Source organism: Bufo gargarizans, chromosome 1, assembly GCF_014858855.1.
Source record: "Bufo gargarizans isolate SCDJY-AF-19 chromosome 1, ASM1485885v1, whole genome shotgun sequence".
Taxonomy (NCBI): Eukaryota; Metazoa; Chordata; class Amphibia; order Anura; family Bufonidae; genus Bufo; species Bufo gargarizans.
Window position 1 is genome coordinate 211062857 of NC_058080.1, and position 288358 is coordinate 211351214.

Here is a 288358-nt window from a genome sequence, read left to right on the forward strand (position 1 = left end):
AGTCATAGCAAAAGTAATACTGTATCAACGCACATTAAATTTTTAGTGTTAAAAACATGCTGTATTGCTACATAATGCCATGTAGTTCAAAGACATTTTACTGCATTCTCATACCCGTGTTGGTGAACGTTATGCTGCATCATATTGTGCAGTACAGACCTTTCACTCCAAATATTGCATTCTTATACCCTTGTTAGTGAATGCATTACTGCAACAAAACGTGAAGTTTAAAGACATTTTACTGCTAAAATTGCACTGTTATATCCATGTTACTGAACGCATTATATTACTATAATATAGTTCATACACATTTTACTGCAGAAACTGCATTATTAGTAAATTGTCAATACCAGTGTGCAATGTTTTTGTAGAAGAGGAAACACATTTAATTGTGCCTCTGTCTTTATATTACAGAAAAATACTTGCAATTTTGCTAGTATCATTTAATAATCTGTGTACCATACCTGTGAATTTTTATTTATAGGAAACTTATGGCTTTTCATTATAGGCCTCATAATAAAATGTCTGGAAATACGAAGAGTGGAAAATGAAAGGCCCATGCCTCATCTTCCAAAAGTCAGAATGTGGGTAGTTGCAGCACCAGTAATCCTGCCAATAGTAGTAGGTGCAGTTGGCCGCAGTTGGCCCTGGCTTCTAATAGGTGCCACATTATTATTGAGGACAAAGAGAATGAGATTGTGGACTGGATGGCTCACTAATTTTCTCAGTCACAGCAGGAGGATTTGAATGTCACTTCTGAATCTGATTCTTTGCCTAGAAGCCAAGGGTCACAGCACTCCTCCTGCTCTTATGTAATGCAATCACAGAGAAGCACTTCAGTTGCATCCTCTTTATCTTCACTACCCGCTCCAAGTGGGGCTCCTTCTTTTTCCTAAGAGGCAATAAAAACCCAAGTGCCATGGAAGATACTCAAGTCTCCCTGTTCATGACTTGTGTGAGAACGGTCAGTGTTTAGACTGCTGAAAGGAGGAGGTTCAGGCTGTGTTGGTAATGGTGTTAGTAGTTGCACTTAAAGGCACAGTAGTGACAGTAGGGGCAGTGGTAGCGACAGTGACAGTGAGGGCAAAAACTAAGCAGGGAATAGGGAGTGGGATCAAAGAGCCGACAAAGACATATCACAGTCGGGTAAAAGTAGTGTGGAGGGTGACAATAAATATGATCTGGGAGCCACATTAAGATACTGAGGAGGAGGTAACAGCAGAGGAGGAGATGGTGGCCACGTCGTCAATAAAAAGCAGAGACAACATAAGGCCAGAACCTCCCCAAAAACTGCCAGGGCCATATCTTTTTATTTTATGTTTAGCTCAGGAACTGGTGATGCTGCTAATACTGGGGGTGCAGGCTCAAAACATGCCAGACCTAATCCAAACTCGATTGCCACTAGCTGTATACAGCGTGTGCAAGTATATCCCATTAGGCAGTTTTTCTCCCTAGTGCCAGAAGACAGAAGCATTGCCATGTACAAGAGCTGCAGGCTGAAAATAAGTGTGTCTTCCTTCTCCCAGTCTCCTTTGCAGCAGCCAGGCTGCATCCACTTGCAGTACAGTGTGTGTGTAATCCTCATCATCAGTTAGTGCTTCTCCCGCTCAAACTACTTCTCCTCCTAGTACTTCTCTCCATCAACAACCATCAATAATGGAATGCATGGCCAGGAAACAACGCTACACACACAGGAATCCGCTGGTGTACAAGCTTAATTCACACCTGACACAGTTGCTGGCGGTGCAGCCTCTGAAGCACTACTTAGTGGATTCTGCAGCCTTTAGTGAGCTGATGTTGTGTGCTCAGCTTCGCTTTACCTTGCTAGCATTACTTCTCAAAAAAAGCCAACCCTGGCTTGTACTGTCAAGTGGTGGAGAATATGGGCCACTCCTTGGAATTCTCGCTGTGTGGCAAGGTGCACGCCATGGTGGACACCTGGAGCAGCTGTTATGGGCAGAGACAATACATGTCTTTCATGGCCCACTAGGTAATGGTTTTCGTATCGAAGCAGGACCACAACAACAAGTCCAGCTCCTATTGACACACAAATGTTTGTGTTGGTCTGGTTCCCACACCAGGTGCTTATCTGCCTCCTCCATATCCTCCTCCATGGACATATCCTCGTCCCCAAAAGAAGCAGGGCAGAGGGTCGCTCCCACTCCCTCTCCCTTCTATCATATTTGTAAAGTGGCAGGGGCGTTGCTAGGGTCTCAAAAGATCCGGGGCACAAGCCCCAATAAATATGTCCCCCCCCCCCCCCGCACTTTGCTGTACTTACTATACAGCAGCACTTACCTGTCACATCCAGGGCCTCCAGGTGATGTCTCCTCTCTGTCATCATCTTCTCTGTAGATCTTCTCCACTCGGTCCGGACACTTCTCTCAGCCGCCTCGTCTCTGCAGAGTGTGACACACAGATATCTTAGCTTCCTCACATTCTATCATTATCCCCCAACTGGAGTCTCCACAGTCTTATCTTGCTGCTTGCTGTGCCCCCCCCCCCCCCCCCCCAGGTTTGTAGCTATAGGGGGTGCAGAGCTAGCAGTCGCTACCGGGCCCAGGAGCCTGAAGGGGCCCAAAGACACTTGTGCTGCATAAGAAGACACACAAAGCACTGAGGGAAGGGGAGCCCAAGCTGAACTCTTGCACCGGGGCCCATGAGCCTTTAGTTACGCCCCTGCCCCCCCAATACCCCCAAATACTATCCTGAAGAAACATTACTGCCCCCCATAGTAATAGTGCTCCTCATAGTCCCACCAATAGTAATTCCCTTCTAGAATGCCTTCATTAGTAACACTGCCCCCAACTGTGATAATGCTCCTCAACAATGCCCCCATTATTAGAAGAGTCCCATATTAATAATACCCTCACAGAGTCCCCAGTAGAAATAAGGCCCCCTATTGTTCCCCAGTGTTAATAAAGCTCCCTACAGACCCCTCAGTAGTAATAAGGCCACCATAGTGCAGTTAGTAGAAATAAGGCAGATCTATAGGACCCTCCTATAGAGCCCCCAGTAGTAATAAGACTGCCTATAATGTCCCCTGGATCTGCAGTGCCCCCTGCAGTTATACTCCACTCTCCACCATACAGTCCCATGTAAATAACATCACCTCCTCCCCAGCCGCCTCCAACGCACAATCCAATGTAAACATCACCCCCTAAAGCTACTTTCACACTTGCGTTCGTGCGGATCTGTCCTGTACTTGTACAGGACGGATCCGCACCAATAATACAAACGAATGCATCCGTTCAGGACCGATTCGTTTGTATTAGATTTGAATTTCTAAGTCTCAATACGGATCCGTCCTGACTTACATTGAAAGTCAATGGGGGACGGAACTGTTTACAATTGCACCATTTTGTGTCAATGCAAAGGGATCCGTCCCCATTGACTTACATTGTAAGTCAGGACGGATACATTTGGCCATGCGGACACAAAAACGCTGCGTGCAGCCGTTTTGGAGGCGGACCCTAAAATGCTGCACGCAGCGTTTTTGTGTCCGCAGGGCCATATGTATCCGTCCTGACTTACAATGTAAGTCAATGGGGACGGATCCCTTTGCATTGACACAAAATGGTGCAATTGTAAACGGTTCCGTACCCCATTGACTTTCAATGTAAGTCAGGACAGATCCGTAGTGGGACTTAGAAATTCAAATCTAATACAAACAAATCGGTCCTGAACGGATGCACTCTGAATGGATCCGCATCCATTCAGAATGCATTGGGGTTAAACTGATGCATTTGGGACTGCTTGTGAGAGCCTTGAAACGGATCTCACAAGCGGATCCCCAAATGCAAGTGTGAACGTAGCCTAAACATTAAGTCCCATGTACATAAACATCATTCCCCCCCACCATCCACTTTCAACATACAGTCCCATGTAAATAACATCACTCCCTTCCCCAGCCACCTCAAGCACACAGTTCCATGTCAATAACATCCCTCCCTTCAGCCCTAACATACATCCCAGTTAAATAACTACAACTCCCAGCATCTGCCTCTCCCTTAACTTACCTCTCCTCATGTACAGATATCACCATTAGGCTCCTTCTCCTCTTCATTTCGGTCCAATCCTGCACTAGTCACATGATGGTGACATCATCCAGGTCATCCTATCAGGTCATCCTATCACAGCCTGTTTTTCTGATCACATGACCTGTGATGTCACCACAGGTCCTTCGCCTCTTCCCAGTGTAACATTCAATTGTATTGCCGTTCTGTGTACGGCAATACAGTTGTATCTAGCAGGCAGGCAGGACATTCGGAGCATGGGACAAAACATCCGGGGCCCAGGCCCCGAATGTTTTAACCTAGCGACGCCCCTGTAAAGTGGAACGTTGAAATGTCGTGTTAGAACTGATGGATCTTGGTGAGTATAGCCAGACAGCTGATCAGTTGTTAATGTGCATCAAACAGTAAACATCCTGCTGGCTGTCCTCCTGCCAACTCCAACTGGACAAGGTGGTCAGCAACAATGGCAAGAACATCATGGCTACGCTGCATTTGGGGGAAATAACAAATGCTCCCTGCATGTTCACAAGATCAGTTTAGTCATGCAATGCCTTTTGAAAAAGTACACTGTGGCTTGCAGAGGGTGCTGGCCATGTCCAGGAGACTGTCCATGCATTATGTGGCAAGGAACTCCGTCCTGAACTTGCAGCAGAACAGTCTGCCATTGCAACGCTTGATCCATGACGTTCCAACTTATTGGAATTCCACCCTGCATATGCTATAGCCTCTGTACAAGTAGCATAACGCCATGAATGATTTTGTTATGCACCAGACCACCTCAGTAGGGAGAATGTGTTCTTTTGACGCCAGGCAGTGGCAACTCATCAGAAGACACCTGTCACGTACTCAAGCACTTTAAAGAGTCCACCAGATTTGTTAGTGGGGACAAATGGGGCATGAACAATGTCATCCCACTGTTTTTATCTTAGAGTAGATGCTCATGCTGGTGCTACAAGGAGCTGCTGGAGGAGGAGCAGAAGGAGGTGGAATTGCTTGTGCAGGAGGACAAGACTGATGATGATGATGATAATGAGATGATGACCAATCATCTCAGTGGGAAGCGGAGCCGGAAAGAATTAGGACCAAAGGCACACTGGCGAGCATGGCAAGCTGTATGCTTGCTTGCTTACATATTGACAGGCGTATCCGTACCATCAAGCAATCTGAAGATTACCGAATAGCCATGCTCTTGCACATATCATGTTCCCTGACCCTATAGACTTCTGGGCAGGCAGATTGGAACAGTGACTGTAACTGGCCTGGTATGCTGTCTCCAGGGCCGGTTTTAGACAAAATGTGGCCCTGGGAAAAATCAAAATTGGGGCCCCAAATCTTGTAGTAATGTACTTACAACACAGTTACATTCTGTCGATGTCCTTCCTCACAGATTTACACCCCATAAAGCTTCTCACACAGTTCTTAACCCTCATGGCCCCATAATATGCCACATGTCGACTCCCCTCAAAGCAATGAGTTCTCCTCACTCACGGCATCTGAGAATGTTAACCCTTTCATGACCAAGGGTCATTGATGCCCCAGTGTCCAGGTCAAAATTTACAAATCTGACATGCGTCACTTTATGTGGCAATTGCTTTGGAACACTTTTATTTATCCAAGTCATTCTGAGATTGTTTTCTCCTGACATATTGTACTTCATAATAGTCATAAATTTGAGTCAATATATTTCACCTTTATTTATGAAAAAATCCAAAATTTATCAAAAATTTTGAAAAATTCACAATTTTCAAAATTTCTATTTCTCTGCTTCTAAAACAGAAAGTCGTACCTAATAAAATATTTATTACTTAACATTTCCCATATGTCTACTTTAAAATTTTTAAGAAAATTTCCAAAACCCACTTTTTAAGGACCAGTTCTGGTCTGAAGTCACTTTGTGGGCCTTACATAGTAGAAACCCCCATAAATGACCCCATTGGAGAAACTACACCCCTCAAGTTACTTAAAACTGATTTTGCAAACTTTGTTAACCCTTTAGGTGTTCCACAAGAATTAAAGGAAAATGGAGATGAAATTTCTAAATTTCACTTTTTTGGCAGATTTTCAATTTTATTACATATTTTTTTCTTTAACACATTGAGGGTTAACAGCCAAACAAAACTCAACATTTATTACCCTGATTCTGCAGTTTACAGAAACACCCTACATGTGGTCGTAAACTGATGTAAGGGCGCACGGCAGGGCGCAGAAGGAAAGGAACGCCATATGGTTTTTGGAAGGCAGATTTTGCTAAACTGGTTTTAGATGCCATATCCCATTTAAAGCCCCCCTGATGCACCCTTACAGTAGAAACTCCCAATAAAAGTGACCCTATTTTGGAAACTAGGGGATAAGGTGTCAGTTTTATTGGTACTATTGTGGGGTACATATACATTTTTATTGCTCTATATTAAGTTTTTTGTGAGGCAAGGTAACTGAAAAATAGCGGTTTTGTCACAAATGTTATTATTTTTTTTACAAGATTCATCTGACAGGGTAGATAATGTGCTATATTTATAGAGCAGGTTGTTACGGACGCAATAATATCAAATATGTCTACTTTGTTTGTTTCAGTTTTACATACTAAAGCAATTTTGAAAAAGAAATTATGTTTTTGTGTGTCCATTTTCTGAACACCTTATGTTTTTTATTTTTCTGCCAATCGTCTTGTGCAGGGGCTCGTTTTTTGCAGAAAGAGTTGAGGTTTTTATTGGTACAATTTTTGGGTACATATGATTTTTTGATCATTCATTATTACACTTTATGGGGCAAGGTGACCAAAAAATTGGCTGTTTTGGAACAGTTTTTATTTATAAATTTTTACAGCGTTTATCTGAGGGGTTAGGTCATGTGACATTTTTATAGAGCAGATCGTTTTGGATGTGGCAATACCTAATATGTATACTTTTTCTTATTTATTTAAGTTTTACACAATAATAGCATTTCGGAAACAAAAAAAATGATGTTTTAGTGTCTCCATAGTCTGAGAGCCATAGCTTTTTTATTTTTGGGGCGATTATCTTAAATGGGGTATCGTTTTTTGCGGGATGAGGTGACGGTTTGATTGGTACTATTTTGGGGGTCATAAGCTTTTTTGATCGCTTACTGTTGCACTTTTTGTGACGTAAAGTGACAAAAATAGCTTTTTTTACACAGTTTTTATTTTTATGGTGTTTATCGGACGGGGTCTATCATGTGATATATTTATAGATACGGGCGTTACGGACGCGGTGATACCTAATATGTGTAGTTTTTATTTTTTATTTTTTTTATAGGAAAAGGCAATTTTATTTTATTTTTTGCATTTTTATTTATTTATTTTTACTTTTTATTATTTTCACTTTTTTTATCAAGTCCCTCTTGGATCTTGAAGATCCAGTGGGGCTGATGGCTGTACTATACTTTGCAATGCTCTTGCATTGCAAAGTATAATAACTATCAGATGCCCTGTAGGTGGCAACAGCGGACGCTTTTGCAAAGTGTCCGGTTGCCATGGCAACCATCGGGCACTGCCATAGCGGGCAGCCCCGATGGTGGAGAGAGGAAGCCCCCTCCCTCTATTAACCCCATGGATGCCACTGCCGCGGCATCTATGGGGTTACAGCAGAGTGTCAGCATAGAGCTGACACTCTCTGCTGATGGCGGTGGCTCAGGAATAGAGCCGCTGCCATCACACACAGCAGGGGGAAGGGGGACCGCATGGCATCGGGGGCAGCGCTGGAACAGGGGGGTGTCACGGCCAACATTGAGGGAGGTGAGGCAGCACGAAATGGGGGTAGGAGGAATGTATGGGGCAGGGAGGGGGCGGACCGCATCAGGGCACTGGGAAGTTTGCTTGAATGTGGAGATGAGCTTCAGGGGCAGGCGGACACAAGGGGGGGCTTGGAGGGGCACAGATCAGGAGGGGTTCATGAGGACACTATCTGATTTCAGGCTCTGATCGTCGCAATCCGATTGGTTAGTCTGCAATCGGATCGATTGCCGGCAACGGGCCACTCTGATTGGTCCCTTGCCGGCATTTCTGAACTGTATGCTGTCCGTGCATGCTTTGCAGCGCTTGGATTAAAGAGCTGCCATGACATCTATACACGTGGTAGCTGCACGGGGTATGTGCAGCTATCACGTATATATACGGATTGCGGTCGTGAAGGGGTTAAAAACCAGAAGTGTGAGATTCCTCTTCAGGCATGCTTTCTCCCAGTGGAGATCGGGGAAAGCACCCTGTTCTATAAATAAGCCACAGCCTGTACTAGGCTTCCAGGCTCATTGTTAGTTTATCCCAATTCAGGCCACTAGATGGCAGCACTGAACTGTGATATAGTGATTTCTATACAGACCAATGAAGCAATTTACATCTGATGATTGTTAGTTGTGGTCCACTTGGGGGACTTAAAAAAAAAATACAAGTTTTGAAAATATAAAAAAATAAAATAAAATTGAATTCACTCCCATTCCCCAAAAAACAAAAAAAATTGCATTATGAGGATTGCCGCATGTGAAAACGCCCATACTATTAAGATATTTAAAAAAAGTTAGCCCATATGGTGAATGGCGTAACATATATATTTTTTTTAAAGAGGCAGATCCTGCAAAAAAATGAGCCCCCACACATCTGTGTAAACATAACTATAAAAAAGTTATGAGAGTCAGAATATCGCGATAAAACCAAAAAAAAAAAAATTTTTACAAAGTGAATCCTGATTAGTGTTGGGAATATTTGAATCGCAAATTTTTGTAGCGAATATCGCCCCTTTATGAATTTGCAAATATTTAGAATATAGTGCTATGTATTCATATTCTCAAATATTCTAGATTTTCTTTTTCATTAGTAACCTCCCTTCTTACTTGTGGGCCAATGAGAAGGCTGCAATGTCTTTGTCTGAGCTTAGCAACATCCCCAGCAACCAATAGGAAAGTTGCCTACCCCTTACTATATAAGAACCTCCCCAGCAGCCATTTTCTGTAGTTTTATGGAGTTCTGAGAGAAACAGCAGTGTTATTGCTGTGCTCTGTGCTTTACTGTTTAATTACATTAGACAGTTAGTTAGTTAGTTAGTTAGCTTACATATATATAATACAGATAGTTAGTGGGGATAGTCAGTGTAGGTTAGATGGTGATATAGTGTAGCTGATAGGTTCCAGTGTAGGGTGTTAGGAGTGTGACAATACTTAGCGCACCAATCTGTAAAATGTAGTCAGACCTGCTAAAATGTGAATTTGCACGTATTGCGCAAAAAATATGCGCATCATTAATATATTGGAGCACTCTATCTGCATATAAAGCGATTGTAATGTTCTGCCGTGCCAACCATTTTCTCCAGTCTCAGGAAACTTCTAGCAGCTTGAAAAATGTAGCAACAGTGACCCACACCTGTATTGCGCATGCAATACGCACATATTACATTGGCGATTTTCGCAATCAAGAAAATAATCACAAATTCGTGAATTTGCGAATATATGATGAATATTCACCCAAATATTAGCAAAATATTGCAAATTCGAATATTGCCCCTGCTGCTCATCACTAATCTTGATGAGGCTTAGCTTGCTGCAGTGAGCCTGCCTATAGACGTCCTGAGTGGGGGTGCTGTTATGGTTGCCAGTGCCACCTTTCCCAACAAAAAATACTGGTTACACAAGTTAAAAACGTTGGTTTGGGTTATTATAGGTGTTATTTGATCATATTTTAGGTTTTGCTCCATTAAATACACCCTGTGTATTTAAGTTTTATTTAGCCTCTATTTTTAAAATGTTTCTGTGGGGATTCAAACTCACAACCTTCTACAAGGCAAGAACCTTTACCACTAGGCTAGAGAGCTCAATGCTAAGTCATTGCTGAAAAACCTCATAGAAGTTTCTTGTATTATACAAGAGAAACTTCTATGAGGTTTTTAGCATTGAGCCCTATAGCCTAGAGGTTAAGGCTCCCCAATCTGGAGTATCTCCCATCTGCCATCTGTCCGGGCCCCTTAGAGGATCCTAGCCCTGGGCAAATGCCCAGTTTGCCCCCGCCCCCTAACTCCAACCCTGGCTGTCTCTGTTATGTCTTGTATGCAAAACTTTACTTTCATCAAAATGAATGAGGCTTGGTTGGTGGGAATCTTCACACACCTTCAGCTCAAGCAGAATTGATATGCTATTGCCACCATCCTGCCACTGTCAGCCTACTATTATTTTCTATACTGTATAGAAAAGGTGCTTCAACAAAGTATTTGTTTAAGGGTGTGCAGACTTTTTCTTCCCTCTATCTAAAATATAGTTTGTTTTTCAATTGAGTTGTACAGTTTATAGGTCACATTAAAGGTGTTAAAAGTTCTGAAATGATTTATCTTTGTCTAATTTTTTTTACATCACAGAAACCTGACATTTTAACAGGGGTGTGTAGACTTTTTATATCCACTATATATATATATATGTATATATATTACAATTTTAGGTAGTATTAGTGTAGTTTTTTTGTGTGTACTGCACCTGCTGAGTGACGATAGTAACGTAATTTTTACACATATCACACCTCTGCTCATTTAAAAAAAAAAATTCCAGTCGGCGGCTTTTTTTCCCTAAATTTTCATATTCATTTTCTTATCTTACCTTCCCCTAAATCTTATTGGAAATTTATTACAAGCCCCCTCAAGTGTAAAATCATTAAATACACCTCCCTGACACTTTACACACACCTAAAAATAAAAATGTCCCGGAGAATGTACTCGACTAAAGAGTCATACGCCATGCTTGTCTCCGATGCTGAGACTGCCAGCGAGGGAGAAGAGGACGCCACTTTCCTCTACCCCCTCATCATCATCCGCTGATGAGGGACCCTCAAGGAGACACCCCAGAACAACAGCTGAGGCAGCCCCCCAGACTGACCCCACCCCCTGATGATTATCAGCTCCAATTTCCAGAGTTTGTGAGAAACTCTGGAATCCAAATTGACTGCATGGGCTTCACAGAAATTAATTTTTTTCAAAATCTTTTTCAGTGAAGATTTAGTAAATTTTATCGTGGCCCAAACAAATTTATATGCCCAGCAGTTTATTACCCATAACCCCACATTGCCATACACAAGACCCCTTGGTTGGACCCCAGTTACAGCAGCAGAAATGAAAATCTTCTGGGGGCTTGTGCTGCATATGGGGCTTGTTAAAAATACAGAAATTAGACAGTATTGGAGTAGTCTATGGGGGCTCTGGAGGTCTGACTGGGGGGGGGGTCTGGAGGTCTGACTGGGGAACTGAAGTGGTCTAATGGGGTGGGTCTAGAGGTCTGACTGGGGGTCTGAAGTGGTCTAATGGGGGGTCTGGAGGTCTGACTGGGGGTCTGAAGTGGTCTAATGGGGTGGGTCTAGAGGTCTGACTGGGGGTCTGAAGTGGTCTAATGGGGGGATCTGGAGGTCTGACTGGGGCATCTGGGGGGTCTGGAGAGGTCTGACTGGGGGTATGGAGGTCTAATGGGGTCTGATTGGAGGTCTAGAGGTCTAAACGGGGTCTGATTGGGGGTCCGATTGGGGGTCTGTTGGTTTGATTGAGGGTCTGGAGGTCTAATGGGGGTCAGATATGGGGATCTGGAGGTCTAATGGGTGTCAGATATGGGTCTCTGGAGGTCTAATGGGGGTCTTATCTGAGGTCTGATATTGGGTTGGGGTCTTACATGGAGGTCTAATGGGGGTCCGATCTGAAGTCTAAAACTGGGGTCTTATATGGGGTCTGACATAGAGGTCTAAAGGAGGTTTGGTCTGAGATGGGGGGATCTCATTTAGGGTTTTATATGGGGTCTGATCTGAAAGAAAGGGGGGATTTTCTTTGTACTAGCACACAATATGAAGGGGGGTGTGGTACCAGTATTTTCAGGGGGACTGTTTCTGCAGGAAAGTATTAGGGAGCACAGTGGATACAGTATTGGGGGTTGCAGGAGGGGGTGTTGAGAAGGTGAGGAGGAGGATGGAAAAGTAGGAAAGAAAGATGTCTGTTTGTTAAACTCTGCAGAGACTAGGTGTGGTCTGACAGGAGAAGAAGAGGAAACAGAATATCTACATCAGAGAAGTCACTGGATGTAAGAGGTACAGATGTGGCACTGTATTACCCTGTATGTTCTTTAGCGCTGTATGGAATGTTTTCCAAGTATGTCTTTGAAGGGATTGTCCGCTTTTTTTTTTTTTTTTTGTATGAGCGCTGCCTTCTCTGCTCTGTTTACCTGCTCATCACTGCAAATGCTACAGCGAGCAGGTGAACAGAACCGAGAAAGCAGCTCTCATATGAGCGCTGCCCTCTCTTCAAATAGCTGATCGTCAGGGGTGCCAGAGGACCCCGGCCGATCTGATGTTGATGAACCATACTGAGAATAGGTCATCAGTAGTAAAAAGAGGACAACCCATTTAACAGTATGACTGGAGGGAAGGGGCATTTCAATATTTGCCTTGGGCATCAGAAAAGCTAGGTGCACCAGCTCTGAGTGAAGGGGGGGACCCGAAGTGAACTCTTGCACCAGGGCCCATGAGCCTTTAGCTACGCGTCTGGCTACAAGCACATATGGGGTGTTGCTATAATGGGGAGAAAATGTGTAATACATACTGGGGTGCACTTTCTCCTTTAACCCCTTGTGAAAGTGAAAAATTTGGTTGCAAAGTTATTTTTTTCTAGAAAAAAAATTCAATTTTTAATTTTCACCGCCAAGTGTATCCTAATTCTATGAAATACCCTTGGGGTTAAAGTGCTCATTACATGCCTTGATAGATTCCTTGAGGGGTGTAGTTTCCAGAATTGGCTCACTTTCTGGGGGTTCCCACTGTAGGGGTGCATCAGGGTGTGTTCAATTGCAAGATGATGCCTGTCAATTATTCAGGAGAAATCTGCCCTCCATCAGCCATTTGGTGCTCCTTTTGTTCTGACCCCTGTGGTACGCCCATATAGCAGTATACAAGCACATATGGAGTATTGCCGTAATCAGAAGAAAATGGGCAATAAATTATGGGGTGTATTTTCTCCAGTTCCCGCTTGTAAAAAAGAGAAAAATTTGGGCGTAAATCATTTTTTCTAGAAGAAAATTTAATTTTTCATATTCACAGCCAATTCCATGAACTACTTTTGGGGTCAAAGTGCTCACTACATGTCTTGAAAGATTCCTTAATGGGTGTAGTTTCCAGAATGGGGTCACTTTTTGAGGGTTCCCACTGTAGGTGTGCATCAGGGTGTTTTCGATTGCAAGATGGTGTCTGTCAATTATTCAGGAGAAATCTGCCCTCCATAAGCTATTTGGTGCTCCTTTCCTTCTGACCCCTGTGGTACGCCCATATAGCAGTATATAAGCACATTTGGGGTATTGCCGTAATGAGGAGAAAATGGGCAACAAATTAGGAGGTGTATTTTCTCCCGTTCCCCCTTGTGAAAGTGAAAAATATGGGTGTAAAGTATTTTTTTCTAGAAAAAAATGTAATTTTTCATTTTTACAGTCAATTGTTTCCTAATTATATGAAATACCCTTGGGGTTAAAGTGCTCATTACATGCATTGATAGATTCTTTGAGGGGTGTCGTTTCCAGAATGGGGTCACCTTTTGAGGGTTCCCACTGTAGGTGTGCATCAGAGTGTGACTGATTGCAAGATAGTGCCTGTTAATTATTCAGGAGAAATCTGCCCTCCATCAGCCATTTGGTGCTCCTTTCCTTCTGACGCCTGTGGAACACCCATATAGCAGTATACAAGCACATATGAGGTATTGCCGTAATCAGGAGGAAATAGGCAACAAATTATGGGGTGTATTTTTTCCAGTTCCCTCGTGTGAAAGTGGAAAATTTCAGCCTAAAGTCACTTCTGCACTTTTACAGTCATGTGTATCCTAATTCTATGAAACACATTTGGGGCCAAAGTGCTCACTACATGCCTTGAAAGATTCCTTGAGGGGTGTAGTTTCCAGAATGGGGTCACTTTTTAGGATTTTTTAATGTAGTGGTGCATCAGGTCGTCTTCAATTGCAACATTGCGCATAAAAATTATTCCTGTGAAAACTGCCCTCCAAAATCCATATGTTGCTGATTGCCCTCTGCGCCCTGCTGTGTGTCAATACAATACAATTCCCCAGAGGAAGGCATTCTAGCCGAAACGCGTGTCGGGGTACGTGGCTCTCCTAAGTTGGACACTACTGTTCTATGGGTATGTTACTTTATAGTGTGAGGTCGTTTTTTGCATATGTTATTTTTGGTACACTTGGTCATCTGATATATGTTACAGGAAGATCGATCTCTGTGATTTTTGTGTTCACTTACAGTGGACGCGGCTATTCAAGTGACCGATTTCTATACATGTATATACCTTCATTTATGGTTCCATTTTCAGGGCATTGATGGTTGCGCTCTATGTATTTATGTTGTCACTGTGATTTTGTAGTAAAGAGATCACAGAGACGCACGGTGCATTATCAGTCATGTTAATGCTCCGTGCCTCTGCAGTCTGCATCGGGTCTTGGCACTCTTTCACTGAGCGGATGCCACGCACGGCATCCGCTCGTGTGAAACAGCCCTAATAGATGTGCCATTGCTGACAGTGGCTATTTATTACTACCTAATTATGCCACTGCCACTCTCTGCCTGCCCATTACGTCGCTTACTGTACTGCTGCTCTTGCAGGTACTACTGCCCCTGCTGTCACTAATCCAACCACTACACAGCCGCACATCTCCTGCCTTGTACATAAAGTTCCATACTGTATTGCTACTGCTGCCACTACTACTACCCCTACACCGCTGCGTTGTTTTTTTTTGTTAACTTGAAACTTTTCTTTATTAGGAAAAACATTTTTTTTTACTTTTTATTTTTGTCCCACTCTGGGGGTCTGATTCCCTCTGCAATGGATTACAATACATGTGTATTGTAATGCATTGACTGTCAGTGTATTACTAGCGCAATACACTGACAGCCTGCTTCCGTAGAAGTCAAGCCCTGATGTCTGTGGAAGGGATCAGCTGCGGAGGGAGCCCCCTCCCTCCACAAACCCTGTACATGGTGCGGTAAGCACTGACTGTGACATACAAAGGGTTAAAGCGTCGGGCATCAGTGTATTTACCGATGCCAGTGTACGGTATACAGCAGGGGCTCAGATGTCAGGGACAGCCAGACCTCTGGTGTTGATCGGTCACTTCCCACTGCATCATACATGTACGTCGGACGTTGGAAAGGGGTTTAGCAGGTGGATTTTTACCACCAGCAACCATGCATTTACCCATAGCCATATGTCACTATTCATTACTAATGAGCTTAAAAGGGATTTGTTCATACCCAAATCTCTATTTGAAATGTATAGAGGTCTGGAGAGACTTGGGTATATATTCACACGTGGCAGATCTTATTACATCCAAACTTTGTCTCCATTGGTCAGAAACATACCTTATGTACTAAGAAAAAAATACAGAAAAAACATCTTTAGCGTTTTTATAGTGTTTCAAATGGATGCAGAATTTAGAAATATCTCTTTGCCTTAGGGTACTTTCCCACTAGCGTTATTCTTTTCCGGTATTGAGTTGAGTCCTAGGGGCTCAATACCGGAAAAAAACTGATCAGTTTTATCCTAATCCATTCTGAATGGACAGCAATCCGTTCAGTATGCATCAGGATGTCTTCAGTTCAGTCACTGGACGTTTTTTGGCCGGAGAAAATACCGCAGCATGCTGTTGGTCTGTTGTGGGAGCGGCTCACAGCTTTATCCTACCTCACAGTGCATTGGTGATACCACTATGGAGGCATGTGAGAGTCTGGCTGTGAGGTAATTTCTAGCACTGTTCAGACCCTGTTCACACACCACGGGCAGTTGAGTGGTAGGACCCCATGCGTGCTGAGACACCGTGACGTGGTGCATGAGGGGCTCCGATATGTTCCTGACTGGAAGATATTGGCAAAGTTCTCAGCTTTTAACATCGGTCTGAGGAATTGGCTAGTATTGTCAGTTGCGTATCATTTTGGTGCATTTTTTGCAGTGATTTTTCTCATAGAGACTTATCCAAAGCGAAATGGAGCTGTGATTTCTGCAAAAGGTGGCTCTACAAAGTATTGAGGGGGTGAATAGTTATGCACATTGACTTTTTCAGTTATTTTGTCGTATTTGTTGTTTGCTTCACAATAAATAAATAAAAAAAAACATCTTCAAAGTTGTGGGCATGTTCTGTAAATTACATTATGCAAATCCTCAAACAATGCATGTTAATTCCAGGTTGTGAGGCACGAAAATACGAAGAAAGTCAAGGGGGGTGAATACTTTTGCAAAGCACTGTATGTTCCACCTGATGCACCCTTTAGCCTTCTATAGTCACATACATTAGTCTGTATTCAGCATTCACTTTTGATGCTGTAAGCCTACTGTCTGTCTGCTCTCTGTTGGCACGAGCACCATTTGGCTGCATAGATGTAATATCAACTTTTGGCCAGTCCTGTAAATTGATTGGTGACAGTCTATATCCTTGTCCCCAACTGCTAATCAATACTTACAGTGTAGTGAAAAGGTATTTGTCCCCTTACATATTTCTTTTGTTTTTGCACATTTGTCACATTTAAATGTTTCAGATAATCAAACAGATTTGATTATCAGACAAAGATAACCTAATAAAATGCAGTTTTTAAATGATGATTTCATTTATTAAGGGAAAAAGCTATTTAAACCAACCTGGCCTTATGAGAAAAAAGTAATTTCCCCCTAAACCTAATAACTAGTTGTGTCACCCTTGGAGGCATCAACTGCAATCAAGCGTTTGCGATAACTGGCAATAAGTCCTTCACATGTCTGTGGAGAAATTTTGGAACACTTTTTTTTTTTTGTTTTTATTTTTTTTAACTCAGCCACAGGTTTTCAAGCATGAACGGCCTATTTAAGGTTATGCCACAGTATCCCAATCAGATTTAATTCCAGACTTTGACTAGGCCACTCCAAAACTTTCATAGTTTTTTTCATTTCAGTTATTCAGAGGTGGACTTGTTGGGAAGCTTTGGATCATTGTCCTGCTGCAGAACCCAAGTACGCTTGAGCTAAAGCTCATGAACTGATGACTGGACATTCTCCTTTGGGATTTTCTGGTAGAGAGCAAAATTTATGGTTCCATCTATTATATCAAGTCTTCCAGGTCCTGAAGCAGCAAAACAGCCTCAGACTATCACACTGCCACCACCAAAAGGCTTAGGGAATATCAATATGTTTTTTGGCAAATATGAGACGTGCTTTTGTGTTCTTTTTGGTCAGCAGTGGTTTGTGCCTTAGAACTCTCCCATGGATACCTTTTTTACCCAGTCTCTGTCTTATTGATAACTGCCATAACTGAGAAAAGTGAGGACTGCAGTGCTTTGGATATTGTTTTGGGATCTTTTGTGACCTCCTGGATGAGTCGTTGATGTGCTCTTGGAGTAATTTTGGTAGGCTGGCCACTGCTGGAAAGGTTCACCACTGTTCCATATTTTTATTTTTTTATTTTTTTTGGGGGGGGGGGGGGTTATATTCAAACTAGCAGCGTATACACTACATTGCTAGTTAGGCATTTTTGGCTTGTGGGTAAAATTTCAGGATTAATCTAAAATGCACTGTAACCTTTATAGGTGAACTTAATGTGACCTTCTCTAAACTTTTGAATGCACGTAGCCAACTGTTCAGTGTTTCAGTACTTTTTGCACAACTTGCTGTTCTCTAACAAGGAGCTTAACGGCAAAATTTACAACAGGTGTTTGATCCATGAATAGCCCAATAAATTTCCTGGTTCAATTAGAATTTGTATTTCAACAGTCCTCATCATCATCTGTTCATATTTTGACATCATGAGACTAAGACGACACCTAACAATTGATCAACAGTACTTTGCCATTGCGAGGCTTGTTCTCAAGATGTGGCCACTGAGCTTAGAATGTCACAGAGTGTCATCAGCAGCTTGCAACAGTGATACTGAGAGACTGGAAGAGTCACAGAAAGGAATAGAAGTAGACATCCTTTGGTCACATCCCACACTGATGACCACTTCATTGTGAACAATGCCCTGTGGAACCGGATGATGAATGCCACACAACTCCAGGCACATTTAAGGGAGGTGGGAGACACCCAAGTTTCACATCAGACAATCAATACTAATTTACATCAGTATGGTCTGCGTGATAGACGACCTGCAAGTGTACCTGACCACACCACCAGGCACAGGCGTGATTGTCTTGCATGGGCCAGGGAGCCTTTATGCTGAACGAGGGACCAGTGGGTCTCAGTGCTGCTCACTGATGAAAGTCGATTCATGATTAGCAGAAATGATGGCTACCAACGATGTTGGAGACGTCAAAGAGAGCGCTGTGCATCAGCTACTGTTGTCACCAGATGAGCCTTTGGCGGTGGTGGTGTTACAGTGTGGGCAGGTTTGTCTAGTCAGTACAGAGCTGCCCTACATTTTGTGAATGGTACAGTGACAAGCCCATACCAAGAAGCGAAATGGAGAGTGAGGACTTTCCTTTCTCTTATTTCTTTACTTTCTCTTTTCCTCTTCTATCCTTTTTACTTCCATGTATTGTCAGTTCAACCACAAGTTTATAGTTTATTGGTCATGTTTGGCTTAATTCTGTAATATACCTTAAATTGTCACTGTACTTTCAACAAACTTTGTATAAATTAATAATATTAGTACACTTTGTAATATATCCTTATTAGAGAAAAATGCTTTCCCCTCCTAAAGTAACATTTTCAGAAAAATCTCTTTTGAAAGCTAACTGAAGGAACAGGTTACAGTACATTCTGCCCATATATATATATATATATATATATATATATATATATGGAAAGGGGAAGGTAAAGAGCTGATAGAAAGAGAAAGAGGTTATTTCTCTTATAAGATATACTACAGAGTTTCTTACTAATCAGTAACATTTGTTTTGTTCAACCAAGTGTCAGTAGTGAAGATCAGTTCTCCTCTAATTCTCAGAAACTGTTTTGCAGTGCTTGTTGTTAGATACTCATTCACATCAGCACTTTGTCCTGCTCTAGTTGGTATAACATGGTCAATATTGAAGCTACTGAACAGATGAATATTAAACAGATATAGTGCAATACTGTCTACAATAACAACAATAACAGGGTCTTTTTAACCCCTTCAGTAGTGATGGACGAACATCAAATGTTTGCGAACCACGCGTTTGCTGAGGGCCCCATTGACTTTAATGGCAGGCAAACCTGAAAAACCTTCAGGTCATATTTGCAGCCACCAAATACTTACTAAAAGTGCACAAATAGTCCCACAACATGGACAGTGACATACCAGAGGGGGTTCATTGGCAAAAGTTCCCACAAAACATATGTATTTTAATCAGGGGCCATTTTTATGCGCCTATAAGGGAAAATCTCACAAATGTGACCTGCTGGAGCCTAGAAAAATATAAATTTAGGCCACAGGAGTACTGCCACCTGACAGAAAAGAACATGTGATTATGTGGCTGGAGGTACATTAGGCAGTCACTGGATAAACATTTTACTGTAGGCCACTGGAGTACAGGCCCCAAAAATAAGGCATTCACCTGACAGAAAAGAACAAGTGATTATGTGGCTGGAGGTATATTAGACGGTCAGCGAATAACAATTTTACTGTAGGCCAGTACAGGCCCCAAAAATTAGGCATTCATCTGACAGAAAAGAACTTGTGATTATGTGGCTGGAGGTACATTAGGCGGTCACTGGATAAACATTTTACTGTAGGCCAGTACAGGCTCCAACAATTAGGCATTAACCTGACAGAAAAGAACTTGTGATGATGTGGCTGGAGGTACATTAGGCGGTCACCGGATAAAACATTTACTGTAGGCCACTGGAGTACAGGCCCCAAAAATTATGCATTCACCTGACAGAAAAGACCTTTTATGCCGCTGTATATACATAAGACAAGGACTATTCTTTGTTCTGTGTAATGGCGGATATGTGTGGGCTGACATGAGGAAATTCGATTACATGTGGACGTCATAGGTGTTGAATTCCTCAGAGATCCATGCCTCATTCATTTTTAGAAATGTGAAGTAGTCCACTCTGTTGTGAGCTAGGCGAGTGCGCTTATCGGTCACGATCGCCCCTGCTGCGCTGAACGTCCTTTTGGACAGGACTCTCGACGAGGGGCAAGCCAAGAGTTCCATGGCAAATTTTGCCCGCTCTGGCCACAGGTCAAGCCTGCACACCCAGTAGGCCCGGGTTTCTCGCTTCTCATGGTGTCCACATCGGCCGTTAACCCGATGTAGTCGGACACCTGTGGTCTAGGCGTTCCCTGAGGCTGGATCTGGAGGACGGCTGTAGATGGGTTCGCTGAAAGAATGATCTGATATCCGAAGTGACCAACACATCTTCAAACTACCCTCTTCTTGCAGGCGCAGTAGGATTGGTACCCGCACCTGTTTCACTGTGGGTGGAAATTACTCTGCCATCGCCTGCAACAGCAGAATGCAGCATCTCTCACACCAGGGCCTGGAAATGCTGCATTCTGCCAGCCCTCTGTGATGCTGGTAACATGTCCGCCATTTTGTGTTTGTCTAAGTACGTTGCCACCCAGTACTGGTCCTTGCCCTTTATGCTTTTTATATGGGGGTCCCTCTTCAAATACTGGAGCATGAAGGCCCCAATTTTCAATAAATTGGAAGAGGTGGAGCTCCCTGGCTCCTGCTCATCGCCCAGGAGAATGTTGTCGTTGGTCTCCTTCTCCCTGCCACGGACAACACCAGGGATCCCCAGAAAGTTTAACGCTTCCCTCAAATCCTGCTCTTCTTGCTCCTCCTCCTCCCAGCCACCATCCTCCTCTGACTCCTCTTCAGACTCCTGCTGACTTGTCTCAGATGGAGTAGCCCCCTCTGGGAATTCATTGAGCATTGCGACTGCCTCATCTTCCAGCTCCTGATCTTTGATGGCTTGATCAATGACACGTCACAATGCATGCTCCAGAAAAAAGGCGTAAGGTATGATGCCACTGATGTCAACATGGCTGCGACTGACCAGTTTGGTGGTTTCATCAAATGGCCACAGAAGTCAGCATGCGTCGCGCATGAGCAACCACTGACGCAGTGGAAAAAAAACTAAGCTCCCCAGAACCTGTCCTAATGCATAGTTTGTACAGGTAGTCGTTAACGGCACATTGCTGCTGGAGAAGCCTATTAAGCATATACAAGATGGAGTTCCAGCACGTTGGGCTGTCACAAATCAGATGTCTGGCAGGCAGGTGGTGTCACTGCTGAACGTTAGCAAGGCGAGCCATGGCTGTGTAACATCTTCTAAAATGGCCAGAGATTTTCCTAGCCTGCCGCAAGATGTCCTGGAACCGGGGGGTATTTGGCAACGAATCGCTGCGCAACTAAGCTCAGGACACCACTTTACCAACTGTCAAATTGAGCTGGGTTAGCCACTGATCGGCCTGTGACCGCAGAGCTGAAAGCAGTGCAGGAGCGGTGTGGCTTTTGGCTTCCAGGCACAACAGCCGCAGCACAGCATAGTAACATCTCACCTGGCACGTCGAATAGGTTCTGGGGAGCTTGGGGGGTGCAGTGGAAAAGCAGGAGTCAGCTGAGGAGGAGACGGAGGATTGAGTAGGAGGAGGAGAAGAGGCAGGCCTGCATGCAATCTGTGGCGGTAACACCAAATCCAAACGGGAGCCACAGGTTACATGCTTTATGGCCATCAGAAGGTTCACCCAGTGGGCAGTAAAAGTTATGTACCTTCCCTGCCCGTGTTTGTTAGACCACACGTCTGTGGTCAGATGTATCTTGGGACAGACAGTGTGTGCCAGAGATATATTCACTTGCCGCTGAACGTGGCCATATAGCTCTGGGATGCCCTTCTGGGAGAAATATTTCTTTCCGGGGACCTTCCATTGCGGTGTGCCAATGGCTACAAATTTTCTAAAGGCTTCCGAGTCCACCAGTTTATATGGCAGTAGTTGGCGGGCTAGCAGTTCCGACAAGCCAGCGGTCAGCCATTGGGCAAGACGGTTATCCGGAGTCATCAACTTTTTACGCTTGAACATTTGGGCCATGGAAGCCTGCCTTCTGCCAGATGAACGCGACGACGGCACGGTGGAAAGTGGAGTAGAGGACAAACGGGAGAAGAGAGGAGAAGGAGACAGGTTCTGACAGCATTGCTCCCACTGGGCTCGGTGATGGGAAACCAGGTGCCTTATTAAGGCAGTCGTCTTTAGGTGAGTGTTGGGCTTACCGCGACTTATGCGTTGACAGCACAGGCTGCAGATGGCAAAACTATTGTCAGCAGCTGACACGTTAAAAAAAGCCCACACTGCGGAGCCATGTACCGGCGTCCTGGTAGCTCCAGAAGTGACCACGCATGGTGGATGGCTCGCTCCAGATACATTTGCCGTCTGCTTTTTGCCTCCTGTGCCGTGTGAGCTCTGCCTGCTTCTCCTCCATCTCTACTGCTCCGTCTCTCCCTCTGAAGTCCACTACTCTTCCTCTCTTGTGCACTCCTATGTGACGTCCATTGACACGTCATCATAGTCACCTTCACCACCACTGATATTTGAGATCTCGGAGTAGGCAGTAACAGCGGGGACCTCCTTCCTTGGGCTGATCTGGGTACTGTCGTCAGACCGCTGAGTGGCGGCCGTTGCTACCTCCTCTTACTCATCTGATGTCAAGAATGGCGACGCATCGGTAAGATCTGGTAATGGATGGGAAAATAATTCCTCTGACTTTAGTGGAGGGGCTAAGGGGGTGGTGGTGGTGTCTTTGGGGGTGCACATAGCAGTGAGTGAGGAGGGTGCAGATACAGAAGATGAGGAGGGTGCAGAAGTCCTTTGAAGTAATCGCACACTTCTTCAACTTCACACTTAGGCTCCGGCCTAGTTTACCTGCCCGACCCCAAGCACCCCTGCGGAACGGCCTGCCACTTCCTCTGCCTGTCATTTTCAAAATGACTGTGCCTAAGTCCATATAGAAGAGCAGTATTTTGTGGAAGCAGGTATATCTCAGGCCTCAATCAATATTTGGCGGAAACAGGTTCATCGAACCCCATAATCAATATTTTGTGAAAGCAATTATATCGCATGTCTCAATCAGTAATTTGTGGAAGCAGGCATACCAAACCCCTTAAATCAGTATTTTGTGGAAGCAGGTATCTCGCAGGCCTCAATCAATATTTGGTGGAAACTGGTATATCAATCACCTTAATCAGTATTTTGTGGAAGCAGGTACAGTACAGACCAAAAGTTTGGACACACCTTCTCATTCAAAGAGTTTTCTTTTATTTTCATGACTATGAAAATTGTAGATTCACACTGAAGGCATAAAAACTATGAATTAACACATGTGGAATTATATACATAACAAAAAAGTGGGAAACAACTGAAAATATGTCATATTCTAGGTTCTTCAAAGTAGCCACCTTTTGCTATGATTACTGCTTTGCACACTCTTGGCTTTCTCTTGATGAGCTTCAAGAGGTAGTCACCTGAAATGGTCTTCCAACAGTCTTGAAGGAGTTCCCAGAGATGCTTAGCACTTGTTGGCCTCTTTGCCTTCACTCTGCGGTCCAGCTCACCCCAAACCATCTCGATTGGGTTCAGGTCCGGTGACTGTAGAGGCCAGGTCATCTGGCGCAGCACCCCATCACTCTCCTTCATGGTCAAATAGCCCTTACACAGCGTGGAGGTGTGTTTGGGGTCATTGTCCTGTTGAAAAATAAATGATGGTCCAACTAAATGCAAACCGGATGGAATATCATGCCGCTGCAAGATGCTGTGGTAGCCATGCTGGTTCAGTATGCCTTCAATTTTGAATAAATCCCCAACAGTGTCACCAGCAAAGCACCCCCAAACCATCACACCTCCTCCTCCATACTTCACGGTGGGAACCAGGCATGTAGAGTCCATCCGTTCACCTTTTCTGCGTCGCACAAAGACACGGTGGTTGGAACCAAAGATCTCAAATTTGGACTCATCAGACCAAAGCACAGATTTCCACTGGTCTAATGTCCATTCCTTGTGTTCTTTAGCCCAAACAAGTATCTTCTGCTTGTTGCCTGTCCTTAGCAGTGGTTTCCTAGCAGATATTCTACCATGAAGGCCTGATTCACACAGTCTCCTCTTAACAGTTGTTCTAGAGATGTGTCTGCTGCTAGAACTCTGTGTGGCATTGACCTGGTCTCTAATCTGAGCTGCTGTTAACCTGCGATTTCTGAGGCTGGTGACTCGGATGAACTTATCCTCCGCAGCAGAGGTGACTCTTGGTCTTCCTTTCCTGGGGCGGTCCGCATGTAAGCCAGTTTCTTTGTAGCGCTTGATGGTTTTTGTGACTGCACTTGGGGACACTTTCAAAGTTTTCCCAATTTTTCGGACTGACTGACCTTCATTTCTTAAAGTAATGATGGCCACTCGTTTTTCTTTACTTAGCTTCTTTTTTTCTGCCATAATACAAATTCTAACAGTCTATTCAGTAGGACTATCAGCTGTGTATCCACCTGACTTCTCCACAAGGCAACTGATGGTCCCAACCCCATTTATAAGGCAAGAAATCCCACTTATTAAACCTGACAGGGCACACCTGTGGAGTGAAAACTATTTCAGGTGACTACCTCTTTAAGCTCATCAATAGAATGCCAAGAGTGTGCAAAGCAGTAATCAAAGCAAAAGGTGGCTACTTTGAAGAACCTAGAAGATGACATATTTTCAGTTGTTTCACACTTTTTTGTTATGTATATAATTCCACATGTGTTAATTCATAGTTTTTATGCCGTCAGTGTGAATCTACAATTTTCATAGTCATGAAAATAAAGAAAACTCTTTGAATGAGAAGGTGTGTCCAAACTTTTGGTCTGTACTGTATATCATAGCACTTAATCAATATTTGGTGGAATACAGGTATATCAAACTCCTTAATCAATATTTAGTGGAAACAGGTATATCAATCACCTTAATCAGTGTTTTGTGGAAGCAGGTATATCGTCGCCCTCAATCAATATTTTGTGGAAACAGTTATATCGAACACCTTAACCCCTTAAGGACACAGAATTTTTACACCTTAGGACCAGGCCATTTTTTGCAAATCTGACCAGTGTCACTTTAAGTGCTGATAACTTTAAAACGCTTTGACTTATCCAGGCCGTTCTGAGATTGTTTTTTCGTCACATATTGTACTTCATGACACTGGTGAAATGAAGTCAAAAAAATAATTTTTTTTGCACCAAAAAATACCTAATTTAACAAATTTTTGGAAAAATTAGCAAATTTCAAAGTTTCAGTTTCTCTACTTCTGTAATACATAGTAATACCCCCCAAAATTGTGATGACTTTACATTCCCCATATGTCTACTTTATGTTTGAATTGTTTTGGGAATGATATTTTATTTTTTGGGGATGTTATAAGGCTTAGAAGTTTAGAAGCAAATCTTGAAATTTTTCAGCAATTTACAAAAACTACATTTTTAGGGACCAGTTCAGGTCTGAAGTCACTTTGCGAGGCTTACATAATAGAAACCACCCAAAAATGACCCCATCTAAGAAACTACACCCCTCAAGGTATTCAAAACTGATTTTACATACGTTGTTAACCCTTTAGGTGTTGCACAAGAGTTATTGGCAAATGGGGATGAAATTTGAGAATTTCTTTTTTTTGTCAAATTTTTTATTTTAACCCATTTTTTCCACTAACAAAGCAAGGGTTAACAGCCAAACAAGACTGTATCTTTATTGCCCTGACTCTGCCGTTTACAGAAACACCCAATATGTGGCCGTAAACTACTGTACGGCCACACAGCGGGGCATAAAGTGAAAGGTGCGCCGTTTGGTTTTTGGAGGGCTGATTTTTATGGACTGGTTTATTTACACCATGTCCCATTTGAAGACCCCTGATGCACCCCTAGAGTAGAAACTCCCTAAAAGTGACCCCATCTAAGAAACTACACCCCTCAAGGTATTCAAAACTGATTTTACATACGTCGTTAACCCTTTAGGTGTTGCGCAAGAGTTATTGGCAAATGGGGATGAAATTTGAAAATTTCTTTTTTTTGTCTAATTTTCCATTTTAACCCATTTTTTCCACTAACAAATCAAGGGTTCACAGCCAAACAAGACTGTATCTTTATTGCCCTGACTCTGCCGTTTACAGAAACACCCAATATGTGGCTTAGAAGTTTAGAAGCAAATCTTGAAATTTTTCAGCAATTTACAAAAACTACATTTTTAGGGACCAGTTCAGGTCTGAAGTCACTTTGCGAGGCTTACATAATAGAAACCACCCAAAAATGACCCCATCTAAGAAACTACACCCCTCAAGGTATTCAAAACTGATTTTACATACGTTGTTAACCCTTTAGGTGTTGCACAAGAGTTATTGGCAAATGGGGATGAAATTTGAGAATTTCTTTTTTTTGTCTAATTTTCCATTTTAACCCATTTTTTCCACTAACAAATCAAGGGTTCACAGCCAAACAAGACTGTATCTTTATTGCCCTGACTCTGCCGTTTACAGAAACACCCAATATGTGGCCGTAAACTACTGTACGGCCACACAGCGGGGCGTAGAGAGAAAGGTGCGCCGTTTGGTTTTTGGAGGGCTGATTTTTATGAACTGGTTTATTTACACCATGTCCCATTTGAAGCCCCCTGATGCACCCCTAGAGCAGAAACTCCCTAAAAGTGACCCCATTTTGGAAACTACGGGATAAGGTGGCATTTTTTTGGGGACTATTTTTAGGGTAAATATGATTTTTGGTTGCTCTATATTACATTTTTGTGACGCAAGGTTACCAAAAATTGAAATTCTGAAATTTCATCTCCATTTGCCATTAACTGTTGAGGAACACCTAAAGGGTTAATGAAGTTTGTATAATTAGTTTTGAATACCTTGAGGGGTGTAGTTTCTTAGATGGGGTCAGTTTTGGGGAGTTTTTACTCTAGGGTGCATCAGGGGGGCTTCAAAAGGGACATGGTGTCAATAAAAAAGGCCATCAAAATCGGCCTTCCAGAAACCATGTCGGTCCTTTCCTTTTGCGGCCTCCCTTTTACTGATACAGCAGTTTACGACCACAAATGTGGTGTTTCTGTAAACTGCAGTATCAGGGCAATAAATATTAAGTTTTGTTTGGTTGTTAACCCTTGTTTTGTTACCGGAAAAAACGGATTGAAATGGAAAAGTGCCAAAAATAGCGGTTTTGGCACCGTTTTTTTTTTTTTTTTAACTGTGTTAATCTGGGGGGTTAGGTAATGGGATATTTTTATAGAGGAGATTCTTACGGACGCGGCAATACCTAATAAGTCTACTTTTTTTTACAATTATTTAGGTTTTTGACTATATTATCTTTTTTGATACAAATCTTTTTTTGGGTATTTCTAAAGTCTAAGGGTCATTTTTTTTTTATCCAATTATCTCATGTGGGGACTCATTTTTTGCGGGATGAGCGGACGGTTTTATTGGCACTATTTTGGGGGCTATATGACTTTTTTATCGCTTGCTATTAAACTTTTTGTTATGTGGGGTGACAAAAAAAATCTTTTTTTGCACCTATTTTTTTTCTTTTTTAGACCGTGTTAATCTGGGGGGTTGGGTCATGGGGTATTTTTATAGAGGAGATTCTTACGGACGCGGCAATACCTAATATGTCTACTTTTAATAAATTATTTTAGTTTTTTTTGGGTGTCTCAAGTCTGAGAACCAGTTTTTTTTTATCCGATGTCAGTGCTAAATTGGGATATAAATTTAGTACTCCATGGAAGTGTGATACTCCCTGAAGCAACCGTCAATGCAGAGGCCCGGATGATCGGGGCAAGTGTCGCACTGAGTAGTCGTGTCCTTCCGTATCCCCCTCCTGCGACACACTCTGCACTTTTTTTGGGTTCGTCCCTTCTTTCCAGTATGGGGGACCACACCTGGAAAGTGTTGGCCAGGGACGATCCGGGCACCTACAGTTCCCGAGGTACTCCGGCCTGCTCTTTCCCGGTCCGAAAAGATCAGGGCCTTGAGGACTGCCTCATAGAACTGGAGGAATGTCCCTGTGCTGCCAGCGCTTCGGGATAGTACAAAAGAGTTGTACATGGCAACCTGCACCAAGTAGACCGCAACTTTTTTTGTACCATGCCCGGGTTTTGCGCATGGCGTTATATGGCTTGAGGACTTGATCAGAGAGATCAACTCCTCCCATATACCGATTGTAAGCGACGATACAATCGGGCTTGAGGACCGCTGCCGCGGTACCTCGCACAGGGACAGGGGTGATGCAGTTACCATGAATTGTGGACAGCATAAGGACATCCCTCTTGTCCTTATACCTGACCAGCAACAGGTTTCCAGTGGTAAGGGCACGGGTCTCACCCCTGGGGATAGGTACCTGGAGGGGGTGGGCAGGGAGGCCGCGTTGATTTTTCCGCACGGTCCCACAAGCGGACGTGGATCTGGCGGCAAGGGACTGGAACAAGGGGATACTGGTATAAAAGTTATCCACGTAAAGGTGGTAACCCTTATCCAGCAGTGGGTACATAAGGTCCCACACAAGTTTCCCGGTAACACCCAGAGTGGGGGGACATTCTGGGGGTTGAATCCGGGAATCTCGCCCCTCGTATACACGAAATTTGTAAGTGTACCCTGAGGTACTCTCACAAATTTTGTATAGCTTCACGCCATACCTCGCCCGCTTGGAGGGCACATACTGGCGGAAAATGAGTCTCCCCTTGAACGCAATGAGAGACTCATCAACCGCGACCTCTCTTCCAGGTACATAGGCCTCCATGAATTTGGCCCCAAAGTGATCGATGACCGGCCGTATCTTGTACAGACGGTCATGGGCAGGATCACCTCGGGGGGGGACATGCTGCATTATCGGAATAATGCAGACATTTCCGGATGGCCTCAAACCGGGAGCGTGTCATGGCTGTACTGTAAAGTGGGGCCTGGTATAGGACGTCCCCACTCCAGTACAGCCTGACACTGGGTTTTTTGACCAGGCCCATATGCAGCACGAGGCCCCAAAATGTCCTCATTTCGGCTGCACTGACCGGCGTCCAGCCACCGGGCCTGGCCAAAAAGGAGCCCGGGTGTTGAGCGACGAACTGTTGGGCGTACAGATTCGTCTGCTCCACCATCAGATTTACCAGTGGGTCACTGAAAAAATGACAAAAAAAAGTCATATTCAGTGTAGCCCACTGTGGAAATCTGGATTCCTGATTGGCCTACAAAATCAGGAATCACAGGCTCGTATCGCTCTGGGCTACACCAGACAAGTTCACCGGCAGGGGGCTCCGGTGGATTTAACTGGTGGGCCGGGAAACCAGTACGAGCCCCAGAGCTGCTCGTACTAGTGTGGGCCACAGGGTCCCTAACATGGCGGTCCCCTTGCTCCGCCTGGCGGCGTCTCCGCCGCCTTGGGGGCTCATCATCATCGCTAGATGATGAGGAGGATGCGGATGACAACAGGAATGTGGGGTCATCCTCATCCTCACTGGGACTCTCGGAGTCAGAGGCAATCTGGGCGTATGCCTCCTCGGCCGAGAACGTCCGGCGGGCCATAGGGGAGTGTGTGTCTGCGTGTATATGTGCGTGTGTGTAACTCTTTATTTTGTGTGCGTGTGTGTGACGGGGACAGGTGTTCACGAACTCACCCTAAAACTAACAGAAAAAAAATTAAATAAACTAACTAAAAAAAGGGCAAAAAATGTGGGGAAAAAAATTCAAAACCGCTGATCAACCGTCCGAAGTTGATCAGCGGTGGGGTGTGCGATGCGCTAACAGTGGCCGGACACTAAGTGCCGGCCACAGTCAGCGTACACGAAAAAAATAAAAATGCACCCCAAAAAAGGTGGGGGGGGGGGGCAAGTGGCAGCACCCCTGGGGGGTCTAGGGTCACACAGCTGTGCTGTGGACCCCAGACACCCTAACTAAGGGTGATGCAATCAAAGTTCAGAAACTAACTTTCCCTTTTTTTTTCCTGCCTAAACCAAACTTTCCCTAGCTGTCCCTATGTACCTGATGGGGTCCTGGGGGGCACAAATCGGGTGCAGGCAGCAGTGCAGCAGACACGTGCAGGCAGCTCCTCTCTCCTCCGGCTCCGGAACACAAAAGGAGGAGGAGAGGAGCGCCTGCCTCTTTTGAATCTGCCGCCGGACCGCCCACAGACCAATCAGAAAGCGATCCTGAGTGGTGATGTCACCATCACCACTCAGGATCGCTGGATGGTGATTGGTGGGGTGAAATCACCCCACCATCACCATCCTGTTCCGGGTTATCGGGACTTCAGAGACCCGAATAACCCTGGAAACGCAGAAAACCGCAGGTCTGAATTGACCTGCGGTTTTCTGCGATCGCATACATGGGGGGGTCACCGGACCCCCCGGCGCATTTGCTCCAAGTGCCTGCTCAATGATTTGAGCAGGCACGGGGTTCCGATCACCACCCGCCGTGCGGCGGTGATCGAAAATGCACAGGGCGTACATGTACGCCCTGTGTCCTTAAGTACCAGGGCACAAGGGCGTACCTGTACGCCCTATGTCCTTAAGAGGTTAATCAGTATTTTGTGGAAGCAAGTATTTTGCAGGCCTCAATCAATATTTGGTGGAAGCAGGCATATCAATCCCCTTAATCAGTATTTTGTGGAAGCAAGTATATCGTAGCCCTCAATCAATATTTGGTGGAAACAGGTATATCAAACTCCTTAATCAGTATATTGTGGAAGCAGGTATATCGTAGGACTCAATCAATATTTTGCGGAAACAGGTATATCAAACCCCTTAATCAGTATTTTGTTAAAGCAGGTATATCGTAGGCTTCAATAAATATTTGGTGGAAGCAGGCATATCAATCCCCTTAATCAGAATTTTGTGGAAGCAGGTATATCAAACCCCTTAATCAGTATTTTGTGGAAGCAGGTAGGTATATCGTAGCCCTCAATCAATATTTTGTGGAAGCAGGTATATGAAACCCCTTAATCAGTATTTTGTGGAGGCAGGTATATCGTAGACCTCAATCAATATTTTGCAGAAACAGGTATATCGAACTCCTTAATCAGTATTTTTTGGAAGCAGGTATATCGTAGCCCTCAATCATAATTATGTGGAAGCAGGTATATCGTAGGCCTCAATCAATATTGCAATGCATTGACTGTAAGTGTATTACCGGTGTAATACACTTACAGCTTTCTGCCTGTGAGATCGAGGGGGCTGGATCTCACAAGCTCATATGGATAGCAGCCACGATGCCTAAGGAAAGCATCGGGCTGCTGTCCAAGTCATCAGGTCCTCGTCACAGCAGCGAGGGGACCTGATGGACACCCCGCACCTGGCAGGATACTGCATGTGTCGCAGTCAGCGCTGATCGTGGCAGTGCAAGGGTTAACTAACCGGCATCTGTGTTTTCACCTACAGCAGGAGTCTAGCTATCAGTGACTGCAGGACCCCTGCAGATGATTGGGCAGGCACATCTCTCACTGTGGTTCGCTGGAGTCCCATACTGACTCCAGCAAACCACAGGTTATCTTGTCCAGACTGATAAACGTCAATTACTTTTTTTCTCATCTGTTCTTTCATTTCTTCAGATCGGGACAGAATAGGATGCTTTTTGAGATTGTTTAGCCTACTTCATGTTGTCAGATGGCTTCTATTTAAGTGATTTCTTGATTCTACAAGTCTGGCAGTATTCAGGCCTGGGTGTGGCTAATTAAATTAAACTCAACTTTCCAAAAACCGTGGTTAATCACAGTTAATTCATGGGTGGGCAATTATTTTTTCACATAAGGCCAAGTTGTTTGGGATAGCTTTTTTTTTCCATTAATAAATGAAATCATCTTTTAAAAACTGCTTTTTGTATTTAGTCAGGTTATCTTGGTCTGATATTCAAATTTGTTTGACAATATAAAACATTTAAGTGTGGCAAAAACAAAAAAATCTAAGGGAGCAAATAATTTTTCACAGCAATGTACATATTTTTATGTCTATTTACACTGTATCAACACTGTATTGATGTGCACTATGTAGGACTTGATTGGTCCATGCATATGTACACTCATCAATTATTGTCACGAACCAGCAGGTGTGGACCCACTGTGCCATGTTACCAACCTCCTCTAAGGGCATTGTCTTATTCTTCATAGTACCCCTGATGATGGGGATAGACTTTCCCAAGGAAAACACCAGGTCGCTACCTCTTGAAGTGGGTTGGCACATGAAGCAGCTGACTCAAGCAGACCAGGGGGTACCAGAACAAGGTACTGTACAAGAGGAATGGATGTAGTCAAGAGGCCGAGTCGTAACCAGGAGAGACTGTGCAGGACAAAAAGGATGAGGCAGAGGCAAAGTCGTACAAGCAACCGGTCAGGGCAGGCAGAAACCTGAGAGTAGAGACAGAGCAGGCAAGGATCAGACAGGTAGCGGAATCCAGAAGACAAGCATGGGTCAGGAGTTCAGGACACAGGTATATGCGAATACAGTCTTAGCAGGACACAAGGACCTTTGACATTCAGGCACCTGGGAGGAGGGCTGGTCCACTTATATAAGTGCAGGAAGGCTGTGATTGGTCAGAAGGTCAGCACAGGTGACATGAGCTTAACCGTTAAATCACAGGAAGTGATGCACGCCAGCCCTTAATGTAGTGAATAGGTAGACATTGGCAGCTGACCACCGCCACTACCTGCATGGCAAGGCAGCTGGATGTAGACAATGACAAAGGCGGCCAGGGAGGAGAGTGCTTGCCCAAACATGGAGCCCAGAACCGCAGTGGTGAGTAGCGGGACATCGTCAGCCTGCTACCACCATTACTATCGTGTCTATATGTAGTTGTTATACCATTGAGGAAGATGTGTATATTGTTATATAAGGGTTAATGTTCTTTTAATTAATGAACATGCTATATAACGCTATCAGTCCATTGCACTTTGCTTGAACAAAGGTCTGAGGACAGAGCTGAAAAGATGCATTGACATGGAATATGTTTTTTTTTCTTATTATTAAATCATTATTGAACTTTTTTTTTCCAGTCCCCTTAGGGGACTTGAACATGCAATCACTAATATACCTTGCTACCTAATATTCTTGTTCTAAAGTGTAATCATTCTAAAAGGAAGGCTAATACATCTTCAGAAGGCCCATGGCTGCTATACTTGGCACCCCCACAATTGCGTTCACAAGGTGCCAATCAAAGGTAAGAGAGAGCCATCTACCTCTGTCTAATCATTCTGCGGTCACTATTGAGGGGTTAAACTGCCAGGATACAAGTTATCTCCAATCCAGGCAGTTAAACGGGTAGATAATTTTGCAGCTCATCGCTAACAAACATTCGTATGAACACTTGTTAGCGATGATCTGGCAGTGTAATACTTCCACCGATTACCTCAGGGAGGCTTGTTCATTTGGGTAATTGGAATCTCTCAGCAAGTTAAAAAATTATTGTTTGCCGGCGGCAGATCATGCTGTCTAATCACGAACTGCTGCCGGCAAATAATGATTCATTATGGGGACGAGCGATGGCATAAGTGATCACTCTTCCTTATACTTAGGAGTAGATTGCTGCATGTGTAATAGCAGCGGTCTCCTCCACTGACAAGCAGGTGATTGCCAGGAAGGAACGCTTCCTTCCTGATAATTGTCTGAATTGCCTACTTTTCTAATTAAAGCCTTGGCTCCAGGAGCCTGCTGTATAATAGAGCTGTAGACTATGTTTCTAAAACATTAAACCTGGTAAAAGAAATAATGCCCATTACAATGGTACTAAAATTCTGATGTTACCGGAAGTATTTATTCTCTTGTGTATCCAGATAAATGTAACTGTGGGGGTCAAGGCATCTGGCCACATCAGTGTCAGTAGAAAAAAAAATAGGAATTGGTACATATTTATACACCCCATGTACAGGGCAGAATCAACATTTGTGGGGGTCTCTGGGTAAAATATTAAGTGGTGCCCCTCTCCTTTCTAAAGTGTTTTTCAAGTTTGCATCAACATATTCTAAGGCCCCTTGCAAACGAGCGTCCCTCCCGCAGTGAGTCCGCAACGCAGCTCCTGGTCTGACCTCCCAGCACTGCCGGGGGTCACATAGCTTTATATTGATTTATAATGCTATGTAACCCTTACAGTTCTGGAATGTATTGGATAACACTGGCATAATGCTGGCAGTGTTATCCAATAGATTCCAGAACTGTAAGGGTTACATAGCATCATAAATCAATATAATGCTATGTGATTTCCATCAGTGCTGGGAGGTCAGGCCTGGTGCTGCCATGCGGACTCGCTGTGGGAGGAACGCTCGTTTGCAAAGGGCCTAAAACAGGAGCGTCACACGGTCCATATGCAGGCCCTGAGGAAATTAGCTGCAGCCAGCAAGTCCACTATTCCCCCCTCTGCAGACTTTGTTCCCCTTCTACGAGTCCACGCAGCTTCTATAGTCCCTCCCCATAGTATGTAAAAATGCCACTAGAATCCTATTTGCAAACAGGGATGCTCATGAACAACTGGCCCATTCAACTTAAAGGACTTCTGTCAGCCCACTAAACCGTTTTTTTTTTTTTTGTTAATAATAATCCCTATACTGCGAGCTCTGCATACATAAGCTAAATAATCATTTTGGTTCAGTAGAATTTGATAAAAAGGTATTTTTAAAATATGTAAATTACCTTGCTACCAGCAAGTAGGGCGGATACTTGCTGGTAGCAGCCACATCCTCCGATCCTAATGACGCCCCCTCAGCATTGTGATTGACAGGGCCAGGGAACGAGATCGTTCTCTGCTGGCCCTGATTGAATTCCAAATCTCGCGCCTGCGCCGTACCTGTCTTCAATCGGCGCAGGCGCACTGAGAGGCGGCCGCTCCATCCTCAATGCGCCTGTGCCGGGTGTAGATGTGTCGTCATCGGCGCAGGCGCATTGAGGATGGAGCGGCCGAGCGAGCGGCCGCCTCTCAGTGCGCCTGCGCCGATTGAAGACAGGTACGGCGCAGGCGCGAGATTTGGAATTCAAACAGGGCCAGCAGAGAACGATCTCGTTCCCTGGCCCTGTCAATCACAATGCTGAGGGGGCGTCATTAGGATCGGAGGATGTGGCTGCTACCAGCAAGTAGCCGCCCTACTTGCTAGTAGCAAGGTATTTACATATTTTAAAAATACCTTTTTATCAAATTCTACTGAACCGAAATGATTATTTAGCTTATGTAGGCAGAGATCGCAGTATAGGGATTATTAGTAAACAAAAAAACGGTTTAGTGGGCTGACAGAAGCCCTTTAAATTTGTCCCTTTCCACATGCAAATACAGATGTAGTAAATGCTTTCTTGACACTTTAAGAGGACCTGTCACCACAAAATGCAATGCAATCTGAAAGCACCATGTTATAGAGCAGGAAAGGCTGAGCTGATTGATATATATTTTTTGTGGGAAAAGTAAAACCTACAAATGTGTACATTTATATCTGCTTTTTACACTTCCTGTGAACAGCTTCGGTACAGGAGGGAGGAGTGGTCATCAGTGATTGATAGCATTCTGTACCTACAGAGCTGTCCGTCACTGATAACCCCTCCCTCCTGCTATTCACAGGAAGTGGAAATAGCAAAGATATAAATGTATAAATTACAGGTTTTACTAAATCTTTTCCCACAAAATTATACATCAATCAGCTAAGCTTCTCCTGCTCTATAACAGGGTGCTTTCAGATTGCATTGCATTTTATAGTGACAGATCCTTTTAATGAGGGGAAGTAGGCAAGCCCTGAACTTCAGAATTCTGTCTTCAAAAGTTGCTAAATAGGACTTTTTGAGCTTATTTGCACAAAAATTTAGGAACTCACTCGAGTTTTAAAAAGCAAGAGGAAAAGTTGGTAAATCAGCTCAGACTAACTTTGACTCTAAAAAGTCACAAAAGTTGTCCCACTAGTACTCCAATAAAGGGGTGACATAAAAAACGGAGTGACATCTCAATATAAAAGCGATAGATTTAAAGTTGCAACAAATGTATCAAATGTGCAAATTACGGCAATGAAGACTTCTGCAAAACTGACTTTAAAAAGTTAAATAAACTGTTGCAGGAAACTTTCACTTTTCAGTGGCTTTTGTGACTTGATATCACAAGTCAAGTTAGATTCTGCTCCATCTGTATATTAAAGCTGTCCTAGCACAACATACCCGAAAAATATTTTGGGGGAGATAATTGTCCAGAAAGCAGGTCAGACAGACCTATAAATGTTTGAATCGTCTCTGGTGCGGCACATCTTTTGTGTTCCATCCCCCACATATATTATCATCCCCTCTATGATTGATTGGCTCATAGCCCAAAACACAGTACAGTGTATCTGTTGCTGTTAAGACATTCCAAGATTACGTTCTATCTAGGTAATGCAAACCAAAACTTCCTCCAACGATTATAGCGCAATCAGAATGACACATGCTCTGTTTTCACTATTCCATCTTTGATCTTTCTGAAACCAATGTTTTTGAAGTCATTATATTTACTTAAGAGTGTCAGGAAAGGCAATGGTATGTCTTGTGTCATTACTATAAAGCAAAAATCAATCCTTCATATTATTTCCCTAAATGTGGATCAAACCATGATTTATGATGTGCAAGCAGGACAGGAGAAACAATAAATTGTATTAATATGTCTCATGTCTTCTATACATCTGAATCTTGTCCCTATTTATCATTTTAAATGAAACCATAAAAAAGGAAAATACATAAATAAATAAGACAGGAAAACAGGGCCAATTCACAGGGAGGCAACGACCATTGCATGTGCCAATATCTGACTTGAAACAGAAAATAGCAAAGTTTCAGCCTACCAGACCTTACCCTGTACAGAAAAGGAGCTGCAAGCCTAAAACGGTGCTGCCGACAAATGGATGTCTCCGGGTCAGCTGAAGGCGTGCTTTATAGTGCTTTAAATTGGAAAATAAGTTTAGAACTGAAGGGGTGAATTTTGAAGTAAAATTCGATATCTGTGACAAATGTGACACACAGCCGATATTGTGCTGATTTGAAAATCCGCACATGAATAACGGTGCGGAATCTGTGCAGCAAATCAAGTGTGATTTCAACCTAAAGGGTCTCTCAAAGTTCATCACAAAGCATGTATACATCAGGTCAGGAGCATAAAGGAGAATGTAGTATTTAGGTAATAGTGTTTTAGAATCCGTAATCCCATACACCGTTGTATGAATTCTCCTGTGGTCACATTGAGTGCTGTACAGGCAGGAGCTTCATAGCACATTGCTCTCCTGCTTGTGCCAGTGCTGCTACGCTAAAACCTGGCATAGATGTGCTATGTCAGGTTGTAGCAGAACAGACACAAACAGGAGAGCGATGTCTAATCTGAGCTGCTGCCCTGCACTTGCCGCGCTCTAATAGCCTGCACATCACTCTTTTGCTAAGGCTTGTTTCACATTTGCGTTAAACTCCCCGCTGGAACAGCCTACCTGGGACATCTGGATCCAGCACTGCTGGGCGCTGCCAGAATTCTGTCCAGCCCCATTAACTATAATGGGAACCTGTGGAGATCTGGCCGCAACCTGGAAAACATGCAGAGAATCGGCCGAATGAAAACCGATGCGCACAGCACTTTTCGTCTGTCTGATTCTTGGTTGCAGCTGAATCGCCGCCTGTCCCATTATAGTTAATGAGGCCGGACAGAATTCCGGCAGTGACGGATCCAGCAGGCTGTTTCCAGCAGGATCTGTCAAAAACAGATGTGAAACTAGCCTTAAAGAGGACCTTTCACCGATTATGACACTGTGAACTAAGAATACAGACATGGAGAGCGGCGCCCAGGGATCTCACTGCACTTACTATTATCCCCGGACGCCGCTCCGTTCTCCTAGTATAAGCTCCGGTATCTCCGGCCACTAAGTCATAGTAGATGGAGATTTCAGTCACTAAGTTATGGTAGGCGGAGTCTGCCCTTGTTCTGCTCTAGCGCTGGCCAATCACATTGCAGAGCTCACAGCCTGGGAGAAAATAACCTCCGAGGCTTTGAGTTCTGCGCTGCAATTGGCCAGCGCTACAGAAGAACAAGGGCAGACTCCACCTACCATAACTTTGTGACCGGAGATACCGGAGGGCATAGCAGGAGAACGGAGCGGCGCCCGGGGATAATAGTAAGTGCAGTGAGATCCCCGGGCGCCGCTCTACATGTCTGTATACTTAGTTCACAATGTCATAAATCGGTGAAAGGTCCTCTTTAAGCTAGGAAAAAAAGAAAGTATATTCGAAAAATTATTTTTAGCACATTTAGAACCAGTTTATATAAAGTAAGGCTTCATTCACATTTCCAGGTCTGTTTGACATCTGTGGAAAAATCCATCTCTGTTTCGTCCATGAGGATGTCCGTGACGAATCCGTGTTTCATTCGTGTGTTCTTTTTGCCCTCTATGTGTCATCCATGTTCCACAGAGACTGTTCAGCTGAAAATTAATGTCCAGAGCATCACCTACCAGTGGTCAGTGAAAAATTGACCAAACATGGATGCCATCCTTGTCGTCTCGGTGATTTTACAACGGCCCATAGACTTCAATGTTGTGTTTGGTCTGCATAATACCACAAAGTAGTGCATGTCTTCATGTTTTTGTTTTTTTTACTGGCTCATGGTCAGTAAAAAAATAAAAATAAAATACTGATGTGTGAACACATTAAAATCAATGGGTAAGGCTACTTTCACACTCGCGTTTGGTGCGGATCCGTCTTGTATCTGCACAGACGGATCCGCACCGATAATGCAAACGCTTGTATCCGTTCATAACAGATCCGTTTGCATTATTCATAAAAAAAAAGTCTAAGTCAAAACGGATCCGTCTTGACTTACATTGAAAGTCAATGGGGGACGTATCAGTTTTCAATTGCACCATATTGTGTCAGTGAAAACGGATCAGTCCCCATTGACTTACCTTGTAAGTCCAGACGGATCCGTTTGGCTCTGCATAGTCAGACGGTCACCAAACGCTGCAAGCTGCGTTTTAGTGACCGTCTAAAAAACGCAACTGAGACCAAACGCAGCCAAATTGATGCATTCTGAACAGATCCTTATCTATTCAGAATGCATTGGGACTAAACTGATCCGTTTTGGGCTGCTTGTGAGAGCCCTGAAACAGATCTCACAAGCGGACCCAGAAACACCAGTGTGAAAATAGCCTAAGGCTACTTTCACACTAGCGTCAGGATGGATCCGACAGGCTGTTCACCCTGTCGGATCCGTCCCGTTGCCATTTCGCCATGCCGGTCCATCCCTATTGACTATAACGGGGACGGGGCAGAGCTCCGGCACAGCAGTGCACGGCGAGAGGCCGCCGGACTAAAAAGTCAGACATAGGGTACTTTCACACTAGCGGCAAAAGGCCGGACTAAAAGTACTGTAAGTGTGCAGTAATGGAAAAGGCAGATAGCACACATCAATAAAAAAAACTGAAATGTGAACCAAGCCTTATTATGATCGTTTAGGTTTACTTTAAGACAGTGGACTGGATTTCATATGGTATGGCAGTAGGAGATGATGGTCTTGAAGATGCACATTTGGTCTTACATGTAAACCATTTATCTAGTCTTGAGTACATTTTTATGTATTACATCACTGATCTTCCAGATAGAGATGAGCAAATTTCTCAAATTCCCTACTTTGGATTTCTATTTTAAACAGTTTTTAAATACTCACTAGTAACTCACTAAAGTCTCAAGCGACTTCGGACTCCACGGGGGCAATACATTTTAATGCTGTACGGAAAAAGCATTACTAGCAAAGTATTTGCACCAGTTGACTTTGGATCTATGAGCCGAAGGTTAATTTGCTCAGACCTACCTGTTGAGGACATGGAGAAGGTAGATAAGCATCTGGTGTGGGAACCATACTTGCTTCTCCATGTGTCGATAGTCACGTGTTAGTAAGTAACTTTCATCGAGGCTGAGCACATGCCATCAATTGCAGTGTAATCCATTAAGTAGTACAGCAGCAACTGCCCTGCAAGCAACAGTTCAGTTGGCACACAAGTGGATTACTGCCCGTGTATTGTTGTTTTCTACAGCCTTGCTCATATTGCTGGCCAGTCCAATTTTCCAACAAGAGTATGTGATAAGAGTATTACACTGACCAGTAATCCGGTTTCCTGGAAGTCTCCATGACACCACGTCCTGAGATTGACTTCCTTCTGATTGGACAGGAAAAACACAGAGAGGTTAAAAACCCCACCCCCTCCCTACATCGCCAGTGTATTTTAACGAAGAACCCCAGGATGAAAGGATAATAGATAATAGCAGAAAAAGGGTGGGATGTATTTGGTGTCATGGAGACTTCCAGGAAACCGGATTACCGGTGAGTGTAATACTCTTTTCCCCAGTCGTCTCCATGACACCACGTCCTGGAAAAATATCAAAGATACTATTAGGGGGGACGACGACTGCAGAAAGGACTTTACGTCCAAATCTTAGGTCATCATTGGCAAATATATCTAATCTGTTGTGTTTAGTAAAAGGTATGAATTATTTTCCAGGTTGCTGCTCTGCAAATTTGTTGTAAAGAGGCTGAAGCTTTTTCCACCCAGGAGGCTGCCATGCCTCTTGTGGAATGTGCTTTTAGCGAAGCAGGGGCATCTTTTCCTTGGACTTTATATGCTTCGGAGATAGCCAGTCTTATCCATCTAGAGATGGAACTTTTTGCTGCTTTTCCCCCCCTTATTGGGACCTGAAAACTGGACAAAAAGACTTTTGTCTACTCTCCATTGTCTGGTTGCTTGCAGGTATTTTAGGACTGCTCTCCGAACATCTAATGTGTGGTAGGAGATCTCTTGTTCATTTTTTGGATTGTCACAAAACGAAGGAAGAACAATGTCTTGTGACCTGTGGAAGGTCGAAACCACCTTTGGGAGAAAAGTAGGATCTAATTTGAGAACTAATTTGTCCTGGAACACTGAGAAAAACGGCTCTTGGATGGACAAGGCCTGTAGCTCACAGACTCTTCTGGCAGATGTTATTGCCACCAGGAAAATAGTTTTGACAGTAAGCCATTTGATGTGGATAGTGTCCATAGGTTCAAACGGATCAGAAGTTAGGCCCGCCAATACCGTATTGAGATTCCATGGAGCTACCATGTTTTTAATCGTAGGTCTGATCCTATCCGCTGCCTTAAGGAATCTAGTTATCCAGGGATGTTCTGTTAGCTTGGTATTATATAAGGCTCCTAGAGCCGATACCTGGACCCTAAGGGTATTAGGGGATAGTCCTAAATCTAGGTCTTCCTGAAGGAATTCCAGGATTAGTGGGATATTGACCCTGAAGCGGTCGAAGGAGTTTCCTGACCATTTAGCAAATTTTTCCCATATTTTTAAGTACTTGTCATTCGTGCTTTGTTTCCTGCTCAGGAGTAGTGTTCACTACTTTCCTGGATAACCCTAACTTTAATAAATTGGATTCTTCAGAATCCAGGCTGTTAACTTTAGTATTTTTAGCTCTGGGTGAGTAATAGGTCCCTGACTTAGAAGGTCCGGCCTCAGAGGTAGAAGGAGAGGGGCTTCTATGCTGAGGGCTTTTAAAAGCGAAAACCAACTTCTCTTGGGCCAAAAGGGAGTTATCAGAATTAGCGTACAATTCTCCTTCAGAAATTTCTGCAGCACTCTGGGGATATGTGGAAACAGAGGGAATGCGTAAACTAAATTTGTTGTCCAATTTTGGTTGAAGGTGTCTACTGCCAGAGGATGATCCCTGGGCTTGAGGGAGAAGAACTGACTTAACTGATGATTCTTTCTGGACGCAAACAGGTCCACTGTCGGTCTGCCCCATTTCTTTGTGATTAGATGATAGGTTTCCGGGGATAACATCCATTCTCCGGATCTAACGTGTGGCGACTCAGGTAGTTGGCCTGAATATTTAAAGATCCTTTCAGGTGTACTGCTAAAAGTGACTGTATGTTCTCCTCTGCCCAGGAGAAAATTTTGTTTGCTAGGCCCTGTAGTAGATGATGTCTTGTGCCTCCCTGGTGTTGGATGAAGGCTGTTGCATTGTCCGAATATATTAGGACGTGATGTCCCGCTGACAACCGACTCGTGTTTTAATGCCTCCCAAATTGCCCTCAGTTCTTTGAAATTTGAGGATTGACATTTTACATAACTCTTCCATCTTCCCTGGTCAGAGTTTCTCTGGACTAACGCTCCCCAACCCTGGAGGCTTGCGTCCGTTGTGATTACTAGGGGTAGTTCTTGTGCCCAAAATATCCCATTCTTTAGGTTGGTTTCGTTGAGCCACCAATTCAGTGACTTTTTCACTTTTGGATCTAAGAATATTCGTCTCTCTAGAGTCGATTGTGATCTGTTCCACTTGGCTAAAATGAATTTTTGGAGTGGCCTTAGATGAAACTGTGCCCAGGCCACTGCTAGGATGCACGCTGAAAGACTTCCTAACACTTTCATGGCCTGCCGGATGGAACAGAATTTCTCTTTCTTGAAATTCCTCAATGTTGTTTGAAGTTTCTTTATTTTCTGAGGTGGAAGAAAGGATCTTTGGGAGACTGTGTTTAGAGTTATGCCCAAAAATATCTTCTGTCTGTCCGGGATTAAATCTGATTTTTCCCAATTGATTATCCAACTTAGGCTCTGTAGATGGTCCAAGACTAACCTGAGATGGATTTCTAGGGTTTTTTCTCAGAATGGCTATGGCTTCCGCCATTACCTTTGTAAAAAGTCTTGGAGCTGAAGAGATTCCAAAGGGGAGACACTTGAACTGAAAGTGTTAAATGCGTCCCTTTAATTCTATCGCAAACCTTAGGAACTTTCTTGATGACCTGTGTATTGGGACATGATAGTAGGCATCCCTTAAGTCTATTGTCTCCATCACTGCATCCAAGATTTTTGAAAGGAGCTGAGCCTTCCCACCACTGGTATGGCATCATTGCTTGGTATTGGGGGTGGAGGATTCTGCTCGATTCGGGTTGAAGAGGAAATTTCTTCCCCTGCCTCCCTTCGCATAGCTCCACCTACCGGTCTTTTCTTTATCTTTCTTATTTTCAAGCTGATAGTGTCGGTCACGAAAGGGCTGCCTGTTTTGTTTGTACCTTTTCTCTGGGAAACCCCTTTTTTTTAAAAGTATCATTCTCTAGGATATTATCTAGGTCTTCTCCAAAGACATATTGACCGTGTAAAGGAGAGCGCGATTAATTTATTTTTAGAAGTGATGTCTCCCGACCACGCTTTAAGCCATAACGCCGTCTCGCTGTATTGGATAGAACAGCTGTTCGGGCGGACAGCTTAACCGATTCTGCTGCTGTGTCTGCTAGAAAAGAGGTTGCCATCTTTAACAGGGGCAAGCTCTCCAATATTTGATCACGAGGTGTCTTATTGACTAGATGTATCTCTAATTGTTCTAGCCATAAGTTTAGTGTTCTGGCTACACAAGTTGAGGCAACACCTGGTTTGAGAAGGGCCGCCGTTGTCTCCCAGGTCTTTCTTAAGAGACTCTCCGCTTTCCTATCTAGAGAATCTTTCAGTTGTGCTAAATCCTCAAAAGGTAGAGCCGTATGTTTCGCCACCTTAGCTACTGGTGCGTCTACTTTAGGTATAGTTTCCCAGTCCGTGCAGTCCTCTGGACTAAACGGGTAGCGCCTTTTAATTCCCCTTGGAATAAAGGATCCCTTGTCTGGTTTCTCCCACTCAGAATGTATCAATTTCTGGACACTATCTGGTACTGGGAAAACCGCCTTTTTCCTTTCTCCTAGTCCCCCGAAAATTTCTTGTTGGGTTGATCTAGGCGTCTTTGGCATTTCCATCTGAATGGTAGCCCTAATGGCCCTGATAAGCTCATCGATGTCTTCTGAATTAAACAGAAATCGTTTGTATTCACCATATTCGTCAGAGGACGCAACGTGTTTTTGTACCGACTCAGAGTCCGAAACTGCCAGTCCCTCGGAATCTGAGTCCGAGATAAGTGACCGATTACTGCGGGTGTCCTGAGGAGGAGAAATTTTTGGGGGAATTGGTTCCTTAGCCATTAAGGCCAGCTGAACCTCCTCTTTAACTACTTTCCTAATATCTTCAAGCAAGCTGGACGATTCGGATTTGACGATACTGGATGTACATTCTTTACAAAGGGATTTAGATCCTGTATTAGACAGTCGTTTACAGCAGATACCACATTTCCTATTTTTTTAGTGGTAGTAGCCGAATCCTTTTCTCCCTGAAAAGGTAAGGGAGGAAAAGATGAGCAGACCAAACCAGCAATACGTAACATGTGCCTGAGAGCAGGCTACTCACAGTCCCTGGGTTTGATGCAGACTCGGTTCCAGAGCCTGGCGTGAGGGGGGTACTCCTCTCGACTCCCGACCGCTTCCAGGGGCGCACTCTCGAGAAGAGGAAGCCGCGCTGTGCAGGGCGCCATTCTGCAGGTCCTGTGGGATTTTATAGTGTCCTTTTCCATTTCAGGACCTGTGGCGCATGTTGATGACGTCAGGACGCTTAGCTCCGCCTCCGGAGTCTGACGTCACCCGCCTGCTGGCCGGAAGGGACACATCTCAGTGCCGATCCGCCTTATCTTCTTTTCCCCTCTGCATTAAGCCCCCCTGGGCCGCCGGGGATCTTCGCAGGGGGGCATACCGCAATGCGCCCGAGCCCAGGCCTAACCGGAGGGAGAGCTACCCTGCAGATCCGACCTCTGCCTGAAGGAAAAAAATCCAGATGAGCCTGTTAGAGCTCCATGTATTTCTCCTGCTTCCTATCCTGATGGGACAGGAAAAACACTGGCGATGTAGGGAGGGGGTGGGGTTTTTAACCTCTCTGTGTTTTTCCTGTCCAATCAGAAGGAAGTCAATCTCAGGACGTGGTGTCATGGAGACGACTGGGGAAACTTCTATGTTCTTAAGGCGAGCCATAGTTCCTACATTTGTGCCTGAACAGCCATGTCTTATTCTCTGTCTGTAAATCTTGCACACTGTGATAATTTTGTTGGCCATCAATGTTGTGAAAAAGTCCCACACAGGAGATACCTGCATTAAGTCACCGCCACCGAAGCTTGCCCTAAGTCTGACAGCTTCCGAGCCTACACCAATAGCAGAAGGGGTGTCACTTGCTCCTGAGCTGATTACTGTATTAGCAGATCTGCCTGACAGGTTTTTAGGTTTTGCGGTACATTAGCTTCTGCCACCACCCTCCACCTTGTCCCCTAATCCAGTTCCCAGGTCCTGTACAACACACAATCATCATCCACTCAACTTTTTTCAGACTGTGATAGGCTATTGGCTACTTGTCCCCCTCCTCCCCATGAATCCCACCTCTAAATTTGCTTCAAGTGCCACACTACAACCAGGGCTGCCAGTGCGCCTACTAACACCATCACCATAGTTACTAGGGACACTATGACTACCAGCAAAACATTGCAGCTATGCATTTTACTTATGTCTTACTGTTCTCATACAGGAACACTATCTTGAATATCTTTCTTAGCACTCTGGGTGTTGTCTCTTAGGAGAAAAGAATGCACCCAATTAGGAGGGTTCAGTGAAGACTGAGATGACAGAAAAGAAATGCTTCTATTGAGCCTCAAATAAACAAAGGGGTATTCCGGTTGTTTCAAGTTATTCCCTATCTACGGTATATGGGATAACTATTAGATGACTGGGGTTCCTACCACTGGGACTCCCACTGATCACGAGAACAGGGGCCCCGTACCCCCTGCTGTCCCCTTGAAATGGATGGAGTGGCAGGTCCCACATGCGTGTGGCCTTTCCAGTCATTTCTATGGGAGTTCCGTATATAGCCAAGTAACCCCCCCCCCCCCCCCCCCCACTCCCCTATAAAAATGAATGGAGAAGCCGCACATGTGCAACCAGCCACTCTGCTCATTTCACGGAAGCTGCGCCCGGGGGGGGGGGACTCGCAAGGCCCCTGTTCTCATGATCGGTGGGGATCCCAGTGGTAGAACCCCCACCAATCTAATAGTTATCACCTATCCTTTCTATAGGGGATAACTTGAAACAACTGGAATACCCCTTTAAAGAAGGAGCGGGAAGAACGCTTTGAACACTGCTTTAAAAGAAGTGTCAGACTCACAGGTAACATCAACATCATACTGCTGGGACTGAAATGATGAGTAAGCCATTCAGTCTGCAAGGGCATCTGCTTCTACTTCAATAATAATCTGTCACCTACCTTAGGCGAGTGACAACTGCAGCCTGCTACTACTATTGGCCAGAAAGCTGGTACTGACTTAGCTACTGCTGCTACTTGTGGTAGTCACCCACATTCTCACTGGCAAATAATGTGGCACAGGTGTTTCTTCTTACACTACCACATCCATAGACATTTTATTTTTAACCCAACAGTTATCAAGAAAAACAATCAGAAGTCATGCAGTCAATCCACTAAAAGTGCACGGCATTACTGGACAGGGTCCAGTTTAATCACTATATAACTGTGATGCAGAACAATATATCAGGCACACTGTTATCAACTAAATCTACTTAACTTTGGAATGTTTTTCTTGGGCATAGTCCTATATAATGGTTATAAAACTGTGAAACACAACCATTAGTCCAGCACACTGTGGTGCAGAACAATACATCAGACACACTACCAGCACCAGCAGAATATAATACTATTTTAGAATATTTGATATTGCGAATAATGTAATGAACATTAGGGTGATTGGCATTAATATAGAATTGAACTGTACAGCATTCGCTGCAGCAGTGCTCACACCAATGACTGCCAGCCTGCCTAAGTTACACTGACTCGTATCACTGAATCTATTGTCTTCTGCTCAATAAATCCCACTCACTGGCATTAATAAGATTTGGGATTGTGATGTGTGAATCATGTGATGAAGATTGGGGGAATTCACATTAAGAAGACATTTAATTGTATATCTTTAACTGCTACAGAACTCACAAAAATGTCTGCCTGTCTCTCTGAGCCTGTCAAAGTGGCACAATAACAAATGGACTCCTATCTCATTTAATTATGAATCTAACTATTGCCTTTTACTCACTGTGAAACTCACTAACTGACATTAAACTAGCTGCTTTCTGTTATATCCTGCCTATAACACGTTCACCGGGTCATCACTGCATCACACCTATATTCCCTCATGATTGGCTGAAACTGATTGCAAAGCATTAAGGGAAAGCTCCCCGGGGCACCGCCCTGAGGTCCTCCGATCCTCCATCCTCCGATCTGTAAAATTGCCATTTTGGGACAAATGCCCAAAAGTTTGCGATTCCCCAAAAACCTACGCTTTTGGGAAATTCAACACTGATTCGATTTGCTCATCTCTACTTCCCTACGAACACTGAATCTTATAATGAATAAACTCAATTTTCTAATATTCATGTAAGGCTACTTTCACACTAGCGTTTTTGCTGGATGCGGCAGGGTTCAGCAAAAACGCTTCCGTTGCTGATAATACAACCATCTGCATCCGTTATGAACTGATACGGTTGAATTATATTTAAGGCTACTTTCACACTGGCGTTTTGGTTTCCGTTTGTGAGATCCGTTCAGGGCTCTCACAAGCGGTCCAAAACGGATCAGTTTTGCCCTTAATGCATTCTGAATGGATAAGGATCCGCTCAGAATGCATCAGTTTGGCTCCGTTCCGCTTTGCAGGCGGACACTGAAACGCTGCTTGCAGCTTTTTGGTGTCCGTCTGAAGAATCTGATCCAAACTTTTTCACTGACACAATATGGCACAATAGAAAACGGATCCGTCCCCCATTGACTTTCAATGGTGTTCAAGACGGATCCGTTTTGGCTATGTTAAAGATAATACAAACGGATCCGTTCTGAACGGATGCATGTGGTTGCATTATCTGAACGGATCCATTTGTGCAGATCCACGCCAAACGCGAGTGTGAAAGTAGCCTAACATTGCCAAAACGGATCAGCCATGAACTCCATTGAAAGTTAATATACGACGGATCCGTTTTCTATTGTGGCAGAGAAAACTGATCCATCTCCATTGACTTGCATTGTTTGTCATGGCGGATCCGTCTTGCTCTGCATCCCAGGATGGAAAGCAAACTTGCAGTTTGCTCTCCGGTATGGGTACGCAATTAAACGGAACGAAATGCATTTAAGAGCATTCCGTTCTGTTCATGTTTGTCCACATTGACAATGAATGGGGACAAAACTGAAGCGTTTTTTGCCGGTATTGAGACTATGACGGATCTCAATATCGGAAAACTAAAATGCTAGTGTGAAAGTAGCCTAGTTATTTCAATGGCTTAGATCTGCTCTACCAATCATTTTAGCAACTTTAGCTACTTTTAGCAACTGAATTGTTTGCCAGAAAAAGGTTACACCTACAAAGAAGCACAAGTAGCAACAAGCAAAAAAAAAAAATTAAAGGCTTCTTAAAAACACCAGCATTTGCTTTTCTTAAATGTCATGTATAGATTGCAGGCATAGCAGATAAAGTTCAAAACTCTATGTAGGAAGTAGTCCGTAATCGTCTTATTGTACAACATTCTGTCCTGTGATTGATAATCCATTACTACATACAATCCCACACCAAGTAACACTATGACAGCTGGAACAAGAACCGAATACTGAACCTTACTTGCGTGTAGGTTTTCTCAACCAGCATCGTATGCCAAGGTCCAGCCATTTCTATAAATACACTTTTGCTAAAAAACAAAGTATGCTGAATGGAAAAAGTCTACTATAGTCTCCTTCACTACATTATGATGACTCTACTACTGGACCCTTCGTTTTTTTTCTATACATTCTAAAAATAATTTTTGCCTACCCATCCACCCTTGATACCCTGTATTCTTAAAAACTGCATGTGTATGACTTGCCTTGATATGACTTTTGTGTATTTTTACACAAATGGATACACTTATAGCATCTTTGGAGGCAAGTGAAGCGTACAATATATGTTTGCAGAATGAAATAGTCTAAGCTTTATTTTCTTAAACTTGAAAAGCATATGCCAAAAGGACACACTTTGATATAAAGACAGGCAACAGAGGTAAAATAGTGGTGAACAGAGCCAAAAGACCGCTATCTGGACGGTTCTGTTAACAAGCTCGCTAAAATTTCTATATTTATACTAAAAACTGATTCTTTAAAGAGACTTTTGTAGACATCCTGCTGTCTTTTTGGACTTGAGGTTGAAAAGATGACGGTAGGGTTCCTTGTGTGGTTTTCTAATTTGAGTATGTATGTTATTGCAACCTATTAGCAGGATTGGTTATTAAAGATGTGCTCCTTTGTCCCTCTGCATGAAGATTTGTACAATTCCCCTCCAATACCACCAAAGGAAAATATGTACAAATCTGTCCAGTCCACCAGACAAGACATGCTCTGTGTAGATGCTCAAACTCTGGTACAGCTCAAAGGGCCTTTCCCTCTATGAACTCAGAATTTGCCAATACGGTGTTGCAGCAAAGCGTCTTCTAATACAGACACTCCTTTAAAGAAACCTTATTTGATTTTTCTTTACCTAGATAGCAGAAAATGACAAACGTTCAAATAAATAGACTCGAATGTAGAGTAAATAAGCATTTAATTCAAAAATCAAGAGCATGTACACAATTTTTGCATAATGGTATGGAAACAGGCAATGAAATTGAATTCGTTTAGATAAAATAGAAAGAAATTAATCATAGAAGAAGCTTTAAAGGAAAACTATTTTAAAAGTAGAAATATAAAAAAATATTTTATATAAGCAATTAAAAACATGGATAAAACAAGCTTTAATGGGATGTCACAAGAAGAGCATACTGATAAATGTTCCTGCTCTAAGCTGAAACAAAAGTCTAGTATAATTTCCTAACTGTGCTAATATAAGTTAAAGGGAATTGGTCACCAGGTGTATGCTGCACTATATGAGGGAACATAAACTAGTGACACGTACCCAGAATCAAACGTTAGGTTGCTTACTTTGCTTCATGCTGTAATTTTCATAAAACCACTGTTTAGCACTTCCAGCAGGGCCCTAAAGCAGGAGACCATTCATTGATGTGCATATGCTCGGATGATCCCCCAGCTTCCTTCCCCTCATTGACATCTTTCTCCATATGCAAAGTATAGGAAGGAAGCTATAATCTGATTTATATTAATGACCTATCCTCTGGATAGGTAATCAACACCAGAACAGTGGTGGTCCGACACCTGGCATACCCGCCGATCAGCTGTTAGAAGAGACGGTGCTCCGTAAGCGCCGTGGCCACTTTCTAGGTCATGTGACGTCACCGTACATTGGTCACATGGCTTTGTTGCAGCTCCAGTCAATGGGGTTAAACTGCAATACCAAGCACTGCCGCTATACAATGTAAAATACTGTTCTTGGAAAGCTGCCAGGAGCTGGCTGCGCTCACCAAAGCTTTGATGAGCACAGCGGCTCCCTGAAACTGCTGACTGGCGGGGATGCAAGGACTCTGATCCCTGCCGATGTGATAAGGATGACCTATCCCGAGGATAGGTTATCATTATCAATTCCTACACAACGAGGGTAAAAAGACCCATTGTTGGAATCAGGGTCCCAGTCACTAGTACTAGAACAGGGCAGCAGATACCTGGTAATGGATTCCCTTTAATTAACAGTTGATTTGGTGAAAGATAATAATGAAGCAACCGTTATCACAAAAGAGGCTAACACTGAAGTTCAGAGAACTAGATGCATGCAGCAAAAATCGAGTTTGCCGGGTCAAACTGCAGAGCAGAAGTACAGAAGATATATGTAACAGTTCAAAATATTACAGATGTCTGAATGTAACAGCTGAAGATAATATCCAAATAACATCTGAAAACCAATATATGACTCACTTGTTGTGGGGTGCTTCTTCTTAGATCCTGGCTATACTTGAATGTGGTAGGAAATAAAGATAAATAAAATATGTCTCATTAGAATGGATACTCCCCTATTCCAGGGGTCGGCAACCTATGGCACTCCAGCTGCTGTGAAACTACAACTCGGAGCACATCCACTTGCTTGGATGTTGTTATTGTTGTTTTAACTCTCATAGAAGTAAATGGAACACGCTGGGAGTTGTAGTTTTACAACAGCTGGAGTGCTGGAGGTTGCTGATGCCTGCTCTATGCAAAGAGTCTCCAATCTAACAGGCAAGTTCACGTTGCCTGCATCATAAACACATGCATGGTTGTCGGCACAATAAGCACAATGGGTGGGAAAGTGCTCATCTGGCATATTGGAGAGTTATCAAAATCGCTGCAAATAGACAACTTAGTTACCCATAGCAACCAATCCCAAATTTCATTCTTCAGAGCTCTTTTGAAAAATAAAAGGATCATTCTAATTAGTTGCTATAGGCAACTAAACTAGTTTTCCCGAGTTTCTCTCCCAGTGTGAATGTAAATTAACCATTTACACTCCCATGTGCACCATGAAACAAAAAGACAGATCACACAAAAACAATGGAATCCATGTAAAATGCTTCCACATTCTAGTTATGACAATAACTGTACAAACATTTTTTACTGAAACAGTGTGGAGCCCCAAATTGACCACTATGAACAGACTATGGATGGTCTGTAAGTTTGGACTCTTTACTGCATAGATCTATACTTGGTATAGAAGGGTTAGTGGCTGCACCTATAGGAAAACCATGATGTGGTGCTCTTCCCACGCGACTCACCCCTGTGTCGCAGAAAACAGATAAAAATGCAAGATATAGATGTGGGAGGCACTCGGAATATGGGTTGAATATGTGTGGTTTGTGGTAATATTGAGGGGTGGGTGGTAAAGTTGTGGGTTGTGTTCTTGAAGTGGTATATAATGATCACACCATATTTGTTGCTATTAAAAATGTTAATTTATTAATAAAATTATAAAGATATATAATAAAAGTGAAAAAAATAATCAAAGAATATATATTAAAAAAGGAGAAAATTATCTTCGGTCCACTTAAGCTAGGTCTACATGATGACATTTGTCGCGCGACACAGTTAGGGCACAACTACACTGCAACATTTGTCGTGCAACATTTTGTTGCACCAATGTCACGCGACGATTTTTATAATGACAGTCTATGGTGTCGCACTGCAACATGCTGCGACTGCGACAGTCACAGAAAAATCCATCTCAGTATGTTGCAGTGCGACACCATAGACTGTCATTATAAAAATTGTTGCGTCACAAATGTCGTCGTGTAGACCTAGCCTTAATGTGTTAGGAAAAAGTTTGCATATTCAATGTTCCTTAAAGTCCTCGATTTGACATTTGCGTCCAGAGCGGCGGCTTGGAGTTTGAAAAAAGCGCAGGCATCGATGCAAGTCTTCTGATTGATGAGAATCCTCGAAGTAATGCGTTCCTTGAAAAGATCGGTGCGTGTCTTTAAATCGTATTTCCAACTACTGTGTTTGCGATCTGAAGGGTGGCGATGCAGCAGGGTACCAGACTTGTTTCGTTTTGTTGCGCTTCAGAAGACTTGCATCGATACCCGCGCTTTTTTCAAACTCCAAGCCGCCGCTCCCGCCCACGTGGGAGAACACGCCACGGGCAGGTAGAGCAAGGCCGGCGAATAACACAGCAGCAAAATGGGTAACGTAACACTAATAGGGTGGATCTACATTGAGCACTTGTCTATGTTCCTCCCCCTTTTTTAGCACATTTATATTCGCAACGTATTTTATTCTATCGACATACCTAACCCATATCGATACAAAGTTAAGAATTTAAAGGCTATTCATATGTTGATCCTGCTACATGTGCACTTACATTTTTCTCCCAGTGAATCCGGCACATTCATCTTTCCCGGCTGCAATCACCCTCAGCTGTAACCATCTTTAGCTCCCCCTACTGGACACAAATGTCAAATCGAGGACTTTAAGGAACATTAAATATGCAAACTTTGTCCTAACACATTAAGTGGACTGAAGATAATTTTCTCCTTTTTATATATATTTGATTTTTTTATATATTCTTTGATTTTTTCCTAGTTTTTTTTTTACTTTTATAATTTTATCAATACATTTTCATTTTTAATAGCAACAATTATGGTGTGATCATTATATACCACTTCAAGAACACAACCCACACCTTTAACACCAACCCCTCAATATTTCCACAAACCACACATATTCAACCCGGATACCGAGTGCCTCCCGCATCTATATCTTGCATAGATCTATACTTACCTCCCCCCGTTTTTCCACAGTGACAAACTACTGGATAAAGTTATACATCAACATAATTACCTTCAATTATATTTACTTATCTGGAATTGACTTTATATTAACTGTGAACAATAATTTTCTCTTTACATTACCATTCTGGACCCAGAGCAATATACGTATAAAAAGTCAGTATGATATAGAGATAGAGAGATATATATATATATATATATATATCTTTCACAATCGGGCATAGAACATTTCATTTATCTGTCTAATTACTTTATATCTTTATCATTTTGTAAATCAATATACCCTATAGATGTTGTTTTATATTCTCTTTAGATACCTTGATGAAGGTCGTAACCAGACCGAAACGTTGGGACCACTTTCATGGCCTGTAATGTTGGTATACACTCTGGATGAAACTAAACACAAAATGATATAAAACTGCACATTATGTATTAAAAGTGCCATAGATTTCTCCATTGTAAGTTTGGTCAGACCCTGCTAGGGCATCTCATTTGCTTTAGGGCTCATGCATAGAAATGTATTTCCTTTCCGTGCAAGTTCCTTTTTTTTGTGGACCGGATGCAGAACCATTCATTTCAAAGGGGTCCGAAAAAAAAGAAAAAACAAAGTTACTCCGTGTGCATTCCAGTTCCATATGTCCGTTCCGCAAAGAATAGAATATGTTCTATTATTGTCTGCATTACGAGCAAGGATAGGATTGTTCTATGAGGGGCCAGCTGTTCTGTTCCGCAAAATACGGAATGCACAAGGCGGTCATCCATATTTTTGGCGGATCAGTTTATGCACCGCAAAATAAATACGGTCGTGTGCATGAGCCCTAGAGGCAAAGTTAAGGTGTGCTTCAAATGGCGATTGTATTTGAAAATTCTGAATTTGCTTCTAAGCTTATTTTCATAGTGTAACAGTGCTGTCTTACAGTCCAACAGAGGCCACTGATCTCCACCATGTTTACATGCCCATTAGTAACACATTACAGATTAAATATAAATCTTCATGAAGATTAAGAACTGCTTTAAGAATTTTATAAATCCTGATTTTAAAATGAGCTGTAACAGTGGTGCATAATCTGCCCTCATTATGTATAACTGCAACATAAATACAGCTTTTTACAAGCTAAAGCTCAGAAAGTCTGGAAACTGAAGTGTGCTTGGAATGGTGGAAGTGGTTTTACTTTAACTCTGTCTTTTTTTTGGACATTCTGCAAGAAAACAAGGAACATTCATACTAAAATGTATTAGTCGCCTGCGACCCAGTGCTGGTTAGTGCAACTGAAGGTTTAAGATTGCTCATAATGGTAGTGTTCGGCAGGAGCGTTGCTAACTTAAATTTATGACGTTTCACAGTTGATTAAATTGGAGACCAATTGAAAAGCCAAACATACGGTAAAGTAGTACAAATTCTGGTCTTCAGAGACAAACAAAACCATCACTGCGGCCCACATAAAATGTAATATGAAAGATGCTAGACCGATTTAAGCTTTTTCCAAACATTTGTAGTATTCCTTCAGCACAGTCCAAGCCTTTGGTGCCATGAAACCGTCTGGGGGATTTTGTCCCTCTCGAGCCAGTTTGCGCATTCGAGTTCCGGAAATAAATTCATAGTCTTCAGCGCTGGGGACGTAAGAGGAAAAAAAAAAAATATTAACTATAGACAGTAACAAGCATGAAAACATATAGCTCCAGGATGCTAAGATGCCGGAAAGGATATTGAACCTTTAGTGATCAAACTGTTTTGGGCCTTAGTGGCCAAGCATTTCTTTTTTTTTTTTTTCATTGTCGCATTTTTAAGCGCTACAATTTATTTATTTTTTTGACCATTATCCGCCAATAGAAGCTCGCAGGTCCTCCAGCCTCCACATACAGTTTTACTCCAGGTTTTCATAACAACCCAGCAATTTATTTTCACTGCTTTAGGAGAGCTTTAAAGGAAATCTGTCACCAGGATAAACTGCTATTGAAGTAAAGCCATGGCCTAATAGTACCTTATTTTAAGATGTGCTTTTGTTGCAGCAATAGAGGTTTTTATCCTCTAAAAATGCAGTTTATTTGGTATGCAAATGAGCCAGTAAGGTGCCCAGAGGGGTGTCACTCTTGCAGGACGGAGCCCAGACACACCCCCTGCCACAATGTGTCCACCCTCAAAAGACTTTAACCACCTCAGCCCCCCTAGCTTAAAACACCCTTAATGACCAGACCACTTTTTACAATTTTGCACTACACTACTTTCACAGTTTATTGCTCGGTCATGCAACTTAGCACCCAAATTAATTTTACCTCCTTCTCTTCTCACTAATAGAGCTTTCATTTGGTGGTATTTCATTGCTGCTGACATTTTTACTTTTTTGTTATTAATCGAAATTTACAGAAATGACATTTCTCGCCCAGTTTCCTTGGGGGACACAGAAGACCTTGGGTATAGCTCATCTCCATAGGAGGCGTGACACTAAGTGAAGACTGTTAAGCCCCTCCTCCACAGCTATACCCTCAGCCTGGAGAGAGAGACTGCCAGTTTTTGCTTAGTGTCCAAGGAGGCAAGACACTCCCTGCTCTGCAGGGCTCTTTTCTCCTTGTTTAAATTTTTGATTTTTACTTTTTTCTTTTCTTTTTGTTCCAGATCATCAGGGACAACAGAGACGCACTAGACCTCTCTGTTTCTCCCGGGGTTGAGCTGCGCCAGTGCCGGTATCCGCACTGCTGCCTCCCCCACAGAAGGCAAGGTGGACCAGGGCAGCCCAGCTCCCCTGCATCCCGCCAGCGCAAGGGTCGCCCGCACGCACGCCAAGTCCCTCTCCAGCGTCCTGCCACTACGGTGCCAGTAGCTGAAGGGGCGACCCTGCTGGAACGGACGGAGGGTGAAGACGGCTGGTAAGAGAGAGGCTTCTCCAGCCCTACGTCCCCCTCCCTGGCCTCCTGCGTGCTGGACTCCCATGCTGGTCCCGGCTGGACCTACGCTGACCCCTGGTGCCGTAGGTGAACAGCCATGTTTCTGACTCCTGGGCTGTCGCTCATTTCTAGCTGTTGCCTAATAATTATATAGCCCCACACCACCACTATACTGGTGACCGCAGGGCGACAATACAATGCCCCTCCATAGGGGATTGCACAGGGGTGAGCATGGCATTGCTGTGGAGGAAATAGAGCCAGAGACCTGCTCCTAGCTGCCCCTAACACAGGGGTTATGCCGACTCTCCCCCTTGCCGGTCGCAGTTCAGTACAGGGGGCCGGCGCTAGCTGCCCCTGTCTCTCCTCTACGGGGGCCTGTCCATTGGGGCAGGGGGCGCAGTGCTGGACTCCAGGGTCTCCCTCCTTACCGGTGTGCTAGGGCCAAAGGGCCGCTCCAGACGCTGCCGGACGCAGGACCTCGCGGCCTGCATGTGGAACGCGATGCTCCGACAGGCCCCGGCCGACTGCTGATGCATCGGGTCGGCCGGGTGCCGCAATCTTTGACCCAGGCTTTGGCCTGCTGTTCCGGGCTTCTGCCTCTGCCGGCCCGCGGGGTGGGCACCCGCGGCCGTTGGTACATGGGTCAGCCGGCTCCCTCCAGGTCTCGGCTCGCCGTCGCTGCCTCTTGGCCGGCCGGGCGCCGCAAAACTCTAGGCCCCGGCTTTGGGACCTACTAGGCCGCAACATCCCGGCCTCGGTTGGAGGGGGCGGGAACGTCTCGCGGCGCGAATTCTTCCCGCCCGCACGTCCCCCGCCCCCCAGGGGATCGCAGCGCCGCCCCCCCCTGGTCGGATCTTTGTTAACCTGTTGGGTGCCGGCCGTCTCCAAGGGCCGGCTCCCATCTGGAGGACCCCCTCTATGTTCTGGTGGGCTTCCTAATAAGCCTGTACAAGGCTGTGTCCCTGTATGGGGCCCCTTTTCTTGCCTCAAGAGTGGCTGTGTTTTTAAAAAAAAAAAAAAAAAAAAAACAGAGGACTTCCATGGCGGAGTTACTAAATAACGGAATGGCTGCGCAGGACGCTGCAGCATGATACAGTAGTGCTGGCTGCATGCTGTGCCCCCCTTCCGTAGGCGACATGTCGCGCTCCCCGGCTGTGGTGCTGGCCGGCTGCAAGTCTCCTTTTTAGGCGGACCCTTGCCATCTCCCGGGATACGGCGCTAGCCGAGTGTAGGCGCCCCTCTTCCGCCCGTTCTATGGCAGGGCGTCACCTTCCAGTATGGTGCTGGCCATGGGCATGAACCCCTGCCTCAGTGGAATTCTGCGCTCTCTGGCCGCAGGCTGGCCATGTGCATAGCCCCCTTCTATAGGTGGAATACTACATTCACCGGATCGGTGCTGACCATGGCACGACACCCCCCTTCCTTAGGGGAACGCTGCACTCACTGGATTTAATGCTGGACAGGTGCATGTCCCCCTTCTGGGGCGGAATAATTGCACTCTCACCGGATTCGGTGCTGGCCATGTGCACGACCCCCCTCCTTAGGGGAACGCGGCACTCACTGGATTCCCTGCCGGCCATGTGTGTAACCCCCTTCTTAGGCGGAACGCTGCACTCTCACTGGGTTCGCTGTCGGCCATGTGTATGAAACCCTTCTATAGGAGGAATTCAACATTCTCGCTAGATGCGGTGCTGGCCATGTGCACGTCCCCCTTCCATAAGCGGAACACTGCACTCTTACTGGATTTACTGCCGGCCATGTGCATGACTCCCTTTCATAAGCGGAATGCTGCACTCTTATTGGTTTTTGCTGCCGGCCTTGGGCATGCCTCCTTCTCTCAGGAGGCATACATACACTCTTACTGGCTTCTCTCGCGGTAGGTTGCTGGCCACGTGCCTGACCCTCTTCCATGGTTGGGTGCTTGCACTCTCACCGGATCCGCTGCCGGCTATATGCATGGCCCCCTTCCGTGGGCGGTGTTCCGCACTCTCGCTGGATTGCTGCCGGCGTGGCCATGCCTCCTCTCCTCAGGCGACATTCATGCACTTTCACTGACTGGGTGTCATTGTGCCAGCACGTTGCCGGCCAGGTGCATGACCCCCATCCATGGCGGATGCTCGCGCTCTCCTGGGATGCCATGTGCACCCCTCCCCCTTTTTGGGAGGATCACTGCACTTTCACCAAATACGTTGCGGGCCGTGAGCATGGCTCTAACAGGCGTGCGCTGCTTGCACTCCCTTTAGAAATGGTGCTGGCCTTGTGCATGACCACTTCTCATTCCATGGGCGAAATTTTGTACGCTCACGAGATTCACGGCTGTCCTTGTGTATGCTGTACTGTACGTTCCCCTTTCTTGGGCGGAGTAGTTGCACTCTCACGAAATTCGGTGTTGGGTGGATTATTGCACAATCATTTAATGCTAGGATAATCAGGTGCATGCCCCCCCTTTTCAGGGTCTTTGCACTCTTGCCATCAGAGTTGCCAGGTACCTTTCCCCCCTTTTTTTCCGGGCGGGCTACTTGCGTTCCTTCGCATGCCGGTGCTGGTCTTGTGCATAGCTCCTTTTCAGGTTGCACTTTACACTTCCGTGGATACTGTGGGACGCTGTGGCTGTGCGCTCTGTGCGTTGTTTGGGCCGTGTATGCCTTCTCCTCCCGTGGGTGGGTTGGCCTTCTCGCTGCCTGCAGGGTTGCTAGTACGTATGCCTCCCTTCTTCCTGCGACATACGTTTTTCTCTCTGGGGTGGGGTTGCTTGTCGCAAGCTTTGCACTCTTCTCTGTGGAGATCTTCTGTCCACTTGTGAGCCTAAGGTGTTGTTGTCCAACACGCAACAATGAATGCTCAATGTATTCACAGCTGTATATCTTGTATATACGTAGACGAGCTCTGCTGGCTCGCTACTGCACTGAGCTGAGTGGTACCCATTCTCCGGTGTGGTCCCGTTGTTGTCGGCACCCACCATGTTCGTTGGCCTTTCCACCTGGGGAGTGTTCGGGGTTCCTTGATGCGTACCCATTCGTCATCTCGTGACATTGTTTCCCTACGCAACCAGTCGGGGTCGAGAGTGTTGTCTGCAGTGCCGCTCGACCTCTACGTTGGCTCTGGCGGGACTACCTTGCCTACTACCATTTCCTCCTCTCGGATGCAGTGTGGTGTGGGTCCTTCCTATTGGCGCCCTTTTCGCTCCAGTCTGTTGCTACCAGGTTCACACTGCTCCTCTCGGGTAGATCGCCCAACTCTTCTTGGGTGCTTGATTATCCAGGTCCTGGGGACCTCCACTTTGGTTTCTTCAGGGTATTCGCCTGCTGCGAGGCGGTGTGCAGGTCGTCTCACAGAGTAGAGGGGATTCGACTCTGCCTTTCCTCGCCGGCTCGGTTTTTGGGCTTCTGCTCTGGGTTTGTCGCTCCAATGTGGCTTCTGCCCCGGCCAGGCCTCAGAGGCTGTTCCGTCGTTGCCCCCCCCTCCTCTGGGGTGAGCATGGTTGTTCAATTGGATGGTTCCGGTGTTACTTGCGGTCTCGTACCATCTCCCTCGTTCTCGCTGGTAGTGCTAGCTGTTTGCCGGGCCTACCGCGTTTTGTCCTCCCACTGGGTGCAGATTGCTTTTCCGTCTGGGCGTATGGTCCTGTGGGACTTACTTTCTCGGTGACTTGGGAGGACTGCCCTTCGGTCAAGGTTGTCCTTGGATCTCCCACACGGGGCTGTAGAACTCCTTCTTTGGTGGCTACATCGACTTAGATTTGGCCTGTCTTGTCTGGGCGTCTGTCTGATGCTGGGCAGACCCTTCTGGGTTCTTCCGTCTGTCCTTCTGCTCCCCCACGCCGGTTGGATGCGGGGCTGTGTTGTTCGGGGGCCGACAGGACCGTGGTTTCCGATCCTTCGGCCGTGTTGCTGGTCTGCGCCTGATCGCTTTGGGTTTTCTCCCGCTTGCTGGGTGATTCCTGCGAGCACGCTAGTGTTCGCTCCCGACTGCTTAGTCCAGGTTTGGTTGTCGGACTTAGGGTTCTTACCTGGGGTTTTGTGGGTAGCGGGGCATTCCCCCACTCTGCCTTTCTCGCCCTTGGTTCTGTCTTTCTCTAGTCCAGCCTGACCCTGGGACTGGGACTCTGTTACTTGAAGTGTCAAGTGTCGGCGCTGTCCTTCCCCTTCCAGCGTTTCCTGGGCCTTGTCATGACCTTCTTCCACAGAGTGGCTCTTTGGTTCCTCCTTCTCGTTTCCTGGTTCCACCCTGGGACCTACATACTGAACTCTCGGCGCTCCAATCTTTCCCTTGGAGCCGTTGCGGAAGTTCTCCCTACTCCTTCTGTCCTGTACAGTTGTGTTTCTGTTGTCATCATGTCTGACGGGTGCCTGATTGGCGGCCCTTCGTGTTCTGTGCCTTCTGTCCTTTTCCAGGACGGGGCTGTTCTCCGTCCTGTCCCTTCCTTCCTTCTGACGGTGGTATCTGCCTTCTTGTCAACGAGGCTTTCGTCCTTTTCCTCCCATCGCCGGGAACGGTCGCTTATCGTTTGGAGGTTGTGGGGCCTTGCAGTTGTTTGCTTGGAGATCTCCGACTCTGGTCGGCGTTCGGTCTCTTGTGTTTCCAGGAGGTCAGTGCAAAGGTTGATGGCCTCCAGGGTGGCTTCCTCCGCTTTCTCAGAGTGGCCTTTGCTGTGGTTATCGCACCAATGGCAGGGTTCTGCTTTCGGTGTCACCGTTCATTTCACCAGAGCGGTCGGTGCCTCCTGGGGCGGAGGCGTTAGGTTTCGGCCATTCATTTGTGCAAGGCGGTCACTTTTTCCTTGCGCACCTTACCGAGTTCTACAGGGTGCATACTCGGGCTTCGGCGTATGCTGCCTTGGGCCGCCTGGTCTGCAGGCGGTGGTTTCTTGATTCCTTCGGGTGCTTCGCCTTGGTGCTGTGGTCCCTCCCCTCTTGGACTGCTATTGAACGTCCCAAGGTCTTCTGTGTCCCCCAAGGAAACTGGGCGAGAAAACGAGATTTTTGTATAACTTACCAGTAAAATCTCTTTCTCGCTCTTTCCTTGGGGGACACAGCACCCACCCATTCTTGTTTTTTCCTTACACGGTTTCCGAGTTTGTTTTACCCGTTGGGTAGTTGGCTTCTTGGTTCCACTTTTGGACTTTGCCTTTTTTCACTACTTGGACACGCAACTGGCAGTCTCTCTCTCCAGGCTGAGGGTATAGCTGTGGAGGAGGGGCTTAACAGTCTTCACTTAGTGTCACGCCTCCTATGGAGATGAGCTATACCCAAGGTCTTCTGTGTCCCCCAAGGAAAGAGCGAGAAAGAGATTTTACTGGTAAGTTATACAAAAATCTCGTTTTTTCACTTTCAGTTGTATTTTATTTATTTTTTTAAACGACATCTATATAGAAATTTTTCTCTAAATTTATTGTTCTACATGTCTTTGATAAAAAAAATATGTTTGGGTAAAAAAAAATGGTTTGGGTAAAAGTTATAGCGTTTGCAAACTATGGTCCAAAAATGTGAATTTCCGATTTTTGAAGCAGCTCTGACTTTCTGAGCACCTGTCATGTTTCCTGAGATTCTACAATGCCCAGACAGTCGAAAAACCCCACAAATAACCCCATTTCGGAAAGTAGACACCCTAAGGTATTTGCTGATGGGCATAGTGAGTTCATAGAACTTTTTATTTTTGTCCCAAGCTAGCAGAAAATGATGAATTTTTTTTTCCCTTACAAAGTCTCATATTCCACTAACTTGTGACAAAAAATTTAAACTTCCATGAACTCACTATGCCCATCACAAAATACCTTGGGGTGTCTTCTTTCCAAAATGGGGTCACTTGTGGGGTTATACTGCCCTGGCATTTTAGGGGCCCAAATGCATGCAAAGTAGTTTGAATTCAAAATGTGTAAAAAATGGCCTGTGAAATCCAAAAGGTGCTCTTTGGAATGTGGGCCCCTTTGCCCACCTAGGCTGCAAAAAAGTGTCACACATGTGGTATCGCCGTACTCAGGAGAAGTAGGGCAATGTGTTTTGGGGTGTCTTCTTACATATACCCATGCTGGGTGAGAGAAATATCTCGGCAAAAGACAACTTTGTATAAAAAAAATTGGAAAAGTTGTCTTTTGCCGAGATATTTATCTCACCCAGCATGGGTATATGTAAAATGACACCCCAAAACACATTCCCCAACTTCTCCTGAGTACGGCGATACCACATGTGTGACACTTTTTTTTTGTCACACAGATGGTACAGTCTTAGTAGAAACCTCAAACAGATGTCGTGAGGCAGCCTGCCAGCGAACGATCGCCGCTGGCAGGCTGTAGATACACTCTCTTACCTTCCGATCCTGTGAACGCGCGCGCCTGTGTGCGCGCGTTCACAGGAAGTCTCGCGTCTCACGATATGACGCGTAGAAGCGTGACTGTGCCTGTGCCTCCACTCCCAGGTCCCACAAAGTCACGCCCCTGATCTGGTTAGGCCACGTCCCTACCACTCCTGAGCTGACTGGGATTGAAATAATGAAGTTAAAAAACAACCTTTGTCAGCTGCAGAGGTGGGAGGGAGGGTGACTTTCTCCCTGCAGCTTACACTCAGACAGCACAGTGCTGCTGTCTCGAGTGAGCTGTTCAAAAGGACACGCCCTTGATCTGGTTAGGCCATGCCCGCCCCCTCCCACTCCTCAGCCTACTGAGATTGAAAAAATTAAAGTTAAAAATCATTTTTCTAGGTCCTGCTAAACCACGCCCCGATCTGGTTAGGCCACGGGTGACTTTCTCCCTGCAGCTCACACTTAGACAGTACAGTGCTGCTGTCCTAGAGTGAGCTGTTCAAAAGGCCACGCCCCCGATCCAGTAAAGGCCACTGTTAAGGGGGCGGGCCCATGTGGAGGTCACTGTTAAAGGGGAAGGCTGCTGTAAAGGTCAATGTTAAGGGGTGGGGTGCTGTAGATATCACTGTTATAGTGGATAGTGTTGATATCTTAACGACACATTATATATATATATATATATATATATATATATATATATACACACACACACACACACACACATACCAAAAGTTTGGACACACCTTCTCATTCAAAGAGTTTTCTTTATTTTCATGACTATGAAAATTGTAGATTCACACTGAAGGCATCAAAACTATGAATTAACACATGTGGAATTATATACATAACAAAAAAGTGTGAAACAACTGAAAATATGTCATATTCTAGGTTCTTCAAAGTAGCCACCTTTTGCTTTGATTACTGCTTTGCACACTCTTGGCATTCTATTGATGAGCTTCAAGTGGTAGTCACCTGAAATGGTTTTCACTTCACAGGTGTGCCCTGTCAGGTTTAATAAGTGGTATTTCTTGCTTTATAAATGGGGTTGGGACCATCAATTACGTTGTGGAGAAGTCAGGTGGATACACAGCTGATAGTCCTACTGAATAGACTGTTAGAATGTGTATTATGGCAAGAAAAAAAAGCAAGAAAAAAAGCAGCTAAGTAAAGAAAAACGAGTGGCCATCATTAATGAAGGTCAGTCAGTCCGAAAAATTGGGAAAACTTTGAAAGTGTCCCCAAGTGCAGTCACAAAAACCATCAAGCGCTACCAAGAAACTGGCTCACATGCGGACCGTCCCCAGGAAAGGAAGACCAAGAGTCACTTCTGCTGCGGAGGATAAGTTCATCCGAGTCACCAGCCTCAGAAATCGCAGGTTAACAGCAGCTCAGATTAGAGACCAGGTCAATGCCACACAGAGTTCTAGCAGCAGACACATCTCTAGAACAACTATTAAGAGGAGACTGTGTGAATCAGGCCTTCATGGTAGAATATCTGCTAAGAAACCACTGCTAAGGACAGGCAACAAGCAGAAGAGACTTGTTTGGGCTAAAGAACACAAGGAATGGACATTAGACCAGTGGAAATCTGTGCTTTGGTCTGATGAGTCCAAATTTGAGATCTTTGGTTCTTTGTGTCTTTGTGCGACGCAGAAAAGGTGAACGGATGGACTCTACATGCCTGGTTCCCACCGTGAAGCACAGAGGAGGAGGTGTGATGGTGTGGGGGCGCTTTGCTGGTGACACTGTTGGGGATTTATTCAAAATTGAAGGCATACTGAACCAGCATGGCTACCACAGCATCTTGCAGCGGCATGCTATTCAATCCGGTTTGTGTTTAGTTGGACCATCATTTATTTTTCAACAGGACAATGACCCCAAACACACCTCCAGGCTGTGTAAGGGCTATTTGACCATGAAGGTGTCACCACCAGACATCTGAGAAGCTCTGACAGATGCCTTTCAGAACCTCCTCCTTGAGCTTCCTTTGTTTTGCTTTCAGTTCCTCATCTCGTTGGCCTCTCTCAGCTGTCATGTAGTTGGACTGATTGTAAACCGCCAAAACCGTCTCAAGCATGGATCCGGTTTCACTTTTGACTGAACGCTTCCAGGGTCTTTAATTGGAGGTAGCTGATCTCCGTAAGACTCTTTCTCAGTTTCAAGTGACCGGTTCAGCTTGCGTTCATAGAGTTTGTTCTGAGCCTAAGATCTCGCTCCCGGATACGTTTTCCGGGGGTAGTGAGAATTTTGTGCGTTTTAGAGAGGCTTGCAAACTCCATTTTCGCCTTCTTCCCCATTCCTCTGGTGATGAGGAACGGAGGGTGGGGATCATTATATCGCTGCTCAGGCGTAACGCTAAGTCGTGGGCCTTTTCGCTGCCGGTGGGGGCACGGCCCCTCCATTCAGTGGATGAATTCTTTTTAGCCCTGGGTCAGATATATGATGATCCGGATCGTATTGCTTTGGCTGAGTCTAGACTACGTCTGTTGTGCCAGGGTAAACAATCCGCAGAGATATACTGCTCAGAATTTTGGAGATGGGCAGCTGATACTGGTTGGAATGATGCTGCACTCCGAAGTCAATTTTGCCATGGTCTTTCAGAGGGATTGAAAGATGCATTTGCCTTTCATGAGAGGCCTATCTCCTTGGACTCTGCTATGTCTCAGGCCGTTCGTATTGACAGGCGTCTTAGAGAGAGAGAGGAGAGATCACTCCTTCCTGTCATACTCAATCCCAGGACAGTGCAGCAGTCTCATTCTGTGCGCAGGGGTCTCAGTCGCTGTCAACTCTTTGTGAGCAGGAGCCCATGCAGCAGGGGTTGATTGCCTCTGACAATAGAAGATTCAGCCCGCATGGGAAGGTTTGTTTTTGTTGTGGAGGTATAAATCATTTGGCAAATGTTTGTCCCTCTAGGAGATTCAGGCAGTTTTTTGGGAGTAATAAAGAAACAAAAAGGAAAAAATCCTTTAAAAATGTTCCATCTGTTACTATTGGCAGGGTTGAGGCGGAAATTGAAGGTTTTCCGTTTGCTTGTAGTTCCAGTTTTGTCCTGCCTGCCAGGGTGGCGCTAGAGAGCAAGAACATTTTTGGTGAGATTTTTGTAGATAGTGGAGCAGCTGTCAATCTCATTGATAAATCAATCTGCGATAACTCATGGTTTCCAGGTATGCACTTTGGGAAAGGATATTCCTGTTTTTGCTATTGATTCCGCTCCACTTTCTCAGAAATCATTAAAGGGCATAGTTCACAATATCCGTTTGATTGTGAGTGATGCTCATGTTGAGGATGTGTCATGTTTCGTCCTTAGCGGATTACCTACTCCTCTTGTGTTGGGGCTACCCTGGCTCACTAAACATAACCCCACCATTGATTGGCAAGCGAGGCAAATAAATGGTTGGAGTGACTTTTGCAGAGAGAATTGCCTCACAACATCTGTTTCTGAGGTTTCTACTAAGACTGTACCATCTTTTCTCTCATGAATTTTCGGATGTGTTCTCTGAGAGTGGAGTTCAGGATTTGCCCCTGCACAGGGAGTACGATTGCCCTATTAATCTCATCCCAGGCGCCAAGCTGCCTAAATCTCGTTTATACAATCTCTCCCAACCTAAAAGGGTCGCTATGCGTGCTTATATCTCTGAGAGTCTGAGAAAAGGACACATACGACCCTTGAAGTCACCTGTTGCCGCTGTTTTTTTCTTTGTGAAGAAAAAAGATGGTTCTTTAAGACCTTGTCTGGATTTCAGAGAGCTGAACAGTATCACTATTCGTGACCCTTATCCGCTTCCTCTGATCCCGGACCTGTTTAACCAGATTGTTGGGGCTAAAGTTTTTTCCAAATTAGATCTAAGAGGGGCATACAACCTGGTCAGGGTCAGAAAAGGAGACGAATGGAAGACGGCCTTCAATACCCCTGAGGGCCATTTTGAGAATTTGGTTATGCCTTTTGGTTTGATGAATGCCCCAGCCGTTTTTCAGCATTTTGTGAACAGCATTTTTTATCATTTAATGGGAAAATTTGTATTATATTATATTTGGATGACATTTTGATTTTTTCTCCCGATTTCAAAACTCATAAGGAACACTTACGTCAGGTCTTGCTCATCCTGCGGGAGAATAAATTGTACGCGAAACTGGAAAAATGTGTGTTTGCGGTTCCAGAAATTCAATTTCTGGGGTTTCTTCTCTCCGCTTCTGGTTTTCGCATGGACCCCGAGAAGGTCCGCGCTGTGCTTGAGTGGGAGCTTCCTGAGAATCAGAAGGCGCTGATGCGTTTTTTGGGCTTTGCCAATTATTACAGGAAGTTTATTTTGAATTATTCTTCTGTTGTTAAACCACTCACTTATATGACCAGAAAGGGGGTAGATTTTCCTTCCTGGTCGGTAGAGGCGCGTAAGGCCTTTTCTAATATCAAGGAGAGTTTTGCTTCCGCTCCCATCTTGGTACAACCTGATATTTCTCTACCCTTCATAGTTGAGGTTGATGCTTCTGAGGTGGGTGCGGTCTTGTCTCAGGGTTCCTCTCCTGCCAAATGGCGACCGTGTGCCTTTTTCTCGAAGAAACTCTCCTCCGCAGAGAGAAATTACGATGTGGGAGATAGGGAGTTGTTGGCCATCAAGTTGGCTTTTGAGGAATGGCGCCATTGGCTAGAGGGAGCCAGACACCCTATTACCGTGTTTACTGACCATAAAAATCTGGCCTACTTGGAGTCAGCCAAGCGTCTGAACCAGAGACAGGCCAGATGGTCTTTGTTCTTTTCAAGGTTTAATTTTGTTAAGAATGTGAAGGCAGATGCCCTGTCACGTTGTTTTCCGGGAGGTGGGAATTTTGAAGACCCGGGTCCCATTTTGGCTGAAGGTGTGGTGGTCTCTGCTCTTTATCCTGAATTGGAGGCAGAGGTGCAGGTAGCCCAGTCAGAGGCTCCTGATCTTTGTCCTCCTGGGAGGTTGTTTGTGCCTCTCGCTTTAAGACACAAGATTTTTAAGGAACACCACGATACGGTCCTTGCTGGGCACCCGGGGGCAAGAGCCACAGTGGATCTCATCGCTCGGAGATTCTGGTGGCCGGCGCTTCGTAAGTCGGTTGAGGGTTTTGTAACAGCCTGCAAGACCTGCGCTCGTGCCAAAGTCCCTCATTCACGGCCATCAGGTCCTCTCCTTCCCTTACCCATTCCTTCCCGTCCTTGGACACATCTGTCCATGGACTTCATAACGGACCTGCCTCGTTCCTCGGGGAAGACTGTGATTCTGGTGGTGGTGGACCGTTTTAGCAAAATGGTGCATTTCATCCCTTTTCCTGGCTTGCCCAATGCCAAGACGCTGGCGCAGGCATTTATTGATCACATTGTCAAATTGCATGGTATTCCTTCAGACATAGTCTCTGATAGGGGCACGCAGTTTGTTTCCAGATTCTGGAAGGCTTTCTGTTCTCGCTTGGGGGTTCGGTTGTCATTCTCTTCTGCTTTCCACCCGCAGTCGAATGGCCAGACAGAGCGCGTCAATCAGAATCTGGAGACATATCTGCGCTGTTTTGTGGCGGAGAATCAGGAGGATTGGTGTTCTTTTTTGTCCCTTGCTGAGTTTGCTTTAAATAACCGTCGTCAGGAGTCCTCTGATAAGTCACCATTTTTTGGTGCATATGGGTTTCATCCGCAGTTTGGGACACATTCTCGAGAGAGGGGTCTTCTGGTTTACCTGATGAGGACAGATTCTCCTCGTCTTTGTCATCTATTTGGCAAAAGATTCAGGGTAATCTAAAGAGCATGAGTGAGAGATTTAAGCGTGTGGCAGATAAGAGACGTGTGCCTGGTCCGGACCTGAATGTTGCTGATCTGGTGTGGTTGCCTACCAAGAATATCAAATTGAAGGTTCCCTCCTGGAAGTTGGGTCTTAAGTTTATTGGGCCTTACAAAATCTTGTCTGTCATCAATCCTGTTGCCTACCGTCTTGATCTTCCTCAGACTTGGAAGAGCCATAATGTTTTTCATAAGTCCTTATTAAAACCTTATGTTCAACCCATTGTACCCTCGTCTTTGCCTCCTCCTCCGATTATGGTTGATGGGAATCTTGAATTTCAGGTCTCTAGGATTGTGGATTCTCGTGTTGTCCGCGGTTCTCTCCAGTACCTCGTTCATTGGGAGGGTTATGGTCCTGAGGAGAGGATGTGGGTCCCAGTGACGGACATTAAGGCCACTCATCTCATCAGGGCTTTCCATAGGTCCCATCCTGAGAAGGTGGGCTCTGAGTGTCCGGAGTCCACTCGTAGAGGGAGGGGTACTGTCACCACCAGACATCTGAGAAGCTCTGACAGATGCCTTTCAGAACCTCCTCCTTGAGCTTCGTTTTGCTTTCAGTTCCTCATCTCGTTAGCCTCTCTCAGCTGTCATGTAGTTGGACTGATTGCATCCCTTTAAATTCCTTCCCATAGTGCATTAGTGTGCGGTTTATACAACTTCCTGGAGTGTGTGTGCATGCTGATCCTATTTCCCAGTCTTCTACAAGATAAGTGTTGTGCATTCTTTTGTGTTTTTCTGTTTGCTGGATCCCAGGTGACCCTGACTCCCTCCGTGTCTAGTGTAGGGAGCCGGTGGTCGTGTCCCCTCACTATTATAGGGTGTTCAGGTGTTATACAGTCGAGGTACGAGGATATGCGATCATCTACCATTGGGATTTTCGCATAGTCTGAGCAGTCAGGGAGAGTGCCAGGTCTGATGCAGGGGTCCCCCTTTTTGTTCCTTAGTTTTGGATCCAGTGAGTCATATATTCATTTTGTGTTGTCTTGTTTCCTGTACACCTTCCGTGACAGAAGGAGAGTGATGGGGTGCTGCGCCAGATGATCTGGCCTCCACAGTCACCGGACCTGAACCCAATCGAGGCGGTTTGGGGTGAGCTGGACCGCAGAGTGAAGGCAAAAGGGCCAACAAGTGCTAAGCATCTCTGGGAACTCCTTCAAGACTGTTGGAAGACTATTTCAGGTGACTACCTCTTGAAGCTCATCAAGAGAATGCCAAGAGTGCGCAAAGCAGTAATCAAAGCAAAAGGTGGCTACTTTGAAGAACCTAGAATAAGACATTTTCAGTTGTTTCACACTTTTTTATTATGTATATAATTCCACATGTGTTAATTCATAGTTTTGATGCCTTCAGTGTGAATCTACAATTTTCATAGTCCTGAAAATAAAGAAAACTCTTTGAATGAGAAGGTGTGCCCAAACTTTTGGTCTGTGTATGTGTGTATGTATGTATGTATGTATGTATGTATGTATGTATGTATGTATATATTATTTTTTATTTACACTTTTTTTTTTTTTTTTTTTTACATTTGCACAATAAAACCCATTATTTAAAAAACAAAAATGTTTTGCATTGCTGCACCCCAAGAACCATAACATTTATTTTTGTTTCTACGGAGCTGTGTAAGGCCTTGTTTTTTTTGTTTTTTTAAGATTACTTGTAGGCTTCTATTTCAGTGGTATCATTTTGGGGGACATAAGACTTTTTAATCCCTTTGTCATATTTTATGGCAGCAAATAGGCAAAAAAAAAAACAATTCTGGCTTTTATTTATACTGTGTACTGTACAGGATAAAATATTTGATAACTGCGTAGTGTGGGTTATTACGGATGTGGCCCATTAGTATACTTAAAGCCACTTTAAACCATGCTTGAGGGAGATGCAATATCTGCCATAACCTGATTTAGGTCTATTACTCAGACTGGTTCCTAATAGAGCCAGGTAGCTATGTATTGGGAATGAAATGCTCTGTAGTTGCCCTTCAGGCAATGTACATAAGATACATATGCCATTTATGATTCAGATCTCAGACCATAACTAGCCACCCAAACTCCACAGAATACTGAGTGCACTGGAGGTGCTGAAATGAATCCTCCTACTGCATGTATATGGATCATTCTGACAGACACATATTAGGAAACGGCTATAAACGCACTATTCACGTAGTGGAGCTCCACTGGATAACTATACATTTTACAAGAAAACTATTACTATTAATCATAACAAGTGATTAACTAGGACTGTGTTAACATTAAGACAACCCTATGAAGAGCACAAGGAAATCCCCAATTTCCAAATTGCTTATAATCATGTAACCAAGTAGCTCGGGCAAATACAATACTAAATCTTTGTAATCCTCTGTGGAGTCCGGCGGCTAACAGACAAACACGTTCATGTTAAAAGTAGCTAAAGCACCTGCTTAACGTGGGCGCCGAAAAAATTCCTGAAACAAGACGATATTTTAACTCAAACAACGGGAGTAACATGGAATGCTGTCCAAACCTCAGTAATGGTGGTCTGACCACATGAACTGGAAATAGGCTCTCCCACATGAAAGGTTATTTTGCTAGATGATTGTGTAAAAGCTTTTTAGATTAAAGAAAATGGGAGCCAGATCAGTTATGCTGTTACCTCATTCTTCATAATATATCTGTCACCACACAACATTTCAGGAATGTCTTCTGTAGCTTCAAATATACACGAGAATCATGGAATATTAGGCTTGCAAACTGCATTATGTTGCTATCCATTTACCCAAATGCTCCCAAACATGCTTTTATGGTAAAGCCAACTATGTTAAGGTAAGGGGATAGCAGATGTAGCAATGGGTGTGCCTTCATTCATTCCACAGGCTGGGGTATGGAATGTATTGCCCCTGACACCATCAATACAAAATAACAGGCTTTTATTTTTTGAGGACTAGCCAAATACAGAGGAACAAAAAGGTTTTCTTGATACTTTTCTTCCATGATGAGAGAACGTTTATAAATACAGACCACTAGCGCTATTACAGTATGAGAAAACGATAGTGCTGTAGAACACTAGCCGGTACCACTCCTCAGCGGTAATAAAATCACCCGATAATAAAATACAGTTCCCCGTGCTCACCATCTGATAGAAACCTTGCGACTCTGCCGAACCACCAGCCAACTACTACTGCGTGCCAATATTGACCACAGGTACACCAGACACTACCCTCATCAGACACAGTACTGCTCAAGTACACAGTTCTGTAAGGAACCTACTGTCAGGGTCAATTTCCTAGGGTCATACATCCTCCTGTACTGCCACATATCCCGTTGATGTCAGATTTGATTCGGAGTGGTATTCGGAGAGTACCTTTGTCAGAGGCATGTCTCCCTAAGCTCAGGCTCTGTCTGGAGCACACAGTGACATCACTGGAGCTACAGAAGCTAATGAGCATCAAACAATGCAACACGTTTCAGAAAATACACTCATTTTCCTCCGTCAGAGATATTGGTCCTCTGAATCCATTCAACTACATAGACACCTTCCAGGATTAGTGGGCGTAGTTATGAAATATGATGGATGACCTGGAACTTAATACAAAGCACTTACAAGTCAATACAAAGCACTTACGAATGTATTGTGATGATCTCCATATTGCCTCCTTTGCTGGTTTGATTCATTTTTCATCACATTATACACTGCTCGCTTTCAGTGGTTACTGCCACCCTGCAATCTAGCAGTGTTGGCCATGCTTGCACACTATAGAAAAAGGCGACGGTTTCTCTGCTGGCCAGTACCGCGGGAGTGCACATAGGCCGGCGTTTTTATCTATAGTGTGCAAGCACGACTACCACTGCTGGATCGCAGATACGAGCAGTGTATAATGTGATGGAAAAATTAATCCGGCCAGCAAAGGAGGCAATGTGGACAATCACAATACATTAGTAAGTGCCTTGTATTAAACTTTCTTTACATGATAAATGCCCCTTTAACCCCTTCATGACATCCACCGTACATGTACAGGGGATGTCGGGTTTTTAAAAGATGGCACCTGCTCGAAAGCAAGCGCCATAGCTGTCAGGTGCCTGCTGTTTCATACAGCAGACACACACGGCTATTGTCCGCGATCAGCAGTAATGTCGACTGCAGACATTTAACCCCTCAGATGCCGTGGTCAAATGTGACCACAGCATCTGAGAGGGCTAAAACCCAGGGTAAGGAGCCTGAACTTATACTACTGTATATTACAGTTCAGGCCAGCAGGTGGCAGCACTGAACTGTAATATAGTAATTTCTGTATAGAATAATAGAGCAAATTCCATTATTCTATACAAATTGAAATCTGATGATTGAAAGTTGGGGTCCAATTGGGGACCTAACAAAATGCAAAAAAAATAGTAAAAAAATAAGATCATGGGCATTGCTGTGTGCAAAAATGCCCATACTAATAAAGTATAATATAAAAAAATAAAATAAAAAAAATTATATGGTAAATGGCACTACAGAAAAAAAAGGAACGCTTGTTAGCGATTATGGGGCAGAAAATCTGGCAGTCCAATATACCCTTAATGTAAGACTTATATAATAAGAAAAATTATACTGTAAATAGTAAATTGGCAATATTACCCTCAATTGTACAGTGCAAGAGGATCCTGACAAATCTACAGTATATAGCGCCACATTTTTGAAAATAAACTGGTGTACAGGTGAAACTCAAAAAATTTGAATATCGTGCAAAGTTCATTTATTTCAGTAATGCAACTTAAAAGGTGAAACTAACATATGAGATAGACTCATTACATGCAAAGCGAGATATTCCAAGCCTTTATTTGTTATAATTTGGATGAATATGGCTTACAGCTTATGAAACCCCAAAGTCACAATTTTGAGGTACCATTTGTTCAGGGGGTATGGATTTATTAGCTGACTAGAGTGTGACACTTTGAGCCTAGAATATTGAACCTTTTCACAAAATTATAATTTTAAGCTGCATTTATGCAATTCCATTTAATTTGCATTACTGAAATAAATGGACTTTTGCATGATATTCAAATTTTTGGAGTTTTACCTGTAAAGTAGAATTGGCTAATAAGATTCTGCCTTTCATTTTTGACAGCCTCTTTGGAAAATGAAAGGTTGAATCTGATTAGCTGCTACAGGCAACCAAGTCAGTTCTACTTTACACCAGCTTGATAAATGACCCTAAAAGTCCTTGCATTTATACAAAAGACTGGTACCACTATAGTCAGCTGGTCTCTATAGTGACCTCAGAGTGTGGAATACACAGCCAATATTGAGAGAAGTGTGAAGTCTCCGACTTGGAAATTGGAAATAACCTCAGAATACGCCATAAATGCAACACAGATGCGGATCCCATCTCTGGAACTAGTACCTATGTGGAGAAAGGCGAAGTGGCTGAGCATATGAGCTGCTCTTCCCATTTACTTCTTCAGGAATCCTGTAGAAATACCACAAAGTCAGAAATACCCCTTTAATGCTGGAAGCAAGTCTAAAAGCTATAGCTAGGACTGGAGGATCTTACCCAAGCAGATTCAGCTAGAACTATGGCTGATTACAGTTCTTCCAATGTACGTCACTCACCCCACAAGATGTCAAATGCATGATCCCGCTTTCTAGAGAGAAACCTTCAAAGTATTTCTCCACACTAAAGAGCTTGATGATCAGTGTTTTCTTACACTGAAGGTCATTGGAATGATCAGATTCTTCAAACCCTTAGTTAGGAAGTTAGTCGCATGGTCCCTACCAGACATTTAGATTTTAGCTTGGTGTTGGACATATATAAAGTAACTTACTGTGCAGAATCAAAGTAGTCCATGCACTTTTTCTTCTTGTTATAAGCGGCCACTCTGAATGGGACAATTTCCAGGGAGATGAGACCAGGAGCCATGGTGAGCACTTTGGCGCCATGTGTAGGCTCGTACAGATCCTTTCCCGTTGCTGGGTGTGGCATTCCTGCAGGATCTCTACCAACAATATAAAAATTTGCGCCTGCCACCATGCGAGCTCTGCAGTGCCACTGGACCTGCATTTTGAAAGACAGCAGTGAGTGCAATGTTCAGTTACAGGTATAATTCAAACTGCAAATATTCAAGGAGTTATCCTGGAAAAGATAAGGATGACATTCTCAGGATAGGTCATTATCACATCAGCGGGGGTCCAAGTCCCGGCAACCCCGCCAAACAGGTGTTTCAGGGAGCCACTTCGCTCACTGAAGCTGTGGTGAACGATGCAGACCCCTGGCAGCTTTCCAAGGACAGTGCCATACATTGAATAGTGGCAGTGCTTTGTATTGCAGCTCAGCCCCACTGACTTGAAGGGGGCTGAGATGCAACCAGGCCATATGACCGATGTACAGTGATGTGAGATCACAGCGCTTAAGGCCTCTCTTAATACAACAGTTAGACCATTTCAGCTTAGTATCCAGCTTGACCCAGATAAATATTTACATTTATATTGATAAAATATAACTTTTATTTAAATACATTAAAATTAGTTTGAGCTAATAAAAAGGTGTTAAAAATAAACTGTCCTTTGCGTCCGATATCTGATATCTTTGTAATTAATTGCGGTTAGCAGGGATGTGCACCCTCCCTGCCAAATCACCTAGGTGCTGCTAACGATTCACTAGAAGCCAGTTACATCCTGACTCACATTAGAGCCGAGACACCTATTAGTAAATTCTCTACTACGCGTACATGCTACGTTTGTCAGAACTAAGGACATAAAACAAACAGATCACTAAAACCTAAAGCTTCCCCCTGACATGTTTCACCATCAGCTAAAGGGGTTTTGGACGCCTTTGGTCTTCAAACTGAGACTAGGAAGAACAGATCTTTTCAGCTTGGCTTTAGAGCACATCTTAATGGAATTTATTTAGACTGTAAACATTTTGCCCAGCTTACCATTGCCAAAAATCTTATCAATGCAATACAAATAAATCATATAAGAATGCAGCATGCTCCATGGATGTAAACCCCAGGCACGCCTATTTGCTTGGCTAGGAATGCACACAGTCCATAAAATGTTACTTCTGCACAATGCTGACGTTATCATGTTCCTGGGTATCTGGCATTTGATAAAACCAATATTACCAGCAGTAACTTCAAAATGTCAAGTAACAGAAAAGCTGCCAAAATGTTGGTAATTGATACAAAGTTACTTTAAAAAAAAAAAAAAAGGTTGATAACACTACATTTATTGTAAGAAACGTCAAAAAACTGCACTAACTGTAAATATCATAGGGATTTTGTAGAAAGCTGTCCCCTTCCTGAGTCCAACAGAATTGGGGAGGAAAACTATTCAGAAATTAGAAACAAAAAACAAATCAAGAAATAAAGCCATGGGATCTGTAGCCCATTCATTGGCGTGCATGGATTTACCATGCCTTCCCTAGTCTTTGTGGCTGCTTACATCAGGAACAACTGTGATAGAGAAAGTATACAAAAGCCTTACATACGGTATGTTATGACATTAAACAAATTCATCTTACATCTCCAATCAGCGTAAAATACTATCTACCAGCTATGCAATATTGTTTAACAAAGTCAAGGTTAAGAAAAAAGGAAAAGACAGCCTGCAAATCATTTTCTTTTACAGACAAATGGTATAATGTCTTCTCTATGACCCAAAGAAAATGATTAAAGCGAGGGATGGGTTTTATATTATTGTTATTTTTTGGCAAAAGAGACTATGTTGGCAAGGCTTTGTCTGAAGTCACTGGAAAATACAGCTAGTATGGAGGGATTTTGTTTTTCATTACTTTTCTCCAAAGATGACGCAGGGAAATTAAGGATATAACTGCTTTCAAACAGAAAGAAAATGTTTGCCTTTAAATGGCAACCGATTGTGGAGACAAACTGAGTAGGAAAAGGCAAATGCTCTGATGTTACTGTTCCATTCTATAAGAAGGTTCTACAAGAAAAGCTACTCAAGTAGACCTAATGCTAATAACTTGTGACATTACAGCCATTGGTATTGGTATCATTCTCCCAGAAGGAAACAGTGAAGTTCCCACCCTAACTGTAGTGAGGACTTGAGCATAAAGGTGTGAATTCCAAAATGACTCCATCCAATACTTAGAATTTCCCCTAACACTTTACTGACATCAAAAAGGTTTTTAAAAAAAAAAAAAAGTTAAAAACTTAATGTGTTGCTTGTCTGGACAGTTCTGAACAGATGTGGCCCTATTCTTTAAAGAAAGTCGTTCACCTATACTGACCATTATAGAACACTAACACTATTATCTGCATTATAGTCCCCATATTGGAATGCTACTTACTGTTTAGCTGTCAGTCGCTTATTTTCTTTAAAAAAAAACACTTTTATTCAATATGCAAAATAGGTCTGAAGGTGCCCAGGTGCGGCGTGCAAGCGGCCGATGCCCAGGACCCTCTTTGCTTTTCATTTGAAACCTCCCCTTTCACCACTCTGGCCCGCCCTAGGTTCTTCTGCTTACCTCCTCCCTTCAGTGTGAAATCCCGCACCTGCGCCATGCATCTGAATCTCCGCGCTTGCGCACAGCATTACCCATTATGGGCATCGGCATCCGAGAGTTTAATGTGCATGCGCCGGCCCACCCCTTCTCCGGCTTTAGTACAGCTCTCTGATGCGGCTGTTTACTTCCGTCGGCTAGATCGGGATGTTGGGGTCAGTGCATGTGCATGTGGATGCACGGCGCAGGCGCGGGATTTCACACTGAAGGGAGGAGGTAAGCAGAAGAACCTAGGGCGGGCCAGAGTGGTGAAAGGGGAGGGGTTTCAAATGAAAAGCAAAGAGGGGCCCTTCAGACCTACTTTGCATATTGAATAAAAGTGTTTTTTAAAGAAAATAAGCGACGGACAGCTAAACAGTAAGTAGCATTCCAATATGGGGACTATAAATGCAGATAATGGTGTTCGTGTTCTATAATGGTCAGTATAGGTGAACGACTCCTTTTAAAGAAAAGCAACATCTAGTTTATACAAGCATGGAGATAATGACCAATGATTCAACTTACCTCTGTTGGACCTGCATACATCATGGGTGATGGAAAGATGGCTACCACTGTTGTTTCTGGGTCAAGGACGCCTTCTTCAAGGACAGCAGCATGTTGTTTCATGCGCCACATTAAGGGTACATCATCATCTTTTGTCCATCCTCCTAGTGGGTGAAGTAAAAGGACTGGTCGTCGGTAGCCTCGTTCCAGCAGCTGCTTGTGGGTATCTTGCATCAACAGTGCATGTCCATTATGAACAGGGTTACGCAGCTGGAAGGCAAAGACTGCATCTAAAAGCATAAGAGAACACTTAAAGAGGATTTTCCAGTGTAAATACGGGTCAACAAATTATTATAGATGTTGAAAGCCAGTTCATGCATTCCAGGAGCCAGTTTCTATAGTATCCAGTAAATAAGAAATCACATAAATATCCATAAAAGAGAGAGTCAATACAAGTAGCCTGTGGTATTATTTATAAGAGCAGCAAAAAGATCTTGAAAACAGTAAAAGTAAAAAATCTATTTTAGACTGTGTAAACCAGTAAATAGAAGCTAATAAAAAATGTTTACATTTTTTTTTAGATTCGTCAGTGGTTGATATCTTTTAAACGGCTAACTGAAATTATGACAATTGCAAGCTTTTGAGACTACTTAGGCCTCCTCACCAGGCATTAAAGGGGTATTCCAGCTGGTTGAGGTTAACCCCTACCCACAGTCCGAGCAATTGGACTAAAACGTTGCACGGATGAACAAAGGAAATATTTTCAGCATATGGAGTTGCCATGGAATTTCTTCTATATTTTAATAAGGTGATTTTGTCGGAATCCATATCTGCTGGCATTCATTATATTCACAAAATACCATGGGTATATGCTGCCACTAGGAGGCGACACTAGGCAACAAAAAGTGCTAGCTCCTCCCCTCTGCTATGCCCCTCCTACAGAAACTAAGCTAATTAGTTAAAAAGTAAGAAAGGCGAGGATGGGTCAGAATCAAGAACCGGAGGGACCCATCAAGGAGCGCCAGCAATGTACTTACGGGGTGGGAGCTGTGTCCCCCAATGAACTCAGCGAGAAAAGGATTTTACGCACAAAAAAATCCTACTTTCCATGGGACGTTAAAGGATAACTGTCACACTTAGACCCCAATTTCAATTTTCATATATGTAGTTACTAATAACATGATATTCCAGAATCAGTAACTATTAGACTGACTTACCCCATATTTAATAAGATTCAGCTCTTAGCAACCAGTCTGCATAAAACTGCAATTTCACTATTCAGTTAAGATGGCCGCCACTGCCCTCACCCTGAGGCTAATCCCGCCTGCCCTCACTAGCCAGTAACCATAGCCCCCCCCAAAATTTTAGTAACCAGAGCCCTCCCCCCTAAAGGGTTAATCTCCTGCAGCACAAAAGGGTCCTCTTACCACATGTTGCTTTCATTTATACACTGAGCAGACGGCAGATCTCCCTTCCCTGGTCTGCGCTGGTTCAACTCTACTTCTCCAGCTCTGCTGAGGGAGGGAGCATCTGCCAAGCACAGGGACAGGGAGAAGTGCACACAGCCCAGGAACTGTTATCAGCTGCTGGGGAGGACCTGGCTTTAATCATTTACTTACAGTCCCTGGCTGTCAGTAATGTGACCTTGCACGCAGCGTGCTTCTGCGTCCTCCGTCCTTCAACACATAGACGGACCATGCCTAGCAACCCTATTTTAAGCACAGGTAAAAGTAGGCAGTACAGTAGGGCTGAAACGATTATTCGAATAACTCGATTAAATCGAGTCAAAAAATTCATCGATGCAGTTTCCCTGCATCGAGGAATCGTTCAGATCACGTGATCACGGAGCGGGAGTGAAATTAAGCGTCTCACTCACCGCTCCGTGTCCTCCGGAGCCAGAGAGGCAGGACTGAGCGGCCGGCACAGAGGAAGAGGGAGGAGGAGGGAGTCTCTCCCTCCCCACTGTGCGCGGCTGCCGCTGAAGACCAAGTAGGAGGAGGAGGGGAAGGACTGAGGAGGAGGGGAGGGACTGTGGCCACTGCACCACCAATGAATGTGCCGGCCATATCCCACAGGGTCCCCCTCCTCCCCCCCATCATTGGTGGCAGTGTCAGTTCCGATCGGAGCCCCAGCAGTGTAATGCTGGGGCTCCGATCGGTTACCATGGGAGCCAGGACGCTGCTTAAGTCCTGGCTGCCATGGTATGTTAGTAGTGAGCAGCGCATTATACTCACGTGCGCTGTGGCCGGCGGTCGCTCCTTCTTCTGTCTGTGCGGCGGATTGCTAATGCTTACAGCATTAGCAATGCGCCGCACAGACCTATGAGAAGGAGCGACCGCCGGCCACAGCGCATGTGAGTATAATGCGCTGCTCTCTGCTCACTAACATACCATGACAGCCAGGACTTAAGCAGCGTCCTGGCTCCCATGGTAACCGATCGGAGCCCCAGCATTACACTGCTGGGGCTCCGATCGGAACTGCCACTGCCACCAATGATGGGGGGGGGGGGGGGGGAGGGGGACCCTGTGGCCACTGCCACCAATGATTAATACTGGGGAGGGAGGGAGGGGGGGTTGCGTTACCAGAGGGGGCATATCAGAGGCTGGGGGAGGCAGATCAGAGGCTGGGGGGAGGGAGGGGAGGCAGATCAGGAGGGGGGGGGGCAGATCAGAGGCTGGGGGGAGGGGGGGGGCAGATCAGAGGCTGGGGGGAGGGGGGAGGCAGATCAGAGGCTGGGGGGAGGGGGGAGGCAGATCAGAGGCTGGGGGGGAGGCAGATCAGAGGCTGGGGGGGAGGCAGATCAGAGGCTGGGGGGGAGGCAGATCAGAGGCTGGGGGGGAGGCAGATCAGAGGCTGGGGGGGGAGGCAGATCAGAGGCTGGGGGGGGAGGCAGATCAGAGGCTGGGGGGGGAGGCAGATCAGAGGCTGGGGGGGAGGCAGATCAGAGGCTGGGGGGGCAGGCAGATCAGAGGCTGGGGGGGCAGGCAGATCAGAGGCTGGGGGGGCAGGCAGATCAGAGGCTGGGGGGGGGGAGGCAGATCAGAGGCTGGGGGGGGAGGCAGATCAGAGGCTGGGGGGGGAGGCAGATCAGAGGCTGGGGGGGGGGCAGATCAGAGGCTGGGGGGGGGGGGCAGATCAGAGGCTGGGGGGGGGGGAGCCAGATCAGAGGCTGGGGGGGGAGCCAGATCAGAGGCTGGGGGCAAGCAGATCAGAGGCTGGGGGGAGGCAGATGGAGAGAGAGTGGTTAATGGAGGCTGCAAGCACCACCTTGGCATGTATAAAGTTATTGGTTTAGAGAGGGGTTAATGAAGGCACCTGGTTTAGAGAGGGGTTAATGAAGGTGCTTTCATTAACCTCTTCAGACCAATAACTTTATACATGCCTAATGCCAAGGTGCTTCCATTAACCCCTCCAAACCCAATGGGCATGTATAAAGTTATTGGTTTGGAGGGGTTAATGGAAGCACCTTGGCATTAGGCATGTATAAAGTTATTAACCCCTTCAAACCAATAACTTTATACATACCTAATTCCGTACGTTATTTTAAGTAGCTTTTTCTTATTAGATTACTCGATGAATCGAGAAATATAATCGATAGAATACTCGATTACAAAAATATTCGTTTACTGCAGCCCTACAGTACAGGGAACAAAAATGTGGAATTAAGGGGTAATTGAATACACAGTGAAAAGTTGAAATGGGGCCACCAAGGAGATATTAATCACCACAATTCAATACTCCAAAAAAATAATAAAAAAAACAAACAAAAAAAACACAACAGTTATACTTTAAAGAGCAGTACCATGGGGAGGGAACAAAAACAGAACGAATCCAGACCGGTCATAATGCACAGAAATGCAGGAGAGGACACACCCAGAACCCTGAAAAGGGACAGGAAGAATCATTACCAGGAAGGCCAGCCAGAGAGCGGCTGAACACGCAGAGGCTCCGGCTGGGCAGAAGAACAACAGTCCAGGGAATAGAAGTCACGGCGTAAGAGACTGCAGAAGATACAGGAGAGAGAAACCTAGCCTGGATTTAGAAGACTTCTGAGGAAGTGATATTCATGGGTCAAAAACAAAAAAAAAAACAAAAAAAAAAAAAAACACGCTAGAGCCATTAACAGACACAACATGGTGTGAGGAAAAAAGGGGGGCTAGAGAACCTGGATGACAGGCATGAAAATGGCCCACAAGAAAAAGTTATTGAGGGAGTGAAGAAAGTCAGTGGGAACAAGGCAGTTAAAAAGACAAACCACAAAAAAAAAAAAAAAAAGAACCCCGCCTAAAGAAGAAAAAAATGAGGTTGTCCGAGGAATGCACAAAAACGGGCTGAAAGGAGATGGCATAAATACTGCACCAGGAAGGGAGTGTGGACACCGAACGCCACAAGTCACAGAAAATAAAAAAAACTGGTAACAGAACCAATACCACCCGCGCAGGCACTCTACAGCAGAAAGGGGGCAAACGATAACTCAATGGCTATGGCAACTGGCCGAGCAGGCAGAAACAGTATCTGGCGAAAGTGCAACTACTCGCCCTGCGGAAGGGGAGAAGTAGAAGAGGCTGATTTGGCTCAGTAGGGAACCAGCATTTAGGGGTGACAACAAGGACAGTACGACAGCCCTACCCGAGGAGGGGAGCCATGCAACAATTCACATATGCAAACTAAATAAGTGCATACCCAAAACCCAAAGGAGGCAACACTGATGCTGTCACTGCAGTAGATGGTAGAGGCAATGCACTACATGTTAAGGGAAGAAGGCGCAAAGCCAGCGCCATAGAAATGAACAGGTTATACCATGCACAGAAAATCGTACTAATACCCACGAGAAGTAAGCAAACCCACCAGCTGCAGCATGTCATGGTATGGGCAGATTACCACACTATAGGGAATAAAGAGTACCTGTCAGCAAGCACCTCAGGTACACCATACATATAAGGCCTGGAGTATCAATCGCACCAGGTGATGGCAGAACACTAGCACAGTGCCACCTGTTGAAGTAAATTTAGGCACAATCACAGCTACAACTAGTGAAAAGGTTCCACCCCTAGAAGGAGGAATAGTGCACAGATACCACACAAAACACCAGGGCAGATACTCCACATGGAGAAAGGGGATGCGGTAAAAACTAACACAAATACTCCCCCTGGGACGGAGTCAAACAGTAGTGGCCACGGAACAGGAGTAGCCATAAAATCTATGGCCAGCGCAAGGCTGCCTCATAGGGGGTAGGCCATAGCCCCAACTATGGTCTCTAGGGCCAGAGGAGAGGCTCCCCCTGAGAAACACCAGTAGTCACAAAGAAAATGGTGCTAGCGCAATCCTCCACTTAAGAAGGAAGGAAACTTGCAAGCAGTGCAGACGTTCCACCTACTGACAGAGAATGAACGCCAAGTGTTTTGAGTCAGCAGCCCTTCAGCTACAGTCCTACCTGGAAGACAGAGTAGTGCCAAAATACCACCTATGACGGGGGATAAGGCGACTGTAGGGACTGAGTTTAGCAATAGGCCATAAATGGAACAAGATGCAATGCGACAAGGAAGAAGAGAGAGTAGTTGTAGTAGTCAACGTTCAAGTGAATACTCCACCTAAAAAAGCGATAGGATGGACAGCTTCCAGAGAAAGTGAATCACTCCGACGGAAGAGGGGAACCCCACAAGATGTACCGGGTCTACCGGTAGTGTAAGTACTACTGGTTGTGCAACTACTCCGCCAATGGAAGGAGGGTAATGCTACAGGATCTGCAGTATGCAATTGTGGTGCAACTAATCCACCTACAGTATAGTAGGGGGAAATCCGAAAGTACAGATGATAACCAGTGTTACTCCGCCTGCAGAGGAGGTAATGCAACATGACGTATGGTATCCGGTGAAAGTGCAGTTACTCGCTGAAAGTATCCTTTCCTTCTCAATGCACCTTGATTCCTTCCTTTGTCCCCGAAGGCAGGCCCGGAGAACTATCAGTGACACATGCAGTATGACGTCAGTAACAGTTCTGTTTATTCCTGACCATACAGGCCTTTATATACATCCATCCATCCATCCATACATACATACATACAAGAACAGCTGCAGCTCTCATTACAATAATGCTGACTAGGAACAGTTCCTTATAAAGACAGAACAGAACCGTAATACAGGATGTACAGGGTCCAGTAGTAAGCTCACATATTCAGTCTAAGGAAGGATGGGAATGTGACAGGATCTACAGAATCCAGTAGTAGTGAAACGACTTTGCCTATAGAACTACAGGAAATGCGGTATTCAGTAGTAGTGCAAGACGGCTGCTTATGGAAGGAAAGTAGCGCTACTGGACATATACTCACCTAAAGAATTATTAGGAACACCATACTAATACGGTGTTGGACCCCCTTTTGCCTTCAGAACTGCCTTAATTATACGTGGCATTGATTCAACAAGTTGCTGATAGCATTCTTTAGAAATGTTGGCCCATATTGATAGGATAGCACAGTGGTCAGCAACCTGCGGCTCTAGAGCCACATGCGGCTCTTTAGCCCCCTGATATTGGCTCTTCCAGGTGCAGGCTCACATGTACAGTGCGATAGCATTTTCGTTGCCCGTAGCAAAAATAGGTAGGAGGGTGAAGACCAGGAAGCGGTGAAGGCTCTGTACTCACCGCTTCCTGGTCCTCGGTTGTAGGCTGTGCAGGGCTGCGCACAGTGTGAGGCGCTCTGTGACATCACTCTGTGCACGCCAGTTCACAGCACAGCCGACAGCAGGAGGAACACAGAGCGCGGGTGGTGAGGAGCAGCGGCATCCAGGAGCCGGAGAGGTAAGTGCTTTTTTATTTTATGAAACTTGGGGCTGATCTGAGGCAATGAGGTGATGAGAATCATAATGGGGGATATGAGAGGCATCATGGATGATAATGGTGATGAAGAGAGGCATCATGGTTGATAATGGGGATGATGAGAGGCATGGGGCTCTTATCTGAGGTCTGATTGAGGGGGTCATTTACTTTGGGGTCTGAGCTGACATCTGATCTCAGGGAGGTCTTATTAACATTGAGGTTCTGCTTAAGTGCTTGAGGCATAAGGTCACAGACTTTTTGAATGTTCGTATTGCGCTTCAAACAATACCTTCATGGGAATAGGGGTTCTAAGTTAGTCTCCAACCTTGTTAAGAACCAAAGAAATAAATCCTTTATTCAAGCCATCAAATCAGCCTCAGGCCCCCGACTTATTAATACTCCAGCGATAGCTCAGGAGTTTTGCTCCTTTTATTCAAATCTGTATAACCTCCCAATACCCCTCACCAGCCAGCAAATCGAGACACGCACGTCGGAGTTCCTTAGCTCTATTAACATCCCAAGAATTTCTGAGGTCGATATACATCAGCTGCTTCAACCGTTTACAACGGAAGAGGTAGAAAAGGTTCTAATGTCTATCCCTTCAGGCAGGAGTCCCGGACCTGACGGTTTTCCAAGCTCATATTACAAAAAGTATAAAGATATTTTAGTCCCACATTTTGTCACGGCATGCAATCTCCTCCTTACAGGTGGCTCTCTGACCCCACAAGCCTAGGAAGCACACATAACGATTAGCCATAAAGAAGGGAAGGATAAGGAAGCATGTGGAAGTTACAGGCTGATTTCACTGCTGAACACTGATTTGAAGTGGTGGGCTAAACTGCTTAACAGCAGGATGTCAGGGTTGCTCCCTGGGCTTGTGGGTGAAGAACAGGTAGGTTTCGTTGCAGGTAGAGAGGGTAGGCATAATATCAGTAGAGTCATACATGCGATCACCCACGCCATCAAATCTAAGTCCTCTCTTGTACTCCTGGGCACAGAAGCGGAGAAGGCGTTCGATAGGGTTAGCTGGGCCTATATGGAGAAAGTACTACAAGCCTTTGGCTTCCCTGAAGGCCTCATCAGAGCTATCTATACTCTATACTCTGCACCATCTGCGAGAGTACTAGTCAACGGCACCCTATCGAACGCCTTCCAAATTAGAAACGGTACTCGTCAAGGATGCCCATTATCCCCCACCTTGTTTGTACTCACCCTAGAGACGCTTCTTCTTAAGTTCCGCCAATCCCCCACGATCAAAGGAGTGAAACTAGGCAGATTTACTGCTCCTGATGATTTACTGCTCCTGTTGTCAAATCCTGAAGAGGCTTTGCTGGAGGTTATGCAGATTTTCGAAACTTTTGGGGTTATTTCAAATTTTAAGATAAATTTCGATAAGTCGGAGGCCCTTGGCGTTTCCCTTGGCGTTTCCCTCCCAGCTGTCCTGCGTACTAAGGTCAAAGCCCTCACACCATTCAAGTGGCCTACACAAGCAATAAAATATTTGGGGGTGACGATCCCGATGGACCCCAAGTTGTTGTTTAGTCTTAATATACCCCCGCTACTCTCCAAAGTCACCTCTATTCTCTCTAAGAGCAGCTCTCCTTTCCTAACCTGGCTAGGCAGGAAAAATGTCCTCACCACCTACATCCTGCCACTGATAATGTACACCTTGAGAGCCCTACCCATATCGGTACCTGTTAGTTTCATTAATAAACTACAATCCATTATGAGCAGTTATTTGTGGGATAAGAAGCGCACTAGAATGTCCTTTCGCCTTCTTTCCCGAAGAAAGAAACATGGGGGTATCTCCCTCCCTGACCTATCAACCTATATACAGGCTATTAGTTTGGAAAGGTGGCTTAAACTGGCCAGACAAGAGACATTCTGTATGCATGTAGATTTAGAATTGGCCCTGTTGGGTAAGGAATTGTTCCATAGGTTATGGACACCTGAGAGGACAGGAGAAGGGACCAAAGTAGATAGCGTACTCACCAGAGGAATGCTGCATATTTGCCATAAGTCTTTGGTCTTAACATCTGCTCAGGACAAGATTTCTCCCTTAGCTCCTATCTCAGTTATCCCCACACTACTGTTCCCACAAATTAAATCTCCATCAGACATTTGGCTATCAATGTCACATCACAGATTAGGAGATTTGAAAGGGTTACAGATCACTTCCGACTTCTGTACTGCCCTCTCGGGTGTACCTGCCCTTGGTAAAGATTTCATTCAAAGAAATGACTTTGAGAATGCTTGTAGGCAGTTTATGATTTCCAAATTTACCCCTCTCCCTGATCCATCATGGTTGGAGAATTATGTTCTGCTGCCAAATTTACCTCATAAATGCACCACCCTCATTTATAGGCAGATTCTAAGTGAGAGCTATTCTAGCGTACCGCCCTGGGTTGCTGAGTGGGGAAAAGAACTCCACCTTGAATTTAGTGACACTGACAGTAAATGGATTCAGAAATCTTCGCACGGCTTTTCCAAGTGCATAAAAATTCAAGAAAACTCTGTTAAGACAGCGTTGCATTGGTACAGAACCCCTGAGTTCCTTTTTTTCAAATTTCAAAAGAGATTTCAAACATTGAGGTTCTGATTAGTGGTCTGACCTGAGGTGTAATGACAAATATTTTTTTCCATATTGTCCTCCTCTAAAACCTATGTGCGTCTTATAGGGTAAAACGTTGTGGAGTGAAAGAAGATGTAGTGTCGAGGATTGAGAAAGGTATGTTCAGATGGTTAGGAATACCTTTATGAAGTAAACAACAATGTACCTTCCTATATATTCGAAGTTTAAAAAATTTGGCTCTCAAAAAAATAAAAATCGATGTTTTGTCGATATTTGGCTCATTTTACTAATAAGGTTGCCCACCACTGGGATAGCATCTTGCAGTTGATGGAGATTTGAGGGAAGCACATCCAGGGCACGAAGCTCCCGTTCCACCACATCCCAAAGATACTCTATTGGGTTGAGATCTGGTGACTGTGGGTGCCATTTTAGTACAGTGAACTCATTGTCATGTTCAAGAAACCAATTTGAAATGTTTCGAGCTTTGTGACATGGTGCATTATCCTGCTGGAAGTAGCCATCAGAGGATGGGTACATGGTGGTCATGAAGGGATGGACATGGTCAGAAACAATGCTCAGGTAGCCCGTGGCATTTAAACGATGGCCAATTGGCACTAAGGGGCCTAAAGTGTGCCCAGAAAACATCCCCCACACCATTACAGCACCACCACCAGCCTGCACAGTGGTAACAAGGCATGATGGATACATGTTCTCATTCTGTTTACGCCAAATTCGGACTCTACCATTTGAATGTCTCAACAGAAATCGAGACTCATCAGACAAGGCAAAATTTTTCCAGTCGTCAACAGTCCAATTTTGGTGAGCTTGTGCAAATTGTAGCCTCTTTTTCCTATTTGTAGTGGAGATGAGTGGTACCCGGTGGGGTCTTCTGCTGCTGTAGTCCATCCGCTTCAAGGTTGTGCGTATTGTGGCTTCACAAATACTCTGCTGCATACCTCGGTTGTAACGAGTGGTTATTTCAGTCAAAGTTGCTCTTCTATCAGCTCAAATCAGTCGGCCCATTCTCCTCTGACTCTTTAGCATCAACAAGGCATTTTCGCCCACAGGACTGCCGCATACTGGATGTTTTTCCCTTTTCACACCATTCTTTGTAAACCCTAGAAATGGTTGTGCGTGAAAATCCCAGTAACTGAGCAGATTGTGAAATACTCAGACCGGCCCGTCTGGCACCAACAACCATGCAATGCTCAAAATTGCTTAAATAACCTTTCTTTCCCATTCTGACATTCAGTTTGGAGTTCAGGAGATTGTCTTGACCAGGACCACAACCCTACATGCATTGAAGAAACTGCCATGTGAATGGTTGACTAGATAATCTCATTAATGAGAAATAGAACAGGTGTTCCTAATAATTATTTAGGTGAGTGTATGTATCCAGCGGTACTGCGAGCATCCAGCTGTAGAGGTAAGAACTCTGACTATGGAATGGCAGACTATGGGAACTAGGTCTAGAATAGGACAAGATAGCTCCGAGGGTTAATAATATATATAGTTTTTAATTGCATACAGCTCAACTCTAAACCCCCAGCTGTCTCGATTCCAGGAAGCATTTTGCACAGCGCAATAGTACTGAAGGCAAGGAAAGGATTAAGCCCAGGGGCAGAGCTTATTGGCCTCTGGTGAGAGGAAGAAACCGTTCCCGTCCCTGAAAAAGTCTTGAAGATGCGCCCTATGTAGGCCGCAGAGTCGGGGCCTGGAGTACAGACGGGGCCCGAGAGGTTGGGGCGGCAATGCAGGGAGCAAACCTGCGACATACTCCGGGCGGCTTATTACAATAAGCCGGCAGCTAGGGGACTGCCGCGGGGAGCCAGATGGGGGTAGGCTGCAGAGAAGCTGGAGCCCCGAATACCGGTGGAAGACATGGACCGGAATGCTGGGAATAAGCAGAAGGTGGCTACACGAAGTCTCCCCTTATTCAGGGACGCCTGACGAAACTGAGGCCTCAGGGGAAGGTAAGCAGGCCTCTGTGGGGGATGGGAGGGGGAGGGAGGTGGAGGAGGGGGGGCTTGGGGACTGAGAAAATAGTCGTCTGGCGTTCTCTGCGCCCCTGGCTCCAGCTGGGTCACTAGCTTCGGTATGTTACCCCTTGGTGAGGGTAGCTACACCGGTAATAGAGGGGACTTAGCGGAGGCCGGACCTGGTGACCCGAAGGCTGTCAGGATCCAGAGGCTTTAGGAACCTCTGGTCCTCCTTGCCTTCTGGAGACTGGGAACGAGCAGCGGGATTGGGAACCCCCGTCTCTTGGGTGGGAACGCAGGCAGCTTGGGGACTGCCAGCAGCACAGCTAAAAGGAGAGAAAGAGAAAAATTAAAAAATAAAATAAATAAATCAGCAGACCTGCAAAACAGGGAGGTCTGCCTGCTACGGACACTAAGCTAAAACTGATTAGCTCAGTCTCTGCAGGAGGGGTATAGCTGAGGGGAGGAGCTAACACTTTTTTTGCTTAGTGTCGCCGCCTATTGGCAGCAGCTATACCTATGGTCTTCTGTGTCCCCCAATGATACGAGTGAGAAATTTGTGTTAGGTCTCTATACATTCTATACATTTGAAAAGAGGTAAACCGACGCATACTGCCTGAAGAATGCCAAAAGAAAACCCTTTCAACTTTCTCAAATTAGGTGAAGAATGTACTGTATGCTACACGTCGGGGAGAAACGTGATGTGAACAGTCTTCAGTTGATTAGCAAATCTTCATGAATAGCTGATTTAACAGTGGGCGATAACACCCATTGTGGTCTTCTTTTTTTAATGCCAACAGGACTAAGATCTGCAGCTTTCTGCTGATTACAAACATTCAGGGGACCAAGGGAGGGAACCTGCTATATGACTCTGCATAGAGATAGTTAGGCAGAAACTACATTTATAAAACTCAAGCTTTAAATCCAAAAAACTGTCTTGCACTGACCACCACAATTGACATAACATAAACCTGCCTTTGCTTAGTGTAGACCACAATGCAGAAACGTCTAGTGTAACAAAGCCAAAATGCTTACGGCACTCCTGAACAGGAAAATCCTCTTCATAACCATAGACCATCCAAAAGCTAACTCTGGAGGCCAAGGCTATGCTTTACAGAAATAATTAGTCACGCATAAAAGTGCCAAACTGCAATTCACTGAGAAATAGGGTGGATTATTTACTCATGTAAAACACTTTGATATCTCAAGACTCCTGTCCAGGAGACATGAGAAAAATCTGTTTCTTTGCACTATAGTTTCAACTTCCAGCCAATTTGGAAACTCTGTCAACTCTGAAGAATAAGAGATGATGTGCAGGTAATGGGTAACCGTAATGAAAAAAATGTGTTTTACTTGGGTTGTTATGGCCCATTCTTATCAAACTAAGAGGACAACAAATTGCTAGCATCAGCTGAGTAAATGATCACACTGTTTAAAAGTTACAAAGTCTGCCAGTAGGAAGAGACATCACATATCTTTTTTCCACTAATCATACATCAGTGGAAAAACAATGGAGACATGCACTACTTTGGGCCATGAGGTAGACCCAACACGTCCATTGAGGTCTATGGTTTTGTGAAAACCACTGACAGAACACGGATGGCATCCGATTGGTATTCGCTGACCATTGGAAGGAAACCCCTTATTCAGCCTAGAAGTACAAGTGGAATACGCATGCCAAGCGGAAAATTTACTCAGAGTTGCTCAGTTAGGTCTCGTTCATATCACATTCTGGCCTTACATTCATTGTATAAACTGGCAAAAGCTTGCAGCAGATATTAAAAAATTAAAACAGGTCTCCATTTTCCCAACAAAGGCTAAAAGAGTAAATGGAGTCAATGGATATGCTTGGCTTCAGGCTGGTTTACAATTTATTTTATTTTTTTACTAAATAGATAGAAAAGTGTAGACAACTATACTTTTTATGTACAGCGTGCCTATTCACTGGCACACAGCAGAGGATTCCCTTAACCCCTTAAGGACACATGACGTACCGGTACGGCATGTTTCCCGAGTCCTTAAGGACACATGACGTACCGGTACGTCATGGCTTTAAATAGCGATGCCGGCGCCGCGGGGGTTAATCGGAACGGGATGCCGGCTGAAATCATTCAGCCGGCATCCTGTAACAATGCAGGGGGGGGTCATTTGACCCCCCCCCCCGCATCGACGATCGCAGAAAACCGCAGGTCAATTCAGACCTGCGGTTTTCTGCGTTTCCGGTCCATTCGGGTGTCCTGTGACCCGATGAACCGGAAAAAGACTGCGATCGGTGGCGTAATTTTACACCACCAATCGCAGTCCGAGGATTTGCAGAGGCGGAGCTGGCCCTGGTGCTGAACGCCGCTGTCCAGGGTGCTGATTGGTGCAGGGGAGAGAGGCGCGAGATTCAAACTTCCTGCGCTCCTCTCTCCCCTCCTCTTCCTGTCCAGCACCCTGACCGTGCAGCATCATCCAGCACCAGCTCCTGTATCCCCCTAATCGCCATCCATCACCCTCCTGCACCCATCGCCACCCAGGTAGGTTAGGGTCAGTGAGGGAGAGGCACCTTTAGGCAGGGATAGAAGGGAAAAGTTAGAAAAAAAAAAAAAAGCACATTTATTCCAAACTTTTTTTTTTTCAGCTACCAGACCCCAGACCCCCCTGCCACTTGCCCCCCCCCCCCCCCGCAAACTCAATATTTATGGCCCTGATTCTGTAGTTTGCAGAAACACCCCATATGTGGTCGTAAATGGCTATATAGCCGCACAGCAGGGCATAGAACGAAGGGAACTCCATATGGTTTCTGGAAGGCAGATTTTGATGGACAGTTTTTGTTTTTGACACCATGTCCCATTAGAAGCCCCCCCTGATGTAGCCTAGACTAGAAACTCCAAAAAAGTGACCCCATCTAAGAAACTACACCCCTCAAGGTATTCAAAAGTTACTTTATAAACTTTGTTAACCCTTTAGGTGTTCCACAAAACTAAATAGCAAATGTAGAAAAAAATTTGAATTTTATTTTTTTGTTACCTTGCCTCAAAAAAGTGTAATATAGAGCAACCAAAAATCATATTTACCCCTAAAATAGTACCAAAACAACAACCACCTTATCCCATAGTTTCCTAGATGGGGTCACTTTTATGGAGTTTCTACTCTAGGGGTGCATCAGGGGGCTTGAAAGGGTACATGGTGTAAATAAACCAGTCCAGCAAAATCTGCCTTCCAAAAACCGTATGGCGTTCCCCTTCTTCTATGTCCTGCCGTTTAGCCAAATAGTAGTTTACGACCACATTTGGGGTGTTTCTGCAAACTACAGAATCAGGGCAACCCATTTTGAGTTTTGTTTGGCTGTTAACCCATTTTTTTCAGTAATAAAGTAAGGGTTAAAATGGAAAATTTTCCAAAAAATAGAAATTTCTAAATTGTTTCTCCATCTGCCATTAACTCTTGTGGAACACCTAAAGGGTTAACAAAGTTTGTAAACCCAGTTTTGAATACCTTGAGGGGTGTACTTTCTTAGATGGAGTCACTTTTTTGAAATTTCTATTCTAGGGGTGCAACAGGGGGCTTCAAATGGGACATGGTATAAACAAAACCAGTCCTGCAAAATCTGCCTTCCAAAACCCATATGGCGTTCCCCTCCTTCTATGTCCTCCCGTTCGGCCAAACAGTAGTTTACGACCACATATGGGGTGTTTCTACAAACTACAGAATCAGGGCAACCCATTTTGAGTTTTGTTTGGCAGTTAACCCTTGTTTTTTTCCAGGAAAAAATTGATTATATTGGAAAATTTTCCAAAAAATCTAAATTCTAAAAATGTATGTCCATTTGCCATGAAGTGTTGTGGAAGACCTAAAGGGTTAACAAAGTTTGTAAAAACAGTTTTGAATACCTTGAGGGGTGTAGTTTCTAGAATGGGGTGGTTTCTATTATGTAAGCCTCACAAAGTGACTTCAAACCTGAACTGGTCCATAAAAAGTGGGATTTTGAAGATTTCTGAAAATTTCAAAATTTGCTTCTAAACTTCTAAGCCTTGTAACATCCCCAAAAAATAAAATATCATTCCCAAAATGCTACAAACATGAAGTAGACATATGGGGAATGTAAAGTCATCACAATTTTTGGGGGTATTACTATGTATTACAGAAGTAGAGAAACTGAAACTTTGAAATTTGCTAATTTTTCAAAATTTTTGGTAAATATGGTATTTTTTTATGCAAAAAAATTAACTTTTTTGACCCAATTTTAGCAGTGTCATGAAGTACAATATGCAACGAAAAAACAATCTCAGAACGGCCTGGGTAAGTCAAAGCGTTTTAAAGTTATCAGCACTTAAAGTGACAGTGGTCAGATTTGCAAAAAATGGCCTGGTCCTTAAGGTGAAATAGGGCTGTGTCCTTAAGGGGTTAAAGGTGTATGTCAAGCAATATTCCTGACTAAGTCTGCCGGCAGTGTCTAAACTGATGTGAATGGGCGCTTAAAGGCGTTGCCCAGGTGTTTTCTAATGTTCTCAATGGGAACTATGAAGATAGCTATACTTACCTGCTCTGTGCCACTCTGTACAGGCTCATTGGCTCCCAGACTGTCTTCACCGGACTTCTGGTCCCCCCGTATGTAATTTAACTGCAAAGATGGGTCATGTGCACCACTGCAGTGAATGATATGTCACCACTCGGCATGTCACTTATGGATCAAGTGCCGCTTGGGGACACATCACCTCTGAGGCCATGGAACCAGAACAGATTGTTGGTGAGCAGTTCCACTGGGGGTTATCTAAACTTTACTAAAAGTAGTTAAATACTCCTGCTTTAGTATAATAAAGAACTCTTTCACAGACCAGCACTCCAAGACAGAACAGCACTAAAATCAGAACATTTTTTTCACTACACTGTATTAGTATAAACAAGACTTCATCCACAAACTCTAGAGAGGAATCCATGGGGATCTAAACAGGAGTCCTGTCCATACAGGAGCAATTTAATGTGTAGACTGTGAAGGTCCACTTTTGTTAACCATTTCATATTGGGGCCATTTGCCCCCTTCCTGACCAGGACTAATTTAGCAAATCTGACATCTCGCTTTATGTGGTAATAACTTTGGAACGCTTTTACTTATCCAAGCCATTCAGAGACTGTTTTCTCGTGACACATTGTACTTCATGATGGTCATAAATTTGAGTCAATATATTTCACCTTTATTTATGAAAAAATCCCAAATTTACCAAAAATTTTAAAAAAATTAGCAATTTTCAAAATGTTAATTTCTCCTTTTTTAAAACAAAGTGATACCTCATAAAATATTTATTACTTATCATTTTGGAAATGCCATTTTATTTTTTTAGGACTTTACAAGGCTTAGAATTTTAGAAGCAATTCTTAAAATTTTTAAGAAAATTGGCACTGATTTTACAAACTTTGTTAACCCTTTAGGCGTTCAACAAGAATTAAAAGGAAAATGAAGATCAAATTTTAGAATTTCACTTTTGTGGCAGATTTTCCATTTTAATAAAAAAATTTCCTTAACACATTGAGAGTTAACAGCCAAACAAAACACTATTTATTACCCTGATTCTGCGGTTTACAGAAACACCCCACATGTGGTCATAAACTGCTGTATGGGCACACAGCAAGGCACAGAAGAAAAGGAGCGCCACATGGTTTTTGGAAGGCAGATTTTGCTGAACTAGTTTTTCGATGCCATGTCCCATTTGAAGCTCCCCTGATGCACCCTTATAGTAGAAACCCCAAAAAGTGACCCCATTTTGGAAACTAGGGGATACGGTGCAAGTTTTATTGGTACTATTTTTCGGTACATATGATTTTTTGATCATTCATTATAACACTTTATGGGGCAAGGTGACCCAAAAATTTGTTGTTTTAGCACAGTTTTTATTTATTTTTACAGCATTCACCTAAGGGGTTAGGTCATGTGACATTTTTATAGAGCAGATCGTTACGGACGTGGCAATACCTAATATGTATACTTTTTTATTATTTATTTAAGTTTTACACAATAATAGCATTTTTAAAACAAAAGAAATTATGCTTTAATGTCTTCATGTTCTGAGAGCTATAGTTTTTTTTATTTTTTTTAAAAAGATTTTCTTATGTAGGGGCTAATTTTTTGCGGAATGAGGTGACATTTTATTGGTACGCCTTTTTGATCACTTGGTGTTGCACTTTTTGTGATATAAGGTGACAAAAATGTTTTTTTTTTTTGACAGTTTTTTTTATTTTATTGTGTTCATTGGACTGGGTGGATCATGTGATATATTCAGAGCCGACCGTCACGGACGCAGCAATACCAAATATGTCAATTTTATTCTATTTTTTCTATTTTTATTTTTTTAATTCCTTTATTGAGTAATTTTTTATTTTTACATGTGAAACTTTTTTTTATTTTACACTTTTCTTCCCCCATAAGGTCATACAAGACCTCTGCGGGACATTTAACTTGCCATTTTTTTTTTCACACTATTGATTTCTCCTGTAACTGGGGCTGACATAGTAGCCCCAGTTACAGGGAAAATACATCCCCAGAGAGTCTGTACAGCGGTATACTGTTAAAGACCCGACAGTTCCTGCACTCACCCGACTCAGACGGTCACACGACCGCCAGGCCGGAACAGGAAGTGCATAGCACTGTATACAGCGATCTAGAAGGAAGGGACACCTGTGAACTGTCCCTGCCTTCTCTAATGGTTGCCCTGCTGTCACTGACAGCGGGCAACCCGATCTGCAGCTGCAATCTCTGAATGGACATTCAGAAACGTCCAGAGATAGAAAACCACCTCCCGGACGTTTATAGTCAACGGGCAGTAGTTAAAGAAGACCTGTCACCACTCCTGACATGTCTGTTTTAATAGCTTCATGCATTTCCCATGTAATAATTCTGGGACATCTTTTCTTATGGCTCTATGTTGTGCCATTCTTTTATTATTTCTACTAGAAGTTATGAATGAATTGCTAGCAGCCTGCAGTTGTGGGTGGGCACCTGCACAAGGACACACTATCCAGTCAGTGCTGCATTTTTTAGTCTGTGCAGGTACACACCCCAACTGGTTACCACCCTTTACCCTAACTACAGACTGCTAGCAATTCATTCATAACTTCTAATAGAAATAATAAAGGAATGGCACAATACAGAGTCAGAAGAATAGATGCTCTACAATTGTTAAAACTTGGAGAATATATGAAGCTATTAAAACAGGCATCTCAGGAGTGGTGAAAAGTCCTCTCTAACTGATCATGTAACTTTGTATGCTGCAAATCTGTTGTATAATTCATAAGCATTTTGTTAATTATAAAAAAAAAAAAAAAAAAAAAAAAGTTAAAAAAATTAACTTAATTACCCAAAACATTGAAATTTCCATTTCAGGGTGATACCAAAGAGTATCTCATTCAGTGCTGCTGCAAAAAGTGCCACGCAATCACAAAAACACAGTTAGGGTCCATTCACACGTCCGCAAAATGGTTCCGCAATTTAGCGGAACGGGTGCAGATCCATTCATTTTCAATGGTGCAGGAATGTGCTGTCCGCATCCGCATTTGCGGATCCGCACTTCCGCATCCGTGCTTCCGTTTCCGGAAAAAAAAAAAATAGAACATGTCCTATTATTGTCCGGACAAGATTAGGCATTTTCTATTATAGTGCCGGCAATGTGCGGTCCGCAAATTGCGGACCGCACATTGCCAGTGTCCGTGTTTTGCGGATCCGCAGAACACTTACGAACGTGTGGATGGGCCATTAGGCCTCAGTTTACATTTCGGTTTTTTGCATTCCGTATGAATCCACAAAAAAACTGAAGGTACTCCTTATGCCTTCCGTTTCCATATTTACGTTTTTTCCATTCCGTTCAAAGATAGAACATGTCCTAGTATTGTCCGCATAACGGACAAGGATAGTACTATTCTATCAAGGGCCAACTGTTCCGTTCCGCAAAAAACGGAATGCACACGGACGTCATCTGTATTTTTTGTGGACCGCAAAATACTGAAAAAGCCATACGGTCATGTGCAAGAGGCCTTAATATGTACTTCTGAATTAGGTAATCTAATCTCTGGTGTAGCCTTCATTCTCCTCAGTACCACTTGAGGCGGGCATGGAAATTCTGAAGAGTTAGCGAAAATTCCAACTTTGACTGCACGGTATATAAATATAAATCTGCCATTCAAAGAGTGACAGAATAAGGTAAATGGACAGACAGCCTAACAATGAAAATGGACAGCTAGCCTAACAAAGTAAGTGATGAAGAATGTCAGTGTTTAAGAAGCAAACCACATACCGACACATGTTCTTCTTATTAGACCACATGTTCAACATCACTTTTTGCAAATTTTACAGCTGAACTATAAAATGTTTGTATTAGCAACAGTACATTCTGAAAGCAAGGGCGCATTATAATTTGATACGCAGGCAGAAAGCCAAAAGTGTGTTCCTTCGATTTCACCTCTATCTTCTATATAGTAATTTTTACAAAAAAAACAGCTACCACAAAAAAATTATTTTTAATCATACAAAATATACATTTCAAATGGGCTTGTAGTTCCAAATCTTAGGAAAAGGCAAGTCAATGCTCCATGTGCTTTAAAGGGGATCCCCACTCAAATGAATTTGTGCAAAACCAAGAGGAAAATTATTAATTAGGTAAGGCTTTCAGAAAGCATAAAGGTTAAGGTTTTATGTAAGATTTTTCTAAATTTTTACCAAGCGAGGAGGCCACAACAGCTGTCACTTTTACATTAGGGGTGAGTCAGTTAGAGGGGTTCCCAGAAGGGCTTTTAAAGGGCTTTTCCAAAATAAGGAAAAAAAAAAAAAAAAAAAAAAAAGGAATTTCTGCTACACTAATAATATTCCACACACTGACATTAGTGTAATCACAGTAATCTTACAGAAAACATCTGGTAAAACCCATCAGACTACTGAACAGAAAAAAAAATAAAAATACTAAACACTTTCGTTTTTTGTTAGGTTTTTCTGTTAATTAGTCTGGGCCACAAATACCCGGAAACAGAAAGTTTGTGAAATCTGAGCTTGTAAAGTGTTTTGGAGTTTGTGATTAATAAAGCGTGGAGACTCCTGATGAAAATATAATAGCACGCACTAAGTGACATATTAAATCTTTTTTTTTTTCTTGCACGTAGAATTTACAAACCAGAAAATGTATACCAGGCTGGTAAAAACAATAACAGGCGCCGGCTAAGTTCTCAACTTGACAGATATTTTTGGTATGATAAACAAAGCTAGAAACACAACTACAGGAGATATCATTCATACAGCATCATGGGTGCAAGGCAGAAATGATAGGAACGTTTCTAATGATGTGGTAAAAGGTTTCATTTACAGCCACACAATACAGCATTGTAATATTTAGTGCAGCAAGGTCAACTCAAGTTTTCCCATTTCTCTCATCTTGTAGAACACTTCAGGAACATTAAAAAAAAAAAAAAAAGTCTAAAGACAAGGAAAATAATAGGCGTGTCAGCATCGTTGAAATGCATTTCTTGAGGTGCCTATACAGCTTCAATAAACAGCTTTTTTGGGGGTGAAACACTCATTTGGCTGACTCCAGCATACACATACATCCTCTGTTCGGCACAGTGTGTATGAGAGGAGAAATCACTGCCAGACACTTGTGGTGGAGGCTTCTCTCCTGGAAGAATAAAAGGATCAAGGCACAGTAATTCACAGTACCCATTCCTTCTCTCTCCCAGACATCACCTGTCAGCGAAGAGTCAGGAGCTCCGAGTCAGAGGTCCTGTCCATAAAATGGCCGCTGATGGAGCATCATGTGACCAGGCAAATCACTTCCATATGATGTCTTCTCTGTTCAAATACACTGCACCTACCATATGCACTTGCAGAATTGTGAGTTTAGTGCTGGTACAGTGTGTTTGAATGCAGGAAACACCACGCACCACACACCCATGCAGTTACCTGGTCATATCACGCTCCATCAGTGGCCATCTTATGGATATGACCTGTATGCAGCAAACGGCACATCAGTAAGTACCATCTGGTCATCTTACATACACATAGTAGCCAGAAAGTGGCCAACTACTTTAAGACCTAAATATACCTGAACCGTTTCTAAAACCTAAAATCTTCCCATATCCTATTAAGGAACACTAATTTAATAGGAGTGCACAGCAGGAGAGGCCATTCTGGGCAAAACTCAGGCTGACACGGACCACGTGCAGTTGAGGTGTTGGAGTTTTTTAATCTATATTTTACATTGAAAATCTAATAAGTATAATAAATCGCCCTGTGTGGAACACAGCACTGCATGCTAGCCCAGAAGTGACCGCCTGCTGAAATCAGTGGGTTTGTCACTATACTACAGTGCCTTCTGCGAGCGCAGCATAGAAGAGGTGACGGGCTCTCTAAGAACATTCCATAAACTAGAACGATTTACCTTTTATGAATACTGGATGATTCTCTTAACCACAGAATTGTGCCCTCGATTGTACTCTGTCTGTTACTATTGAAGGCTTGACCGACCTTTGTATAAGGTTGTGCGGAAAGCTGTACCGTATTCACATTATGTGCAGAATACTGTTGCTGAGCTCTGTTCTGTATCATTCGCTTGAAATGAGCCGATTTGGAGCACACACACATCACTGCCATGCTCTCCCAAATCACCAAAAATAGTTTTATATTTTAATAACTAGGCAGGACGATCAAATCTGAACAAGTTACACAGCCATTCCCTAATAAAGCAGATCCAAAGGTCACATTAAAGAAAAGTGTTAGTTGCAAGTGAAAAGTCGATATATCAAGGTGCTGTCTTGAAAAATTCAGAGGATTTTTCCTGGATCAAGGTTTTACAGTTAAAACAATGTTGTTATTCCCTGTACACACGTATTCCCTGTACACAGGATAGGAGATAAGTGTCTTTCAGCCGGGGACGACTGTTGGGGCGCCTACCAATCATGAGAATGGAGGTTTTGGAGTTTCCTGTTTGAATACAATGGCGGACACACATGCCCTCTGCCACCCAGTACAACTATATGGAACCGCAGGAGATAGCCAAACACATGTACTCTGCAGTCTCCGGCAGTCCCATAGAGTTGAATTGAACAGTAGCACACATACGTGACTTCTGCAACATTCAGACAGGGGAATACAGAGTCCCCATGATCATGATCAGCAGGATCCAGAGCAGCCAAGACCCCCGCCAATCAAGCACTTACAGAGAAACCTCTCTTGACGTTTGTTTTACTAATTACTTGCATTCTCCATGTCATAACAATTCCAGATCATCCATTCTTATGACTTAGTGATGTGCTATTCCTTTATTATTCCTGCTAGAATGTATGAATTAATTGCTAGCCACTTGCAATAAAGGTCTAGATGGTTATTACCAGTTTGGGGTAGGGGTGTCGCTGACACTAACCAATCAGTACTGTATACCAACTGGTATATGGATATGAACATAGCATGAGAGACACTATTGTTCTTGGCTCTTGGACGGATGGACATGTGGCTGGCTTAAGGTTTTCAATTTTAGTTTGTTACTTCTTTAAGGTCTCTTTTATAACGTTGAATGTCTTTTACTTGGTTTTTATATACCAATCTTTCTCCCCAGTTTGCTGTGACGGAATATGCCTTATATTCTCTTCTGTTTTACAAAAACAAACTGGAGTTTAATTTTCACTATGGCCTCATGCACACGACAGTTGTTTCATTCCGTGTCCGTTGTTCCGTTTTTCGTGATTTTCTGCAGACCCATTGACTTTCAATGGGTCCGTTGAAAACTCGGCAAATGCACCGTTTGTCATCCGCGTCCGTGATTTAAGTCCGTCAAAAAAATATAAACGGTCCTTTTTTTTACTTTCCTTCATGTCTGGAGATCCTCCAAAAATAAAGGAAGACACACACGGAAACAAAAACGGATCACGGAACCCCATTTTGCGGAACGGCCTATGTCTGTGGTTTCCAAAGTGGATCAATGTTATGTTATTCAATAAAAGCACCAGAAAAAATACACGGGAACAAAAAAAAAAAAAACTAACACACCTGTCCGAGAAGAGGTTGAATACTGTTTTTGGTTTTTTTTTTTCTTTTGACTATGGTAATCGAAAACAATCGTTTATCGTGAGTCATTGACAAAAAACGTTTTAAACTGTCAGCAATATATTAATATTCTCTCTAGTGATCGTTATCACCATTACTGTAGCATGTAACAGGTATGGCTAGAAAATTAGTTTGCATATTTTACTCTAAAGATTGGGGCTTTTGTGTTTCCTGTTTGAATGAAATGGTGGACACACACATACGCGCTGCCACCCAATACAACTATATGTAACCTCATTATATTTTAATAACTAGGCAGGACGATCAAATCTGAACAAGTTACACAGCCATTACCTAATAACGCAGATGCATAAGGACAGTGTGAAATGTAAACTTTATTGACGTTTGTACTTTGTGTGTCATGCGAGTGTTTGGAGTGACCTATTTGACTTGTGTGATCCAGATGCTGGTAAAAGTCTGGGTCATGGTGTCAATAAACAGCCTAAACATGCAATTAGATGAGCATGAGCTCACCTTCTCACTCTTTCTGGGGGAAAAAATAAATAAAGACCCCAACCATGTGACAAGCACAGGGTAAGCATGCTCTCTGAATGTCTGAATGATTTTTTTTTTTGGGGGGGGGGGGGGGGGGGCCAGATGCACATAACATCCCCCCTCCCCCCTCCCCGAGGTCACGTGCAGTTATACAGCAAGAAGATGATCTCTCATCCGCCACACTGAGACCACAGCGAGCAGAAGCTGCTTAAATTTGGTATATCTCAAGTCATGTCTTTTAAAGCTAGGAATCTACGGCTTAAAAGACGATCAGGATTGCAGTGCTAGCTGACATACAGTCATAGATGCAGCTTTTAGAAATCAGTTCGGGAGTGAGAGCTGCAGGTACATTCAACTCTCAATGGGACCGGCTTAGGCTTTAAAACAAAACCTTGCTCATATTTCTTGTTCTGATGCAGGCTGAGATACATCCATCAGTAGCAAGGACTATGACATATGTCCTTGGAAGGGAAAGTGTTAAGCTACTGTTTTCCCAAGTTAATAGATCAATGGGCTTAAACACACTATCCAGGTTAAAAAAAAACTGATGGCCTATCCATACAATAGGCCAGGGATGGCCAACCTGAGGCTCTCCAGCTGCAAAACTACAACAAGGCATAGTGGGAGTTGTAGTTTTACAACAGCTAGAGAGCCACAGGTTGGCCATGCCTGTGGTAGGTCATCAATATTAGGTGAGGATCTTTCCGGCTAATGTTGATCAATGTGTTTGTAAGATGATTAAATGGCAATTACTAATAGTCTTTGTTGATAATCTACACCATTTTCTATATTTCAAAAGGTAATCTCTCGTGTTGGCCAAGTCTTTTGTGCTGTCCACACAGCAGTCTTGTCCATAAAATGACCAGGCAGATCACTCAGTCTACTCCATTAAAATACACTACACCTGCACTAAACTCTCCAATTCTCAAGTGCAGATGGTAGATGTGGTGTATTTGAGTGGAGAAGGCTGAGTGATGTGTCTGAAGTTATTTTTGCCTGGTCACATGACCCTCCATCAGTCGCCATCATATGGACAGATCTCATGTGTGGACAGTACAGAAGATTTGCCCAACAAGGGGGCACGACTTATGAAATATAGCAAACGGCACAGAAAATCAACAATGGCTATATCAGTAAGTGTCATATGATCATCTTACATACACATTGGTGCACAGTAGGCAGAAAGTGGCCAACCCCTTTAAGGATTAAACTCTTTAAAACATGGATAACATATTTAAAGTTTGAGCACAGTAAATTCCTGATTCAGTTATCGAACCTTTCCCTGTAATGTAACTTGGAAGAATAGGGGCCATTATGAGGTATAATGTACTGCAAACTCTCTCCAAAATACAATCTCTTTGACAAGACCACTCCATGTAGACTAGATTAAAAATGTTGCTACAGTGGCCTTTTCTTTGAGATGACCATCCACTAGATTTTTTACTGCAGTTTTGAGTGGTTGCCTCAAAGAGGTTTCAATAGATTTCGGTCTTCACAATTAAACATATAACTCATTTCTGTAAGCATCAACTCTCATTTAATAAAAAAAAATAAAAAAATAAAAAACAACAACACACAACAACTATAGTCCGTATATGCAATTCACATTGTTAGTTAAGAACATGTGAAATTAGCTACAGGCAAATGTTTAGTAGCAGAGGGACCAGTAAAGCTTTATGGAAGCAGAGGAGACATTTGCAAGAAGTGTGAAAGTTGGAAAATCATCACCAAGAGGCTTTCAATGCAATTTTCACGCTACACAAAATGGTAAAGCGGATTCTAGCCTGTAAGAGAGCATACTGATAAAGAAAAAGTAGATTTCACCAGTAAAACATCAATCGCATTTTACAAAACTGATGAGAAACAGAGTTCTTAAAGTAGTGGAAAAAGCTAAGACTTTGCAAAAATTCCTTTTTGTTGAAGTGGTCACATATGCATAAAATAATGATTAACGAAAGGTAAAACGTAAGTATATTTCAGTCAGGATGGACATCATTACAAGCCATTATATATTTTATTGTATTCAAAAGAACGGGGATAATCATTTTAAAATTTCAAACATGTTTCTGTCTTTTACTTGGCACTGTATAAAATAACAGGCAAAAAGACCATAAACTTACCCGCATTCAGATCTTTAAACTTTTGCTTCAGTTCAGCTGGAGTAAGCCTGTACTGATCTAATCCATCACCCCAATAAATGCGGTCGAGGACTTGCAGGTCTCCGCCCACCAACCATTCTCCACTCTCCATCACCATCTGCAGCAAACCAAAAGAAAAATCCACAATTCTCTATGAAAACTAGTGCAATGAAAAAACCATGAGATCACATGTCAATTTTCCAGAGCGCATGGGAAAATAAAAGCACCAACTGGTTTCTGTACCCAGCATATTCATTTTTCTATTTCACCAATTAGATAAAAATAGCCATATTTTCTAATGTACCGTAGTCATTTAAAGGGGTTTTCCCACTTTGCTAAATCAGCCTAAGCTGCAGTCACTCTGCTGGTAACTTCCTGCTTTTCTGCAGATAAGGCTGGGCGGGCTTAGGTAGCTAGAGTGAAGGCGGCCACACCTCCTTATGACATCACACTGAGAGCTGAGTCCTGTGTGCTCGTTCATGTGAAAAGTATGACTCACAGTCTGGCATCCTGCAGTGTCTGAGGCCCCTCCCCCTGCTGGGGAATCAGCTCTGCTACACCTCTCTTCCCTGAACCTCTTTATATAGAGCTCAGCTACATCTGTCTGTGCGCCCCGCATCACGGACCCATTCACTTCAATGGGTCCGCAATCCGGGAGATGCGGTGCACTGAGCGAAACCCCACGGAAGCTCCTCAGAGTGCTTCTGTGGGGTTTCTGGCCGTGCCTACGCATTGCAAAAAAGTCGTGCTTGCACTACTAGAACGGACTGATCACGGATCCATTCAAGTGAATGGGTCTGGGATCCGTCTGCGGCAGCTGCACGGATGTTGCCCGCACATAGGATACCACAATTTACGGTCCCCAATGCATGGAACGGCCAACACACATTCATGTAGATGAGCCCTAACGGAGAGATGGCGAGGAATTTATCTGTATAGAGAAAGCAGAAGGGGGAATGGTAAATTCTTGCTTTGTAAATTCTCAAGTACACTCTTTGTGCCGCCATATGGTTTTATATTGCACCATAATTCAGAAGGATTCTCTTCTAGAACAGTCCATAATGCAATTAGAAGCATGCAGAGGTAGTGTATAGCCCCATAGACTTCTATTGGAACATAACAGAGAGATGGCGGGGCATTTTTTTTACCAGAGAGATGGCGGGGCATTTTTTTACCAGAGAGATGGCGGGGCATTTTTTTACCAGAGAGATGGCGGGGCATTTTTTTACCAGAGAGATGGCGGGCATTTTTCTACCAGAGAGATGGCGGGCATTTTTCTACCAGAGAGATGGCGGGGCATTTTTTTTACCAGAGAGATGGCGGGGCATTTTTTTTACCAGAGAGATGGCGGGGCATTTTTTTACCAGAGAGATGGCGGGGCATTTTTTTACCAGAGAGATGGCGGGGCATTTATCAGTGTAGAGAAAGCAGAATGGGGGATGGGAAATTCTTGCTTTGTAAAGTCTCAAGTACTCTTTGTGCCGCCATATGGTTTTATATTGAGCTATAATTCAGAAGTATTCTCTCCTAGAACAGTCCATAATGCAAGGCATGCAGAGGTAGTGTATAGCCCCATAGACTTCTATTGAAGTTCTGTTCTCTGTGTGCTGCCATATGGTGCCATTATATGGCACTATGATACAGAAGTGCCGCCATATTGTGCAACTATAGGACACTTCTATCCAGCAGTATTCTCCCCTAGAACTTGTCACAATGAAAGCAGAGGCATGTGGAGGTGCAGTGTGGCCCTGTTGACTTCTCTTGGGGCCACATTGCATTATATTTCATACAACTAGCAGCTTGTGTGGGGCAGTTGGACATCAGCCCATGCTAATGTCAGGAAGTGCAAAGCAGGGGCCACCTTATCAGAGAAGCAGTGGGGCCAGCTGTTATGTGACCTGACAAGGGGACAGAACACATAGTGAGGTCTGATCAGGGACAGAGGGACAGAACACATAGTGAGGTCTGATCAGGGACAGAGGGACAGAACACATAGTGAGGTCTGATCAGGGACAGAACACATAGTGAGGTCTGATCAGGGACAGAGGGACAGAACACATAGTGAGGTCTGATCAGGGACAGAGGGACAGAACACATAGTGAGGTCTGATCAGGGACAGAGGGACAGAACACATAGTGAGGTCTGATCAGGGACAGAGCACATAGTGAGGTCTGATCAGGGACAGAGGGACAGAACACATAGTGAGGTCTGATCAGGGACAGAGGGACAGAGCACACAGTGAGGTCTGATCAGGGACAGAGGGACAGAGCACATAGTGAGGTCTGATCAGGGACAGAGCTGGAGGACGCTGAGCACGTTCCTTCACTACCCGGCAGAGCTGAGTGTAATCTGACTCCTCTCCAGCCCCTCCTCCCTCTCTCCCAAGTCTGCAGTGTAAACAGAGCATGCGTGGCTCTGTGTCAGAAGCAGCAGAAGGAAATGAACGGCCGGCTGTGCGCGTTCATGAAAGAGAGGAGAGGCCGGCCACTGGATGATGTGGTTAATCTGCGCAGGCGCGGCGCGGCGCCTGCATTCGGCAGGGAGAGTTGGCCGTATCTAGGGGAGACACATGACAACACAGAGGTAGGAGGGGAAGGATTTTATCAAAAAGGAAGGGAATTGGCTAATACATTGTATTTACAAAAATGATCACTGTTATATCATTAGCAGATTAAACAGTGATCATTGAAATGGGACAACCCCTTTAATTTGTACTTAAATTTGCATTTAATTTGCTAACACCACGCCATCAGAATCAAACGCCCATAGAATGCCCTCTTAGTCTGTACAGTGTATCACTTAATTAAAGCAGACTTTTAGGGCCCAGAGCTGCTCTTCCCACTGGAATTATGGATAGTATTTTCTACTTATTATCAGCCAGATAAGGGTTAACAGGAACTCTTTAGTCATCAGGTCACAAGCTTAAAAGATAATACCTGATCTCATCACTCTTGTGTGCTGTATGTTACTCCCAGAGGACCACTCTTGAACCACTCTTTGATTGCTAGGGTTAGTATACAGGTTTTCCTAAAATGTGTTGAGTAGACAAGCCCGAATATGCAAGATCACCCATAATGCCATGCAGCCAGCCAATCTGCAGATAGCCCTATGAAACCCTCATCCCTCGTTGCCAACCAATACCATCCAGTCTGCACCCCATAGGGGGGACAGGTCTTAAAAATGACCACTCATCTTTTGCTGGCTTTACTTCCTAGAAAAGTCAGAAAGATGCAGAGATGGATGTTCCTGATGACATATTCTCATCAAAATTAGATGATGTGGAAAAGGAGGAAAAAGTAGAAGGCAGAAGAAGGGCTCCCACCTGTAGGGCAGGAGAGCGCTGGGGTTGGAGAAGTGGGTATTGGAAATTAGCAAATGTTGTTCCCATTCCCAAGAAAGGTAGTGGGGAGAAATCGGGCAACTACAGGCCAGTAAGCCTGACATCAATAGTGGGGAAATTAATGGAAACTATACTTAAGGAGAGGATTGTGGAACATCTAAAATCCTATGGATTTAAAGATGAAAAACAGCATGGGTTTACTTCAGGGAGATCATGTCAAACTAATCTTGTTGATTTTTTTTGATTGGGTGACTAAAATAATAGATGGCGGCGGTGCAGTAGGCTTATCTAGACTTTAGTAAGGCTTTTGATACTGTCCCACATAGAAGGCTTATCAATAAATGCAGTCTTTGATCTTGGACTCCCATATTGTTGAATGGATTAGGCAGTGGCTGAGTGACAGGCAACAGAGGGTTGTAGTCAATGGAGTATATTCAGACCATGGGTCTTGTTACCAGGGGGTACCTCAGGGATCTGTTCTGGGATCCATATTGTTTAATATCTTTATCAGCGAAATTGCAGAAGGCCTCAATGGTAAGGCGTGTCTTTTTTGCTGATGACACAAAGATTTGTAACAGGGTTGATGTTCCTGGAGGCATACACCAAATGGAAAAGGATTTAGGAAAACTAGAGGAATGGTCAAAAATCTGGCAACTAAAATGTCATGTTGTTAATTGCAAGATAATACACCTGGGGCGTAAAAACCCCAGAGCAGAATATAAAATCAGTGATACAGTCCTAACCTCAGTATCTGAGGAAAGGGATTCTGGGGTCATTATTTCAGGAGACTTAAAAGGTAGGCAGACAATGTCACAGAGCAGCAGGAAATGCTAGCAGAATGCTTGGGTGTATAGGGAGAGGTGCTCATGCCGCTCTACAGAGCACTAGCGATACCTCATTTGGAGTATTGTGCTCAGTACTAAACTGGCACATGGATTGCAGGATAAAACTTACCAGGAAAGATTAAAGGACCTTAACATGTATAGCTTGGAAGAAAGACGAGACAGAGGGGATATGATAGAAACTTTTAAATACATAAAGGGAATCAACAAAGGTAAGAGGAGAGAATATTTAAAAGAAGAAAATCTGCTACAAGAGCACATAGTTTTAAATTAGAGGGGCAAAGGTTTAAAAGTAATATCAGGAAGTATTACTTTCCTGAGAGAGTAGTGGATGCATGGAATAGCCTTCCTGCAGAAGTGGTAGCTGCAAATACAGTGAAGGAATTTAATTCCTTAAGGACACAGCCTTATTTCACCTTAAGGACCAGGCCATTTTTTGCAAATCTGACCAGTGTCACTTTAAGTCGTGATAACTTTAAAACGCTTTAACTTATCCAGGCTATTCTGAGATGGTTTTTTCGTCACATATTGTACTTCATGACACTGGTAAAATGAAGTAAAAAAAAAATTTGTTTTTATTTATAAAAAATACTAAATTTAGCAAAAATTTGTAGAAAATTTCAAATTTCCAAGTTTCAATTTCTCTACTTCTATAATACATAGTAATACCTCCAAAAATAGTTATTACTTTACATTCCCCATATGTCTACTTCAAGTTTAGATCATTTTGGGAATGATATTTTATTTTTAGGGGATGTTACAAGGCTTAGAAGTTTAGAAGCAAATCTTGAAATTTTTCAGACAGACATTTTCAAAAACGCAATTTTTAGGAATCAGTTCAGGTCTGAAGTCACTTTGCGAGGCTTACATAATAGAAACCACCCAAAAATGACCCCATTCTAGAAACTACACCCCTCAAGGTATTCAAAACTGGTTTTACAAACTTTGTTAACCCTTTAGGTGTTCCACAAGAAATAATGGAAAATAGAGATACAATTTCAAAATTTCACTTTTTTGGCAGATTTTCCATTTTAATAATTTTTTTTTCAGTTACAAAGCAAGGGTTAACAGCCAAACCAAACTCAATATTTATGGCTCCAATTCTGTAGTTTACAGAAACACCCTATATGTGGTCGTAAACTGCTGTACTGGCACACGGCAGGGCGTAGAAGAAAAGGAATGCCATACGGTTTTTGGAAGGCAGGTTTTGCTGGACTTTTTTTTTTTTTTACACCATGCCCCATTACACCATGCCCCATTTGAAGCCCCCCTGACGCACCCCTAGAGTAGAAGCTCTATAAAAGTGACCCCATCTAAGAAACTACACCCCTCAGGGTATTCAAAACTGATTTTAAAAACTTTGTTAACCCTTTAGGTGTTCCACAAGAGTTATTGGCAAATGGAGATTAAATTTCAGAATTTCAATTTTTGGGCAAATTTTCCATTTTATCCAAGAACAAAGCAAGGGTTAACAGCCAAACAAAACTCAATATTTATTGCCCGGATTCTGTAGTTTACAGAAACACCTCATATGTGGTTGTAAACCGCTGTACGGGCACACGGTAGGGCGTAGAAGGAAAGGAATGCCATATGGTTTTTGGAAGGCAGATTGTGCTGGACAGTTTTTTGTTTTTTTTTACACCATGTCCCATTTGAAGCCCCCCTGATGCACCCCTAGAGTAGAAACTCCAAAAAAGTGACCCCATTTTCAGAAACTATGGGATAGGGTGGAAGTTTTGTTGGTACTTGTTTAGGGTACATATGATTTTTGGTTGCTCTATACCACACTTTGTGAGGCAAGATAACATGAAATAGCTGTTTTCGCACTAATAAAATTTTTTGTTATTCACAACATTCATCTGACAGGTTAGATCATGTGTTTTTTTTTTTTATAGACCAGGTTGTCATGGAGGCGGCGATACCCAATATGTAAAAATGGTTTAGCACAGTTTTTATTTAAATTTTTTTACGGTGTTCATCTGAGGGGTTAGGTCATGTGATATTTTTTATAGAACCGGTCAATACGGACGCGGCGATACTTAATATGTATACTTTTTTATTTATTTAAGTTTTACAGAATAATATCATTTTTGAAGCAAAAAAAAAAAAACATGTTTTAGAGTCTCCGTAGTCTGAGAGCCATAGTTTTTTCAGTTTTTGGGCGATTACCTTAGGCAGGGACCCATTTTTTGCAGGATGAGATGACAGTTTGATTGGCACTATTTTTGGGTGCATATGACTTTTTGATCACTTGCTATTCCACTTTTTGTGATGTAAGGTGACAAAAAAAAAATGTTTATTTAGCACAGTTTTTATTTTTTATCTTTTACGGTGTTCATCTGAGGGGTTAGGTCATGTGATATGTTTATAGAGCCGGTCGATACGGACGCTGCGATACCTAATATGTATACTTTTTTTTTTTTACCAATTTTTTTTTTACTTTATTTGGGGAAAATGACGTTTTTGTTTATTTTTACTTGAAACTTTATTTTTTTGGGGGAAAACTTTTTTTTCACTTAATTTTTTGTCCCACTTTGGGACTTGAACTTTTGGGGGTCTAATCCTTTACAATGCATTTCAATACTTCTGTATTGGAATGCATTGGCTGTATGAGAAATACCGTGTGCATTACTCATACACCTTCCGGGGCCTGTAAGATCCAGGGGGCTGGATCTCACAGGCTCATCACCGGAAGGCAGTGCGATGCCTTCCATAGACATCGTGCTGCCTTCCATGCCATCGGGTCCCCCCCCACAGCCCCATGGGGACCCGATGGCACTGCCCGCCGCCGCAATAGGTAAAAGCCGCAAACCGCAGGTCTGAATTGCTGTGCGGCAGTGATCAGAAATACACAGGGCGTACAGGTACGCCCTGTGTCCTGGAGAGAAAAGCATGTATGGGATAGGCATAAGGCCATCCTTCATATAAGATAGGGCCAGGGGCTATTCATAGTATTCAGTATATTGGGCAGACTAGATGGGCCAAATGGTTCTTATCTGCCAACACATTCTATGTTTCAATGTATGCCAGAGCTGATTATTATTCAGTGTTTACTGTCAAATAACCTGCATAAGATTGCAGGCAATAATATGCATATTGTGCCCTTACCTTACTAGCCAAACCCCATACTAGCAACAGCCTCTATTTAAAGGAGCATTAAAGGTGCCACGCGGCCATTAACAATTAAGACCGACTATACAGTGTGGTCTTCATTATTAAATGAAAGGCAGATGTGGGCTAATTGGCTGTGGGGTTCTTCATTGTAGCATGGGCGCAACACACTCGCAGCACGGCCGCTCTGTCAAATCGTACAATTAATGCAGAGTGGCTTGGGTATACCTGATTTATAGCAATTCATGACAAAATTTAATTTCTTGAGGAACTTCAGCGAAGCGGTCAAATCAAATTTTTCTTCGCAAGACAACACAAAAAAGTTGTGACAGGAGTAACAAAAGACTGGAAAAGTGGTACTAATAAAACAGCTGGAGGTGCAACATGCTACTAAGTCACATGACTGGGTACAAAAAGAGCATGTTAGAGAAGCAGAATCTTTTAGAAGAAATGATGGGGAGAAATCCATGTGTGCAAGGGACAAGGCCGATGATTGTGAGCTACGAGCCCTCAGACGGCACTCCGTTAAAAACAGGCATGATTCTGTGCTGGAAATTATTGCATGGGCTCAGTAACACTTCCTGAAATCATGGTCTGTGAACACAGTTTGCCATGCCATCCACAAATGCAAGTTAATGTCTTATCATTCAAAGAAGAAACCATATGTCCACATGACCCAAAAACACTGCTATTTTGGCTAGGCCAAAGCTCATATAAAAAATGGACTGAGGCAAAATGGAAAACGGTCAGATGAATTAAAAATTTGAGTCTGCAGGACACAATGTTCTGCAGACTCAGGAGGAGAGGAACAATCTGGCTTGTCATCAGCCCAGAGTTCAAAAGCCTGCATCTCTGATGTCATGGAGTCGCATTAGTGCCTATGGCATGGGCAGCTTACACATCTGGAAAGGCACTATCAATGCTGAACAGTATGTTGAGGTTTTAGATCAACATATGCTCCCATTCAGAGAAACTAAACCACATGCTGGAGCCATCACAACCTCATGGCTTTGCAGAAGGAGAGTCCGGTTGCTGAATTGGCCTACCTGCAGTCCAGCTGTTTACCAACAGAAAACATCTGGTGCACCATGTTAACAAAATTCCAGCAAAAAAGACCCAGGACTGTTGAGCAGCGAGAATCCTACATCAGACAACAATGGGAAAATATTCCCCAAACTCCAGCATTTAGTCTCCTCACTTCCCAGACATTTACAGACTGCTGTTAAAATAAGATAGCATGCTACACAATGGTAAATAAGGCACGGCCTGCACCAACTTTTATGAGAAGAGTTGCTGCCATCAAGTTCTAAATTAGTCAATTTGTTTTATGAAATGGTAAAATACAATCTGATATGTGTTCTATGATCTACTGTGAATAAAACATGGGTCTATCAGATTTGCAAATCATTGTATTCTACTTTTATTCACATTTATTTATATTTTACACAGTGACCCAACTTTATTTGGAATTGGGGTTGTATTTTTAGAGTAACTAAACTTTTAACAAACTTTATTTAAATACTGGAAATGTCCTAAAAAAAAAAAAATTGTACTAAACTTTATGTGTTTTGCTTTTTTAATAGAGAAAGGTGCATCTGAACGTCTTCTCCAAAGTGCTGTAAAAACACTACATTTGTACACCTCTGACATGTGTATGGATTGCTGCTCCTGCCTGTGCCCCCTGATCTTGGCTAAATCCTGGTACACCACTTACAGACGTGCTATGCGGAGCAGGGTCCTGTATTGTATTAAAAGCTCTGAATAGCAGCACATCGTTACAGGAGAGCTTTCCGCTTCGCGCTCAGGAGAAGACAAGTTCAGATGGCTATTTCTCCATTACAAAAGCAAAACACATTAATAAAGTATAGGGCTGCAACGATTAATCAAAGTTATCGATAATATTCAATAACTGGATTTATTGTCAACGAATCCAGTTATCGAATAATCGGCCGTTTCTTGCTATGCGGGCGGTCAGGTGCTATGCCTGCGGGTCCTTAACCGGCAGTAACTTTTACTTCAACTTTAAATCAGCGCATCCTTATTACCCGACATTGAAGCTCAAGCAAAAGGCAGAGCGGGGCAGCGTAACGTCACTTACTCACATGACGCGCCTGCTCGTCACGTGAGTGACGTTACACTGCCGCCCGCTCTGCCTGTTACTGGAGCTTCATTGTCAGGTAATAAAGATGCGCTGATTTAAAGTTGAAGTAAAAGTTACTGCCAGAATAGTCTACTGCTGTGAGCGGCAGGGCCAGGGCTATTATAGGGAGGGGGATCTGTGGATGGCACCGTTATGGGGAGGGGGGATCTGTGGATGGCACTTATAGCATAAGATGCTATATAGTGTGATCCACAGATCGCCCCCATAACAGTGGAATCCACAGATCCCCCATAACCTGTCTTTTTTACATTGTAATGCAAATGTTTTATAATTATGTAACTCCTAAATTTGTTTTAATATGGCTTTTGAACATAATTTTTTAAGTAAAATCATATAAACCCCCCTTTTTTTTGTCATTTTGGTGTTTTTTCCCGATTAATCGATGAAATTAGCGACAACTAATCGATTGTTCAAACAATCCTTAGCTGCAGCCCTAATAAAGTATATTACTAAATAGTTTTTAGGACATATCCAGAATTTTTAAATATTATAATAAAAAGAATAAAACAAGCAGTGTACCTAAGCTTTTATAAAGATTTTTTAAAAACTGTCTATATCTTATAAATGGATTATTTTTTATTTTTGTTTACTAGTTAAATAGGCCCTCAAAGTTCACGCTATTCAATAGCACTTTTCACTGAAACGCATACAGAGTCCATACACAGTCAGGCTATAGTGGAGGGAGGACAGTCTGACGTTCCATATAGCACGTCGCTGCTCCTGCCTGTCCTTGGTCTACTAAAGCCTGGCATAACATATCAGTGCGGGGTATCCTGCACCAATGTGCTATGCAGAGGTTTATGTGGAGTGGGCACAGATGGGTGCAGCGATCTGCGCTTTGCCAGTAGGTGCTCGTTGCAGAAATTAGAATCCAACCCCACATACATGGCTACAACGCAAGGATTCCCTTTGTGCTATAGAAAGGCCCGAACTTCAGAGGCCTGTTTTTCTAGTAAAACAGTAAAAAAATATATATTACAAATTATATTTAGGGCATTTGTAAAACAGTTTAAAAAAAAAACTTTGTAGTGTACCTAAACTTTTATAAACAATTACAACAACATTGTGCAAAAAAAACATAACTAAGTGCACGTTGAGCCACAGAAACAGGAGAAAAAATATTTTTCAGTCAAACAAGCTTTAAAATATTTAAAGAACAGTATGCTTTTCATATATCATAAAAGTGCCTCTAAAATCTATAACATTGTGGTCATACATTTCTTAACTACAAATGCTTTAGCAGTATGCCGATTAGCTACTGATGTCCTGACTTGATCCAGTCAAATTAACATGATGAAATATATACCGTACATTCCCTTGTCAGCTTGAAGAGTTATTTAATCGCCTGTCATGCAGGTAAGGTGCATGAAAAATACTGCAAGGGCACCCTCTGCTGGTTAAAGCAACTTATTTCCGGAGGGGATATATTGCTCAAAAGATATCCAGGCATTTCATGTCATGTATATGACAGCGATAAATTGTCCAATGCGTTATGCTGGCGATCAAAAGAAACAACGATTAAATATTTAATTCGGACCTTAATATATGGGTGCTCCTTACAGGTTGTCCCCCATTGCCGGGCACATCTCTCCTCTTTCCTGTGCTCATAAAACTCTGGATGACGCAGAATGGCTACTCGCCTTCCTTCATAAACCAGTGCAAAAGCTGTGCAGCCATCGAGTCTTTGCTTGTCCTCTTCGGTTGCTGTCAGCACAATGGGCACAGATAAGTTGATGACACCCCCTGTGGAAAAAGAAATTAATGCATGACATAACTGCTAAATCCAACAAATGCATCTTCATAAAAAATAGCATAGGTGTAGGCAAAGCTAGGATAGTTATATCTGCCCTTTCCTAGAAATGATGTAGGCACAGAAAGTAACCTTCTCCATGTCATTACCTCACCACCTCTGAAGTTGTCCTCTGGTATCTGGCACTAAGAGGGCTAGAACAGATTCTATGCCTTGTAAGTTGCAATATGGGGTCTCCATTAGGGATGAGCAAACTTTATATTTTGAAGTCCGAGTTCGTGTTCGGGAATATGCTAAATTGCGTTATGGATTCCGTTACCACGGACCATAACGCAATTCCATGACTCCAGCATAACGAAAACGGGACGGATCCATTATGCAGGCCATAGACTTCTATTATGACGGTATGAATAACGGAATGCCTCTAAAGGCATTCCATCATGGAATTGCGCTATGGTCCGTGGTAATGGAATCCATAACGTAATTCAGCATATACCCCAACCCGAACTTCAAAATATGAAGTTTGCTCATCCCTAGTCTCCATGGATTGGACATGTTTTTCCAATATTTCCCATGGAGGTTTGATTGGACTATAATCTGGGGTATTCAGAGGCTAAGTGGACACCAAGAATCCTTTGTTACGTTCCTCAAACCACTCCTTAATTTTTACAGTGTGGCAGGGCACCATATCCAGCTGAAAGAGGCTATGAATATCGTTGTGATGTAAGTGGGCTTCAACAATGTAACAACCACATGCCAGGATCTAAGGATTCCCAACAGATGATTGCCCAGAGCATTAAACTGCCTCTGCCAGCTCACATAGTGCATCTAGGGTTGTTGCGGGTATCGAAATATCGATACCTAATCGATACTTTTGTCCTGGTATCAATACTGTACCAGGACTTGACATTTATTGATACTAAGAACATGACCGCGCTCTCGTGTTCTCAGCAGCTCAGGGGAGAAGGAGTCACTCTCCCTCCCCCCTGTGCTGCTGCTGCAAATAAGAAAAGAGAGGGGCGGGCACACTGCACCACCAATGAAAGTTAACGTTTAATACAAATACAGGTGCAGGCAGCAGAATCACACAGCCGCAATCAGCGGCAGTTAACCCATCAGGTGCAGCACCTAATGGGTTAACTGCCGCTGATCGCAGCTCCAAGCTATATGTTGCCGTCACCCGCCTCCTTATTAAAGGACAATTATCATTGGTGGCGCAGTGCACACCCCTCCCCACTATTAAAAACATTGGTGGCGCAGTTCCGTTCCCCCCCACTAATAAAATCATTGGTGATGCAGTCCCCCCCGTCCCCCTCCCAGTATTAAAATCATTGGTGGCAGTGGCCACAGGGTCCCCTCCCCTCCTCATTGGTGGCAGTGGAAGCTTCTGATCAGAGCCCCAGCAGTGTAATGCTGGGGCTCCGATTGGTTGCCATGGCAGCCAGGACGCTACTGAAGCCCTGGTCAGCTCCCTGCTGCTGTGTGTACTATGCACAGGGCAGCAGGAAGAGTGTGAGGTCCTATTCACCCTAATAGAGATCTATTAAGGTGAATAGGACAAGGGATGAAAAGATCCCATGTTGTAGCCTCTAAGGGGGCTAATAGTTATTAAATAAAATAAAAAAATATTAAGTATAAATCACCCCCTTTCCCAATTTTACATATAAAATATATAAACAATAAATAAACATATCACATATCACCACATCCGAAAAGTCCAAACTTTTTAAATTGGAAAAAAAAACTTTTATACGGTGAATGCCGGAACAAAAAAAAAATTAAATCTTAAAAATTAAAACTGCGCGATTCGCCATTTTTAAATGCGGAATGCAAGCTGCTTTTTTGGAGTCTTTTCGTATTGTATCTCAATACTTTTTTATGGTATCGAAATCGAATCAAAATTTTGTTATCGCAAGAACCCTAAGTGCATCCAGGTGACATCTTCCTAGGTATGCACTCACGCTGTTCAATGATTATCTGTCACGGCGGACGTGCACTCAGACTCACAGATAAACCACCAACCAGGCTCTAGGCGAGAGGCAGGGGAACGGTCACCTCCTAGCTAATCCCTGACCTCTCTCCCTGCACTGCTCAGTCCACATGCAAACCTTGGTGGTAGGTATGATGTGTCCCCGTGCCTGGGCTGAAACACCCTAAATTCCCTGAGATGGTGAAGAGGGGAAAAAGGAGCAGACTGCTTCCACAGAACCTGGATGGGAGAGATGACAAAACAACCAAGACCGCAAACAACAAAACTAGAAACCACACTCATCTTTCTGAGCTGGAACAGACAACCTTCCTTCCTAGCTTCCAAGACCAAAGTGATTCCTATAATCCGCTCAGAGCACTAGGATGGAGTGCTATTTAAACTAATGACCCCACCCAGTGCACCTGATGAGAGGCGGATCCAGCACGGCTCCAAAAACAAAACACTAAACTCGTGCTGCTATTCTAGCCGACCTCCGCACATAGTCAGAGAAGGGCATGATATTAGCAGGTCGACTTCTTCCATTGTCCAGTTCTGAAGCTTACGCACCCATTGTACACCCTTTTGGCTGTGGAGTGGGGTCAGCATAGGCAATCTGACACTTCTGTGGATAAGCAGCTCCATATGCAGCAAGCTGTGAGGCCTTGTGTCTTCTGACATCTTTATATCGCTAAAACCCTTGCATTTTCAGCATTTGGGCAACAGGAGCTGTTCTGTGGGACCAGACTACACACACTTGCCTTTGATCTCACTATGCATTGCTAAAGCTTGGGTGTCCATGACCGTGTTGTCAGTTCACTAGCCGTTTTCACCTAGACCACTTTTTGTAACTACTGACCACTGCATACCACACAAACCTACCGTTGTGGAGATGCTCTGACCCAGTTGTCTAACCAACACAATTTGGCCCATGTCAAAGTCGTTTAGATCAGTGTTTCCCAACCAGTGTGCCTCCAGCTGTTGCAAAACTACAACTCCCAGCATGCCTGGACAGTCTTTGGTTGTGCGGGCATGCTGGGAATTGTAGTTTTGCAACAGCTGGAGGCACACTGGTTGGGAAACACTGGTTTAGATCCTTACCCATTTTCCCCATTTCCTATACACGGGCTGTTCACTTGCTACCCAATATATCCCATCCGTTAACATCATTTTTATCATAACCAGATAATCAATGTTATTTCCTTTCTCTTAGTTATAATGTAATGGCTGATGGGTGCCAGTACATGCTCAGATTTAGATCAGGTTGTCTTGAAGGCAAAGTCAACTGCGGATTGTAAAGGGAAATTCCACTTCTCTTTTTCTAATCCACTCCTGGTTTCAGCTTCAAAAACTGCATCAAAGTCCTGAACAAAGCCTGATCAAAACCTGAATGTGCATTGGCAGCCTAGATTTAATTTAGGACGGGTTAGTATATCCAGGTTTTAAAGCCAAGGCCAGGAATGGATTCAATAAGAGGAGAACACTCTATTATACATATTCTCTGTTTATGATCCACTTCTGCCTTTGGATTAAAAAAACTGCATAAAAAAAACCTAAACATGAAGAACCAGCCTAGGAAAACTTGACATAAAAATTACTGCCCACAACTGCCAATTTTTTGTTTTACTGTAATTTTTGTATTTTCAAATGGTAGACATCAGGAAATGCTGTGACTCACTTTACTAAAGAACACCACAAACTAAGTAAATTCTCCAGAATGCTGGTCACTAGGTTTGACGCTACCATTTCCAATTTTTAAATGCTTTTGATATCACAATATGACACATACTAAACATTAGTGTGTCACGTCCAAAGCAAGTTGCTTCCCCAGATAATCAAAAAAAGAAGAAATGATGTGTCAGAAGAGTTTTACTGTGCAAGAATAAAATCTCTTCACATCTGACCTCATCTACTTTTACTGTAAAGTGGCTTTTACAAGGATTACAATCTGCTTTTGATGTGACAAATCAAAAGAAAAATGGAGCAAATGTGGGAAGTAAAAATATCCTGTTGCCAACTTCACAGAAAGAAATATATATTATCTGCAGCGTATGAAAATAAAAAAAGATAGTTATAGAGTATCTGGAAAACAAAAAAAACAGTGCTGTATGATACTATTGTCAATCCGAAAGTGTATCCAACTGAAGGCCTGATGTAATCGGCCAGTACATATAACACACATCTAGGCCTAAACACATGAGTAGTCAGTAACTCCCTGTCCAAAGACAAGAGCATGTAATGTCATGGAGCAGTACACCTCAGATGGTGGTCAGTGAAATGCTGCATCAGCTGACCACTTTTTCCTTCAAACACATGTTTCTTTCAATGCAAGAAGACTGATAAACCACCATCAGACACCTCAGGCAGCATTCACCTCTCAGACAATAATGGATCAGATTAGAGCTATGCAATTAATCTAATTTACTAGACTGCCATTTCAGTGAATCCCTGAATGAAGCTGTTCTCCTGCTGTAATGGCAGGGGTCAGAGATTACTCCAATCATAACTATCAATAGTAAAGAGTGACTGTGACGGACAGGAGATTCTCTGCCCCCACGAGAGTGCCAATGCATTGCCATGGAAGCTGATGTCTAATAAAGGCCTCCAGATCTGCCATGACTATGCTGTGTCTGATCTACAGTACATTGAATCAGACCGAAAAAAAAAAAAAAAAAAAAAAAATGTTGGCTGTATAGGACCTTAATACGCCCTTGTGCGTGAGCCCTGAAAGAAATGGAAAAAAAGAGCTAATAAAAAAAAAAGTTTAACCTTACTAACAATACAATGAAGACCAGTCTTAGAGAATATTCTTCCCTATTGCTATATATATATATATATATATATATATATATATATATATATATATATTAATATTATAATATATTGCAAATATTTCATTGCAAAAAGCTCAGACCTACATCCTTCAATAAACCTAAATGTAGGGAGGAAATAAACAGCGCCACAGAGGCATTCCAATGTGCGGTGCCATATATCTGTCTAATAAACAGGGAAATGTCATAAAACACATTTGTAAGCAAACTCATTTATACTACGGACTGTAGACACACATGCAGATTACATATAACATGTCAAAAGACAGCTATCAGGTAATCTCTCAGGTCTTTCACATTGTAACATCAAACAATCTCCGAATAGATAACATATTGCCATTCTCACTCTTTAGGATTTATGGCTCCTCACTTTACAGATCAATAATTAGAACCATTTATATTGCTGCATGCAGACCATCTTCAAACTGTGACCGTTGTGAACGCTATAGTTCACCTTGGGGCCCTTTTACATAGGCCAATTATTGGGAATAACCAGACCCTATTAGCTAAAAGAGAGCAAAAACAATAATATATATCATGCCATTTGGCTATGTCAGAAAATAAATCAGACACATAGGGCAATTTACTGACACCATTATGCAAGTACAATTTAGTAGAGCCTGTGTGGGGCAGGAACATACAGCATTATAATACTGTGAGACACCTAGTGGCCATTACCTCACAGCCTTAGGCCTCTTTCACACGACCGTTTTTTTTTTCCGTTTTGCGGGCCGTTTTTTGCGGTCCGTATACGGTCCGTATACGGAACCATTCATTTCAATGGTTCCGCAAAAAAACCGGAATGTACTCCGTGTACATTCCGTTTCCGTATTTCCGTTTTTCCGTTCCGTTTAAAGATAGAACATGTCCTATATTTGGCCGCAAATCACGTTCCGTGGCTCCATTAAAGTCTATGGGTCCGCAAAAAAACGGAATGCATACGGAAATGCATCCGTATGTCTTCCGTATCCGTTCCGTTTTTTGCGGAACCATCTATTGAAAATGTTATGCCCAGCCCAATTTTTTATATGAAATTACTGTATACTGTATTTGCCATACGGAAAAACGGAACGGAACAACGGAACGGAAACGGAACCACAACGGAAGCAAAAAACGGAACAACGGATCCGTGAAAAACGGACCGCAAAACACTGAAATGGACATACTGTCGTGTGAAAGAGGCCTTATTCAGGTGGATGCAGGCATATTTTTTTAATTAAGTGATTTGGAAATTTGCTATTTATACTATTCTCTATTAAATGAAATGGAATTCTGTGAAAGTAAAGGCAATAGAAACAAAATGGTGATTCGCTTACCATCCAACAAACAATCAAAATGAAGGCACTGTAGGTATTCCCTTTCCCTCATAAAGCCATTGAGAGGTGTTCCCCAGCCTTCTGCCAATACCTGAACCCACTGCATATCAACCTGTGTAAGTGAAGCAAATACATATTAAATGATGAGCCACCAGGACAATGATGACATTTAATATCTGGATATTTAGATACAAATTGCTGCACACAAACTGACCTACTTGAGAAGGTTTTATTTTAAAATCCCACAAACTTTGTCACACATCATTAAAAAGTAAAAGGGTTTAAAGGGGTTCTGTACTTTGTTTTAACGGATTATCTATCCTCTGGATAGATCATCAGCATCTGACCGGCGGAGTTCAGACACCCGGGACCCCCGCCGATCAGCTGTTTGAGAAGGCAGCGGCGCGGCCTTCTCACCGTTTACCGCCGGCCCAGTGACGTCACGACTAGTATCAACTAGCGTGGGCGGGGCTAATCTCCATTCAAGTCAACAGAGCCTAGCCCCGCCCACGCTAGTTGATACTAGTCGTGACGTCACACGGCCAGCGGTAAACGGTGAGAAGGCCGTGGCGCTGCTATAGCGCCACTGCCTTCTCAAACAGCTGATCAGCGGGGGTCCCGGGTGTCAGACCACCGGAGATCAGATGCTGATGATCTATCCAGAGGATAGATCATCAGTTAAAACAAAGTGCAGAACCCCTTTAAGATAATGCTCTGCAATGACCAAGTGACAAATGTCTGATTGCTAGGGGCCCCCACAGCTGTGAGTGAAAAGGGTCCTTGAGCCCCCCATGCCCATTCTCTCTTACTGACTTTGAAAGGATGAGCAGTACAGCATACCCCATGCCCCTCTAGTCTGTGTTTACGGGGTTAACAGACACAGCGCTGTCCTATACCGTGTACGGAGAGGCACCACTGTATGTGTATGTATACCGTACACAGCAGCCATGCAGTGAGAAGTAATGGGGGAGCTGGCGACATCTGTTCCTGTGATGGATAGTTGATAAATGACCACTGCAGGGCAACACCTTTGATACAGATGCATTTTATAGATTTGGAAATCACATTCTTTTCTAATAATATTAAGAGATACATTGTTTCCACTAGGAGTTCTCCACTTACAGAATGGGAGTTGCAGGGTAGTTATTAGGGCGTTCAAACAAGTAATAAAAAAGAAGTATATATACATTTCTATTTACATACTGCAATATCATTAAACTAATATTTTAACCAAAGCCCACTGAAACCTTCCCAGGTTGCATTTTTCTGGCACTTGTGTCTATCATATATAGCAATGACCCAATGGGGGGGGAATAAAAAGCAGATGTCAAGAGTTCTAGGTGTTTTTCAATGTGTTTTTAATCTGCTCAGGAAGTGCAGAAATTCTGTGATCATACAGTCTGACAAGCAAAGCCAGATCCATCTACCGTATATATACACCGGTGAAACTCGAAAAATTAGAATATCGGGCAAAGGTTTTTCATTTAGTTCAGTACTGCAACTTAAAATTTGAATTTTGTGAAAAGGTTCAATATTCTAGGCTCAATGTGTCACACTGTAGTCAGCTAATTAATCCATACCCCCTGAGCAAAGGGGACCTCAAAATTGTGACTTTGGGGTTTCATAAGCTGTAAGTCATAATCATCCAAATTATAACAAACAAAGGCTTGAAATATCTCGCTTTGCATGTAATGAGTCTCTCTCATATGTTAGTTTCACCTTTTAAGTTGCATTACTGAAAAAAAGAACTTTGCACGATATTATAATTTTTCGAGTTTCACCTGTAAAATCGTTTTACACAAGCATGATGGAAGAGCAGGTACACAATGTTAAAGGGGCTCTCCAATATTGATGACCTACCCTGAGGATAGGTCGTCAATATCAGATCGGCAGGGGTCCAACACCTGGCACCCCTGCCAATCAGCTGTATGAGAAGATGGCGCGCAGTGTGCATGTGCAGTCTCCAGTCTATCTTCCTGCTCACCGTTGCTGTCTCCTGAGGACAGGTCATCCATATAAGAGAGCCCGGAGAACCCCTTTAAGGCTAGTGCATCTCCAGTCAGAACATGTGCAACAGCAGTTGCTGGTAGTATAAGGCTACTTTCACACTGGCATTTTGGCTTTGGTATAAGGGGCTATCACAAGCGGTCCAAAACGGATCGATTTTGCCCTAATGCATTCTAAAATCCACTCAGAATGCATCAGTTTGCCTCCGTTCAGTCTCTATTCCGCTTTGGACGCGGACACCAAAATGCTGCTTGCAGTGTTTTGGTGTCAGTCTGACGAAACTCAGCTAAACGTTTTCTATGACACAATTCGGCACAATAGAAAACGTCTTGGCTATGGTAAAGATAATACAAACGGATCCGTTCTGAACGGATGCAGACGGTTGTATTATCTGAACGGATCCATGACGGATCCGCACCAAACGCGAGTGTGAAAGTAGCCTTACTCTCACATAAGGTATAGTTAGAGGCGAAATATAATTTTTGGGACAATTTATTAGACCTAAATGTAAATCTAAAAGTACAGCTACTTACACTCAGTCACTACTACTGTATGTACTGTAAATAACAGAGCAAAAATGTAAGGGACTCTATGACCAAAGACCTCCCTTTCAAACTATAACTGTGGTTCACCTGATTAAAACACTGTTTTTCTTTTGTTGATCTGAAGCTTCATTTCCAACTTATTATACTTTTTCTTAATATGCAAATTAGGCCTTTGGTGCAAAGAGGGGTCACCAGCTGCACCGATTTTTGTGGCCAGCCCCTCCCTCAGTGCTTTGCCACTGCCTGGCCCTGTCAATGAAAGCAGCTAGGGAGGATCTGGACACAGAAAAGAGTGGAGATTGGACGCAACAAGAGCAATGGTGAGGGCCTCATTGTAGCAAAGGCCTAATCAGCATATTGAGAAAACTGTGATGCGGAGCCTCCGATCAACAAAAGCAAAACAGCATTTTAATCAGGTGGACCACAGCTATGTGTCTATGCAGACAGTTTCAAAGGGAAAGAGTACAGAAAAAACCAGTATGGGTGCATTCACACGCATCCGATCTGCAGTTTTGCGGACAGGATGAGGACCCATTCATTTGAATGGATTCGCAAAAAACTGTGTGCTGTCCACATCCGTATGTCTGTTCCACCGCCCCCCAAAACATATAGAACATGTCCTATTCTTGTCCATTTTGCGGAAAAGGATAGGCTTCGTTACAATTGATCCACAAAAAGGTCAGACGCAACAAAGATATCAAAATTATGTAACTGGAAGCTGTGGCCAGACAAGCATTTCAACTGAAGGGGCGACTACAGGAAAAATTTAGTATAACATGGCGGTCATTCAGTTGAAAGGGAGTCCTTTCAACACCTTAACAGAAGGCAGGCATATACAGTGGCTCTCCATTCTGTCTCGTAAAGCGCGGACAGGGGTTGTTTTCAGGACACACCCAAACTGATAATTTTATTTATCTAGATGTCCTGTGTTGGGGGACACAAAAGATCCACTAGAAGGAGCATGCAGAGAGAAGAAAATCCAAGAAAATATAACAGGATAAAATTGGGACCAGGGTGGGAGAAGTAGGGAGTAAACTGAGGAATATCTATTGAGCGAGGTAGGAAAGAAGTGTTTGAAGAAGATCAGCATGGAGAGGTAAAAGGTGGAGTACATATGCAGCTCCTCGAGCAAGAGCCCCAAGAATGGATTCCCCAGAACACAAATGCAATTAAGGAGCATATAAATTTGGGAGCCTGTAACGGATTGACCATTCTCTTTTTCCAGCAGTTGTCAGACACATTTTATCAGATTCATCATACGTCTACAGAACTCTATTCACCTTATTTATTTCCAATGCCGGCAACGTCTCAGCATCTGTCTTTGCCAGCTGAAGTTTGTTCTCTGGTACATACAGCTCTTTGACTTCATAAGATGCATCTACCGGCACAATATCCTATTCAAGCAAAGAAACCAGAATTGAATTAGTGTTTTAGCTGTAAAATAGATGCACTGAACTTATCAAGAAAGGGAGGTAAAACAACATTTAATATCAAAAGTTCATAGTGTTTTTTTTCTGGCTCGAGAGTTTAATATTTCTTGAGATTTCGTAAGAAAAAATAATAAGTGGAAGTGTTCTGTGGGTTTAGGTGAATATATTTTCTGGACAGAGCCCGTGGCTAGGATCATGGGAAGAACACAGATTTTTACGGTGCCCGGCCAATGAACCTGAAGAGGACTCCAGGGGAAATTCATAATGTACTAGACTGAGAAAATATTCTGGGTCTACTGAGTTTAGCACTGGAGATTCTGCACCATCCTGGAGAGGTTTAGTATGTACAACATAAAGTAAGGAAAAGGCAGCCAGATGCCTTCACAAAGAAAACAATTCTCCTCGGCTGAAAGTTAAAGGGGTTGTGCATTTTTATTTTCTATTTTATTCCTCCACTCAGCAGTGTCTGTATAGAAATCTATACTTACCGTTTCCCTACTGCTCTGTTCTGGCTCTGAGGCTCATGAGCTGTCACCACTGGACTTCGGGTTCCCTTATGTCAGTTTATGTACATGCCCTGCTGGAGCCAATGGCTGACCTCAGTGGTGATGTTCTCAAGAAGCAAGCCACTGCTGGGTCACAACGTCACTACTGAGACCAGTCATTGGCTGCAGCGGCACACTCTACCTCATTCATGCAGAAGTTAACGTACCAGGATCGGAAGTCCAGGGAACAACCAAAAGAACCAAAGACCATAACTTATGGTCCATGGTAGCAGAATCCATAACAGGATTCTCAGATAACCCAAGCCTTGTACGCCGAACTTGAAACACAAGTTCACTCATCCCTAATTATAATACATGATTTTCAAGGTTACAATAAAACACACACAATCTAAAAAACATGTTTTTTATAGAGTACTATTCACTGGTAACCTCTGACCAGGTGTGCTGGCAGTGACAATAGTGCGAATGCAGCCTTAAAAGTCTTACTGGGTATTTTAGAGGTGATATCCCTTCAAATGTGCATAGACTTCCACACCAGACAGCTGAGGAAACAACTACATTAGAAAGTGATTCACAGTGATTAGGGAAGTCAATCACAGTATTCCTCTGGTTAGAAAAATACAAGTGTTGTTTTAGCGGAGAATAGATATTAGACATGAAAGGATGGAAATTGTTGTCATAAAAGAAAGCAAACACGCCCCGGCACCAGTGATGTATACCCCTGAGCCGGCCAAATGCGCTGCTTGTAATTGGAAACTGAAAATGATTAGTACAAGGGATGAGATACAACACTGCTCCACCACCATACATCAAACGCTGCCGAGGAGAACAAGCTCTTTGTAGCGAGCTTGCTGTTCTTTGATATAGAGCAGGCTTGATCTGCGGATCATCTCTGAGAAGGACTGTAACGGCCTTTAGCACAGGGATGGGCCACCTTCCACAGTACAGCTGCTGATGAACTACATCTCCCACAGAGCTGATCAGCAACTATCTGGTCCACCTCATCTATGCTGCAGCCTTTAGCACAATTCATCAGTCATGCAATATATAAACAATTTAACCTTTTTTCCCCCAAATATAATGTTCCCTACTATATATATTTGCACTATGGTTCATACAGCGCCAGCACTATTTTAGCATTTTTCTACCCAGAATTTTACTATCATTTAGGGATGTCCGGATTTGGGAGGAAACTGGACAACACAGGGGATCCTCATGCAACAAAGGGGTGATCATAACTTACCAGGCGGATTCCTCTCAGCCATGGTGACGTCACGTGGACAACAGTCCTGGCCTCAGCAGTGCACCAAACTTAATGTGACTGCTGGGCCAACAGATCCTGGTGGGAGAACCAAAATGGCGGTGTGGGATCTGCCAGGTAAGTAATGATCACTTTATTGCAAGTGGATGCCCTGTGTTTCTTCACGAAACAGGGAACCCTTTTAAGCTGCAAATATACTGTTATATGAGTAATGTTCTCCAGTCAAGTAAAAAAAGTTAACCTTGAAAAGCATATGACATCAGTAAGATACCTAAACATACTGTTATGAACGCTGGTAGTTGTAGTACCTTGTTTGCCTATTCCTCACAAACTGCTGATCCTCAAGGATTATAGTTGCAGTTCGGTTGTGGATAGGAATAGTTCTGGACGAATGCAGCTTCCAAGTAGTTCCTCCCCCAGCCAGTAGATAGTTACCCAAATGGGAGCCCAGATTTCATGAAGGGTACAACAGGAACCTTTAATGGGGCAACATGTCAGCCTTTTATGCAGGTCTTCCAGCAAGGGACACTCCCATGGGGGACCTTGTGGAAGACTGAAACCGTTTCTTACATAAACCAATCACATGCAAAAAACACCCACCTGTGATACAATTAACCAACACAATGGGATAACGTAATCATTTACAGGCAGAAGCTACACACTTTTCCCTTTGTAGAAAAAGGAGCCGGAGGTGGGGGTGGGGTCAGTGGTCGGTAAATTCCTCTACCGAACTAATAAAACATAACATGGCCTCACACAAACCAACCGTAGTTTTGTTTCGCATCTAGTATGCATTGTTTGCAGACTGCACATGGACCCAGTCACTTCTATGGGCCCACAAAAAAATGGGGACAGCGCACAAATATCATCAGTGCGTTTTCTGTCTACATAGCTATTCTGTAGATTATAGAACATGTCCTATTCTTCTTGTTCATTATGTGGACAAAAAAAAGACAGTTCTAGTGAAGAGACTGAGAAACTTGCGGCATGCACACGGCCAGTGTATCTGTAGCTTGCAGACCGCTAAATGTATACGGTCATGTTGAACAAAAGACAGATCCCATTTGCTAATTCAACTGGTTACTATTAACCATGGCAATTAACCTGTTAAAATGATGGAATTGAAGGTACCTCCAATCCCAGCTGTCGGAACAGGAGCATAGTTGTCAACTGACAGCTGCTTACCTGGGATAGGGCAGCATGGGACACATTCTACGGGTATATAAGACGGTGGTGTCGAATACAAGCCCTTAAGGACAGTCATAAAAAAGTGCATTGGTGGTCATTAAAGTTTTAACAAGGTATTTCCAGAGGAGCAGTAATACAACTGGATCAGACCTTTACCTCTAACCAGTATTACAGAGTCCTTCTCTTGCACTGTTATTCACAGCTGTATCACACTGGCATATAGTGGTCTAGGTGCACTGCTTTGTATTTATCCATATTGTTTTTTATTACACATTTTGGCTGAAACTGCCAGCTTATCTAGGCGTTTCTGTAAAATAGCTACATAATTACATAGTTTTGTGTCATCAGTGTGGACTTAAAGGGCATCTGTCAGCAGATTAGCACCTATGAAACCGGCTGACCTGTTCCATGTACACTTGGCAGCTGAAGGCATCTGTGTTGGTCCCATGTTTGTATGTGCATATTATTAAGAAAAATTATGTTTTCATATATGCAAATGAGCCTCTAGGAGCAACAGGGGTGTTTCCCAGGGGCAGCACTATAATGAAAGCAAGAGCAGCAGCTGCTTTGGGGCACAACCTCAGAAGGGGCCCACCTGGGAGGAAGACAAAGATTATATTGTCAGGACCACCTTAACACCATTATACAAAGACATTATATACAGTGACATGACATACAGTATATACGTGTAGGAAAGCAGAGCGGCTGCTGAGCCTTGTCTGAGAGAGCTAACTTGACTATCCGCAGGAGTGAAGGTTACACAGGAGGACAGTTTTAGGTTTCTCAGCAATACAGACACATATGAACATTGGACCAACACAGATGCCTTCATTTGCCAAGTGCACATGGAACAGGTCAGCCAGTTTCATACGTACAAAACTGATGACAGATGCCCTTTAACGGTATTGATGGCATATCACTATGATATACCACCTCTTACTGGTCAATGAGGTCTGACCACTGTAACCCCACTGAGAATGAAAATGCCTGTAACCTGTGCACTAATTTGGTCAAGTGGAGCTGTTATGCAGGGATCCCCCTCTAATACTACCCATTACTGCCTTGCAATGATGATATTACAAGTACTTGTGGGCTGTGTGGTGGTGCACAGGTAGGTTGCTGCAGTACAGCAACAGAGACCAGCAGGAACCCCTGCTTTTGTCATGATTTGTAAGTCTCCCATACATCCCATTTACATCCTTAATTTAAAAAACAGTAATCCAGAGAAATTAAGCAATGTTCTACTCTACAGATTCTTAAATTAGGTTTTAACTTATGAAAATAGTTACCAGAAAATGGAAACCTGAGTTTCTATTACTTTCCAAAGTAACGAAACGCAGCTTGACTATGACACCTAGTGGACAAGCAGAGATCTGCACCTACAGAAAAGAGCTTGACATTTGTCTCACCGTGACCTGTTGTCACATATGTGAAATTTACGACAGTTTGATTGCATTTTATCATTTAGCAATTTTTATACTACTTAGGGCCAGCATGAACAACCCCCCAATGTCCCCTCTGAAAAATAATATTAAATATATACACTACTCACAAAAAGTTAGGGATATTTGGCTTTCAGGTGAGATTTATGGAAAACATAAAAAGTTCACGCTACAGTGGCGATATCCTCATCTCAAACAATTTATCGAAACAAAAGCCAGCAACAGTGTCAGCAAAAATGTAAATTTCTCAATAACTTGTCATGTGGCCTTGAGCATCAATTACAGCTTGACAACACCACCTCATGCTGTTCACAAGGCGACTTATTGTCTGCTGAGGCATGGCATCCCACTCTTCTTGAAGGGCGGCCCTCATGTCATTGAGGTTCTGGGGTACAGAGTTACGAGCCTCTCCACGGCAACTCAGCTGATCTGTTAGGCTTTCAATGGGATTCAGGTCTGGAAAAAAAGCAAGCCTCTGCATTTCAGGTACCCCAGTCTCCAGCAGCCGTTCCCTAATGATGTGACCTCAATGAGATGGCGCATTGCCATCCATGAAAATTAAATTGGGCCTGTCTTGTTCATGCAGAGGCACAATGACTGGATTAATTAAGTTATCCAAGTAGTATGGGCTTGTCACGGTACCATTCACAAAGTGTCGGACAGCTCTGTATTGACTTTACACACCTGCCCACTCTGTAACCCCACTACCATCAACGGCTCGTCTAGTGACAAAAGTGGCTGACGCATAGTGCTCTCCTTTACCTCGCCAACATAATCAATTCTGCTCGGCAAGAATCGACTTTCATCAGTGAACAGCACGGAGGCCCACTGGTCCCTCGTCCAGAGTAGATGTTCCCTGGCCCATGCGAGACGATCACGCCTGTACCTGGTGGTCTGATCAGGTACCCTTGCAGGTCTGACGTGACACATGGGTGTCTCTCACCTCCCTTAAATGTGTCTGGAGTTGTGTGGCATTAATCATCCGGTCCCACAGGGCATTGTTTACCAGGAAGCAGTCATTAGTGTGGGATGTGGCCAAAAGAAGTCTACATCTATTCCTTTCTGGGACTCTTCCATTTTTTTTTTTTAAACCTACTGAGGACACTGACACTCTAAGCTCAGGGGCCGTCTGAGAATATCCTGCTTGAAGCCTCGCAATGGCAAGGTACTGTTGATCAATTGTTAGGTGCCTTCTTGGTCTCATGATGTCAAAATAAGAACAGCATGATGAGGAGGAATGTTCAAATACCAATTCTAATTGAACCAGGAAATTTATTGGGCAATTCATGGATCAAACACTTGTGAATTTTGCCGTTAAACTCCTTGTTAAAGAACAGCAAGTTGTGCAAAACGTACTGAAACATTGAACAGTTGGACATGTGCATTCAAAAGTTTACAGAAGTGCACGTCAATTTCACCTATAAAAGGTTAGAGTGCATTTTAGGTTCATCCTGAAATTTCACCCACAAGCCAAATATCCCTAACTTCTAACTTGTGACTGCTATGGGACCCAGGGCAAGAGGGGGCTCATTTGAGATCACCCCCTCTTCTACTGAGGGTGAAAACTTGGTCAGGACTCTACCTTCTAAAGCAGGCATCCTCAAAATGCGGCCCTCCAGCTGTTGCAAAACTAAAACTCCCATCATGCCCGAACAGCCTACAGGTATCAGCCTACAGCAGGGCATTGTGGGAGTTGTAGTTTTACAACAGCTGGAGGGCCGCAGTTCTAGAATGCCTGTTCTAAAGGAACAACTTTTAGCAAATGAGGCAGTGGAAAAAAATGGTCCAAAAGATCATTGAAAGGGGTTTAGCCGGCAACCCTTCTTTTATGTGGGGGGGCCTGGTTTGATCCTAGCTATGGGGCCTTTACGTCTCTATGTATGCCACTAATTTTATATATATATATATATATATATATATCTCTCTCTCTATCTCTATCTCTCAAATAAGAGGCAGCACTCCAGGAAAAAAGTGAAAAACGACCCGCTTTATTTCCCCTGTGCAACGTTTCAACTGCTCATTGCAGTCTTTCTCAAGCATAACAATTGGTGTCACAACATCTACATTTATACCCACAATGCTTAGTGAGTCAATTAACAGGGTGATTAGCAATAACATAATCAATAATGTATAAAAACGTGAATTACATTAAAAATTTCCATAGTCATATGTGAGTTCATTATATATATCTCATGGGTCAAGATCACAGTTTTACATACATGGTGAGATCTCAGACAATTTTCAGAGGAAATAAAGCGGGTCGTTTTTCACTTTATCCTGGAGTGCTGCCTCTTCTTTGAGGTATCTACAATTATTTTGACCGAACAGCCTAAGGTCAGAGGATTTTGCACCCGGCTTCATCTACAAGTGCTGCTGCTCTCTCTTTGTAATAAATATATATATATATATATATATATATATATATATATATATATATTTGATAACTGAACTGTGTTCACATTTCAATGCAACCTCTCACGTACAGTACAGAAAACATCTGTGAACTACCTCCCGACCCTTACCATGTGTTTTTAAGGTGCATTTAAAACTTCAAAAGTGCTTTGAAAGCCAAATTTTGTTAACATTTGATAATTTTAACATGAACCTTTTTTAAACTTAGAACAGAACAGCAGTTACTTTACACATGTACCAGAAAATGGGGCTAAAAAGGACAGAATCAGATTCTTCTGGCCTTTACTATCCATCTGGTGATGAGGTGCAAGAGAATTCAACTGACGGTTTTATGGTTCATCAATTATTTGCAGCAGAGGAAGCTTTATGGATCTACATATCCACATTAAAGCTTAGGAACTAAGGTTTGCCAAGTCCTTGCACTGACTATAATGTGTGGTGAGATTTTGTTTTACAGGGCTCTCCTTGCTGATCAAAAAACAGTACGCCAATTTCTGACAAATACAGGGATCACAAAGTAGAACCCACCACCTTGGACCTCACTCGTCAGAGAGGGTGCTTGTAGACCCGGTGGTACAGTAGTGTTGTGCAGTCATTTTCAATGTCTCTAGTCACAGAACGTATGATTTAGGCATGGTGTACATAGCAGAGGTATAAGTGCTCTTTGTGTAATGCTGTATGGTGCCTTATTAAGTCTCTATATTACAGAGATATGGCATTTGATGGAGCGCCCACAATTTTTTTGCTGTCAGATTCAACTTCAGTGTGAATAAAGAACACTTCTATGGGTGGAGGGGGTTGACTCTGGATCTGCATGCAGCGGTTCTACAGTAGAGTACAGAAACACTGTCAGGTCCGGTATGCTGCTCTCTCTAGGGGGAGCACAAAGTAAACACAGGCATGCAGATTTCATTGTTTTGTCACTTCTATGTTAAAAAGCAGTAGGTTTTGAGAAATTACATGTCAATTCTTACAGCGTGCAGTTAGAAAGTAGCCCTATGACCTTACAGATAAGCCGCAAGTGGCGTGACGAAAAATCATAGCCTACCCCTGCCTGGCATTCAGTGAACCAAGTTGGGGGAATACAGGAGTTTTCTTCATCAACACCCCTTACCATTTATAGTATCGGGGGGGGCTATGTTTATTTCACTAATAAGGGAGGGAGAAAAGCAGTTGCATATGTAATCATCCCCTGCAACTAATCAGGATGCTTGTTGCCACTGGGTCAGAATCTGCTTAGTGTAAATAAAAGAAGAAAGTCCCCCAATTGTCTTTTCAATGGTCTTTAAAAAATAAAATAGTTCTTAAAAAGTCCCCCCCCCCCCCCAAAAAAAAAAATATAAATAAATTTCCTAGTGCAAAATCATGTAATATCAAAATTTATGGTGGACAATGATGAATGCAAATAAAGGTTAGCTTAAGCGTATTACATATTACAAAATCATTTTTTTTTGTATTACTTCAACTTTATAAGCCTAAAGATTCAAAAAATGCATATATGTTATATGTATAGAAATGATATTTATAGAAATCTAAGCTCCTGTTGAAAAACAAAATAAAAAAATTGTGTTGCTAGCAGACACACACACCAAAAAAAATTATAACCGTTATAATGCACGTGAAAAAAGGTTACCGTATTTTTCGCCGTATAAGACGCACCGGCGTATAAGACGCACCTAGGTTTTTGGGGAGGAAAATAAGAAAAAAAATATTTTTAACCAAAAGGTGTGCTGTGGGTTTGGAACTAGGTGGTCTGTGGATGGCACTATTACTGGGGATCTGTGGATGACGGACACTGTTATGGGGGGATCTGTGGATGACGGACACTGTTATGGGGGGATCTGTGGATGACGGACACTGTTATGGGGGGGATCTGTAGATGACGGACACTGTTATGGGGGGATCTGTGGATGACTGACACTGTTATGGGGGGGATCTGTGGATGACGGACACTGTTATGGGGGGAACTGTGGATGACAGACACTGTTATGGGGGGAACTGTGGATGACAGACACTGTTATGGGGGGATCTGTGGCTTTCACTGTTACAGGGGGATCTGTGGCTGGCACTGTTACAGGGGGGGGATCTGTGGATGGCACTGTTATACATGTGTCATCCACAGACCCTCCCAGCCCATAACTGTGCCATCCACAGATCCCCCGCCGCTCCTGTATACTAATATAATATGTCTTATTCAATTAATAGTCATTAAATATGCCTCTTTATTCCTAAAAGTACCTTAAATCCTAAGCGCTTCAGTACAATGCCGGCAGGCCGGGCGGCCGGCGCGGCGCGTCACTCACTGACGTCACTTGCCTGCGCCGCCTGCTTCATTCATAAAGTAGGCGGCGCAGGCACGTGACATCAGGGAGTTACGCTGCCGCCCGCCCGGCCTGCATTGTACGGATAAGCTTAGGATTTAAGGTACTATTAGGCATAAAGGGGCATATTTAATAACCATTCATTGAATATGACATTTTATTAGTACACCAGAGCGGCGGGGCGGGCCTTTAGTACAGTGACTGCACCGCCCCGCCGCTATTGCCGGCCCCAGCTCCTCCTCCCAGTCCCTCCCCGAGTCCTCGCTCTCTTTACATCGCTGCCAGCGATGTAAAACTGACCGCATTCGCCGTATAAGACGCAGGGGCATTTCTCCCCCATTTTGGGGGAAGAAAAAGTGCGTCTTATACGGCGAAAAATACGGTAAATAGTGTATGGTCCTGAACTGTTAAATACCAAGCACTTTGTCCCCTATTTCAGGAGCCATAACTACCGTATTTTTCGCTTTATAAGATGCCCTTAGGTTTTAGAGGCGGAAAATAGGAAAAAAAGATTTTGTACCAAAAGGTGTGCTGAAATATTTATTAAAATAACAATAATAGTTTACACTGTTATGGGGGATCTATGGATGACACACTTATGAGGATATTTGGGAGATCTTTGGATGACGCACTGTTATGTGAATATAACCCCCCCTTATCCTGTAGAATACACCCGTGTACTGCAGTACATTGGTGTATTCTTAAAGATGAGGAGAGTTATAGTCACATTTAGTATTAGCACTGTCCAGAGACTATAATGTAATCGGCCTGTGTTTATATAAAAATGACTATAACCCTCCTCATCCATAAGAATGCATCTATTTCAGTACATTAGTGTATTCCTAAGGCCTCGTGCACACGACCGTGCTGTTTTTTGCGGTCCGCAAAAAACGCAAGGCACCCGTGTTGCCTTCCGCAATTTGCGGAATAGAACGTGCGCCGGCAATATAAATGCCTATTCTTGTCCGCAAATCGCGGACAAGAATAGGACATGTTATATATTTTTTTTGCAGGGCCGCGGAACAGAGCCACGGATGCGGACAGCACACGGAGTGCTGTCCGCATCTTTCGCGGCTCCATTGTAATGAATGGGTCCTCATCCGAGCCGCCAAAACAGAATGAGGGGGGTTGTAGTCATATTTAATATTAATACTGTCTAGAGACTGTAATGTAATTGACATGTTTATATTAAATTTAACTATAACATGGGTGCATTCTTATGGATGAGGCGGGGTTATAGTCCTACTTAACACAGTTAATTTTTAGGTCAGCCCCTGAGATGTCACTTATCAGGCACTTTAGGTGATAGGGGATAGAACAGGGGGACGGAGGTCACTACAACTTCTTCCTCCCTCCTATCTCTCAGCAGTTCCATTGGTGGTCTATGGCAACGGCGCGCATGGTCAGACTGGAGGGAGGAGGTAAGCTTATTGGTGAAGGCGGCAGTTCCCGCTGGCGCACACCACCAATCAGCAGTACATGCGGGCAGCAGTGCAGCGGAGAAGAACTGCTCTCCTCCCCCTTACTCTTCTATGGAGCGGACCTAGGCAGCAGCAGCTGCGTACTATGGACGTGCGGGCTGGCGGCATTCAGCTTCAATGAATGCTTAAAGTATAACGGTCATCTTTTTTTTTTTTTTGGAGTATTGGATTGTGGTGATTAATATCTCCTTGGTGGCCCTATTTCAACTTTTCACTGTGTACTCAATTACCCCTTAATTCCACAGTTTTGTTCCCTGTACTGCCTACTTTTACCTGTGCTTAAAATCAGGTTGCTAGGCATGGTCCGTCTATGTGTTGAAGGGCGGAGGATGCAGAAGCACGCAGCGTGCAGGGTCAGATTACAGACAGCCAGGGACTGTAAGTAAATGATTAAAGCCAGGTCCTCCCCAGCAGCTGATAACAGTGCCTGGGCTGTGTGCACTTCTCCCTGTCCCTGCACTTGGCAGATGCTCCCTCACTCAGCAGACTGGGACAATGCAGAGTCGAAGCAGCGCAGAGCAGGGAAGGGAGATCTGCCGTCTGCTCAGTGTATAAATGAAAGCAACATGTGGTAAGAGGACCCCTTTGTGCTGCAGGAGATTAACCCTTTAGGGTGAGGGCTCTGGTTACTGACACTTTTGGGGGCTATTGTTACTGGCTAGTGAGGGCAGGCGGGATTAGCCTCAGGGTGAGGGCAGTGGTGGCCATCTTAACTGAATAGTGAAATTGCAGTTTTATGCAGACTGGTTGCTAAGGGCTGAATCAAATAAGGGGGCTGAATTAAATATGGGGCAAGTCAGTCTAATAGTAACAGATTCTGGAATATCATGTTATTAGTAACTACATATATGAAAATTGAAATTAGGGTCCAAGTGTGACAGTTATCCTTTAACTGCTGTCTTCCGCCCCACACTTAAATTGCAGGAGCAGGCTAATCAAAAGCTTCTGCAACCCTGCAATACTGCTGGCCTGCTTGAATTTTTACGGATTCGCTTTCTAAGACACAGTCACTTTTTTCCCCCACTTTTGGGGGAAAAAGTGAGTCTTATAAAGCAAAAAATACTGCACTTTGTTTTCCCATTGACGCTGCTGTATGAGGGCTTGTTTCTTGCGGACAAGTTGTAGCTTTCAATCACACCATTTTGGGATGTATATAATTTATTATTGTTTTATAAAAAAAAATTGAGGGGATGCAAAAAAGAAATGTTTTTTTTTTTCTGCTGCATACTGAGCAGTAAAAGTATCAGGATAATTTTATTCCTCGGGTCATTACAATTGTAATATCACAAAATCACATTAAAAAACAAAAAACAACAACACACAAGTAGATGATAACGCCAATGTTTAGGAACAAATGTCTGTACGAATGCTTGTTACCGATATTTAGGCCGTGTAAATGTGTGGCTTTAGGTCATGCTGGATGATCCAATCATTTATTAAATTAAAATAGATGTTTTTTGGCAGCACGTTACCCTGTACATAAAGGAACATGTTGCTGACAAACAATGAACAAGTAAGGATCGTTCACCCCCATACTGCAGCGGTGCGTGCGACATGTAAATGCACACAATCATGTGAACCTTCCTTTCCAACCACTGCTCAGTGTATTGGCCCATGTAAATGGACTCTTGCCTGCTGCACATGTGCTGACGTACAGTATATCTAATATATGTAATCAAGGGGTTACCTATAGAAATTACCGGCATTTATAGCTGTAATGTAGTCCAATACAGGCAAAGTAGTTATTTATCCACGAGAGGATTCTGCTGCTGCAAGAACATAAAAACGCAACGTTGTTCTCTATCACGTAATTCTTCAAAGACGCCACTTTCAGGGTATAGGTTAGGTGCGTCAGGTTGTACATGCCCGAGTTTGTTAAATGCGATTTATACGTCCATGCATTCAAATTCACTTGTAAACCAAACAATGCAAATATGACAAGTGTATATAAAATTAAAAATAAAATAAACTAGCACAGGAGTACTTGGGAGGCGATGCTAGATGATCAGTACTTACCATTTCTTGCAACAGCTCGACAACTTGTTGGATGCAGTCATTCACATCACAAGAATCTGTTTTTAAGACCAGCTCCGGTGCTTCAGGCTTCTCATATTCAGCATCAATCCCAGTAAAACCTAGAAGAGAATGCAGAGAAAGAGGATAAGCATTCTCGAAACCCTCCCGGGTCTAGAAGTCCTGGAAGTTTTGTTTTGCTTTGCTATGCACGTTACATTTTATGAGAATTAGATCATGAAGTATGTTGTCTATTGCAAGACAACGTTACACTATGATAAGTGTTCGCATTCACAGCCTTAGAATGGCGATCAAGGCTTAAATGGGTTTTCCCATCTCACTAAGATAGGCCACCAATGTCAGATAGGTGTGGGTCCCACCTCTGGTTCATCATGCTCTCCGTTCACTTCTATGGCAGTTCTGATAATAGTTAAGTGAGCGTGCTCAGCTATTTTTGGCAGTCCCATATACAGGTAAGTAAACAGACAGTGCATCGCGTATGCACACCCACCTCTTCATTCACAGTTCTGGCAGTTTCGGAAATAGCCAAGTCACCTGACATCAGTAGCATATACTAGCGATATGCCACCAATGTCCGAGATGGGAATACCCCTTTAACGCTCTGTCCTGTGATTTCTGTTGCTTGTTCACCAAGTAGAAGCAAACATGGTGAAGGTTCCATTTTCTTTGTAGGTTGCTTACATTTTTATCTGAAGATTGTAAATGAGGTATATTTTTTGTCTATAGACGCACCCCTAACAAATTATCAGACCTCCTATATTGGGGTGGAGCAGTTACTTTTTATTACATCAGATTACTGTACAGTGTGTGGTCTACAAGCTCAGTACGGATACCAATCCATGAATACCTTTAGATTTCAGCTATACTAAAGCCTTCAGAATTGCGTAGCTTATATGTCTATGCAAATTTTAAATGAACACATGATATGTTTTATCCATAGGGGTGTATTGTTTATGGGGGGCATGTGGTTATTACAGGTACCAAAGACCTTCAAAATAATGCGTGAATCACACTAACCAGAAAAGTTTCTGCATAAACTCGATACAGTGTGCAGTTGTATGTATGATATGTAGCTCATTTCATCATCTTGGTTTATAAAAGAAATACAAGAAAACGTTTTCTTTCATGAAACACGGCCTGGTCTTTTATTTAGACGACCATTTCTAGAGTTCGTAGTGGAGGTATTTATACCATCACATCCTTGCAGTGAAATGTGGAGTCAAAAGATTTCCAGATGAAGCTTTACCTTTGATTTCCCCAGCCCTTGCCATTTTATATAGACCTTTGACATCTCGCTGTTCACAGACATACAAAGGGGCATCCACAAACACTTCATAAAACGGCAAACTAGCGGCCTCGTGAATTTGCCGGGCATTGTTACGATCCTGGATAAGGCCAAAACAAGCAAGAGAGTTAATAGGGTATTGTCGGCTTTATAAATACCAGACAGACCTTTAGAGTTGTAAAAAAAAAAAAAGGTAAATCCTCCTTTCCTTTGTTGTTTAACGATAAACATGGAAAGAGATGTAAAGCTTTGAAATGTAATTTTTTGTGACAAAAAAAAAAGAACACTTGTTAAACCCACAATGGTAAAATATCACAAATTGTCCAAAAACCTCAGTAATGCAATGCAAGCTTACATTTGTTTTTCAAGATTCCCAAGCCTTTACCCTGTGCAACTGACACTGGTTGTAGTGTTTGCACGGTTTCACTGAAAGGGCTTGACCAGAACCAAGAACAGACACTGAATTAAAGAGGACCTTTCGAGGATTTTTGTTTTGTTTAATTAAGTACCCTCCAATGATGCTGCCATCCTTGTTCTTTTTTTCAAACCCCTCACATGCCCCCCAACAGTTTTCACTCATCGGAACAGGGAGGAGGAGACGCCAGGGTTTCTCAGTGGGCATCTCCTTCTCCCTGGCTGTGCCGTGGTCCAATCGTCTCCTCCTTCCTGTACCGATGCTCAGTATTAACACACTGGTCCTTTTTAAGCAGCGTGTTATTCATGAGCTAAAAGTAAGTGGTTGCTAAGAACCAGCTTTATAATCATGGCATCCCAGACCTGGAAAAGTGTCACAGCTGCCTGGGAAGAGTTAGGGTGCCTTTACTCGTCGCGCAATTTTCTGCAACAAGATCCACAGGCGCTGGTTTTTCAAAGTTGCGGTTTTGTTGCAGATTGTGTGGGAATAATGTTGCAGATTTCTGTGCAGATTACATCTCCAATGGAATGAATGGAGACATTCATCAACAGGAAATCCGCAACAAAACTTTACTTGCGTTCGGGTATTGACACTTTTCATCCCCATAGGCTAACATGTCTTTATGGTGCAGATTTTAAAAATTGTTCAACTTCTGAAGGCACCTAATGGTTCTCCAGGAGCTCCTGCTGCATCCACCCACCGGCCAATGATTGGCAATTTTCTCCTTAGTTTTCTCCGGAGGAGACAATTGGCAATCACAAGATGAGTGGGGAGAGCAGGAGCTCATGAATAACTGACTCTTCTCAAACAGCCATGACTATACATATGGATCTCAGCAACCACTTGGCTTTAGCTCATGAGTGAGATACCATTGAAAGTAGCATGTCTGTCACTATTTTATGCTGCCCTCATAGGAGGCAGCATAAAATTGAAGACCTGTTCCCTTAAAATATGATGACAGTGAAGCCTTATAGTCTACTGGGACCATTTTGTTTGTTACCATACAGACCCTGCAGCAGAAGATATCTAGAAAATCGAGGAGGGGGATGCAGCTGCAGTTCTATGTTCAATGTGTCAGTGAAACACAACTAAGAGAAGAAGAAGAGAGCAGTGGGTGGGATATTTTACTGGCTCAGAACACATAGCAAAGCTCTTCGATCTCACCAGGAAAAACTGATTCACTCAGCAAATATACAGGGCGAAAACATGCACTTGTACAAACCAGCAAAGGGAAAAAAATCTCAATCTCCAGGGTAGACAACATCACATCTCACTGATCTATTGATGCAGGTATCACAGAAGACTTCTACCACAGGTCCTAATGTTGTAGTCAAGAAGCAGAAACAGCATTTGCCTCCAAAACACTCCTCACAGCCATATTGGCCTAAAGAAGGGCGTCAGTATACCAAAAACAGCGCTTAAAGTGCATATCATGTAGTTGTGGTGTGTTCTATGATAGTTTGTGCTGGCTTTGCTCCTCAACTTACGACACAAACCATTTCTGGCTGACCGACATCTAATATGCAGCTACAGATGGTGGAATTGTTATATATCTTCTATTTTTTAAAATGATGTGTGCAAAAATATACAAGAAAGAAATTTAAAAACAGATCTACCAATTGGTTAGCACCCAATATATTGTTAGATCTTACACCTTTTTGTCATTATCAGTGCCTGAAATCTGCTGACCTAAGAAACGTGGCTATTTACATCACTTCATGGACAGGATGTGTACTTTTGGTCCGGCATTTAAGAATGAGACGCAAGCAAGCAGATCCTAAATCGTTAAGACATTTACCTTGGTATACGGGGATATAAAACTAGCAATGCACACAAGGCCAGCATCAGCAAAGAGCTTGGCAACTTCTGCAATGCGGCGGATATTTTCTTCTCTGTCTTCCTGGGTGAAGCCAAGATTTTTACTGAGCCCATGACGAATGTTGTCTCCATCTAAAGTATAGCAAGGAATGCCATGACACACCAAATACTCCTCCAGTGCCATGCTGACTGTGGTCTTTCCAGCACCAGAAAGGCCTAGGAACAAAAGGATAGAAAAGCTCATTTTAAAAAAAATAGTTTGTATTTTAAACATTTATTTTATTATTTTTGTTTCCAAGTGTACAGCATTATATTAATACAGTATTCCAGTAATCAAGAAAAAGTGTGAAAATCAAATGGATATAACAATTCTAGACAACAGGAAATGATCCCATATAAATTTACTTTCCCAACCCAAAACCCCTCCCCGAAAGATTATTCCCTTTGCAGTCTCTCCTTGTGCCTAACCCTCTCCTCTCAAATCCCCCAAATATGGTTATTGAAACAGTGTATAATCACATTATCGCCGTGAGCACATATTAGATGCTTAAGGCTACTTTCACATTAGCGTTTTTTACGGATCCGTCATGGATCTGCAAAAACCCTTCCGTTATAATAATACAACCACATGCATCCGTCATGAATGGATACGGTTGCATTATGTCTTCTATAGCAGCGTTTTTCTGTCTGCGATAGAGACGCAACCAAACAGAACGGAATGCATTTCAGTTTTGTCCCCATTGACAATGAATGGGGACAAAACTGAAGCGTTTTCTTCCGCTACTGAGATCCTGTGACGGATCTCAATAGCGGAATTCAGATCCTCTATCAAGTACCAAGATGAAAGCTGGAAGGGTCCCATCACCCTTTGGTATTCCGAATAGCGGACATATTCTAGGATAAACGGTTTCCATGCATGGAATAATTTCTTCCCCAGTGTCTCAATCTGTTTGAGAGACTCAAGCCATTCTAAATGAAAAGTATTCCTGAGTTGTCCCATTACCGCATCTATGGCAGGAATGTCTGGTTTCAACCATTGTGCCGACACCTTTTGGCGATCATTAATAGCTTATGACCTATAGGAGGAAGCTCTTACCTCCATCTCCCTGATTATCCATATCCTCCTCTGCATGTAAAATGGCTAGGGATGGTGGCATAGCTCCTTGAAATCTGCAGATTTTATTCAGTATGTGTTCCACTTGTGCCCAGAAACCTCTCAATTCTGAGCAGCCCCATAGACCATGACATAAATCAGAGCGTAGCGTTGCACACCTTTGACACGCTATTAGCCTATCTGACTTTGCAGGAGAGATAGGGAGGTCAAAAGCATAAATTGCATGGTGTAGTATTTTAATGTGGGTTTCTCTCCAATTCTCGTTCACTACTGCTCCATATAGGGCCGACAGGCCTTTACGAGTGAGGGTTGAAACCTCTTTGCATCCCAGTATCAGCCCCCATTTTTAAAATAAGCCTTTGGGATCTTTGGTACTTAACCTCTTCAGGACATAGGGCGTACATAGGGCGTGCTGTGCCTTTGCAGCCCCCCAATGGGAGAGGGTGACAGCCCCCAAACAGATACCCTCCTTACCCTTCCCCGTCTGCGAAGTTGTGGCAGACGGGGAAGGTTCCCATGGCAACAGGCCAGCTTCTCAGGCATCCTGCTGTCCATGGTGCTGAACAGATCTGTGCTAAAGGCATAGATCTGTTCAGACAAAGTGTAAGTAAAATACAGTACAGTACACTATATAGTGTACTGTACTGTATTATACAGACATCAGACCCACTGGATCTTCAAGAACCAAGTGGGTCTGGGTAAAAAATAAAAATAAAAAATAAAGTGAAAATCTAAAAACACATTTATCACTGATTAAAAATGAAAAAAATAAAATTCCCTACACGTTATATATCACCACGTCCGTAACGTCCTGATCTATAAAACGGTCATGTTACTTTACCCGAACGGTGAACGCCATAAAAATAAAAAATAAAAAACTATGATGAAATAGAAATTTTGCCCACCTTACTTCCCCAAAAAGGTAATAAAAGTGATTAAAAAAGTCGTATGTACGCCAAAATAGGAAGGTATTTATGGTATGGTGGCTCACTCCGCATACAGTTGTGGAAATGTGTGCTACTAAGTCTATTTATGACTCACCCAGTCATAGGTAGAATAATATATAGAAAAGTGTAGGAAGACTGAGCACTCACCAGCTGGACCAATTGGAGAACAAACGAATATGTAACAAAATATTTATTTATTATTTAAATAAAGCCCTGAATCTAAAAATGTAGCGGAATCAATAATATAATATATAAAAAATTTGATGTTCACATATAATAAATACACCTATAATAAAAAATGCGGTTATATATATATATATATATATAACTTAAACAATACTAAAAAACATGTTAGGGCAATTGTTCACAGTGCATATGTAGAAAATTGGAATAAATATTTGGTAGACTGCTGATCAGTTCGGGGAATATGCCAAATATAATGTCCAGATCGGGATATTGTGATAAATATGCGATCAGTCACTGATTAATACAATAAATGCGCCAGATATGGTATCCAATAGTTATCAATAGTCGAAGGCAAATTAATGTCCCTGTGATAGTTCACTTCTTATATAATACTTTGATGCAATGTAGCTAGGTGGACATGTGTTTAGAAGGGTATAATACACCTGTTAAACGCCGTCTAGTGTGAGCGTAGCTGTGGCGTCCCACGAGGCTCACTAAATTAGATTCGGCGGTACCTTAGTCTGGTCGTTTGCTTGAGGTGGTTCAAATGAGCGTGTAGCTCTCGGCGTGGATAATCTTCTGGTGATGTTCACCGATGCTGCAAGCCTGGACCTGGTTGGTAAATAACAAGGTGTTTCCTCCACACTAGCAAAGGTGTACTTCCGGCAGGGTTAAAGTTCAATTATCGGGATGTTGGGGTCTCGTGGGTTTTTTTCATCAGCTGATGTCCGAGTACAATAACCAGACGCGTTTCGGGGTCCTTTCCTGGCCCCTTCCTCAGTGGTGGTCTGTAAGAGGGTTTTGACCCTCTTTTTATACCCAACATCCCTTGAAGTGAGCTGGTGCAAAAGCAAAATAGTGGATTTTGGATCTGATCATGTGAAAACTCTGGCATGGAACAGTCTAAATAGTTGTTATTTTTATTTGTATAAGGAAAGGTATTTCCAAATATTGTACTGAAAATCGGTTTTAGCGATCCTATTATCTGACATTTCTTAATTAAATCCCGTTTTCATTTTGCAGTGGATTCCATATAATTTATCAATGCGGTTTTTTAAATGCGTTTTTTTAAAACGCAAATGCGGTTTCTTCAATGCATATGCGTTTTATTGTCCCCTATATTTGTAGGTGCAGGTTATAATGATTTTCATCAATTTTATGTCATACAATGCAATATGGGGATGAAAAATAAAAAATTTATAATAAATTTATAAAAAGTACAACATTTACAGTAAAAGACAATATATATATATAAAAGTAAAAAGTCTTAAATGTAAAATATTCAAAAATATGCAGTCATTACTTTAATAAACTGCAAATATTTGTTATATATAAAAGGCACAAGATATGGTAGTTCTTGTCGGTTCTATATTTTAAGCTACTGCGTTACATATAGTGTAACGATATATGAATGTAACAATATGATTAAAATGATGCAGAACATGTTAAAACTGTATTGGAACTCTAATTCTTGTTCATTGTTTCTAACTTGTTTGTAGAGTCATTGGAGAGGACAGTATGCGGATGGTGGCCACCCACCAAAGGTGGACCAGAGTGGGTATTAATTCCACCTCTGGGCCACATCGGGAGGGGGGCCCCCACCCTCACAGGGGTACTTTATAAGAAGCCGAAAAGTTCAGATTCGGCATTTAAGCCCAGGGGTATAATTGAATTAAAATTAAATATAAATCGTGTCTCAACACGAGACATGTGTTTAATGTTATCGCCTCCTCTCCAATGAGGTTTAACTTTTTCAATGGCAGCAAAGGAGAGACAGTCTGGGTTTTGGTCGTGGTACACCTTAAAATGTCTCGACACTGAATGTTTGTCAGATCCACTCCTAATTTTATAAAAATGTTCAGCAATTCTTTCTTTTAAAGTTCTTTTCGTGCGGCCTATATATTGTTTTTTGCACGGACATTGCAGGATATAAATTACATTTTTGCTGTTACATGTTAAAAAGTCCTTTATTTCATGTGTAAAAGCATTAGAGGTGGATGTGACATTTGTTGTTTTTTTATTAAAATGTGTCTTTTTACAATTTGGACAGGTGTGGTGTACGCCAAAATAGTACCAATCAAACCGACATCAAAACTTACATAAATAAAAAAAAGTATACATATTAGGTATCGCCGCGTCCGTAATAACCTGCTCTATAAAAATATCACATGACCTAACCCCTCAGGTGAATACCGTTTAAAAAAAAAAAAAAAGAAGTGTAGAAAAGCAATTTTTTTCACCTTACTTCACAAAAATAGCAAGCGATCAAGAAGTCATACGCACCCCAAAATAGTGTCAATCAAACAGTCATCTCATCCCGCAAAAATCATACCCTACCCAAGATAATTGACCAAAAACTGGAAAAAACTATGGCTCTCAGAATATGGAGACACTAAAACTTGGATTTTTTTTGTTTCAAAAATGAAATCATTGTGTAAAACTTACATAAATAAAAAAAAATTGTATACCTATTAGGTATTGCCGCGTCCGTGACAACCTGCTCTATAAAAATATTACATGATCTAACCTGTCAGATGAATGTTGAAAATAACCAAAAAATAAAAAACGGTGCCATTTCTTGTTACCTTGCCTCAGAAAAAGTGTAATATAGAGCAACCAAAAATCATATGTACCCTAAACTAGTACCAACAATACTGCCACCCTATCCCGTAGTTTCTAAAATGGGGTCAACTTTTGGGAGTTTCTACTCTAGGGGTGCATCAGGGGGGCTTCAAATGGGACATTGTTTAAAAAAGAAACGGTCCAGGTTCCAAGACCGTATGGCATTCCTTTCCTTCTGCACCCTGCCGTGTGCCCGTACAGCAGTTTACGACCACATATCGGTAGTTTCTGTAAACTACAGAATCAGAGCCATAAATATTGAGTTTTGTTTGGCTGTTAACCCTTGCTTTGTAACAGGGAAAAAAATATTAAAATGGAAAATCTGCCAAAAAAGTGAAATTTTGAAATTGTATCCCTATTTTTCATTAAATCTTGTGGAACACCTAAAGGGTCAACAAAGTTTGTAAAATCAGTTTTGAATACCTTGAGGGGTGTAGTTTCTTAGATGGGGTCACTTTTAATGGAGTTTCTACTCTAGGGGTGCATCAGGGGGGCTTCAAATGGGACATGGTGTCAAAAAAAAAACAGTCCAGCAAAATCTGCTTTCCAAAACCATACAGCGCACCTTTCCCTCTACGCCCTACTGTGTGCTCGTACAGTAGTTTACGGCCACATATGGCGTGTTTCTGCAAACTAGAGAATCGGGGCAATAAATATAGCATTTTGTTTGGCTGTTAACCCTTGATTTGTTACTGGAAAAAATGTATTAAAATGGAAAATTTGCCAAAAAATTGAAATTCTCAAATTTCATCTCCATTTGCCAATAACTTGTGCAACACCTAAAGGGTTGACAACGTTTGTAAAATCACGTTTGAATACCTTGAGGGGTGTAGTTTCTTAGGTGGGTAACTTTTATGGAGTTTCTACTCTAGGGGTGCATCAGGGGGGCTTCAAATGGGACATGGAGTAAAAAAAAAAAAAAAAAAAAAAAAAAAAAAACAGTCCAGCAAAATCTGCCTTCCAAAAACCAAACGGCGCACCTTTCACTCTACGCCGCGCTGTGTGGCCGTACAGTAGTTTACGGCCACATATGGGGTGTTTCTGTAAACGGCAGAGTCAGGGCAATAAAGATACAGTCTTGTTTGGCTGTTAACCCTTGCTTTGTTAGTGGAAAAAATGGGTTAAAATTGAAAATTAGGCAAAAAAATGAAATTCTCAAATTTCAGCCCCATTTGCCAATAACTCTTGTGCAACACCTAAAGGGTTAACGAAGTTTGTAAAATCAGTTTTGAATACCTTGAGGGGTGTAGTTTATAGAATGGGGTCATTTTTGGGTGGTTTCTATTATGTAAGCCTCGCAAAGTGACTTCAAACCTGTAGTGGTCCCTAAAAATTGTGTTTAAGATTTGCTTCTAAACTTCTAAGCCTTGTAACATCCCCAAAAAATAAAATATCATTCCCAAACTAATTCAAACATGAAGTAGACATATGGGGAATGTAAAGTCATCACCATTTTCGAGGGTATTACTATGTATTACAGAAGTAGAGAAACTGAAACTTTGAAATTTGGTAATGTTTTCAAATTTTTGGTAAATTAGGTATTTTTTATGCAAAAAAAAAATAAACTTTTTAGACCCAATTTTAGCAGTGTCATGAAGTACAATATGTGACGAAAAAAAACTATCTCAGAACGGCCTGGGTAAGTCAAAGCGTTTTAAAGTAATTAGCACTTAATGTGACACTGGTCAGATTTGCAAATAATGGCCTGGTCCTAAGGTGAAATAAGGCTGTGTCCTTAAGGGGTTAAACTGTCTCTCAATGCCTGGTATAACAAGGTTATTGATGGTCTGCCTGTGCATTTAAGAAAGGAGTCGAAATCATTTAAAAATCATTCCTGAGACATATCTCTGACCAGACCTCTACTGTAGTTTCTGACTTGTAGGTAGGGAAAATAACTGGGATCTCTTAATCCCAACCTCCCCGCTAACTCAGGCAGTGTTGCCCATCGTGATTCTGTCTCATGGAATAAGTCTCCCATTCTTTTAACTCCCTTACTCACCCACTGCCAAAAGATCCTACTATCCATTCCTGGTTTAAATGATCGATTATTGGTAAGGTGGACGTGTTTAGAGAATTGGTAGGGCAGATGGAAATGCTTCCTCGGTACTTTCCATGTTATTATGGTGTCTCTGAAAACTAGGGACCTCTTTATTGGGGTCCGTAGCCCCGAAAAAACTGTGTGTGGATCAGGGCCACCAAGTTCCAGGGTCTGGCTAGTTGTTGTTCCAGTTGTAAGTTTGAATAGTATTAGTCCAATCCATAATACATGTTAGGTTATAACCTCTTTGTTCCTTTTTCAGTTTGAACTTTTTCATATAAATCTAAGAAATCTACACTCTAGCAGATGAGATCAGCATGGTGTAAGAGCAGTGGGATTGTCTGGAGGGGATACAACAGTTTTGACATACACATCATTCTAATTAGGAGCCATCTCCCCACCAACTAAAGCGGCAAGCCTTGTCACCTGTCCAAATCACCCGCCCCTATACTCACCTGCAACGTTATCACTATAAGAAAATAAATGTTCAAGAAGAAAATACAAAGTCCCCTCTTTTAGACAACTAATATATATATATATATATATATATATATATATATATATATATATATATATATAAAATAGAGGAATGACCCTGAATAAATATAAATATGGTTTGAGTCATATTTTAATATACTACATTACTTAATCTCATCATCTTGTTCCACAATTTGAAAATGAATATTTGCCCATATAATTACTAAAACATTGATAAAAAAACGCATTGTAAACGCAACAGTGAACTTTTGTATAAATAACACACAATTCTCTGCATCCATTAGTTATATTCTTCATATTATACATATTCTTTGATATACAGGTCCTTCTCAAAAAATTAGCATATTGTGATAAAGTTCATTATTTTCTGTAATGTACTGATAAACATTAGACTTTCATATATTTTAGATTCATTACACACAACTGAAGTAGTTCAAGCCTTTTATTGTTTTAATATTGATGATTTTGGCATACGGCTCATGAAAACCCAAAATTCCTATCTAAAAAAATTAGCATATTTCATCCGACCAATAAAAGAAAAGTGTTTTTAATACAAAAAAAGTCAACCTTCAAATAATAATGTTCAGTTATGCACTCAATACTTGGTCGGGAATCATTTTGCAGAAATGACTGCTTCAATGCGGCGTGGCATGGAGGCAATCAGCCTGTGGCACTGCTGAGGTGTTATGGAGGCCCAGGATGCTTCGATAGCGGCCTTAAGCTCATCCAGAGTGTTGGGTCTTGCGTCTCTCAACTTTCTCTTCCCAATATCCCACAGATTCTCTATGGGGTTCAGGTCAGGAGAGTTGGCAGGCCAATTGAGCACAGTAATACCATGGTCAGTAAACCATTTACCAGTGGTTTTGGCACTGAGCAGGTGCCAGGTCATGCTGAAAAATGAAATCTTCATCTCCATAAAGCTTTTCAGCAGATGGAAGCATGAAGTGCTCCAAAATCTCCTGATAGCTAGCTGCATTGACCCTGCCCTTGATAAAACACAGTGGACCAACACCAGCAGCTGACATGGCACCCCAGACCATCACTGACTGTGGGTACTTGACACTGGACTTCAGGCATTTTGGCATTTCCCTCTCCCCAGTCTTCCTCCAGACTCTGGCACCCTGATTTCCGAATGACATGCAACAGTCCAGTGCTGCTTCTCTGTAGCCCAGGTCAGGCGCTTCTGCCGCTGTTTCTGGTTCAAAAGTGGCTTGACCTGGGGAATGCGGCACCTGTAGCCCATTTCCTGCACACGCCTGTACACGGTGGCTCTGGATGTTTCTACTCCAGACTCAGTCCACTGCTTCCGCAGGTCCCCCAAGGTCTGGAATCGGTCCTTCTCCACAATCTTCCTCAGGGTCCGGTCACCTCTTCTCGTTGTGCAGCGTTTTCTGCCACACTTTTTCCTTCCCACTGAGATGCCTTGATACAGCACTCTGGGAACAGCCTATTCTTTCAGAAATTTCTTTCTGTGTCTTACCCTCTTGCTTGAGGGTGTCAATGATGGCCTTCTGGACAGCAGTCATGTCGGCAGTCTTACCCATGATTGCAGTTTTGAGTAATGAACCAGGCTGGGAGTTTTTAAAAGCCTCAGGAATCTTTTGCAGGTGTTTAGAGTTAATGAGTTGATTCAGATGATTAGGTTAATAGCTCGTTTAGAGAACCTTTTCATGATATGCTAATTTTTTTAGATAGGAATTTTGGGTTTTCATGAGCTGTATGCCAAAATCATCAATATTAAAACAATAAAAGGCTTGAACTACTTCAGTTGTGTGTAATGAATCTAAAATATATGAAAGTCTAATGTTTATCAGTACATTACAGAAAATAATGAACTTTATCACAATATGCTAATTATTTGAGAAGGACCTGTATGTCACCACATACATATTGGCTTTTTGTATACTGGATTTACTGTTATTATTGCTACAAATCATCAGATATAATATACAGTACATGTACCGTAATTTACAACATTTTTGCAATGAAGATATAGTCCGGGATCAATGTCAATCCATCCCAGAATCTTCAGGCAACTCTTAAATGTTCCAGGGATTAATGCCATCCCAGATTTTCCAGAAAACTTGCTTAAATGATTCCCGCCAAAAGGCACATGTATTTAAAAGGATCCCACTATAGATTACATTCATGTACCACTGAAGGAGGAGCGTGTAAGCTCCGAAAAACGTCTGAGAAATACATGAATGTAACTCTAAAGAAGCTTCTTATATACTAAAAGGTCACACTGTACACGACAAAGATAATCCACTAAAGGAAATACTGCCATCTGTGTAATACCGCTAACCGTGGAACACAGTGTGGCAGGAACTCGGGGTGAGATTCCTACAATCCCCAACTGCAAGGAGGATCTAAACAGCCCGGCAATTCAAACAGCCCGGAGGGAAAGCGTGCCAACACGTGGGACGCCAACCTCAGGAGCAGTATCAGCACGCCACTGAATAATTGAAAGGACTCGGTCGGTGAGAATTACAACACAGACGTCAGTACGGTAACTGAGCTAATAGTAGCTTAGTAGCTAATAGCGCGCTATTGACACAATTTGATACAAAAACTGAGCTCAGTACTAACAATATATCCCAATAAAGGAGTCAATTCAAGATCTTAGTCAAGTAATAACCAGAGGGACACACTAATTATTGATAAATACTGCAACAACACCAGTCTATCCCTATTATCTATATTTATTATATACTCATATACAACTCATTTATTTTTAATTTTTTACTTTTTTCACACACATATACAATATATATATATATATATATATATATATATATATATATATATATATATATATATATATACATACATACATATACACACATACACACACTTTCTCACTATTTAATCATCACAATCACTGGACACTAAATAAATTTACCTCTTTGGGTCAACTTGATAACGAATATGCTCATATATCAAATATGGAGACACTGAACTAAATTGAATCATAAAAGGATATTAACGGAATGCTCTGAACTATATACATCATTTTTTATTTAGCAATTTATTTTTAATATTTTTCCTTTCCTGTATATTCTCTTTTTTATTATTAATTCTACCGTCTTATTAAAATTTTGCTATTAATAATTGTAGTTTTATGCATTAATCTATATAATATTTTATATAATTAACTGCTGTGGCAGATACCCTTTATTATATTATACCCATATCTGTGATACTGAGAGCCTAGGAGGGTAGTCACATACAAAAATATCAATAATCTATACACTATTTCTATATCATTATGTGTACAGACACTCGATGCTGTTCTGAATGGTAGAGTGGCTGTTATATATAATTATTTTCATATTTATTCTGTGAGGTTTGTCAGGGAAACCTTTTCAACAGAGCACCTTATCCATTTGCCACAACTTTATTTCATAACCTTACATTTGTCATTGTTAAACCTCATCTGCCACTTCTCTGCCCAAGCCTCTAATCTATCCAGATCCCTCTGTAGTAGTATACTGTCCTATTCAGTGTTAATTACCTTACACACATTTTAGTGTCATCTGCAAACATTTATATTTTACTGTGCAAGCCTTCTACAAGATCATTAATAAATATATTGAAGATAATAGGGCCCAATCTGAGTGTGTACCACTAATAACCACCCTCCGTTTTCTATCACTGAGCCAGTTACTTACCCACATACAGACGTTTTCTCCATCCATTGATTCGCCGCTGTCAAGTCTAGAACTTATCTCCTCATAGAAACTGATTAAATTAGTTTGACATGACCGGTCCCTCATTAAGCCATGCTGATATAGCGTTATTTGCTCATTTTCATTGAGATACTCCAAGATAGCATCTCTTAGAAAAACTTGAAACGGTTTACCCACGACAGATGTTAAACTTAACGGCCTATAGTTTCCGGGCTCTGTTTTTGGACCCTTTTTGAATATTGGCACCACATTTGCTATCCGCCAATCCTGTGGGACATTCCCTGTCAGTCCTTAAATATCAGAAATAAGGGTCTGGCTATGACATTACTTATCCCCCTAGGATACGGGGGTGTATGCCATTTGGTCCTGGCGATTTGTATATTTTAATCTTTTTAACACGCCGCTGTACTTCTTCCTGGGTCAGACAGGAGACTTTTAATGGGGAATTTACGTTTATATTCTGCATTTCTTCTGACAGTTTATTGTCCTCAGTGAAAAAATATATTTAATAGCTTTGCTTTCTCCTCGTCGCTCTTTGCAACTCCCCCCTCATTGCTTTGTAGAGGGCCGACACCTTCAGATTTATACTTTTTACCATTTACATAATTGAAGAATATTTTATGGTTAGTTTTGCTCTCTTTGGCAATGAATCTCTTGGTCTCCAGTTTAGAAGCTTTTGTTTTTTTACATATTCAATTTTTTTCCTTATAGTTTTTCAGCGTTTCCTCGCTACCCTCCTGTTTTAGTGATTTAAATACTTTCTTTTTGTCATTTATTGCTTTCTTTACAATTCTATTTATCCACATCTGTTGTTCTGTCAGGTCTATTGGTAAATACTAAGTCCTCTATGGTTGTCCCTCTAGTCGGGTCCTGAACCAGTTGGGAAAGGTTGTTTATTGCCAAGAATCTGTTTCCTTTATGAGACATACACGTTTCAGTTTCCCACTCTATATCTAGGAAGTTGAAGTCCCCCATAATAACCACCTCATTATGATCTGCCGCCTCGTCTATCTCATTTAGTAGTAGATTTTCTGTGGACTCTGTTATATTAGGTGGTTTATAATAAACTCCTATTAGTATTTTATTATTGTTTATGCCTCCATGTATTTCTACCCACAGTGACTGCACATGTTCATGTCCCTCACTTATATCTTCTTGGACTGTGGGCTTTAGACAGGACTTTACATAAAAGCAGACCCCTCCCCCTCTCGGGTTTTGACGATCCTTTCTAAACAGACTGTAACCCTGTACATTAACTGCCCAGTCATAACTATCATCCAGCCATGTCTCAGTTGTTCCCACTAGGTCATAGTCCTCTTCACACATCACTAATTCCAGTTCCCCAGTTTTATTAGGGTACTTTCACACTTGCGTTTTTCTTTTCCGGCATAGAGTTCCGTCACAGGGGCTCTATACCGGAAAATAACTGATCAGGCATATCCCCATGCATTCTGAATGGAGAGTAAGGGCTCTTTCACACTTGCGTTCTTTTCTTCCGGCATAGAGTTCCGTCGTTGGGGCTCTATGCCGGAAGAATCCTGGCGTGTACTCCACTTGCCGGAATTACACGCCGGATCCGGAAAAACGCAAGTGTACTGAAAGCATTTGAAGACGGATCCGTCTTCAAAATGCTTTCAGTGTTACTATAGCAGCCAGGACGCTATTAAAGCCTGGTTGCCATAGTAGGAGTGGGGAAGCGGTATACTTACAGTCTGCGCGGCTCCCTGGGCGCTCCAGAGTGACGTCAGAGCGCCCCATGCGCATGGATGACGTGCCATGCGATCACGTCATCCATGCGCGTGGGGCGCCCTGACGTCACTCTGGAGCGCCCCGGGAGCCGCACGGACAGTAAGTATACTGCTCCCCCGCTCCCCGCTACACTTTACCATGGCTGCCAGGACTTTGGTTACCATGGCTGCCAAGACGCTATTCAGAAAAAGCTAAACGTCGGATCCGGCAATGCGCCGAAACGACGTTTATCTTAAGGCCGGATGCGGATCAATGGGCATTAATTCCGGATCCGGCCTTGCGGCAAGTCTTCAGGATTTTTGGCCGGAGCAAAAAGCGCAGCATGCTGCAGTATTTTCTCCGGACAAAAAACGTTCCGTTCCGGAACTGAAGACATCCTGATGCATCCTGAACGGATTTCACTCCATTCAGAATGCATTAGGATAAAACTGATCAGGATTCTTCCGGCATAGAGCCCCGACTACGGAATTCTATGCCGGAAGAAAAGAACGCAGGTGTGAAAGAGCCCTAAGTCATGGTTCTGGCATTAGTATACATACATTTAACAGGTTTATGTATATTTTTTACCCTACACCTTTCCATCTGAACTTTTCTAGTCCCTCCATCCATTCCTTCCCCAGTCCCATTATCTTGCCCCTGGTCTCTATCTGCACTAGCTTTCCATCCTATCACGTAATTACCCTTCCCCCCAGTCCCTAGTTTAAACACTTCTCCAACCCTCTAGCCATCTTCTCCCCCAACACAGCTGCCCCTTGCCCATTGAGGTGCAGCCCATCCCTACGATAGAGCCTGTAGCAGACAGAGAAGCCGGTCCTGTTCTCCAGGAACCCAAACCCCTCCTTTCTACAGCAGTTATTGAGTCACTTGTTAACCTCCCTAATCTCCCGCTGCCTTTGTTGTGTGGCTCGTGGCACAGGTAGTATTTCGGAAAACACCACCTTTAAGGTCCTTTCCTGAAGCTTGTGACCTAAATCCCTAAAATAATTTTTAGGTTCCAATATGGACCATGACTGCTGGATCTTCTCCAGCCCCTCCCAGTAGTCTGTCAACCCGATCCACGATGTGTCGAACCCGAGCGCCAGGAAGAGAAACCACTGTTCGACGATACCGGACTTTGTGACAGATCGCCCTATCTGTACCCCTAATAATTGAGTCTCCCACTACCAGCATCTGTCTGGCCTGCCCTGCTCTTCTGGTCCCCTGCTTACTGGAGCTCACATTCCCCTGCAGCAGTACTCTCCCTGAACTGACATCCCCCTCATTGGCCAACCTTGCAAACTCTACACCACTTTCGAACTGTTATCCAGCTAGCTACCTCACTTTCCTGAGACTCCTTGCTACCACCCTCCCCCACATCTACCCCATAGATTGCTTGCTCAGTGAGCAGCAAACTCATTTTCAAATTGTCAAAGCTTCTCAGTGTTGAAACTCGCCCGGTTAGATACACGATGAGAGATTCCAAACGGGAAATTTGATCACATTTTGAACAAAAGATATGTACCCTCAAACGGCTGTTCCAGGACTGCATACATTCCCTGGTTTGGGGAGTAATTTAACATACAAGATGTAATCTCAATTACAATCAGGATGTGCATTCCCTTTCAGTACATCATTAAACAGTGTCAGTAAGGAAGGGGTAACCCGAGTCATCAGAGCTTTGTAGTACTCCTCAGTAAGGCCATCAGGGGCTGGGGCCTTAGAGTTCCCTAGCTGTTTACTAACGGACTGAAGTTCCTCTGTGGTGATATCTGCATTCAGAAACTGAAGCTGTTCATGGCTGACTTTAGGGAGAGTTACGTGGTCAAGAAGTGTATCTGTTAAATTGACCTGGGTGTCATCTCTATAGAGGGTCTCATAAAATGATCCCAGAATGGTGTTAATGGTTGCGTCGTTAGTGACTATTCTGCCCTCTGAATCTTTCAGGCTTGAAATATATTGTGGCAGTCTCTGTCCCTTTGCTAGGTTCGCTAGCAAGCGCCCCGACTTATTACCAAATTTATGCAGACTCGCCTCAAATAAAGTGTGTCTTAGTAATTCCCGTTCCCTCTCACACTGGTCAAAAACTCAGCATGCTTCAACCCATTTCTCTTTGTTTTCTCCTGTGGCAGAGCTTGTAAATGCCAGGTACGCTTGCCTGACTCCTTGGCTCGCCTGATCTTACTGGAGCAGTGTCTTCTTTTTCATGCCAAAGACATAGTTCATGATTCTGCCCCTCATGACGGCTTTAGAAGCGTTCCAGAAGAGATCAGGCGACTCAGCATCATCCCCACAGTACTCCTCCCACTAACCTTTTAGCTTATTCACAAAATCTGTGTTTGAAGTCAAATGTGCTGGGAAAAGCCACAAGTAATCTGGACCTCTAGGGTAGTTATCTTTTAGTTGTAGCATGACTAAGGCGTGGTCTGAAATGACCAAATCGCCCACATCAGTCTGGTCTACTTTGCCCTGTAAGGAATGGTGAACAAAAAGATTATCAGTTTTGGACTACAACCCACAAGCATCAAAATAAAAAGGTGAAGCCTCTGTTATCTGGGTTTAACAGATGCCATGGATCTACCAGACCTGTATTAGCCATCAATGGACCTAGAACCCTGTCTTGGGCTCCCACATCATCCGGTGAATGTATAGTTTGTCTTTATGAACACAGGTACTTGCTAGCAGGGTACCCCCCAAGTCCTGAAATAATTGGGTATTGCTCGAATTAGGGCCATATATGTTATAGATACTATATTGGGTCCCCTGGACAAATAAGGACATTTGTGCCCACCTTCCCTGACTATTCAACTGTTTATAGATCAAGATTAGAACACCCGCCCTCCGTTTGACAGAAGACGATCCAATCACCTGCCCCACCCACAGTTTCTTCATGCGATCAAAGTTTCCAGACTTCAAATGTTTTTCTTGTAGAAGGGCTATATCAGGTTTATGCTTTTAAGATGCCGGAGCACCATCCATCTTTTATGTGGGGACCTCCGTCCCTTAACATTCCAGGAGATTACTTTCATAAAGCAGCAAGAAAACCTGATCTCGGTCCATATAAGGCGGATCTGGATACATCCCATGACCCCAGAGAGGCTGCAAACCCTCTAAGCTGAAACCCCAAACCCATAAGTCCCACCCCCATCCCCCCTTTAAAACAGAACTCCCATCATGCTAACACTACCTACTTTGCTTTACTCCTCATACTCTACCCTTTTTTTCGGCTGCAATCTCTCCCTCCTCACTTAATAACTATGAGGCCTATTATGCACTGAGGCATTGGTTCAGTGCCGCAACAAATTACATCTTTACCATTAATACAGCAAAATCCTACAACCCTTTTGTACTCAGCTGGCTCAAACAGCAGAAAGCTGCAGAACAATTAACATAGTAAACCTAGTGCATTGGCCTCCCACCAACTCCAACATAGCAAACACAACTGACAACTCATTCCCCCACCCAGAAGGTAATCAACCCCCCACAAGTAAGTGAGCACATTTGTCAATAAGGATATCAATGACCCGGCCAAGAAAATGCACTGGGGGAAAGTCACCAAGCTGTAATGGAAGCCCTGCCATTTCTGGGCGAGCGTCTGTCGCTGGGCACCATCTCCCATTCAGGCCTGTCCTCTTCTTGGCCTATTGCCGATCTCCATTCCGGGCTCCTGAAAGGAGCTCTCCGCTGAACCGTTCCATGTGGTATCGCGCCTGGGTCCATTTTCCACCTGTGCCCAGCATCGATGACAATAAGTCCTCTGCCGCAGACGTGTCGTGGTAAGTTGATGCTGTTCTATCTCTGTGGATCACCCGCAGATTAGCCGGGTATTGCAGCTGGAATTTGATTAGTTTTTTTTATACAAGGTTGAGCATATTCGGCTAAACTCCCTCCGCTTTTTTGCCACCGAGGCTGAATAGTCCGCAAATAGCAGCACAGCGTGCCCTCCTAATGTCAGCTGAGTTTTCCTGGATTTGAATGCACGCAGAATTGCTTGTTGCAATAGTCAAGATACCTCATAATGACCTGGCGAGGTTTGGATGATGTCCCATGGGCACACTCGCCATGTTGGTTTTGCGTGTCTGAAGGAGGTCCCACACTGTGAGCCCTCTCTACTTTGTGCATTCCCTCCAGGTCCAATGTTGTTGGGAGTTCCCTCTCGCAACTAACTTTTGGAATCTAATTGGTTGCCATGGGCAACTAAGCCAGTTCTACTTTACACCAGTTTGATAAATGAACCCCATATGTCTCTATGAAGCCCTGCCACAGGCAGGCCCTCCATAAGAACTAGCATGCAGCAGCCTCAGATCACTCAGGAATACAGCGGCTGTTGCACACATACTCCAGCTCCCTCAATCCTCACTAGGGTCAGCCGATGCACGGGAGCCTGCAGTTCCGTTTTTTGACTTCCCAGATCACATGTGACCACGGCATCTGAGGGGTTATATGTATGCAATTCTAAACTATTATATTACCGTTCAAGAACTATTTACATCAAAAAGTTCTGTATGAAATCTGCATCAAATTCTGCAAATATTTAATACTGTATGGGAATTATTTGCATTGGTGAGCAAAATAACTGCTGAGACTAATACGTGAACCCATCAGATTTAAGATTTCTGCTTGTGGAACACAGACCTATAATGTGACAAGCCAATAGATTTATTGGAGTGTGCCTGTTAATTTTGCCACATCTTACACAGCCTTTGTAAATGTCCCCACATGTTTATATGGATATGGAGGTACACTCCTTACTTTGGGATCTAATGTTTTTATTTATGGAGTGATCTATTGGGAGATCTACTGTACTGCACTGGCTGAATTGATAATAGCAGTCTACCCCAACAGTATATGCTATAAAAAACCCTGAAAGATTACTATATGCATCCAAGTCTGACCGATCACTGGTGCTGACTAGCATCGGAGTGGGTTGCATGTATTAATCACAAGTATTAGGCCTCATTCACATGACATTTTCGGTTTGTGGATCGCAAGCGGACCCATTCATTTCTATGGGGTTGCCAAAAATGCAGTCAGCACACAGATGTCGTCTGTGTGCTGTCTGCATTGGTGCGGCCACGCTGGACATTCTAGAGCGTGTCATAGTCTTGTTTGTTTTATGGACAATAGGCATTTTGACAATACAGCCCATGAAAAGTGGGGAGTGCACACAAGCGGTATCCACATTTTGCAGATCCACGGTTTGCGGTCAGCTAAGTAGATAAGGCCACTTCAGTGTAACGTGCACTCTGCGCTCACAAACACATCACTCTATTAGTGATCAATACCGATGTCACCATTGTGGCCACTGTTCATGGTTTACATTTACAGCATTCCTATTAGTGCATTACCCACCTGTCAGCCACACTGTGCAGCCCCGAAAACCACTTCTTGATCCAAGAACTTGTCCTCTCTTGTTCCTACTGACATGGTGAGCTTGGTAGGTAACATTGGTTGCCCGCTGCATACCCTACAAAAGATAGGAAAAATATATATATGTATATATAAGATGCAGTCTATGGCCCTTAGTTATCACGCTTTTACTCCAGAATCCTGGCTTCAAAAAGTAGCAAAATGGGGATTTCGAGACTTTTTGGATTTTAACACGACTCACTCAAGTTTTTAAATATGGGTGGGAAGGTGGGCATGGTTAGCCATGTTAATGTTCTCACATAATACAGTAGCACTTTGCAAGCATCAAAACATGTCAACTAGTTCTAAAGTGGATTCTCTTATTTACTGTTGGGCTTAGTTTACATGTCACTGTTGGATCAGCGATTTCCATCAGTCATTGTGAGCTAAAACATAATAGAAAGATTTCCACCTGTTCGTGTTTATCATCTGCACTTGGTTTTGTCTCACAATCTCTGATGAAAAACATGCCAGAGAGGAAGTGCCCGGGCATGCATGTGTACGGGGAATGGCAGAGACTGCCCGTCGGCTGAATGCTGAAGGTTTCTTATTGAACCTTCTCCAACTGTGCTGTTACATTAGACATAGCAGCATCATAGCCACTTGTCACATTCAAGTTTATCTTGTGAAGAGGAGACAGAGGTCATTTTCTACCAAGAAAGATTGCACAGGTACCGAGGTTTCTTTAAACTTTAGGGGTAAACCTGGCCATACACATTATATATAACTTTCCCAATCCTCCAATACATATGAATGCTTGTGGTAGTGAGTGATTAGTGAATGCGGAGAGAGGAGAAACCAGCCTCTTCTGCTCATCTCCCAGTTACCACAAGGTTTGGACAAGCCTCATATCCCCCGACGTCAGCAGTCGGGATGCCACTATACACATCAGATAGAGGCCGGACCGACTGAAATCGGCGGACTCGGGCAATACACATCTAATTAGTGTGTATGGACATCTTAAATCATCTGAGGGATTATTTGCTTCATATACACATTTGGATCTTGACTCCAGTACAAAAGGACGCACAAGCCCTTTAAATGGCTATCCACTGATAACCCCAGTGGTTGGAGGGTGTTCCCCATTAAATAAAAAACCTCACCTGTTCTCAGCCCTGCCGTTCCAGTGCTGCTGCCATGTTCCAGCCAAATCAGAAGTGGCTAAGTCCTGTGACCACTGCAGCCAATCACTGGTCTGTGATTTTCCGTTCAAACATATTTGACAGCTGAGGCCACTGACTGCCCGCAGCAGTCACAGGACCAATCCACTTCTAGTCCGGCCAGGCCTGAAAGAGGCTGTGAACAGGGCAGCAGTGCGGAAAAGGAGCAGACTATAAATGTTCCGAAAAAATGAAGCCCGTCCAGACTGCCCTCACCCAATTCACTCTACAACTCACCAGCAGAAAGAACCGCTGCTCCAACTGTGTCCTCAGATGCATATACTTTACTACACAGGACCACAGAGCAGAAGTCACAAGCTACACTGCTGCTCACATGAGCTTGCACTTTTCTTTGACAGTGGAGATTTTTATTTTTATTTTTAACTCTATGGGACCTGAATAAGGCTCAGACGAGTGTTTGTCAGTGGAGAGAAAAAGGAGAAAAACACTGGCAGACAATTTACTCTCCACAAACGCAGTCAGGAGAATAGATGGTCAGCTGGTGAGGTTGGGCGACACTACTCTGTGTGTGGGGACATTTACACTGACAAAGAGTCTATTATGTTCTGCCCCCGGCAGGGTCTAGAAGGATTGACACTATTACATTAAAAGATTTTGCAGTTAGGCTACTTTCACACTCTCGTTTTGGGCGGATCTGTCATGGATCTACAAAAACGGATCTGTTACAATAATACAACCGCATGCATCCGTCTTGAATGGATCAGTTTGTATTATCTGTAACATAGCCAAGACGGATCCGTCATGAACTCCATTGAAAGTCATTGGGGGACGGATCTGTTTTCTATTGTGCCAGAGAAAACTCTGTTTCGTCAAGGCAGTGGTTTGGTGTCCGCCTCCAGAGCGGAATGGTGACTGATCGGAGGAAAACTGATGCATTCTGAGCGCATCCTTTTCCATTCAGAATGCATTAGGGCAAAACTGATCAGTTTTGGACCGCTTGTGAGAGCCCTGAACGGATCTCACAAACGGAAAGCCAAAACGCATGAAAGTAGCCTAATTGTCGGGAAGCATCTCCATAATGACTTGTTGTTTGCCGGCAGCAGATAGTGATTAGACACCACGATCTGCCGCCAGCAAGCAATGGTTTTTAAGCCTGCTTAAAAATCTGGATTGCCCGATGAACAAGTGTTGGCTCGTTCATCGGGTAATCGGCAGCAGTATGACACTGCCAGATCATTGCGCATTAGCATTGATCTGGCCCACTACCAGCCAGTCTAATACAGTCATTAGGCATATGGCAGACTTGTTAGGCCCCGACTGCCACAGCAACCCATCAGCACCTTTTCCTCTGTAAAGGGGATGTGCATGGGGTATGCTGGGTGGGGTTTACAATCTGAAGAAATAGTCCAGAGAACAATGTACCCATGAAGAATGAGTGCGATTTGTAAAATATATTATTTAGTTTCTTTCATTTTAACATAATATTTTGTTCTTCTGAAAAAAGCAGGCCTCATAAAGGGTCTCACTTCTTCAGGGGAGTACTACTACTGCTATATGAATGATGAAAGAAAACTTCCCCATATTTCATCACCTTCCATCTGGCGGCATTGGAGGCAGAGCTTGCTAAGAGCTTATTTGCATTGCCTCATCACAGAAGAGCTGCTGTAACACAAGCAGCATGGGGCTATTCACATAGGCATATATTTTCTGGCAGTATTTGAAATCCACAGGATATCCTAGGAAAACGCAATACTGATGGAATATCATGACGAATAGGGACGGATTTTGATACAGTCGTGTGAAAGCGGCTTTTCATAGGACCACGCGGCATTATAATAATTTATAATGCTGTGTGTCTCTGTCCAAACTTGTATCTACTAAATTATAATGAAAGCATTATGTCAGTACAGTTCAGTAGATGCAAGGTTGGACAGAAACAAAGCATTTTAATGCCGTCTGTTCCTGTGAAAAGAGCCGTGTCCATAACGGGAAATCACTTTTTTTTGCACTGGCCACCACATGCTGTACTACAACACAACCCATTTGCATCGAAAGGGCTGTGCTGCATACCTTGCGCTTTAGGTTGACATGGAATGGGGCAAATTTGCTAATGTGACTTCACCAATAGAGGAAATGGAACATAAAGTGGCAAAGTTTCACATCAATAATTTTTTTTTATTAGGTATCATTTTTAATTAGAAAATAGTTTTTACAATAAAACATATATTGCAAAAGAAGTGCTTGCATAGTGTATTCAAGTATAAACAGAATATGTGCAATATCATTTTACACAATGCTCTCCAATATGTGTATATTATACAAGGCACAGAAAAGAAATCAGTGGCCCAGAGCGGTCCGAGGAAGCGCAAAAGGGGAAATTTGCTATGGAAATGATTGCACTGACCGGGAGCAATGTTTCGTGTACCTAGGAAAATAGAATGTGTCAAACATGGTTCTATTCCCCTTAACCTGTCAACCTCCAATGATCCTCAAATTTTTTAACTAATTAGAGGCTTTAGGCAACACATCTTAACATGTCAAACTGACCCGTTGGGCAGTCCCTTAGCAGTGCCTGTGACGATAGACCTGGTGCTATTAAACATCTTTGCCATATGGATAGTTATTTGGCTGGGCTCCTCTTCATATACACCCCTCTCTCAAATCTAAGTATAAGTTAATACTGTTCACAAATTCACACTTGGTAGGTGGTGTATGTTGTATCCAATGTCTAGCTATTTGTATTCTAGCTTGAAAGAGCAATCTTCGAATGCCCAACTCCACCTTGTCATCACCTCCAGAGAGGCCTGGGAGGCCTAATAAACAGGTTTTAGGGTCTTGTGAAAGTTGTATCTGAGATACCTGGGCAATTATCCCCAGAATCTCCTCCCAGTATGCTCTGTGAAAGTTGTATCTGAGATACCTGGGCAATTATCCCCAGAATCCCCTCCCAGTATGCTCCTAGCACAGAACATATATCAAAAGTAGCATCCTCTGCTCCACAGTGGGGACAATTTGAGTCAGCTCAAAGACCTATTTTATAAAGAAATAGAGAAATGTTGTACACTCTATGTAATAAAAGTTATTGGGACATTCTCTGAGCTTCACTGAGTGTTAAACTAGGGGTTAGGGCTAATATAGTCCCATTGCTCCTAAGAGATATCGCCTACATCCTGTTCCCACTTATTCTTAACTGGCAAAGGCTCTTGCGGGGTGTCCGATTAAGGGGACGTCTATACACCAATGAAACCTGCAGCGATGCCCTTGCATAGGACCTGTTGTATTATATAAGGAGATACCGATATTTCCAGCCCCTCTTTGAACTGTGTCTGAAATGCATGTCTTATTTGTAGGAACTGATAGAAAATCATACGAGGGAGGCCGAATTCAGACTGAAGTTGTGCAAACGATTTAATAACCCCGCCTGTTTGAATCTGATGAAGAGAAAATACCCCTTTCTTCCCAGGAAGAGAAGCACTCTAGTCTAAACAATTCTGGTAACTTATGTATTAGGGAGATGGTGGGATACCCCCACCCCAGAGAGAGATTGTGGCCTTCCCAGCTCTGCCATAGTAATAGGGGCCTTCTGTTTCATGAGGTAGCCATCCTGGCCGAGGGGCCTAAACCCGAGTGATATATCCACTCCTTGAGGTGCTGCAACTGTGCGGCTATAAAATAAAGCCATGGGTTGGGAAGAAAGAGGCCTCTCTCCTAATTTTCCTATTTGAAGGGTTTCAAGCCGTATCCTGGGTTGCTGCTTTTTCTATACCAAAGAACGTAACATACCCAGAATTTTGTAGAATACATGCTGCGGGACCCAAATGGTTGAGTTATTCTGAATAACTCAACCATTTGGGTCCCGCAGCATGTATTCTACAAAATTCAGGGTATATTACGTTTCTTGAAGTTTCTGACACCTGAACAAATTATAAATGTGCAGGCAAAAGTGCAGACAGAGCTGCTTGCGCTAAGAAGAACCGAGATCCTGGAAGAGCAGCAGGAAACTAGCACGTCTACTGCGACAGCTGATGCTGAGCCAGGACCTTCAACATCAAGAACATCCACACTGGAGAATCTCCTTGAGTCTGGTGGCAGCAGTGAAGAGGACACAGAGGCACAACACATGGAGGAGGATATTAACACAGTCATCAGAAATGAAGTACAGTCCTATTTTGCTGAGAAGCCTCTCCACAATGATGGCAACCCTTTGAGCTGGTGGAAGTCTAACGAAGACAGGTATCCTACATTGGTTAAACTTGCAAAATCATACTAGTGTATCCCAAGTACATCCACACCATCGGAACGCCTCTTCTCAGCAACGGGCAACATAGCGTGTGAGAAGAGAGCTAGCCTCAGCCCTGACCATGTGGATATGTTGTCTTTTTGACATTGTAATGCAAAATTATTATAATTATGTAACTCCTAAAATTGTTTTAATATGGCCTTTATACATATTTTTTCAAGTAAAATGACAATCCCATTATTTTGAGTTTTTGTTGTTTTTCCGATTAATCAGCAACTAATCGATTTTTCAAATAATCGTTAGCTGCAGCCCTAACTTATGCAGTATATATAGCAGGTGAGGCATCAGAATCATTTTAATTAAGTTGCTCCAGCCAATAACTGATAATAACTGTCAATAAATTTGTTAAGTAAAGGGTCTATACTAACGTTAATATAATCCATGGGCGTTGGTGTAATCACAACTCTCAAATACTTTGCTTTGGGCCCTTTGTAACTGTATTTGCGACTGGTTTATCTGGGGTGGAAGAGAATCAAGAGAAAAACGGATATGTCCCAGTTAACCGTTTCCCCAAATTCAATAATATAGGGCTGCAGCTAACGATTATTTGAATAATCGATTAGTTGGCGATTAATTTCTACGATTAATCGAGAAAAACGACTAAATTACAAAACAAAGCAGTTTATATGATTTTACTTGAAAAATTATGTTCAACGGCCATATTAAAACAAATTGTGGGTGGCGCTGTTATGGAGAGGGGGGGGGGGATCTTTGGGTGGCGCTGTTATGGAGAGGGGGATATGTGCACTGTTATGGGCATAACAGTGCACAGATCCCTTTCCCCATAACAGTGCACAGATCCCTTTCCCCATAACAGTGCACAGATCCCTTTCCCCATAACAGTGCACAGATCCCTTTCCCCATAACAGTGCACAGATCCCTTTCCCCATAACAGTGCACAGATCCCTTTCCCCATAACAGTGCACAGATCCCTTTCCCCATAACAGTGCACAGATCCCTTTCCCCATAACAGTGCACAGATCCCTTTCCCCATAACAGTGCACAGATCCCTTTCCCCATAACAGTGCACAGATCCCTTTCCCCCTCCCCATAGAAGTGCCATAGACCGATCCCCCTACCCATAACATCCCCGGCCCTGCTGCTCACAGCAGACTAATCACTCACTGTATCTTTATTTTACCTTACAATCGTGACGCTCCAGTAACAACAGGCAGAGCGGAGGGCGGCGTAACGTCACTTACTCACGTGACACACCTGCTCCGCCCACTTTATGAATGAAGGAGGCAGAGCAGGTGCGTCACATGAGTAAGTGACGTTACGCCGCCCTCCGCTCTGCCTGTTAGTTGTTACTGGAGCGTCACGATTGTAAGGTAAAATAAAGATGCAGTAACTTAAGTAAACCGCCCGCCCGGCGCCCGCCCGCATAGCAACGAATCGGCGATTATTCGATAACTGGATTCGTCGACAACGGGATTCTGTTCAAACCCAAAACAAAACAGACTGTAAGATCGAGTCACGTGCAGCAACTCTGACAGATAGTCTTAGAACACCCACAGGGTGGGTGACATCTAGCTAGTCCTCCAACTATAGCAGACAGGGTCTAAATCTTAACTAATATTTACGGTTTTCCTTCTTTACTGTTCATCCCCATTTAAACATGTGCTCTGTAGACAATGCTACTAAGTGTGTGTCCTGTGCAATGTATGCGTGCCTTGAAGAGCCATTCGAGGATGAATACATTTCCACTAGATGTAATCACGTTGAATATATGGAAGCCCAGATCTTGGATCTAAATAAGCAGCTTGAAATACTTAGCGGCACTGCAAAACCGGAGAGAGGCTTAGACCTCACTGTGCAGGCACTGACTGGGGTCAGTGACATGAAGGTGGGTGGAGGGTAAGATCAGGACTATCAGGTCAGCAGTTGGGTTAATGTAGGAAGAAGGGGTAGAGGGAAAGTGCCAGGGAGGCTGGAGCTGAGCTGAGCTGGACCGCCCTAGTAAATATGCTCGTTTGGCTGATCTTGGGGGTGAAAGCCCAGGGCCAGCAACACTGCAGCAGGGCGTTTCTTCTAGCAAGCAGGAGGATGACTGCTGCAGGAAGGATGGGAAAGGGAGTGCAGCGAAGGTCAGATAGATGCTGGTGGTAAGGGACTATTATTATGAGGACAGACAGGGTCCTCTGTCACTGAGAACGTAAATGCTGAACAGTGTGTTGTCTGCCGGGTGCTCGGGTTCGGCATATTGCGGATCGGATTGACAGATTGCTGGGTGATGCTGGGGAAGACCCGGCGGTCATGGTACACATTGGCACCAATGACAAAGTCATGGGGAGATGGAAGGTCCTTAAAAATGATTTTAGGGAACAAGTCCAGGATCTCCATGGTAGTGTTTTCAAAAACACTACCAGTAACACGAGCATCACCAGAGAGACAACGAGAGCTTAGGGAGCTGGAGCAGGAAGAAAGGGTTTGGGTTCATGGGCTGACTTCTCGGTCGGTTACAGGCTCTACAGTAGGGATGGGCTGCACCTTAATGGGTTAGATGCAACTGCTCTGGGGGAAAAAAATGGTTAGATGGCTGGAGTAGCTTTTAACCACCTCACGACCGCCCATTGACTATAAACGTCCTATGTGCGGTTGTTTATATCTGAATGGACATTCGGGAACGTCCATTCAGAGATCGCAGCTGCACGCTAATCGTGCAGCTGCCGAGCGGGGGCCCGCTGTCAAATGACAGCATGGCACCCCAGGGAGAAGGCAGGGACCGTTCCTGGATGTCCCTGCCTTCTAGATCGCTGTATACACAGCGCTCAACAAGTAGTAATTTAAAATGAATTTTCTCAAATGCCAGAAGTCTAGCTAGCAAAATGGGGTGGGGGAGCTGGTTGCTATGGTACTAGAAGAACACAGATATAGTTGGTGTGGCTGAGACATGGTTGGATTCTTCACATGACTGGGCTGTAAATATTAAGGGTTTTACACTATTTAGGAAAGATAGGGTCAATAGAAAAGGAGGTGGTGTGTGCATGTATGTAAGGAGTGATCTGAAGACAAGTGTGAAAGAGGCAATTGTGGGTGAGTATGATGAGGATGTGGAAACCTTATGGGTGGAAGTTCAAAGGGATATAAAACACTGAAAAATAATAATAATACTTGGTATAATCTATAGACCCCCTAACATCACAGAGGAGATAGAAACGCAACTGTATAACCAAATAGAGCGAGCTGCACAGACTGGTACACTGGTCATAATGGGAGCTTTTAACTTCCCAGACATTGACAGGGGACATGATTCTGCCTCAACCGCAAAGGGAAGAAGTTGCCTCAACTTTCTGCAGGACCACTTTATGGGCCAGTTTGTAGAAGCTCGCAATGCCCTGTTGGATCTGGTAATTTCTAATGATCCAGAGCTTGTTGGAAATGTTAGGGTTTGAAAAACACTAGGTAATAGTGACCACAATATAATTATATTCCCCCTAAACTATAAGAAGCAAAATCTGTCAGGCAGAGCAAAGACACTGAATTTAAAAAAGCTAATTTCCTTGGGTTGAGGGGAGCATTTCAGAGCATAGACTGGGGGCAGCTATGGTCACATAATACTGAGGATAAATGGGAGAGCTTTAAATTCACATTGAGTAATTGCAATAAAAAAAATGTATTCCTTTCGGTAACAAATATAAACGGCTAAAAAAACACAATAACCCCATAGAAAATAAGAGAATAAAATATATATGTAGTTTATTAAGACATAATACAATTAATATAACACAAAGGCACAAGGTAAAGAAGAGCGGGACGCCCCGTCTAACGGGACCGTAAGCAAACACACTCACATATACCGGACTAACAGGGAAAAGGAGTCATAGACACTGGGTATAAAACCGCATAAAAATGGGAGAGCTGTAAGTTCGCCCAAAGTAACATATAAACATGTGTGTGTTGCATACATGTGGAAGATCAATACAGTCACACATAGCAGACTTGCCCACCGCTGGTAACATGAATAGCCATCATGGAAATAGAGACAACCAAACTCCTGACTAAGCCTTTCTCGGCGAAACGCGCGTCGAGGTGCAGTTCTTGCTATACACTTTGGGTTCCAGCATACCATGGGTAACTTATGTTTTGTTTCATGCATGGTTAGTTTGTTATTTTAGTGGCACTGCTTGCACCTAGCATTCTTGCTTCGCCCTCAGTATGTGATGTAGTTTGGTTGTCTGTATTTCCATGATGGCTATTCATGTTACCAGCGGTGGGCAAGTCTGCTATGTGTGACCGTATCGATCTTCCACATGTATGCAACACACATATGTTTATATGTTACTTTGGGCAAACTTACAGCTCTCCCATTTTTATGCGGTTTTATACCCAGTGTCTATGACTCCTTTTCCCTGTTAGTCCGGTATATGCAAGGGTGTTTGCTTACGGTCCCGTTACACGGGGCGTCCCGCTCTCCTTTACCTTGTGCCTTCGTGTTATATTAATTGTATTATGTCTTAATAAACTACATATATATTTTATATGTGTGTTCTCTCATTTTCTATGGGGTTATTGGTTTTTCTGTTGGTTGTATTATTTTTAAAGATTTTCTAGGTACTGGTACAATGCCAAGTGATTGGCGCAAGGCAAATGTGGTGCCCATATTTAAAAAAGGATCTAGGTCCTCCACAGGTAATTATAGAGCAGTTAGTTTAACTTCTGTTGTGGGAAAAATGTTTGAAGGACTCTTAAGGGACTATATACAGGAGTATGTGACTATAAATAATATTATAAGTGATAACCAGCATGGGTTTACCAAGGACAGAAGTTGTCAGACTAACCAGATTTGTTTTTATGAGGTGAGTAGAAGCCTGGACAGAGGGGCGGCTGTGGATGTAGTGTTTCTGGATTTTGCAAAGGCTTTTGATAATGTCCCTCATAGATGTTTAATATGTAAAGTAAGGTCTATAGGCTTGGAAAGTATACTTTGTAATGGGATTGAAAACTGGCTGAAGGACTGTGTCCAGAGAGTTGTGGTCAATGATTCCTATTCAGAATGGTCCAGGTTATAAGTGGTGTACCCCGAGGTTCAGTGCTGGGCCCTCTATTATTTAATTTATTTATTAACGATATCGAGGACAGGACTAATAGCACCATTTGTATGTTTGCAGATGGCACTAAGCTTTGTAGAACCGTACAGTCTATGGAAGATGTCCATAAAATACAAGCTGACTTGAACACTCTGAGTGATTGGGCATCAACTTGGCAAATGTGGATAAATGTAAAGTTATGCATCTTGGTAGTAATAATATCTGTGCTTCATATGTCCTAGGGGATGTAACACTGGGGGAGTCCCTTATAGAGAAGGATTTGGGTGTCCTTGTGAATGGTGGATTAAATAACAGCATACAATGTCAATCAGCTGCTCCTAAGGCCACCAGGATATTGTCACGAATTAAATGAGGCATAGACTCGCGGGGCAGGGTCATATTACCACTTTACAAAGCACTGGTGCAGCCTCATGGAATATGCAGTTCTGTTCTGGGCACTAGTACATAGAAAGGACGCACTGCAGCTGGAAAAGTACAGAGGAGAGCGACTAAATACATAGTCAATTTAGGGGTGTACAGTTCATTATAATACCTATAAAACTCATTAAGGTAATAGAGTAATCCAATCCCCCTACCTGATCCTAATAGCTGCAATCCTAGACGGACCTTCCTCCGAGCGTACCGCTCGAGCTAATTTCTGGAGAGTCCTTTATGTGGAATTGTGCCCGTGCCACCGCCGGAATACAGGATGAATCCCCAGCAATGCCATGGCTGATCTGATTGAGCAAAAAGGTTTTCTTTTGAAAATTGCTGTACCTGGGATTGAATTTTTTTTATTTTCTGCGGTGGAAGGAAAGACATCTGTTTTGCTGAATCCAGAAGGATACCTAGGAAAATAATACCAGTTGATATCCAACCTATTAATTGACTGCGTCCTCAAACGGCAGCACTGTACGCTTAGCCACCTTAGGCTACTTTCACACTTTCGTTCAGAGCGGATCCGCTCATATAATGCAGACGATGGGATCCGTTCAGAACGGATCCGTCTGCATTATATTGTAGAAAAAATTCTAAGTGTGAAAGTAGCTGCAGACGGATCCGTCCAGACTTTACATTGAAAGTCAATGGGGGACGGATCAGTTTGAAAATTGAGCCATATAGTGTCAAATTCAAACGAATCCGCCCCCATTGACTTACATTGTAAGTCTGGACGGATCAGTTTGCCTCCGCACGGCCAGGCGGACACCCGAACGCTGCAAGCAGCGTTCAGGTGTCCGCCTGCTGAGCGGAGCGGAGGCCAAACGCTGCCAGACTGAGGCATTCTGAGCGGATCCGCATCCACTCAGAATGCATTAGGGCTGGACGGATGCATTCGGGGACGCTTGTGAGAGCCGTTAAAACGGAACTCACAAGCGGAGCCCCGAACGCTAATGTGAAAGTAGCCTTAGCCACAGGAGCATAAACTTTGGGTATAGTATCCCAGTTAACACAATCTTTCTCACTAAAAGGATATCTTCTCTTTAACCACCTCAGTCCCCCTAGCTTAAACCCCCTTAATGACCAGGCCACTTTTTACACTTCTGCACTGCACTACTTTCACCGTTTATTGCTCGGTCATACAACTTACCACCCAAATGAATTTTACCTCCTTTTCTTCTCACTAATAGAGTTTTCATTTGGTGGCATTTTATTGCTGCTGACATTTTTACTTTCTTCGTTGATCATTGATCACCCCCCTGTGAGGCTCCATTGAGACATCCGTATGTGTTTTGCGGATCCGATCCATGGATCCGTGGATCCGCAAAACACATACGGACCTCTGAATGGAGCCTTACAGGGGGGTGATCAGGGAGTCTATATGGGGTGATCATCCCCCTGTAAGGCTCCATTCAGACGTCCGCATGTGTTTTGCGGATCCGCAAAACACGGACACCGCGGATCCGCAAAACACATACGGACATCTGAATGGAGCCTTCCAGGGAGGGTAATCAATGACAGGGGGGTGATCAGGGAGTCTATATGGGGTGATCAGAGGGTTAATAAGGGGTTAATAAGTGACGGGGGGGGGGGTGCAGTGTAGTGGTGTTTGGTGCTACTTTACAGAGCTGCCTGTGTCCTCTGGTGGTCAATCCAAGCAAAAAGGACCACCAGAGGACCAGGTAGCAGGTATATTAGACGCCGTTATCAAAACAGCGTCTAATATACCTTTTAGGGGTTAAAAAAAAAAATATCGTATCTACAGCCTGCCAGCGAACGATCGCTGCTGGCAGGCTGTAGATCAGCTAGTTTATCTGCACTTCCTGCGCACGCCTGTGTGCGCGCGTTTACAGGAAATCTCGCGTCTTGCGAGATGACGCCCCGGCGCATCCAGGAGGAATAACAGGGCCGCCGCAAAGACGCAATCCTGCGTGCGGCGGTCCTGAGCTGGTTAAAGAGGACCTTCCATGGGTCCAGACTTTATAAACTAAGTATCAAGATCTGTGGGGCATACACCTGGGATCTATTAGAACTTACTATTTTGTCTGGGCGCTGCTCCACTGCCCTGTTTCTCAAAGGGCGTCTCCTTCTCCCTGTAGCACGGTCCAATCGCAGCGGAGAGCGTCACAGCCAGAGAGACAAAAAAATAAATAAAACTCACCTGTCTGGCTGTGACGCTCTCCGCTACGATTGGACAGTGCTACAGCCAGGGAGGAGACACCCATTGAGAAACAGGCCAGTTTCCTCCTCCCTGTACCGATGTGAAAATTAGCACACAGGGCGGGAGAATTTAACGGGGCCACAGCATGCAAATGGAGCTGCGCCCCAAAGAAAATGAAAATGAGGCTGGATCAGGATCAATGCCTTTCAATGGGCATTAATTCCAGATCCGGCCTTGCGGCAAGTCTTCAGGATTTTTGGCCGGAGCAAAAAGCGCAGCATGCTGCAGTATTTTCTCCGTCCAAAAAACGTTCCGTTCCGGAACTGAAGACATCCTGATGCATCCTGAACGGATTTCACTCCATTCAGAATGCATTAGGATAATCCTGATCAGGATTCTTCCGGAATAGAGCCCAGACGACGGAACTCAATGCCGGAAGACAATAACGCAGGTGTGAAAGAGCCCTTAATCATATTTTGAAAATTTTCTGGTACGGGAAATACGCTTTTTCATCTCTCCCCTAAACCTCAGTATCTCCATCTGGATAGCGGTTTGAAAAAGTCAGAGCTCACAGAAGCTCTGGTGAGCATCACAACCTCCTCACAGGTTACCAAGCAAAGCGCCATCCATTGGGGTAGCAGCTGTACTCAGGTCCATTCACTTAAAGGGGCCATCTCATGATTAATGTAGGAAATGAAAACCAGATATCCTACAGGACATGACAATTTGTTTCTAACAAAACTATGGTTCTAGTTTTGTTAGAAACAAATTGTCATGTCCTGTAGGATATCTGGTTTTCATTTCCTACATTAATCATGAGATGGCCCCTTTAAGTGAATGGACCTGAGTACAGCTGCTACCCCAATGGATGGCGCTTTGCTTGGTAACCTGTGAGGAGGTTGTGATGCTCACCAGAGCTTCTGTGAGCTCTGACTTTTTCAAACCGCTATCCAGATGGAGATACTGAGGCCCTGTACCTCACATGGATCCAGAGATCTCCACATTCACTGCGCCGTTATGGGGAGGGGGGGATCTGTGCACGGCGCCGTTATGGGGAGGGGGGGGGGGATCTGTGCACGGCACTGTTATGGGGAGGGGGATCTGGGGATGATCATTCTATGGGGGGGGGGGGGAAATCTATGGATGACACTATATAGCATCTTATGCTATATGTGCCGTGCACAGATCCCCCTCCCCATAACAGTGCCGTGCACAGATCCCCCTCCCCATGACAGTGCCATCCACAATTTGTTTTAATATGGCCTTTGAACATAATTTTTCCAGTAAAATCATATAAACCCCTTTTCTTTTTTTTTTTACATGTTTGTGTTTTTTCCTGATTAATTGATGAAATTATCATTCAAATAATCGTTAGCTGCAGCCCTACTTTTCTATTATTACTTACTATTGTTATTAGATGGGAGTTATCAGAAATGTCATAGTTATATCAGATTTTCTTTCCCTCAAAATGGCATTACAAATTGTAACAATATGGATCCTTGGGGGGGAAAAAAAAAAAAAAAAAACTTGGAACCACAAACACCAACGTGAACACATGCCAATGATGCCAAGATTATTTTCAACGTAGCCAGCACAAGATTAGGGTCAGGAACTTAATAAAAATCAACAGCAGCCGACCCATACATTATGCATGACACGTGAATAGAAACTTACATGGAGCAAAGTACAGTATGCCAACGACAAACAGAACCAGAAGGAATGTGGTCACTGCCCCTCTACCTTATAATGCTCAAGGTCAGCTCCCTGATAACTAAAGTTACAGCAACCTTGGGTGGGTCGCCATCTGTCCCGCAATATAACACACACCAGGTAAACAAATAGTAGTACTATGGGGAGTAGTGACATTTTATTCCATTCTTTACTAACAGACTTTGAGACTTGAAACAGGTACAGTTATAGCAAAACACCATTAAACGGCTTTTTCAGAAGTACAATATTGATGAGCTATCCTCAGGATAGCTCATCAATATCAGATTGGTGGAGGTCCGACTCCCGGCAACCCCCCTTCCGATCAGCTGTTTGAAAGAGATGCAGCACTTAGATGAGCAATGTGGCCTCCTCATAGCATACCAAGCATAGTGTCATGCATTGTATAGTGGCTGTGCTTGGTATTGCTGTCCAGGTGCATACACTTGAATGACCAATGATCATGATCAAATACTGAGGACCTATCCTGACGACAGGTCACCAATATTTTACTCAAGGAAAACCCCCTTTAAACACATAATGCAGAGAAGCACCCAAACACATGCGGAAGCTGCAGCTATTGAAGTTTAGTAGGTCATATAACACGACTGACCTGATATAACATCCCTCTGCCCAGTATAAGTCAGTTTACAGGCTTATAACTCTTTCAGGACCCTGCCATTTTTCATCTTAAGGACCCTGCCATTTTTTTGCAAATCTGACCAGTGTCACTTTATGTGGTAATAACTTTAAAACGCTTTTACTTATCCAAGCCATTCTGAGATTGTTTTCTCGTCACATATTGTACTTCATGACAGTGGTAAATTTGAGTCAAAATATTTCATTTATTTATTTTAAAAAAATATATAATTTTTAAAATGTCATTTTCTCTGCTTTTAAAACAGACAGTGATACCTCCTAAAATAGTTATTACTTTACATTTCTCATATGTCTACTTCATGTGTGGATTATTTGATTATTTTTGGGTTGTTAGAAGGCTTAGGCTACTTTCCCATCTGCGGTTTCAATTCCGCTATTGAGATCCGTCACAGGATTTCAATAGCAGAAGAAAACGCATCAGTTTTGTCCCCATTCATTGTCAAAGGGGACAAAACTGAACTGAACGAAACGGAATGCATTCCGTTCTGTTTGGTTGCGTCCCCATCGCAGACAGAAAAACGCTGCTTGCAGCGTTTATCTGTCTGCGATGTGGTGCGGAGCAAGACGGATGGGTCCTGACACACAAGTCAATGGAGACTAATTAGTCTTCTCTGACAATAGAAAACTGACCCGCTCCCCATTGACTTTCAATGGTGTTCAAGATGGATCAGTCATGGCTATAGAAGCATAATACAACCAGATCCGTTCATGATGGATGCATGCGGTTGTATTATTGTAACTGAAGCGTTTTTGCAGATCTATGATGGATCCGCAAAAAAACGCTAATGTGAAAGTAGCCTTTAGAAGTTTAGAAGCAAATCTTAAAACTTTTAAAGAAAATTTCCAAAATCCAATTTTTAAGGACCAGTTCAGGTCTGAAGTCACTTTGTGAGGCTTACATTATAGAAACCACCCAAAAATGACCCCATTTTAGAAACTACACCCCTCAAGGTTTTCAAAACTTATTTTAGAAACCTTGTTAAACCTTTAGGTGTCCCACAAGAATTAATGGAAAATGTAGATGAAATTTCACAATTTCAGTTTTTTGGCAGATTTTCCAAACAGCCAAACAAAACTCTATATTTATTACCCTGATTCTGTAGTTTACAGAAACACCCCATATGTGGTCGTAAACTGCTTTACGAGCACACGGCAGGGAGCAGAAGAAAAGGAATGCCATACGGTTTTTGGAGGGCAGATTTCACTGGGATAATTTTAAGTTGCCATGTCACATTTGAAGACCCCCTGATGCACCCCTAGAGTAGAAACCCATTTTGGAAACTACGAGATAAGGTGGCAGTTTTGTTGGTACTATTTTAGGGTACATATGATTTTTGGTTGCTCTATATTACACTTTTTGTGAGGTAAGGTAACTAAAAATAGCTGTTTGGGCACCCTTTTTATTTTTTGTTTTTTTACAATCTTAGATCATGTGATATTTTTATACAGCAGGCTGTTACAGACACGGCAATACCTAATACGTATACTTTTTTTTTTAAATGTATTTATTTAAGTTTTACACAATAACATCATTTTTTTAAACAAAAAAAAAATAAAAAATTGTTTTAGAGTCTCCATATTCTGAGAGCCAAAGTTTTTTTATTTTTTTCCCCCGATTGTTTTATGTAGGGGCTCTTTTTTTTTTTGCAGGATGAGGTGACTGTTTGATTGGTACTATTTTGGGGGGCATACGCCGCCTTTTTGATTGCTTGGTGTTGCACTTTTTGTGATGTAAGGTGACAAACAAATGGTTATTTTAGTACAGTTTTTATTTTATTTTTTCCTACAGCGTACAGGTGAGGGGGTGGATCATGTGATATTTTTATAGAGCCAGTCATTACAGACACAGCAATACCCAATATTAGGGATCGACCGATATTGATTTTTTAGGGCAGATACCGATAATTTGTGAACTTTCAGGCCGATAGCCGATAATTTATACCGATATTCTGGGAATTTTCATTTTTGAAAAAAAAATAAAAAATTCCCACAAATCTGCTGAAAATTAATGTTTATTGTTAATGTGTATTTTTTTTTTAAAATCTTTCTTTTTCATTTATATTTTGGTGTTTTTATTATTTTTTTAGTAACTTTTTTTTTTTTAACTAACTTTTAGCCCCCTTAGGGACTAGAACCCTTGTCCTATTCACCCTGATAGAGATCTATCAGGGTGCAGGGTGAATAGGAGCTCACACTGTCCCTGCTGCTGTGTGCTCTGTGCACACAGCAGCATGGAGCTTATCATGGCAGCCAGGGCTTCAGTAGCGTCCTGGCTGCCATGGTAACCGATCGGAGCCCCAGCATTACACTGCTGGGGCTCTGATCGGAGGAGCAAGGGAGAGGGGATCCTGTGGAGGGGCGCACTGCGACTGGGGTGGGGGGCCCTATGCGCCACCACTGCTTAATACTGGGGGGGAGGGGGGGCGCACTGCGCCACCAATGCTTAATACTGGGGGGGAGGGGGCTTGGGGGGCGCACTGCACCACCAATGTCTGATACTGGGGGGCTTGGGGGGGCGCACTGCGCCACCAATGAAGCTCAATTTCATATACAGGAGGCGGGAGCTGGCTGCAGGATCACATAGCCGGCTCCCGACCTCTATGAGCAGTAGCTGCGATCCGCGGCACCTGAGGAGTTAACTACCGCAGATCGCAGCTACAGCTCATAGAGGTCGGGAGCCGGCTATGTGATCCTGCAGCTCCCGCCTCCTGTATATGAATGAATGATAGATTAAGCTTCATTGGTGGAGCAGTGGCCATAGCTCCTCCCCTCCTCCTGTCCCCTGTCCTCTCATTGGCGGCAGCGGCAGCAGCAGCACAGGGGGAGGAGACACTGGGGAACACGGAGAGCGCTGTCAGCAGCGCGATCTGTGTTCCCCATACACTATCGGAATATCGGCAAAATAGATGCCGATACCGATAGTGTTCAAAATCCTGAATATCGGCCGATAATATCGGTAAATCAGATAATCGGTCGATCCCTACCCAATATGTCTACTTTTCAATTTTTTTTATTATTTTATGTGTTTTATTTTGTGAAAGGGGCTTTTTTTTTTTTACTTCAACTTCTGGGGTTTGATCCAGGGGCGTAACAACCGGGCCCGGCGGGGGGAGAGGGCCTGCTGCACTCACATGTAATGGGAGCGCTCTGACGGGGCCCGGCAGTGCAGTGACAATGCAAGGCCCCGTCAAAGAGAGCGCACTTCAAACAAGTATATTATGCGCTCGGGTTATTTCCCCCCATAAAGCTGCAGACTGGAGGCAAAAGGGGGGGGCCACAATTACTGTGAGGGGGCACATTTCTGGGCATATCTACTGTGAGGGGGCACATATCTGGCCATATCTAATGTGAGGGGGCACATATCTGGCCATATCTAATGTGAGGGGGCACCAGCATACCATTCATACAAGGTGCACTGCAGAACATATAACATGGTGGCACCCTTCCACCAGACAGATTTATTAAAGGAATTCTGGTAGGACCCCCACCAAATCACAAGAACGGAGGTCCCATACCCCCTGCAGACCCCCTGAAATAAAAGAAGCAGCTGGTCACACATGCTTCATTCATCTCTGTGGGAATTCCCGGAGAAATGAATAGAGCGGCAATGCGCATGTGTGACCAGCCGCTCCGTTACGATTTGGACCGCATAGCCGCAGTGGAAAGGGACAGGGGAGGGGAGTAAACGGGCGGGCAGAGGCGCACGGAGGGCGGAGTTATCAGCCATTTAGGAGGTGCCTGCCTGGGGCTCCGAGGATTGAGAGACCGCCCTGGGCACTTGAGAGGGCTCAGAACATAATCTTATAACTTCATTTTCGGCAAAAAGAAAAGTCCGTTTTCTACCACAAAGGTACCGTTTTTATGTTCTGGCTGGATCACATAACCCTATTTTAACGGTCTAACATGCTAAAATGTGGTGACAGACTCCCTTTAAGAGGGCTGCAGGGGGTATGAGACCACCGCCTTCACTATTGGTACGGGTCCCAGTGGTAGGACCCCCACCGATCCTGTGGATAAGGGATAACTTCTAACAACCAGAATACCCCTTTAAATAATTGTGAGGAATAAACTGTACCACCTATCTTAGGCACTGGACAATATAAATTCCTTCACAGATATTGGTGGAAATGGGGCTTGTGTAAGGCTTTATGCACACAACAGTATCTATTTTGCAGTCCGCAAACCACGGACCCGCAAATTATGAAACAGACAGGGCCCCATTGTCAAATTGTTTATTCGTGTCCGCAAAGCGGAGATCAATAGGGGTCGATCTATTTTTTTGCAGGATGGACATGAAGACGTCACAGTGTGCTGTCCACATTTTTGTGGCCCTGTAGAAATAAATGGAGTCAACATCCAATCTGCAAAAAATGCGAATCGGATGAGGTAAAAAAAAAAAAAAAAAAAAAAAAAATAGACGGTCGTGTGCCTGAGACCTAAGATCGTGAATGGATCCTGTCAAAAAATAAAAAATTGGCGTACTTTCACACTAGCGTTTGTTTTCCGGTATTGAGTTCCGTCACCGGCGCTCAACTCAATACCGGGAAAAAAAAAAAAAAAACGATCTGTTTTATCCTAATGCATTCTGAATGGAGAGCAATCCGTTCAGGATGCATCATTTCAGTCCCTCTTACGTTTTTTGGCTGGAGAAAATACCGCGGCATGCTGTTTTCTCTCCGGCCAAAAATACTGATCACTTGCCGGAATGCCGGATCCGGCATTAATTTACATTGAAGTGATCTGGCATTAAGTGTTCCGGCAAAACAGATCCGGCTTTCCGTCTGACAAATGCCATCCGTTCGCGTCCGGATTGCCAGATGCGGCAGGCAGTTCCAGCGTTAGAACGGCCTGCCGGAATCCTCTGCCGCAAGTGTGAAAGTACCCTTACAAGCCATGGAACTACCACATCCTGTGCCAGTGCTCACACCCATTATGTTATAGCACACTGAACTTGTGAAACCAGTCACAGAATGGGCCTGTGGTTTTATATTGATGGCCTATCCCTAGGTTATCAGAATGGTGGGGATCCGTCACCCTGCACCCCCAGCAATCAGCCATCTTTCAGTAGCTGTTGCTCCCAGTCACTTCAATTGGAGCAGTGCTGCAGTATCCAGCATCACCTAATGTGTATTGAGGTCTCCCAACACTTCCCCGAGTGATTGAAATCCAAGGGCCCAATCAGGGGAGGTATGTCGCCATCAGGAGTCTGGCAGCGCTCTCCTCTCCACATTCAGAACCTAATGCATGCCTGGCTGAGGGGAGGATGTTTGGAAGAGATAGCCACCAGGTATCTAATGAGGATGGCCAGTCTTAGGGAGAAAACCCTGTGTCCATGAGCTAGATCCCACAATGCTGAGATAAGAGCGCTCTCACAGGGTGTCAGAAGCTGTCTACACCTCAGAGAACCTCCTGTGTGACAACAAAGATCTGTGGAGGATCAGAAGAGCTATGAAAACAGCCCGGTCTATCTAGACAACTAACACGTAGGTACTAAAATTCCAGTAGTGCGACATCCTCCTGAGCATGGAGGTGCAAAGCATCCAAAATTCTAGTCTACAACACTATCATTTTGGGTCCATTCAGAAGACCATAAGGACTCCATTCCCTTATTGACTTGAATGGGTCTGCAAAATCCAGCAACAGATAGGACATGTCCTATCTGTTGTGGTACAAAGGCACGGATCGGAAGCACTTGGAAGTGCTTCCGAGGGCTTTCGGGCCCGTGCCTCCACACCACAAAAAATAGGATATGTCTTATCTGTTGCCGTATCTCATATATTGCAGACCCATTCAAGTCAATTGGAGCGCACACGGCTGGTGCCAGTATATTGCAGGCCGCAATCCGTTCCGTTTTTTTTGAGAACCGTATGTGGAGCCATTCATTTCAATGGGTCTGTAAAAAAAAAACGGAAGTTACTCTGCGTGCATTCCGTTTCCGTAATGTCGGCATGGCCGTTCCGCAAAGAAAAAATAGAACATGTCCTATTATTGTCCGCATTACGGACAAGTATAGGACTGTTCTATTAGGGACCAGCTGTTCCATTCCGCAAAATACGGAATGCACACGGACGTCAACCGTATTTTGTGCGGATCTGTGTTTTGCGTTCTTCAATCACGTGGCCTAGGTGCAGCTCTGTCACATACAATGTATGGCGCTGTGCTAGGGGAGCTGTGAGGAGACAACCAATCCAAATCTCGGACAATCCCTTTAACAGAGTGCACGTTAACTGAAATCTTTCAGGAACACATTTCTGTAAAAAAGGGGTGCGGTTCTCAAACTCAATAGTCACAGGTAAACACGTTTTTTGAGGATTTTTTTTTTTTTTTTTGCTGTTTCTCTTTTTCATTTTGGGAGTATTTGAAAATAAAATTCTAAATCTTGTCCTTATGTAGCAGCCAGTGTATTACTGTAGTGTGGCGGCAGCAGGGAGCGCACGGCGTCATAGCAACCCATGATGCCGTGCGCTCCTGCACTCAGCAGGAATCCAGGCCGCGGTTCCACGGCCATATTCGGTAATTCATTGTTAGTTTACTGCTGCTGCAAGGGAAATATGTTATCTGTTGGTAAAATAGTAGAGTGTAGAATTGGGATAACAGTACAACAGCTCCTAGATATAGATGCCCACAGAAGAGTATTGTACTTATCAATGTAAAGTGTGATGCTATACCTGAGTCACTCATCTTCCCTCTCTCACCAAAACGAATGGTCTGAGTTAAGGTTACATGCACGCGATCGCTGTGTGTTTTGGCAGAACGGCACGGACAGCCATTGATATAACTGCGTATTCTTGTCAGTAAAACTGACAAGAATAGGACAGGTTATATTTTTTTTTAAGTGAATGGGTCCACAGCCAAGCCGGCTCGAATGCGGACCAAAACAACGGTCGTATTTACTGATACAGACTGCCATGAGCATGTGACGCTCATACAAATATCCTCAAGGGGATATTACCCTGTGCACAGGACATGCTCATTGCCACCACACACGGGGCGTTTTATACCAGTCTCCTTCCTACAGGCAGAATACAGAACGCCATAAGCAGCAGCCTGTATACCGCAGGCCAGTGGTAGACAACTGTGTGCCTCATAACAGTTCAGTTACTGATACCATCTAATAGCATGAATTTACACGAGAGAGAGCGAGAGAGACAGACAGAGAGAGAGACACAGAGAGAGAGACAGAGAGACAGACAGAGAGAGAGACACAGAGAGAGAGACAGAGAGAGAGACAGAGACAGAGAGAGAGACAGATCTATAGAAGCGCGGGGCATCATCATGATTAATAAATTAATAACGCTGTGGGCCTCTGCTTGACAGAATCACACTGACAGCTTTTTGTCAGTATGATTCCGGTACAGAAAGGTCAGGCAGAGACACACAGCGTTATCAATCATGATAATGCCCTGAGCTTCTGTAGTCCAGAGCGCACAATCCCTCTCTCTCTCACACGGAGCGCAATTCCTGCAAGGGACACACTCCTGTGAAAGAGCCCTAAAGGGGTCACAGATCAATCCAAAAACGACTGAAATGATCAGAGGTGCAGGCAGCAGATTGTGCGGTCTAAATATCACTCTGCTAGGGAGGAGCAGTCCTCGTACTGTGGAGGTGATCACTGCTTGTAAATGCAGAGCTTCACCTCCACTGAGCGAGCAGCCAACCGCCAGAAAGCAACACTTGTGGAGATGCGACAGCCGCAAAAAATGCACAACAATTTTTATAATGATAGTCTATGGCGTGGCACTGCGACTGCTACACGGCAGTCGCAAAAAAATCCATTTAAAATGGATTTTTCTGCGACACCATAGACTATGATTATACAAATTGTCGCGCGACATTTGTCGTCGTGTAGCCCTAGCCTTACTCCATTGGCGACGCACAACTCACCTCAGACTTTTCACAGCAAAACCAGTTTTACAAGTCGCACATATGTTTGTAGCCGTACTCTAAGTGTAGATATTACAGAATGTAACAATATCTATGGCATGGTGCCAGTGGTGGCTGTATGTGGGCACCTTCACGTGTAGACACTCAATTGGCATGCCCAGAATGCAGGGGGAGGTGCCCTCATGGGTAACCCTGGCAGTGGCCGCAGGGGACAAGTAGCCACACTCCCAGAGTCCTCTGCGGCCAGACCACAGTGGGCGCCGCACACTCACCCAGCTTTGCAGCTTGCTGATCAGCTTCACCTTCTTGCTCCTGTTCTCGGTTATGTCCATGGTGCTCGGGCGTCGGGCGCTCTGCCAGGGAACAGCAGCGAGATGCAGGCACTTGGAGTGAGATGCCGGAGGGAGTGTCCGCCTCTATTCCGCCCCCTCAGTCGTGCCGGAGATCAGCTGCTGTCCGCGCTGACGCGCATGCGCCGCGGCTCGGAAATGAGGCTGCTCTGAGATCACAGGCCTCCGGGGGAGGGAGTCATCCGTAGTCCCTGCTGTATGTAGACGGCTGCTGGGTACACGGTCTGTAGTGGGGCCTTGCGGCGCATGGAGTTTACACACTGCTGTAGTGTACACCTTCCTTTAGTGTCTCCTGTGCTGCTGATGTAGATCTCTGCTTGCTGTCAGTGAGATGAGGCTCTGGTCGCACTGCAGTATGAGAATGTTACATACTTGTAGTGGAATAAAGTTTAAAAGGACTATGAGATCAGTTGGGGTCCTATCGTTGGAAACCTTACTGATCAGCAGACTGGGGGCCCTCGAAGTGAACAGAGCATGCACACTTCTCTACCCCAGAGACTGGCAAGTACAGAACTCCCCCAGAATGAGTGGAGCAGTACTCACACCCAGTGGCGTAGGGGGGCCGTTGCCCCAGGTGCCAAATTTCAGGGGGCAGCAGGCAGTAAAATGAGGGCGATAGAAGCCTATGGCTCCCATCTCCTCTGTTCTGCCTCATAAGCTTCAGACCAGGCTTGAAGCCTATTAAGGCAGTAGCACGGCGCAAGAGATCGCGATTACATCACTGTGACAGCCTGCACCAGGTCTCGCGAGATGACGTGGCGCAGAAAGGCACAGTGATGTGTTCCTGACCGCCTGCGCCAGGACGCTCGAGCAAAGGCTACAAGAAGCGATGAAGAGAGGTGAGTATTTATTTTTTTATGTAAGTACTAGCGGCCATACTGGGGGCACTATGGAGGTGGAGGAAAGAATTGGGCCATTACATATTATACAGGTGAAACTCGAAATATTAGAATATCGTGCAAAGTTCATTTATATCAGTAATGCAACTTAAAGAGGACCTTTCACTGATTATGACACTGTGAACTAAGTATACAGACATGGAGAGCGGCGCTCCCGCTATGCCCACCGGTATCTCCGGTTATAAGTAGGCGGAGATTTCAGTCACTCAGTTATGGTAGGCGGAGTCTGCCCGTGTTCTGCTCTAGCGCTGGCCAATCGCAGCGCAGAGCTCACAGCCTGGGAGGTTATTTTCTCCCAGGCTGTGAGTTCTGCGCTGCGATTGGCCAGCGCTACAGAAGAACAAGGGCAGACTCTGCCTACTATAACTTAGTGACTGAAGATACCGGAGGGCATAGCGGGAGAATGGAGCTGCGCCCAGGGATAATAGTAAGTGCAGTGAGATCCCTGGGCGCCGCTCTCCATGTCTGTATACTTAGGCTACTTTCACACTTGCGTTCAGAGCGGATCCAACTGGTGTCTGCACAGACGGATCCGCTCCTATAATGCAGACGATGGGATCCGTTCAGAACGGATCCGTCTGCATTATAGTGTGAAAGTTGCTCAGACGGATCCGTCCAGACTTTACATTGAAAGTCAATGGGGGACGGATCCGTTTGAAATTGAGCCATATAGTGTCAACTTCAAACGGACGGATTGTAAGTCTGGACGGATCCGTTTGCCTCCACACGGCCAGGCTTGCTGAGCGCAGCGGAGGCCAAACGGTGCCAGACTGATGCATTCTGAGCGGATCCGCATCCACTCAGAATGCATTAGGGCTGGACGGAAGCGTTCGGGGACGCTTGTGAGAGCCTTCAAACGGAACTCACAAGCAGAGCCCCGAACGCTAGTGTGAAAGTAGCCTCAGTTCACAATGTCAGGATCGGTGAAAGGTCCTCTTTAAAGGGTGAAACTAACATATGAGATAGACTCATTACATGCAAAGCGAGATATTTCAAGCCTTTATTTGTTATAATTTGGAGGATTATGGCTTACAGCTTATGGAACCCCAAAGTCACAATTTTGAGGTACCCTTTGCTCAGGGGATATGGATTAATTAGCTGACTAGAGTGTGACACTTTGAGCCTAGAATATTGAACCTTTTCACAAAATTCTAATTCTAAGTTGCAGTACTGAAATAAATTAACTTTTGCACGATATTCAAATTTTTCGAGTTTCACCAGTATATTATACAAAGGTGCCATTATATATTATAATTATGGCCCCTCTGTATAATATATAATGCCCTCTCTGTATTATTAGTATATATAATGGTCCCCTCTGTATTATTAGTATATATAATGGCCCCTTCTGTTACTGCTGGGGGCACTATTGGAGGCCTTATTTCTACTAGGGGCCCTATGCGCGGCAGCAGACTTTCCCACTGCGCCGAATACTGAATGGGACGGCGCATGGGGCGAGGTGTTCATGGCAGACGGGGCCAGCAGGAGAACCAACCCTGGCCTGGTTCTGTCAATCAAGACAGAAGGGCTTGGAAATGAGCCTCTAGGAGCAGGTGCAACGCCCCCCCCCTGCTCCTGGAGGCTCATTTGCATATAATAAAAGTAAAAATTACACGAAAATGGGGGCATACTTAAATAAAAGACATGCAGAGTTAAATTCAGGTGACATTTTCACATCTATAATGTCCGCCTGTTTAATATCGAAAATTGGGGTGACAGAAACCCTTTAAGTTATTTTCACCTTATGGTAAACAGTTTTGAAGAGAAAAAAGCAATTAGTGAATTTTTGGGACGTTTTCTTTCCCCTTCTAAAAAAAATACTAAAATTATATTTACTCAAAAATGATGCCATTGAAAAATACGACTTGTTCTGCAAATAAAAAAGCACACAAAAAGTTATGGGTCTTGGAATGGGAAAAAAAATAATAGGCAGCTTCTTAGCCACTTGGCACCGTAAACAATTTTAATTTTTTCTGCATTTCCTCCCAGTCTTCCAAGACCCATATCTTTTTTACTTTTCCATTTACATAGTCACACTAGCGTTCAGGGCACCACTCCCACCCCCGGTTGTGCCAAACCCTACAGAGATTGAGAAGGGGCGCCGTTTTATGAACAGCACCACTCCCACCCCCGGTTGTACCAAACCCTACAGAGATTGAGAAGGAGCACCGTTATATGAACAGCACCACTCCCACCCCCGGTTGTACCAAACCCTACAGGAGATTGAGAAGGGGCACCGTTATATAAACAGCACCACTCCCACCCCCGGTTGTACCAAACACTACAGAGATTGAGAAGGAGCACCGTTATATGAACAGCACCACTCCCACCCCCGGTTGTGCCAAACCCTACAGAGAGTGGGATGGAGCACCGTTATATGAACAGAACCACTCCAACCCCCGGTTGTACCAAACCCTACAGAGATTGAGAAGGGGCACCGTTTTATGAACAGCACCACTCCCACCCCCGGTTGTGCCAAACCCTACACAGAGTGGGATGGAGCACCGTTATATGAACAGAACCACTCCCACCCCCGGTTGTACCAAACCCTACAGAGATTGAGAAGGAGCACCGTTATATGAACAGCACCACTCCCATCCCCGGTTGTACCAAACCCTACAGAGATTGAGAAGGGGCACCGTTATATAAACAGCACCACTCCCACCCCCGGTTGTGCCAAACCCTACAGAGATTGAGAAGGGGCACCGTTATATGAACAGCACCACTCCCACCCCCGGTTGTACCAAACCATACAGAGATTGGGAAGGAGCACCGTGATATGAACAGCACCACTCCCACCCCTGGTTGTGCCAAACCCTACAGAAAGTGGGATGGAGCACCGTTATATGAACAGAACACTCCCACCCCCGGTTGTACCAAACCCTACAGAGATTGAGAAGGGGCACCGTTATATGAACAGCACCACTCCCACCCCCGGTTGTACCAAACCCTACAGAGATTGAGAAGGGGCACCGTTATATGAACAGCACCACTCCCACCCCCGGTTGTACCAAACCCTACAGAGATTGAGAAGGGGCACCGTTATATGAACAGCACCACTCCCACCCCCGGTTGTACCAAACACTACAGAGATTGGGAAGGAGCACCACTCCCACCCCCGGTTGTGCCAAACCCTACACAGAGTGGGATGGAGCACCGTTATATGAACAGCACCACTTCCACCCCCTCATGGCACTAAACCTTAAAGGGGGCAGGAAGAAAGCAGTTATATGAACAGCACCACGTCTACCCCCTCATGGCACTAAACCCTGGAAGGTTAGGACATTTTTTTTAAATAATTTATCTCCTTTCTTATCTCTATGTAAAGCTATTTTTTTTATTCAATGGACACAACGCTGTGTCTTCTACAACTAGGTCTATGAAGAGGCAATTTAAGAAGGGTTTATATAACTTTCCACAGATAAGAAGAGAATTGAGTATTACTGTAACTTGCCTGTTCTGATATCAGACTCCTATGAGAGTAGGTGTTAACGAAGGATATTCAACCATCACTTTATCACTGGAGCTTTAAATCTGTGCCGCGTATATGTCATAGTTATTTTGTGCGGTCTTAGACTACGAAGGAGAGGAGAAGCCCAATGCTCATTTGAGAAAAGATGTAAAAAGGTGCTGAATAAGTAGCATTATTCTCTGCTCATAGTGCCAGCTAGCTGCTGTAAAGGGCCATTTACTGTACATGAGAAGATTATCAGGATGATGTACTTGATATCAAGTATTCATACTGAACAATTGTCAGAATAAATATCATGAATGATTGTTTATTCTGTTTCAAAGAACATTTTGCTGAACATTGGTTGAGAATTTTTTCCTACAAAAGGTTTTGGTTAAAAGGGACAAAATACAACAGATCTCTGTACTTGAATGCCAATATGAATGGGAAAGAATAGTTACTTAGAAATGGACCTTTACTGCTCTGGACTCACTAGATTTTACTCTATGACAAGAATTATATTCATTGCTGAACTTCATAAATGTTTTTAAGCTTGTCGAAATATAAAATAAATCGGGAATATGCTGGTATAACTATATGAATGGCAGGGAATTGCTTTTGTAAAGAAACAATAAATGACAAAAAGAAGGCATTTAAACAGGAGGGTAACAAAGAAGCATTGAAAAATTATAAGGAAGAAAATTGAATATGCAAAAGCAGCCAAACTAGAGACAGAGAGATTAATTGGCAAAGAGAGTAAAACTAACCCTAAAATGTTCTTCAATTACAGTGAGGAACAGAAGTATTTGAACACCCTGCGATTTTGCAAGTTCTCCCACTTAGAAATCATGGAGGGGTCTGAAATTCACATTGTAGGTGCATTCCCACTCTGAGAGACAACATTTAAAAAGCAATTCAGGAAATCACATTGTATGATTTTTAAAGAATGTATTTGTCTTGCACAGCTGAGCATAAGTATTTGAACACCTGAGAAAATCAGCGTTAATATTTGGTACAGAAGCTTTTTTTGCAATTACAGAGGTCAAACGTTTCCAGTAGTTCTTGACCAGGTTTGCACACACTGCAACAGGGATTTTGGCCCACTCCTCCACACAGATCTCCTCTAGATCTGTCAGGTCTCGGGTCTGTCGCTGAGCAACACAGAGTTTCAGCTTTCTCCAAAGATGTTCTATTGGATTTAGGCCTGGAGACTGGCTAGGCCACTTCTTATGGAGCCACTCCTTGGTTATCCTGGCTGTGTGCTTCAGGCCATTGTCATGTTTGAAGATGCAGCCACAACCCATCTTCAATGCTGTGAGAGAAGGAGATTATTGTAAGATTTTGAGCAACAAATGGCCCCATTCATACTCTCCTTAACCACTTTAACCCCGCTAGCTGAAACCCCCTTAATGACCAGGCCACTTTTTACACTTCTGCACTACACTACTTTCACCGTTTATTGCTCGGTCATGCAACTTACCACCCAAATGAATTTTACCTCCTTTTCTTCTCACTAATAGAGCTTTCATTTGGTGGTATTTTATTGCTGCTGACATTTTTACTTTTTTTGTTAATAATCAAAATTTTACGATTTTTTTGAAATTTGAGGAAGGATCGTGTTCTCCCAGACTTACTGTAGAGAACAAAACTATTATACAGAGCCAATTGAATCAAATATACAGACACCTTCTTATACCAGCGTCTGGTTCTGCGGGAAACTAAATACGGAGACAACATCTGGTCATTGAAGTCCACCCCTCCCATGTGAAATTTATAGTCGTGGACTGAGAGGGGCTTTTCAATGACACGGGTTGCTCACTCAATTTGTATTGTCGTGTCTGCGTGAATGGAGGAGAGCATGTAAACGTCACGCTTGTCTCTCCATTTCACCGCGAGCAGTTCTTCGTTACACAAGGCAGCCCTCTGCCCCCTTGCAAGACGGGTGCTAACGAGCCGTCGGGGCCACAGGCGCCAATCTGTTCTAGAAACAAATGCCTAAAGAGGGCCACACTTGTGTAGAAATTGTCCACATAAAGATGGTACCCCTTGCCGAATAAGGGTGACACCAAGTCCCAGACTGTCTTCCTACTGCTTCCCAGGTAGTCAGGGCAACCGACCGGCTCCAGGGTCTGATCTTTTCCCTCATAGACACGAAATTTGTGGGTATAGCCTGTGGCCCTTTCACAGAGCTTATACAATTTGACCCCATAAAATGTATTAGGGACTCGTCTACGCAGATGTTTTGCTCTGGGGTATAAAAATCTGCAAATTTCTGGTTGAAATGGTCTATGAGGGACCGAATTTTGTGGAGCCGGTCAAAAGCTGGGTGGCCTCTGGGATGGGAGGTGGTGTTGTCGCTAAAGTGCAGGAAACGCAGGATGGTCTCAAATCGTGTCCTGGATATAGCAGCAGAGAACATGGGCATGTGATGAATTGGGTTCGTGGACCAATATGACCGAAATTCATGCTTTTTAGTTAGACCCATGTTGAGGAGAAGGCCCAAAAAAAAATTAATTTCGGAAACTTGGACTGGTTTCCACCGGAAAGGCTGGGCATAAAAGCTTCCCGGGTTGGCGGTTATAAATTGTGTGGCATACCGATTTGTTTCTGCCACAACTAAGTATAAGAGCTCCACAGTCAAGAACAGCTCAAAAAATCCCAGGGCCGAACCGATCTGAGCTGTCTCAACCCGAACTCCAGACTGGGCGGTGAAAGGGGGAACTACAGGTGCGGCTGAAGTTGGGGACTGCCAATCAGGGTTTGCCAGCACCTCAGGGATTCTAGGGGCTCTACGGGCACGTCTTTGCGGTGGCTGCGACGGGGTAACTACTGCACGTGCCACCGTACCAGCTTCAACTGCCCTTCTGGTGCTCGCTACTTCACCATGTTGTACGGCAGTGCTGGTACTAGGTCCAGGAAGGGCTGCGCTGCTGGTGTATGCCTCACCACGTAATCCGACAGCACCAGCCCCACTGCTGCTGCTGCTCTTGAAGCGGATCCTGCGCAACCTGCGGTCTAGCGACACGGGGCCGGGTACGCCTGGTGCTATCAGGGACCTCAGCCTCCTCGTCCGAACTTTGGGTCAGAGAGCCACTGCTTTCTACAGGTTCATATTCTGACCCGCTAGATTCATCAGATGAGGGTTCCCATTCCTCATCCGACTGGGTCAGAAGCCTGTAGGCCTCTTCAGAAGAATACCCCCTGTTTGACATTTGGGCAACTAAATTTAGGGGTATTCCCTGAGACTACCCAAGAAAAAAAGCAAGCCTGTCTTACAAATGGGAGGCTAGCGAAGTACCGGAGGCTTTTATCGCCGCAGCGCGTGTAAAGTGATGTGCAGTGATCAAAAAATATATATTTTTTGTCACTGCGGTGGGGCGGGCGTGGGTGAACGCACGTGTGGGCGACCGATTAGGCCTGATCGGGCAAACACTGCGTTTTGGGTGGAGGGCTTACTAAAGTGACACTAATACTATTATAGATCTGACCGTGATCAGTTTTGATCACTTCCAGATACTATAAAAGTACAAATGCTGATTAGCGATACGCTAATCAGCGAATAAGGGACTGCGGTGCGGTAGGCTGGGCGCTAACCGATCGCTAAACTACCTAACCAAGGGACCTAAACTATACTAAAACCTATCAGTCAATACCAGTGGAAAAAAAATGTGACAGTTTGCACTGATCACTTTTTTCCTTTCACTAGTGATTGACAGGGGCGATCAAAGGGGTGATCAAAGGGTTAATTGGGGTGCAGGGGGTGATCTGGGGCTAGTGTGTGGTGTTTGGTGTACTCACTGTGAAGCCTGCTCCTCTGCTGGATACAACCGACGAAAAGGACCAGCAGAGGAGCAGGGCAGCCATATAACAGATCATATTTTCTAATATCATTGGCTGGCAGGTTGCTGACGAAATACTCCTTTAACTTTTGCTGGCCCGCGATGCACATGCGCGGGCCGGCTGTGACCGAAATCTCGCGTCTCGCGAGATGACGCACGGATGCGTCCAGGAGGAGTAAATCAACCACCTTCCGGACGCATCCGTGCGTTAGGCGGTCCGGAGGTGGTTAGTACAGTGCAGTCATCCTGTCCCCTTTGCAGAAAAGCACCCCGAAAGCATGATGTTACCACCCCCATGCTTCATAGTAGGGATGATGTTTTTCCTGCAAACACGAGTGAAGTTTAGACCAAAAGTTCTACTTTGGTCTCATCTGACCATATGACTTTCTCCCATGCCTCCTCGGGATCATCCAGATGGTTATTGGAAAACTTCAGATGGGACTTGAGCAGGGGAACCTTCCGTGCAATGCATAATTTGAAACCATGACGGCGTAGTGTTCTACCGACAGTGACATCCAGGGCACTTTTCCCGTAGACAGTGTCCACTGCAGACAGTAAAATTATCCACGCCACATCTCCTATTTAAAGCGTGCGCATCCCAAAAATATCAGTGACATCCAGTGTAGACACTGCGAACAGTGACATTACCTGTGGTACCTGTCCTGTATAACGTTTCCTCATCATAAATACCTTTGTAAAATATTTGCATACACTTACAATAAAAATATTTGCATACACTTACAAATCCTACACTACTGTACGTGTGACATACTTTCAAGCATATATCATATTTAAAATGAAGAAGGCGAGCAGTAATGGACGGGGAAGTGGCCGTGATGCTGATGGTGCACGCAGAGGCCGTGGCCCTGGGCGCGGATAAACTGTGCCTGCTGCCAGAGCACAAGAAAAACAATCATCCACGATACCTAGCTTCATGTCCCAGTTTGCAGGGCGGCGCAGGACAACGCTTGCGAAGTCAGCCCAGTGCGAGCAGGTGGTCGGTTGGATTATAGCAGATAATACTTCCAGTCGTTTAAAGGGAGTCTGTCACCACATTTTGATATTATAGATCGCTTACATAGCACTGTAGCATAACTGTAGATGATTCAAATGGTACCTTTGTTGTGTTCTTGTAAAGTTCACCCGAGGCAAAAACTGACTTTTATTCGTATGTAAATGAGGGCTCGCAAGTGCCCAGGGGCGGCGTTCACTTCGTTGGAGCCCAGACTGCTCTGCCTCTTTTGCTCATATCCCTGCCCCAGCCTCTGCCAACCTTTCTATTCCCTTGCGTCCTCCTCTCCCAGCGAGATCCTGCGACTGCGCTCTCCCTCGCTGGGCTCCAACGAAGTGAACACTGCCCCTGGGCACTTGCAAAACCTCATTTACATAAATAATCTACAGTTATGCTACAGCGCTATGGGATATTCCGAGGACCTCTTTTCATCGCCTTTACTTTTATATCCTAGCACGCTTAAAGAGGGACATGAGATCTTGTGCACTGATTCCCAACCTCTTGAGCATCCACAGTCACAAGAACATGACGGTGGGGAAGGCAATTAGTGTTTAATGAGGTGGATGATGGATGAGACACAGTTGCCAATGAGTCAACCGCAATTACTGTCTCAAGAGGTTGATGAAGAGGATTAGACACAGTTGTCAATCACTGAGGTTGTGGTTAGGTCAACAAATCAGGAGGATGATCAGAGTGAGGAAGTGGAAGAGGAGGTGGTGGACGATGTGGTCACTGACCCAACCTGGGAAGGTGGAAAGCCGAGGGAGAACAGCAATACAGAGGTGCAGGGATCTGCAGCACTGCAACAGGCTGGAAGAGGCAGTGGGGTGCCAAAAGGGAGAAGGCGGGCCACACCAAACAGGCCCGCAGCTGTTCCACTGAGCACCCCCTTGCAGAAATCTCCCTTGCCAAGGGGTAGATATTCCGCAGTATGGTGCTTTTTTGAGGAAAGTGCGGATGACAAAAGAATAGTAGTTTGCAACCTATGCCATACGAAAATGAGCCAGATCGTGAACACTAGCAACTTCACCACCACCAGCATGATCCACAACATGGCATCCAAGCACCGTAATAAGTGGAACGAACGCCTGGGTCCACAATCTGTGTCTGCGGGTCACACCACTGCCTCCTCTTCCCTTATGTTGCGTGTTGGCCAATCCCCTGTCGAAGGCGCAGGCCCGGATGCCTCCCGCCCCCAAACATAGACCTTTATAAGCACCATCAGCGCCCACATACACTTCCGTGTCCCAGCGCAGCGTCCAAATGTCCTTACCCCTGGCCTTTGAATGCAAGCAAAAATACTCAGGCCATAGCACTAAATGCGCAGCTTTCCAAATTACTGGCCCTGGCAATGTTGCCATTTAGGCTTGTGGACACTGAGGCCTTCTGCAGCCTGATATCGGCGGCCGTACCGCATTACGAAGTCCCCAGCCGCCACTATTTTTTAAGGTGTGCCATGCCCGCCTTACACCAACATGTGTCCCGTAACATCACATGTGCCCTGACCAACGCAGTTACTGGAAAGGTCCACTTAACCACGGACACATGGACAAGTGCATTCGGCCAGGGACGCTACATTTCCCTGATGGCACACTGGGTGAATGTTGTGGAGGCTGGGAGCGAGTCATACCCTAGGAGGGCACAGGTGCTACCGACGACGCCAAAGCCCTACGTCGATCAGGGTTTTTGCCAGCTCCTACGTTATGTCGGGCATATTTATATCTGCACATTAAGGTCTGACAATATTAGAACCAAAATGGAGATTCACCTTTAAGAGGCCAAACTCTCTGTTGGAATAAGCCAGAAGAGTTCATGATAGCCACTGGCATACTATGTATATTGTTTTAAAAGTTATTGCCAACAGATGTGGTATCTTAGAGAATGTAATGGGTCTAACATAAACTGTCTCAACTACCGGGGTCAAAAGAGGTTATTGCTTAAAACACTGGTTTCTCTAAACATATCTGTCTGAGGAACAATGGGTGTTTCATGGCTAAACCATGATCTGATAAGAGACGTCCATAAAACACATCTGGTGTGGAATAGATATCTATTCATATATTCATATATATATACAGTCATGTGAAAAAATTAGGACACCCTTTGAAAGCATGTGGTTTTTTGTAACATTTTTAATAAAAGGTTATTTCATCTCCGTTTCAACAATACAGAGAGATTAAAGTAATCCAACTAAACAAAGAAAACTGAAGAAAAGTCTTTTCAAGATCTTCTGTAAATGTCATTCTACAAAAATGCCTATTCTAACTGAGGAAAAAGATAGGACACCCTTGCCCCTAATAGCGAGTGTTACCTCCTTTGGCTGAAATAACTGCAGTGAGACGGTTCTTGTAGCCATCTACCAGTCTTCGACACTTCTCCACCTCCTCCTCCACTTCCACCTCCGAATTATCCGCGTGAAGCACCAGTCAGTTATCAGTCGGTAGCTGTAAGCAGTGTAACACTGCAGTGGGAAAGCGGCAACAGGCCTGGCTGAAGCTGATATGTTTAGGGGACAAACAGCACACAGCTGCAGAGCTGTGGCAAGGGATAAGAGGCCAGACAGAGCTGTGGCTCTCGCCACTCAAACTACAACCAGGCATGGTTGTGTCTGATAATGGCCGTAACTTGGTGGCGGCTTTGGAGCTCGGCAAGCTCACACATAGCCCACGTGTTCATCCTCGTGGTTCAGCGGTTTATCAAAACCTACCCCAATTTGCCTGAGCTACTGGTGAAGGTGCGCCGCGTGTGTGCACATTTCCGCAAGTCATCGACAGCTTTAGCCGGTCTGTCAACACTGCAACAGCGCTTGAAATTGCCAGCTCACCGGCTGTTGTGCCACGTGAGCATGCGCTGGAACTCCACGTTCCACATGTTGGCCAGGCTTTGTGAGCAGAGGAGGGCAGTAGTGGAATACCAGCTGCAACATGGTTGTCACCTTTCCAATCAGCTTACGCTTTTCACAAGCAAGGAGTGGGCATGGATGTCTGACCTCTGTGAGGGTTTAAGAAACTTTGAGGAATCAACACAAATGGTGAGCGGCAATAAGGCTATTATCAGCGTAACCATCCCACTTCTGTGTCTACTCAAACGCTAGCTGCTCACAATGAAGGACGACGCTTTCCATGTGGCAGAGGTGGAAATGGGGGAAGACAATACACAGGGTGATAGCCAGACCACCCTCAATGCGTCTTCTCAGCGCGAATTGGACGATGAAGAGGCGGAGACTGTTGCCTCCTCTACTGAGGGTAGTACCCATGGAAGTTTAATTCCATCTGTTCAGCGTGGGTGGGCAGAATAGGAGGGAGAGGATGAGGAGATTGAGAGTGATTCTCCTGATGAAGACAGCGAAGTCTTGCCTGTTGGTACTCTGGCACACATGGCTGACTTCATGTTAGGCTGCTTTTCAAATGACCAGCGTGTTATACACATTTTAGACAACACGGATTACTGGTTGTTCACCCTTTTCGACCCCCGCTACAAAGAGAACTTCTCATCTCTCATTCCTCTGGTGGAGTGGACGAGCAAAATGGTGCAAAATACCAGAAGATCCTTGTTGAAAAATTGCTACAGAAATTTCCATCTGACAACGCTGGCGGCAGAGTACGTAGTTCCTTGGCCAACCGAGCAGGGGAGACAAGGGAAACACATAGCAGTTCCAACAGAGGCAGGGCAACACTCTCCAAAGCCTGGGACAGTTTCATAACACCCCACCAGCACCCTCACCCTGATGCGCGGCCTAGTGTCACAAGGAGGGAAACATTTTGGAAGATAATGAATAAGTACATAGCAGACCGTGTCAGCGTCCTCAATGATCCCTCAGTGCTTTACAACTACTGGGTGTCCAAGCTGGACACGTGGCATGAACTGGCGCTCTATGCCTTGGAGGCTGAGCGGGTATTTAGTGCTGCTGGTGGCATTATAACAGATAAGCGTATCCGCCTGTCAACTGAAAATGCTGACAGGTTGACTCTTATAAAAATTAACAAGGACTGGATTGACCATGACTTCTCGAGTCCACCAGAGGAAAGCTCATGAACATAAAGGCACTTTCAATGTGTTGTTTATAATGTACTGAATGCACCCCTTCCACCACAAACAAGGGTATATTGAATCTTCCTTTTTTCATCCTCCTTCTCCTCTTCCATCATATCAACACATGCTTATTGCATATAATACCCTTGCATATATGCCCTTCGCACATAATGTTTTACAGGGTCAGCTCACCAGCAGGCCTTCACCTACAATCTTTTACAGGGTCAGCTCACCTGAAGGCCCTTGCATATAATGTTTTAGAGGATCAGCTCACCTGTAGGCCCCTGACCTACAACCTTTTAGAGGGTCAGCTCACCAGCAAGCCAGCACCTAAAATCTTTTACAGGGTCAGCTCACCAGCAGGCCTGCACCTAAAATCTTTTACAGGGTCAGCTCACCAACAGGCCCTCGCATATAATTTTTTACAGGGTCAGCTAACCTGCAGGCCTTCACCTACAATCTTTTACAGGGTCAGCTCACCAGCAGGCCCACATCTAAAATATTTTACAGGGTCAGCTCACCTTCAGGCCCACACCTAATTATACCTAATAGGTAATTTGCGTGCATGCTGTCTTGCTTGGATGTGGTAGCTGTAGCTGTTTCTCAGGCTCCCTCTCCGGAATCGAACCATGATTCCCCCGTTACCCATGGTCTACATGGTTTGGGCTGAAAATAACATTGAAAGTTGATAAGGCAGACATCTGAATGGATCGGCGCCGTCACGGGGATGTGCAATCACCCCCAGGTTATCTAGAGTCACCAAAGCGGCAGCAGGCCCTCGCCCATAATGTTTTAGATGGTCAGATCAGATCCTTGTAATTTTTGCCAGCCCTTTCACTTAGTGCATAGGCTTTATGAGTGTAGGAGTCCCACTACCTGAACAATTGTACCACAATATGAATGAGGCCCTCCTTTATGTGATATACAGGTTGTATCGGATGCCTCTTCCTTGTAATTTTTGGCAGCACTTGTACTTTATATACAAGTTAATATACAGGAAAGAATGTTTCCTAACAATTTTTCCTCTAAAATTGATTTTATCTTTGGTTTGGTGCGAATTATTGTCAGTCTGTAAAAGTGGCGTACTACTCAGACAACAACATTCCCACCAGCGATCTGGGAGTCCAAGATGCATCCAGACATCCTCTCCATGCTGTTCCGAAACCATTTAGGTGGTGTTTCCATCAATTTCTGACCTTTTCCTATGAACCAGAAACCCTCTCCTCTTCAGAGCAGGGGGTGCCTGGTTTAATGCTTGGGTTCTCCCATTGACTTCCATTATACTCGGGTGCACATCCCGATGTGTTTGGCCAGAGCACAGGGTGCTCGATCAACACTAGTAATTATCTACGTCTATAGATCTTGGTTTGGACTCTGATTATAACATTATATTTAGGAAATTGTTCTCCATGTAAAGTGTTTCTATATGTGAAGCATCGCTATTGTAACTATACAGCAATAACACATATATATGGCCATTTCTTGGATAACATCTTGTTTAAAAGGTTTCCTGCTGTAGACTGTCCGTGCGTTAGGGAATATGAGTATAATAGAGGGGATACCCTGCTCAGGACCCCACTATAGTCACCAGAGTAGGGAGCCACTATAATGGGTTTCCTTCACTCTGGATAACCTATCCCATCTATGCATTTATTTGAATGGCTACCATGTAGACGGAATCTGATTGGTTGCTATGAGCAACTAAGCCAATTCTACTTTACACCAGTTTGAAAAATCTCCTCCTGTATTCCCTGTACAATGCTGTAGTATATGTTGGCTCTTAAAATAAAAAGAGTCATAAGCGCCCCATACACATTAGGTTGTAGGCCATTGTTGGTTCAGCTGAAAATACCCTAATGTACAGTACAGACCAAAAGTTTGGACACATCTTCTCATTCAGTTTTCAGAGTTTTCTTTATTTTCATGACTATGAAAATTTCATTCACACTAAAGGCATCAAAACTATGAATTAACACATGTGGAATTATATACATAACAAAAAAGTGTGAAACAACTGAAAATGTCATATTCTAGGTTCTTCAAAGTAGCCACCTTTTGCTTTGATTACTGCTTTGCACACTCTTGGCATTCTCTTGATGAGCTTCAAGAGGTAGTCACCTGAAATGATCTTCCAACAGTCTTGAAGGAGTTCCCAGAGATGCTTAGCACTTGTTGGCCCTTTTGCCTTCACTCTGAGGTCCAGCTCACGCCAAACCATCTTGATTGGGTTCAGGTCCGGTGACTGTGGAGGCAAAGTCATCTGGCGCAGCACCCCATCACTCTCCTTCATGCTCAAATAGCCCTTACACAGCCTGGAGGTGTGTTTGGGGTTATTGTCCTGTTGAAAAATAAATGATGGTCCAACTCAGGCTACTTTCACACTAGCGTTCGATCGGATCCGTTCTGAACGGATCCGATCATAATAATGCAGACGGAGGCTCCGTTCAGAACGGATCCGTCTGCATTATTTTTAGCATATAACAGCAAGTGTGAAAATAGCCTCGTACGGATCCGACCAGACTTTCAATGTAAAGTCAATGGGGGACGGATCCGCCTGAAGATTGAGCCATATTGTGGCATCTTCAAACGGATCCGTCCCCATTGACTTACATTGTAAGTCTGGACGGATCCGCACGGATCCGCACGCCTCCGCACGGCCAGGCGGACACCCGAACGCTGCAAGCAGCGTTCAGCTGTCCGACTGTCCGTGCGGAGGCGAGCGGAGCGGAGGCTGAACGCCGCCAGACTGATGTAGTCTGAGCGGATCCGCTCCATTCAGACTGCATCAGGGCTGGACGGCTGCGTTCGGGTCCGCTCGTGAGCTCCTTCAAACGGAGCTCACGAGCGGACAGCCGAAAGCTAGTGTGAAAGTAGCCTTAACGTAAACCGGATGGAATAGCATGCCGCTGCAAGATGCTGTGGTAGCCATGCTGGTTCAGTATGCCTTCAATTTTGAATAAATCCCCAACAGTGTCACCAGCAAAGCACCCCCACACCATCACACCTCCTCCTCCATGCCTTACGGTTGGAACCGGGCATGTCAAGTCCATCCGTTCACCTTTTCTGCGTCGCACAAAGACACGGTGGTTGGAACCAAAGATCTCAAATTTGGACTCATCAGACCAAAGCACAGATTTCCACTGGTCTAATGTCCATTCCTTGTGTTCTGTTGCCCAAACAAGTCTCTTCTGCTTGTTGCCTGTCCTTAGCAGTGGTTTCCTAGCAGATATTCTACCATGAAGGCCTGATTCACACAGTCTCCTTTTAACAGATGTTCTAGAGATGTGTCTGCTGCTAGAACTCTGTGTGGCATTGACCTGGTCTCTAATCTGAGCTGCTGTTAACCTGCGATTTCTGAGGCTGGTGACTCGGATGAACTTATCCTCCGCAGCAGAGGTGGCTCTTGGTCTTCCTTTCCTGGGGCGGTCCGCATGTGAGCCAGTTTCTTTGTAGCGCTTAATGGTTTTTGTGACTGCACTTGGGGACACTTTTAAAGTTTTCCCAATTTTTCGGACTGACTGACCTTCATTTCTTAAAGTAATGATGGCCACTTGTTTTTCTTTACTTAGCTGCTTTTTTCTTGCCATAATACAAATTCTAACAGTCTATTCAGTAGGACTATCAGCTGTGTATCCACCTGACTTCTCCACAAGGCAACTGATGGTCCCAACCCCATTTATAAGGCAAGAAATCCCACTTATTAAACCTCACAGGGCACACCTGTGAAGTGAAAACCACTTCAGGTGACTACCTCTTGAAGTTCATCAAGAGAATGCCAGGAGTGTGCAAAGCAGTAATCAAAGCAAAAGGTGGCTACTTTGAAGAACCTAGAATATGACATATTTTCAGTTGTTTCACACTTTTTTGTTATGTATATAATTCCACATGTGTTAATTCATAGTTTTGATGCCTTCAGTGTGAATCTACAATTTTCATAGTCATGAAAATAAAGAAAACTCTTTGAATGAGAAGGTGTATCCAAACTTTTGGTCTGTACTGTATATGGGGAGCTTGTATTTGGCTCAAGGACCTGCAAAATTGGATTAATTGACTAGAAGTTCTTGCACATATAACTTATCCAATAGCAATAACACAGTTGGTCACTAAGTGGCAGCATAACCCTAGAACGAAAAGAGGGCTCATGCACATGGCAGAGTTTTGCACTCAGCTAATGGCGGATCCCGGCTGTAGGCATGACACTTTTTTTTACCCCTGTCTAGAGAAAAGTCCTATTCTTGTCTGCAAATTTTTTTTTGCAGGGCCAAGGACAGACTTACGGGTGCAGACAGCACACGGGTGTGTTGTCCACATCTTTTGCTTCCTCATTGAGATGAACGGGTCATCTCAGGCTTGACCAAAACTACAGCCGTGTGCATTTGGCCTAAGACAGTAAGTGATGGTTACAACCTATGTACAGTATATGCAATGCCATCAACATTCTTCATGAGGGAATATGAAATAATTTGTGCTTCCTCTGATATATAGTGCATTAGTAATGTCACCAGTCTCTAGTATGCCAGATACATGTGTTCATCTGTGCTCTGGGTGTTTATACAGTAACCCAAAGCAGGGAGTATCTGCAAATGGTTTGTTATCCAATGTATTGTATTGTTATGCATTTTCATGTTATATATTATACCCAGCAATTCTTCTCACAGTAGTTAATATATACAGTACCCCAGAGCAGGGGGTATCTACAAATGGTTTGTTATTTCATGTTATGTTATGTATTGTGCCCATTATGACTAGGTATGAATGGCACAGCCAGGGTTGACAATAAAGGTAGAGGAGTGTAGACTGGAGTTTAGAGAGAGAGAGGAGGCAAAGTCCATGTGCTCCCTCTTCTTAGGTCCAGATAGCTACAGAGACTAACAGACCTCTGTATGATCTATCTAAGGAGAAAGACAAAGGAGAAAAATTGCATTGTTGAGTATTAGAGTCAGTAAGGTAATCTGCTACAAAAAGCTGCTAAGACTTTACTGCTGTGAGAGAAACCATCAAAACACCTTTCACAGCCTGGCCAGACGTGACTTCAAAACCTTGTATCCTGCAGCAGGGGCGTAGCTACCACGGAAGCAGGGGAAAAATCTGCTACGGGGCCTAAACTCAGTAAGGGGCCCAAGAACAGTGTTTTCTTTAAGCCACATGGCCGCGCAGCTTCCATAGTGCATGTGCTCAAAGCCTCTATAATCAGCCCGCAGGCAAGGTTACACTGTGCCTGCAGTCAGGGACCCATTCAGAAATTTTACAAAAAAAGATGCCTAGTCACCACAAACGGCAGTGGTACAATCAACGCAATTTGGGCCAATATGCTTTTAATTTGGTAAATGGATTAGGCTACATTACAGAGCAGGAACCCATTCGTTTTACCATATTAAAACCCATCAGGGTCTCCCTGAAAGCAGACTGTGGGACAGTGTGGAAGGAGGAACGCCTGAAGCTGCAGCTTGCTTTCTGTTCTGTATAGGCAGGCGACAGCTTCAGTGCAGTTGTTATTAAACTGCTATTCACTGTTCACCACTCACCCCCAAATTCCTCTATGCCATCTTTTCCACTCCCTTTCCTGTCATTTACTGTTTGCCCACTGCTCCCCCCAAGGATGCCCCCCACAAAGCACCTTAGTCTGTACATGATCTCCTTTCATGCCACCTTGCTACCTAAAAAAGGGAGGCTCAATCACGGCAGCAATCAAGACCATTCAACCTTAAAGGCCCCAGGCAACAAGGCCTGAAGCCCATGAAGCAGTAGAACAGCGCAAGAGGTCGCGATGACATCACTGTGACCTCCTGCGCCAGGTCTCTCATGATCACATCGTTGAGCGAGATTATACTGTGAACTGCATTGCAGATGGCAATAGGGAATGGGAATAAGGTAAAGCTACTGTCACACTAGTGTTTTAGTTTTCTGGTATTGAGATCCGTCATAGAGGCTCAGTACCGGAAAAAAAAACGCTTCCTTTTTGTCCCCATTCATTGTCAATGGGGACAAAACTGAACTGAACGGAACGCTCCAAAATGCATTCCGTTCCGTTTAGTTGCGTTCCCAGCCCGGAGGGCAAACTGCAACATGTTGTAGTTTTCTTTCCGTCCTGGGATGCGGAGCAAGATGGATCCGGCATGATCCCCAATGCAAGTCAATGGGGACGGATCAGTTTTCTCTGACACAATAGAAAACGGATCCGTCCTCCACTTTTAATGGCGTTCATGACAGATCCGTTTTGGCTATGTTAAAGATAATACAACCGGATCCGTTCATAATGGATGCAGATGGTTGTATTATCAGTAACGGAAGCGTTTTTGCTGAACCCTGCCGGATCCAGTAAAAATGCTAGTGTGAAAGTAGCCTAAGTGTTTTTTTATTTATTTTTTATTTTAATGCTAAACATTAGGAGGGTGGGGCATTATATTTAGCGGGTACTGCTGGGGGCACCAAGGAAGGGATGAGCAATGTAGACCTGACACTACAGGTGGGACCAAGGAAGAGGGAAGCATTATATAGACCTGGAAATTCTGGGGGCACCAAGAAAGGGGGGGGTCATTATATATACATGGTACTACTGGGGGCATCAAGGAAGGGTGGAGTAATATATATACCTGGTACTACAGAGGAGGGCATTATCTACTGGCACTTCAAGGGGAGAATTATCTAGTCACTACAAGGGACATTATGATACAAGGGACACTACAGGGAATTTATAACTGCAGGGCGCCCTAGAACTACAGGGGGCACTGCAGCAGGGGCTTTATAAATAATGGGGTCACCATGGTTATATTACTACTGGCGATACTGTAAGTATATTATTATTATCGGGCACATTATGGAGGGTTTTGCTACTAACGAGGGCACTCTTGGGAAGTATTATCACTATTGGGGCACTATTACTAATGAGGGGCACTATTTCTGACAGTATAGCGTTTGTGGGCATAGAGGAGCACAGCGGGCACAGTATTGGGCCAGTGTCCTGTATAAATGTTTGAGATGATCTGGGGGTCTAAGTTGCAAAATCTGTAACAGTACCCCATGTACCATGTGTCATATAGTAATATTGGTGTCTCCTTGTGTGGCAGAGGGGGCTGAACACTGCTGACCAAAAAAGTCTATCCATGATGGTCTGGACAAAATAGAGAACAAAAGGGAAGTGAACAACTCAAATCTCTGCATATGTCACCTGTAAGTCACTGGTTCTGCCCTTGACTGCTCCTTTTGAAATGTGTTTTTATCTCTTTATTAATGTCCGGCCACACAATCCGGTTTCTGCATGTAGTGTTGGCAGCAAAAACCAGGATTGAATAAAAAAAAAGAGAAGTGGTATCTGCCCTTTAAACTTTCTCTCCTTTTATGAGCCACTCCTGATGTTGGCTTTCAAAACTGCAGCAGAAACCTGACAGTGTGGCTGTACCCTAAGAAACGAGTCACTTTAAATTGATTCGGGGGTCTGAGCGCAATTTGCCTGCTCTGCTAGGGCACCAAAATACTTTGTCTTGGCCCTTGGTCGTGGTTCTTGCTCTGTATTTGTGTGTTAAACATGCATCCGATGCTATACTTCGATCTAATATTATCCACTCACATCTGAGTTCGGGCCACTGTCACAGATTCTGTCAAAAAGACTGCGTGAAAGACTTTTTTTGTCCAGTAAAGAAGCAGCTTCCTGAGCAGACCCCATTATAGTCTATGGAGTCTCTTAAGCTCAGGAGTTGGTAAATCCGGCCCCTCTAATGACCATGCTGTTGCTTCGGACTCATGTCATGTACTGTATCTGGGATTACACGTGTGTGTGCGATCCTAACTTGAATACACAATCAGCAGCCGCCTTTTACCTATACTGCCTTTATATGGTAGGCGGAGTTAAACAGGTTAAGGCGGGCCGCTACACATGGGCCAGTGCTGTGTGCTTGCCCCCCAGGCTAAAATGGTGCGGCTCTGAAACACGTTACCTGAACAACCTGATTGAAACTGTTATTCTTCTATCTCTTTCCAGTGGAAAATAAAATTGTGGGGGCATTACATACCATATGTATTTCTGGGGCTATATGTGAGGGATTATTTTCTATGTAGGTGAGAAAAAAAAGTTAGAAAGAGCTAATTGCAATGCATCCTGGTGCTTGATGAGTTGCTGCCTGCCCACAGAAAGTCAAGCATATCCTCCAGATACGGTATGAGCGTAAAAAGCTATTTTAAATTTGTGCGATAACCCATTTAAAATATTTCACAGGTTAGTTGTAATATCTTTAAATATCCACTAGATGCCACTATAGTCTTTATGACAATTATGTTTTCCTGTATTTCCTAAAATCTTTTCATTATTGTTCAGTGCACTTTAATCAGCTTATTTCCCTTCTAATTCTGTGTCACCAGTGCCGTGCCTAAGGTGTTTAGCACCCTTGGCAAGTCCTTTTTCTTGCACCCCACCCCACCATATTTTAAAACATTGTGCCCCCTCACAGTTATTATGCCTTCATTTTCCCCCTCACAGTAAATATGCCCCCACTGTGCCCCCCTCACAGTAGTAATGTCCTCATTTTACCCCTTCACAGTAGTTATGCCCACATCTGTGCCCCTTCACAGTAGTTATGCCCTCAGTGCTCACCTTCACAGTAGTTATGCCCACATTCTGCCCCCTCACAATAGTTATACCCACACTGTGCCCCCTTACAGTAGTTATGCCTACATTGTGCCCCCTCATGGTAGATATGCCTACAACTGTGCCCCCGACAGTAGTTATGCCCTCATTGCATCCCTTCACAGTACTATTGCCCACATTGGGCCCCCCTCACAGAGTTGTTGTCCACATTGGGCCCCTTCACAGTAGTTATGCCACATTGTGCCCCCTCATGGTAGATAAGCCCACACTGTGGCCACTGACAGTAGTTATGCCCTCATTGCACCCCTTCACATTACTAATGCCCAGTTGTGTGCCCTCTTTATAGTTATGCCCACATTGTGCCCGTGCTCCCCTCACAGTAGTTATCAATTCATTGTGCCCCCCTTCACAGTAGTTATGTCCCCTCACAGTAGTTATGCCCTGATTATGCCCACTCTTAGTAGTTATGCCCTTTATATGCCCTTTCACAGTAGTTATGCTCTCATTGTGCCCTCCCTCACAATAGGCATGCCCCATTGTGCCCCCCCCCACCCCCACAGTAGTTTTGCAGTCATTCTGCCCCCTCACAGTAATTATGCCCTTATTGTGCTCTCTTCTCATTGCTTATGCCCTCTCTGTGCCCCCAGAGTAATTATGCCATCACTGTGTCCCACCTCACATTAAATATGCCCTCTCTGTGCCCCAAATAACAGTTGTTATGCCCATTCACAGTAGTAATGCCCTCTCTGTGCCCCCTTCAAAGTAGAAATTCCCTCTCCGTGCCCCTCAATGTTAGTAAAATAAAAAAACAACAGTAACTACTCACCTTGTCCCGTTCCTGATGACCAGATGACCTCCAGCACTCTCCTGCAGGCACAGATAGCGCTGCAGCACTGTGTGGCAGGAGTGTACAGGCAGATTCCCAGCCTGCAAGCTCCTCCTACACAGTCTGGCAGAGCAATCTCTGTCTGCAGGACTAAACGGTGAAGTGGGGAGCAAACGGCCTGGAGGGGGGAAAGGAGTGTGGGGAGCTGAGCAGACAGTAATTGAAAGGACCGCAATGACTAGCAATGAGAACTTTCATCTGTACTGATGGAATTACTTGTTGCATCCAGTACCTCCCTGACAGCTGGCACTGACAGCCCCCCCCCCCCCCTCCCTTTTAGGGCTGGTTGATATGACCTAAAATAGTTGATTTTAATGTTAATGTTGATGGTCAAGGTTGAATTGGACAGCAGTACCCCAGTCTCTGAATTGGTGGGGTCAGCAGTCAGACTCCCACTGATCACTTAGTTATTCCTCAATCGTCTGGATAGGGGGTCACTTTAACCACTGAAGTACCTAAAATACTTTAGGAGTTAAGACCACGGGACTTTTTTATTTTTCCATTGATAAAGCTGTATAAGGGCTTGTTTTTTGCCAGAACAATTGTACTTTTTAGTGACACCACTTTGGGGTACATATAAACTTGATTAACTTTTCTTAACATCTTTTGGAGGATAATGGAAAAAAAGCAATTCCGACATTGTTTTTTGCACTTTAAATTTAAAGTGTTTACCATGCAGCATAACTGTCATGTTACTTTTATTCTGTGGGTCAATATGATTGCGAGAATACCAAATATGTATAGCTTTATTAGTTTTTTTTTATTACTTTTGCACAATAATAGCATGTCTTGTGCAAAAAATAAAAATAAAAAATTAAGTTGCTGCATTCTATGAGCTAAAACTTATGTTGATGTAGCTATATGGGGCATGTTTTTTTTCGGGATAAAATGTAGTTTGTATCTGTACCACATGGGACTATTTACTATTTTTTGGGGTGAAGAAAATAGCAATTCCATTGATATGTTTTGTCTATTTTTATGTTGTTTATTGTGCTTTTCATGTAACAATATCTTTATTATATGGGTTGTCACAAACACTGCAATACTTTGTGTGTTGTTTTTTTTATACTTTTGCAAAAAAAATAAAAATGTAAATAGACTTTATCAGTCTTTATACTCTTTGCTATTAAATTTCACTGCCTCAGGACCTCACCATGCAATCCTTTGATCACTTTTACTGCCTTAGCAATGCGGGACAGGGGGAGCACAGACACTAGATAGTGTTTTCATGCGGCCATATATTAGCCTCACCCCTGCAAAAAAAATGAATCCTGCTTCACTGAAATGATAATTATTTAATAAAGTCAATTAATCACCCAGCCCTAATTAGTATGAATGTTAATATCTGACTTTGTGTGTTTGCAAGGTCGTGAGAACATGGGCAGTTAGATAGGGGATCCCTCACTTGAGAAATAACAGCTGAGCATATGGGCTCTGAACAGTGTCTGTTACAGTCTGGATTATCATTATTTTAATGGATTACAAAGTTTTACATATACACACCAAAATCTTGAACCTCCTGCCCATTGACTAGGGCCATGGTTTTACTGATAATGTATGTCTTCGTATATTGATGGCTTTTTGCAATCTGCTTACCTCATATCTGAGGGACTCAAACTTTACTGTTACAATTGAAATTTTCTATAACTGACCCAACTGCTAAAATCTGTATTGAACGCTTCCATGGCTGGAGCTGTTGAATAAACAGCACGTCTATGAGTTCTGATAGACATGATGTAACAGTCGTGTACACACACACACAGGGGGGAGGGAAGTGACCACTGCTCTCCACCCTCACCCCTGGCCCTGCCTACTTGCCTCGCAAGTACTAATGACAGGGGACAACTGGACGGCAATCCCTAGCTTGGAATAAGTTCAGCGATGACAGACAAACAACAGAACGTGAACGGACCGAGTCAATACCAGGAAAGCTACAAAGTACAAATGGAGCAAGCAGAGAATAGTCAGGAGAAGCCGGGGTCATAAATACCAGGAGAGTCGTGAAGTACCCAAGGAGTCAGCAGAGGATCGTCAGGAGGAGGCCGGGGTCAGAATACCAGGAGAGCAGCAAAGTACACAAGGAGCAGGCAGAGGATCGTCAGGAATTCAGCAGGAGTTAGTACGCCAGGAAAGACACAATCGCAGGTGGAACCTAAATAACAGGCAATCTGTGGCCAGCAGATTGCCTGTTTAAATAGGGAGCTAGAGGGGTCATGTGACGTGGCCAGCGTCACATGACTCCACACAGACTACACAGCCGAGCACCGAGTGATCAGCTCGGTGCTCAGCCCTAAAACCATTAGCATGAATGCAGATAGATGCACACATAGTATTATCAGGAGTGCAGGTGACGCTGGATGCACTGATGATGCGCACGCGCTCCAGACGTGCCCGCCTCCTAGACGGCGCCGTGACACATGAGCTCCTGCCCCGGTCACTAATTACACTAGAGAAAAAGCAGTAAGTGGCAGGTGGACAGGGACCCCACCACTGCATGTAGAGATACATAACCCACTGTACACTGTATATAGTGATCCATGCTAACAGTAGCCCACGAGTGCCGCCGGGAGTCCCCTCCGGCCCTATTAACTTTAATGGGGACAGGTCGGAGATGTGGCTGCAGCACGGCAATCATGCCGAGAGGCAGCCGGACGAAAAGCAGCGTGCTGGGCATTAGTGAATGTGAATGGGGCCAGAGTGGACTTCTGATGGCACTCGTGGGCTAGCATTAGCATGGATCCGGCAGAGGAACAGCCTGCCAGACCCTGCTAATGCTAGTGTGAAAGTAGCCTTAGTCGTGTGATGATAGACAGCATGCTCCTCTCTATGTGAGAAGATCGATTTGTAGAAATTTATTCATCAGAGCTCTTGTGCCCTCCTCCTCCGGCAGTCCATGCACCTAAACAGATATCTCTGACAGCTCAGAGCTGTCATGGGATCCTGGCTTCATTTGAGTCATAAAATTGGCGAAAATAAACATAAATTTGTTGGGACGACTGCTCACGCCCCCTCCCTGCCATTGTCACGTTTGCAACTTTTTTACACCACTTTTCAGAAACAAGGGAAATTATAAATCTCCCCCTCTATTCATTCTGTTCATGGCTTAAATCCAATGGTGCAACTAGAAATGACTGGGCCCCACAGCAAATTTATGAACAGTGCACCCTCCCTCCCCCAGTAACATATGTATGATACATTACCATCATATTCCTGTGTGCTGCTGGGACTAGGACGTACTTCCTATTGCTATGTCTGTACAGCAGTTATTCACTAATGACTGAGTTATTGATATTATCTGAGGGGCTCTTGTCTCTATGGAAACACAGGTGGGCAGAGACATCATGTGACTGCTCCTCTGAACATGCTTGCTGCAATGCATGCTGGGATTTTTACTTTCACTTTGCCGCTGCTCCTCCCACACATCCGGTATGAGGAGCTCCTCCAGGGAAGGGTGTCACGGTGAACAGGTTAGAAAATGATATATAGCCAGTACATGTAACAAGATATAAATACTTCATGGTTTTGGCTATTGTTTTTGGAAAGACCCAAAATCAATGGAATACTAAAGGCCAATTTCATTGATTAATACAGATAATAAAATACTCGCGAAATTGTTACCAAACAGACTCAAAGGAGTTATTAGTTCTTTAGTACACGTAGACCAAACTGGATTCATGGCAGAGAAAACAACAACTGATAATAACCAGACAATATTGGGGAGAGACTTATGGTAACGCTAGATGCCTCAAAGGCATTCAATTCGATAGAATAGATGTTTTTGATTGCTGTTTTGAGGAGGATGGGCTTCGGGGACAAATTTATATCATGGATAGAATTACTATATACGGATGTCACCGCTACGATTGTAGTGAATGTTGATTTAACTGATTATTTTGGTCTAGGGAGAGGAGTAAGACAGGGTTGTCCTCTGTCCCATGGCTGGAGCTGTTGAATAAACAGCACGTCTATGAGTTCTGATAGACATGAGTTCCTGCCCCGGTCACTGATTACACTAGAGAAAAAGCAGTAAGTGGCAGGTGGACAGAGACCCCACCACTGCATGTAGAGATCCGTGACCCACTGCACACTGTATACAGTGATCCATGCTAACAGTAGCCCTTGAGTGCCACTGGGAGTACCCTCCGGCCCCATGTGATGATAGACAGGATGCTCCTCTCTATGTGAGCAGATCGATTTGTAGAAATGTATTCATCAGAGCTCTTGTGCCCTCCCCCTCCGGCAGTCCATGCACAGTTAAAAAGTCGCAAACACATAGTTTGCAACTTTTTTACATCACTTTTCAGAAACAAGGAAATGATAAATCTCCCCCTCTATTTATTCTGTTCATGGCTTAAATCCAATGGTGCAACTAGAAATGACTGGGCCCCACAGCAAACTTATGAACAGTGCACCCTCCCTCCCCCCAGTAACATATGTATGATACATTAGCATCATATTCCTGTGTGCTGCTGGGACTAGGACGTACTTCCTATTGCAATGTCTGTACAGCAGTTATTCACTGATGACTGAGTTATTGATATTATCTGAGGGGCTCTTGTCTCTATGGAAACACAGGTGGGCGGGATGATTAAACATGCTTTCTGCAATGCATGCTGGGATTTTCACTTTCACTTTGCCACTGCTCCTCCCACACAGCCTGTCTGAGGAGCTCCTCCAGGGAGACATGTCATGGTGAACAGGTTAGAAAAATATATATCCAGTACATGTAACAAGATATAAATACTTCATAGTTTTGGCTATTGTCTAAGGCACTTTGGATTTTTGATACTTAGGGTGGCCAACCCCTTTAATATTAAAATCATACAATAAAATATGAACCAGATCAACAGCGGAGGAACATGTAAGTGGACGCAAAATATAACGTGCGCTCCTCCCCCCTTAGGGCTCCGGTGTGAGTCAGGCATGCAAGGCTTCGCTCTATGAGTCTGTTCAGGTGGCTAGCTACCCGCTAGAGGACTGATACTCTGCCGAGAGATATTCTGTTTGAATCTCTGCCTCACCAGTAAGCTTAATTGACTATAATCTACCTGAGGATCTGGGAGGAGATCTGGTGGATTGTGTGCATAGTGGAGTACTATAAGCGGCTAGTCGGCGGCAGGAGCCAGTTATGGGCCTGTGGTGGGGTGGATAGCCGTTACTCGTCCTACGTGTGGAACTGAAATCTATATGCTAGAACCGCTGGGGCTGTTTGCTCATTATTATGTAGAGAAGGTTAAAAAGCAAAAGATGATACATGTTTATTGCAGCCGCTTGAAATGTAGAGCAGCTGGTCATGCTGGGACAGCGTAAGAGCTACATCCATAGACATATATGAATTTCTTGCAAACCCTTTTGTATAAGTTTACATTCCCTCCTTGAGAGGGTATAATCTTTTTAAAGGGAAGAGGAAAGAAGAAGGAAGAGAGAGCAAAGGAGCAGGAGAAGGAAAAGAGACTGGACGTTCCGTATGAACTGTTGGTTGTATAAATGTCTGGGTTCCCCAAAAGTAATGAGTTTGATCTTCTAACCCTCTTTTAGTTAATAATATACCTCAAAGATCAAAAAAAAAAAAAAAAAAAAAAAAAGGGGAGAGTTGGCGATTGGGGGAGAAAAGGAGAAGAAAATAAATGAAAAAAAAATTTGTTCATTTAAATACAGGTTTTCTATGGGTAGTTAACAAAAGACTAGAAAGGTATAAGGGGTTTCTCAATATCGAATTAAAAATGGCAAAACAAGTAGGAGGCAAGAGAGGAAAGCCACAAATTAATTTGGATGTGTATTTCTCCTGGTGTAAAAAAAAGTGATGGTTCAAAGCAGCAATTAATAACGTGTATTAACAAACATTTGAATTCCTCAAAAAAGACATATTAGGATAAGGAATGTATGTCCATAGGGAAAGAAGGTTCCCTCCTACGTCTAGAGGAGGATATGGATAGTACCTTGGGGGGAGGAGATGGGAGAGACATTGCTACCTGGGGAGAGAGATTCAGGAAAAGAGGGGTTAAAGGGAGTAGTTCACGTCCAAAGTTGTGAACAGTCACCAAGTTTGCAGGATATATTACTGGAAATTAAGAAATGTAACACCTTGATGATGGATCTCTCTCTACAGGTAGGGGATATTAAAGAAATTATGGGCTGTGACGGGCAGATCTTCAAAACTACAAGAACAGATTAGGTGAGGTGGAAAAAAGAGTCTCAGATGTTGAAGATACACTACAAAAAACAGTTGTGGAACAGAATATCTTAATAGCTGTAAATAAGGATAGAAAATAAAGGGTAAATTGTTAGAGTTAGAAAATTGATCTAGGAGAACAAATATGAGAGTGTTCGGATTCCCGGAGGGTGTGGAAGGTCAGGATCTGACACTCTTTATGCAGAACTGGTTGAAGGAACTGTTTGGACAGGATGTAACAACACATCAAGAATATGTAGAGCGAGCACATAGATTGTTTGCTAAGATTCCCCCTTCAGGAACGAGATCAAGGCCTATAATTGTTAAACTGATAACATCAAAGGTCAGATACGAAATACTTTGTAGAGCAAGGAAGAAAGGGAAATTAGATTTCAATGGGGAAACAGTAATGCTCTTCCCAGATTATGCAAAAGAAACAGTTCAACAAAAAAGTAGATTTATTGAAATGAAAAAAAAAAAAAATTTGCAAAAAAGGAATTAGATATTCTATGTTATTCCCTGCAAAATTCCCCAGATAAAGTTAAAAAATGGATGGACAGACATGTTTAGAAAGTAATAAGGTACGCTTCGGAGGCTTTGGGGGGGTGGCGGATGCTAGATAAGAGAACCAGGGGTGAGAACGCCGGCTGGCTCAAACACTAATGGGTTAGGGGGGATGGGGTTGTACTTATAGAGCACTTATAGTAGTAGGCGACTACAATATGGTTATGGAGGAGGACATAGATAGATATAGAACAGGGAAAAATAAGAAAAAAGGCACTTATTGTTGTTTAAAAAACACAATAGAAGAATTAGAATGAATAGACATATGGAGACTTCAAAACCCTGGGGTTAAGAAGTTTTCTTGTGTCTCCAAAACACATAAAGTTCTATCGAGAATAGATATGGCGTTTGTGAATAAGAAGGCACTACATCAGGTTTTAAAAATAAAATATGCACAACGGGGTATATCAGATCACAATCCAATAATGGTACAGTTTCGGGATAATCAAATTGGGAGGAGCACCAGGGTCAGAATAAATGTAGGACGGATTAATATAATGGACACGAAAAGCTACAAAAAGAGATTGCAGAATACTTTGAAAAAAATGAAGGCACAGCAGATAATGATATAGTGCCGTAAGATGGTGAAGCTTGCATAAGAGGAATTATCTTGAAATACACTTCCAAATACAAAAAAGAAAAAAAGAGGCATATTAATGATATTGAACAGGGACTGAATGGTATTCAAGCTACATACAAAGAGGAGTTGTTTTTGCTGACCAAGCAGCAAAGACAAAATAATTCAAAGGAATACTACATGCAGGGCCACATACTAAGGAAAAAATTGGCAAATATGGTTTCCGCTCAGCGAGGTATAACCTATATCCATAAACTGGTTAATGAAAATGGACAGAAGGTAGAAGAACAAACAGCTAAAAAGCAATTATTAAAAAGTTATTTTGAAGAACTATATAAAAGTAGGCAAAACCAGGCAAAACAAGAAATAGAGTGTTTTTTGGAAAGAATAGAGATTACCACATTAACAAAGGAACAGAAATTAAAATTGGAAAAGGGAATAGATCCAACTGAAATAGAAAAGACACTATAAGCAACTGAAAAAAATTAATCCCCAGGATCAGATGGGATACCCTTTGAACTGTACGGAACTTACGGGAAAGTGCTAATCCCTAGGATGCTGGAGATGTAGAATACCTCCAGAAAGGGAAAAATACTACCACCATCTCTACGGGAATCATTAATAACATTCATCTTAAAATCGGGGAAAGACACAAAATTAATAGAATCCTAAAGGCCAATTTCATTGATTAATACAGATAATAAAATACTCGCGAAATTGTTACCAAACAGACTCAAAGGAGTTATTAGTTCTTTAGTACACGTAGACCAAACTGGATTCATGGCAGAGAAAACAACAACTGATAATATAACAGGCAGACAATATTGCGGAGAGACTTATAGTAATGCTAGATGCCTCAACGGCATTCAATTCGATAGAATGGATGTTTTTAATTGCTGTTTTGAGGAGGATGGGTTTCGGGGACAAATTTATATCATGGATAGAATTACTATATACAGATGTCACCGCTAGGATTGTGGCGAATGTTGATTTAACTGATTCTTTTGGACTAGGGGGAGGAGTAAGGCAGGGTTGTCCTCTGTCCCCCCCTCCTCTTTGCCTTAGCGTTGGAACCTTTGGCCTCGTTAATAAGGCAAGATCAACATACTGTACAATAGGGTTTAAATATGGAGACCATCAAGAGAAGAGCTCGAGGTACGCGGGCAATTTGATGGTTTTTGTTGCTTCTCATGAATCGCTTATCCGCATCTTTGAAACCTTTGATGAATTTGGAAAAATAGCAGTATTGAAAATTAATTGGAGCAAATCTGCCTGCAGCCCCTTAGACTCCCTTTGTGGTTTTATTCCAGGTTCATTGGAGATGATAAAAGAGGGTGAGAGCACTAAATATTTAGGAATATACCTTTCCGATAATTCACAGGACTATATAAGATTAAATGTAATGCCATTAATTAATAAATTAAGAACTAAAATACAAATATGGAGGAAATTGTGCCTGTTTATGGCAGGGAGAATTTACTTAATAAAAATGAATCTACTTTCTATGCTAAATTATATATTCTGGAACTCCCCTGGAACTCCACTGGTCAGCGCCTGCGAGCGAAGTGCGCAGACAGCTGGTGCATGCGCGCTTCGCTCGCTGAGGCTGCTGCCAGGACACCGCGCAGGCGCTGACCAGTGTATTTAGGGTGCATGCGCGAGATTATGGCGCACCATTGGCGATGAGAGTAGTGCATAATTTGCAGTGGGGCGGTGCTGGGCTACGAGATAAGGGGCGCGGCTATGCACAAACAGCCGGAGGGACAGCCCCTTGGGCATGTTAGTAAGGTAATTAGCATATTAATAAAACCAATTTTTATCAAAAATGAAAGGACAGGTGGGGGTAAAACTAGTATATTTTTAATTAGATGATGGAGACTGAGAGGATGATATGAACAGCTCCATATCGAAAATCTTGATGACAGAATCCCTTTAAAGGATTTAGAGATGATGGAACAAAATTTCTGGAGGAGATATTAGGGTTGGGCGATATACCGGTATCACGATATACCGCGGTATTAAAAAAACGCCGATATGGCGATATCGCTGTTTCCTTAATACCGCGGTATATTTCGTGACGTCATTGCTTTTAAAACTGCGTCCGCGGCTGCCCTCCCCCATCATTATCTACCAGTTTCTTCTAGCAGCTGCTCCTCCTTCCTGCTCCGAATGTGCTGCTTCCGCCCACCGACTGACGTCTCACGTCGGAATCAGGTGACGCCCCCAGGCTGAGTTGAGCAGCACAGTACAGGACAGAGTCGGCTCAGTCTCCAGTGAACCGAAGGTCAGGAGGGACTTACAATGTATAGTTATTGCAGGGACTCAGAGAATCGTCTGAGAGTTTATTAGTTAAAAGAATCGTGTCACCGAGTCCCTGCCAGACTTCCTGCTCTGCTACATGCACCCTGTACACACTCCCCCCCCCCCCCCCCCACGGACTTGTAAGGAGACAGGAAGCCACAGAGCAGGAAGCCTGTGACTCATTCGATTCTTTTAACTAATAAACTCTCAGACGATTCTCTTAGTCTCCAGTGCTGGACTGCTGGTTGCCTCTGATTGGTTGGAGGGCGGGGAGGGGCGGGGCGGGGCAAGCTTCCGCTGTCGGCTCCTATTACACTGCCTGCTGCTGCCTCTATGCTAATAGCAGTGAGCCATCATGAGTCCCTCCAGTACCTCCCCCATGACATGATGAACAAGGAGGAATTATGGTGGTGGCAGGCAGGTGGCAAGTCACAGTCACACAGGTGTCCATAAGACATGGGGGGCAGCTGCTGCCCCCCACAAGCCCCATACTGTATGTAATGTCTCCTTGTGGCTGCTGCCAGCTGTCCCCATACTGTAATGTCTCCTTGCGGCTGCGCTGCTGCCCCCATACTGTAATGTCTCCTTGTGGCTGCTGCTCTCATCATCATGTCTCCTGCTGGCTGCTGCCCCATAGTCCATTATAACGTCTCCTTGTGGCCCCCCCAAACAGCATAACGTCCCCTTGTGTCCCCCCCATACAGTATAACGTCTCCTTGTGGCTGCCCCATACAGTATAACGTCTCCTTGTGGCTGCCCCCATACAGTATAACGTCTCCTTGTGGCTGCCCCCATACAGTATAACGTCTCCTTGTGGCTGCCCCCATACAGTGTAACATCTCCTTGTGGCTGCCCCCATACAGTATAACGTCTCCTTGTGGCTGCCCCCATACAGTATAACGTCTCCTTGTGGCTGCCCCCATACAGTATAACGTCTCCTTGTGGCTGCCCCCATACAGTGTAACATCTCCTTGTGGCTGCCCCCATACAGTATAACGTCTCCTTGTGGCTGCCCCCATACAGTATAACGTCTCCTTGTGGCTGCCCCCATACAGTATAACGTCTCCTTGTGTTTTTTTCTTTAAAACGGGTATTTATCGCGATATATATCGTTATCGCGATAAATTTTTTAATATCGTTATCGTCTGAATATTTTTGATATCGTCCAACCCTAGGAGATATGAGATAGTTACACTGGGACAGATATGGCAGTCCGGGAAAATAGTTAAATTTGCAGAACTGAAAGAAAGATAGAGTTTTTTTATTACCTTCAGTTTAGACACGCTTTAAAATAAGTATGAGAGGAAAAAAGGTTGAAAAGGGACTTCCTACCCCATTAGCTAAGATTACTGAATTGAAAACAGAAAAAAAGAGAATATCTATAGTTTATAAGATTTTATTGCAGCAAAAGATGAGTAAAGGGGGAGGCCTGGAGGGGAAAAGAAAATGGGAAGCGTTGATGGGGATGATTGATACCGAAAAGTGGAAAACGATTTTGATGCAAATATCCAAAGTTACCCTCAACCCGATCCATAGAGTGATGCAATTTTTCCTAGTTTACAGACTTTATTATACACCAATTTTTTTAAATAAATACTACAGAAAAATTGATTTTAAATGTCAGAAATGTGAAGAGGTAGGAGTAGATGACATACATTTATTATGGCAATGCAAGTCAATTCAAATGTTCTGGACTAAGGTTATTCAGCAAGTTGAAAAACATCAAAAGGTGGAGATCCCAAGACTTTTTGAAGTATGTATTTTGGGGGATGTTGCAAATACGGGGATAACCCGACATAATGATGTGGTGGCAAAACTTTTATTCCAGGCAAGAAGATGTGTAGTTAAACACTGGATGGAAAAAAGATCGCCTACGATTCAAATGTGGGAATGTTATGTTAAATATTCTTTGGCATGTGAAAGATACCGTATGGTATCAGAAAAAAGAGTGGCTACATTTTACAAGAAGTGGGAGGGATGGAGGAGTTAGGGGTCTGGGGAGGTGGGAAGAGGAGAAAGGGAGGGGATCCGACCTTTTTTGTTTTTCTTAGGGGTGGGGGAAGGGCGGTATAAAAAGGAAGAAAGGAAAGGGGGAGAAGGGGGAGAGGGGAAGGAAAGAAAAGGAAGGAGAAGGAAGGAAAGTGAAGAAGAAGGGGGAAAAACCCAAACAAAACAGATGCACAACATCAAGCACATTACAAACACGAGTTTAACATTTCAGTGACTTTAAGGCTATCTTCACACTGAATGTAAAATGCAGTGTTCATTTTTCTGTCTGGAATTTACAGCTGATATGTTATGTGACCTAAAGCTGGATTTACATGGCCAGATGTTCTGCCCATCTAAAGGTGACGTACATGGCGGTGCAGATACCTCAACTCTACAGAGGTTAAACGTATTGATTTAACATGTCTATGCCCCTGTTGGACCATATTTTGATGCTTATTATCATGTAGACTATATAATTTTCTGGGATTTAGCCATAACAGGGATTGTACATAAGATTCTGCATCAGGTGGTTTTAGAGACACACTTTTATCTGGATAACTCACTGCCTATACATAACACTACCCCATTTATGTATGTAAGGGGATCTTAGATGATCGGGCAGTGCAGTCTCTGAGTCTGGTTGGGGTACTATCATACATAGTGCTTATCTGTACTGCAATTTGTAATTTGATTTTATTAATTCACTGTATGTCTATTTTGATATTATGTAATAAAGTGTATAACTGTGAAAAAAAAAATATATGAACCAGATCAATAATCAGATTGGCAAAACCAATATTAGTACTAGTAATAGTGTCCCAGCCAGTGGCATAACTAGAGTTCTATGGGCCCCAGGGCAAAATTTGGATCAGGGCCCCTCTCCCTCCCCATAATATGTTTGAATGTGTTGTTGTACGCTGTCACTGATCACTACACAAATTATATTGCCTTACAGATTTTTCCCCCCATAGTAATATAAAAGTCCTACGTGTACCAATATAAATAATTCTCTCCCAGAGTGCACTTATTAGTAATAGTAACCCCTACAATGCCCCCAATAATGATACTGCTCCCTGAGAGTGCCCCTGTTAGTGATAGTGCCCTCCATATTGTTTCCAATAATGTTTACCATAGTGCACTCAGCCATAATGAGGCTCTCTATAGTATTAATGAGCCCCCTCTGTAGTGCCTCTAGTAGTATTTATCAACTTTTATAGTGTTCTCAGTACCCCCAGTGGTTACTGTCTAATGCACCCCATAGCTATAAGGCCCCTGTATTGCACCCCACAGTCTCCTAATAGTTAAAATGCCCCCTTATAGTGGCTTCAGCAATAATAATGTCCTTGTTGTGCTACTAGTATTACAATGTCCCTGACAGTGCCTTCAGTAATAGCAGTGCCGCCCATAATTCCCGCAGTAAAAAGGCCCCTTATAGAGTCTTCTATATTCCCCAATAATAACAATGCTCATATAGTGCCCCCAGCAGTAATAATAACCCCATAATGACTCAGTATTAAAAATGCACCCTTAGTGACCCTGGTATTAAAAATAACCCCTGTGATGCTCCAGTAATAATAATGCTCCCACAGTGCACCTAGTAATCATATCTCTTATTGTGCCTCCAGTAATATTAATGTCCCCTATTGTGTCTCTAGTAATAATAATGTCCTCACCTAGTAATCATATCTCTCATTGTGCCTCCAGTAATATAAATGTCCCTTATTGTGTCTCTAGTAATAATAATGTCCTCACAGTGCCCCCCAGTAATATCCCCCCCACTACCCCCAGTAATGTCCCTATAGCACCCACTGTAATATCCCTATACTGCCCCCAGTAATGTCCTTCCACTGCCCACAGGTAATATACCTATAGTGCCCACAGTAATGGTCCCCCCCCCCCCACTGCCCCTAGTAATCTCCCTATAGTGACCACAGTAATTTTCCCCCAGTCTTCACTCACTGGTAACTGAGCCTGGCACTGCCACTCATGCCGGGCCCCTGTCAGAGCGTTCATCACAGCAGCGTTCCATCCTCTCTTTTCAGCATCTATCAGGCCCCAGCACTGCCCTACTAGTAGTATTCAGATATTGAATGGGTGTGGGCCCACTCCACCCACTTAGTCTGTGAATACTACTAGTAGGGCTGCACTGGAGCCTGATGCCAGACCGAGGGGATTGAAATTATGCTGTGATGGGCAATCTGACGGGGGCCGACATGAAGTACAGTGACCGTGCCGGGCCCAGTTACCAGTGAGTGAAGACTGGGGGAAAATGACTGTGATCACTATAGGGAGAATACTGGGGGCAGTGGGCGAATGAACATTACTGGGGGCACTATAGGGATATTACCTGGAGGCCCCCACCGCTGGGCACGGTTGCACTCTCTGCAACTGCGATCGCTACACCCCTGGTCCCAGCAGCTAGAAGTAAAAAAAATTCATATATAGAATAAAAAAAAAAAATATCCATTCCTGTCTACTACAGGAAGCCGAGTGTTACAAAATTCCACCTGGTAATACTCAGGTTCTAGTAATATATCTATGCCGTTAGTCAAATATATGTAAACTGTGTTCCAAAATGCACTACTAAAATCAATGATTGATATTGCAAGTAGAGCCTATTCCCAAACCTTTAACAGCACTTTCCAAGATTTTGAAACTGAACATCCTATGCTTAGGATAGGTCATCAGTATCTGATCGATGGGGGTCTGACACCTGGGACCCCCACCGATCAGCTGTTTGAGGAGGCAGTGGCCCTCCTTGTGCTTGGTATCGCGCTCAGCCTCATAGAAGTGAATGGGGCTGAGTGTGATACCAAGCACAGCTGCTATACAATGTATGGCGCAGTGCTTGGCAAGCTGGCAGAAGGCCACGATGCTGACAGGAGCGCCACTGCCTTTTCAAACAGCTGATCGGCGGGGGTTCTGGGTATCAGACCCCTACTAATCAGATACTGATGAAAACATCTTTAATATGAATTCGCATTTAAATAGTGTACTAAAGCACTCCAACCATATAGCAGTCAATCCAGATAATAATTTGTTATACAGTTTGTATTGATAACTATTCATGGCTCCTGGCGCAGATATTACTAAGAGCCAGGATACAAGAGAAGCTTTTTTAAGGTACATTCAGTGCTCCGACAATGTGGCAGTGCATTCAGTCTTATATTACTGTTATAATAGACTTTAAAGGCTATGGACACCTTTTGGGGGTATTTTTTTTTTTATTATTATTGCATTGCACTCCTTTTGAGCTAAAAATCCTTTTTCACTTGGCCTTTATTCAAAATCTTGAACCCTTTTTTTCTGTACAGCCTTGAGATTCTCTAGTAGCCTACTGTCTGTTTTCATTCTGTTCCATCAGACAGACGGTTTCTGAGCTTTTAGTAATTTCGTGAGAAGGATTATTAGATGACCGGCACAAAGTTACATAGCTAATACGGTTGAAAAGAGACATAAGTCCATCAAGTTCAAACAAGGGATAGGTGGGGACGCGAATCCCAGAAGGAAGTGAGATGTCATTTACTTTCAAGAATTAATCTAAACCCTTTTTAAAACTGTCCCCTGTTCCTGCTGTGACCACGCCCTGAGGAAGTCTTTTCCACATATTCACAGTTCTTACAGTAAAGAAGCTTTGACACTTCTGGAGACTGAACTTTTTCTTCTGCAGTCAGAAAACTTTTTCACCGTATTTTTTGTATGGCTCATTTATATATTTGTATATGTTAATCATGTCTCCCCTTAGACATCTCTTCTCAAGGCTGAATAAATTTAATTATTTTAATCTTTCTTCATAACTAAGACCCTCCATGCCCCTTATCAGTTTAGTCGCTCTCCTCTGTACTTTTTCCAGCTGCAGCGCGTCCTTTCTATGGACTGGTGCCCAGAACTGAACTGCATATTCGCGATGAGGCCGCAGCAATGCTTTGTAAAGTGGTAGTATTACATCCCTGCCACATGAGTCCATATGCCTCGTTTAAACCCTTAGTGACCACTCACATTTTTTCAAAATTGCATTCCAAGAGCTATAACATTTTTGCTTTTTCATCAATATACCTTTATGAGGCCTTATTTTTTGCAGGACAAGTTTAATGCACCATTTTGGGTGCATATAATCATTAATTAGCACCAGTTATCTGTCTTAAACCCCCTTTGTTTACATCAGTAAAAAGGCGTATTGGTGGTCACTAAGGGCTTAATGCATGACAATATCCTAGTGGCCATAGAAGCAACTGATCGACATTGTAAACTGTTATTAATCTACCATCTACAAGGAGACCCAAATCCTTCTCTATAAGTGACTCCCCCAGTGTTACATCCCCTAGGACATATGAAGCACTGAGATTATTACTACCAAGATGCATAACTATACATTTATCCACATTGAACCACATTTGCCAAGTTGATGCCCAATCACTCAGAGTGTTCAAGTCAGCTTGTATTTTATGGACATCTTCCATAGACTACACAGTACTACATAGCTAAGTGTCATCTGCAAAAATAGAAATGGTGCTATTATTTCCATCTTCGATATCGTTAATAAATAAATTAAATAATAAAGGGCCCAGTACTGAACCTTGGGGTACACCACTTATAACCCAGGACCATTCTGAATAGGAATCATTGACCACAACTCTCTGGACACGGTCCTTCAGCCAGTTTTCAATCCAAATACAAGGTATACTTTCCGAGCCTATAGACCTTACTTTACCTATTAAACATCTATGAGGGACAGTATCAAAAGCCTTTGCAAAATCCAGAAACACTTCATCCACAGCCGTCCCTCTGTCCAGGCTTCTACTCACCTCCTCATAAAAACAAATCAGGTTAGTCTGACAACTTCTGTCCTTGGTAAACTCATGTTGGTTATCACTTATAATATTATTTAGAGTCCTTCAAACATTTTTCCCACAACAGAAGTTAACTAACTGGTCTATAATTACCTGTAGAGGACCTAGACCTTTTTTTGAATATGGGCAGCACAATCACTTGGCACTGTACCAGTACCTAGAGAATCTTTAAAAATTATAAACAGGGGCACAGCAATGACTGAACTGAGCTCTTTAAGCACTCTTGGGTGTAATCCATCTGGACCCGGAACCTTGTCACATTTACCTTATTTAACTTATCTTGGACCATATCTACAGTTAGCCAATTGAGTATATTACTTGATGTACTAACAGCCCCAGCACCACAGATATCAGCTCTTTTCTCTTCTGTATAAACAGAGCTAAAAAAACACTTTTAGTAACTCTGCCTTTTCCTTATCTTCAGTGACTAACCCCCCCCCCCCTTTTAACATTTAGGAGACTTACCTGCTCAGACCTTGGTATTTTAGATTGTTTATATTTGTTACCTAGAGGAATACATTTTTAGTGCAATTACTCAATGTGGATTTAAAGATCTCCCATTTATCCTCAGTATTATGTGACAGTAGCTGCTCCCAGTCTATGCCTGAAATACTGCCCTCAACCCAGGGAAATTTGTCTTTTTAAAATGCTGTGTTTTTGCTCTGCCTGACAGTTTGCTTTTTATAGTTTAGGGGGAATATAATTATATTGTGGTCACTATTAGGGTCCATTCACACGTCCGCAAAATGGATCCGCATCCGTTCCGCAATTTTGCGGAACGGGTGCAGACCCATTCATTTTCAATGGGGCCGGAATAGGCTGTCCGCATCCACATTTGCGGATCCGCACTTCCGCATCCGTGCTTCCGTTTCCGCAAAAAAATAGAACATGTCCTATTCTTGTCCGCAATTGCGGACAAGAACAGGCATATTCTATTAGTGTCGCCAAATTGCGGAACGCACATTGCCGCTTTCCGTGTTTTGCGGATCCGTGGCTCCATGTATCCGCAAAACAGGTTGCGGACGTGTGAATGGAGCCTTACCTAGTGTTTCTCGAACAGTAACATTTCCAACAAGCTCTGGATCATTAGAAATTACCAGATCCAACAGGGCATTGCCCCTACTGCGAGCTTCTACAAACTGGCCCATAAAGTGGTCCTGCAACAATTTGAGGAATCTTCTCCCCTTTGCGGTTCAGGCAAAACCATGATCCCAGTCAATGTCTGGGAAGTTTTGATCCCAGTCAATGTCTCCCATTATGAACACTCTACCCACCTGTGCAGCCCGCTCTATTTTGTTATACAGTTGAGCTTCTATCTCCTCTGTGATGTTAGGGGGTCTATAGATTACACCAAGTATTTTTTTTTCCGTGTTTATATCTCTTTGAACTTCCACCCATAAGGTTTCTACATCCTTACCATCCGCACCCACAATGGCCTCTTTCACACTTGTCTTCAGGTCACTCCTCACATACAGACAACACACTGTTCAACATTCACAGTCTCAGCGACAGATGACCCTCTCTGTTCTCCTAATAATAGAGTCCCCTACCACCAACATGGTGTCTGTCTGACCTTTGCTGCTATTCTCACAGCTAGACAAACAGTTAACCCAGCAGAATTTTTTAATGAAGACCAATTTAAAAAAAAAATTGGGCCCAAAATGAGTGAAATGCAAATATTTTAAAAAAAAATTGCCCCTGAAGTGTAGATAACCTTTAATATTGAATTTTTGGTGGATAACACACATATATGGGCACCACGGTTGCTTTGCTTGGTGAATAGAACTTAGGTCTTCACAAGGTTCTATGTAAGTTTATCCAGGGATTTCTCCATCCTATAAAAGGGAGCAATTGCAATCAGAACGTATTCAGAAATTGTTCTAACATATTAGTGTTCTTCAAGTTCATTAAAGGTATGCTGATACTTTAGTCCTAAAAATAAATAGCTGTATAACAAGGATATGAATGACTGCAGTTTTATCCATTATAGTGAGTTGTCTAAATTAAACATATTATGCATGGAATGCAAGTTTTGGCCCAGTTATGACGAGTAATTCTAGTTTGTCAGAATGTGAGAACCTTAAATGTCAAGACAAAGCATACTGGCTCCTTACAGGCTAAGCACAGCTTTCATTTCTGTTTCTTATTTGCAAGCAGTGAAAGGGCAGATACCCTGCATAAGGAAATGCCATTGATTCCTCGCTAAAAATAGATATTTCAATAATTGTAGATGTGGAGCCCAGGGGATGGTATCTGCAGCACCCTTTGTGGTATTATGTAACTGTAGAAAATGCATTCCATGCTTGTGCACAGAGTCTGCAATTGTCATTTTCCTGCAATAATATACACAACTTAGCAGTTAGTTTCAGCCTATTTAAAATGTATTACACTGTTTTGCAGTAACCGGTAACTGGTATGCGTAGAATGATTAAAGACACTTTAAGTGTCATTTGCTGAAATTTATTTCAGATCCTGATCTATTAATACAGTTGTGAAATTTGATTCAAATTTGTCCTGAATCAAAAGTGCCCCAGTTGCCCTGAAAAGACGCATATTACACTCTTGGGTCTCTAAGCACTGTATTCAACCTCTTTCAAGGTCTTTAAAGGGAACCTGTCACGGCTGCGGATGGGGAAAACCCTCAGCCGTGCAATGCCAGAAGATGGTAAAAACGACTCAGCCAGGAAGGCAGAATTAGGGAGCAGGTCACCTCCTAAAGCTTCACTAATCTGACCCTAACTCCTAGCGGCATGAGCCGACCTTGAAGGTAGGAGGACTCATGCTCCGAAACCTTGGGTCCCTACTAACCCTCCGCAGGTCCCTAAGCTAGGAGCTGGGTAAGACGACCCGTTCTTCCTAGACACGGAGGAACAGGAGTCTCACTGGCCAAGCTACATAGAAAGGGGGAACATAAACAGACATATGGCATTGACAGGTAAGCGAGACTAGTACCACACTTACCTGCCACAGACTCACAACCTGGAACCCACGTGCAAGTGCTGTTATCCACAACCAACACCAAGGACACAGCACACAACAGACATCACACGGGAACCCAGTAAACCATAAACTAACACCAGACATAAAGTTTATGACCACCAGGGTGGCCCTCACTGGCAGATGGTAAGTAACCAGGAGGATGTCTCCAGCAAGCATGGCTTAAGCACCCTCTCTGACTACTGCCATCCACTGAGGCTTTATAGGGCCAAGTAGCCACACCCACAGTCAGACACACCCAGTGCACACACACACTAGGAAGGAAGTTAACCCTTCCAACACCAGGGAAGGGAAGACATCAACTTAAAGGGGAAGTGCACATAACACATAAAACACCCCGTGCACACCGATAAAAGGCACACCTACAAAGAGAGGTTGCCAGGTGCAACCGCATGCCTACTGCAGCAAGCTGCCTAACACTGCTCAGGCTGCACTGCTGCCACATACCCAATGTTGCCAGCAGCAACCACAGGTGAGGCAACATACTATAGCCCTCCCCTGTGATTGACAACAACACCAAGACCACAGGCAACTGCATGCGGCCACAAGAGTCACGACCATAACCATCACAAGCCGCCAGCAGTACCTGCGTGTAGCCAGCAGTGTGTTTCTGATGCCTTTCTTCCTGAAGACATATGCAGCAAAAGTACTGAAAACTTTGTTTTATCCCCTGCCTGGCACGCTTCTCCACACATGCTTGAAGTCAAGGAGGCAGCGGAGGGGCAGGGAAGAGGGCGTGGTTACCGTGACTTGAAGCAAGGAGGCCGCTGCCTCCTTGACTTCAAGCATGTGTGGAGAAGCACGCCAGGCAGGGGATAAAACAACGTTTTCAGTACTTTTGCGGCATCTGCCTTCAGGAAGAAAGGCATCATCAGAAACACTGCTGGCTATACGCAGGCACTGCTGGTGGCATGAGATGGTTTTGGCAGGTGACAGGTTCCCTTTAACATCACAAAAACATTAATAATGTCAAAGTAAACAGTAACATATATTACTATGGGTAAAAGGATGGTAGCCAGTGCTAAAGCATAGCTTGTTTAAAAGCACACTGCGCTGTCAGATTTTTTGCGCTTTTTACAATTAAAATGTCCAAAAATGATGCCTTTTTGGGGGTAGATACCTGAGGATGGTTATACATACAGTGGTACTGGAAGAAGCAATTGCTTATTTTTGACAGCCCAAAAATGCAGTGAAAAAAAAAAGGGTGGTGGACCCGGTTTATTCTCCTGGAATGATTCAGCCCAGCACAGTGAGACCTTTGTTAAATCGGGTCCACCACCCTTTTATTTTTTTTTCACTGCATTGTGGAGTACTGCCTTATTGTTCTCAATTACTGGATATTCAGCGGACCCGTTGCCCAGGAACCCTGAGGGATTGCACCAACATTTCCACTGACTGTCCTGTTGTTTTTCTTATCTTTAGTTTCTGGGGATTAGCAACAGGTTTGTTGTTATTGTAAATAAAACATATATATCGTCCTTGAAGGTGAAGAAGCAAATAGCTTTTTACAGCCTTCAAAAAATTATTCCTTTTTGGGAGCAGTTTCGGGTTTGTTATACAGTGCAGGGTAGGGTTTCTAGCAGCAACAGTACAGCATGGAACATAATGGACAAGGCAGGAGATGTGCGGCTGTGCACGGCTAGTGGTAGTGGCAACAGCAGCACAGTATGGAACGTGACGGACAAGCCAGAAGATTTGCTGTTTTGTAGGACTAGTAGTAGCAGCAGTAGAGATTGTAGCAGCCACAGTACAATATAGAACTTCATAGGAAGGCAGACAGCAGCACTGGTATCATTGGGCCAGTTCCTCCCACTCGTCCTCTCAGCTGACCCAAAAGTCTGTGGGTTCATGGATCAGGGTATTTGCCACAGAAAGGGCACAGTCAAGGTACAACGTTCCGCAACCTTATATTCAGGAAACTGTTTGGGCTGTTGCTTCTGCTTCTATTTGTTGTAGCGGTGGTGCTGGCAGATACGATGAAGCCTTGACTCAGCAGGGAGGAGAGAAGGAACTCATGGCCAAACATGCACCTTCAGGCGTCTGCTTGACTAAAGCTAAGGCCAGTATATAGTGTGTCCTAGTAATAGGCCAATATTGCCTTTGTTTTAAGCAGGTAAAAATTCCCAATTTTTCCTTTTACAGCAGGGGTCTAACAGCATGTATATCCAATAGTCATCCCTTTGCTTAATGCTTGAAATAGATTTATCAGCATGTAAGCAACCAAGTATGCAGCTTGCCATGCTCACTAGCATGTCTGAAGGTCCAGTTGTTTCAGTTTCTGCACTGTAGTGTGATGGTTGGTTATGGTCGGCATCTGTGTGCTACAATGAGTGTCAGCCTCGTCCCCTTGCTGTGCCTGTGAAAACCGCATGTCCACCTCCAAAACCAACTCCTCCTCAAATCCTGCCTCCTCATCTACTTCCTCTTGCACGTGCGGGTCACCACTAGCCACAAGGAGGCAAGTAAGATGTGGAAACCATTGTTCTTCTACCATCCCTTGTTGAACAATAATTATACCATGCAGTAAATGGTACAATCATAATGGAATGTGACATAACTATTTGTCTACTCTATCACATTGTACCTTGTTTGCCAAAAGAAAACACTACACCTACAAGAACCGGAGCCATACAGTACAACAAAATATCATATTTTATTAAGTTAATTCACAAATCACAAGCAACTTTAAAAACATGATGAGTACACAAGAATAGGGTGGCATCACTGGACAGAATAATTAGTATAACAGATTCATTACAGGAACAAACAGCATCATACAGCGCCTAGAGTCTACAGGTGAAACTCGAAAAATTTGAATATCGTGCAAAAGTCCATTTATTTCAGTAATGCAGCTTAAATTAGAATTTTGTGAAAAGGTTCAGTTTACTAGGCTCAAAGTGTCACACTCTAGTCAGCTAATTAATCTATATCCGCTGAGCAAAGGGTACCTGAGATTGTGACTTTGGGGTTTCATAAGCTGTAAGCCATAATCATCCAAATTATAACAAATAAAGGCTTGAAATATCTCGCTTTGCATGTAATGAGTCTATCTCATATGTTAGTTTCACCTTTTAAGTTGCATTACTGAAATAAATGAACTTTGCACAATATTCCAATTTTTCGAGTTTCACCTGTATATGTGCAGTACGCAGCCCTGCAGGGTATTGCGATGGTGAGGTCACGGTTTCTTAGGCAAACGAGGGTTGCTCACAGTTTTCTTGAAAGACTCTGGGCAGGCGTACAGCAGTGATGGAGAGGCTGGCACAGGGGACCTCTGGGGCACTCTCTGTTTAATGTGTCGGTGGCAAGAACCCTTAAGGATTCGTGATGCCAGTGCCTGTAACGGTGGCACACCGATTTATAGTAGTAATAAGTGAGGAACACGATGTTGTGGTGCACCAAACTTCCTTTACTGGAAACAGTTAACTTTGTACAGTCTAGATTCAGTTCCACATGGCAGCAGCAATTATAAGCAGGCTTTTACAACAATGGCAGGTACAATGTTCTTTGCAAGATACTCAGAGGGTAAAAACACTTACAGACCAGGCTGCACTTTTCCTCAGAAATCCTGTGCACTATTCCTCAGAACTCCTGACTGTCTCAATCCCAAGGCCCGTATGCCCTAATGCTGGCTTTATCTTTGGTCACCAAAAACTTCCTCAGGTATATATTTATCCTTGCTTTCACTAAGATCCTTCTGCCCTTCAGCTCCTCTCAGGTTGGCTGGAAAACACTTCTGCTCTGCTCTCTGGTTATGGGAACTTCAGGTTTCTCTCAGGAGGCAATTCTTCCCCTGGTGACAATCTTCTGAGCTAACTCTGGCTCAATATCCTCAGGCAGGCTGGACTGAATTCACTAGCCTCCTGGTGGCAACTAGAAGCCTGGGCTGTCTAGCTGCATGTCAGGAGGTGGCCTTCAGCTTCTCTCTGGCTAAGGTGCACTGTCCCTTCTGTCTCTACACAGACTCCTGACTACACAGACTGACCCCTCCCTGTCTGGGCCGAACTATATGTACTGGGGGTTCCCTAGCTCCCTCTAGTGTCTAGGAGGAGGAACGACACCCTAATAGGCCTGCTACACACATCACAGGAAGAAATGAACAATAAAACATATAAAAGTACATTAAAATGGACTGTTAAATACACTGCCACTGTCCCTCAGGAGTAGGAGAACCACGTGGCCCAATTGACCCTTGTGTAGTGCCCACATTTACCTAGTGGGACACTACATACCCCGTTGCTTTAACGTTGACTGTCCTCGGCGCAACACAAGGGGCCCTGCTCAGCTGGAGACTGCAACCTGAAAGACAAAAAAGAATGCAAAGCAGGCACAAACATCTACTTTTGCAATACATATCAGGCAGTTCCACTGGAAAAAGGAACAAGTCTGGTGAAAAGGGGCGTCGTTCTCTTCACTCAGGATAGTATAAGGGAACAGGGGGCGCTGACCTGGTGCAGCGTATCAAGGATACCAGGATAGTCCATAATAAAATACAATAGTCCCATAAAACAGTATCTCAGAGGCCCACTTGAATTTAGGGTCATCTCTGGGCTCATCACTTTATGTTAAATATTTCACACATAAAAGTAACAGCACATGGAGTCCACATCTCAGGGATATTTTTACCTGGCAAGTCCTGGCATATAAAATTGTGCTGTAATGTCCCCTAATCAACCTGAAAAGGGGGTTAAAAAAGGGTTAAAGTGCAAATAAAAATAAACAGGCACAACTTGGAAGCAGGCAGGAGGTCCTGTAAACTGGATGGCACTTAAAGCACTTGGTATTTTCAGTGGCCTACCACCACCACTGAGCCGTGGGTAACTGGCAGCAGCTCATAGGGCCAAAACAAAGGACTCCTGTCCTGGAAGGGTTAAATCCACTGTAATAAGGGTCCCTCAGCAAAAATCAAACATGGCCTGGCAGGCCTACTCACAGGTATGTATCATGTCCACTAGGATCTTCACTGGTGATACATCCTGATGCTGCTGGTAGACTGGGCCTGACACGCGGATCCGTGTATGGCTGGGCCCACAAAATGGTATTAGCTGGAATCTGCAGCATAAATGGGCCTTTTACAGGTATGGGCCCCATAGGTCTGGGGGTGAATACTGCCAGAGGCGCCGTGGGTCCAGGTGTAACCATGGCAGGAGGCTCCATGTGTCTAGGTGGAGCTGGCTGTAAGCGACGGCTCCTAGCGTAACAGAGTCTCCCCGGTGCCGCGGCGGGCGTAGTAGTAGGGGTCACCCAGCTGGCAGGGACAGGGACCCGGACGATAGGCTCAGAGGCATCTGAGTCCTGGGGTATATCCACTTTATTGAGCGGCACAGCTACTGCTCTGGATGCCGCAAGTTGGCGCAGGTCATTTAGGCGTACCTCCAATTTGGCAATCTGCTCCTCCAGACTTTCAGGTGCTGCGTCATTGTAGGCATCTGGCACGTTCGCGGCAGGCTCGGGTACGGGACCTGGATTCTCTGGCGCGGGCGCCGCAGGTTCCGGCGCCGCGTCGGCACTTCTTCCTAGCCGTATATTATCTAGCGCTGCGTGGAACCTTTCCAGGTTCTCGATCTCCTTGAGCGTCTTCTCCCGGCGGGGCAGTTCATGTGAGAGGTGCGGACTCACCCATTTCTCCAATACGGTCGGTTGCCAGAACACGTTCGGACCGATGAAGGAACCCCGTTCCTGGAAGGTATTGTGTGCAGGTTCTGTGGGGCGCTCTGGTTCGTGTCCCAGGCTGGCAGGCTCTTCCGGCTCTTCCCAATCTTCAGATCCCGGCTTGGGACAGGTCACAGCAGTTGCGTAGGGACCTCTCAGGCCCTCGGCAGGGGTGAACTCCACCTCCTCTCCCTCGCAGAGGTTATGCAGATGGTCAGGGAGGTAGCTACGCTTAGCTGACCTCCGATTCACAAACAAGTCTCTTCCAGTAGTATAATCCTTAATGAAGCCGAAGCCTCGGTCCTTATCAAAGGTCACCACTACCCCCATTCTCCTTTCCAGGCGGGGTTGCGTAGTGGTGTGACGATCATAAACAGTCTTGGCCAGTTCTTCAAAATATATTTTTGTGCTCGTTGTCTTTTTAATAGCTGCTTCCCGCACCTCCGCCATCAGCGCGGACCACTGCATACTGGGCCTGGCAAAGCCCTTCCATGAGCCAAAGTAGGGCTCAGGCTGTGATCCTAGCGGCAGGATGGTGGGTTTCTCCGGTTCTGGCGTGTAGGCCGGTGGCGCCTCTTCTCTTTTAATCCTGGCAGCGTCCATAATTGAGACAATTGGTGCAGCTAACAACTCAGAGCGATCCTCACTCTGCAACACGCTCGATCCCTCTCCGGAGAGCTACAGGGCGGTACACATTAGTTCAGTCAACACCTCCCACTTCTTTGGGAGGCCGCCCCCCAGGTACTCCAGCATAGGGGAGGCCGAGTCCATTATAGCAGACATGCACATTTGCAGACAGGGCGGTGGCGCGGACATACAGTCTTTCCCGCTCTTCTAGCAGAAGGCGCCAATCTTTACCGCCAATTACAGCACAGCGATGGCGCAGCAAATAAATCCAGTCAGTTTTTAGGCAGCCATCTTTTTAAGTATGACACTGTCTATTCACTGACAGCAAGCAGTGACTAAATAAGCGGCAAACAGTCCATGCAATACAATTTTTGCACCGCGATTATTACAGTTCTTCAGCCCAGCAATTTCAAATAAACGGATGGGGCCTTTCCACTTTATGGGCAAATAACGGCACACAGTTTATTTTCCACAATGCGCAGGAATGATCGCATCCTGTTCGTGATGCCAAAATATGCAGTATGCAGACCTGCAGGGTATTGCGATGGTGAGGTCACGGTTACTTAGGCAAACGAGGGTTGCTCTGGGTTACTCACAGTTTTCTTGAAAGACCCTGGGCAGGCGTATAGCAGTGATGGAGAGGCTGAACCAGGGGACCTCTGGGGAACTCTCGGTGTATAGGGACAAGGCCTGATGGTAGATGAGGTGCCCTGGATGTTGCAGGTGTTTAATGTGCCGGTGGCAAGATCCCTTTAGGATTCGTGACGCCAGTGCCTGTAACGGTGGCACCCTGATTTATAGTAGTAATAAGCGAGGAACACGATGTTGTGGTGAACTAAACTTCCTTTAATGGAAACAGTTAACTTTGTACAGTCTTGATTCAGTTCCACATGGCAGCAGCAATTATAAGCAGGCTTTCACAACAATAGCAGGTACAATGTTCTTTGCAAGATACTCAGAGAGTAAAAACACTTACAGACCAGGCTGCACCCTTCCTCAGAAATCCTGTGCACTATTCCTCAGAACTCCTGGCTGTCTCAATCCCAAGGCCCGTATGCCCTAATGCTGGCTTTATCCTTGGTCACGAAAAACTTCCTCAGGTATATATTTATCCTTGCTTTCACTAAGATCCTTCTGCCCTTCAGCTCCTCTCAGGTTGGCTGGAAAACACTTCTGCTCTGCTCTGCTCTCTGGTTATGGGAACTTCAGGTTTCTCTCAGGAGGCAACTCTTCCCCTGGTGACAATCTTCTGAACTAACTCTGGCTCAATATCCTCAGGCAGGCTGGACTGCATTCACTAGCCTCCTGGTGGCAACTAGAAGCCTGGGCTGTCTAGCTGCATGTCATGAGGTGGCCCTCAGCTTCTCTCTGGCTAAGGTGCACTCTCCCTTCTGTCTCTACACAGACTCCTGACTACACAGACTGACCCCTCCCTGTCTGGGCCGAACTATATGTACTGGGGGTTCCCTAGCTCTCTCTAGTGTCTAGGAGGAGGAACTACACCCTAATAGGCCTGCTACACACATCACAGGAAGAAATGAACAATAAAACATATAAAAGTACATTAAAATGGACTGTTAAATACACTGCCACTGTCCCTCAGGAGTAGGAGAACCACGTGGCCTAATTGACCCTTTTGTAGTGCCCACATTTACCTAGTTGGACACTACATATGTAAACTCCTACATGTCATGCCCTAAGCAGGTAATAAAGTGCAAGTGCATTAAATCATTAAAGTACTATATACAAGTGCATCTCTCTATCTCAATAGCATCAAGGAGGTGTCACCATAATAACATATTAGAGTATATTACCCATAATATGTGCTGCAGCCAGGTTACTCACGGTAAGTGCGTTTTCAAGTACAAGATATGAATCAGGAAAAAATTGTGGTTGATCATAATAAGCAGTGGGAGAGCAAAAGTGAAATCATGGGTGACATTTGTGACTACCTATACTAAACAGAGTCATCAGATTTAAAAAAAATTGTTTAGAGGTACCTACCAATAATAGAGCCTAGGCTGATTTTTAAGGAAGGGGTTAACTTTGTCCCCAGTAAAGCACGTTCCTTGGGCAACATTCTTTCCCCTAGTTTTTACATTTCGGAGGAAGTCAAACAGAAAACATGCTTATTGTTTCCACAGGTTCATACCCATGTGGTCATTATAAGTGCAAAGCAAGTAACTATGTATGGGTACGCAGCTCGTTTCCATCACCACGTTACTTTACAAACATATAATATGCATGCCTATGTCAGTTGTAACACTTCTGCATATCCTGTAACTTACAGTACATGGGACAGACATCAGGCCCCTTGAAGGTGCAGGTTAGGCGCCATATTTCACATGCAGCAACTGAAAATGTTAATGTGTCTGCACAAAAGTGCATAATAGTGACTTTTCTCGCGTTTTCAATTTCAGGGGATTTGGCTTAGGCAGGGTGCTGAATCTCCTTAGAGACACCATTCCTGCATGGAGACTTATTGGCAATGATCCATCGGAAACAAATATGCAAAAAGTTATCTCCCAAGAAACAGAACCATCTCACCACCAGTGCCACCTATTGAAAGTGGCCCCCTCTGAGTCAAGATGCGACTTTATAACAAGCCTTGGTATTTGACAAGGGAATACAGCAAGATGAGATATCCATCGTAGACCGTGTGATGCCTTGGAAGCAACTTAGGCAGGGTGCTGAATTTCCTAAAAGAGGCAAGTCCTGTTTGGAGACTTATTGACAATGATCCATGGGATTTGATTTATTGTTTTTGAATTATGAATTAAACATGTTTTTTTTTTTTTTTATCTGTATGAGCTTTTTGAAAAACTGTTACCAGTAATTGCTTTGTCACAATCTGGATCTCCTCCTAACCAATTAACCAATGCATTTTAAACTGTGTTGTTTTAAGGTGGATGGTTGAGCATTATTGTTCATGTCATGATTAAAGACTGTTATAGTCCGAAATGAGTTGGAAGCAATGCTCTGCTTTGTTTCTGTCTAGGATGGGATGATGTTCATTGAGGTGGATGTGTAGGAGGTGGATAAGTGCTTGATGTGGCAGACCTGCACAACCATAAAGGTGTCAGTAGCAATTGCCTCGTTGTGGCGACGCATCATCGGCAGCAGCCATGCAAAACACTGACTTATAGCAGTGAAAGACATGTACTTTCCCTAGCCATAATTGCTGCTCCACATAGTGATGGTGGCACAGCGAAAATTGCAAGAAGCGCCCAAGGTTCTCTGCCATGTGAGAGTACAATGCAGGGACAGATTGTTCTGAAAAATAATGGCATGCACTCTTGATACCTAGATGCTATCAGTTGCCTAAAGTCATTGGAATCCACTTCGTGGTATGGCAAAGACACAACCGGATGCTAGGCACTTATTTTTGCTTCCTGCTCACATATTATGGGTGATTGACGAAGGAGCGGAGTAGGAGGATGCATAGTCAGAGCAGGAGAAGCAGTAGCTGATGATGTTGATGGCTTGTGGATGTGGCCTGGCGACTAGAATGATAATGGGGAGGAGGAGGACCGTCTAGCTCACATTGCTGTCCTGTTAAATTTTTCTACGTGAGTCTGTGATGAAGGAACCATAGTTTCTTCATTTGTACCTTAAACTGCCACATCTTTCCTGCCTGCAGAGCCTGTGCACTGCCATGGTCTTGTTGGCTGGCAACGTTGTGAAAAACTCTCACACAGGAGATGCTCACATGGAGCTGCCAGCATCTGAGCTTGCCATAGGTCTGACAGCTTTTGACCTTACACCAAGAACAGCAACAGCGTCACCTGTTCCCGAGCCAACCACAGCAAAAGCAGATTTTCCCTGACAGGTTTTCTGGATGTTTTGGCCATAGATCATTCATTATGTCCTCTACCTGTGCCTGAACCTCATCCTCATGGCAGTCCAAACTTTGACTATTCGCATACAGCTAATCAACGGGAACACTATCTGGAATATCTTTTTTTAGAGTCTATCCACTAAAAGTGCTGTACAGTCCAGTACAATAGAACTGTGACACAGAATACATTATGCACAATAGTCTCTGATCAACTGAATGTATTCAATTGAATTTTAAAAATTGAAAAAAAAGGTCAGTTGGACAGAGTTAAGTGCAATACAGCTGTAACATAGAACAATACAGCAGGCACATTAGTCTGTAATATGCAGATTTTTTAACCACTTCATGACTGCCCATAGGCTATAAAAGTCCTATGGGCGGTTGTTTAACTCTGAATGGATGTTTTAGAACATACATTCAGAGATGGCAGCTGTACGCTAATTGTGCAGCTGCCGGGCTGGGGGCCCACTGTCAGTGACAGCAGGGCACCCCAGAGAGAAGGCAAGGACAGTTCCCAGGTGTCCCTGCCTTCTAGATTGCTGTATACACAGCGCTCACCGAGAGCTGTGTATAGAGATCAGGAAGCGCTAAGGGACCGCCGGGGCCGGGAGAGTGCAGGTACAGCCTCTCTGGGGAGTGTATTTCCCCTGTAACTGGGGCTACTAAGTCAGCCCCAGTTACAGGAGAAATCAATAGTGAAAAAAAAAGTGAAGTTAAATATCCCCCAGAGGTATTGTATGACCTTATGGGGGACGCAAAGTATAAAATAAAAAATAAAAAAATAAAGTGTTTTATAAAAAAAAAAAGGTTTCACATGTAAAAAAATAATAATAATCCCCAACTAAGTCATTTAAAAAAATGTTAAAAATAGAAAAATAAAAAAAATTGACATATTTGGTATTGGTTGCGTCAAAGAAGTAACCATCTTTTTGCACGATACCAGAGTACAAATATAAAGTCTCACCCTACATAATCCAAATCCTCAAAAAGAGACCTAGGCATAATATACTAAAATGTAACCTTTAACTATTGCTCAAATAGTGTGCTGAATTGTGACTATAAAAACATAGCAATAATGGATGTACCTAGTCACAGGTAAATACAGGTATAAAAATGGAATGGTCTTACTGGATCCTAAAATACATATACCCGTTGCTGTTTGCCCAGGACTCGTCCTTTGCTATCAAGACGATAGAAATGAAAGTAAAAGCGGCAGGGCCTGTATCACTACAGTGAATCTTCTAGGGACATTAGACTAACTCGCCCTTACATATACACCCTAAAATTTGTTGGGATGGGGCTATAAGTCCCTACCTACCAGCACCCACCCTCATAGGGGCAACCCCGTCAGGAACCTGTCCCTTTAAGGGGCCTTTTCCCTAATCATGTCTCTTTCTCATGTCCCAACATGACATGTTTCATCCCTTACAGGGACTCAACAGGGGATATGTGGATAGAGAGTAAACTGTGATAAAGATAAAGGGAAAACAAAAAGTAAACAAAATTGTCTAAATAAACACCAATTAGGTCCATAAGATGTTTAAACAGAGATCCTCTAACCGCTTCTTGTTGGAATTAGAGATGTAATGGAGGTGTCAGATGTTTAGACAGCTCCTTAAATAGTCTCCAGAAGCAAACAGTTGTCTGTATCCGGACAGGTATGGGAACGTGTCCCCACAAAAACCCACGTCTTACCGCCTATCAGATCGCAACAGGAGGGGAGCACAATGTACTGCGCTTACCTCCCTTTTTAAACCCTCCCGGTCTAGTAAGCCCTGACTCAGCTCCTCCCCTCCTCAGCGCACGCTGGAGCGCTCGTGGAACGCCCGCCAATCGTGTGCGCATTGAGGAGCACAGTAAGGGGCCGTCATGTGACAGTGGGGCGGCCCGAAGTGTCATCACGCGAGAGTTCGGCGTCCACCGTTGCTGAGCAACCAGGCGAAGCATCGCTCCACTCGCCAGACAGCCATAACAGTACAGCATGGCTATTCTACATTATGGGCAATGTTGCTCAAAAACAGATTTATAGGTAGGTAACTTAGAGGGATTCAAACTGAAAAATCAAAACAATAAATAAATAGAGTGACCTCATAACACCACGCAATAAAAAAAAAATGTTTCGTCTGCTAAATCAAGTGTGCGGATTACAAATCCGAAGTCAGAATTGTTGTAACACGTCAGGAAATTTTTCTATGCATAAGTATGTCTAAATGAATTAAGCACTTGGAAAGCATTGAATAATTTTGAACACAACTAGTTTTACTCCAAGAATTACCTGATCTACATCAAAGTTTGCGTAGTAAACAGTGTATAAAAATGCAATGGAATAAAAAAAATTCAAAAAGTCTCAATTTAAGTTTTTCAATTTAAAAGTCTTACTTGAGCAAGGCCCAGTACTGTTAAAAGTGCTACAGGCATCTGCTTTTGCGTTTGTGAACGGTCATATTTTCCCATTGCAAAAACCAGCAGTAGTCCCCCATCATGTTGGGATTCCAGTGGCCTTGATACCTGTTCTCCATTGTAGAAATATCTTTATGGAACCGCTCTCCATGTTTGTCACTTACGTGTCCCAAATTGGGTGGGAAAAAGTAAAGATGGGAATGTAAGAAATGCACTTTCAATGACATTCGGCAGCCAAGTTGTTCATATGCTGTAAGCATGTTGTCTACTAATTCAGCATAATTTGCAGCTCGTCTGAAGTTCTGCACTACTAGCACAAATGCATCCCAAGCTGCAAGACGCACTCGCTTTGTCAGATTCTTGCTGCTGATCATAAGTAGTGTATTTGTCACATATGTAGCAGATTCTACCTGTTTATTTGACCATGTCAATACCCATAAAGTCGAGGTAGTCAGGTCTACCGTCATGTTCGTTTCTAACGTGGCGAGAAACAGATGTCTCTCTCTGATTCGTTATGTCCCCAATGTGCTCTCCAACTCTACGTCTTAGTTCTCTTGTCGTCTTACCAATGTGCTCTTTTCCACACTTTCATGTTATCTTGTAAATTACACCTTTAGACTTGCAATTAATCAGATATTATAGACTTTGTTCGTGACATTGCTTACCAACGTTTTGCCTTCTGATTCAAAGAGTTTTCTTTATTTTCATGACTATGAAAATTGTAGATTCACACTGAAGGCATCAAAACTATGAATTAACACATGTGGAATTATATACATACCAAAAAAATGTGAAACAACTGAAAATATGTCATATTCTAGGTTCTTCAAAGTAGCCACCTTTTGCTTTGATTACTGCTTTGCACACTCTTGGCATTCTCTTGATGAGCTTCAAGAGGTAGTCACCTGAAATAGTTTTCACTTCACAGGTGTGCCCTGTCAGGTTTAACCACCTCAGCTCCCCTAGCTTAAACCCTCTTAATGACCAGACCACTTTTTACAATTCTGCACTACACTACTTTCACGGTTTATTGCTCGGTCATACAACTTACCACCCAGAATTAATTTGACCTCCTTTTCTTCTCACTAATAGAGCTTTCATTTGGTGGTATTTTATTGCTGCTAACATTTTTACTTTTTTTGATATTAATAGAAATTGACCGAAAATTTTGCAAAATTTGGGTAAAAGTTATAGCGTTTACAAACTATGGTGCAAAAATGTGAATTTCCGCATTTTGAAGCAGCTCTGACTTTCTGAGCACCTGTCATGTTTCCTGAGGTTCTACAATGCCCAGACAGTAGAAATACCCCACAAATGACCTCATTTCAGAAAGTAGACACATACGAACGTCTAAATGGAGCCTTACAGGGGGGTGATCAATGACAGGGGGGTGATCACCCCATATAGACTCCCTGATCACCCCCATGTCATTTATCACCCCCCTGTAAGGCTTCATTCAGACGTCCATATGTGTTTTGTGGATCCACGGATCCGCAAAACACATACGGACGTCTGAATGGAGCCTTACAGGGGTGTGATCAATGACAGGGGGGTGATCAGGGAGTCTATATGGGGTGATCAGGGGTTAATAAGGGGTTAATAAGTTACAGGGGGGTGGGGGGGTGTAGTGGTGTTTGGTGCTACTTACAGAGCTACCTGTGTCCTCTGGTGGTCGATCCAATCAAAAGGGACCACCAGAGGACCAGGTAGCAGGTATATCAGACGCTGTTAACAAAACAGCGTCTGATCTACCTTTCAAGGGTTAAAAAAATCGCATCTACAGCCTGCCAGCGAATGACCGCCACTGGCAGGCTGTAGATGCACTAGTTTACCTGCCGTTTCCTGTGAACGTGCGCGCCTGTGTGCACGCGTTCACAGGAAATCTTGCGTCTCGCGAGGTGACACGTCGGCGTGTCGGAGAGGAATAAACCGGCCGCCTCCGGACCGCAATCCTGCGTTAGGTGGTCCGGAGTCGGTTAATAAGTGGGATTTCTTGCCTTATAAATGGGGTTGGGACCATCAGTTGCGTTGTGGAGAAGTCAGGTGGATACATAGCTGATAGTCCTACTGAATAGACTGTTAGAATTTGTATTATGGCAAGAAAAAAGCAGCTAAGTAAAGAAAAACGAGTGGCCACCATTACTTTAAGAAATGAAGGTCAGTCAGTCCGAAAAATTGGGAAAACTTTGAAAGTGTCCCTAAGTGCAGTCACAAAAACCATCAAGCGCTACAAAGAAACTGGCTCACATGCGGACCACCCCAGGAAAGGAAGACCAAGAGCCACCTCTGCTGCGGAGGATAAGTTCATCCGAGTCACCAGCCTCAGAAATCGCAGGTTAACAGCAGCTCAGATTAGAGACCAGGTCAATGCCACACAGAGTTCTAGCAGCAGACACATCTCTAGAACAACTGTTAAGAGGAGACTGTGTGACTCAGGCCTTCATGGTAGAATATCTGCTAGGAAACCACTGCTAAGGACAGGAAACAAGCAGAAGAGACTTGTTTGGGCTAAAGGACACAAGGAATGGACATTAGACCAATGGAAATCTGTGCTTTGGTCTGATGAGTCCAAATTTGAGATCTTTGGTTCCAACCACCGTGTCTTTGTGCGACGCAGAAAAGGTAAACGGATGGACTCTACATGCCTGGTTCCCACCGTGAAGCATAGAGGAGGAGGCGTGATGGTGTGGGGGTGCTTTGCTGGTGACACTGTTGGGGATTTATTCAAAATTTAAGGCATACTGAACCAGCATGGCTACCACAGCATCTTGCAGCGGCATGCTATTCCATCCGGTTTGTGTTTAGTTGGACCATCATTTATTTTTCAACAGGGCAATGACCCCAAACACACCTCCAGGCTGTGTAAGGGCTATTTGACCATGAAGGAGAGTGATGGGGTGCTGCGCCAGATGACCTGGCCTCCACAGTCACCGGACCTGAACCCAATCGAGATGGTTTGGGGTGAGCTGGACCGCAGAGTGAAGGCAAAAGGACCAACAAGTGCTAAGCATCTCTGGGAACTCCTTCAAGACTGTTGGAAGACCATTTCAGGTGACAACCTCTTGAAGCTCATCAAGAGAATGCCAAGAGTGTGCAAAGCAGTAATCAAAGCAAAAGGTGGCTACTTTGCAGAACCTAGAATATGACATATTTTCAGTTGTTTCACACTTTTTTGTTATGTATATAATTCCACATGTGTTAATTCATAGTTTTGATGCCTTCAGTGTGAATCTACAATTTTCATAGTCATGAAAATAAAGAAAACTCTTTGAATGTGAAGGTGTGTCCATACTTTTGGTCTGTACTGTATTTACAAGAGACACAGCGGCCACATTTATAGCAGCCCTCAACCGGTTTGTTCAACCATGTTCTAGGTGCCGAGGGTGCTACATAGTGGCTTTTAACCACCATGTCTCGAATGCTAGTGCCTCTCCTATAGGTAATGCTCGGATAATCTCTCACTACAGTATGAATATCTGGGCCATGCGAAGGATATGCCAATATTTGGAAATGTTGTTTTTCACACCAGGGACTGCCTCATCAAACGTACTTATTAGGTCAATCTATCTTTTGTTCCCTTTCTTGGCATCCCCCGCAGATATCCTCTCTTTCTTAATACTCAGAAGAGAGGCACGATCTTGTGAACATGCTAATTGGAAGGCTGGCTTCAAAGTGTGGAGAGGGTAACCCCGGTCGAGAAATCTATCCCTCAAGTCTGCTGCTTGTCTTAAAAGTTTAGACTGTCTTTCTTTCGTCTTGATAGCAAAAGACGAGTCCTGGGCAAACAGAAACGGGTATAAGTACTTTAGGATCCGGTAAGACTGTTCCATTTTTATACCTGTATTTACCTGTGACTAGGTACATCCATTATTGCTATGTTTTTATAGTCACAATTCACCTCACTATTTGAGCAATAGTTTTGCTAATTTTATTTTAATCATAACTAGTAAAGGTTACGTTTTAGTATATTATGCCTAGGCCTCTTTTTGAGGATTTGGATAATATCTGGAGGAGTAGCATTATCACTTTGATTTGCAAGCTTTTTGAGAAAATATTGCAAAATAATTTTGTAGCAGCGGGTAGACAGATGATTTGATAACCGAGTCAGTTTTCTTCATTGATACCACATGATGTATGGTATTAGTTTCACAAATGGTCATATTCACATTACAATGGACAGAGTACCTCTGAGTCCTGTACTGCTAACCTTACTGTGTAGTAGTTTGCACATTTCTATAGTCTTGGCCCAAAGAATTTGGTCGCTGAATCACTCATCCACAGGCCAGTGTCTTGGTGATAGGCTCACTTTATACACAAGCACACAGTAAATAATAGGTCCAATAGAGTTGAGATATGAATTTAATATTCATCACATTGGTAACTGCTGAAACTAACCAAATAGCAACCTGAAGTAATACAAAATTGCTTTTACATAATACACACTGGTGCCCTTCAAATATTTTATTATAAGCAAGCTAACACAAGCTCGTAGCTGTAATTGATCAGCCTGATACAGGCCAATCAAAACACTTAAAAATTGTTCTTTGACGCTGTCATTTACACACTGTACCCGCATGTGGCATGAGTGTAACTGCAAGGATTAAAGGCTATGGAGACCTTAAGGGTTCATTTAAGCCATATTCTTATCAGTTTGATAACCATTTAACTATAATGAGTGTTTATGAAGTCAGGAGATAAGAGATAAGGCTTCACATGAGCCGTCAGCTGATGGAATATGATTTGTAGCCCAAAATGAGTAAAATGCAATCATAGAAAAATTGCCCTGAAGGTGTCCATAGCCTTTAATCTATTTCCACTCAATGAAACTTGCACTCACCTTCCACTTAGGCTGCAAAATCAGGCAGCATAAATCAGTAACCAACACACACACACACACACACACACTGCTTTCCATCAATCAAATAATTCTATGAACTCTATGAAAGACTATGTATGCTCTAAAAGAATGCAAAGACTAAATGTATTAAAGTTTTAAGCTTTAATGCAGAAAAGGTGAGTCGCTTAGAAAAAGGAGATAAAAAACAATGACATCCAAATGCAAGAAAACAGTTATAAAAAGGGGCAAAATAACAGCAGACCTAACACAAACAGTAGTCTTTTCTCCTCCCTGAGGGTGGGAAAGAACACACTCAGACTTGTCTAACCCCAACAAATGTGAAGCCCACCAGTCTCATTTTTTTTTAAAAGGCCTAAAATTCAAGCTTAGGTGTTACATCTTACACTTTCTCTGCTTCAAGAGATAAACCCCCTAGCTCTGTCTCCTGCACCCCCATGGCCCAACATGCAATAAATGTTCTGTGCCAGTTCAAAGAGTTGTTAGCAAATGAATCATACATAACACATACAGTCATGTACCTGTGTCATTGCAGATGCCAACTCCTCTTGATATAGTTCAGGGTTTATTCAGTAAAGTTTTAGACTGCTTGGTCATGTCTGTATATGGGAGAAACTACATATTTGCTTATTGCTATGCTTTTTAAATGTTGCATTTCCTTACCAATAGTTCTGTTGTATTTACTTTTATACTTTTTCACCTTACAATTATATCTACATTGTCCTTAACAATTTGCTTTATCTTGTAGACATCTTATATTCCTTGAATAAACTCCCATAGAAGATTATTTTTCCTGCCAGAAGAAAACTCTGCAAACCTTCTAATCCTGACCTGGCCACCCAGTGACTGGGCTTTATTATAAACATACGGATATAAATCATATGTTTTGTTTAGGAGATGTGTTCCAGGTTCTTTCTGATTTGCTGCAAGACTTTATCTTGAAATCTTGCCTCGAAACTGGTGGGTTAACAGGAGCCCTGTATATTATGTTTATATGAAGCTATGTTATAATTAGTAATAGGTTTCTTTTCTCAGTTTACATTAAGCTATGGAAATTCATCAACTGTGATTACGAAGGTAGAACATGCATCAGGTGTAAGTGTAGCAGTTTTTCATTGATGGTAAAACCATTCATTCAACATTGCCATTGTAAGGCATATGTCATTGGAATAATTCCTCGACTATGTGAATCTAAAACAATGGAAAAACTTAAAGTGGTTATCCCACAAAAAGTAAGTAACAATAATCCAGCGATCCTGAGAATGAGGGCTAACTGAGTCCCTTTTCTGAATGGAGTTTTAGTGCACATGTTGAATCGTTCACGGTTCCATTCATTTCTAGGAGACTGATGGAACGCTGTCTATATCAGTTCCATACACACAAATTGAATGTTGTCCGACATACTACTACCAATCTATTCAGAGAGAGGACTCATAGACACTCTGTTCTACAGATTGCTGGGGATCACAGCGGTCAGACTCGCAGTAATCCTACATTTATCACCTGTCATGTACTTTTCATGGGATAATCTGTTTACGTTAACAAAATGTATGTATAGTTGTAGTATATTATGAATGGTAAAAGTCAGATGTATGTCAGAGATGGATGTATCTGTCCATAAGACCACTATAAGCTGTACAGTCCAAAGAATGGGGCTTTATGTAAGAAAACACATTTGGAGTTCACCAAACAGCATGTGGAAGACTCCCCAAAAACATGAAAGAAGGTTTTCTGATCCGATAAATCTAAAACAGAACAATGTGGACACAGTCGCTGTTTTCTACAACACTACAATTACTTCGGCTTTTGACTCAGTCGCCTCTCTCACAGACAGCAGAACCATCAAATCAATTGAGAACCCTGGCACGCTCACCTAACAGGAAAACTGAGATAAGCTTGCAGAGTTGCAGAATGACACTGGAAGAAAACCACTCCAAGAAAGACTTCATCACATACAAACAAGCTGTTCTCAACTTCAAGTCTGCACTCACTGCTTCTAAACAGGGCTACTTAAAGGTTAACTGCTGTTTGATTTTTTTTATTCCCTAATGGTATAGTACACTCTGCTGTATAAGTGCTTTTGTGCTTTAAAATTTGATCATTTACTTCCGGTTCCGGCGCCGCCATGTGAGGACACAGCGCACGGAGCTCCCGCTTACCGCCGACCACCGCTTCCACTTTGCAGCACAGAGAGCTGTTTTCCAGCCCTGAGGGACATTCGACTGGCACCACTTACCTGCACTGGGGTGGCGATGGAAAGATATCTCCTCCGGAGCGGGCAGAAAGTCACAGGTGCGCAGCAGTTGGCAGCCTCACAGGACGCGGCAAAGATGGCGGACAGCCAGCCGCTGATATTCAGGGAGGAGGGCTCCCAAAGCATCCAGGGTGATGCGTCCCCCCTGGTCAGCTGGGCCCCACTGGACTACAAACAGCTGGCCATAGAGGTGGCGATGCGCATAATGCCTGACATCCAGAAGACACTGGAGACGACGATATTGGCCTCTTTTAACTCCTTAAGGGAGGAAGTGAATCAGACCAGCATACAGGTTGGAGAAAGAGCTGCGTACTCTACAGCAGCAAGTGGGGGACTCTGACTCTGTAATAAAATCACAGCAGCATGCCCTGGAGTACCTGCGTTTTAAGGTGGATGATCTTGAAAATATGTCACGCCGCAATAACCTGAGGGTGGTGGGGCTGCCTGAGTCCATCAAACAACCATACCTCTTGGATTTATGTGAGAGGGAATTGCCTGAGGCCCTGGGTTTGAACTTTTTCTGTCGGGTGGAACGCGCCCACAGGATTGGGCTGGACAGGGGCGCCACAATTGACTCTAAAATGGATTCTCCCCGCGGTGGGGATGGATGACCTCGTCAGGTCATCTTTAAATTGCCAGACTTTAATGACAAGGTGGCCCTGCTCCGCAGCTTTCGCAAGAGACGGCATCAGATAACCATCAGGGGTCATAGGATTTTACTTTTTGAGGATTTCTTGGCTGAGGTGGCGAAGAAGCGCAAGGCTTTCAGTCCTGTTTGCACCGCACTCTACCAAAGGGACATTCGATTTCAGTTACTTTTCCCGGCGGTTCTGAAGATCCATCAAGCACATGGAAGGACTGTTACCTTTAGGTCCCCCTCTGAGGCTGAGGAGGCCTTAGACGAGATTTTAGATTCAGAACCACATAACACCGCCCTCTCTCCTCAGCGGCCCACTCCGAAGGGCCCTCCGGAACCGCAGAGGAAATGACCGTTCACGGATTGGCTCAGAAAGACACTCCAGAAGAGGACGTTGATAAGCCTTAATCAATTGTTGGTGGGACTCAATCCTGGGGGGTAGTTATGTTGGAGATACTCAGCTGCCCCAGTTCAGGGATTTATGTTGTTTTGCTCTATGTTTCATGTTAGGGCCCTTCATTGTTCATCCGTACAGTTGGCTATTGCTTAGGCCAGGTATACGGGAGTTCTGCCATGGCGGAAAAAAGGAAAGTCTGAAACTAGGTTTAGGGACGACTGACACTATCTAGTTGTATTCTGCCTAGCGGGTTATTGCCTACTTGCCTTATATCTAGGCAGTGTTCTTTGGTCGTACTTATATTGTTTTTTGTTTCTTGTTTTCTTTCCTTCCCTCCTCTTTCCCTCCCACCTTCCCTTCTCCTTTGGCTTTCTCTGTCTGGGGATCCGTGAATGTCAGAGCTGAAATGTGAATCATCTCCTGGAATGTCAAGGGTTTATGCTCCCCACAAAAGCGGTCTAAAATTTTGCGCCACTTGAAGCGTCTCCAACCTGACGTGGTTCTCCTGCAAGAGACGCACTTGGAGGATAAAGATTTATTTTGTTTGCAAAAATTTTGGGTAGGTTCTGTATATGGATTTCTCAGGGAAAGTACTATCTGAAACTCATGACAATGAGGGTAGATGGCATAGGCTATTGGTGGAAATTGAGGGGACATCCTAAAGCATTCACAATGTCTACGCTCCAAATGATGCTAACGCACCCTTTTACGCTCTTTTAGAGAACAGACTGCACATGAATGGAACCCATAATAGAATTGTGGGGGGTGATTTCAACTCAGTCGCATCTGTTCTGGAAGACCGGAAGAGGGTTGAAGGGATGGTTGGTATGCAGCGGCTTTCTGACAAAGTTATACCACCCCTTTTAGCCTCTACGGGATTGTATGATACCTGGCGCTCTCTACATCCTGATGACAGGGAGTACACACATTTTTCGCACGCACACAACGTATGGTCCCGTATTGATTACCTCTTCCTGTCTTTACATTTGTCTCATAGAGTGGTATCCGCTGAAATTCATGACCTACTTATTTCTGATCACTCACCTATTTCCATTTCCCTACAGGACATTTACCCTAGAGGCCCTGATTTTCTGTGGCGTTTTCCTTCTTTTCTGGCCAAGGATGACAACTTTAAGGATATACTTCAAGGTTGGTGGTGGGAATTTCAGGGGGACAATCCTCGAGGTGCATCAGATGTTTCGACCCACTGGGAGACGGCTAAAGCGGTCCTGAGGGGCCGAATTCTGGGTTATGTCAGTAATCTACGCAAGGTGGTCACAAAACAGTATCAGGCGGCTAGCTCAGCTCTTAGGCAGGCATACACTCAGTTTCTCCAGATGGCTTCCACTGGAGAAATCACTGCTGAGGAAGTACTGCATATAATACGCTCTTTGCACAGTGGAAAGGCGCCAGGCCCTGATGGATTCTCGGGGGAATTTTATAAAATGATACAAGACAATCTGGCCCCCACGCTAGTGAAATATTTTAATCACCTTTTGCACACGGGTAGTTTCCCCGCCCATGTGAATGTTGCCTACATTAAACTGATATTAAAGCCCAATAAAGACCCACAGGATCCTGGCTCGTATCGCCCGATCTCGCTCATTAATCAGGATCTCAAGATCTTGACCAAAATACTGGCTGACAGACTGGGCCTCCTAATGCCCACTCTGATAGGTCCTTCACAAGTTGGTTTCATTAAGGGACGATCAGGAAAGGCCAATATCAGGAAGGTGTTGGCGACCTTGGATTGGGTCCGGCGCCGCCCCCAGTCAGCCATGACCCCCATTTTGTTGGCTTTGGACGCGGAAAAAGCTTTTGATTCACTGTGCTGGGACTGGCTGGGGGTGGTGCTGGATAGATTCAAGATATTTGGGGATATCCGTACTTTCCTAAAGAGTCTCTATTCCAACCCTGCGGCACACATCCACACGGGAGGTTTTCTATCCCCGGTTTTCCCCCTCCAGAGGGGAACTAGACAGGGGTGTCCGCTCTCCCCCCTCCTCTTTGACCTGGCCATTGAGCCCCTAGCTAGATTCTTAGAGGACTCTGACTTGTACTCGGGTATCACTGTGGGCAAGAAAGAGGTCAAACTGGCTTTGTATGCCGATGACCTTCTAATCTTTATGGACACTCCTCGACGGCATATAGGTCCCCTAATGGAGTTCTTCAGTCTTTTTGGGTCCTTTTCAGGCTATAAAAATAAATTCATCCAAAAGCGAGATACTGGAGTTGAACGAATATACGGGGTTACAATCTATCCTGTCTTATGCGTCACATATCTGATTGGGTGCACAATACTGATTATTTCTCAAACAGGGAACTGGAACAAAACCTAGTTGCTCCTTGGAATCTAGTATAGTGCCTTCATTCTAACCTGGCCTCGTTACCCAAGGATATTAAATCCTCGCTTTTACTGAGACATATGATTGGAGCCTAGAAGGCGATCAGGAAGACAGTAGGTTTACCTCATGCAATTTCTAAATGGATGCCGTTGTGGGGTCATCCTGGGTTCCCTTTGGGGACTGGCTCTGGACCTAATGAGCTGTGGGTCTCTAGAGGGCTGACAAGGGCGGAACATCTGATGCACCAAGGGGAGGGTCGATGGCTGACCCCGACAGGACTGAAGGAAAAACGCACTGGTGCTCCCTATGGAACCCCAGGCCCTAGTCTTCCTTACATACGTCTGGAAGGGGGTCAGCCTGGCACTCAAACTCAGATTCCAATCATTTTGCACTCTGTTCTATTGGTGGCCAAAAGAGTTTTGCTTCAGAGATGGCTCATGGATGCCATGCCAGATGTCTCAGCTGTGGTCTCTGAGTTGAAAGTGTTGTTGGGCTTTGAGACGATAGAGGCGTCAAGGCACAAGGAAGTTTCAGCCACCAAATTCTTCAACAAATGGCGCACTTTTATGGTCGCACACTTCAGTCCGGTTGAGATTGGGGAATTGGTCAAACCCTTTCAGTACACTTCTTGGTATCTCAAAGCATCTCTAAGTAATACCTTGGGCCCCCTGGCAGTGTAGTCCTGCCTTCCTCATTTACCCCCCTATGCCCCTCTCCCTCCCCACCCCTCTACTTTCCCTTTCTTTCCTTTCCTTTCATACCAGGCTCTACTCCAAGCAACAGAGGAGAAATCACTGTTAGAGATAGAGTCGGGAATAATCGCGGGTAAAATCTGCTTTTACTTTCAGCTTAATTCACAGCATCCCAATTTCTATCATTGATATCTTCCCCTGTACTGAACAGATTTATGTCACTATGGTATTGTCTGAAATATGTCAGCTTTCAGACAATACAAAGCCCATATTTCTAGCTTGTACCAAACCAGAGATATAAGCAGCTAAAGCAGCCCCCCCTGTCAGTCTGGAAGAGAATGAGTGACAGCTGGCTATTAAAAGGTTAAAATAAATGCTTACTGATTTAATGAAATTGCAGGGCTTGTCTCTGGTTAGCTGTATGTGAGGATACACTGCTCTGGCTACTGTGGGAAATTATCTGTGTTCTGATTGGTCCTGCTAGTTCATGTGAGGAGAGCAAGGGCTTATGGGAAGTGAGGGAAATACAGGATGGCCTCAAAGAAGGGCAAAGATCATCACAGGAAGAGCAGCAGAGGCCATCTTAGGAAGTAGCTGAAATAGAGGCACAGAGAAATATGGTTGCTAAGGGCTGAATACAGACATCAGAAAGTAAAAATTTGCTGAAAAATGCAGCTTCATGAATATCTTCCCTTCAGCATCACATATGTTAGGAATTTATTTTTTGGTAGTGAAATGGCAGTTACACTTTAACTATTCTCATATTGTCTTTTTACCGCAATACCAAACCAAACAATTGATTAATACCTTTAATTTTCTCCTCCGTCCCCTGGTGCCCTCCTCCACACACCTCATCTCAGCTAAAGACTTTCCCTCATATTTCAATTATAAAATTGACAAAATTGGAGAAAACTTCAACCAACAATCCCTGCAACTCCTCTACACAACTACTTAGTGCTCTTCCTACATAGCCCAGTTTACCACCTTAATCTCCAGATCTCACTTCACCACCTATGCCCTTGACCTAGTGCCATCTCTTCTCATCCCTAACTTTACCACTATAGTTATGCCTTCCCTAACCCACCTCTTCAACCTATCACTAAACACTGGTGTCTTCCCTTTCTCTTTAAAACCTGCCACCATCACACCCATACTCAAGAAGCCCTCTCTGGACACCCTCTCTCTACCCCCTCCATCTCATCCAGCTACTACGATTCCCATCAAAACTCCATGTCAATCTCAAACTGTTCTCCCACCTCTTATCACACTCAGTTTTTGATCCACTACAATTCGGTTTCTAACCCAGTCACTCCACTAAAAAATCTCTAACCAACGTCGCCAATGATTTGCTATCTGCCAAAGATAAACATCAGTAGTCTGTACTCCTCCTTCTTCTTGACCTGTCCTCTGCCTTTGACAGTCGACTCCTTTATCCTGTTACAACCCTTCTCTTTGCTCTGCATTAGAGACCTGGCCCTCTCCTGGATCCTCGTACCTCACCAATAGAGCTTTAAGTGGTTCCCATTCATACACCACCTCATCATCACCCCCTCTCTCTTTTGGTGTCCCTCAAGGCTCTATCCTCAATTCCCTACATTTCTCCATTTATACATTCGGCCTGGGACAACTTAGTCTGAGTCCATGGCTTCCAATACCACCTCTATTCTTCTCAAATTTGCCTCTCCGGCCCAGATGTAAATTCCTTTCTATCCATAATTCTGGTGTGTCTATCAGCTATATATTCATTATTTTCCTCCTGCTTCTTAAAACTCAACATGGAGCAAATTGAATTCATTATGTTTCCCCCATGTTATGTATAACACCTCTAATATGTGCCCCTTCATGTAAAGTGCCTCTTATATGTGCCCCTTTTATCTATAGTACCTCTTATATGTGCCCCTGTATGTATAGTGCCTCATGTCCTTATTATGTATAGCACTTCTTATACTGTATGTGCCCCCTGTATGCATAGTGCCTCTTATATGTGCCCCATAGTATTATGTTTAGGTCTAGCATTAGCGTTAGGAGCCAGTATTAGGGTTAGGCATAGAATTAGCATTAGGGTTAGTATTAGAGTTAGGGGGCAGTATTAGAGTAAGGTGTCTGTATTAGTGTTATTCATCAGTATTAGGGTTAGGGGTCAGTATTTAGGTTAGATGCCAGTATTAGAGTTAGGCAAAATGTTAGAGTTAGGGGCCAGTATTAGGGTTAGGCGTAGTATTAGCATTAGGGCCAGTATTAGAATTAGGGTCAGTATTGCAGTTAGGGGCCAGCATTGGGGTTAGGGTCAGTATTAGGGCACATGAAGAGACTAGGGGAGGGAAGTCTATACTCACCTGTCCCAGTGCGGTCTCATAATGCAGCAATGCACACTCGGCCTCTTCTGGTGGGTCTGCTCCTGAGGAATGTCACAGGAGGCGCAATTATGCCATCGCTTCGCCTACGTCAAATCGATACGCTGGAAAAAGTGGGTCAGGGAACCAGTTGTTCCCGTGTCCTGCTGGTGCTGCTGTATGGTCAATTGGATTTGCGGTTCGTGGACACAGATACAATTGATTACAAGGGCCAAGCAGTAACCAACGGCCCTGAACATCTACCAGTCTGGGGGTATGTGCCCACTAGCCCAGCTTGCCCCCAGCAGGCAACTGCTGATTGGAGTGCCGGATGTCAGACCCTCATATATTGGATATTAATCACCTATCCTGAGGATAGGACATTAATATCAGGAGCCTGGAAAACCCCTTTAAGATGTTGAAAGCTCGAAACGTGTCACATAAGTGAATAGCTAAGTAGTGAACTGAGGGCCATCAGAGAGGTCCCATAATGAACATGGCTGGCGAATATATTTTTGTAGCTTATTGGTTTTGAAGTTGTCAGCTCGAAATCACAGGGAAGATGTATATTTGCTGAATTCATTGTGATGTAATAAGAAAATCAGGCAATGTAAAATATGTGACCATTTCGACCATATCACAACACTTCCCATTTTTCTTGCTGTGAGGCCAATCGTACTAGTGACGTGCTGTCTTTAATAATGATTTGTGTTTTTCTTTTTTGATTGGACAAGTTTATTTTTTCCCATGCAGTCACATGAATGCATGTAAAGATGACTTCCTTTCCACTGTAAGTTTTGATACACTGTATGATAACTACAGTATATTGAGATATTCATGGTTACAACCACCCAGCAATCCATCAGTGGTGGCCGTGCTTACACACTATAGGAAAAAGTGCCGGCCTCTCTGGTGGCCGGGACCGTGGGAGTGCACATAGGATAGTGCTTTTTTCTATAGTGTGCTAACATAGCCACCGCTGCTGGATTGCATTTGTAAGCATGGAAACAAGCAGTGTATAATTAGTGATGAGCGGGGGGTGCCATATTCGATTTTGCGATATTTCGCGAATATTCGATTGAATATTCGTGTTATATTCGTCGAAATCTAATATTCGTAATTATTCAAATTATCGCGATTAATATGCGATTTAATTAATCGCGTATTGCGATTTTTTCTTAGGCAACGTTCTTATGACTAATTGACTATGGCTAGGCTATGTGTATTTTACGAATATTCTTAATATTGCTCTAACTTCATCTTTTAGAATATTCGTAATATTCTAAAAGACGAAGTTAGAGCAATATTACGAAATTTCGTAAAATACACATATAGATTGTAATTTAGCTAATATAGTGCTATAATCCTTTTTTTTTTCTCTAATTTTTTTTGCCTCTTCAGAACTTAAGTTTTGTTAAAGATGTACACTATTAAAAAAATTACTATAGCAGTATATTAACTAAATTACAATCTATATGTGTATTTTACGAAATTTCGTAATATTGCTCTAACTTCGTCTTTTAGAATATTCGTTATATTGCTATAACTTCGTCTTTTAGAATATTACGAATATTCTAAAAGACGAAGTTAGAGCAATATTAAGAATATACGTAAAAAGTTGAAATCGCAATTCGATTATTATAACTTGAATGAATCAAATTGCGATTTCAACTTAGCACTGCTATATTCCATAAACTAGAATTAACGAATATGGAATATAGCAGTACTAAGTTGAAATCGCAATTCGATTAATTCAAGTTATAATAATCGAATTGCGATTTCAACTTCAGCACTGCTATATTCCATATTCGTTAATTCTAGCCTACTATGGAATATAGCAGTGCTAAGTTGAAATCGCCATGCGATTACTTTGAGTTATATTAATCGCATGACGATTTCACCTTGGACCTGGTTTACTATGGTTGGCTTTAATGGCTTGGTAGAATTAGCGAATATGACGAATGTATTCGTCATATTCCACATAACAAATATACGAATGTATTCGTCATATTCCACAAAACGAAGATATTCTCCATCTTCGTTTTAGCTACCTATTCATCAACTTTGCGAATTCTAGCAATCATATAGGAAAGTTGACTATAGAGACAGCTAAGTTTAATTCGCTATGCGATTATATTACTTAGCTTTTTTAAAAAAATAGAATAATTATAATACTTGATAATTATTATAATTATTCTATTTATAAAAAAAAAAGCTAAGTAATATAATCGCATAGCGAACTTTCCTATTTGATTGCTAGAATTCGCGAAGTTGATGAATAGGTAGCTAAAACGAAGATGGAGAATATCTTTGTTTTGTGGAATATGACGAATACATTCGTATATTCGTTTTGTGGAATATGACGAATACATTCGTCATATTCGCTAATTCTACCAAGCCATTGAAGCCAACCATAGTAAACCAGGTCCAAGTTGAAATCGCCATGCGATTAATATAACTCTAAGTAATCGCATGGCGATTTCAACTTAGCAGTGCTATATTCCATAGTAGGCTAGAATTAACGAATATGGAATATAGCAGTGCTGAAGTTGAAATCGCAATTCGATTATTATAACTTGAATTAATCGAATTGCGATTTCAACGTAATTCTCAAATCCGACAGTACATTCTAGTATATGGAGACGTTCCCATGGTGATGGGGACGCTCCATGAGCACGGAAGAAACGGGCATTGACTGGAGCATTAGAAAAAAAAAAAAATGAATATTCGATTTCGCGAATATATAGCACTATATTCTAAATATTCGCGAAATCTCGATATTCGAGAAAAAAAATTGCAATTCGAATATTCGCGCTCAACATATGATATAAAAATGAATCCAGCGAGCAAAGTAAGCAATATGGTCAATCATAATACATTAATAAGTGCCTTTAACTTTCTCTAATGTTATTTAAGGGGCATCAGTCAGCAGCTTTGTACCTATGAAACTGGCTGACCTGTTACATGTGCGCTTGGCAGCTGAAGACATTGGTGTTGGTCCGATATCCATATGTGCCCACATTGCTTAGAAAAATGATGTTTTAATATATGCAAATTAGCCTCTAGAAGCAACAGGGGCATTGCCATTACACCTAGAGGCTCTGCTCTCTGCAACTGCCGCGCATTCTGCACTTTAATTGACAGGGCCAGGAAGTAAAAAACATCATCACATCTGGGCCTGTTAATAAAAGTGCAGAGGACACAGTAGTTTCAGAGAGAGCTAAGCCTCTAGGTGTAACGGCAATGCCCCCATTGCTCATTGAGGCTAATTTGCATATAGATGCCTTCAGCTACCAAGTACTCATGTAACAGGTCAGCCAGTTTTATAAGTACAAACCTGCTGACAGATGCCCTTTAAAGTAGTCTTACATACAGTAGTATTGTCAGTGTAACAGCACAACGCAGTTTTAATCACCTAGTAGTACCATAACAGAAACGTCTATTTAGTAGCATCCACATTTTTGTGACATACTGTGTGTACATAGTAATTCCATGCAGAAGTGTACATATATTAGTGCACATAAGGTTGATACATTTTTGATAATGTCCTCAATTCCACATTTCTATTAACAGCTGTTAAAGCTGTGTCAAGGATTTGCTTGTTTGCTGAACTTCCTCTCCCGAGCTGTGTTCTCATACCGGCAGATGGGTCTGTCTTCAGGTTATCAGCTGGTTAACAAATGTAATTAAACAAGCACTGGCTCAACATGTTACATGATCCAGTTTGGCTCATTATAGTTTCACACTTCATCTGGGGGCATATTTACTTTAATCAGTTTTCTGGTCAGTTAAAGGAGAATAGCGAGGATATCTGATTAGTTTTTTATGGCAAGTTGAGAGTCAAGATTCTGCTAAAACCCTTTTTGTTTTTGAAAACCGAAAGCCCTATTTTAGCAGCCATAATTCATGAGCCCTGGAAAATTTTGTTAGTCAGCAATTTGTTATGTTTAAATAGTAACTAGTTGTTAAAAAAATATTAATTTTCTTAGAGTAAATTAATTCTGTATTTTTTTGTATTCCCCCCCCCCCCCCACCTTGGGTAAAATTGAAAGGTACTTAGTGTACCAGCATTTCTAAAGTTCATTCTTGGCTTACATTATGTAGATATAGCCATTCTAGTTTTATTTTAGAGCCTCCATATGTAGTTCAATTACTTTTGATGGTTAGAAAAGCACATCACATAGTACTATTCTTTTTATCAAAATGATAGAGACCTTGACAGAACCTCAGCAGACCCATCATGCAACAGATCTGGTTTAACCACAGTAGGCAGGAATACACAGACAGTGAGCCCTAACTGGAACCCTGCCCGCTTTCCCTGCCTACTTGCAGTTCAAGCCCTAGGCGGCAAGTCCGCAACTTATCGACGTTCCCTACCGTGCTAAAGTGAAATACATACACACAGACAGAACCAAACAGAGACTGGGTAGTACAGAAATGGGTCAGAACCGAGTGGAAAATACAGTACCAAATTGCAAGACGGGGGTAGTCAAATAGCCAATCCAAAGTCAGAACCAGATGAGAAACACAGTACCAAAACACGAGACGGAAGAGTTATCAAAAGCATACCAAGGTCAAATATAGAAGCAATCCAAATGCACCCAGAACCGGAACCAGGAGAACAACTAGGGAGTCAATAACTATCACTGGCACTGGAATAAGGGAGTGTAGGTACATCATGCACGCTAGCACACTCTGCTTTTAACCCCGTCCGTTTCGCCATAGCAATCTGCACCTGCATAGGGTTGTGCGGGCTGAATCCCCCATATTTTTTTTTTTGTAGTATATATTGGAGGCGTGGCGATCTTCAAGCAGTCATGCACACCTGGCCAGTTAGTATGCCCTGGAGGCTGGTTTTAAAGTCAGTATAAAACTGAGTCTGCTTATATAGCACCTACCAGTAGCCATTTGGCTCCAGGAGAAGTATATAGTGGGCTCAGCATGCATGTTGGTACTTGCATCCCTGGATCCGATGAAAGCTGTAATGGCACCGGACGGGGTTAGAAGCAGAGTGTGCTAGCGTGCATGCTGTACCTACACTCCCTGGACTTTGTGTGGCTGTCATGGCCCATAACAGATAGGAACTAGTGTTAGAGACCACTCATGAAGGCGACCTTGACGTGGTGAGTGGCTTATTACGCTTTGGCCAAAATGTACACAAATGCCTTATTCAACATCCAGCATAAAGGCAGGGCAGAGTGTTGGTTGCAGAGTGCGATTGCATTTGTGTTTTTGCGTTTGTATCTGTATTTCGCCATAGCAATCTGCACCTGCATAGGGTTGTGCGGGCTGAATCCCCTATATTTTTTCTTTGTAGTATATATTGGAGGCGTGGCAATCTCCAAGCAGTCATGCACACCTGACCAGTTAGTATGCCCTGGAGGCTGGTTTTAAAGTAAGTATAAAACTGAATCTGCTTATATAGCACCAACCAGTAGCCATTTGGCTCCAGGAGAAGTATATAGTGGGCTCAGCATGCATGTTGGTACTTGCATCCCTGGATCCGATGAAAGCTGTAATGGCACCGGACGGGGTTAAAAGCAGAGTGTGCTAGCGTGCATACTGTACCTACACTCCCTGGACTTTGTGTGGCTGTCATCGCCCATAACAGGTAGAAACTAGTGTTAGGGACCACTCATGAAGGCGACCTTGACGTGGTGAGTGGCTTATTACACTTTGGCCAAAATGTACACCAATGCCTTATTCAACATCCAGCATAAAGGCAGGGCGGAGTGCTGGTTGCAGAGTGCGATTGCATTTGTGTTTTTGCGTAAGGTTCCATATGGTATTGCAATTTCCTATCATTTTGGGTTTACAGCTCCTATGGAGACTTATTCATCTCCATGGTAACAGATTACATACAAGTAACCCCTGTATAGTCTTATCCTACAGCCATACTTGCAGTGGCGCACACACTCGAGGACAGGTCGATGTGGCGGAGTGTCCCACAGGTTTCTTGACTTTACACACTGCGCAACATGATTAAATAGGCTGCAGACCTCTATGGGATGAAGGCTGGATTTATATCTGCATTGTGAACTCCAGCACTCTAGCACTCTGATCCGGTCACTGTATTCGTCATATATGCTGTCTTTTGGCTGGAAAAAAGGCTACTACATTCAGCATTTTTTGTCTGGCCGAACCAGCCAGATCCATCTACAGGGAACAGACTGCCGGAATTCACAGCGAATATGTGAACACGGCCTTAATGTGAACATACAGATCAATAAGTAAACGATAAGTGTGGTATAGAGAATGTGTGCAACCCCTCTACAAGATCATTCATAAATATATTGAAGAGAATAGGGCCCAATACTGACCCCTGTGGTACCCCACTAGTGACAGTGACCCAATCTGAGTGTGTACCGTTAATAACCACTAGTGAGGAGCGGCAAGGGCAATATTCGAATTTGTGATATTTCGCAAATATTCGCCATATATTTGCGAATTCGCAAATTCTTTATCTCCAGTCATTATTTTTTTGATTGTGGAAATCAGCAATTGAAAAATTCTGCATTACGAAAATTCGCAATCAACACTTCACCAAAAGTGAAAGATATTGCAGCCTTCTCTTTGGCCCACAAGCTAGAAGCAGGAAGGGATCATGTGTACTGATTAAAAAAAAATCTTGAATATTCGAAATTGCGAATATATATCACTATATTCTAAATATTTGCAAATTCTCAAAGTGTCAATATTCGCGATAAAAATTCGCAATTCGTGATCAACACTAATAACCACCCTCTGTTTTTTCTATCACAGAGCCAGTTTCTTACCCACATACAGACATTTTCTCCCAGTCCAAGCATTCTCATTTTATATACTAACCTTTCATGCAGTACAGTGTCAAATGCTTTGGAGAAGTCCAGATATACGACAGCCATTGATTCTAGTCTAGTACTTACCTCCTAATAGAAACTGATTAAATTAGTTTGACAGGACCGATAGAACACTCCTTGATATTATACAGTCCTTAAATGTCAGAAATAAGGGTCTGTCTATGACATTACTTAAATGGGTTCTCCGGGAATTAAGAAAATGAAAATATCTAAATATTACTTTATTATAAATATATTTCCAAATACCTTTCATTAGTTATAATGGCTCGTTTTATCTATGGAGCAATCATTAGGAGAAATAAAATGCCTGCCGTCCTACTAGTACACACAAAACCTGTCCTAATCACACAGCAGGGCACAGCCACATCCCACCTCCTCTCTGTACTCCATGTCTGCTTATGAACTCTGTTCCTACAGAAATTCAGCTGAAGATCATATTAAACGGTATTCAGGATCATAATCCCTGACAAGCAGAGCTGAAAGGAGGATGAGGCAGCTCTTTACCTCAGTGCTCTGAAGTAACTTGTCCTCCTGTGTGATCAGGACAGGTTTTGTGTGTACTAATAGGACGGCGGCCATTTTATTTCTCCTAATAATTGTTCCCCAGAGAAAAAGAGCCATTATGAAAGGTATTTGGGAATTTATTTATAATAAAGTAATATTTACGTATTTTTTATTTTCTTAATTCCTGGAGAACCCCTTTAATTCTCTTATTATACGGGGCTGTATGCCATTTGGACCGAGTGTCTATTTTAATCTTCTTAAGATGCTGTTTGACGATGTTTTACTATTCTAAAGAAAACTCTGTAATTTTTTTTGTATCACCATATTCTGACACCCATATTTTTTTATATTGCTGTCTACAAAACTGTCTGATTTGTGGCTTTTTATTCAATCAGCCATTATAATTTTATAAGCCATTAAAGATCAGCCATTATAATTTTTTTTGTGTGTTACAGCGTTCACCACACATGATAAATACTGAATTTTTATAGTTTAATAGTTAAGATGTTTCCAAACTCGACAATGCCAATTATGTTTTATATATAAAATTTGCAGGTTTTCAACAAAACCCTGACTGGAGGACAGAGCAATCTCTCTCCCTCTGTCACCATTGACTCCAATCCCGGTTATTGTTCACGGGGCTCACCTGTATTACACAGCCAGCATCTACCATACAGTTACGCCCAGAGGAAAGGGGTTAAATTCTAGGCTGGTAGGGGGAGAGACCCAAAAGTTTCTATCATTTATATTACATACAATAACATTTATTTACATTCTGCATTAATAGGCAGTGTATTTGGAGCAATATAATTATGTTATTCAGCTATATAAGTTGCCCTCTACACTACAGGCATGCTGCAGATATGTCCTTGTAGTCCAAGTAGAGAGCTGTAGACACAAAATGGTAGAAAATTGTCAAATGAATTTGTTTGCAATATATATATATATATATATATATATAGTTTCATACAAAAGCATTTTTCTGGTTCATTCTAAACTTCTATAGTGTATGCTAGTATACTCGCATTAGCATTTTTATATTTAATAACACAGGCCTCGAGTTCCCATGTTTCACAGTCACAAACAAAAATGCACATTATTATCTCAGACTATTAAATGGCAATTCTTACTTCTCATAATTAACTTTCCATGCAAAATTAATATCATAAGATTATATTCTTGAAAACTTATCACTTTAGATGGGATCCAAAACGATTATGTAATGCAAGGCACCAACAAACAGACCAGTGATGAAAGCAAAAAGGTGTTTATTCACCAGAAACATAAACGTCCAGGACACTTGCTGGTAACAAGGAATAATAACAAAAAACCAGGCAAGGAGATTCCAGGAATAGTCCCAACCAGTGCTGAATGAGGCTGTGCACTTGGCAGTCGAGTCACTCCAGATCTTGGGTCCGCTGTAAGGACAAAGTTCCTGGCAGTCTTCAGTCACTAGGAGTTGTGACCTATACCTGGTTGAGGGAAAATAACAGTGGGCACTGATCACCCTGAGAGACCTCCTTTTAAATTCCTGCTGACCAATCCCAGGGTGCCAAGTGTCCACTACCATAGGTGAACAAATTGCCCTGCACCTGAGTACAAGGCCTAAGGCAATCACAAGTTGATTAACCCATGGCTGGCTCCCTAATCCACTTTGCTCTTGTGAGTCAGTATAATATGCGCCACTGGTCGACGAAGTGCATAAGAAGCGCGTACTCGCGACCGTGTATCCCTTTGCGAACCTGCCCTCGTGCGTATGCACGGACGCATGATTGACTCAGCGCGAGTATGCGAGCGCGTGGACCCAGATGCGGAAACGGAAGTCGCAGGAGACACCGGAGACAACCCTGGCCGCGGCATCTTGTCACTCGCCTGGCCACTCTGTCCCCGGGACTCCGACGGTCCTCCCCTCCGATGTCCACGCGAACGCATCCCCGCACTGGCTCGCAAAGGGGTCAGCGCTGGTGCATCAGAGACACGCATAACCTGTCCCGCAACTCCACGAGGACCCCTCTTGGTTCCCCTGGAGTGCAAAGCAGGTGAGGATCTTACATTACCCCCCCCTCGAGGAGGCGGCTCTGAAGACTCCAAGCAAGCTTTCCCCGGATTATCCCGGTGAAAGGCTGCCACCAACTCATCCGCATGCACCTGGCGAGCAGGTATCCAACATCTCTCCTCTGGACCAAAACCCTTCCAGTCCACCAAGTATTGAAGAGACCTTTGGACAAAACGAGAGTCCAAAATTCTGTTCACTTCGAACTCCGGTACCCCTTGGACCTCCAGCGGGGATGGGGTCTGAATGAAGGGAGCGGAGTCGGCTGCCGATTTGAGAAGTGAAACATGAAAGGTGTTCACTCCTCGGATCGACTGTGGAAGAGCAACCTTGTACGTAACTCGGTTGATCTTTTGTGTCACTGGGTATGGGCCAATGAATCGAGGACCCAACTTGGAAGATGGCTGACGCAGCGGAATGTTCCGGGTGGAGACCCACACCTGATCTCCCACCTTAAACTTTTGCTCTACGGTGCGATGACGATCAGCAAATTTCTTCTGTTGCGCCACCGCACTGCGGAGATTCCGCTGGGCCGACGACCAAATGGGACGCCTATCCTTGAACCACTGATCCACCACCGGTGAGTCAGTGGAGGGTCCGGCCAAAGAAGAGAGTCTTGGATCCCTGCCCCCCACGCACCTGAACGGAGACATCTTAGTGGAAGCATGCTCAGAGTTATTATAAGCCACCTCCGCAAAGGGTAGATACGCTGCCCATTCCTCCTGGCAGTCTGACACGAAGCACCGGAGATATTGCTCCAGGGTCTGGTTAGTCCTTTCCGTCTGACCGTTGGTCTCTGGGTGAAAACCAGAAGAAAAAGACAAATTAATACCCAATCGGGAGCAGAAAGAACGCCAGAAGCGGGAGATGAATTGCACTCCTCTGTCTGAAACAATGTCATCCGGCGCTCCGTGTAATCGAAAGACATGATTCAAGAACAGATCTGCCAATTCTCTGGCCGAGGGCAATCCAGGGAGTGGGATAAAATGGGCCATTTTACTAAAACGGTCCACCACTACCCAGATTACCGTACTTCCAGAGGACCTTGGCAAATCTGTGATGAAATCCATGGAAATGTGAGTCCATGGAGCCTGGGGAATAGGCAGTGGGAGTAAAGTCCCAGAAGGGGCAGACCGAGACGGTTTACATCTGGCGCAAACAGTACATGCCTGGATATAGGCCTTAACATCCACGGACATGTTGGGCCACCACACGTGACGTTTAACAAGGGCAAGTGTTTTTTTAACACCCAAATGCCCGGCAGACTTTGAGTCATGAAGCTGTCGGATGACCTCCAATCAAAGGTTAATGGGTACGAACCATCGACCCTCGGGTTTGTCAGGTGGACTCTCTGCCTGTGAGGGCTCAAGAAGAGAGGACAAGTCCTCCATTACTTCTGCGGCCCCCAGGGCAGCAAGAAAACATTTAGTTGGGAGAATGGTTTCTGGCTCAGAGTCCAGGACGGAAGCAGCCTCAGGGAAGCAGCGGGACAGGGCATCTGCCTTCACGTTTTTGGAACCTGGTTTATAAGTGAGGCGGAAATTGAAGCGGGTGAAAAACAATGCCCACCTGGCTTGTCGGGAGTTGAGTCTTTTGGCACTCTCTAGATACTCCAAATTTTTGTGGTCAGTGTAAACCGTGATGGGATGTTCTGCACCCTCTAGCCAATGTCTCCACTCTTGAAAAGCCAATCTTACTCCCAGAAGCTCTCTATTGCCGATATCATAATTACACTCGGCTGGAGAGAGCTTCCGAGAGAAGAAGGCACAGGGATGTAACCTCTCGGGGTCCCCAGAATACTGTGAGAGAACTGCCCCTACACCGACCTCTGAGGCATCGACCTCGAGAACAAAAGGTCTGGAGGTGTCTGGATGAGTAAGAATTGGTGCCGTGCAAAAGGCCTGTTTCAGCGTCTCAAAGGCTCTGACTGCCTCTCTCGTCCACTTAAAAGGATTAGCTCCCTTCTTAGTGAGGTTGGTGAGAGGTACTACTATCGCAGAAAAATTCTTAATAAACTTGCGGTAGAAGTTGGCAAAGCCTAAGAAACGCTGCAACCCCTTAAGATCCTTAGGTTGAGGCCAATCCAAGACAGCAGAAAGTTTGGATGGGTCCATAGCCAATCCCTTTTCTGAGATAATGTACCCCAGGAAAGGCAACTCCTTCACCTCAAACAGACACTTCTCAAGTTTGGCATAGAGGCGGTTCTCCCTCAGCTTCTGGAAAACCTGACAAACGTGTCTCCGATGAGAGACCAGATCCGAGGAGTAGATTAGTATGTCATCTAGATAGACAACAACACATCTATCCAAGAAATCTCTGAGAACATCGTTGATGAACTCCTGGAAGACCGCGGGAGCATTACAGAGACCGAAAGGCATCACGAGATACTCGTAATGCCCGTCTCTGGTATTAAATGCGGTCTTCCATTCGTCACCCTCTCTAATGCGAACTAAATTATAAGCACCCCTTAAATCGAGTTTGGTGAAGACTCTGGCCCCTGCCACCTGAGAAAACAGATCATCAATCAGAGGCAGTGGATACCGATTCTTCACCGTAATCCGATTAAGGGCACGATAATCGATGCAAGGTCTCAAGCCTCCATCCTTCTTCTCCACAAAGAAGAATCCAGCTCCAGCAGGGGAAGTGGATGGACGAATGAAATTCTTCTCAAGGTTCTCTTTAATATACTCCCGCTGAGCCTGAACCTCAGGCCCAGTGAGATTATAAAGATGCCCTCGTGGTGGCATGGTGCCTGGCAACAGGTCTATAGGACAATCATATGACCTGTGGGGAGGTAATACATCAGCCCCCTGAGGACTGAACACATCTCGGAACTTATGATACTGCTGTGGTAAAGTACTTAATACTTCCATGGAGGCTAGTGACAGGTCGGGACGAATGCACTTAGTAAGGCATTCCGTACTCCACTGACAGATAAGACCCGAGCGCCAGTCCACTACTGGATTATGGAGCCTTAACCAAGGGAGACCCAAAATCACGGGAGTGGATGGCATGTCAAGGACAAAAAGGCTTAAGGTCTCCCGATGATCAGCCCCCACCGTTACCTGTATTCCCGGAGTCATCCACACTGCACGACCATCTTAAAGAGGGGAACCATCAATCGCGGTCACTGACATGGTGGTTTTCGGCTGGATCAACGGGATGCCAAGTCGACGAACCAAGGTTGAGTCCACAAAATTCCCAGCGGCCCCAGAATCGATTAGTGCTGATGGACCTTGTCTTGCCACCATAAGGATATGGATACCATCACCCGGCTTGGAGGAGGGATAATAGCACCTAGGGGGTTCTCCTCTATGCCCCCTAGGTTCATTCGTTTCCCGCCGGCAGGAGGGGACAGGTTTTAACGAGGTGTCCAGACTTCCCGCAAAATAGGCACAGGCCTTTCTGTTGGCGACGAGCTCGTTCTGCCTGTGTGAGATGGGAGGATCCAACCTCCATTGGCTCTTCGGCCGATTTTAGAGGCCCTGGATGTGGTCGAGAGGATGAAAACCGAGACGACCGTTCCACTCGCCTCTCACGGATTCGCCTGTCGGCATCGATTGCCTGAGAGATAGCCATTTCCAACGAGAAGGGGGTAGGCAAGGCCAAAAGAAGATCCCGGACCGCATCCGAAAGTCCCAAACGGAAGTGATGGCGTAGGGCTGCGTCGCCCCAGGTGGTGAAAGCTGCCCATCGCCTGAATTCTGCAGCGTATTCTTCAGCTGGGCGGCGGCCTTGTTGAATATGCTCAAGATTGGTCTCTGCGGTGCGAGTACGATCCGGGTCATCGTAAATCACAGCCATAGCCTCGAAGAAGGCATCCATTGACGAAAAAGCTGTATGGTCTTGAGGCAAGTTAAATAGCAGTGACATTACAATCCCAATTCTCTGCCTGAGAGTGCCAGAAGCCATTGGTCGTAACTGGAAATAAAGGAGACAGGAGTCCCTGAAGTTTAAGAACTCCTGTCGCTCTCCTGTGAAGGGGTCAGGCAGAGGGATCTTAGGTTCTGTTTGATGCCTTGCGATAGTGACGGGTAGTGCTGAGGTTCCCTGGATAAGCTGCTGAACCTCCTCCATCACAGTTGTCAGTTGCTCTTGGATTTGCGCTGCAGCGGCTGCTGGTATATTTGGGCGTCGTTGGAACAGCAGGTTAACGGCTCCCGTTAATTCATTCAGCTGCTGCTGGATCTTGTCCATGGCAACTGTTAGTTGGGCCCACTGTTCTGTAATGCAAGGCACCAACAAACAGACCAGTGATGAAAGCAAAAAGGTGTTTATTCACCAGAAACATAAACGTCCAGGACACTTGCTGGTAACAAGGAGTAATAACAAAAAACCAGGCAAGGAGATTCCAGGAATAGTCCCAACCAGTGCTGAATGATGCTGTGCACTTGGCAGTCGAGTCACTCCAGATCTTGGGTCCGCTGTAAGGACAAAGTTCCTGGCAGTCTTCAGTCACTAGGAGTTGTGACCTATACCTGGTTGAGGGAAAATAACAGTGGGCACTGATCACCCTGAGAGACCTCCTTTTAAATTCCTGCTGACCAATCCCAGGGTGCCAAGTGTCCACTACCATAGGTGAACAAATTACCCTGCACCTGAGTACAAGGCCTAAGGCAATCACAAGTTGATTAACCCATGGCTGGCTCCCTAATCCACTTTGCTCTTGTGAGTCAGTATAATATGCGCCACTGGTCGACGAAGTGCATAAGAAGCGCGTACTCGCGACCGTGTATCCCTTTGCGAACCTGCCCTCGTGCGTACGCACGGACGCATGATTGACTCAGCGCGAGTATGCGAGCGCGTGGACCCAGATGCGGAAACGGAAGTTGCAGGAGACACCGGAGACAACCCTGGCCGCGGCGTCTTGTCACTCGCCTGGCCACTCTGTCCCCGGGACTCTGACGGTCCTCCCCTCCGATGTCCACGCGAACGCATCTCCGCACTGGCTCGCAAAGGGGTCAGCGCTGGTGCATCAGAGACACGCATAACCTGTCCCGCAACTCCACGAGGACCCCTCTTGGTTCCCCTGGAGTGCAAAGCAGGTGAGGATCTTACAGATTACATGTTAAAGTCTCAAGGATACAAAAGTTGTTACGCTGACCTAATTTTCCATTTTTAAAATGTTATAATCTACATCCATTGCATGGCCAGTCTTAAAGAAGAACTCCCGCAGAAAATGTTATTCTCTAATCTGTTAAAAAGGTACATGATGTAATCTGTAGTGAATGTAATCTTCTTACCAGTGATTGTATTTGTGAGCTATCCCCTCCCTTCTTATCCTCTGCTGTGTCATGTGACCAGCACTCAGACTTTCCAAAAAACACAGCATCTTATGTGTGGACAGGAAGTCAGTTTCTCTATGTATTCCTATGGGAGCCTCAATGTCAGTCTCATAGGAATGAATAGATAAGTAACTGTAACTGAATAGATAAGTAACTGTATTTGTGAGCTATCCCCTCCCTTCTGATCCTCTGCTGTGTCATGTGACCAGCACTCAGACTTTCCAAAAAACACAGCATCTTATGTGTGGACAGTAAGTCAGTTTCTCTATGTATTCCTATGGGAGCCTCAATGTCAGTCTCATAGGAATGAATAGATAAGTAACTGACTTCCTGTCCTATGTCAGTTGGAGATCAGATAGTTGGTCACATGGCACAGCTGAGGATCAAAAGGGAGGGGATATCTCACAGGTACAGTCACTGGTAAGAAGATCAAGTGTCCACTACCATAGGTGAACAAATTACCCTGCACCTGAGTACAAGGCCTAAGGCAATCACAAGTTGATTAACCCATGGCTGGCTCCCTAATCCACTTTGCTCTTGTGAGTCAGTATAATATGCGCCACTGGTCGACGAAGTGCATAAGAAGCGCGTACTCGCGACCGTGTATCCCTTTGCGAACCTGCCCTCGTGCGTACGCACGTACGCACGTACGCACAGCATCTTATGTGTGGACAGGAAGTCAGTTTCTCTATGTATTCCTATGGGAGCCTCAATGTCAGTCTCATAGGAATGAATAGATAAGTAACTGACTTCCTGTCCTATGTCAGTTGGAGATCAGATAGTTGGTCACATGGCAATAGCTGAGGATCAAAAGGGAGGGGATATCTCACAGGTACAGTCACTGGTAAGAAGATCACCTTCACTGCAGTTTACATCATGTACCTCTCTAACAGGTCAGAGAATAAACATTTCTGTGGGAGTGCTACTCTAAAGCTAATGTCCACCCATTAATACAATTTTTTAAACTTTACGTAGCTCCAAATTCTGGACATTGTGTACTAATTTCTTAACATATTTCTATAGTGGTTGTGTATTTTTTCTGTTCCAGATTGCCAAATCCCCTGTTATATGAGAAGATTCTGGCTGCCTGCATAATTGGATAAGGTTATATGTTTTGCTTGAGAACCCATTAGCCACATAACAATACTTCTATAAATATACCTTGATTGATTTGAAAAATGTAACAAAAAATGATTAATTTGACACATGCACATTAACAAAGTGACCAGACTCACAGCAAAAGTCAGGTCTGAAAGGGAAGTGCTTAGGAACCACAGCAACTCATAGCTTAGGAACCACCGCCATGAAGTAGCAGACCATGTAAAGATACGGCAAACAAGACACCAACTCTCTGCTGACTCAGTAACTGCAAGGCTCCAAACCTCCTCTAACATTAACACAAATACTGTGCTTCATGGCATAGCTTTCCATGGACGAGCAGCTGCATGCAAGCCTTACATTCCAAGTAGGGGTGAGCAGATCGAACTTTGGATGCAAGATCCCAAGTCGATTCATTCCGTTACTTTGTTTTAATGCTGTATGGAGACGTGCTTCTCAGAGTCGGAACTTGCGCGAGACTTCGGTGAATAACTTCGACCTTCGAATCTCTGACTTTAAAAACATTTTAAAACTGGAATCCGAAGTTGGCTTCAGTACTGGTTGGTACCTTGGTACTGAAGCCGACTTCAGATTGCCATTTTAAAATGGTTAAAAAAGTTGTATAATAGAAGCTCAAAGTTCTTCAATGAAGTCGCGTGAGACTTTGGACTTTACGAATTTCACCTCGGCGCAGCCCATACATTTAAATGCTGTATGGAGACAGGTCTCCATACAGCATTCAAACGAAGTTTTGAATGAAGCGACTTTGAATCTTGGATCCAAAGCGCACTTTGCTCAACACTAGATCTCATGACAAGTAGTGAGATCTTATGCTTAGACACTGTATGCTGCTGAGGTTTATGGAAAGGTAACAGTGGTATGATGGAAGCTGATTCACCTTTATGCCTTTTGGAGATCATTTCACCTTCAACTTGCTTAACTGATCACAGTAACAGTAATTTTGACCAGGGGTGCCCAAACTTTTGCATCCCATGGTACATCATGACACGCACATTATAAACCATTTTTTAAAAATCTTTAACTTTTTTTAAATATATTTTTACATAATGTACACATTACATGCAACCATTTTTCATATTTATTAACATTTTAGTTATATTTAGCCAATTATTTATTTTTATTGCCGTGTCCATAACAACCTGCTCTATTAAAATATCACATGATCTAACCTAAGGTGAATGCCATAAAATACTAAAATAAAAACTGTGCCAATAAAGCCATTTTTTTATCACCTTACATCAATAAAAGTGTAATGCCAAGCGATCAAAAATACCAAAACAGTACCAATCAGTCACCTCATCCCGCAAAAAATGAGATCCTACATGAGACAATTGCCCAATAACTTAAAAAAAATATGGCTTTTAGAAAATGGTATCACAAAAACATGATATTTTTTTCAAATGTGCTTTTATTGTGCAAAAAAAAAAATAGACATATTAGGTATTTCCGCGTCCGCAACGACCTGCTTTGGAAAAATCACATGATCAATAGAAACTGTGCCAAAAAGTATTTTTTTGTCTTCTTACATCAAAAAAGTGTAATGCCAAGTGATCAAAAAGTCCAATATAGTCAAAAATGGTACCAATCAAACCATCACCTCATCCTGCAAAAAATGAGGCCCGTACATGAGACAATCGCTCCCCCAAAAAAATATATATATATGGCTTTCAGAAAATGATACAAAAAAACATTTTATTTTCAAAAATGCTTTTATTGTGTAAAACCGAAAAAAAAAAAAAATTGACATATAGGTAGCACCGCATTATTGACAACCTGCTCTATAAAAATATCACATGGTCTAAACCCTAAGGTGAATGCTGTAAAAAAAAAAACTGTGCCAAAAAGTCTTTTTTTGTCACCTTACATTAAAAAAAGCGTAATGCCAAGCGATCAAAAAGTTCAGTATAGACCAAAATAGTACCAATCAAACTGTCACCTCATCCCACAAAAAATGAGCCGAGACAATTGCCTAAAAAATATTTGCTTTCAGAAAATGGAGACACAAAAACATGATAAAAAATGTTTTTATTGTGTAAAACCGAAATAAAGAAATAAAAAAAATAGACATATTAGGTATTAGCGTCTGAAACAGCTTGCTCTATAAAAATATTATATGATCTAACCTGTCAGGTGAACATTGTAAAAAAATAAAAACTGTGCCAGAACAGCCATTTTTTAGTTACCTTGCCTCACAAAAATGTTTAATATTGTAATAATGAGCATTCAAAAATCATATGTACTCCAAAAGAGCACCAATGAAACTGTCACTTTATCCTGTTTTCCAAAATGGTGTTACTTTATGGGAGTTTCTACTGTAGGGTGCATCAGGGTTGCTTCAAATGGGACATGATGTCTAGAAACCAGTCCAGCAAAATCTGACCTTCAAAAACCATCTGGTGCTCCTTTTCTTCTGTGTCCTGCTGCGCACCCATACAGCAGTTTACAACCACATATGGAGTGTTTCTGTAAAGTGCAGAATTAGGGTAATAGATATTGGGCCAGATTTAACATTACTCCGACAGCTCACTCCACTTTAACATATGGCTAAAGTCAGTTTTAGCCAAGTCAGATTTATGATCGTCCCTTTAAGACTGTAATAAATGTGGTTTTAACGGTAGCAGTTTATCCGTCATTAAGCAGCTTTACAAAAGTCACACATCTTTACGAAAAATTCGCACGTTTTTATGAAAAAGTCGCACGTTCTATTAAAAAGTCTCATAAGATAAGCATGGTCCTCACTGGAGTGAAATTGCAACTTTTTTGAGACTTTTTAGCAACTTTTTAAATAGTCCCAATAGTAAATCTGTCTAGAGATTCATTTACATAAGAAAACACGCCCACTTTCAGAAAACTGGCGAGCATAGTGCAGAGCAGAAAAAAGTCACAAATTTGTGCGCAGTTTTAGCGTTTGGGACTTTTTTTGGGACTTTTTCACTCCATTATTCTCACCTGAGCTAATGATAAATCTGGCCCATTGAGTTTAGTTTGGCTGTTAACCCTTGCTGTATTACAGGAAATAATGGATTAAAATGGAAAATATGCCCAAAAAGTGAAATTCAGAAATTTAATCTCCATCTTCCTTTAAATCTTGTGGAACACCTAAAGGGATAAAAAAAAGTTTATAAAAATCTGTTTAAAAAAACGTGAGGGGTGTCGTTTCTAAAATGGGGTTTTCTACTGTGCAAGCACCACAAAGTGACTTCATAACTGAACTGGTCCTTAAAACATTTTTCTTAAAATTTTTCTTAAAAATGTTAAGAATTGCTTCTAAAATTCTAAGCCTTCCAACATAAACTAAAATTATATCAACATAAAGTAGACCTATGGGAAATGTAAAGTAATAACTATTTTGTGATATCACTATCTGCCTTCGAAGCAGAGAAATGAAAATTTTTCCAAATTTTTAGGAAATGTACGATTTTTTGTATAAATAAGGGGATTTATATTGATTCAAATTTACCACTACTATGAATTACAATGTGTCCCAAGAAAACTGTTTTAGAATGGCTTGGACAAGTAAAAGTGTTCCAAAGTGATTAGCACAAAAAGTGACGCATGTCATATTTCCAAAATTTGGCCTGATCCTTAAGGTGAAAAATAGCTTGGTACTGAAGGGGTTAAAGGCTATGTACACCGTTGGAGGCAATTTTTTATGATTGCATTTTACAAATTTTTAGCTAAAAATCACACTTTCAATTGGCATTTATTAAAAATACTGAGCCATTCTGTCACAAAGGGTTAACCGTTTTTCTAACTGTGAGACTGGAACTTTCACTTTGTGCCAGTCATCTAATAAACCTTATCTCTAAAGTACTAAGAGGTGATAAACACTTATTTAAGCCACATTCCTATCAGTAAGATAAGAACTGAGCTATCATGAGTGTCTATAATGTTAGAGAGCAGAGATAAGGAGCCCATAAGCTCCCCAAATGATGGAAAAGACAGAAAATCCACATGCTGCTACTAGAGCATCTCAGCTCTGTACAGAGTAAAGGACTCCGTATTTTTAATAAAGAGCAATAAAAAAAAATGTTTTAGCTCAAAATGAGTACAATGCAATAATAAAAAGAAAATATTGCCCCCAAAGGTGTACATAACCTTTACATTTCTCCAGATAAACCCAGCCCATGCCACCTCTACGTTTCATAAAAATGACAAGCGTGGCATAAAATTCCAAAAATTACATTCTTTTTTGCGCAAATGGCTCACTGCTATTTGTACAAAACTAATTCAAAAGAACACAAATTACAATACAATGTAGTGTTTTTAGGGTACTTTCACACTTGCGGCAGGACGGATCCGACAGGCTTTTCACCATGTCGGATCCGTCCTGCAGCTAAAGCCGCCGGACTAAAAAGTCCTGCATGTCCGACTTTTTAGTCTGGCGGCTTTTGCCGTGCACCGCCGCGCTGCGCCGGAGCTCCGCCCCGTCCCCATTATAGTCAATGGGGATGAAGCGGTGGCACGGCAAAATAGCCGCAGGACGGATCCGACATGGTGAACATGGAGAACAGCCTGTCGGGTCCGTCCTGCCGCAATTGTGAAAGTACCCTTAGACTGCTACTCTAAGGCTTTGGCAACTCATATCCCTATTTGTATAACAAACATCTTGTACATTTTTGTAATTATTAGTAGTATCATATTGAGCTCCACAGAGACAGCATACCGTTATATGATCATAAATTACCAGAATATATGATAGTGCTGTTATTTACAGCAGCCTTGGAGGTTCACAAAAAGCTGCTGTACTGGTATGTTTCTAGAGGAAGCTAACAAGCCTGGCTAAAGTCCAAAATCTACTGCTAGTAAAGTATATTTAGAATATTTTATAGGATTGTCTATAGATAACCTCATTCCTTTAGTCATAAACTCATAAAACTTTCTGTCCATCCATATTGTAAAACTCACAGTAGTTATAGTTATTCTATTTACAATTATCACTGCTACACTTAAATGCATTAGATACATTTTAGTAGATTTTCTATTTTCTACTTTTTTAGTTTTATATTATTTTTCAGTATTTTATTACAATTACATATATACCTAAAACCACCTCTGTTTCGGCAGAGAACAGCCTGAAATATTTCGTTGGATCCAGCATTGCCGGATTCTACAGTTCACTGTCGTATCCCCATTGACAATAATTGGGACTCGCAATGTTTCGGCCATTAGTTTGCCAGATCAGGAATGCCGTAGATGTGAATGTACCCTTACTCAGCCATTTATCTATATGGTATCTATATATAATACATTGACCTGTTTATATTTTTACATTATGTTAGCACCTGTTGATTATATGTAGCCACAGTTTTTTTCTTCCCATGGAGAAGAACTTTTCTGGACAATCTCATCCACCTGTGTCTAGGGCCAGCCATGAAACAGGAGAGGAAGAATGAACATGGGACCAACACAGATGCCTTCAGCTGCCAAGTGCACATGTAACAGGTCAGCCAGTTTCATAGGTGCTAATCTGCTGACAGATGCCCTTTAAATTAAAGGGGTTCTACAGCCAAATTCAAAACTTGGGGTTTACCTTAACCTGTGAAGGGATTTTATTACATTAATACTTACCCTCAGCAGTGCAGGCATTCCCAGGATCCTCTTCATGATCACGTGACCACTCCTACAGCGTTTCTAGATCTTCTGGTCCCTCGCCATCTGCTACCCTTCCTCTGTGAAGCAGGAGACGGCTAATCAATCATCACTAACCTCACCTCCTTCTGCCGGCCTTCCTTGGTCCTGATGCCAGCACACTATTGCGCATGCGCCAGGACTAGAGATGTCGCGAACATAAAATTTTCCGTTCGCGGATGGCGAACGCGAATTTCTGCAAATGTTCGCGAACGGGCGAACCGCCATAGACTTCAATAGGCAGGCGAATTTTAAAACCCACAGGGACTCTTAATAGCCACAGTAGTGATGGAAAAGTTGTTTCAAGGGGACTAACACCTGGACTGTGGCATGCCGGAGGGGGATCCATGGCAAAACTCCCATGGAAAATTACAGTTACGTAGTTGACGCAGAGTTGGATTTTAATCCATAAAGGGCATAAATCACCTAACAATCCTAAATTTTTTGAACAACGTGGTTTAAAACATCCAGTGTGTGTATACGATCAGGTATGATGTTGTATCGATCAGGTAGTGTAAGGGTTACGCCCGCTTCACAGACATTGGCAGACCAAACTCCCCTTTTAATGCAACCGCAAACAGTCCATTTGCCCAACCGCAAACTTCCCATTTGCACAAGGTTGGATACCAAGCTAGCCATGTCCCGTTGATGTCATTGAAGGTTTCTTCCTCCACCCAGCCACGTACAACACCAAGGGTCCCCAAAAGGTGAATTAAATTGATTTTTCGAATGGGGAGATGGTTAAAAAAACGCTGGCTCCCTCCCCTTTGTTTGAATCCACGGTCACTGCGTCTGCACCGTGCAATTTACTGTCACACCCAATATGAGTGGTATTTTCTGTAGTACTATTCTCATCAGTTTAATCCCTGTTACGTCCTCAATCTGGGGTCCATTTATTAAATTGATTTTTCGAACGGGGAGATGGTTAAAAAAAACGCTGACTCCCTCCCCTTTGTTTGAATCCACGGTCACTGCGTCTGCGCCGTGCAATTTACTGTCACACCCGTGAGTGGTATTTTCTGTAGTACTATTCTCATCAGTTTAATCCCTGTTACGTCCCCAATCTGGGGTCCATTTATTAAATTGATTTTTCGAACGGGGAGATGGTTAAAAAAACGCTGGCTCCCTCCCCTTTGTTTGAATCACTGCGTCTGCGCCGTGCAATTTACTGTCACACCCGATATGAGTGGTATTTTCTGTAGTACTATTCTCATAAGTTTAATCCCCGTTACGTCCCATATCAGGGATTGCCTTTTGTGAAAAAAAATTTAGGCCGGGTACCTTTGACTGCCTTCACAGTGACAGACCAAACTCTGATACATCAAACTGAATTGATTTTAGGAATCGGGAGATGGAAAAAGCAGCTTGGTCGGTCCTCTTACTCCCAAGTTGGGGCACTGCGCGTGCACGGAGCAATGTGCTGTGACACCCTATATGAGTGATGTCTTAACTAGTACTATTCCTATCAGTTTAATCCCGGGTACGTGTGTCGAATTGATTAACCATTGTTGAATTAACAAACCATTACGACATCCTGCAATAATTTTGTTCTGAGCTTTGTACTTGCTTTGTATTGGAATTGATGGGGATTTTTTAAATTGTCTGCATTATTTCTAATGAACCATTAAGAGACTTTATTATGATTTTTTTATTTTATGTATTAAAAACCCATAATTTTTTTTTAATGTTTTTTCTATGAAAAATTATCCAGCCGATCGCTTTTGGTCTGATCATAATGAAGCAACAGCCTTATCATCTGGGGTGTGGCAACATTGCCAACACACTCATAGAGGTGATGATCGCTTCATTGTGATACGCAAGCCCCTTCACCACAACAAGGTAACGATCACGAAGGGGAATTGACACTTGTATGTGCCTTTTTTTGTTTTTGTTTTGTTTTTGCAGCCACAGTGCAGCACCAGAGGCCAGAAATATTAGGCATGTACACATGCCTGAAAAATAATGATATTGTTGCAGCTGCTGTTGTAGGCTTGAACCCTAGTTGGTGGTGGAGAATTCACGAAAGTCATCCGGTATGCAGACATTAAATACAGCAGCGTGGGGACCATTTTGAGGCCAAGGCATGTCATCAGGCCTTTTGTTAGTCAAACGTATCCCCCACTGTCAGTCCCTTCGGGATCCATGCCTCATTCATCTTAATGAAGGTGAGATAATCAACACTTTTTTGACCGAGGCGACTTCTTTTGTCAGTGACAATGCCTCCTGCTGCACTGAAGGTCCTTTCTGACAGGACACTTGAAGCGGGGCAGGCCAGAAGTTCTATCGCAAACTGGGATAGCTCAGGCCACAGGTCAAGCCTGCACACCCAGTAGTCAAGGGGTTCATCGCTCCTCAGAGTGTCGATATCTGCAGTTAAGGCGAGGTAGTCTGCTACCTGTCGTTCGAGTCGTTCTCTAAGGCTGGATCCTGAAGGGCTGTGGCGATGTGTAGGACTGAAAAAGCTCCGCATGTCCTCCATCAACAACACATCTGTAAAGCGTCCTGTCCTTGCCGCCGTGGTAGGAGGAGGATTACTTTCACCACTTCCCCAGTTAGATTCCAGTTGTGCTGTGACATCCCCCTTATAAGCTGTGTAAAGCATGTTTTTTAGTTTGGTTTTGAACTGCTCCATCCTTTCTGACTTTTGGTAATTTGGTAACATTTCCGCCACTTTCTGCTTATACCGGGGGTCTAGTAGCGTGGCCACCCAGTACAGGTCATTCTCCTTCATCCTTTTTATACGAGGGTCCCTCAACAGACATGACAGCATGAAAGACCCCATTTGCACAAGGTTGGATGCCGAGCTACTCATTTCCCGTTCCTCGTCCTCACTGATGTCATTGACGGTCTGTTCTTCACCCCAGCCACGTACAACACCGCGGGTCTTAGATAGGTGACAACAACGAGCACCCTGGGATCCCTGCTGTGGTTGGTCTTCCTCCTCCTCAAAGCCACATTCCTCCTCTGACTCCTCTTCCTCATACTCCTCTTGCAGCGTTGCCGCAGGTCCGGCAAGCGATGATGACAAGGCTGTTTCTGGTGGTGATGGTGACCACAACTATTTCTCTTCCTCTTCGCACTCATCTACAGCCTGATCCAGCACTCTTCGCAGGGCACGCTCCAGGAAGAAAACAAATGGGATGAGGTCACTGATGGTGCCTTCGGTGCGACTGACTAGGTTTGTCACCTCCTCAAAAGGACGCATGAGCCTACAGGCATTGCGCATGAGCGTCCAGTAACGTGGCAAAAAAATTCCCAGCTCCGCAGAGTCTGTCCTAGCACCCCGGTCATACAAATACTCAACGGCTTTTTCTTGTTGGAGCAGGCGGTCGAACATTAGGAGTGTTGAATTCCAACGTGTCGGGCTGTTGCAAATCAAGCGCCTCACTGGCATGTTGTTTCGGCGCTGAATGTCTGAAAAGTGCGCCATGGCCGTATAGGAACGCCTGAAATGGCCACACACCTTCCTGGCCTGCTTGAAGACGTCCTATAAACCTGGGTACTTAGACACAAAGCGGTGTACGATGAGATTCAACACATGTGCCATGCACGGCACATGTGACAACTTGCTCAAATTCAATGCCGCCAACAAATTGCTTCCATTGTCACACACCACTTTGCCGATCTCCAGTTGGTGCGGGGTCAGCCACTGATCCACCTGTGCGTTCAGGGCGGACAGGAGTGCTGGTCCGGTGTGGCTCTCTGCGTTCAGGCAAGTCAACCCCAAGACAGCGTGACACTGTCGTATCCGGGATGTGGAATAGCCCCTGGGGAGCTGGGGGGATTCAGTTTATGTGCAGCCAGACGCCGCAGCAGAAGAAGACTCAGCTGAGGAGGTTATGGAAGAGGATGTAGTAGGAGGAGTAGAGGAGGTGGCAGCAGGCTTGCCTGCAAGTCGTGGCGGTGTCACCAACTCCGCTGCAGAGCCACGCATTCCATGCTTTGCAGCCGTCAGCAGGTTGACCCAATGCGCAGTGTAGGTGATATACCTGCCCTGACCGTGCTTTGCAGACCAGGTATCAGTGGTCAGATGGACCCTTGCCCCAACACTGTATGCTAGAGATGCCATGACTTCCTTTTTAATCACTGAGTAGAGGTTTGGGATTGCCTTTTTTGAAAAAAAAATTCGTCCGGGTACCTTCCACTGTTGTGTCCCAATAGCGACAAATTTTTTGAAGGCCTCAGACTCCACCAGCTGGTATTGTAAAAGCTGGCGGGTTAAGAGTTAAGTCAAGCTAGCTGTCAGACGCCGGGCAATGGGGGTGACTCTGTGACATTGGCTTCTTACGCTCAAACATTTCCTTTACAGACACCTGACTGTGGGCAGATGAGATGGAACTGCTGAAGGTAAGAGGCGGAGTGGCGGGTGGTTGAGAGGGGGCAAGGAGGACAGCAGTGGTTGACGTGGCTGAAGATGCTGGACCAGGAGGAGAATGGTGTCTTTGAGCTTGTGTGCTGCTTCTACTCATCATCATGTGTTGATCCCATTGGCGTTTGTGATGTGAGATTATGTGCCTTTGCAGAGCAGTTGTACCGAGTTGGGTGTTGGACTTCCCACGACTCAGTTTCTTTTGGCACAGGTTGCAAATGGCATTGCTGTTATCAGAGGCAGACACACAAAAAAATGCCACACTGCAGAGCTTTGCAATGACGGCATTCTGGTGGTGGCAACAGCATGCGTTGATTGGCGTGCTGTCTAGCTGATCCCGGGTGCCGATACATGCTGTCTGACTGTGCCACTAGCTCCTTGCGACGACCTCCCCCTGCTTCCAACTTGTCTCCTCCTACTCTCTGTCTCCCCTTCTGAACTTTCCCCCTCCTCTTCTTCTCTTCGAGCAGGCACCCACGTGGCTTCCACGGACACATCGTCATCATCAACCACTTCACTTGTATCTGACACCTCAGCAAAGGAAGCAGCAGCAGGTACAACATCATCATCATCATCATCACACTGTACGTCCATGTGTGTAATGCTGCCTGACTGAGACATATCCCTGTTATCTACATCCTCTGGCAATAATGGTTGAGCATCACTAATTTCATCCAACTGATGTGTAAATAACTCCTCTGAGGGATCAAGTGAAGCGGCTGTGGTGGCTGTGGTGGTAGTGGTGGTGGTGGCGGCGGGCGGGAGAGTGGTAACTTGAGAGAAAGTGACCAAAGCTAAGCTGGAGGAGGTTCTTAGCAGAAGCTGCTGAAGATTGGGTGTCCTGTGTAAGCCAGTCAACTATTTTCTCCGAATTTTTGGGGTTCAGGGTACGTGGCCTCTGAACACTGGGCATTATTCCAGGGCCAGTGGAAATCACAGCACCACGACGGCCCCTGCGGGGTGGCCTGCCTCTGCCTGTCATTTTTTTTTAGATAAGTGGTACTATGCGTGCAAGGTACTGTACCACCCTATATAAGTGGTGGGCAGTGGGCACAGTACAGTCTGTGTGGGCCTGACACACACTGGCTTGCAACTGGGATTATATCAAAGAAAAATATTAAATAGAATTTTTTTATCTGCAAGGTTTTTGTGAGTGAGTGACACCCTGTAACGGTATGAGTGGAGGCCTAGCCTGTGGCCACAGTACAGTCTGTGTGGGCCTGACACACACTGGCTTGCAAATGGGATTATATCACAGAAAAATATTAAATATAATTTTTTTTATCTGCAAGGTATTTGTGAGTGAGTGACACCCTGGAACGGTATGAGTGGAGGCTTAGCCAGTGGCCACAGTACAGTCTGTGTGGGCCTGACACACACGGGCTTGAAAATGGGATTATATCACAGAAAAATATTAAATATAATTTTTTTTATCTGCAAGGTATTTGTGAATGAGTGACACCCTGTAACAGTATGAGTGGAGGCTTAGCCAGTGGCCACAGTACAGTCTGTGTGGGCCTGACACACACTGGCTTGCAAATGGGATTATATCACAGAAAAATATGAAATATAATTTTTTTTATCTGCAAGGTATTGTTGGTGACACCCTGTATGAATGGTGTGCACACAGTACTGTCTGTGACTGAGCCTGCAGCCTCTCACACACTAGCAGGCAACTGCAATATATATATATATATATATATATATAAAAAAGCAGACTGATGTACCAGCACTGAAAAGGGCTTTTTGGGGTGCTGTCAGGACGCTGTCCTTACAGCAGATGAGTCTGTGGACACAGAACAATGCCCTAGCTAACGCTTTCCCTATTAGATCAGCAGCAGCAGCACTGTCCCTCCTCTCACTGAGAATGCAGCTTCCGAATGAATCTAAAATGGATGCTGTCCAGGAGGTGGGAGGTTCTGGGAGGGAGGGTCAGCTGCTGATTGGCTGGAATGTGTCTGCTGACTGTGAGGTACAGGGTCAAAGTTTACTCAATGATGATGTATAGGGGGCGGACCGAACATCGCATATGTTCGCCCGCCGCGGCGAACGCGAACAAGCTATGTTCGCCGGGAACTGTTCGCCAGCGAATAGTTCGGGGCATCACTAGCCAGGACCGCCGGCAGTCTTGTCAGTGTACTCAGTGTACAGGCTTCTGTGTGAAACCTATACTTGACTGACTCATGCACAGTACAATGTACATACTGTGTATGATTTACAGCATAGGGATCAGCCTCTGTGCTCTCGCTTTGCTGTGCATGTCACTGGGGGGCACTGTGGGCGGCATTTGGGGGCACTCTGGATGGCACTGGGGGCACTGTAGATGGTACTTGAAGGGCACAGTGGATGTTACTGGGGGCACTGTGGATGGCAATTGAAGGGCACTGTGGATGTGACTGGGGCACTGTGGATAGCACTTGGGGGCACAGTGGATGGCACTGTTATGGAGGTTCTGTGGATGTTACTGGGGGCACTGTGGATGTTACTGTTATGGGGGCACCTATGGATGTCACTGTTATGGGGGCACTGTGGATATCCCTGTTATGCAGGTATTGTGGATGTCACTGTTTTGCCCCTTTGTCTATGTCACTTATGGGGTGCTTTGGATGTCACTGTTTTGGGATGCATTGCAGATGTCACTGTTATAGACACTGTGGTTGTCACTGTTATGGGAGCACTGTGGATGTCACTGTTATGGGGGCACTGTGAATGTCACTATTATGGGGTGCTGTGCAAATGACCGTTATCGGCCCAGGAGTCACTGATCCTGTGTTGACCACATTTTCCAGGCCGACCGTGGCTTCCCTGACCTGAAATGGCTGCATGATAGTAATGTATGATACAACTAGTCTTAATCTGACAATGGGGCAGTTGTAGTGTACTCACCTCATGTATACATACCTCACCATCAGATAGACACTGGCTATATCATACATTACTGTGATACAGTGCGGTCTGCACACGGACCGTGTTCCTTATCATGTTCCTATCACACAGTGTATCACACATGATAGGCCCAGATAAACACTTCAGTAGCCAGTAAAAAAAAAGGTAGTGTTAGGCCCTATGCATACGTACGTATCTGTTTTGTGGTCTTCATGTTGCGGATCTGCTAAATAGGGATACTGCCTGTGCGCCAGCTGCATTTTTTTGCAGACCCATTGACTTCTATGGGTTCAAGGTTCGCATTTTGAGGATCAGAATAGGACATGCTCTATCCTTTGCAGAACTGACAGGAATGTGAAAAGCACACGGATGATGTCCATGTGTTTTCCACATCCGTATGTCACTTCCACAAAAGATAGAACATGTCCTATTCTGGTCCTCAAAATGCAGACTTTTAACCCATTGGTCAATGAAAAATGAAAAAAAAAAATGAAGAACGGGAATTGGGGGGCATATAAAAATGCATTTTGAGGGGTGTTAGAAACACATAAAAAGAATTTAGATTTTGGGACCAGACAGCCTTTTTAATGAGTTATGCCTGATTTCATTGTCAGTCCTGAGGTCCCAGAAGTGGAGCATCTGCATTCTGGGTGATGCAGACACAGAGAAAAGAATTGAGCCCCCTTCATGATATCACCAGCACACAGGGATGGGGAGAACTAAAGTTCAGAAGTAAAGTACTGTATATCAGTAAGAAAACAACTCCAGAAAAAGATAATTAATGGGACGAGTGAATAGGATGAGTAGTTGTGCTGCCACTACAAGTGAGACGACGCACAGTGAAAACTTGATGAGGAAGCATCACAGATGATCGGCGGGGGTGCCAGAATTGATCAGATATTGATGACCTATCCTGAAGAAGGGTCATCATTAGGTACCCGCCGCACAATCTCTTTAAGTTTTTTAAACTCTTTAAAGTGTAACTGTCATTCTTTTTTTTTTTTTTTTTATGTATTGAGGCAGTGATGCTGACCATTTTTGTAATATACTTTCATTACTGAAATAGTACATTTCTATTAGAAAATAGCTCTAAAGTGGCCCATTTTGAGCCTTAGCAACGCTCCTTTATCTTCTGTTTACATAACTGTGGAGACTTGCTCAACACTGACTATATTATGTAAACAGAAGACAGAAGAGCGTTGCTAAGGAGCAAAATGGGCCACTTTAGAGCTATTCTTCTAATAGAAATGTGTGATTTCAGTAATTACAAAAATGGTCATTATCACTGCCCCTACACATTACAAAAATAAAAAAAAAATAATGACAGTTACACTTTAAATTATAATATTAAGGTTTAACACTAGGTCACAGGCCCAGACTGGCCCACGGGGAGCAGACGAATCCTCCAGTGGGTGGCACATGGCATAGTACACTGACTGCACTACATACAGACAGCAGCCTACTGCATCCCAACAACTCTATCCATCCATATAAAAAGGGTAGCTTATTTAACAAACTACCCAGTGTATTATTATACTGCACTCATTGGGTGGTTGCGATGACTTCTTGACACAGAGGTGGGTCAGCCAGTGTCCTCATTCCCAGGGACCCACCTTCTCGACATCCCTGCAGGTGCCTCCTTATTAATCATCTTGCAATGTCTTGCTGCTGCCTGCTGCTGTGTATGTGTTCCTGTCTCATGTAGTCCAAGACGAAAGCCAGTCAGCAGAATACTGGCAGGGTCTCTAGGACGGAACAGTCTGAGGCACATACTAAGCAGAAGGCTATTCCTTAAATGAAATGTATGTTGGTACAGTCTTAGGAATTTGTGAAGGGGGCTCTGGTAATATTTGCATGTATCTGTATAGTAGGGCCCGGAATGAATTTTACAGGTGGGCCCTAGCCACCTCTATCAGACACTGCTAGGTATGAGATTGTGGGTGAAGACAGTCTTACATTCATAGTAACTATTCCCTTGTGCACAGATGTTTAGAACACTTTTCATGGAGCACATTCCTTGACTTGCTGTAATGGCATACTGGAGTAATTAACCATCCATGGTGGTCAGAGACTGTTCTAGAAACATGCACTATCACTGCTGTATGAAAAATACTATCTGGGTTCCTTCATACAGGCTTTTGTTCATGTTTTTTTTTTGGCCAAAAAACTGCCTGAAAAACTCACTTGATCAGCAGTTTATGAAGCATTATTCAAAGTTTTTTTTTCTTCTGGCATTTTTGCCCAGAAAGTGAGTGTTATAGCATCTGGCACTTTTTAATAGCATTATTTGCATGCCAAACATTTTTAGAGGAAAGTATGTGCCCCTTGTGATGTCCCTTTTTCTGGAGAGCTGGATTGGGAAACAAAAAAGCATTGATAAAGAACCACAAAAATGGTATTACTGACACCACCACACTTTGCATATGCGTTGTTTTAAAGCAACCGTAAAACCCAATAGGGGTCTATGGGACAAAAATGCCAGGCAAACTAAATGGTTGCTCCAATAAAAAAATAAAAACATAATTGACCCCCCCCAAAAAACACACTTTAAGGGCTCGTTCACACAAACTTTTTTTTGCGTTCCGTATGTGGGCTGTTTTTTGCATTCCGTATATGATCCGTATACGTAACCATTCATTTCAATGGTTCCTCCAAAAAAATGGAATGTACTCCGTATGCATTCCGGTCCCGTTTTTCAGTTTTTCCATTCCGTTGAAAGATAGAACATGTCCTATTATTGCCCACAAATCACGTTCCGTGGCTCCATTTAAGTCAATGGGTCCGCAAAAAAACGGAACACATACGGCGTGTACTCCGGATGTCTTCCGTATCTGTTCCGTTTTTGGGGAACCATCTATTGAAAATTTTATGCCCAGCCCAATTTTTTCTATGTAATTACTGTATATGCCATACAAAAAAATGGAACGGAAAAACGGAACGGAACCGGAAACACTACTGGAAAAAAACCCGGAAAAACGGCCTGCAAAACACTGAAAGACATACGGTCGTGTGAATGAGCCCTAAGGGTGAAAAAAATGCCTGTTGGTCCTGCATTTGATATTTCCCATAGACCTCCATGCAACACTTGTTTTTGCATTTTAAAAAATGCAGTAACAATGTACCAAACACCACAAAACTCCTTAAAAATGACACCAGCCTCTGACTATTTAGTGTCAGAAAAATCACTTCAAAAGAGTCTGCGGTGGTGAACCCAAATGGTGCACTTTGATAAATTTGTGCATCTTTGAACACTTTTGTCTCCTCCAGTTTTCTCTCCCCTACTGGAATGAGTTTGCTACGTTCTAAAAAGTCACATTGCTAAATCTGGAGTGAAACGAATTAACATAGATAATCACACACGCGCGTGTGGGAGGAAGCCGCGTTGTTGAACTCCAAGGAGACGAATCTTCGGTGTGACGTTACACTCTGCAGGTTACGGATGCCTCCTAGGACCACTCTTACTTCCGACGTGTTTAGAAAACTACAGATTTCTTCCTCAGGGAACACGGCTTCCTCCCACACGCACGAGCGGCTGGCCGGCCGGAGCCGAGCATTTGAGTAGTAGGAAGCCTGAAGATACATTGCGCGAGTGTCTAATCGCGATAGCTTGGAAGTAACTACTGGGAGAGTGAATTAGTGTGGCGAGTACCTATTGTGCTTTTGTATTACATTTACATACTCCCACCAGGAAATAGCTCATCATTGTGGAAGTGTGTCGGTTATATTGTGATAGTCAGCACGGGTTCAGAGCTTTTTTAACAGTGACTTCACACAACTAGATGGGTATAGGCAATAACCCGTGAGAACCCAGCAGCGGCGATAGCATAAAATAGGAACTTAGTAGGGCTTTATTCCTTGGCGGCAGCGCGGATATTTCTTTTGATTCATTCAGATTTTTTTTTATCAATCCAAAATATTTAAAATTATCCAAATTAAATAAAAAAGCATTTAATATACACTACAAATACGAGGTTAAAACTGGTGCACAAATCAGATGAGCACCCTCTAGTCTTTATTGATATTGTAAAACAGCAGGACAGTAATAATCTCACTGAGTCGCTTCAGGCTCTTAACATTGAAGAGAATTAGGTCACTTGCTTTACATAGCTAGGCATGTTTAGATTGGCATGTTTTCTTCACACAAATTTACTTTTTTCTAGATACCGCCTAATAGTATCTCTGGGGTATAAAATATGTTTATAATAAGAAAAGATATGTAAGAGTCATTGTCTTGCACTATTTTGTTTGTGCTTGCTTTTTCTGTGCATAAACAACACAGTGCTATCATCATCAAATCTTTCTGCTGTCCCGTGCTCCAGGTTAACAGCTTTTAGCTAGAGTGACACATTATGACAAACTCCAAATAGATTTCAGCCTCTGAATGTAAAAAACAAGTGTTTCTAGTCACTGACAACAAGAAAAAACCTTAAATGAAGTCTGTCCATGTAGGGCTGGCTCAGATGAATGTATTAAAACCTTTCACTTAGCGATCCAATGATTCATTCTGGACTAAAAGTACTTTTAACCCATAGGATACCAGTGCCGTATCTGTACTGCGCTGCAGGACGTGACTTGAGTCAGAGCGTACGGCGCGCTGTTCAGGCGGGCGCAGGAGCTGTGCCGGCCCGATCAGCGGCAGGGACCCATCTGTCACTGACAGCCGAGCCCCTGCTGTATATGCTGGCATCGCTGAATACAACAATGTGAGCATATTAATCCCTTGTATGCCACGGTCAGCACTGACCGCAACATATACAAGGCTTGTGAAGGGTACAGGCTTCCTCCACATCTCTATTGGGTCCCCACGCTGCACTGACAGGCATCGGGGCTTACTTACACAGGCATCGGGGCTTGCCTTCAATGGAAGCCTAGGAGATCCTGCCCCCAGGCTGGGTCTCCTAGGCAACTGTCAGTGTACGACACTAATAGTTCAATGCAGTACAATACAGCATGTATTATACTGCATTGAAACAGGGATCAAACCCTGAAAAATTCCCATAGTGGGACAAAATGAAAAAGTAAAAAAGTGCTTTTCGTAATAAAAAATGTAAGTATCAAAAAAACAACAACACACCTTTCCCATAATAAACATAATAAAAACATATAAAAGTAAAAAATAAAATAAAAATAAGACATTTTAGGTATCGCCGCATCCGTAACAACCAGCTCTATAAAAAATATAACATGATCCACCCCGTCAGGAGAACCCGCAAAAAGTAAATGAATAAAAACTGTGCAAAAACTGCGTTTTTTTGTTCACCTTGCCTCACAAAAAGTGAACGATCAAAAAATCATATGTACCCAAATTGAACCAATAAAAACGTCAACTCTTCCCACAAAAACAAGCTCCTACATAAGATAATCGTCTGAAAAATAAAAATATGGCTTTCAGAAAATGTAGGCACAAAAACATGATTTTTATTTAAAAAATGCATTGTGTAAAAGTGAAATAGTAAAATAGTATCACTGCATCCGTAATGACCTGCTAATTGGCTTTCGCACCAAGGGTGGCAGTACTTCTGAAACTGCACACTTTGTGAACTGTTCAGGTGCTGCTGTGGTGAAAGTGTATAGTGAGTGGACAAATGGCACCATTGTGAATAAGCGATTTGGAGCACCACATGCCATTTATGTGGGAGGTGAACAAAGGTGCACAAGAGCAGCTCACCACCCAAATGAACCATAGGGCTTCAAGATGTGTCTAAAACAGCAGTTCAGCGAACTCTACTGCATATGGGGCTTCAAAGCAGACGGATGGTCACTGCACCTCTGCTAAGGAAGTTGTATCAGCATAAAAGGCTTCCATTTTCGCCAAAGTATCAGAATTGCACCTCCACTGATTAGCAAAGGGTTTCCTTCTCTGATGAGTCACATTTTCTGCTTCATTGAACATTTGGACATTGTCATGTCAGATGAGAAACATCAGAAAGCAAATACCCTGCAACCACTGCTGGAAGAACACAAGCTGGTGGTGGCATTGACTCATTCATGTTGAAGGCACTCTCAACTGATTTGGCTGTGAATCCATCCTTGCAGATCGCGTACACCCATACATGCTGATTGTCTGTCCTGGGGCAGGTAAGCTATTTCAGCAAAACTTTGTGACATGTCATACAGCTAGAAATGTTCAACATTGGTTGGAAGAGCATGGCCAAGATTTCCAACTATTTCTCTGATCCCATAATTCCCTAGGGTTAAACCCAACTGATCATCTGTGGGACGACCTCGATCGTCATGTTTGCTCTATGGATCTTTCTTAACACACCCTTCAGCAGCTGTGGGGTGCACTGTAGTCAGCATGGCTCCAGATACCTGTGACAACCTACCAGGACCATATTGAGTCACTCCCAGCCCATCTAGCTTACTCTGGATATTAGCTGGTGGTCATAATTAGTGCTGAGCGAAGCAAAGCATCCAAAGCGGAATTCCGTCCGAAGTTTAGGAAAACGTTGATTCTAAACTAATCCGAATTTCCTCGTGCTTCGTTGTAACAAATCAATTTTTCTAATATAGCAGCTGCATGTGTTAGAAAGTGAAAGTAAGTGTAGAGGAGACAAGCCCAGGAATGCAGCCAGCCAATCCGCAAGTAACCATCCCCCTGTGATGTCACAACTAGGCAGAACCCTATAAACTCCTGATCCCGGGTGGTCTCCGCCATTTTCCTGAAAGCTGAGCATAGGGTGACAAGACGCTCATGCACTAGGGACAGTGTTGCTGCAAACTGTTAACAGAGAGTGTAGGACAATATTGGAGAGGGAAATTGCAGGGAGTTCAGGGAGAGTGGAGGGAGAGCGTAGGAGAATGCTGAACGACAGACACTGGTGCAATTTATAGCCATGCACATAACTGTGCAGAGCACCAAGAGTCATGGCTAATCCATTTTGTTAGCGGTAGAGTAACTGTACTGTCAGTATTACAGGCAGGTCTAATTTATCATCATGTACATAAGTGTGCAGTGCACCAATATTCATAGTTAATCTGTTGTTATCTGTATATCTGTGCATCAGTATTACAGGCCACTGTTACCTGCAAGCCTAAGTTATCACCATGTACATAAGTGTGCAGTGCACCAATATTCATAGTTAATCTGTTGTTAGCTGTATATCTGTGCATCAGTATTACAGGTCACTGTTACCTGCAAACCTAATTTATTACCATGTACATAAGTGCGCAGTGCACCAATATTCATAGTTAATCTGTTGTTAGCTGTATATCTGTGCATCAGTATTACAGGTCACTGTTACCTGCAAACCTAATTTATCACCATGTACATAAGTGTGCAGTGCACCAATATTCATAGTTAATCTGTTGTTAGCTGTATATCTGTGCATCAGTATTACAGGCCACTGTTACCTGCAAGCCTAATTTATCATCATGTACATAAGAGTGCAGTGCACCAATATTCATAGTTAATCTGTTGTTAGCTGTATATCTGTGCATCAGTATTACAGGCCACTGTTACCTGCAAGCCTAATTTATCACCATGTACATAAGAGTGCAGTGCACCAATATTCATAGTTAATCTGTTGTAAGCTGTATATCTGTGCATCAGTATTACAGGCCACTGTTACCTGCAAGCCTAATTTATCACCATGTACATAAGTGTGCAGTGCACCAATATTCATAGTTAATCCGTTGTTAGCTGTAGAGTTACTGTGCATCAGTATTACAGGTCACTGTTACCGACATGTCTAATTTATCACCGTGTACATAACTGTGCAGTACACCAAGATTGATGGCTAATCTTTCAGAAATACATTTTTATGCCGGATTTAAAAAAGCTACTTTTATACTTTTAAGCAGATTGGTCTGGGCATACCTGATTTATAGTGATTAGCAACAAATCAAATTTCTTGTCGAACTTCAGAGAAGCTAGTGAATCAAATTTTTTAAAACTTTGCTTACCTCTAGTCATATTAATGTGACTCGACTGTGTTGTAGACCCAGTTATAGGGTAAATACAGCCCCCAGAGAGCTTACACATGCTTGTATAACATCACTACAGAAGACACAGCCAGCTCTGCAGACTCCCGAGCCCTGGTGGTCACATGATGCTCTTGATCTCTACAGATGGCACTCATTCAGTGCTGTCTATAGAGTGATGGGGATGGCAGAGACAGCCAAAAACCCTTCTCTATGGTCACGATAAGTGTGCAGCTGTGATCTCTGCACAGATACAGACGTGGACAAAATTGTTGGTACCCTTTGGTCAATGAAAGAAAAAGTCACAATGGTCACAGAAATAACTTTAATCTGACAAAAGTAATAATAAATTAAAATTCTATAAATGTTAACCAATGAAAGTCAGACATTGTTTTTCAACCATGCTTCAACAGAATTATGTAAAAAAATAAACTCATGAAACAGGCATGGACAAAAATGATGGTACCCCTAACTTAATATTTTGTTGCGCAACCTTTTGAGGCAATCACTGCAATCAAACGCTTCCTGTAACTGTCAATGAGACATCTGCACCTCTCAGCAGGTATTTTGGCCCACTCCTCATGAGCAAACTGCTCCAGTTGTGTCCGGTTTGAAGGGTGCCTTTTCCAGACTGCATGTTTCAGCTCCTTCCAAAGATGCTCAATAGGATTGAGGTCAGGGCTCATAGAAGGCCACTTTAGAATAGTCCAATTTTTTCCTCTTAGCCATTCTTGGGTGTTTTTAGCGGTGTGTTTTGGGTCATTGTCCTGTTGCAAGACCCATGACCTGCGACTGAGACCAAGCTTTCTGACACTGGCTAGTACATTTCTCTCTAGAATTCCTTGATAGTCTTGAGATTTCATTGTACCCTGCACAGATTCAAGACACCCTGTGCCAGACGCAGCAAAGCAGCCCCAGAACATAACAGAGCCTCCTCCATGTTTCACAGTAGGGACAGTGTTCTTTTCTTGATATGCTTCATTTTTTCGTCTGTGAACATACAGCTGATGTGCCTTGGCAAAAACTTCGATTTTTGTCTCATCTGTCCACAGGACATTCTCCCAGAAGCTTTGTGGCTTGTCAACATGTAGTTTGGCATATTCCAGTCTTGCTTTTTTATGATTCGTTTTCAACAATGGTGTCCTCCTTGGTCGTCTCCCATGTAGTCCACTTTGGCTCAAACAACGACGGATGGTGCGATCTGACACTGATGTTCCTTGAGCATGAAGTTCACCTT

The 288358-nt window shown here is 43.6% G+C and overlaps 1 protein-coding gene across 1 annotated transcript; it reads right to left on the minus strand.

Annotated features, from left to right (window-relative positions):
* Positions 1-53653: 53653 nt before the first annotated feature.
* Positions 53654-182429, minus strand: PAPSS1 (3'-phosphoadenosine 5'-phosphosulfate synthase 1). Its single transcript, XM_044301101.1, has 12 exons — positions 182255-182429; positions 158625-158739; positions 140434-140669; positions 138182-138320; positions 136918-137036; positions 124141-124254; positions 120309-120420; positions 113983-114188; positions 102974-103109; positions 76958-77226; positions 73755-73984; positions 53654-54614 (listed from the first exon to the last, which is right to left on the minus strand). Exons 1-12 carry the CDS (start codon positions 182312-182314, stop codon positions 54476-54478), a joined length of 1875 nt encoding a protein of 624 aa, XP_044157036.1. The 5' UTR covers positions 182315-182429; the 3' UTR covers positions 53654-54475.
* Between the last annotated feature and the right edge of the window lie 105929 nt (positions 182430-288358).

What these genes read in the sequence shown, in the direction of transcription:
- PAPSS1 (XM_044301101.1), bottom strand. Translation starts at nt 182,314, where the DNA reads ATGGACATAACCGAGAACAGGAGCAAGAAGGTGAAGCTGATCAGCAAG. An exon ending in CGGCATTGGAAATAAATAAG is followed by an intron (nt 120,421 to 124,140) that starts GTGAATAGAGTT and finishes TCACTTACACAG; the next exon opens with GTTGATATGCAGTGGGTTCA. An exon ending in TGTATGCAGGTCCAACAGAG is followed by an intron (nt 73,985 to 76,957) that starts GTAAGTTGAATC and finishes TTCAAAATGCAG; the next exon opens with GTCCAGTGGCACTGCAGAGC.